Below are 284,495 nucleotides of genomic sequence, written 5' to 3'. Positions count from 1 at the left end.
AAAAACTTGTTTTCATGAAACAAACTACAGAAAGTGAAACTTGATGAAATCATCTTAGCAGGTAAGGATACAAAAAAGCTAGTTTATCTTCCTATCAATAATTCTCACAAGAGGGTTATTTTTTATTTTTATTTTTGAGATGGAGTCTCGCTCTGTTGCCCAGGCTGAAATGCAGTGGCACAATCTCAGCTCCTTGCAACCTCCATCTTCTGGGTTCAAGCGATTTTCCTGCCTCAACCTCCCAAGTAGCTGGGATTACAGGCATCTGCCACCACGCCCAGCTAATTTTTTTTTTGTATTTTTAGAAGAGATGGGGTTTCACCATGTTGGCCGGGCTGGTCTTGAACTCCTGATCTCACGTGATCCGCCCGCCTCGGCCTCCCAAAGTGCTGGGATTACAGGTGTGAGCCACTGCACCCGACCTCACAACAGGGTTGCATTAGTGCTCTGATCCACAGCAATTAAGAATCTTCAGGAGCATGTGAATTTATCAAGAAGGTATTGATTTGAAAAATGTTTTGCAACACTGCTCTATATTACCTAATATTTTCACCTTTGACCTACTCTCTCAATTTTTTTTTTTGGGACAGAGTCTCACTGTTGCCCAGGCTGCAGTGCAATGGCACGATCTCAGCTCACTGCAACCTCTGCCTCCCGGGTTCAAGCGATTCTTCTGCCTCAGCCTTCCAAGTAGCTGGGATTACAGGCATGTGTCACTATGCCGGCTAATTTTGTATTTTTAGTAGAGACGGGTTTTCACCACGTTGGCCAGGCTGGTCTCAAACTCCTGATCTTAAGTGATCCACCCACCTCGGCCTCCCAAAGTGCTGAGATTACAGGCATGAGCCACCGCACCCAGCCTATCTCTCAAGTTTTACAACCTTTCTCTTGGCCTCTCCCTTCTCACAAATCTCTTCTCACCCAAGGACTGGGCATGCCCTGCCCTGCCCTCCCTCAGGTTTAGTGGTGAAGAGTGGGTGCTGGGAGATGAATACCTTCTCCACTTCTCCCTTTGAAGGTGACCTCTGAGAAGGATGTGCAAACAGCTCTGGCTCTAGCAAAAGGAAAGTTTGGCCGTGTGGATGTAGCTGTCAACTGTGCAGGCATCGCGGTGGCTAGCAAGACGTACAACTTAAAGAAGGGCCAGACCCATACCTTGGAAGACTTCCAGCGAGTTCTTGATGTAAGGCCTTGGAAGTTCTCCAGGGATGGTGGGAGTAAGAAGTATCTGGCTGTGGAGGACCCCAAAGTTTTTAGGGGACAAAGGCTTCTTCTGCCTCAGGTCCTATAGCATGTCTCCATCTATCCTACAGGTGAATCTCATGGGCACCTTCAATGTGATCCGCCTGGTGGCTGGTGAGATGGGCCAGAATGAACCAGACCAGGGAGGCCAACGTGGGGTCATCATCAACACTGCCAGTGTGGCTGCCTTCGAGGGTCAGGTGTGTGGGCAGGGGTAAGACTTATGCCTCCTAAGTGACTTGTTGGGGCCCTCCCACCTATGACCTCTACTCTTTCTCCAGGTTGGACAAGCTGCATACTCTGCTTCCAAGGGGGGAATAGTGGGCATGACACTGCCCATTGCTCGGGATCTGGCTCCCATAGGTATCCGGGTGATGACCATTGCCCCAGGTAGACATATCCCCTCTCTCCATCATACCTGGGATTGGGTGGGATCCATGGACAGTTGAGAGGGGAAGGTATCCGCCACCTAAGCAGCAGCAGCCTTTTATCTTTGGGCCCCAGAGAAGCACCAAGAAGTAGGGCTAAAGTAAGGAAGAACCAGGTAAACATGAAAGCAAGGGTGAGTCTCTGAATTTGGCTATATTGTTTAGGTCTGTTTGGCACCCCACTGCTGACCAGCCTCCCAGAGAAAGTGTGCAACTTCTTGGCCAGCCAAGTGCCCTTCCCTAGCCGACTGGGTGACCCTGCTGAGTATGCTCACCTGGTACAGGCCATCATCGAGAACCCATTCCTCAATGGAGAGGTCATCCGGCTGGATGGGGCCATTCGTATGCAGCCTTGAAGGGAGAAGGCAGAGAAAACACACGCTCCTCTGCCCTTCCTTTCCCTGGGGTACTACTCTCCAGCTTGGGAGGAAGCCCAGTAGCCATTTTGTAACTGCCTACCAGTCGCCCTCTGTGCCTAATAAAGTCTCTTTTTCTCACAGAGTGTAGGCAGTGTTGTGTGCTAGGGGGCCTGGCATGGGGAAGAAATGTGAAGGCTGTGACAGGGTTGGATGCTCAGAGCTCCAGGGTGGGGTGGGAAAGGCAGTACCTTCATAATACTTTGTGTCCTGTTACAACATGTGGACTTGATTTTGAGTGCAGAACTTTATTACCTAGGTTAGAAGGTGGGAGTATGCAGCATTTTTCTCTTTGACTCCTAACCACCTGTGAGCTTGATGGAGGAGAAGGGAGAGATAAACATCCTGAACTTAGCGGCTGCTGGTGTTAAACTGCTGGTGATACTGGGCTGTAGGTTGATTGGTGTAGATTACTGAATTCAGGTAATCCTGCCTGTGAAAGAAGTCCAGAGGTCTCAGCTGACATGCTTTCCCTCTCTCCATGGTTCCTCACCATCCCTCCTCTCCCTCCCTTGGCATTTATCTCCACCACTACCACCTAGAACTCACTGGGCTTTTTGCTCATTAGCCAGCTGCTGGTTGAAGGATCCTAGACCCCTTTGAAATACAGCACACAATTCCCTCTCCTGCTCTTCTAGCTCCAGCACTGCCTGGGCTGAGCTCATGGTCTGGCTTTTCCATTCAGTATCCAGTGTTTTCTCAGCCTGACGATGTGCTTGCTTCTTAGAGCGTTGTACTTCCTGCTCTTTCCTGATGGCAGCTTGCTGCTCTGGAGTCATGCCCTTCCAGCAATAGGGCAGGACCCGGTAGGGAGCCATAGGGTGTTGGGCGACCTGGGGGTTTTCAGTCAGTAGGTCACTCGTGCTCTGGTGCTGGATCTCCGCAAGGTTGGCCTTCTGTTCACGCTGACGCTCACAGCGCTGACGCCCAGCCTGCACAGCTGCCTGGTGGAGCCCCCAAATGCAAACATTTGGGTGCCCAACCTCAGGGAACTCTGTCACAGGGGAGGGGGGAACATGGCCCTACTCTTCCATCTCAAGGAGAAAGAACAGATACTGCATGGCCTTTCAATGCCCCTAATATGTGTTGGGGAGAATGGGCAGGGAACTTCTCTGCCTTCAGGAAGCCTTTAGACTGAGAAGCGGAGGATGAGAGGGCAATGTTCTGTTCTCAAGTCATCCTGCTTCTGGAGGTGGGGAGAAGTGACTTGTACCCTAAGAGGGGCCTTCAGTGAAGGGGGAGTACTCAGATGAGAGGGCTGATGCTGATTTAAGAGGGGATGTAAGAGGAAGAATATGGCTAAGGTTCCCCAGGATTTTGTTCAGGAGTTGGGGAGAGCCCAAGGTACTGCATGGCTCAGGCCATACCTGCGCTTTGTTGGCGTTGGCCATGGCACACATCATGGCCGCACGACAGGACTCCTCCAGCCTGGCCAGATGGGTGGCCTGTGCGTCCATGGCGAGGCGCAGCTGGTTACTGAGCGCATCTACACAGAGAAATATGGCTGGGGTACTGTACTGGCTTGCTCCATTCCTGTTTCACTCATCCAGCCATTTGTTCAGCAAGTTTTGTGTTTGTGTGTGTACAAATGTTTAGGAGGGGGTTAGTGTCCGAGTTGTAGGGATGTGGAAGGAACTAGGTGCAGCAACAACGATTTCTCAAGTGCATAACTAAAAGATGCCTCCAATGGACCTGGGTCCCAATGTCAGTTCTGCTGCTTCTGAGCTGTGTGATTTTGGGTAAATCATTTCATATCTCTGAATCTCAGTCTAAGGGCCATGTGCTGGGTTCTAATGATACCATCGAATTAAATCCTGTCCTCAGAGAACTCCCTGTCTAGTTGGGGACACAGATCAAACATAGATAGACCACAATCTGGCAAGAGCAATGGCAGGGATGTACACAGGGTATTAAGAGGGTTTTGGGTGGTGGAAAAGAGGAAGGCTTCCAGGAAGAGGTGATCCTTGAAATACATTTTGTATACAGGCTAAAAGAGCAAAGGGCATTCCAGGCTGAGGGCATGGCATGAGCAAAGGTACTGACAATTTTTTTCTGCTCCAGCCACACTGAGCTCCTTGCTGTTCCTAAGACCTGTCAGACACTGTACTATGCAACTGGGAGATGGGTAGACATGAAAGAGATGGTTCATCTTCAGTAGGCTGACATTTTAGGGAGAAGACAGATATTAAACAAATACTTTCACAATTAGCTACAACTACAATAAGTGGTCCAACAGAACAGAGTGCTGTAACAGGGTTGATGTGAAGGGTGAACAGTGCAAGTAGATAAGACATGGTCCTTGCCCTTGAAGGGCTTCTTCTAATGGAAGAGAAGGATGTGGCCACAGACAATATCATAATAGTAGCTACTCTATGTGGTATAAATTATTATTCTCATTTTAAAGATGAAGAAACTGAAGCACAGAAGGGAAAATTCATTTGCCCAAACCAGCTAGTAAGTGGCAGAGCCATTAGGTCTGTCTGCACTGTGCTGCCTCCACGTAATGGAGTGCCAAACTAATCAAGAACAATGCTACACTGTCAGTTACTGAAGGAAGTCAGGGAGGTTGGGGTCTGCACAACCTAACATTTCAGCACCAACCCTATGGATAACTGGACCTCCCCACACAGTTTTGGTCCCCTGGGTGCTGTACTCAGCTTAGGAAAGATCCCCACTAGGCCTCAGGTCTCTGAGTCTGGAGGGCCGGGCTGCTTACCTGCATAATTCTCATCAACCTTGGCTTGCTGTTGCTCCTGCTGCTGCCTTTCCAAGTTGTACCTGAACTGCCCCTGCTGCATTCTTAGCCGTGTGTCCCTGTCTAGATCTTCCCCAGAGAAGTACTGCAGGCTGGCTGGACCAGGATAGGTATTACTGTAACTAAGATAGGTTGGAAGCCCCTTCCAGACTTGGCCTGGATCCCAAAGACTAAATTCACGCCCGTTCTTGAGCTGCTGCTTCTGCTCCCGAAACTCCTGGACTTTCTTGGCCAGCTGACGTGTTCGATCTGCCTCTTCCTTCTCTAACATCTGGACTACCACATCATACTGCACCTGGCTGGTACCTGGGGGTGGTGAGCAAGGATATGGAGAAGATACCCCAGGAGGGACAGAGTCCACTTAGCATATCCTCTACTCTCAAGGTCCATCCAGTTTGTCCCACCACCCCAGGGCCTCAGGCCACAGAGGCAGAACTGCCCTACCTCAGCCCACTCGAGCTCTTTCTTTACACCCTTGTCTGGCCCCTGGCTTTTGGCTTTTACCATAAGCTGCCTCCTTGCTTCTTTCTGCTGCTTCCCGACGCTTTCGGTCTCCCACCTGGTTGTTCAGGGCCTGGACATCCACCTGATCCCAAAGAAAGGAGCACAATCAGAGTAGGGGCCCAGCAGGGGGCCTTCAATGTCCTACCACAAACTTCTTAGAATTTACCTGTTTCAGAATCCTGTAGCTCCCCAGTACCTACTGGATAAAGTTCTAGCTCCTGAGCATGGTTTGTAAGCCTCTCCATGGTCTAGCCTCTGCCTCCTTCTCTGGCCTCATCTCTTAGTCCCACCTTACCCTTATGAGCTGTGCTTACAGTTCCCTGAATATCTTAGGCTGTTTTGAACCAATAGCCTTTGCTCAAGCTGCTCCCTCCACTTGGAACACTTTCCTCCCCTCTTTACACAAATTCCAATTCGTCCTTCGAGACCAGCTCAGCCTTCACTTTCCTGACCCCTCAGGCAGGTTCTACTCCTGTAGAATCTAGAACCCACTGTCTACATTATATTGATGTTCGCCTCTCTGTATTCTCTCCTCCACCAGACTGTGAACCCTTTCAGGGCAGAAACTGGGCCTTAGTCATTTTCGTATCCCCACTGCCCAACACAGTACTTGGCACAGAGCAGGCCCCGAGGAAATGCTTGTCAGCTTGTCAGCTGGATCTCAATCAGAACACTAATACCCTAGCCAACTTCTTACGGCAGGCACTATGCACTGGTTTTCAAAGCTGCCACTGTGTGTTAACACTCACCTGACTTCCCTCAGCCTCATTTTACAGAAGAGGAGCCTGGGGCTCAGAGAAGACAGGTGATTTATCCAAAGCCACACACATAACAGTCAGCAGACCTGGCCTTAAATACTTACGGGGTCTTTTCCAGAATACCATGCTGCATCCCCCCTCTATCCACTCACCTAGCAATATTTTGTTTCTTAAACTATCAATATTTTCTCTTTATTTTTATTATAATTCATTTATCACATTTCAAAATCATACAAAAAGGAATACAGTTTAGTGAGGCGTAAGTGTCCCTTCCATCTCTGTCTCTCAGCCTGGTTAAGTTTCTTAACATAGCCTTGCAGAGATAGTTTAGGTATATGCAGTAATTTTGAGACAGGGTCTCACTCTGTCGCTCAGGCTGGAGTGCAATGGTGTGATCTCGGCTCACTGTAACCTGCTCCTCCTGGATTCAAGTGATTCTTGTGCTTCAGCCTCCCAAGTAGCTGGGATTACAGGCATGCACAACCACGCCCAGCTAATTTTTGTATTTTCAGTAGAGACAGGGTTTCACCACGTTGGCCAGGCTGGTCTTTAACTCCTGACCTTGTGTGATCTGCTCACCTCAGCCTCCTAAAGTGCTGGGATTACAGGTGTAAGCCACTGCACCCGGACTCCAAATATTCTTTAGGCCTCTTTTAGCTCCATGTTGCCTGTCTCAAGAACCAGGTCACATGGCCCAGAGCTGACTGGAGAAGGGTCAGCCGTCTCCCCTAGTCTCTTCCCCTGCACTGACCTATCCCTCTTCCAAAGCTCTTCCCAGGCCTGTAGGGGTGGGTGCTTTCTCTCCCTCTCTTTCCTTTCCTGCCCTAGGGGCCTACTTGAATCAGGGGAAGGGCTATCATGGGCACTGTTACACGTTCCTCTCCAGGTGTAAGAGTGAGGTGGCCCTGATCCTGAGCAACAGTCCCTACTACCCACTCACCCCCATGACTCGGTTCCGCACATTGAAGAATCGGTTTTGTCGCTCTTTTTCTCGATTTCTTCTAGCCTCGATGGCTGCTGCTTCCTTGGTATCTGTTGACTGTTTTATGTTATACATCTGGAGCAAAAGGGAGGTGGAATGGCCCATCAGTGCCGACCACCATCTTTGACTACACGCCACCCCCATTCCTTTCTCCCTATAATATTTCAGCAGTTATTGATTCCTACTGATTTTACTTCCTGATATATTTCGTATCTGTGCCCTCCATCTCTGCTGTCACCAGCTTAATTCAGGCCTCACAATCTGGTGTCAGGCAGTATCTCAGGAGCCCCACTGGGTTCTCTTGCTCCAACGTTACCCTCTCTGCACTGGATTTCTCTGCACTGGCTACCAGAGTGATCTTTGGGAAGCAAATCTGACCATGGCACTCCTCAGCGTAAAGCCTTTGAAAGCACCTTTAAAGCAATGGCTCCCCAGTGCTTATAAGGCCCAACCCCCTTTGCCAGATTTATAAGGTTCTTCATGATCTGACCCCTGCTCACCTTTCTAAGCCTCAAACACATCTACAACACTCCTTTTTCATTATACTCTATTCAGTTTTCCTTATTTCAGTAAGTGGCACCACCATTCACCAAGTTGCTCCGGCCAAAAACCTAGGAGATATCCTTTAATCCTTCCTTTCCCTCACTCCTTCTTCTTTCAAAATAACCCTTATCCAAGCCACCATTGCCAGCTTCCTGAATAACCACAACTGTCTCCATGTTGGTATTCCAGCTTCCTCTATTGACTCCTATAGCCCAATCACAGAAACCAGAAGCAGCTTTCTTTTCTGAAATATATGTCCCCCCACCCTTTTTTTTTTTTTTTTTACTTTTATTACTTATTTTCTGGTCAAATGAAAGGCTAGAAAGCTTAAATTTGCCTGTGTTCCTTCATATTTTGGGAAGCTCACTTTTGGCATGTAACCCAGCCAAAGCTGCAGCCAAAAAAACTTTAGCAAACATAAATCTGATCATGTCTCTCACCTGCTTAAATCCTCCACTAGCTTCCCACTATACTTAGAATCAGATCCAAACTCCTTACTGTGGGCTTTCAAGATCTAGTTCCTGCACACCTCTCCAGTTTGTCTCAAACCACTGTCTCCCTTGCTTACAGTGCTCCAGGCAAGCTGATCAAGTCCTCCAACACAGTAACTGTTCCCACCCCAGGGCCTTTGTATGTGCTGTTCCTTTGTTTGGAGCGTGATTCTTTAATTCCTCCTATAGCTATTTGGATCTTTTTGGTGTTTTGTTTTGTTTTCCATTTTGTACCTGTGAAGTAGTTGAACATATATGCCCGGCTGATTTTTTGTATTTTTAGTAGAGATGGGGTTTCACAGTGTTAGCCAGGATAGTCTCAATCTCCTGACCTTATGATCCGCCCTCCTTGGCCTCCCAAAGTGCTGGGATTACAGGCATGAGCCACCACACCTGGCCCCATTTAATTTTTTTTAATATACATGGGGTCTCACTATATTGCCCAAGCTAGTCTTGAACTCAAGCAATTCTCCTGCCTCGGCCTCCCAAAGTGCTGGTATTACAGGCATGAGCCATTGTGCCCGGCATCACTTAGGTTTTTAATCCACTTGGAGTTGCATTTTGTGTATGGTGTGAGATAAGGATCCAATTTAATTTCCCCCCCAAGTGCCATCTCATCTTTTTTAAATTTAAAAATTTATTTTATTTTTGGCCAGGCGCGGTGGCTCACGCCTGTAATCCCAGCACTTTGGGAGGCCGAGGCAGGTGGATCAGGAGGTCAGGAGTTCAAGACCAGCCTGGCCAACATAGTGAAACCCTGTCTTTACTAAAAATACAAAAAAATTAGCCAGGCGTGGCAGTGGGCACCTGTAATCCTAGCTACTTGGAAGGCTGAGGCAGAGAATAAAATTTATTTTATTTTTAATTTGTTTTAGATGGGGTCTCTCTCTGTTGCCCAGGATGGAGTGTAGTGGTGCAATCATGGCTCACTGCAGCCTCAAACTCCTGGGCTCAAAGGATCTTCCTGCCCCAGCCTCCTGAGTAGCTGGGACTACAGGTGTGTGCCACCATGCCTGCCTAATTTTTAAAATTTTTTTGTAGAGATTGGGTTTTGCTATGTTACCCAGGCTCACCATCTCATCTTTTAAAAGGGAACAGTATTTCCCCATGGATTACATGAGATTGCTGTCTTTTAGCCATTTTATCCCCTCAGCCTGATTGTTTCTCCCAACTGAACTTCATTTATGGCTCCCCTACTAGATTCCATCTACCAAGCTTCCTCCCTTTATTTATTTTTGAGACAGGGTATTGCTCTGTCACCTAGGCTGGAGTGAAGTGGTGCGGACACCACTCACTACAGCCTCAACCTCCCAGGCTCAAGTGATCCTCCTGCTTCGGCATCCTGGGTAGACCAGAGGTGAGAGTTGCCACACCCAGCTAATTTTTAAATTTTTAGTAGAGATAGGGTCTCACTATGTTGCCCAGGCTGGTCTTGAACTGCTGGTCTCAAGTGATCCTCCTGCCTTGGCCTGCCTCCCTCACGATGGGATTACAGTTGTCAGCCACCATGCCCAGCCACTTCCTCACTTTCCTGGACTTGTCCTAAGTCTTTAGGACTCTTTCTAGCCTTCGGACATAATTTAATAAATAGTTAAAGGAATAATTATGGCAACCACCAGATCCTTTCTATGTTTAAGTCTGAGAATGGCACCAACTTACCTACTGGTTTCACCTGCCATCACAGTATAAGGTCACTGAAGGGGAAGATTCAGCTGACATTTTAAGCTTCTTGGATTGCTAAGGCCCCTGCCTTATTAATGATAGAGAGCAGAGAGGGAAGAGAGGTAAGGTGGCATTGTGGTATAGAGCTGTGGGAATGGGATGGGGGAGAGGCATGGAGGCAGAGGTAGGTGGAGGTGGAGAGCGCTGGCTTAGGGACCCTGACTCCTGGGGGTTCACACAAAATACCTTTCTCAGTAAGGAATCCCGATTTCGAAGCTCTTAGGTTGGCTCTGCATGCAACTTTGTTCTTGGGTTACGGCGGCAGTTTCTGAACTCTGCTTGGTACAACAGGAGGGAGGCAGGGGATAGGGGTAGTATCTCAGGCCGTAGCCTTCCCCAGCCTGTATCCGTTGCCTGGGAGTAGCCCCAGTCCCATTCACAACCCATCCGCCTTCGCAACCCGTCCCGCCACCAATCCCACCCCACCATTAGCAAAGTCTGAGATCACCTAACACTGAATCCTCCCGTTGGCCCCTCCTTCCCGTCCAGCTCTCCGCTCCCCCCGGGTCCTTCCAATTGCCGACCCTGTCCTTGTCCTAGCCTTGAAAGCTGGCCAGGCTAAAGCCACAGCCGAGCTCCCACCTTCCTCTTGCCCTGAGGGGCATAATCCTGCTGTGACTTCTGTCTCAGCAAGCGTGAGCTCAGGTCTCCCCCGCCTCCTTGAACCTCAAGAACTGCTCTGAGTCCGCCCAGCAACAACTCCTCCGGGGATCTGGTCCGCAGGAGCAAGTGTTTGTTGTTGCCATGCAACAAGAAAGGGGGGCGGAGGCACCACGCCAGTCGTCAGCTCGCTCCTCGTATACGCAACATCAGTCCCCGCCCCTGGTCCCACTCCTGCCGGAAGGCGAAAATCCCGTTAGGCCTGGACGTATTCTCGCGACATTTGCCGGTCGCCCGGCTTGCACTGCGGCGTTTCCCGCGCGGGCTACCTCAGTTCTCGGGCGTACGGCGCGGCCTGTCCTACTGCCGCCGGCGCCGCGGCCGTCATGGGGTTCCTGAAACTGATTGAGATTGAGAACTTTAAGTCGTACAAGGGTCGACAGATTATCGGACCATTTCAGAGGTTCACCGCCATCATTGGACCCAATGGCTCTGGTGAGATAAACCTGGCCGCGGCCCTGCGCACGTCCCGGCCTGGACCCCTTATCCGGTGCCAGAGTAGTACAACCCAGCCCATGTAACCTGAAACGTCGCGGACCCTTACGGGTTCCTTGCCCGTCCAGAGGGGGTTCTGCTCGAACCCACTCTCCCCGCGCGGGTGCTCTAACTCGAACCCCTTCCAGGTGTCACTTGCCGCTTCCTGCGCGGCTCCCGCCCCGGCCCAGTGGTACAGGCCGAGCTGCCAGTTACCCCGCCTACTTCCCCCTCCCGCCAAAGGAGTCGCGTCTGGAGCCAGCTTCCCGCCAGCTCAGTCCTCCGCCGCGCGGCTCCCCGCCGGACCGGCCGGAGCCGGCTTCCCAGCCTTACTTGACCCCCTCCGGAGAATGTGGGGACGCTGGTAGCTCTCCCGTGGCCTTCGGTCCCAAACGGTGCACTTCTTTTTCAGCCCAGCGTCCTCTCTCGCCTCGCATTGGTACACTCCAACTCCTTTCTACTCTTCTCTGGAGGCGGCACTTTTGAATTTCAGACCCAGCGCTCCAGTCTTTAGAATGCTTGAGGTGTCGATCCCCACCCCCCACCGCTATGTCAGAGGTAGTTGCCTCGAACTCGCCCCTTTCCTACCACCGAAACCGTCAAAAGCCGAAATTAACTAATTTACCAAATTTGTTGAATGCTTATTGTTTATCAGGAGTTATTCAGTTGCAAGTTGTGGAAACAGCGGAGAATAGAATAAACCAACTCCATGCTCACAGGGAACTTATATTCCAGAGGGGAAAGAAGATAAGGAGAAAATAAGATGGTTTTAGGCTGTCATAAGTGCTATACAGGAAATGAGACAGGTGGATGTGATAAAGTGACTTAGGTGGTGTCTTTAGAAAGGGTGGTCAGGTAAAGCCTCTATTTTGTGTCTTCCCAACTCTAAACGATACACCGTGGATTCCTCTCACCTCAGATGTCCATTTGGAATCCTGCTGTATTCTTCCACCCCAGAGATGTTCTAGCTGAATGATATCCTAGCCTAAGAGGCTGCCCTTGCTGAAGTAGCACATACTGAGTACCTTTCCTGGAGACTGAGTGTCTCAACAGTGGCACTATTGACATTTCCAGCGAGATAATCCTTTGCTGTGGGATGTGCTCTGTGCATTGTAGGATGTTTAACAGCATCTCTGGCATCTACCTGCTAGATAACAGTAGCACCCCTGCTCCCCAGGCATGACAATCAAAACTGTCTCTAGACATTGCCAGATGTCACAGAGGGTGTGTGTGATTCCCCCAACCCCCCAACTTGTTTGAGAACCACTGGCCTGGAGGGCTAATGCTTGGTGTCCACCCAGTTTCCTCGGGTTTTAGTGTAGTGGCCCCTGTTGGAAGAGCTAGGATGTACCTCTTGGCATTCAGTCCCCTCAGCATTAGTAGATTTGTATTCCCAGCTGTTCTGAAAAGGGCCATGGCACTCCCCCACTTGCCCCCGTTCTTCAAGGCCCACCTCTACAAGCCATTCCTTTAGTCCCTTTGGTGAGTGAGTCTTCCTCTGTGGCATACCGTAGACACTTGGTACACATTAATGTTTATTAAGTCCTATATTGATGGTGCATGTTTTTGTATCTTCATTGGCCTGTGAGTACCCTAAAGCAGACATTCCTTGAAACGTTTTACTGGTGTTCAGTCCATAATATATATTACGAAAATGTTTACCATATTGATTGTGATTAGAGAGGCTTGTGGTTGTGAGATGATGTTGTCCTCCCTGGAAATGATGGGAGAAGCCCAAAGGTTGGATATTGGTTCCTAAAAGGCTGACTCCTGGTCTGCATGATGTGCTAGTCCTGCTGTGATGAGGGAGACAGCTGAGTCCAGACTTAGGATAGGACTAATTAATTGAGTACCTACTCTGTGTGTCAAGTACTTTATTTATTGGGACCCTGTTTTTTCTTTTTCTTTTTCTTTTCTTTTCTTTTTCTTTCTTTTTTTTTTTTTTTTTTTTTTTTGAGACAGTCTTGCTCTGTTGTCCAGGCTGGAGTGCAGTGGCGTGATGTTGGCTCACTGCAACCTCTGCCTCTTGGGTTCAAGTGATTCTCGTGCCTCAGCCTCCCAAGTAGCTGGGACTACAGGCGTGCGCCACCCCATCTGGCTAGTTATTGTATTTTTAGTAGAGTTGGTGTTTCTCCCTGTTGGCCAGGCTGGTCTCAAACTCCTGGGCTCAAGTGATCTGCCTGCCTCAGCCTCCCAAAGTGCTGGGATTACAGGCATGAGCCACTGCACCCAGCCAAGGGACCCTTTACATTTAAATTCTCAAAATGACCCTAGGAGGAAAATGCCAATAGCTTCGTTTTATACATGAGGAGACTAAGGCACAGAGGTGTGATAACTTGTCCGTGGTTCTCAGAACCCATGCCTGTGCTCCTGCCACTCCAATAGAGAAGTATGTGCCGCACATATTTTTAGACCCGTGAGTTGTGGTTTTTTTCATCTTTTTCCAGGTGAGGGAATGGAAGGTCAGCTAAGTAGTAGTGAAAGTAAGATTAGAACCTGGTCTGTTGGTTCTAAGCCCAAGTTTGCAAGCTTTTTTAGACGGAGTCTCACTCTGACGCCCACAATGGAGTGCAGTGGCATGACCTCGGCTCACTGCAACTTCTGCCTGCTGGGTTCAAGTGATTCTTTTCTTTTTTTTCTTTTTTTTTTTTTGAGATGAAGTCTTTCTCTGTCGCCCAGGCTGGAGTGCAGTGGCGTGATCTCAGCTCACTGCAACCTCTGCCTCCCGGGTTCAAGCTATTCTCCTGCCTCAGCCTCCTGAGGAGCTGGGATTACAGGCGTGCACCACTATGCCCGGCCAGTTTTTGTATTTTTAGTAGAGACGGGGTTTCACCACGTTGTTCAGGCTGGTCTCAAACTCCTGACCCCGTGATCTGCCCACCTGGGCCTCCCAAAGTGCTGCGATTACAGGTGTGAGCCACCGCGCCTGGCCTATTTTTTTTTTTTTTTGGAGTCAGGGTCTTGCTCTGTCACCAAGGCTGGCATACAGTGGCACAATCATGGCTCACTGCAGCCTCAACTTCTCGGGCTCAAGCAACCCTCCCATCTCAGCCTTCCCAGTAGTCAGGACAACTGGAGTGTGCCACCATGCCGAGCCAATTTTTGTATTTTTTGTAGAGATGGGATTTTGCCATGTTGTCCAGGCTGGTCTCAAACTCCCGAGGTCAAGTGATCCACCCACGTCTGCTTCCCAGAGTGCTGGGATTACAGGCGTGAGATGCCGTGTCCAACCTAATCATAGTCTTATACCATCTCTATGGAAGGACTTGGGCTGCTGTTTTTATGGCTGAGTAGAAAGGTGTTGGAAATCAGATCTTCAGTTCAAAGTCATATATAAGTTCTTTAGGGACAGTCTTGAGATAGAAATTATAGAGACTAAACTGTTCCTCCTTATCCACCAGCCCGACTAAACTTTTTTTTTTCTTTTTTTTTTGAGACAGAGTCTCTCTCTCTCGCCCAGGTTGGAGTGCAGTGGCACGATCTCAGCTCACTGTAACCTCCACCTCCTGGGTTTAAGCAATTCTCGTGCCTCAGCCTCCCGAGTAGCTGGGATTATAGGCACACAACCGTGCCTGGCTAATTTTTGTATTTTTAGTAGGGACGGGGTTTCACCATGTTGGCCAGGCTGGTCTCAAACTCCTGACCTCAGGTGATCCGCCTGCCTCGGCCTTTCAAAGTGCTGGGATTACAGTCATGAGCCACTGCACCCGGCCTAAACTTTTAAAACAATATCTATTTTTTTGGCCAGGAACAGTGGCTCATGCCTGTAACCCCAGCACTTTGGGAGTCCAAGGTGGAGGATCTCTGGAGCTCAGGAGTTTGAGACCAGCCTAGCATAGGGAGACCCTGCTTCTGCAAAAATCCAAAAACTAGCTGGGCATGGTGGCTTATGCCCATGCTTCCAGCTACTTGGGAGGCTGAGACAGGAGGATCACTTGAGCCAAGGAGGTCAAGGCTGCAGAGAGCTGTGATACTGCTACTGCACTCCAGCCTGGGTGACAGAGTCAGACCCTGTCTCAATAAATAAATGAATAAGGTCTGGGCGTGGTAGCTTATGCCTGTAATCCCAGCACTTTAGGAGACCGAGGTGGGTGGATCACTTGAGGTCAGGAATTCGAGACCAGCCTGGCTAACATGATGAAACCCCATCTCTACTAAAAATGCAAAAATTAACTAGGTGTGGTGGCACACGCTTGTCCCAGCTATTCAGGAGACTGAGGCAGGAGAATCACTTGAACTTGGTAGGTGCAATCTCGGCTCACTTGCAGTGAGCCGAGATTGCACCACTGCACTCTAGCGTGGGCGATAGAGCGAGACTCCATCTCAAAAAATAAATAAAATAAATAAATGAAACCTTTTTTGTTTTCAGATTCTAAAATGAACAAAGTAAAAGCTGTAACTCCACTACTGAAAAGATAGCCACTGTTAATGTTGAAAACCTTATTTATTTGAATAGCTGGTACATGCACATGGTATACAATTTTAAAAATCCTTAAGGATATACAGTAGTAAAAAGAAGACTCCCTTGACCCTAGCTGCTTAGTTTCCTTTTCAGAGGCAATCACTGCTGCACTGTTTACGTTTTCATATATTTGTTTCCTATGCCTTCTCTTCTCCCAAGTTTTATTATGAAAATTTGCAAGCATATATGTGCATTACTTAGTCATTTGGAAGTAAATTACAGACTCAATTACATTTCACCCCTAAGTGCTTCAGCATTCACCTCTTAAAATCATCATTCTCCTGTACTACCACTATTCAGTTATCACAACTAAGAAAATTTCCTCATGTCATCAATTATCCAGTTTATATTTAAGCTTCCTTAACTTGCTCCCCAAATGTCTTTTTGTTACTTTGGAACCAGAGTCCAGTCAAAGTTTGTGCACTGTTTACCTATGTCTCAGAAATCTCTCATGTTTTGGAATGGTTCGCTCACTTTTTTTTTTTTTTGAGATGGAGTTTTGCTCTTGTTGCCCAGGCTGGAGTGCAATGGCGCGATCTTGGCTCACCGCAACCTCTGCCTCCCAGGTTCAAGCGAGTCTCCTGCCTCAGCCTCCTGAGTAGCTGGGATTACAGGCATGTGCCACCATGCCCAGCTAATTTTGTATTTTTAGTAGAGACGAGGTTTCTCCATGTTAGTCAGGCTGGTCTGGAACTCCCCAACCTCAGGTGATCCGCCCGCCTCGGCCACCCAAAGTGCTGGGATAACAGGCGTGAGCCACCGTGCCCGGCTCAACCTTTCTTTTTAGACACTGACTTTTTGAAAAGACCAGGCCATTTGTCTTTGAGAACATCCCACATTCTGTGTTTGTGTTAAGATTTCCTCATGAAAACCTTACTATGTTCCTCTATATTGTATTGCTGTATTTCCTAGGAACTGGAAGATAAGTCTGAAGGCTTGTTTAGATTCAAATTAGGCTGGATATGGTGGCTCATGCCTGTAATCCCAGCACTTTGGGAGGCCACGGCGGGAGGATCACTTGAGGCCAGGAGTTCAAGACTAGCCTGGGCAACACAGCGAGACCTTGTCTTTATTATAACAAAAAATTTAAAAAAGGAAAAAAATAGATTCAGGTTAAATATTTTTGGCAAGATACATCATAAATGATGCTGTGTGTTTCATATTGTATCACAACAGGAATATGCTCTTTTTTTAGATGGTGGTAAAATACACATAAAATTCCCTAAATTAACCATTTTTAAGTGTACAGTTCAGTAGTGTTAAATATATTCACGTTTTTGTGCAAACGATCTCTAGAACTTTTTCATCTTGCAAAAATGAAAATCTATGCCCATTAAAAAACAACTCCCAGGCCAGGCGTGGTGGCTCATGCCTGTAATCCCAGCACTTTGGGAGGCCGAGGTGGGCGAATCACAAGGTCAGAAGATCGAGACCATCCTGGCCAACATGGTGAAACCCTGTCTCTACTAAAAATACAGAAAGTTAGCTGGGTGTGGTGATGTGTGCCTGTAATCCCAGCTATTCGGGAGGCTGAGGTGGGAGAATCCCTTGAACCAGGGAGTTGGAGGTTGTGGTGAGCTGAGATCACGCCACTGCACTCCAGCCTGGCAACAGAGCAAGACTCCATCTCAAAAGAAAAAAAAAACTCCCATTTTCCCCTCCTCCCAGCCTATTTTTAAATTTTACTTTACATTATTATTATTATTATTTTATTATTATTTTTTTTTTGAGATGGAGTCTTACTCTGTTGCCCAGGCTGGAGTGCAGTGGCACGATCTTGGCTCACTGCAGCCTCCACCTCCCAGGTTCAAGCGATTCTCCTGCCTCAGCCTTCCAAGTAGCTGGGATTACAGGCGCCCGCCACCACGCCCAGCTAAGTTTTGTATTTTTTTAGTAGAGACAGGGTTTCACCATATTGGTCAGGCTGGTCTTGAACTCCTGACCTCAGGTGATCCACCTGCCTCAGCCTCCCAAAGTGCTGGGATTACAGGCGTGAGCCACCATGCCCGGCCCACTTTATATTATTTTAACATTGTTGAGTTTTGTGTCTTTTTTGTTTCACTTATTGTGGGCTTTTGTCCATGTCATTAAAGGTTGTAAAACTATCCATTCTGTGAATATACCATTTCTTTAGATTGGGTTCTAGCTTCTTTTTTTAAACTATTCTTTCCTCTTTTTTTTTTTTTTCACTATTTTTTTAAAGAGAGTCTTGTTCTGTCACCCAGACTGGAGTGCAGTGGTGTCATCATAGCTCATGCAGCTTTGAACTCTTGAGCTCAAGCGATCCTCCCTCCTCAGCCTTCTGAGTAGCTGAGACTACAGGCGCATGCCACCATGCCCAGCTAATTTTTTTTTTTTTTTTTTGAGATGGAGTCTCGCTCTGTCACCCAGGCTAGAGTGCAGTGGCACGATCTCGGCTCACTGCAACCTCCGCCTCCCAGGTTCAAGGAATTCTCCTTCCTCAGCCTCCCGAGTAGCTCATGCCCAGCTAATTTTTAAAGTTTTTGTAGAGACTGGGTTTTGCCTTGTTGTCCAAGCTGGTTTCAAACTCCTGGCCTCAAGCGATCTTCCTGCCTCGGCATCCCAAAGTGCTGGGATTACAGGTGTGAGTCACTACGCTTGTCCTGGGTTCTAGCTTCTGGCTGCTATATAGTAACTGCAAAAGGACTGTTTTTCCTAAGCCTTTGACCCAGAGCTTTGGTTGTGCTCAGTCTTTATGGGGACAGAGGAGTAGTCTCTCTTCCCATTAGTCTGAGTACTGAGTGATTAGGGGACATTTTTGTTCATCTCAATATCTTTATTCCTTTTCCTCTCCTCTTCATCCTGACTTTCCCTCTACTGCCTCGTCCCTCTTCCCTTAGGTAAGTCAAATCTCATGGATGCCATCAGCTTTGTGCTAGGTGAAAAAACCAGCAACCTGCGGGTAAAGACCCTGCGGGACCTGATCCATGGAGCTCCTGTGGGCAAGCCAGCTGCCAACCGGGCCTTTGTCAGCATGGTCTACTCTGAGGAGGGTGCTGAGGACCGTACCTTTGCCCGTGTCATTGTAGGTGGGTGAGGCTGGCCAGAAAGCTCTCCTTGGGTCCTGGGAGGTGGCTAGACTAGTTGATTGGGACAGGAAGGAGGCCTGACCCTTGCCAACTCATGCATTGTCTTGTAGGGGGTTCTTCTGAGTACAAGATCAACAACAAAGTGGTCCAACTACATGAGTACAGTGAGGAATTAGAGAAGTTGGGCATTCTCATCAAAGCTCGTAACTTCCTCGTTTTCCAGGTGGGCGTTTTTAACAGTTATTGGCTATCTGGTTTTTGCCAGACCATGTCCCATCCCCACTCTGTCTGCTCCATCTCAGGCTTTATCATCTCTCCCTTGAACTAATGTAGCACCTTGTTCACTGAGCTTCCCAACTTCAGTCTGGCCCCTGAGCCAGGTTCATCTTATGAGGACACACATTTGTTTTGTTTCCCCTCCCTTTTTTCCTTAAAACATTTCAGTGATTCCGTATTGCCTTACAATGGTGGTTCTTAAACTGTAGTCTCCAGACCAGCAGTATCAGCATTACCTGGTAACATGTTAGAAAATGCACATTCTCAGGCCCTATCCTAGACTTCCTGACTTGGAAGAAACTGTGGGGTGGGGCACAGCAGTTTGTGTTTTACCAAGCTCTCCAGTTTATTATGATGTCGGCCGAAATTTGAGAACTATTGCCTTAGGATGAGATCCAAACTCCTAAGCCTATCATTTAGGAAACACCATCATCAAAATCCAAATACCATCTGCATGTTCTTCTCCAGCCTTGCACTCCAGCCTACATAAACCATTTATGGTTCTGCAAATTCACCTGCTTTCTTTGGCCTACAGGTCTTTGCATATTACTTTTCCTCTACATAGAATAACTTTTTCTCTGTTTTTTTTGTTTGTTTGTTTTTTGTTCTTGTTTTTTTTTTTTTTTTTTTTTTTTGAGACGGAGTTTCGCTTGTCACCTAGGCTGGAGTGCAGTGGCACGACCTTGGCTCACTGCAACCTCCGTCTCCAGGGTTCAAGTGATTCTCCTGCCTCAGCCTCCCAAGTAGCTGGGACTACAGGCGCCCGCCGCCATGCCTGGCTAATTTTTGTATTTTTGGTAGAGATGGAGTTTTACCATTTTGGCTAGGCTGGTCTTGAACTCCTGATCTCAGGTGATCTGCCTGCCTCAGCCTCCCAAAGTGCTGGGATTACAGGTGTGAGCCACCGCGCCTGGCCACCTTTTTTCTTTTATTTTCTTGGTTAGTTTCCCTCCAGCTTCCAAACTCAGCACAGATGTCACCTTTGGGAAGCCTTCTGAGATAGATATCCCTATCAGTCTCCTACCCCCAAGCTTCATTTTGTCCTTTTCCTATGCTGCTTCTGTTACTGCACATAACACTTTGTTGTCTTTGTCCCTTTGGCTCCCTGTGCTCCTCAGAGGGCAAGGAATTTGTCTTCAAAGCCCAGTGTGAAATGTGGCAGCAGGGGCATGGGAGAGAAAGTTGGTAACTTTTTCTGGGTGAAGGAGTGGAAATGGGTAAGGTGAACTGGGTTGGCTGGGGTCTGAAGTGGAAGAGTGTTTCGACCTTTACTAGGGTGCTGTGGAATCTATTGCCATGAAGAACCCCAAAGAGAGGACAGCTCTATTTGAAGAGATTAGTCGTTCTGGGGAGCTGGCGCAGGAGTATGACAAGCGAAAGAAGGAAATGGTGAAGGCTGAAGAGGACACACAGTTTAATTACCATCGCAAGAAAAATATTGCGGCTGAACGCAAGGAAGCAAAGCAGGAGAAAGAAGAGGTAGGTGGCCAAGCTACCTCTTGGCTCTGAGGGACCAGGATGGAGCCAGTGCCTTATCGATGCACCCCTGCCACCATTCCCCTGTTTGCACAGGCTGACCGCTACCAGCGCCTGAAGGATGAGGTAGTACGGGCTCAGGTACAGCTGCAGCTCTTTAAGCTTTACCATAATGAAGTGGAAATTGAGAAGCTCAACAAGGAACTGGCCTCAAAGAACAAGGAGATCGAGAAGGACAAGAAGCGTATGGACAAGGTGGAGGATGAACTGAAGGAGAAGAAGAAGGAGCTGGGCAAAATGATGCGGGAGCAGCAGCAGATTGAGAAGGAGATCAAGTAAGAGGCAGACCTGGGCCTGCAACTTGTGGGAAACCAAGAGGCCGTGCTGTTTATTAGGGTTCCTTTGAGCCCGGAGTTCAGTACCTATACTCATTTCTCTGTTATTCTCCTAACTTGCTTTTGTAAGAACCAGGCACATTTCTTGACTTGCAGTTTAGACAAATAGAATATTTAAGCACTCAGGCCCTGGGTAGACAGGTACTCAGATGAGGGAGAACTCAAAAGGGGTGGTGGCCTTGCCAAGAAAGAGGAACCAATGTGAGGCCGAGCCAATGGAGTGGCTGAGAAGGCCTTCCTAGAAGAGGAAACTGAAGCTAGAAGTTTAAAGGATAGGAATTTGAGGGGCCAACTAAATAAATACAGGATGTTCTTGGGAGTTGTTAATGAGCTTCCTGGCCAGGGTTGAGGCAGAGTTGGTAGCTTTGCCTTATGGAGTGGCTGGAATGCCAGGCTGAAGTCATACCTTTCAGGGAGTAGTCAGACTGCCCCTTTTTTTCAGGATCTGTGGGGCATTACGCCCATGTTCTTTTAAGTAATTCCCTGAGGTTGGCTCAGGGGCTCAAGCTCTCCTTTGGGTGAAAAGCCTGGGAACCCTCCCTTCTTCCATAGTGCTCACTGGTTTCCCCCACCCCTCTGGCAAAAGGGAGAAGGACTCAGAATTGAACCAGAAGCGGCCTCAGTACATCAAAGCCAAGGAGAACACCTCCCACAAAATCAAGAAGCTGGAAGCAGCCAAGAAGTCTCTGCAGAATGCTCAGAAGCACTACAAGAAGCGTAAAGGTGACATGGATGAGCTGGAGAAGGAGATGCTGTCAGTGGAGAAGGCCCGGCAGGAGTTTGAAGAACGGATGGAAGAAGAGAGTCAGAGTCAGGGCAGAGATTTGACCTTGGAGGAGAATCAGGTAAGCTCTGGAAGGGGTTGGCAGGGAGGAGATCCCTGGGCTGATATCTGCTGACTTGGTCATCCCTGTTCTCCTTCCCTGTCCCTACCACAGGTGAAGAAATACCACCGGTTGAAAGAAGAAGCCAGCAAGAGAGCAGCTACCCTGGCCCAGGAGCTGGAGAAATTCAATCGAGACCAGAAAGCTGACCAGGACCGTCTGGATCTGGAAGAACGGAAGAAAGTAGAGACAGAGGTGGGCTATAGTTATAAGATTAGGGATGATGGTCCACAGAAAAGGATATAGGTTGAGCATCCCAAATCCAAAATAATCCAAAATCTGAAACGTTTCTGGTCCTAAGCATTTTGGATTAGAGTTACCCAACCTGTAATGATAGTCTTTTGTTTTGTTTTGTTTTTTTGTTTTTTTGAGACAGAGTTTCGCTCTTGCCCATGCTGGAGTGCAGTGATGTGATCTCAGCTCACCACAACCTTTGCCTCCCGGGTTCAAGCAATTCTCCTGCCTCAGCCTCCTGAGTAGCTGGGACTACAGGCGCGCGCCACCATGTCCAACTAATTTTTGTATTTTTAGTAGAGACAGGGTTTCACTATGTTGGCCAGGCTGGTCTCGAGCTCCTGACCTTGTGATCCACCCACTTCGGCCTCCCAAAGTGCTGGGATTAGAGGCTTGAGCCACTGCGCCTGGCCATGATAATCTTAATGATAATGACAATGATAATGACAGTAGCTCACATCTGTTGAGCACTTACTGTATGATAGGCAATGTTCTTTACATGTATCCACTCATTTAATTCTTCATTTATTATTATCTTTATGGAATGGCTACTATTACCCTATTTTATGAATGAGGAAATTACAACACAGAGTAATTTGCCTAAGGTCACAAGATTATTGTTATTTTTGAGACAGAGTCTTTCTCTGTCATGCAGGCTGAGGTGCAGTGGTGCGACCATGGCTCACTGCAGCTTCGACTTCCCAGGCTTAAGCAATCTTCCAACCAGAGCCTCCCGAGTATCCAGCATTACTTGTGCTTGCCACCATGCCTGGCGACTTTTTTTTTTTTTTTTTTTTTTTTGAGACAAAGCCTCACTCTGTTGCCCAGGCTGGAGTGCAGTGGCATGATCTCAGCTCACTGCAACCTCTGCCTATCGGGTTCAAGTGATTCTTTTTATTTTTATTTTTTATTTTTATTGTTTTTTGAGATGCAGTTTCTCTCTTGTTGCCCAGGCTGGAGTGCAATGGTACCATCTCGGCTCACTACAACCTCTGCCTCCCAAGTTCAAGCAATTCTCCTGCCTCAGCCTCCCAAGTAGCTGAGATTACAGGCACCAGCCACCATTCCCGGCTAATTTTTGTATTTTTAGTGGAGACAGGGTTTCACCTTGTTGGTCAGGCTGGTCTCGAACTCCTGACCTCAGGTGATCCACCCGCCTTGGCCTCCTAAAGTGCTGGGATTACAGGTGTGAGCCAACGCACCCAGCCCGGTTCGAGTGATTCTTGTGTCTCAGCCACCCGTGTAGGTGGGATGACAGGTGGGTGCCACCACACCTGGCTAAATTTTTTGTAGTTTTAGTAGAGATGGGATTTCACCATGTTGACCAGGCTGGTCTTGAACTTCCGAACTCAAGTGATCCGCCCGCCTCGGCCTCCTAATTTTTTAATTTTTGTAGAGTCAGGGTTTCTGCTTGTTGCCCAGGCTGGTCTTAAACTCCTGCCTGCCTCTGCGATCAGCCTGCCTTGGCCTCCCAAAGTGTTGGGATTACAGGCGTGAGCCACCGTGCCCGGCCACTCACATAACTATTAAGTATCAGAACCAGACCCTGGGCAGTGTAGCTCTAAAGCCCACACTCTTACCAAATATACTTTACTTACCGCCTCCCTGATATCAATATTGTAATAACAACAATGATAGAAAGTTGTCATAGTGTCCCAGGAGTGTACAGTGTTCAGGCATTCTGCTAAGCACTTTTAAATATTTAAAAGAATGTTGGCCAGGCGTGGTGGATCACTTGAGGCCAGGAGTTTGAGATCAGCCTGAGCAACACAGTGAGACCCTGTCTCAAATTTTAAAAAATAATAAAAAATTTTTAAAAAGAATGTGATAGTCATTAATATTAATAACAACCCTATATTAAGCACTTAATGTGTATTCTATGCAGTGGAGATTACCCACATTTTGCAGATGAGGAAACAGAGGTACAGAAAGGCCTGTGAAGCTTTATCTTGATTTGAGCCTCCATGGTTGGTGAAGAAGATGCCTTGGCTGGGTAGAACACCTATGAGAGGTTCTGGAGCTCTGGGAGGCCCCCATCATTAGTTAGTAGATCAAACCGAACACCATCTATGTCTGCTTTTTAGTAGGCCTCCTATATTAGTGACAGATTGTCCTGGACTGTTCGGCTCTTGGATGAGTGGGCACATAAAGGGTGTGATCTAGAGCCCCCATGGTCTTGGCGTAAACTCGTGCAGCCCCTGATGATGGAATGTTTGTTTCCCAGGCCAAGATCAAGCAAAAGCTGCGGGAAATTGAAGAGAATCAGAAGCGGATTGAGAAACTGGAGGAATACATCACCACTAGCAAGTATGTAGCTCTGCAACTGTCCCCCTTACTTCCAGGCCTGTTCTTGTGACCCTACCTACATGCCCCTCTTCATGCAGGACCCCCAGAGCTCTCTGAGCCAGGAGTATTTTCTCACCAGCAGGAGTAACTCCTGTGTGCCCTCACTTTGTAGGCAGTCCCTAGAAGAGCAGAAGAAGCTGGAGGGGGAGCTGACAGAGGAGGTGGAGATGGCCAAGCGGCGTATTGATGAAATCAATAAGGAGCTGAACCAGGTGATGGAGCAGCTAGGGGATGCCCGCATTGACCGCCAGGAGAGCAGCCGCCAGCAGCGAAAGGCAGAGATAATGGAAAGCATCAAGCGCCTTTACCCTGGCTCTGTGGTAAGAGCAGAGAGGGAACTCATTTCCTGAGCACTTACACTCACTGTCACACGATTTTCCCAGCAGCCCTATAAGGACAGGGTTGCCAATCCCATTTTTATTGTTGGGGGAAATGAGGCTCGGAGAGGTTTAAAAAAGCACCGCTTCTAAGAGGAAGAACTGCAGTTCAAACCCAACTTGTTCTCCTAAGCTCATGTTCTTTTTTTTTTTTTTTTTAATTTTTCAACCTGTCATACTAGGCAATCATGTTCTTTTCATCATACCAATTGCGTCTTTCTGAAGGTTTTGTCTTGCTATGTCTATGCCTCTGGGAGGGGAATTGGAAAACCAGGAAAGATTTTGGAAGCAGGTGGGGCCATGGGGCTGGAATTACTCTCCCAGGAAGTAGCTCTGTGCAGTCTTCTAAATGGGTTCCCTTGGCATGTATTAACTGGCCCAGTAGCTTTTAGGGACACCCTGAGCTTTATCAGATCTCTTGATCTTTTGGCCTCTTTCACCAAATCCTGAGTTCCCAGGATCCCTGAATGTTATCCCATACCTGGGTTCAACTTAGTTTGGTTCCACTAATATTTCCCTATCACTTCTCTAGACACTGCTGGGGAGATAAGTATGATTAGAGTCTGTCCCTGCCCCCTTAATCTGATAGTTCTTAGGGAACCAGGCTTGGTTTTGGAGGCTGCAGGAAGGGAACTGGTAGAAGAGATTGATTGATTGATTGATTGATTTTGAGATGGAGTCTCGCTCTGTCGCCCAGGCTGGAGTGCAGTGGCACAACCTCGGCTCACTGCAATCTCTGCCTCCTAGGCTCAAGTGATTCTCCTGCCTCAGCCTCCCAAGTAGCTGAGATTACAGGTGCCCGCCGCCATGCCCAACTAATTTTTTTGTATTTTTAGTAGAGACGGGGTTTCACCATGTTGGCCAGGCTGGTTTTAAACTCCTGACCTCAAGTGATCTGCCCGCCTCGGCCTCCCAAAGTGGTAGGGTTACAGGCGTGAGCCACCACGCCCAGCCAGATTTATTTTGCTAAGTGCTTGTGAGAATTTGAAATAATATATATAAGATACTTGGCATAGTGCCTGGGTGGTGGTGGTCTGTAAAATGGTAGATGTGAGGTTTAGAAAGATGATTCTGGATTCAGACACGACTGCCTGAAGTCATTGCTTGGGAGCCAGAATAGGCTTTTCCTTGATAGCATGGGGGCTGTGTTCTTCTGTGAGATAGGAAAAAACCAAAGTGTTTTTTCTACTCTCACAACCAGCACAACACTTCACTTCTGACACCAGAAGTGTGGGGGTTTTTCCTCACACACCAAGCAGTTCTCCAGCAGACACCAGCTGGGTGACCTATAATTCACTTCAGCTCTGACACTATTTATCTGGAGATAGCATCAGATCCTGTGGGTTAGGGGCTCAGTCCAAGACTTCAGATGCCAATTGCAAGTCTCAGGTTGTGACTTGTGGTTCTGACTGACCTGCTATAAATTACAGTTCCCGAGAATCCCTCCCTGGGTTTGATTAATTTACTAGTGCAGCTCACAGAACTCGGGAAAATGTTTTACTTAATGTTTACCCATTTATTATAATGGATATTACAAAGGATACAGAGAACAGCCAGATGGATGCATAAGGCAAGGTATGGGAGAAGAGATGTGAAGCTTCCATGCCCAATCTGGGCAAGCCACCCTCCAGGTACCCCCACACAGGGGCTTCATTATGTAGGCATGATTGATCAGATCATCAGCCATCGGTGATCAGTTCAACCTTCAGCCCCTCTCCCCTCCTGAAGGTTGTGGGGGTGGAGCTAAGAGTCCCAAATCTAATCCTGCTTTGGTCTTTCTGGTAACCAGCCCCTATCCAGAAGCTATCTATGGGCCTCCAGCCATAATCATCTCATTAACATACAAAAGACACTGCTCATTCCTGAGATTCTAAGGGTTTTAGGAGTTGTGTGTCAGGAACTCACGGGTAGAAGACTAAATATATATTTCATAAAACCACAGTCCACTTCGATCTTCAAACACAGATCCCTTACATCAGAACAATCATGTAATAAATAGAAAGATGCTGGGAGCGGTAGCTCACGCCTGTAATCCTCGCACTTTGGGAGGCCAAGGCGGGCAGATCATCGGAGGTCAGGAGTTTGAGATCAGCCTGGCCAACATGGTGAAACCCCGTCTCTACTAAAAATACAAAAATTAGCCGGGCATGGTGGCGGGCACCTGTAATCCCAGCTACTCGGGAGGCTAAGGCAGGAGAATCACTTGAACCTGGGAGGTGGAGGTTGCAGTGAGCCAAGATTGCGCCACTGCACTTCAGCGTGGGCAACAGAGTGAGACTCCGTCTCCAAAAAAAAGTAGAAAGATACTGGCACATTACTAGAATCCCACTGAGTCATTAATTAATAATTAGTCTAGTCCATGATCATGTCATGTAAAAATGTCTCCTAGGGTGAGGCCATTCAGGTTTGCAGGCTTCTATTCAATCTTGTTAGGTTCCAAAACCAGGAGTGTTCTCGGCAAACATAGCTTCATACTTTCAGGCATCTGGGATAATTGTGCTAAGAGACAATATCATCTCTTGCTCTGAACCTCTTTTGAGGTGTTAATGTAATACTGAGTTTCCCTCATTACATAACTCATTTATTCATTTCTTTACCTCCCTTCTCTTACCCAAACTTTTCCACCTTTCAAAGGGACATTAGGATTGGCCACTGTGCTGATCTGGAGTGCACACAGCAAGCTAGTCTGCAATTGCCTCCTCCTCAGTCCATACAGTCTCATTCAGATAGGGTAGGGTTGCATGGGTACAGAACTAGTGGGCTGTCTTTTTTGTTTGTTTTGAGACAGGGTCTCATTATGTTGCCCAGGCTGGTCTTGAACTCCTGGGCTTAAGCTGTCCTCCCATTGCAACCTCCCAAGTAGCTAGGATTACAAACACACACTACCATGCTTGGTATTGGGTTATCTTAACCACTAGGCAATACAGTTGCATTCACTTCCTGATATAGATTCTAGTCTGTCCCCCTTTCCATACTGGGAATTAGGATTCCTGAGCCAGCTTCCAAAAGCTTCATACTTCAGTTTTCCCTTCCTACTTTACTCAGTACGGCCGCCTCATTGACCTATGCCAGCCCACACAAAAGAAGTATCAGATTGCTGTAACCAAGGTTTTGGGCAAGAACATGGATGCCATTATTGTGGACTCGGAGAAGACAGGCCGGGACTGTATTCAGTATATCAAGGAGCAGCGTGGGGAGCCTGAGACCTTCTTGCCTCTTGACTACCTGGAGGTGAGGCTTGTTGGGGATTGGGTCAGGCCAGTGTTCAAGGGCCCCTCCTCTAGTACTCCGTGTTTGTGTTCTGCCACTGACTGAGCTTCTCCCCACAGGTGAAGCCTACAGATGAGAAACTCCGGGAGCTGAAGGGGGCCAAGCTAGTGATTGATGTGATTCGCTATGAGCCACCTCATATCAAAAAGGCCCTGCAGTATGCTTGTGGCAATGCCCTTGTCTGTGACAACGTGGAGGATGCCCGCCGCATTGCCTTTGGAGGCCACCAGCGCCACAAGGTGTGGATTCCCTTGCCCAGGTTGGAGCTGGACAGGCTCAGTACTGGAGATTCATTTGTTCAGCTTCTCCCCCTCTTCTCTCTTCCCCCTGCTGTGTGTAGACAGTGGCACTGGATGGAACCCTATTCCAGAAGTCAGGAGTGATCTCTGGTGGGGCCAGTGACCTGAAGGCCAAGGCACGGCGCTGGGATGAGAAAGCAGTAGACAAGTTGAAAGAGAAGAAGGAGCGCTTGACAGAGGAGCTGAAAGTAAGCCACAGGCAGTGCTGTTTTTAGCAGTGGGAGTCCTAAGCCTAGGTCAGCCACCACCTTACCACCTAGCCCTTCTTTCTTGTTCCCTTCAGGAGCAGATGAAGGCAAAACGGAAAGAGGCAGAGCTGCGTCAGGTGCAGTCTCAGGCCCATGGACTGCAGATGCGGCTCAAGTACTCCCAGAGTGACCTAGAACAGACCAAGACACGACATCTAGCCCTGAATCTGCAGGTGGGGCCTGGCCTTCAGCCCTGTTCTCCAAAGGCCACCAACACATTCCTGGCCTAGGTTTCTCTGGGGGTGGGGAACTTGTTTCACTTCCCCGTCTCCTCCCAGCCTGCCGCAGGGAGTCAGGTATAGCATAGAGTCAGACAGCCAGGGGTTCAGAGCTTGGCTCTGCCTTGAGTATGACATTAGGCAAGTATTTTCACCTCTCAGTGTCAACCTTCACATCTTTATCTGTGAAATGCGAGTTAAGATGATACCTACTCGGCCGGGCACAGTGGATCACCTGTGGATCACCTGAGGTCAGGAGTTGGAGACCAGCCTGGCCAAACCTGTCTCTACTACAAATACAAAAAATTAGCTGGGCGTGGTGGCAGGCGCCTGTAATCCCAGCTACTTGGGAGGCTGAGGCAGGAGAATTGCTTGAACCCGGGAGGTGGAGGTTGCAGTGAGCCGAGATCATGCCATTGTACTCCAGCCTGGGTGACAGAGCGAGACTCTGTCTCAAAATAAATAAATGATACCTACTTTATAGGGTCATTATTGAATGAGTTAACATGTAAAGTGCTTAAGACTACCATGTGTTCAGTTTATGTTATGTGCTATTGTTAGCATAATTTATTCATTCAACAAATTTAAATTTTTGAAAGTGAGCTATGGGCATTTCAGTCCCTGCTTGTGGTAGTGGGCGGGGCGGGGGGGGACTGTTCTAGGTATATTAATGTGTTTTGTTTTGTTTTTTTTACTGACTACTTCCCCAGACCGCCCTAGAGGTTTTATATGTAGTGTGTGTATTTATATATCTTTTTCTAAACTCAAAAAATCTAAACTGAATTCTGAAACAACTCTGCCCCCAGGGGTTGTAGATCAAAGACTGGGACCTATACCTAATGATGTTTACTGTGTGCCCAGCCCTGTGGATTGAAGCTGGCTGAACTGGATGCCAGGGAAGAAGCTATGTGATGGCTTCAGTGCAACATCATGGAGGCTTGACTAGGGCAGTAGTGCTAAGCCAGGTTCTCTCAGTTGTGGAGAGCTAGCCCTTCCTGACTGTGGGGCCAATGCAGTCAAGGTAGCTTTTTCTCCAAGGAGTCTGGTCTGCTTTGTCCTCTCAACCCATTGCCTATAGGAAAAATCCAAGCTGGAGAGTGAGCTAGCCAACTTTGGGCCTCGCATTAATGATATCAAGAGGATCATTCAGAGCCGAGAGAGGGAAATGAAAGACTTGAAGGAGAAGATGAACCAGGTTGGTAGGGTGTGGGCCATGCCAGCGTGTGTGTCAGGGCAGGACTGGGACTGGAAGCAGGACAGACTAAAAGGGCCGATGCCCTCCCTGGCTTCTCTTCTCAGGTAGAGGATGAGGTGTTTGAAGAGTTTTGTCGGGAGATTGGTGTGCGCAACATCCGGGAGTTTGAGGAAGAAAAGGTGAAACGGCAGAATGAAATCGCCAAGAAGCGGTAGGTGGGAGGATTGGTAGAAGAGATTGGCATGCCCTTGAGCCTCTAGCTTGACATCCTTGGAAAACCAGATACTGTCATAGGCAAGGGTCAGCTCTTAGAACTATGTGAGTTTATGTAGGTAGGCCTTAAAGAACAGAAATCAGGAGGGCAGTATGGCATAGTTATAGTGGTTAAGAGTGCCAACTCTAAACTTGATTTTCTGGATTCCTGGATTACAACCCCAGCTCCACAACTCGTTATCTTTGGCAGTGACTTGACTTCTGTAAGCTGCAATATCTGCAAAATGGTATAATGATACCTATCTCATGGCATTGTTGGGAGGATCAGGTGAAATAATCTTTTTTTTTTTTTTTAAGATTACCTGTTTTACCTTTTTTTTTTTTTTTTTTTTGACACAGGGTCTCACTCTGTTTCCGAGACTGGAGTGCAGTGTCAATCTTGACCTTCCCAGGCTCAGGTGGTCCTCCCACCTCAGCCTCCTGAGTAGCTAGGACTACAGATGTTTGCCACCACGCCCGGCTAATTTTTCTTTTTTTGTTTTTTGTTGTTGTTGTTGTTGTTGTTATTGTAGAGATGGGGTTTTTCCACATTGCCCAGGCTCGTCTTGATCTCCTGGGCTCAAGTGATCCTCCTGCCTCAGCCTCCCAAAGTGCTAGGATTATAGGTGTGAGCCATATTGCTGGCCCTTTTTTTTTTTTTTGAGACGGAGTCTTGCTCTGTCTCCCAGGCTGGAGTGCAGTGGCATGATCTCGGCTCACTGCATTCTCCACCTTCTGGGCTCCCGTGTTCATGCAATTCTCCTGCCTTAGCCTCCTGAGTCGCTGGGACTATAAGTGCACGCCACCATGCCCGGCTAATTTTTCGTATTAGTAGAGATGGGGTTTCACCATGCTGGCCAGACTGATCTCGAACTCCTGACCTCGTGATCCACCAGCCTTGGCCTCCCAAAGTGCTGGGATTACAGGATGAGCCACCACGCCTGGCCCCAACCCCCGCCTGGCTTTTTTTTTTTTTAACCTTTTTAAAAGGTATTTAGCAGCTTACGTATCATCTACTAAGAGCAAGAAATAGTAGCTTTTGTTGTTATTATCATAATGGGCAATGTGAGGTGGAGGGAGGCGGGAGATGAAATTCTTGGTTGAAACAATAGTCAAAATAATCTTCTCATTTTTCCTCACTTTAGTTGATTCATTCATTCAACAAACCTTTGTTGAGTACCTACCTTGTGCCAGGTTGTCTTGTGCTAGGTATTGGAAGGGGGACAAGGGAGATGGAGGTAAGACAGATGAACACAACACAGTCTTTGCTGAAGGAGGTCATCCCTTGTACCCTGGGCTTCAGTTAGCAGTTTAGCCCTTTGCCCATACAGTAAATATTCATTGCTGTCCTACTTCAAGCCAGTCTCAAGGGATATAGAATTGAATCAGACTCTATTTCTTTCCTCAGGAAACATATAGAGTACTGGGGGAAACATCAATTTGAGGACAGTGTGATCAATGGTGTAATTAAGGTAGATGCAAAATACTGAAGAAATTTTCAAGGAACTGCAAATCAACAACAGGAAAAATAAAAAACAATGACAAGAAACCCAATAGAAATGTGGCTAAGTACTTATGATACCCAATGCAATGAAAAAAGTAAAAAAAAAAAAAAAAAAAAGTGGCAAAGAATATAGATAGGCTTTCATGGAAAGAGAAGTTCAAGTGGCTAATGACCATAGGAATTGAGGTCTAACCTCTTAATCAGAGAAATGCAAATTTAAAAGTCTGACAGTATTAGGTGGAAATCTATAGATGTCCTGTGTAGTATGTGAAAAAAATATATGTGTATATATATAATGTATATATATACACATATATAAAGCCTATGGGTATATATCCCTGAGAGAGTCTTGCCATAGGGTCCCAAAGAGATACACATTCAGTGTCATTCATCTTGGCATAACTTGTAGTAGTGGGACATTGGTGGCAATGTAGATGGCCATTACTTGGGGAGCGTAAGTCAAATGAATATATAGACTGGAATACTGTGTGGGAGTTCACAGCAAGAACTAGATTTGTGGGCAGTAATGGATAACTTATAAACCTGGTATTGACCAGAAAAAAGAATAAAATTTGTAACACAGTAGATTTGTGTAAATTTTAGAACTAAGACATTTTACAAGGATATGCATTTTTAAGGAATGCATGTGTGTATGTCACTTTGTGGTGCATGTTCACAGTAGGGAAGGTAATGGGAATGGAAATTGGGGATTGAAACAAAGAGGACAAGGGAAGGGTCTTGCCCAGGCAGTGATGATAAGTGTGTTATGAACTGTGGGATATGATTAACTTGCTTCTGCACCTAAAGTCTAAAAGGGGAGGAACCCAACAAAGCGTAATAGAAACTAGGAACCTGCTCAGAACCGTCAGGAAAGGTTTTACAAAACAGGGAGTGATGACTGGAGACCTGAAGAGTGAGTAGGATTTAGCCAGCCAGGCAGCGACAGAAAAAGTGAATTCCAGGCAGAGAGAACAGCATGCTTGGAGGTGTGAGAGAGCATGCCTTGTTCTGGATACTAAGTAGTTTTTAATGTCTGGAGCATAAAAGCAGGGTCAGGAAGAAGGTGGGGAGTGGGGAGAGGTCAGCAGGGGCCGGATCACAGAGGCCTTTATGAGTCATACTTAGGAGATTGGATATAAAATTGCATAGCTCAAAATTATAGAGTTAGTTATATTTCATTTGGATTATAGTGGCTAATAGGTTTAAGCTGCTAGCATTGACATCTGGCAACATCTGTCACACCATATTGGGAGTTGGAGAGGGCAATTGGAAGTTAGTCCTGCCTGGCCTACCAGTGCCTGTGTATGCTGGTTGCATATTCTTGAGTTTCTGAAGAGATGGAGAGGAGGACAATAGCAGGAATCCAGTATTTTCTCCATGTTTTTGTACTATCCAAGTTCTGCCCTTTAAGAGGTTCTGGGACCTTGGGGCAGAAGTTGGGATCCTGTAGTTGAAGCCCTTGGACAAAAGTAAGCTGAGTACAGTCAATATACCTGGTGATAATGGTAACTAAAATTGATTGAGTAGTTATCGTGGACCCGGTGTGGTTCTAAGGACTTTATACATATTAACTCATTTAAAAATCTCCCAATAACCCTGAGGTAGGTACTATTATTATGTTCATTTTGCAGATGGGGAAACAGGTCTGGAGAGTATAACCAACTTGCCTGAATTCACATTACTAGTAAGTGGCAGAGTTGAGATGCCAGTCTTAATCCACTACATTATGTTGCAGTGGTGGTATACTAGAAAGAGCCCGGGTTTTGGTGTTAAATCTGGGTTTCAGTCTCACATGTGCCATTTACTAGCTGTGTGGCCTTGGGCAAGATCTTTTACCTCTTGGCCTAAGTTTTCCTCATTTGTAAAATTAGGATAATAATGCCTACTTGCAGAGCTGTTGATTAGAGGATTAGAGATAATGTATGTAAAGTACATAGAAGCCTAATAGGAATTACCATAGCTGGTGGAATCAGATGGACTCTTTTATGCCTCCTTGTAGGAACTTGGAGGGCGCTGGGGTCTTCATTGTTTAAAGGGGGATAAATAAGGTTTGGCCGAATCTTCCCTGCCTTATGCCATGTCCACAGGGCTAGGCTGAGGAGCTTAGTTCTTCAGCTTCAGGGGACCGTTTTATGTGCATATGGATGGATGAAGCAAGTTGTGACTGAAAATCAGTAACTCTGGGTCCCTGAGCCCTGGGTCTAGTTTCCCTTTCTTCCCATAGTTGGATTTTGTACATTGGTTATCTCTGGCTGATGAGATTATGAGTGATTCTCCCCCCACCTTTATACACAGTTTGGAGTTTGAGAATCAGAAGACTCGCTTGGGCATTCAGTTGGATTTTGAAAAGAACCAACTGAAGGAGGACCAAGATAAAGTACACATGTGGGAGCAGACAGTGAAAAAAGATGAAAATGAGATAGAAAAGCTCAAAAAGGTAAGGAAGGAAAGAATTAAAAGACAGACTAATAACTGGGAGGAAAAATGGGAAGAAATACGACAGACAGAAGGATAATGTCCACAACTTAGAAATTTCTCATCTAAATCAATAAGAAAAATACCAAGACCTAAACGGGAAAAATGGATAAATGTCACAAACAGTTCAAGAAGACTTTCAAATAGTCCCTAAACACATACAAATAATTTAGTCTTACTAAAGAAACGCAAATTAAAGCAACAATTAGATACAATGTATTTTGTAGCACATCGTGGAAAATGTAAAAACAGAAGACACAATGCTCAATACCAGCCATGGTATAGGAGACCAGTATTCTTTTTTTCTTTTTTTGAGATGGAGTCTTGCTCTGTTGCCCAGGCTGGAGTGCAGTGGCACTATCTTAGCTCACTGCAACCTCCACCTCCCGGGTTCATGCCATTCTCCTGCCTCAGCCTCCCAAGCAGCTGGGACTACAGGTGCCTGCCACCACGCCCAGCTAATTTTTGTATTTTTAGTAGAGACGGGGTTTCACCATATTGGCCAGGCTGGTCTTGAACTCCTGACCTCATGATCCACCTGCCTCGGCTTCCCAAAGTGCTGGGATTACAAGCATGAGACACCGTGCCTGGCCAGGAGACCAGTATTCTTATGTAATGTGGCACCATCCTTCAAGAAGCTTCACAATGCATTTATATTCTGTAACTCAGTAGTACCTGAGGAGATCATCCAAAATGCTGGCAAAGCTTTATGCAAACACTTTGATGTTTATAACAAGCATTATTTATAGTTCCAAATTGGAAACTACTCAGTGCCCCTTGGAAAGTGGGAATTTAGCAAATCATGCTACGTTTGTAACATTATTTATGTAGTGTCTTCAAACTTTAGTAATACACAGACCCTTTTTAAAGGAAAAATAGTCCCTAAGATTGCCAGTGTTGCCTTAAATCCGTGATGTTACTTAAGTATATATAAATATATATACTTAGAACACTTAATCAAATGCTAAGACAAAGTTAAAAATTAAATACTAACAAAATGAGTAAAATTTAGATTGACCATGTAAATTCAGTGCAACAAATGATGATGTTTTGCTGAAACCTAGTCACTTCACAGTGTGACTGTGCTACTGACTGCTACAGCTCAGTTCTTTTGAGTTTAGCATGCCTGTGCCACCATGTATTGTGTGATGACTCAATTTTCTCACACCCTTTCTCTTTAAACTACTATGAAGCCTTTGTTCCTTACAGCATTCCCTCCTGAGGTGATTTGGCCTTCTCTTGGTTTGAACTTATTGTTTGACTTATGTCTGCCTATGTTTGTCGCTTGTTTCTGTGTTTTCATCATTAACCCCTGATGATTAAAGTAGTCCTCTTTAGTGTCTGAAATCTTTTTTTTTTTTTTTTTTTTTTTGAGACTCAGTTTTGATCTTGTTTCCTAGGCTAGAGTGCAATAGTACTTGGCTCACTGCAGCCTCTGCCTTCCAGGTTCAAGCGATAACTCCTGCCTCTGCCTCCCGAGTAGCTGGAATTACAGGCACCCACCATCACGCCTGGCTAATTTTTTGTATTTTTAGTAGAGATGGGGTTTCACAGTGTTCGCCAGGCTGGTCTGGAACTCCTGGCCTCAAGTGATCCGCCCACCTCTGCCTCCCAAAGTGCTGGGATTACAGGTGTGAGCCACCACGCCCGGCCTGGTGTCTGAAATCTTAAATGCAGTTGTAGCTTGGGCAGTAAAATCCTGAGGCAAGACAAGTTAGATACCTAGATGATTTGGGATATTACATATATGTAATTTTTTTACTTTTTATTTTGAAATAATTTTCAACTTTGCAAAAAATTGCAAGGAATAGTACAAAGAACTCCTATTTACCCATCACCAAGATTCATCGGTCATCAACATGTTGCCGCATTATCTTTTGCATTCTCTCTCTATATATATGCTTATTATTTTTTATGAGCCATTTGGGAGTAAGTTGCAGATATGTCCCCTTTATGTGATTATTATTTTTTTTTTTTTGAGACAAGGTCTCGCCCTGTCGCCCAGTTTAGAGTGCAGAGGCACGATCTCAGCTGACTGCAACCTCCGCCTCCCAGGCTCAAATGATCCTCCCGCCTCAACCTCTCAAGTAGCTGGGACCACAGGCGTGTGCCACCACACCCAGCCAATTTTTGTATTTTTTGTAGAGACGGGGTTTTGCCTTATTGTCCAGGCTGGTCTCGAACTCCTGGGCTCAAGCAATCTGCCCACCTTGGCTTCCCAAAGTGCTGGAATCACAAGTGTAAGCCACTCCACCAGGCCCCCTTTATGTGACTTAAGATCAAAATGAAAACAAAAATTTTCCTTTGTAAAAATCAGAACATTATACATAAGGCTATAATCCCCTTTGGCTGACCACTCTTCATCCTAGTCCCCTTCGTCTTGCCAGAGGTGATTCTTCCAGACCCTTTAAGGATTTACTTAAATACTTGTACATTTACATATGTGTATTCATAGAAAATGCACAGTATTGTTTGTGTGGGTTTAAAAAAAAAAAAACAACAACAACAAATGTTACCATACTGCACATGACAAAGTTTTGATGTAGAAAAAAATGCTCAAATATAACATTAAGTCAGAATACAGAGTTTTAATTACAGTCTAGTCTCAACTATGTAAAACTGTCTGTAAATCAAATGCTGAAAAAATGTGCTAGAATGTTAATTGATTATCTAGCTGATGAGATTGTGAGTGATTCCCCACTTAATACTTTCTCTATACTTTTCTACATATATTAGATAACTTGTAAAATTGGGGTGTGTGGGAGAGGACAACCAAATTTAAAAAAGATAGGAGGCTGAGGGGTGATGGGGGTGTGAAAGCAAAGCTCATTGACGAGTAACTCCAATAAACTGCCTAGTAGGAAGGGTGGGAGCAGGAGAATATCCCAGGGTAAGATGGGGAAAGTCTTCACCTATTGTCCTGTTCCCACTGCTGGGACCAGGAGGAACAAAGACACATGAAGATCATAGATGAGACCATGGCTCAGCTACAAGACCTGAAGAATCAGCATCTGGCCAAGAAGTCGGAAGTGAATGACAAGAATCATGAGATGGAGGAGATTCGTAAGAAACTCGGGGGTGCCAACAAGTGAGTGGGTTCAGGCCTGGGGTGGGAGGACGTAGATAGAGCAGGCAGCCTGCCAGATTTGGGTCTCACCTAGCCCCTGGACCTTTTTTAGGGAAATGACCCATTTACAGAAGGAGGTGACAGCCATTGAGACCAAGCTTGAACAGAAGCGCAGTGACCGTCACAACTTGCTACAGGCCTGTAAGATGCAGGACATTAAGTTGCCACTGTCAAAAGGCACCATGGATGATATTAGTCAGGAAGAGGTGAGTATTGTGGCTGGTGGTGGGAGTGGGCGATGAACATCATTAACCAGGGATGGGGAGTGAAAGTGACCAGGAAGGGCAGTGAGAGAGAGAAAGATGGTGGGCAGATGGTGAAGGGACATGAAAAGGGATGCAGGAGAAATGAGGCAAGGTGCAGTGGTGAAGGCAGGTGAGGCGAAAGGTAATAATGGCTTTGGTGTGAGAGAGAAGTTGAATTGGGAGTAAAGCTGCAAGCCAGTGAGTGGGTGGTGAGAGAGTTGAGCCAGGAAAGAATGAAGTAATTCATTAACCTTAGGGACCTGAGCTATATTAGCTCCAGCAGGTGACAGAAATTGGTAGGAGTGGGAATTGAGGGACATTAGCCAAGAGCAAAGGAAAACAGAAAGCTAGGGGACCTGAGGGTGATAGCTTAGCTGCAGTGAGGAAGATTGGCCAGGAGAGGGTTAGGTAAGGGACATCAGCAATGCAGAGGTGAGGAAGTTTAGTTATAGGAAAACCAGAGATACTAGCCAAAGAGGAGCAGTGGAAGCAAAGATTTGTAGCAAGGGGATGGGAAATGTTAACTGAGAGGAGGTTTGCATATATTAATATCTTGTCTTAGACCTGGTTATATATCTCAGTCCCATGTATCTTTCTCCCTCCTCACTTTCCAAATGGCATTTCAGTTTAATTCAGTAAAATATTTTGAATACCAGAAATGTTCTGGGCATCATGGTAGCATGTGACATAATTACCCCAATCCTAACCACAGACCTGCCAGACAGGCATTATCCCCACATTACAGGTGAAGAGACTCAGGATCTGAGAATGTGACTTGCCCAAAATCACAATGTTAGTAAGTGTAGACCTCAAATTTTTTTTATTTATTTTTATTTTTATTTTTTGAGACAGAGTCTTGTTTTGTCACCCAGGCTGAAGTGCAGTGGCGTGATCTTGGCTCACTGCAGCCTTCGCCTCCCAGTTTCAAGTGATTCTTGTGCCTCAGTCTCCCACGTAGCTGGGATTACAGGCATGCACCACCACTCCTGGCTAATTTTTGTGTGTTTAGTAGAGACAGAGTTTCACTATGTTGGCCAGGCTGGTCTCAAACTCCTGACCTGAAGTGATTCACCTGCCTTGGCCTCCCAAAGTGCTGGGATTATAGGCGCAAGCCACTGCACCTGGCCATAGAGCTCAATTTTGAACTTGAGTCATTCTGCCTGCAAAGCCTCTGTTCCTTCTGCCATGGTGCTTTCTAGCAAGGTGCTTTCTCAAAGATTGAAGGCTGCAAAGGAGCTCCCTATAGAGGTGCACTCTCATGGCCAGTCTGCTCCACTTGACTCTCCGTTGCCATTGCAGGGTAGCTCCCAGGGGGAGGACTCAGTGAGTGGTTCACAGAGAATTTCCAGTATCTATGCACGAGAGGCCCTCATTGAGATTGACTACGGTGATCTGTGTGAGGATCTGAAGGTGAGGATCAACCACAGGGGTGTGGTGGGGGTGGGGGTTGGGTGGGAGTGGGACTGTCTTCCTAGTTGTCCAGAGAGGAGGTCAGCCCATCTGGGGGCTCTGTGAAGACCATGGCTGGAAAGAGGGGAAAGCTGGCAAGGGTGGGAGGATTCAGTTGTGAGGCAGGATCTCCCCCTCATATATTCAAACAGACATATGCACATTCCCTACCCCATACCCCGAGTTGCTCCTGCCCTTGCCTGCTATCAGTCTTCCCCTTCCATGTGTGTATATAACTAAGCTAAGCCTAGGTCCACACAGAGAAGAGACTTCAGTACAGTGAACAGATTGACCTCAGGTGTTCCTCAGGGCTCTTTCCTCCTCACTTGGCATTCTTTCATCCTGGGTATCACTTTACTTCCGTGGCTTCCGCTGCAATCTCTATGCTAGGTCCCACAGGTACCTCAAACCCTAGCCTTCCTCCCCATATTTACCCATCTCCTCAGTGCCACTCACATGCTCAGCCAGAAATTTGAGCCTCATCCTTGACTTCTCCCTCTTTCACTTTACATAATCAATTAATTACCAAGCACCAAGCCCTATGGATTCTGCCTCCTAAATATCTTTTTTTTTGAGACGGAGTTTCACTCTTGTTGCCCAGGCTGGAGTGCAGTGGCATGATCTCGACTCACTGCTGCAACCTCTGCCTCCCAGGTTCAAGCGATTCTCCTGCCTCAGCCTCCCAAGTAGCTGAGATTACAGGTGCCCGCCATCATGCCCAGCTAATTTTTAGTAGAGGAGGGGTTCCACCATGTTGGTCAGGCTGGTCTTGAACTCCTGACCTCAGGTGATCTGCCTACCTTGGCCTCCCAAAGTGCTGAGATTACAGGTGTGAGCCACTGTGCCTGGCCCTAAATATCTATTGAATTCTGGTTTTTGTTTCCACTGTCTAATGCAGGCCACTTTCATCTCACATAGCCAACTACAAGAGCCTCCTAAATAGTTTATGATGTGTTTCAATCATCATTATATCCAGGAGGATTTGATTTTTTTAACTTATGGAAAATTTCAAGCATATGGAAGTAAAGAGAATGATAATAATGAACCTCAGGCACTCAGCTTCAACAGTTAAGCAATCTTATTTTTTATACCCCCCATTGGAGTATTTTAAAGAAAACTAGACATTACTCCATCCATAATTACCTCAGCATGTATCTCTAGAATATGAGAACTTTTAAGAAAAACAACCATAATATTATATCTGAAAATATTTAACAATAACTCCACAATATCATCTAATCAGTAAATGTTTAGATTTCCATGAAAGTCCCATAATATTTTTTTATTTTTATTTTTTGCAGTTTATGTGTTTAGATCAATATTCCAGTAAGGTCCATATGTTAAAATTGGTCTCTGCTAGTCTATAACATTTTCTTCTTCATTTTTATTTTATTTTTTTCCTTCGTATTTATCTATGGAAGGAACTGGGTCGTTGGTACTATAGAATTGTCTGCATTCTAGATTTGGCTGATTATGTCCCCTTGATGTTACTGAACATGTTTTTTCTATTCCTTGTATTTCCTATAAACTGGTAGGTAAATCTAGGGTTTGATTGGATTCAAGTTCTTTTTTTGGCAAGAATATATCATAGGTGGTGTTGTGTACTTGTGAACTTCCTTCTGCATCACATCAGTAGACACCTGATGTCAGTTCTCACTTTCTTTGTAATGTTAACATTGACCAGTGTTCAACATTAGCTATGAAGTATTCTTGCCAAAAAACAAACGTGGATCTGATCAAGCTTCTATATCCAATCCTCCTGAATATAATGATGATTGAAACACATCATAAACTATTTAGGAGGCTCCTGTAGTTGGCTGTGTGAGATGAAAGTGTCCTGCATTAGAGACAGTGGAAACAAAAACCAGAATTCAATAGATATTTAGGGCTGGGCACAGTGGCTCATGCCTGTAATCTCAGCACTTTGGGAACACTATCAGAAACACTGGTGCCAGAGGAATGTTAAAAAAGCACTTGAGGGTCGGGCGCGGTGGCTCACGCCTGTAATCCCAGCACTTTGAGAGGCTGAGGCAGGTGGATCACCTGAAGTCAGGAGTTTGAGACTAGCCTGGCCAACATGGTGAAACCCCGTCTCTACTAAAAATACAAAAATTAGCCGGGCATGGTGGTGCATACCTGTAATCCCAGCTACTCAGAAGGCTGAGGCAGAATCGCCTGAACCCAGGAGGCTGAGGTTGCAGTGAGCCGAGATTGTGCCATTGCACTCCAACCTGGGTGACAAGAGCAAAACTCCGTCTCAAAAAAAAATGCACAGGGATGTAGTTAACCAAATCCAGACTGGGAAATTTGTTTTTTTGTTTTTTGTTTTTTTTTTTTGAGACAGTCTCGCTCTGTCACCCAGGCTGGAGTGCAGTGGCGTGGTCTCGGCTCACTGCAAGCTCTGCCTCCCAGGTTCACTCGATTCTCCTTCCTCAGCCTCCCACGTAGCTGGGACTACAGGCACCTGCCACCACGCCCGGCTAATTTTTTTTGTATTTTTAGTAGAGACGGGGTTTCACCGTGTTATTCAGGATGGTCTCGATCTCCTGACCTCATGATCTGCCCACCTCAGCCTCCCAAAGTGCTGGGATTACAGGTGTGAGCCACTGTGCCCGGCCGTGGAAATTGTTAATATTTTTAAGTGTAATAGTGGTATTACTATTTTTTTTTAAGTCCTTATCTTTTATAGGAGTGGTTCTCATTGAGAGGGTAGATATTTTGTTCCCCCAGGGGACATATGACAATGGCTGGAGATACTCTTGTCACGCCTACTTGTCGTAACTGCGGTAGGGGGGTTACTACTGGCATCTAGTGGGTAGACACCAGGGATGCTGCTAAACATCCTACTGTGCTCAGGACAATCCCTACAGCAACGAATTACCTGACCCAAAATGTCAATAGTTCAAGACCCTGTCTCAAAAAATAAAAAAATAAATAAATGTTGGCCAGGTGCAGTGACTCATGCCTGTAATCCCAGCACTTTGGGAGTCCAAGGCAGGAGGATTGCTTGAGCCCAAGAGCTAATTTTTAAAAATTAGCTGGGTGTGATGGCATGTACCTGTAGTCCCAGCTACTCAGGAGGCTGAGGCAGGAAGATCACTTGATCCTGGGAGGTTGAGGCTGCACTGAACCTAGATCACACCAGTGCACTGTAGCCTGGGTGACAGGGAGAACCTGTCTCAAAAAAGAAACTTCAATGTTTAGATGTCTTTTATGTTTCAATCTGTTGGAGTCATTTTCTTCTTCTCTTTTTTTTTTTTTTTTACCGTGGAGACAAGGTCTCACTGTGTTGCCTAGGCTGGTCTCGAACTTCTGGCCTCAAGTGATCCTCCTGTTTCAGCCTCCTGAAGTGTTGGGATTACAGGTGTGAGCCTCTGCACCTGGCCCATTTTTCTTTGTTTTTGTTTGAGACGGAGTCTCACTCTGTCACCCAGGCTGGAGTTCAGGGGCATGATCTCAGCTCACTGCAGCCTCTTGCCTCCTGGGTTCAAGTGATTCTCCTATCTCAGCGTCCTGAGTAGCTGGGATTACAGGCATGCGCCACCATGCCCAGATAATTTTTTTTATTTTTAGTAGAGACGGGGTTCTGCCATGTTGGACAGGCTGGTCTTGAACTCCTGACCTCCTGTGATCCCCCTGCCTTGGCCTCCTAAAGTGCTAGGATTACAGGCATGAGCCACCACACCTGGCCCCATTTTTCTTCTTTTTTTTTCTTTTTTTTTTTTTTTTTTTTTTGAGACGGAGTCTGGAGTTCAGTGGCGTGATCTCAGCTCACTGCAAGCTCTGCCTCCCGGGTTCACGTCATTCTCCTGCCTCAAGCTCCCAAGTAGCTGGGACTACAGGCACCCACCATCACGTCCAGCTAATTTTTTGTATTTGTAGTAGAGACGGGGTTTCATCGTGTTAGCCAGGATGGTATCGATCTACTGACCTCGTAACCCACCCGCCTCAGCCTCCCAAAGTGCTGGAATTACAGGTGTGAGCCACCGCGCCTGGCCCCCATTTTTCTTCTTGATGCTCACATTGTTCATCCTTGGCCAGTGGGAACCACTTCAAGTTTATTTTTTTGTTGTTATTTTTAGATTTTTATTATGGAAAATTTTATATGCAAAAGTAAAATACTACAGTGCTCCCTCATATAGCCATCACCAGTTTTAACAACAGTCAGCTGCTGGCCAAACTTGTTTAATGTGCAGCCCCACACAGTTCTTTTTTTTTTTTTTGAGATAGAGTCTCACACTGTGGCCTGGGCTGGTGTGCAGTGGCACAAGCTCGGCTCACTGCAACCTCTGCCTCCCAGGTTCAAGCGATTCTCTTGCCTCAGCCCCCCGAGTAGCTGGGATTACAGGCGCCCACCACCTCGCCTGGCTAATTTTTTTGTATTTTTATTAGAGACGGGATTTCACTGTGTTGGCCAAGCTGGTCTCGAACTCCTGACCTCGTGATCCGCCCGCCTTGGCCTCCCAAAGTGCTGGGATTACAGGTGTGAGCCACAGGGCCCGGCCCCCCCCGCCCCCTGACACTTTATTATCCCTCCCTATCCCTAGGTTATTTTAAAGCAAATTCTGGGCCGGGTGCGGTGGCTCACGCCTGTAATCCCAGCACTGTGGGAGGCCGAGGCAGGCGGATCATGAGGTCAGGAGATTGATCCTGGGTAACATGGTGAAACCCCGTCTCTACTAAAAATACAAAAAATTAGCCGGCCGTGGTGGCACGTGCCTGTAGTCCCAGCTACTTGAGAGGCTGAGGCAGGAGAATCACTTGAACCCAGGAGTCAGAGGTTGCAGTGAGCCTAGATCACGCCATTGCACTCCAGCCTGGGTAACAGAGCAAGACTCCGTCTCAAAAAAAAAAAAAAAAAAAAGAAATTCTGGACATCATATTTCATTTGCAAATATTGCAGGATACATCTCTGAAAGAGACAGGAATTCTTAAAAATAATTAGAACCATTACATACCTAAAAATAATTTTTTTTTTGAGACAGAGTCTCGTACTATCACGGGCTGGTGTGCAGGGGCACAATCTCAGCTCTCTGCAACCTCCGCCTCCCTGGTTCAAGCGATTCTCCTGCCTCAGCCTCCTGAGTAGCTAGGATTACAGGTGCCCGCCACCATGCCCGGCTAATTGTTTGTATTTTTAGTAGAGATGGGGTTTCACTATATTGGCCAGGCTGGTCTTGAACTCCTGACTTTGTGATCCGCCCGCCTCGGCCTCCTGAAGTGTTGGGATTACAGGCGTGAGCCACCACGCTTGGCAGTAATTTCTTAATAATTAGTGTTACACATCCATGATGGTCACACGCAAACACACACTCTACAGTTTACCTGCTTGAATTGGAAGTCAAATAAGATGATTGATCGATAGTTAGTGGATGATTGATAAAGCCATTAATTGATATGTCACTTGAATCTCATTTAACTTATAGGATCCCCCTCCACCTGTTTTTATTTTTCTTTGCACTATTTTTTTGTTGTTGTAGAAATTGACTCATTTCTTCTGAAGGATTGTTCACATTCTATACTTTACTGATTGTGTCCTGCAGTGTTTAAAATGTTCCCTTCACCCCCCCCACCAAAAAAAAAAAAAATGGTTCTGCTATCCTCTGTAGTTCTTGTAAGTGGGTAGTTAGATGTAGATCAGTGCTATTCGGAAGAGGTAAAATGTGATCCACATATGTATTTTTTTTTTTTTTTTTGAGGTGGAGTCTTGCTCTGTCGCCCAGGCTGGAGTGCAGTGGCGCGATCTCGGCTCACTGCAACCTCCGCCCCCCAGGTTCATGCCATTCTCCTGCCTCAGCCTCCCAAGTAACTGGGACTACAGGCACCCGCCACCACGCCTGGCTAATTTTTTTTGTATTTTTAGTAGAGACGGGGTTTTACCGTGTTAGCCAGGATGGTCTCGATCTCCTGACCTTGTGATCCACCTGCCTCGGCCTCCCAGAGTGCTCGGATTACAGGTGTGAGCCACCACGCCTGGCCAATTTTCGATTTTCTAGTAGCCACATTTTAAAAATAAAAAGGCAAAGGTGAAATTAATTTTAATACTATATTATGTTTAGCCTAGTGTCCTCAGGAGTATGATTTCAATGTGTGAACTATATAAAAATTATTGATGAGATATTTGATGATCCTTTTTTGTACTGTCTTCAAAATCTAGTATGTATTTTAACACAGCACGTCTCAATTCAGATGCTAAAATTTCCTCAGAAATACTTGATCTGTATTTAGATTTCCTAAAATTTACAATTGAAAAAGGAGACCCACATACCCAAGTTGTTCCAGATATACATCAAAGTTTTCCAGTAACTGAATTGAATATCAGGTTTTCAATTTAAATGAACTAAAATTTCATAAAATTAAGATTTTATCTCCTCAGTTGCACTAGCCAAATATCACGTGCTAAGTAGCCACATGTGGCTACTGGCAACCGGATTGGACAGCACAGTGGCTTGGTTAGATTCAAATTTTGGGGTTCGCTTGTTTGTTGTGGCTACGGCTCCTTCACAGCTGGTAGTGTTACTTCCATCAGAAGGTACTTAATGTCTGTCCATTAGTGGCTCTTTTTGTGTGGTTTGCAGCCATGCTTCTTATTGCATAGATCCATTAATTAGTCAGGGGTTGCAAAATGGTGACCTTACTCTATCATTTCTGTGTTTACTGGCTGGAATACTATAAAGAGATACTTCCTCTCATCATTTATTTGGTTATTCTGAGATACAGTTTGTATAGGAAAGGCAGGCTATATATGCTTGATTTTTTTCCCCCCTTTATCAGTTTATAAAATAAGGAATTGCTTCCTTGGCTTTCTCAAGATTTGTCCACTGAGTTCTCATATCATTATGAATTTAAATATATTTGGTGTCTTTCAGTCTGTTGTGGTTATTATCCTTCTTGGTGCTCAGGTTGTCCCATCTTTGGCCAATGGTGACTCATTCAGTTTGGCTTCTGAATCATTTCAACACAACCCTGGTAGTCTTTGATATCTCCCTTGCTTTCCAATATGTCCAGATTCATCCTCCCCATTTTCCACCCAGACCTGGAATCCACTATTTCTCCAGGAAGCTCTGACTTCCTTTAGTGGGAAATGCTATTATTTAGCAACTACCATCTGGATATTGGAGTGTTCATGATTGCTGAGTTTATTAGTGCTTCTAGAACTTTTCAATAGATTGGGCTATTAAATGCGGTTTTTTTGTTTTTTTGTTGAAGGAAAAATGCATCATGAGTTCATATTGATACTTTGAATTGAAATTGTAACTTTTAGTTTAACGTCATTGATTTTCTTTTTGAGTCTTCCAGTTATTGTTGCTGAAAATCTCAGTTCCTAGCAACACTAACATAATAACACATTTACTTTATCCTACTCTGTATATACTAGTTTGAAAAATCACAATAACATATTATTAGTAAAAGGGCCAGGCGCAGTGGCTCACGCCTGTAATCCCAGCACTTTGGGAGGCCGAGGCGGGTGGATCACAAGGTCAGGAGATGGAGACCATCCTGGCTAACATGGTGGAACGCCATCTCTACTAAGAATACAAAAAATTAGCCGGGCGTGGTGGCAGGCGCCTGTAGTCCTAGCTACTCGGGAGGCTGAGGCAGAAGAATGGTGTGAACCTGGGAGGCAGAGGTTGCAGTGAGCTGAGGTCGCACCGCTGCACTCCAGCCTGGGCGACAGAACAAGACTCCGTCTCAAAAAATATATATATTATTAGTAACAATTTGATTATTGAATGTAATTTTAAATAGTTTAAGATTTTCTGAGATTCTTTTTATCATTAAGCTAAGGAAAGCCTCATTGGGAATGTATAGTCATGTTCCTATGTTTTAAAGTAATTTGAAAGAATTATCTGAGTGTCTAACCAGCTTAATATATAGTTAGGTTTCTTTGTTTTAGTTTTTTCATTTTTAGGGATTACTCTTTTTAGCATTTTGATTTTTTTTCCAGCTTTAATTTTGAGATGTTTCAAGCCTATGGAAAACTTGAAAGACTAGAATAGTGAACACTCATATGCCTTTCACCTTAGATTCACCAGTGAATATTTTACCACATTTGCTTTTTCTCTCATCTTTCCCCTATCTTTCCCCTCCTTCCCTCTTGCCTCCCATTACTTGCAGTTTTTTTGTTTTTGCTGAACCTTTTGAAGGAAGTGTGGTCATGATACTTCAGCCCTAAATACTTCAGCATGCTAAGAGCAAGGGATTGTCTTACCTAATCATAATTTCATATTATACCTAAGAAAATGAATAATTAGGTTTCATAATATTTAATCTTCAACCCATATTTGAATTTCTCTAGATGTTCTAAAAGTGTCTTTTGTAGTTTTTTTTTCTTTTTGAAACTAGTATCCAATCAAAATTTATGAATTTCTTTTATTATGTCTCTTTAGTTTCTTTTAATATGGAGCTATCCCTTTACCTTTTATTCATGGCATTGATCTTTTAAACAGTCTATGAGAGTTTTCTTGGAAAATGTCCCACATTATGGATATGTTCTTTTTTTTTTTTACAATATTATTTAACCTGTTCTTCCAACCCTTGTATCTCCTGTAAATTGGAAATTTCATCCAGTCTGGAGGCTCAATGGATTCATGTTAAGTATTTTTTGGCAGGAACATTTCATTGGTGAACTTGATGTGGCATCCCTCCAGGAGGTACATCATGTCAGGATGTACCCACTATTAGTGATACTGAGTTTGATCCCTCAGTATCAGTTGCTAGGTTTTTCAACGCTAAATGTACACTTTTACCTTTGTCATTAATTAGTAATCTTTAGAGTGATGCTTTGGCATCTTGTGAATATCTTGTTCCCCAACAATTTTTTACCCAGTGGTTTTCACATTTTGATTTAATTTTGCTTTAATAGTTATATATAACATCTTTATGTGTTTCTAAAATCAAAAGTATAAAACAAGGTACATGAAGAGAATTCTTGCTTCCATTGCTGTCCCCTTCACCTCTCTTTCTCGATAGATAACCCTTTAATTAGTTTTTGGACTATTCTTTTTCTTGCCGTTATATGTTTAAAATAGAAATATATTTATATTCCCTCTACCTTCACTTCAATAAAATATAGCATACACTATTGTGTAGCTTTCATATTTTACTTAAAAATCTATCCTGGGGCCGGGCGCGGTGGCTCACACCTGTAATCCCAAGCACTTTGGGAGGCCTAGGCGGGTGGATCACGAGGTCAGGAGGTCAAGACCATCCTGGCTAACACGGTGAAACCCCGTCTCTACTAAAAATACAAAAAAAAATTAGCCGGGCATGGTGGCGGGTTCCTGTAGTCCCAGCTATTCGGGAGGCTGAGGCAGGAGAATGGCGTGAACCTGAGAGGCGGAGGTTGCAGTGAGCCTAGAGCGCGCCACTGCACTCCAGCTTGGGCGACAGAGGAAGACTCCGTCTCAAAAAAAAAACTTAAAAAAAAAACCTATTCTGGAGACCACTCCAAAGTAGTGTATAGAGATCTTCATAAGGGCTTTCTAAAATGTACATAAGTTTATGTCCTTCTTATTCTTGAAATCATTCACTGGTACCTCACCTTTCTCAGGATAAAGTCTAAACCTTATAAGGCCCTTTATAATCTGGCTTCTACTTGTCTATCTAGCATCTTCTCTTTCTGTGCCCTCCAACACACTTGTACGCATGCACATACACACACAATTGCTACTACTGCCATATATATATATTTTTTTTTTTTAGCTTTCGAAGTTTATTGAAGTTGATTACTCTTTTTTTTTTTTTTTTTTTTTTGAGACAAGTTCTCGCACTGTCATCCAGGTTGGAGTGCAGTGGCACCATCATGGTTCACTGCAGCCTCGATCTCCTGTGCCTAAACAGTCTTCTCACGTTAGCCTCCCAAGGAGCTGGGACCACAGGCATGTGCCACCACGTCTGGCTAATTTTTTTATTTTTGTAGAGACGGAGTCTCCCTATTTTGCCCAGGCTGGTCTCAAATTCCTATTCTCAAGTGATTTTCCTGACAGGCTCCCAAAATGCTGGGATTAAAGGCATGAGCCACCATTCCTGGCTTGCTTTCTCTTTTGAATTATTTTCAGTTTGATGAACGGACCATGAGCAACCTCCCCTGGCTATTTTTTTGTGATAGAAGTCTGTTCCTGGCCGGGCATGGTGGCTCACGCTTGTAATCCCAGCACTTAGGGAGGCTGAGATGGGTGGATCAGTTGAGCTCAGGAATTTGAGGCCAACCTGGGCAACATGGCGAAACTCTGTCTCTACAAAAAATACAAAAATTAGCCAGGCATGGTTGTGCGTGTCCGTAGTCCCAGCTACTTGGGAGGCTGAGGTGGGAGGATCACTTGAGCCTGGGAAGTGGAGCTTGCAATGACCAGAGATCATGCCATTGCACTCCAGCTTGGGTAATAGAGCGAGACTCTGTCTCCAAAAAAAAAAAAAAAAAAAAAAAAAAATCTAAAAAGGTCTATTCCTTTTCTCTGTCTTCACTTGTTCATCCTGTAGTCCTTAGCTTAAACATATTCCTGGAAGCCTACCTTAATTTTTATCACCCGATGAGGTAACCATCCAGAACACCTCAATGCAGGCACATATTCTATACACTAGTGGGATCCCTCCCTCTACTTATTATACTTATTTTTACCCAAAATACCCTAGGCTCACTAAACATAATAGTACTAACATTCACCACTCAAGAACTATCAATCTCCTGATCTCTGAGTTAGGAGTCTGAGTCCTCCTGAGTCTGAGTTAGGTGTCTTTCTTGTGTGCTAAGTCAACACTGCCTGCTTATCATTGTTTTCACATTCATCCTACAGTATTCTGGTTGTTTACTTATGTGCATTCCTCTGTTAGACCCCTGAGCTCTGTGAGCACAGAAACCAGGGCTCACAGGACAGGATGGCCCCAGTGCCTGGCACTTGGTAGGCATTCAATAAATATTTATTGACTGAAAGTGGCAGAAAGGCACAAGCCCAGACATGCATTGCAATATCCATAAGAACTAAAACTAAACTCAAATGGAATTTGCTCAAATGTAGTGATCTAAGCAGAAAACGTGAATTGCCTTACTTATTGTGGAGCTGTAAGTGGAGTCCAAAGCGGCCAGTGTGGGAGCCTCCAGGTCACCCTGGGTTGGTACTGGCTCATGGCCTGGGCTGAGAGCCAGAGAGGGGCACCACCAGCTGCTCCTCCTGAGAGACAAAGAGGTTGGCAGGGCCTGGGGGAAGGGCTAGAGATTAGAAAGCAGCTAGAGATTAGAAAGCAGCCTCAGCCTATAATTTCCAGAGATGGTGGGAATGGTTACTATGGGTAGGATCTGCTGGAAGGAACCGAGCTGGAGAAGAAGAACCTGTCCTCCGTATAGGAGCAGGCGCCCAGGCCACACTCAGTCAGTCATCTTTCGGTGGGGGCCTTGGCACAGGGGCCAGGCCCTTCTTGACATTGCTGGGCCTGGGGCTTACAGGATGCCCAGGCTGAGGAAGAGATCAAGCAAGAGATGAACACACTGCAGCAGAAGCTGAATGAGCAGCAGAGTGTGCTTCAGCGTATTGCCGCCCCCAACATGAAGGCCATGGAAAAGCTGGAAAGTGTCCGAGACAAGTTCCAGGAGACCTCAGATGGTAAGATTTACCCTTCTACTTGGGCCTACGATGAGGACAAGAGGCTAAAGGTATGCCACGGGCCTGCTGTACATCACAGCAGTTCCTGTTCTGACATGTTTTCTTACTTAAAACTCTCAGGAGCCCTAAACAGTAGGGGTTATTACACCTGCTTTATAGAACGGAAAATTGCTGAGGTTCCCGGAGAGTAAATGACCTGTTCAAGGTCACACAGCTGGTTGCTGGTAGAACACAGGGAGGAATCCATATTTGTGTGGCTCCAGGCCCCTGTTTCTTGCTCTGCATTGTATCCAGTGGCCAGTCCACTGGATACAGATCCTTCTGGGACCCTCGTCAGGCATTCCTCTCTCTCAGTGGGATGTTCCTGCTCTGGATTGTCATTTGCAGGTCCTTCTTGCCAGGGCACTGAGGGGTCTCCTGTCTTTCTTTCTGGCAGAGTTTGAAGCAGCCCGAAAGCGAGCAAAGAAGGCCAAGCAGGCATTCGAACAGATCAAGAAGGAGCGCTTTGACCGCTTCAATGCTTGTTTTGAATCTGTGGCTACCAACATTGATGAGATCTATAAGGCCCTGTCCCGCAATAGCAGTGCCCAGGTAGGCTGGAGCCCCTTACCCAACCAGCTGCTACCATCCTCAGTTGTCCTTCCCTCTAGGCTTCCTGTCCCTATCTCCATCCAGTCTCAGATACAGATCCTGACCCATCTGCCTTCCCCTAGGCATTCCTGGGCCCTGAGAACCCTGAAGAGCCCTACTTGGATGGCATCAACTACAACTGTGTGGCTCCTGGGAAACGCTTCCGGCCTATGGACAACTTGTCAGGCGGGGAGAAGACAGTGGCAGCTCTGGCCCTGCTCTTTGCCATCCACAGGTAAGGCTGATCCCCTAGGGCAGTTGACGAAGAGACTGAACTGAGGCCACCAGAGGCTCTGGGGCCCAAGGATACACGGAGATCTGCGAAGGTGATGGTTTGGTGGAATCTGGATTGCATCCCTGTTTCACTATCTACTGCAGCATATCTGGCTTTGGTTTTTCTGGACCTGTCTTCCCCATCCACCCTCATCTGCTCAGCATGTCCTCACCGGCCTCTGCATGTATTTAGTTCCGCCTCCAGGCTTTTGCTCACAAGGTTGCTGGCTAATAATCCCTTTCCATGTAAATCTAGCTTGATCATCACCTTTCACCCCTTCACCCTTCCTCATTCTCCTCCCCTTTAGGAAGCCCTCCTTGATCACTGTGGCATACCCTGACCTTCCCCTCCTGAATGCCAGTAGTACTTGAGTCTGACTCCCGCAGCTTATATTGCTTGATTGTACAGCATCAATTTCTTGAGTGCTGCTCTGTACCAGACCTTGCGGAGGGATTAGGGACACAGATGTGTCAGACAGGGTCTCTGGCCTCGAGGAGCTCACAGTCTAGTAGAAACCAGACGCATAAACAGACATGTGCTAAGTGTTGTAACCGGGTGAGCATGGGTGCGATGGATACACAGAGGAGGTACACTTAACCCAGTCTGTGGGGAGGGTATGGGTAGGCCAGGGAAGACTTTTAATGACAGGTGCCACTTGAGCAGGAGATGTAAAGGATGAGTAGAAGTGTGCCAGGTAGACCAGCAGGCATTCTAGGCTGAGGGTGCAGCATGTGCAGAGGCAAGGAGGCATGACAAAGCATGCTGTGATGGCATGTGTTGGAATGGGGTGGACCTCTAGGTAGCTCGGTCATTACAACTAGAACCTTGGACAGCTTTAGCTCCCCAGCCAGCCTGGAAGCTCCTGAGGGGACCATGTCTTCTTGTGGTTCTGTAGGAACCTGGAACACAGGGCTGAGTGCAGAGGGGAGGGCTTTGTTGATGTCTTGGCTTTCAGGGGCTCAGGCAACTTTGAGACCTGGGTTTTTTTAGTTTCTGAAGAAGTGGAGTGGGAAGCTGGCCTGTTTGATGGGCCCTGGGGCTGTCCCACCCCGCCTTGCCACCCCCTCCCCGCCTCAGTGTCAGCTCACCTACTGGTTCCCTCCCAGCTACAAGCCAGCCCCCTTCTTCGTCCTGGATGAGATTGATGCTGCCTTGGATAACACCAACATTGGCAAGGTGGGTGCAAAGAAAGTGGGGCCTGGGAGGGATGCCCCCAGGTCGGGGTTGGGTTTCAGGGAGCAACTCCTGAGTGTGCCCTAGCCGTTCCTGCTGCCTGCTCTCTGTGCCTGGGAGGCTGGGCCCAGAGTCATCCATGCTGTGGTAGTCAGTAGTCTCCTTCTCTCAACCTCTTTTTTCCCCACCTTCCTCTCCCTACCCTACCTCTTCTGCCTTCTGGTTGTGGCTGGAAAATACTGGGGACTGTTAAGGTTTGAGCCTTGCTAAGTGCCTGGCGGCCTTTCCCACAGGTGGCAAATTACATCAAGGAGCAGTCGACTTGCAACTTCCAGGCCATCGTCATCTCTCTCAAGGAGGAGTTCTACACCAAGGCCGAGAGCCTCATTGGAGTCTATCCTGAGGTAGGGCGGGCCTGGCTCAGGAGCCAGTCCTACTCCCTGCCTGATTTCCCAGGGCAGGAAAGGAAGGCTGCAGTGGAGGGGAAAGGAGGTGGGGGAGCATAGGGAATCAGGTCCTGAATGGCCATTTGGGCTTGTTGGAGCCCTGCCTCTGGAGGCTTAGCCAGCCCAGCCAGGCAGGGCCATTGCATTTGGGGACAGGTGGAAAGGCAGGCAGAGGCAGCCAGACAGTGGAGAAAGGAGGAGAGTACAGAAGTAGGCAAGGAGAGAAGGCACATGGGACTGAGCATATCCTCTCACACCCAGAGAGAACCATTGACTGGGCTTTGGGCAGGTATGTAGGGAGGAGGGTTTGAGGCCCCTGGTCCTGGGGCACTAGACCCCTCTTAATTCTCTCCTTACAATTTTATTTTTCTTTTTCTCCCTCCTCCTTCAGCAAGGGGACTGTGTGATCAGCAAAGTCCTGACCTTCGACCTCACCAAGTACCCAGATGCCAACCCCAACCCCAATGAGCAGTAGCAGTAGTTCTGCCCTCCCGCCCTGTCTGGATCCCTAAGCTGTCCCTCTCCCAATCTCTGGATATTTGACTCCCAACCTTCCCCCTACCTCCTGGCCCTTTTTGGTGTAGTCATGGGATTTAGGCACTGCTAATCAAGCATGAAGAGGAACAGAGGTGATGTTAGGTCTGGAGCAAAAATTCCTGAACGACAGGGAGTATTCTGGCCTCTGAAAGGAGGTGCTGAGCTGAACAGGGCCATCTGTTCATCACACACACCCCCTTCCTCCCCCTCATCACCCATAATCGTGGGCCCCTTGGGCCTCTTGCCCACTGTGTGTGTGGGTATGTATGTGTGTATGTATGTATCCGCATGTGTGCATGTGAGTATGTTTGCAAAATAATAAAGGATATTGGAGACCTGTTTTAGAAGGAGCCTAGGCTGAATTTGATTCCAAGAGAGCTTAGGATGACAGCACCCCTGAGCTGGGCAAAGGTACTCAGGACCTCATAGGAGTCTTAGGCAGTTACCTGAAACTGCCTTCATTCACTCATTTGTGTATTCATTCATTTATGTATTCATCAGACACATACCGAACACCCTCTATTTGTCAGGCTCTGTGCTTGGAATACAGAGTTGAATCAGACATGATCTCTACCCTCCTAGTAAGGAGATACAGTGGGTTCATGAATGACTATAGTTAGCTGAATGTCATATGTACTTTGAATTTGAGAAGTGGGTGATCCCCTCTAGGCTTCCCGGAGGTCACATTTAAGCTAGACCTTGACAAATTGGTAGGATTTGGTCAGGCACTAGGAGTGGAGCATGAGCTCTGGGGACAGACAGTTATGGGTTCTGGTCCCACTTTTTATCACTTACTAGTTGTTTGACCTTGGGCAAGTCATTTGACCTTCTGTGCCTCAGTTTCCTCATCTGTAAAATGGGGCTAACAATATTACCTACCTCATAGGATTTAATGATGTCAAGCTCCTCACTGGAGGCCTTATCCCTTGGTGGAGCCCACTAGGTGCCGACCCCTCAGAATATAACCCTCATGCCTGGACCCCTGAGAGCTTCTGATCCCAGCTATTAGGGACAGAAGAAGCCTCCAAATCTGGAAGGTGCTGAATGCCCTGCTGACTGGGAAAGTTTCAGGGCACTGATGGGGTCTACCTGGTAAGCGGAGGGCCTGAGGAAACCTGTAGCTTCAATCATGTCTGGTAACCGGGTGCCTGAGCCCCAATCTGGGTTGTGAGGAAATAGGGGAGAGGTATCCTGGGCCACATCCCAGCCTAACACGTGTGAGGTTCATTTTAGGAACTAACCTCATTAGCTATAAGGATCATGCAGAGGCAGCAAAGCCGGGTGCGATGAGCTCAGCCTTTACTCATTCACATACACCATCACACTTTAATTCCAATCTGTATATTGCTTTTTAAAAGTTAAGTCCATTCTAATTACCCAAATATGCATGAATTCATTCTCCTTTTGAGAAATTAGATTGTTAAAGATAGTCTCATTCAGCTACCAACCACTCTCCTTCTTGATCCTTCCCTTCTTAGTGGCTGTTGTTTGTTGTACTTCCGTTTAGACTTTGTTTTAATGCTTGTACGTACATATGTGAACTCATTGGAAATATTGTGTGTTTAATGCAAATGATATATTGAATTGTTTAGCAATTTGTTTTCTTTGCTTAACGATGTTTTTGAGATCTGTGCATGTTACTTAATGTAGCTCAATCCATCTTCTGTAATTGCTGTATAGATTGTCATCATATGATTACCACATTTTACTTATGCATTTCTTTTGTGATGGACATTAAGACTGTTTTTAGGTTTTGCTATTACAAAATACTACACAGGAGCATCACTATGCCTGTGTGAAAGTGCATGTGTGAAAGTTTACCTAGGGTTGATTCCTAGAAGTGGAATTGCAAAGTCATAGGATATTTATATATTGGTTTTTAATAATACTTCCAAATTGCCCTCCTGTACTATTTACTCAGTATTTTTCTTGAGGTTGATCTGAGGTCTAACATTGTTATCCTATATCATTTTCATCCCAAGTAGTGATATCTGTGAAATCACAGGTTTGATGTGTGCTAATTATGTATTCTTCTAATACATATTAAAAGACATAACTATCAAAACAAATTTGTTTTCAACCAAAGAAGTCACGTACCACTGGTGGTACTGTGTGCCATAATTTGGCAAATGCTGGCCTTTATGGACGAGCACAATTCGGGGGTCAGACCTGGTTCAAATTCTAGCTGTAGAAACTTATGCAAGTTACTTCACCTCTGAGCCTAAGTTTCCACATCTGTAAAAGGAGATAATAAACACCTACCTTGCAGTAGTGAAGCAAAGAGAAAATTAAATATATATGAAGCAATTTGGCTGGCATCTAGATCATTCACAGCCCTTTAAAGGTCACCTTTGCTGTTCTCCCCACTTTACAGATAAGGAAACTGAGGCCCAAAAAGGTTTGAACCCAGGTCTTCCAAGTCATTCAAGTGCTTTCTCCAGTGTACAGGTGGTTATCAACCTTGGCTGCGCATCAGAATCATTTGTAAAGCTTTTTCTTTTTCCTTTTTAAAAAGTAAAGCAATATATACACAGGTAAAAAAATAAAATAGTACAGAAGGGCTTATAATGAGAAGCAGCAGTTCCCTGCTTGCACCCCCACATCCAAAGGATGTGGAGCTCTTTAAAAATAAATTGCTCTGGTCCCGCTTCTGGAAATCTGATTCAGCAGGCATGGATAATAACCCAGATAACTAACCCCTACCTCACAGGATAAAAAGGATTACATGAGATGCCTTAGGCTAAGGCCCTGGCACACAGGAACACATGTGCTACAAAGGAGCTTTGGGGACTTAAGTCCTGAGGATCCAGGAGGTGAGGTGACTTGTCCAAGATTCCACTGGTTTAGTGGCAGAGCCTAGATTTCCACTCGGATCTATTTAGTGCTTGCCCCCTGCTCTCTCCTGTCGTGCCCCACCACCTCCTGGCATCACAGGTCAACTGTTGTCAAGGCTATGCTCACGGGAGGCTGGGCACCACAGTGTTTCCAAGAGCAAGCTGGATCCGAGTAGATTCCCTAGGGCTTGTTGGAGGAACTAGTTTGACTCCCTTATACTGTGGACGCAGTAGCCTTGCTGTAGGGAGTTGAAGAGTACTCCACAACAGTATCTTAAGTTTAACTGGGCACTTCCCTCTGGAAATCACAGTGTTGTGCACCAGGAACACAAAGATGAGTCAAATCTTTATCCTGCCTTTGAGGAGCTCACTGTTTAGTTGGGGAAAAAATTTGTAAAACAGCCATTAACCATACAGTGTGATCAACACTGTGACAGGAGCACAGGAAAAACATCTAGCTTATGTGAAGATTCAGAGAAGGCATCCTGTAGTCTAGGTGGTGATACCTGAACTGAGTCTTGAGGGACGGGTAGGAATTAGCCAGTTGAGGAAGTAGAAGGAATTTCCAGATATTGGAAACAGTATGCATGAAGACATGAAGGCAAGAAACAGCAAAACAAATACTGAAGCATGAAGATTCCTGGGGTGGGGGAAAAGCAGCAAGAAAAGGTAGAGAGGAACCAGATTGGAAGAGGGTCGTAAATGCATGGCTACAGAATTCAGATTTGTTTTGTAGGACAGTGTGGTTCCCAAACTGGCTGTATACCACAAACAGGTACGGCATTCTGGGCCCCGGCCCCTAAAACATTCATTAAGTCTGGGGTGAGGATTTGGAATCTTGAATGCTTATAAAGGTTACCACATGACTAGGGTACAGCCAGATTTGGAAACCATAGCTTGAAGGCAGTGAAGGAGCCATGAAATGGTTTTTAATAGGGGGACTCCAGATCAGATGTGAACTTAACCTGTTTCTGGCTGGCTAGCCAACCAGCATGGAAAACAGATGAGGTTAGATGTTCATGCTGTATGTGCCCGTGCCTGTAGTTTCCCTGTTAATCAGCTTCTTACACTACTATATTTGCTTATTTTGTCTCTGAATAAGCTTTAGGCACCACAAGGATGGGCCTGGGAATATTTTGCTTACCAGTATAGCCCCTGCAAAACAGCACATTGCCTGACACAAAACAGGCACCCAGTAAAGTTTTTGAATGAATGAATGCATGAGTGAATCCATTTGTGAGAGAGCGAATGGAGACGACAAGATTAGCTAGGAGACTGGAAAAAGACCAGGAGGCCTGCACTAGGGCAAAGGCCAGTAGGAATAGATTGGAGGTGTTAAGGTGTGAACTGTTAAGGGAAGATGATAACTTAATGACTGATTATTGGATGTGGAGGGTGACTGAGAGGATAGAATGAGTACCCATGAATAGCCATGATCCCTACCCTGTCCCAGTCATCTCTTTCCTTATCCATCTCTGAAACAATCTGCTTACATCCTCTTCAGCAACTGGAATTCCTCAAGTTAGTTAGACATTCTGTGTGCTGTGTGGTCTCTCACTGCCCCCCCACTCCCCACCCCTCCACAAGCCATTGATTCATTCATCCAGTTCAATAAATCTTGGCTAAGCACCTCCAGTGTGCAGTAAGGCTCTTCCAAGCCAGGACTCTGACTCCCTCTTTCCTACCTCAGGAGATGTTTTTGAGGGCTTTCCCAGGTAAGAGTCACATCTCTTATACAATAACTTATAGTGAGATACCCAGAATGTCAGACTTGTAAGGGAAGACTGCCCAAACCCCTTCTGAGGTCCTCAGAGGGGAATTAACTTCCTAAGGTCCCACTGCTAGGAAGTGTTGGAGCCAGAAATGGAACCTAGGTTTCCTTTCTATGTCATCTCTGGAGTCTTGATCTTGATCTATCCCATTGTAGATCAGGACAGGCAGAGGTGGTCAGGGAGAAGGTGGGACTTAGGTTGAACCTTGAAGGTCGATGTATTGGACAGGTCAAACAAGATGGTTGCCAATTACACTGCCCCCTTCTGGAAACCCTTAGCAAACCTGCCATGCTTGCAGTCCCTTCTAAGGGGTTTCTTTAGCATAAGTTGCCATGCTGTGTACCATGTGACCTCACAATCCTGGCCACAGATAGCTAGATGTGGATAGTGTCTGGTTCAAGGGCAACCAATCTCTAGGCTGGCCAGTGGCCTGTTAGCTGGACTGGCATAAGGACTTCACCTTACAGGGGTGGCATGTATCAAATGGCAAATGTATGAAACAACCAGATCTTTCAGGGAGGCAGAATGTGAGCTATTCAGAAGAAGTGAACGTTAATTAGAATTTAATGAGGCATTAGTGGTGGTGGATGAGGGGTGGCCAGAAACTAAACAGCAAAAGCAAAGAGAAAGCTGCAGAAACCATAAGTAAGCAGAGGTCATGAGACATTTGTATAATGAGATCACGGAGCCACAGGGTGGCAGAAGCCATGAAGCAGCAAGGCAACAATGGGCTAGAAGCCATGAAGCAATAGGAGCCACGAGGAACAGAAACCGTGAGACAAAACTGACTATGAGATCCACAAAGCAGCAGAAGGCTTGAATAGATAAGATCATGAGACAGTAGAAGCGATGAGACTGCAAGAACCACAAGGCAGCCAGAACCATGTGGCAACATGGCAACAGGAATGGAAGAGGCAGCAGGAGCTACAATGCAGAAAAGCCATGGATTAATAGGAACTGAAGCGCCGGGAGCCATGAAGCTGCAGGACCCATGAGGCAGAAAAAGCCATGGGCTAGCATTGAGGGGGGCAGAAAGAAGTTAGTCAGTAGCAGTAGGAGGAGTATAAATACAGCCAGAAAGGAGTTGAGTCACCAATTTGGGAAGCACTAGAGAAGGGAGCAACAGATGCCTGCAGCTGAGGGGGTGACAAGATAAGCCAGGCTCTAGAGCTGCTTTGGATCATGAACCATTTTCAAGTTTCTGTTCTTCCATGAGGCTGCCTGTGTAGCTGTTCTTGTCTTCCTTATTTCCCTGTGAATGCTTTAATAAATCCCCATCACTAACCTGTGTGTGTCTTTGTTCCTTGGAATCTAAAAGGTTAACACTGGTGTGCAGTTTAGATGACAGGAAAGCAGGGCAGGAAGTCTTCCTGGTGGGGTTGAAGCAAGACACAGAGGTGGGAATTCACTCATCCTTTCCTGCCTCACTGGCATGGGCACCTTTCATTCACTTACTTGACTTATTTTTATCATTCATTCATCCACTCATTTATTCATTACCTTATATATGCACTAACTCACAACTTCACTCACTTATTCATTAATGCATTAATGTAAGCAGTTCATTTGCTCTTTCCTGTATTCACTCATGCATCATTTTTCCATCCATTTGTTCAGCAGGCATATGTTAAATTCCTGTCATGTGTCAGGCCTTGTGCTAGGTTCTGGGAATTAGATATACATGCCCTCCAGGAATTCTTGGCTTAATTGGGAACTCAGATAAGTAAGTGGTTAAGCACACTAAGTGTGGAAGATGATATAATGGACATCTAGGTGAGGCAAAGTGAGCATATAGGAAGTATTAGATGGTTCTCCCTGGGGTGGGAAAGCCTTTATAGAGGATGGTACACTTGAACTGAGTCTTGAAAGAGGAATGAGTGCTTACCACTTGGAAAGGGAGGAAAAAACATTCCAAGCAGAGGAGCTGCCTAAGCACAGTTAAATCAAGAGGGTGAAAGTGCATGGATTTCAGGGGGAATGGGGCATTACCCATGCAGTGGGAGAAGTGGTGGAATCCAAGCAGTCAAGCTTAGCTTTGACTCTGAGCAATGGGAAGCTGTAGAAAGGTTTGAAGCAAGGGACTAACCGGGCCAGATTGGTATTTAGGAGGACCACTCTGGTAGCTGGGGTGAAAGAAGGTTGGGGGCATGAAACACTGACCTAAAGAATGTACTTCAGGCTGGGTGCGGTGGCCCACGCCTGTAATCCCAACATTTTGGGAGGCCAAGGCAGGAGGATCACCTGAGGTCAGGAGTTTGAGACCAGTCTGGCCAACGTACCGAAACCCCATCTCTACTAAAAATACAAAAATTAGGCCAGGCGCGGTGGCTCACGCCTGTAATCCCAGCACTTTGGGAGGCCGAGGTGGGTGGATCACCTGACGTCTGGAGTTTGAGACCAGCGTGGCCAGCATGGTGAAACCCCATCTCTACTAAAAATACAAAAATTAGCTGGGTGTGGTGGAAGGCGCCTGTAATCCCAGCTACTTGGGAGGCTGAGGCAGGAGAACCGCTTGAACCCGAGAGGCAGAGGTTGCAGAGAACCAAGATTGCGCCATTGCACTCCAGCCTGGGGGACAAGAGTGAGACTTCGTCTCAAAAAAACAAACAAAAATTAGCCGGGTGTGGTGCCGTGCGCCTGTAATCCTAGCTACTCGGGAGGCTGAGGTGGGAGAATTGCTTGAACCCAGCACTCCAGCCTGGACAACAGAGTAAGACTCCATCTCAAAAAAAAAAAAAAAACAGTACTTGAAAAAAGTACATTTGCCAGGCACAGTGGCTCACCCTATAATCCCAGCACTTTGGGAGGCCAGGGCGGGTGGATCACCTGAGGTCAGGAGTTCGAGACCAGCCTGGCCAACATGGCGAAACTCTGTCTCTACTAAAAATACAAAAATTAGCCGGGCATGGTACCGCATGCCTGTAATCCCAGTTATTAGGGAGGCTGAGGCAGGAGACTTGCTTGAGCCCAGGGGGCGGAGGTTGCCGTGAGCCAAGATCACACCACTGCACTCCAGCCTGGGCGACAGAGCAAGGCTCCATCTCAAAAAAAAAAAAAAAGTACATTTAAGTGTCATAATCAGAGGCATAAATGAAGACTCATAGGAACCCCCAAGGGGAGAGAGAGTTCTACCAGGGGACAAGGAAGACTTTTGGAGGAGGTGGAATTTGAGGTGAGCCTTTTTAAAAGGGAGGATTCCAACTGGTGGAGATAAGGAGGAAAGGCTTTCCAGGCCTGGGGGACATAAAAACAAGAAGGTGGGAATAAATATGCCCTGTTTGGGCTAACAAATATTCCATTTTGACTAAAGCAAAGAGGCTTCACCTAAGGGAGAAGCAGGAAGAGAGACTGCAGGGTTTCCCAAACTTTATTATATTCTGCTACAGTAGGTCTGGAGGGATAAGGGAATTTGGGGGGAGGAGGGTTGTGGGCAGGAGTGTCCTTTTTAAAAATTTTTTTCTCATTTTAAAATAGAAGTAATCCATGTACCTTATTTAGAAAACTCAAATCAGTAAAGTCAAATCACTACAGACGGACTCGTGAAAAGCAAAAGTCTACTGCCCCACACATCCCCACCCCCACTCTCACTTTTTGCCACCACTTTTAGTTATTTATTCTGATTTTTATCTCCATACCTACATAATATGTGGGCATTTAAAAAATCATTACTTTCAGACATTACCCGTTGATGTCCTGCTATGAGAAATGAGGATTTAGATCATTTACAGCAAGTTCAACTCCATCCTGCTTCTAGTATAGTTTAGTTTTTCTGTGGGTTATTGAGTAATGCCTTTATTTCCTGTTCCATGAACTACAGACAATATTTCTAAACTAGAACTTTGTTAGATGAGAGAATACCCTTTCCTATAGCCCCCTTCCGCACCATTAACCTCCCAACTTCTGTCATCTGGTCTTTTATATTGTCAAAACATAATGTTAAATTCTGTTCTGTAATCATAATTGAGTTTTTTTATGTTTGTCTATAGTTGGGTTCTAAAAGTTGAAAAGCAATAAACAGCTGTTAATATGACTATGTATTCTTCATTGCGGAGCAAAGCAATGTACTTTTTAATACTTTTTCCTTGTAGCAGCTTTCTATTTTTTCTGAAGTTTCTAATTCTCTTTTTCCTCTTTATCATATATTCCTTTTTTTTTTTTTTTTTTTTTTTTTTCAAAATCTCCATTAGGAATTCCATCAAGTCTACTTTTTGCCCCTTGGGAGACCTTCCCAGAGCCCTCAATCTCCTTTTCAAATCTTCACTAGTTGCTTTCTAAGGTCTGATGCATAGCTGTCATCTTGTGGCTTCTTGTCACTGCTTTCTATGGTTATATCCACTGTTTGCTGGTTCCCAAGGTTTTTGTTTTGTTTGTTTGCTTGTTCCATTGTTTTGATGGAGCACATCATCAAGTAAGTTTCTCAGAAAGGTTGTATAGGAAGTAGACTTCCTGAGTCTTTGCATGTCTGAAAATATTTTTTGTTTGTTTGAGACAGAGTCTCGCTCTGTCGCCCAGGCTGGAGTGCAGTGGTGCGATCTCGGCTCACTGCAATCTCCAACTCCCGGGTTCAAGCGATTCTCCTGCCTCAGCCTCCTGAGTAGCTGGGACTACAGGTGCGTACCACCACGCGTGGCTAATTTTTTGTATTTTTAGTAGAGACGGGGTTTCACCGTGTTAGCCAGGATGGTGAAAATATTTTTATTCCATCCTCACACTTGGCTATAAAGTTTGAAGAGCAATGTCATTTTCCCACAGAACTTTGAAGGCATTGTTTCACTTTCTTCTAGCATTCAGTTTTGATGATAAGATGCGTGATAGCAGTCTGAGTCTCATTGTTTTATAATTGACTTTCCCCATCACTTTTTCTCTTCTTTTTGGGACCTCAGTGACACAAATGTTAGATCTTTTATAATAGCCTCACAGGTCCCTGAGGCTCTGTTCATTCCCGCCCCCCAACCCCCAGTTTGTTTTCTAGATTGAGTAATTCCTATTGTTCTATCTTCAAGATTGTTGATTTTTTTCCTCTGCCCTCTCCATTTTGCTGTTAGCCTATCTGTTGAGCTTTTTATTTTTTTGTATTTTTCAGTTCTAAAATTCTGATTTGGTTCTTTATATCGTCTATTTTTTTGCTGACAGTTTCTACTTGTTTTAAGCATGTTTAAGCAAATTGTTGAGGCATTTTTATGATAGTTCCTTAAAAGCTCTTGTCAGATAATTTTAACATTTCTGTCATCTCAATGTTGGTGTTTATTGAGCATCTTTTCTCATTCAAGTTGAGATTTTCCAAGTTCTTGGTTTGATGAGTGATTTTTGATTGAAACTGGGTATTTTTGGTATTGTGTTGTGAGACGCTGGATCTTATGTAAATACTCAGTTTTAGCTTGCGTCCTCAGACACCACTCTGGCAAGGGAGAGGGCACATTGCCTCATTACTGCCAGGTGGGAGTAGAAGTCCAGATTCCCCACTCACTCTCTATTGATACCTCACCAGGAGGGTTTCCTACTTACTGCTAGGTAGGAGTGGGAGTTCCAGCTGCCCGTGCAACCTTCTCTGACACCACCCCAGCAGAAAGGGAGAGGGGCAACCACTTACAGCTAGCAAGTGTGGAAGTCTAAGCTTCCCTCTTGGCCTTTGCTGGTGGATGGGAGTGGGACTACAGCTTTCTTCTGTGGTGTTAGAGCAGTTATTATCTAATTGTTGGCTTCTCCAGCCCTAAGTCTGGGATATATGAGACAAAAAACAAACTCAGGGAACTCACCAGTATGTCACTTCTCTGCTACCAAGTTCCCTACCCAGTTTGTCGCCTTCTATCCACCTTTCAGAATTTTATGTTTATACATAATGTCCAAGTTCAATTTTAGCTGTATTTGGTGGGAAGCATAGGGAAAAGTACTTCTACTCCATCCATCCCTCCTCCTGATTTTTGTTTTTGTTTTTTTTTGTTTGTTTGTTTTTTTGAGACGAAGTCTCGCTCTTGTTCCCCAGGCTGGAGTGCAATGGCGTGATCTCGGCTCACTGCAACCTCCACCTCCTGAGTTCAAGCGATTCTCCTGCCTCAGCCTCCCAAGTAGCTGGGATTACAGGCGCCTGCCACCACACCCAGCTAATTTTTGTATTTTTAGTAGAGACGGGGTTTCACCATGCTGGCCAGGCTGGTCTCGAACTCCTGAACTGAGGTGATCTGCCCGCCTCAGCCCCCCAAAGTGCTGGGATTACAGGCTTGAGCCACTGTGCCTGGCCTCCTGTTATTTTTTAAGAATTGTATTCTTGGTATTCTGAAACTTAAAAATTATGTGTTTAGGTTTCAGATCTTTTGTCATTCATTGTGCTGGTCATTTGTTACATCCCTTCATTTTGAAGTCTTTTAACTCTGGGAAATTCTCACATATTATGTCTTTGATCTATTCCTTTATTCCATTTCCTTTATTCTCTCTTTCTGGAAATCCTTAATGTTAGATGTTACATCTCCTGAATTTATCTTTTGTAATTTTTTATCCACTCTCCTATTTTCCATCTCTCGCTCCCTTCCTCTTTCCCTCCCTCCCTCCCTAGCTTTGTCCCTCTCTTCCTTTTGTTTTTGTTTACTTTCTGAGAGAAGACTTAACTTTATCTTTCAACCCTTCTATTGCATGTCTTTTCATGTGGCAATCACATTTTAAATTTCTTAGTATTCACTCTTGTTCTCTTTTCCTTTCTTATTGCATTCTGTTCTTGTTTTATGGATGTACTATCACCTTGAATCTGAAAATAATAGAGATATTTTTATATTTCTTTCTGTTCTTTGAAATATCTATTTCATTTGGATTATTTTTTCCCTTGTTTACTTATTTTGGTCTCTTTCAAGTTGCAGTCTTTTCTCAAATGCTTAGTGATCCATAGTTGTTTGCTGATATTTAAGAATGTAGCAATAAAAATCTGATCAGAAGCTTTGTATATGGGGGCAGGGCTAGGCAACTGGTGGCCTTCCTTTAGGATGACTAGAGAGCTAACTTGCTATGCTGCAGAGTCCCTGAATGCCAGAATGCTAACGTCTTTTCTTTGAGGTTGTTCAATTGCCTTAGCGAAGAACCCTCTGGTTTTTGCCTAATGGGTAGATACCTGGCTGCTGTGAATTGTGCACAAGGGAGGGGGAGGGGGATTCATGGTTTGATATGCAGCCTTCCCATTAAACTCCCAATTTTCAGCCCCACATTTGACTCCCATCCTTTATCATACCTGGCATTGTCAAGACCAAGACACTCCAGGCTTCTGCAGAGAAAGAGCAACTTCTTCCTCTGAAGCATACTCCAGGCTGTGGCTTCCTCCACCATGCTCCATCAGTCACCATTCCTCCATTGACTTCTATCTTCCAGAAATTTGTTGAAATCTCTCTTTTGCTGATGGACCTGTTCCCACTCTCTTCATCATTGTGGATTTATACCCTTTTTAATCCCTTTACAATGATTTTAGCAGGGTCTCAGGAGGAAGTGGAGAAAAACACATGGTAAGTTTATCATCTTGACCTGGAAATCTACTAGTCTACTTTTAACTGTTTGGGTTTTTTTTTTTTCCAGTAATTATCTTCATATCTCTAAATAATATACAGATTTTTCTTTTTCTTTCTTTTTTTTTTTTGTTTCTTTTTTTTTTTTGAGACGGAGTCTTGCTCTGTTGCCCAGGCTGGAGTGCAGTGGTGCGATCTTGGCTCACTACAACTTCTGCCTCCTGGGTTCAAGCGATTCTCCTGCCTCAGCCTCCCGAGTAGCTGGGATTACAGGCATGCACCACCACGCCCAGCTAATTTTTGTATTTTTAGTAGAGATGGGGTTTCGCCATGTTGGCCAGGCTGGTCTTGAACTCCTGACCTCTGGTGATCTGCCCGCCTTGCCCTCCCAAAGTGCTGGGATTACAGGCGTGAGCTACCACGCTCAGCCAATATACAGATTTTTCTATTTATCAACTTTTATTGATCAATTTTAGTCATTCTCTATTAACTTCCTGCTATTTATACCACCTGAATGCCTTTCCCATGCCTCCAATATAGCCATGTCACTAATTATATATCCTCTATTCCTTATCTTTCTACCTTTAACTAATAGACTTACTCTCCCTTTTCTCTCTTTTAACTTGTCAACTGCACTTTTACTTTTATATTAACAAGGTTAATATTTACACTTTGTTCTATAACCATAATTAAGTCATCCATACTTTGCCAGTAGATCATTCTAAAAGTTTAAGGGCAATAAAGTGTTTACATTATTATGATTATGTAAATATTGTTCCAGAAAGATCCAATTCGTATATTAGGATTACATTGCTTTTCTTATACAGCTTTTTTTCCTTAGAGTTTCTAATTGTCTTTCTTTTTTTCCTTGCATTGTCTGACTTTATCACCTTCTTAAGTTATTCCAAAGTCTCAAGGAAAGTATAAAAGCATTTGAATCCCCTTTTTCCCCAGATACCTTCTTCCTGGAGTCCTCCATCTTCCTGTTCCAATTTGGACGGATTGCTCTGTAGGCCTGCGGTGCAGCTGTCATCCTGGGACGTCCCTTCATTATTCTGGGTTGGACCCAATCTTTCTTGGACCCCATATCTTCCTCTTTCTTAGTTTACTCCCTTGTAGTGGACATTGTAGTTGTTCTGCAGCATCCATTCCACTCCTCTCCCGCTGTATAACAACTATGCAATGTGAGTGGGATTGACCCCACCACCAGCTCTAGGTGTAGGCCTTTATTGGTATAAACTGATCTGAGTAATTTCACCCTCCTAGCCACAGTGATGACTGGTTCAGGGATGACCCAATCACAATGAGGCTTAGGACTTTTATTCAGCTTTTGAGGGAGGAGATGACCTATCTTCCCTTGGATAAGAACAAAGAAGCATGTAGCCTGGTTCCTGCTGTTAGCCATCTTGTGAACATGTGGAAGGCCTACCTGAGGATGGAGCTGAAAAATGGAGGAGGCAGAGCCAAGAGAATCACAGAAATGGAACCATATTCCGGATCATGCCATGCCTGAAATCTCCCTGCCTGTGAACTCTTCAGTTAAGTGAGCCAATGAATTGCATTTACTATTCAAGACAGTTTGAGTTGGGTTTTGTATTGCTTGCTCCTGAAAGCATTCTAATTTATGTTTTTGGTTTTCTCACTCTGGAAAGGGGATGGGTGCATGTTTGGTTATATGAGGTATATTTGCACTGTATTAGGTGGAAGCTTTTTTTAAAAGCATAAGTACAGGAGGAAGGCTATATGTGGATGTTGGACGACCAAAGGAGCGATCTCTACTGTTCTCTAGCATCTAATTTCCCATGCTGTTTTTTGGGGGAATCCCTGCCAAATTGGGAGGCATGGCCCTATTTCCCACTATGGAAACTGATGGTGGTCAGATATTTTCTTTCCCAGCCCACCAGGCAACAAGGGCTGAATACTCTGTTCATGGCCTTGAATCTGGAACCAGCAACAAAAAGAAGGCAGGAATATACAAAATTAACAAAAGGATGATAGATTAGGAGAATATATAAGGAAGATAGTAAACCCAATAGGAAAATGGGCATAGGATATGAAGAGTAATTTGTAGAAGGGGAAACTTGAGTTTACACAAGGGGAAACTTGAATATATTAAGAGCTTTTTCAACTCTGCCAATAATTAGAGAAATGAAATTAAAATAATAATGAGAAGTCACTACAGGAATGGTAACATGTAGAAAGTCAGATATTATCAAGTGCTGATGAATCAGGATGTGAGGAAAAGGACAACCATGAGTTGGAATGTAAACTGGTACAGGTATTCCAGAGAGAGTTTGGCAGCACCCATGAAATTAAGTATGTGAATACCCTACAACCCAGTAATCCCGCTTCTGGGCATATATTCCAGAGAAATTCTCATACAGGTCCTAAGAAAATATAGTTGAGGTTGTTCATTGCAGCACTGTTTGTGGTAGTGAGGAATCAGAAGCAATCAGGTGTTCATCACTATAGGACAGGATAAACAAACTGTATATTCATAGGATGGAAAACTACAAAACAAAAGTAATAAACTAGATTTACATATAGCCACATGGATAGGTCTCTAAAATCCCCAGCATTGAGAGAAAAAAGTAAGAAACAGAATAGTATTTATAGTACAATTCCATTTACAGAAATGTAAAACAACGCTATGTATTTTCATGGATATGCATATAAATAAACATATGGAAGACGGATTGAAAGTATACATACGTTAATTACACTGGAGAGGCTCACTGAGTTAGGCAGGAGAATGGGAGTAAGGATAGGGACTGATGGGGAAGAAGAAGAAGATAAAGTAAAAGAAGAACTAAAGTAAAAGAGCAGCCTTCAGTGAACTGGTCATAATGTGCCATAAATTGCAGATTATGATTAACTAAACTCTGAAGTCCACAACAAATAAACCAAAACAACAGATGTGAGGATGGTTGGAGCTCCCTTGCAGTGGCATGTGCCAGTAGGATAAGGTCCACTGGTAGGAGCAGTGCAGGGAGCAGTGCCAACAGCAGCGTTCTAACCAGGCTGTTTTTATGGTGGACCCTTAGCCATGGTTCCTGATGCCTGCCTTCCTCACTCCCACTCCATGTTCTCAGCCTGATTCTCTAGACTTCTGTGAGCTACCTGATAACTTCATAATAAATCTCTTTTCTAGGCTGGGTGCAGTGGCTCACACCTGTAATCCCAGCACTTTGGGAGGCCCAGGCAGGCAGATCGCCTGAGGTTGGGAGTTCGAGACCAGCCTGACCAACATAGAGAAACCCTGTCTGTACTAAAAATACAAAAAATTAGCCGGGCATGGTGGCACATGCCTATAATCCCAGCTACTCGGGAGGCTCAGGCAGGAGAATTACTTGAACCCAGGAGGTGGAGGTTGCAGTGAGCTGAGATCGCACCATTTTGAGACAGAGTCTTGGTCTTTCACCCAGGCTGGAGTACAGTGGTGCGATCTCAGCTCACTGCAACCTCTGCCTCCTGGGTTCAAGCGATTCTCCTGCTTCAGCCTCCTGAGTAGCTGGGACTACAGGTGCACGTCACCACGCCTGGCTAATTTTTGTATTTTTAGTAGAGATGGGGTTTCACCATGTTGTCCAGGATGGTCTCCATCTCTGGACCTCCTGATCCGCCTGCCTCAGCCTCCCAAATTGCTGGGATTACAGGCGTGAGACACTGCACCTGGCCACATCGTACATTTTGTTGGAGAACATCCTCGAGTAACTTCTTAAGAAAGGTAAGTTTTAGGGTCTTTACATATCTGAATATGTAGTCATTGTTTTACCTTCATATTTCAATGATAGTTTGACTTTAGAATTCTATGTTAGAAACAATTTTTCCTCTGAATTTTGAAGATACTGCTTTAGCCTGTAGTGTCACTGATTAAAAGTCACATGCTAATATTATTCTCATTCCTTTGCTGGCAACCTGTTTTCTCTACATCTGGAAGCTTAATTTTTTTTCTTCATACTTAGTGTTTTGAAATGTCACAATCATGTGCCCAGCAGTGGGGTTTTCCCTCGTCTACTTTGCTGGGCACCTGGTGGGTGGGCCCTTTCAGTCTGAAGACTTGTGTCCCCCTGCTCTGAGAAGTTGCTGTTTTATTTCTTTGCTTACTTTCTCCGTTCTTTCTAGAACTCCTGTTAGTTGGATATTGGATTTCCTGGATGATTATCTTCTCACATATGTATTTTCCATGTCTTTTCTTTTTTTAATTCTATATTATGGGACCTTGTTTTGACTTTATCTTCTACTGGACACCTTTATTTTGGCAGTCATTTTTCATTTCTCAGCATTCTTATTCTCCAAAGATGCCTTTTCATTGCATCCTTTTCTTCTTTTTTTTATGGATGAAGTATCGTCTGTGTATGTGTACTTAATAGAACTTTACTGGCGTCTTACAGATAACAGAAGATAATTATCAGGCCAGACAGGAAACATTTCAAAGGATACCAGATAGAACCTCTCTGGGAGAAGGTCACTTATGCCTTTCTGAGGGAGGCTGCCTACTGGCTGTCCCTCTCCATAACCTCCCAGTTTCATACCATGTGTGGGCAAGATTGTCTTCCACCACCCTATGGTTCTCGCCATGTGCTCCCTGCCTGCAATCCAGATCTCCAGCTCTCACCATGGCATCAAAGAGAGGAGGCCATTTTCACATTCTTCACTCCCAGGCCAACTGCATTTCCTGCTCCCATGTAACACTCCCCATATCAATTTTCTTTCTGGGATTCTAACACACCTGCCTCACAGTGGTGATCTGGGCTCCGTAGCCCATAAGAGACCATCACAGTACTCAGCAGCACATGTCACAGAGTAGGTTGTTTTAAAGTTAAATAACCATGTATGTAGTAGGGCCAACAATCCAGCCTCATTCCTTTTTACAGTGCTTCCTCCAACAGGAGTCCATAGCAATTCAAACCTGCATGTCTCCTGATGTGGTCCCAGTGGGGTATCTTCTGTGAGCAAAGGCCTGAGAAAAAATATGCACACATACCTCTCAAAAACAAACAATTTTCACTTGGGCATTTTAGTCCCAACATGAATTGGGACTAAACATGAATCTAGTCCCAATTCATGTTTAGGATAAAAAATTAACTCAGTGGAAGCATAGTACTGTAAAGGACACCCAGATTATATCAGTACACAGAACATTTAACATTTTAATCATAGTGGATATTTGCTGAGTGCTTACTCTGTGGCAGGCACTTGAGTTACTTTCATTTCATAAACAAGGAAAATGAAGCTCCCGGGTGTCATTTGCCCAGGGTCACAGAGCTAATAAATGACAGACAGGAAATTGCACCAGGACTGTCTAACCACAGTCAACCCGTGTTAACTGCTGTACAGAGCTGTCCTGGTTTCCACCAGCCACATTCAGGTTAATAGTGATAGCACAATTTTCTCTAAGATCAGTAGGTGGATACCTGAGATACCTCAGTCTAAGTAAAGAGCGTATTCTGGTAAGTTTGCTTCCAAGATGAATTGCTATCCTTTGCTCTGGAGATAGAAAACTATTACCAGCTTTTATTTTTAAGATTTCTTTTTTCATAGAAACCATAACACTTTATTTTTTAATTTAAATTTAATTTTATTTATTTATTTTTGAGACAGAGTCTTGCTCTGTTGCTCAGGCTAGAGTGCAGTGGCGCAATCTTGGCTCACTGCAACCTCGGCCTCCTGGGTTCAAGCAATTCTCCTGCCTCAGTCTTTGGAGTAGCTGGGATTACAGATGTGTGTCACCATGCCTGGCTAAGTTTTGTATTTTTAATAGAGACAGGGTTTCACCATGTTGGCCAGGCTGGTCTCGAACTCCTGACCTCAGGTGATCCGCTCGCTTCGGCCTCCCAAAGTGCTGGGATTACAGGTGTGAGCGACCACACATGGCCTAATTTTTATTTTTTATCAAAGGAATATATATACATACTTAAAAAAATAAAACAGTGCTAAGAGATGCCTAATAAAATCCAGCAATATCCTGTCCTACTCCTTCCCACTGCAAGTCCTGCTCCCTAGAGGCAACTACTTCCAAATCCTTTGTTCCTTGCCACCTCCCACTCAGAGGCTGAAGAACCAGATACTTTCTTAGCCTCCCTTGCAGCTAAGGATGACTACGTGACCTCGCTTTGGCCAGTGAGATGTTTGCTGCGGGCCTTCTGAAAAAGTATTTGCTTTTCTGAGCAGAGGCACAAATAGCTGATGTTGTCCACTTCTTTCTTTCTGCTTTGAATATAGTCAAGCCGTCTGGAGCTGTGACAGCCATCTTGTGACCATGTGGGGATGAGCACGAGGAAGAAGACAACATGTGAAGGAAGAAAGTCAGAAAGAGCCCAATTTCTTGATGGCATCATTGAGCAGCTGAACCCATGCCACAGTTCCTGTTAACTTAAAAAAATAAATAAAGCCATATGTGTTTAAGCCACTATCAGTTGAGTTTTTTGTTACTTGTAGCTGAAATGATTTTTATTTGATGGACCGCCATGGTTCCTTGTCATATGCTTACATCATTCTTTCTTTCTTTCTTTCGAGACAGAGTCTCGCTGCAATGCCCAGGCTGGAGTGCAATGGCACGATCTCGGCTCACTAAAACCTCCACCTCCCAGGTTCAAGCATTTCTCCTGCCTCAGCCTCCTGAGCAGCTGGTATTACAGGCGCCTGCCACCACACCCAGCTAATTTTTGTATTTTTAGTAGACACAGGGTTTCACCATGTTGGCCAAGCTGGTCTTGAACTCCTGACCTCAAGTGATCCGCCCACCTCAGCCTCCCAAAGTGCTGGGATTACGGGCATGAGCCACCGTGCCTGGCCACCATTATTTCTTAACTTAGCAATTTGAGACATTATCTCTTGAGATCTTATGGTAGAACAGGATTTACCTCTTTTCTAGCTCTTCCACACACACACCCTACTTTCCCTCCGTTCATTCTTCCAATATGTTTATATCCAAACTCCTAGTAAATCAGTAGTCACTACAGAGCCAAGAAGTATACTATAATTACCTTTTTTTTTCATTTTTTTATATTCCTGATTTTAATAATTGCTTGGACTTTTTCCACACTGGAAATGTGCCTAATCTTAGTTTTTCCCATTTGTTTCATCCGTTCGTTCATAAATCTATTAGCATATTTCTTCACAAATGTTCAAACCTATCAGTCCATTGATTTTTTTTTTTTTTTTTTTTTTGAGACGGAGTCTTGCTCTGTCACCCAGTCTAGAGTGCAGTGGCGTGGATCTCGGCTCACTGCAAGCTCCGCCTGCCGGGTTCACACCATTCTCCTGCCTCAGCCTCCGGAGTAGCTGGGACTACAGGCACCCGCCAGCACGCCCGGCTAATTTTTTGTGTTTTTTAGTAGAGACGAGGTTTCACCGTATTAGCCAGGATGGTCTCGATCTCCTGACCTCGTGATCCGCCCGCCTCGGCCTCCCAAAGTGCTGGGATTACAGGCGTGAGCCACCGCGCCCAGCCGATTTTTTTTTTTTTTTAAGACAGAGTTTCGCTCTATCCCCCAGGCTGGAATGCAGTGGCGCAATCTTGGCTCACTGCAACCTCCACCTCCTGGGTTCAAGCGATTCTCATGCCCTAGCCTCCCCCAGGTAGCTGGGATTACAGGTGCCTGCCACCATGCCTGGCTAATTTTTGTATTTTTAGTAGAGGCATGGTTTCACAATGCTGGCCAGGCTGCTTTCAAACTCCTGACCTCAGGTGATTTGCCTGCCTCGGCCTCTCAAAGTGCTGGGATTACAGGCGTGAGCCACTGTGCCCAGCCTGGCTCATTGATTTAAGAAGAACACAATAAAAAGTTGAGCCGGACATGGTGGCTCACACCTGTAATCATTGCACTTTGGGAGGCCAAGGTGGGAGAATCATTTGAGCCCAGGAGTTTGAGACCAGCCTGGGCAACACGGGGAAACCTGGTCTCTATTTTAAAAATAAATAAAAAGTTGATTGATTTGGAGCCCTGTGTAAGGGCAGGTGTTTGTCAAGTCCCATTAAAGTGACTGAGTAAGGACCTGTACAATCTGCTGGAGGACCCCTAAGTACTGAAAGTAGAGGCCTTTGCTTTGGGACTGTTTGGTTCCTTTGGAGAACCCGCTGATATTTTGCTGGAGTGTAGAGACTTGTTGGCTGCTGTGATTTCTACCCATGAGCATGGGGGAGATAAGGGGGAAATTAACTGTTCCAAGATTGAGTTGGGGGAGATAAGGGGGAAATTAACTGTTCCAAGATTGAGTTGGGGGAGATTAACCGTTCCAACACACACTTTCAATTATGTTTGAGGCTTTATGTCTTGCTCCCACATCAGGATACCTTTACTGCACCTCTCCAGGATTTGGCAGGGTAGATGAGCTCTCTCCCGGTGGATCCCTTCCCACATGTGGACTCTGCTCATTCCTTCCCCTGCACTGCTTTCTCAGTTACCACCCCTCCCGCCCCCTTTCTGCTTGCCAGAAAGTTGTTGAAATCTCTCTCCCATTGATGGGAGCTCCTCCAGTTTTCTTTGGAGTTGTGAGTTTATACCCTTGATCTTTTTATTTTGTGGAGTCTTAGGAATTAGAGGAAACAAATGCATTCCACCTTCTTGAATGGCAGTACTATCTGAATTTTAACTGCTCCAGATTTTCTGGATACACCAAGTCTGTAGACCAACATTCGTGAACCATTGGCAATAGAAAAAGCCTGGGTTTGGGAATCTGATGGGTTTGGGTTTGAATTCTGACTCCTTTTTTTTTTTTTTGAGATGGAGTTTTGCTCTTGTCGCCCAGGCTAGAGTGCAATGGTGTGATCTCGGCTCACTGCAACCTCCGCCTCCCAGGTTCAAGCGATTCTCCTGCCTCAGCCTCCCAAGTAGCTGGGATTACAGGCAACCGCCACTGCGCCCAACTAATTTTTTTTGTATTTTTAGTAGAGACGGGGTTTCACCATGTTGGCCAGGCTGGTCTCGAACTCCTGACCTCAGATGATCCACCTGCCTCGGCCTCCCAAAGTGCTGGGATTACAGGCATAACCCACCACGCCCGTCCGAATTCTGAGTCTTTGGACCTCCTTGCTCAATTCATATCCATGGGTCTCAATTTTCTTCTCTATAAAATAATGTTCCAGATAAAATATAGTCCCAGGTAGAATAGTCATGTCTACCTGATAGAGTGCTGGGAAGATTTCCTTAGATACTGTATGTAAAGCATCCAACACAGGGCTTGGTATACAGTAGGTGTCAAAAAAATAGGAGTGATCACTTTTTTTTTTCTTTTTTTGAGACGGAGTCTCACTCTGTCACTCAGGTGGAGTGCAGTGGCTTTTTCTCAGTTCCCTGCAACCTCTGCCTCCCGGGTTCAAGCGATTCTCCTGCCTCAGCCTCCCGAGTAGCTGGGACTACAGGCGTGTGCCACCACGCCTGGCTAATTTTTTTGGAGTGATCGCTTTTTAATGGAAGCAAGTGGCAAATGTGATTGGAAAGATTTGAATCAGGGTTTTGGAGGGCCTGGAATGCCAGGACTTCTTCTTGTGACACTGAGAAACCTTGACCATCTTGTGAGAATCTATCAGATTGTTCCCTCAGTCTGGTCTGAGGAGGGAGCAAGAAGCCCTTGGCCCAGCAGCTCTTGGGTTAAAATCTTCGTCTGCATCTGAGTTATTTGTAACCCGTTGTCATGGCAACAAGTTTGGCAAGCAAGCCAGTGCTGCAAGCTCCTGACAGTGCGGAGGGGAGGGCAGTGGGAGAAGATGGAAGATTTGGAAGGGGGGTGGTCTGTGACCAGCGCCTCACTTTCCTCTGATTTGTCTGAAGCTTTCAGCTGGAGATGAGGGTGAGCGTCCTCTAGGGAGAATCATTGGACATTGGAGACTCTCCTCCCCAATCTCCTGATATTTCAGATATGAAAATAGGGCCAGAGAGGTCCAGCAGCTGGCTCAAGGCCACACAGCAAGTCAGAGACAGGTCTAGACTTTTCTAAAAAGGACTTAGGGCCGTGGAACTGAAGCATAACAAACCAGGAGGGGACCTTTGGAAATGTTTCGTCCACCTCCCCACCAACACACACATGCCTTTTTGTGTTGTTCATATGAGGAACCTGGACCCAGAGTGGTTCAGAACAGACTCAGCTTCACACAGCAATTCTGGTGGTGACTTGGGAACAAAACCCAGAGGACTCGGGCCTCGCAGACCTGGATATTTCCTGAGGAAGTGGCAGTCTAGGAGTCACAGTCCAGAGAAGCCCCTCTCTGCTAACTGCCAAGACAGGGCCTCCCAGAGTAGCATTGATTTGACTGCCTTGGCTTCTGACTGCCTTGGCCTTTGAGCTCCTCAAATCCAACATGCATGTGCCCAGGTCACATTTCCCCTTCCCTGCGCCCTCTTTTTTCTGCATGTATGTGTGTCCTCCTGCCTGTGGCATCGCTGTTGCCCAAATGGCAGCCCAGCCCCACCCCACCCTGGACCAAACACACCTGCCACATGCTTCCCATCCATATTGCCTACAGGGCTAGGCATTTCTTGAACATTCTCTTATGTAATTCATTCCTCCCAATTATCATTCTCCATCTCCCAGTTTAGCAGGTGGAAACCTAAAGGACCAGAGAAAGATAGTGACTGGTCCAAAGTCATACAGTGAGTCTTAGCCCAAATCCCTCCTCCTTATAATGATCCTCCTCATTTTACATGTTTCTGCCCATTCTATCCCACACTGATTTCTCAGCCCTCAGAGTTCCTCTGGCACTTATCTTTGTCTTAATCACCCCCTTAAACTTGTGCAATTTCCTCTGTGTTCTCTGCCTTATGTGCAGCCTAAAATTCTCCTGTCTCCTCATAGCTGATTCCTCACCAAGTCCAGTTGAGTCTCTCCTTTCTGTACGTCAAATCTACCTTCTTTCCTCATCTTCTGCCACTATCCTGTTCCAGCCTCAACATCCCTCACATGAATGGCCCCAAATCTACTCCCTGGCTTCCAGACTGGCCATTTGCAACCTAATACTTGGCACATCATTAGTAAGAGGGCATTGATGCTAGTCAACACAACCTTTTCTTCTATGACACTCCATACCCCACAGGGTAAAGTCTAGCTGCTTGATAGGTCATTAAGGTCACATAAGTTCTGGCCCCTGCCAGACCTCTTGAGTCTCATCACCTGCCACTCTTGGCCTCACACCCTGTGCTCTGACCACTGAGCACATAACTATAAGTGCAACTAACTACAAGTGCTTCCTAGACTGCACCAGGTTTTTTTTTCCCCCCCAGGTGTCTTTGCAATGTCTTCTGCATGAAAGGCCTTTCACACTGACACCCAAACCCCATTAATTCAGCTGTTGAAGTGTCACTTTATTCACGCAGCCTATCTATGTTCCCAAGTTGGATGAGATCCTGTCATCTGGGCTCCCACAGCGCCCCTCTGCTCCTGTACCGTGCAGAACTGTTGTCTGGGGCTCTCTCTCCTTTCAGATAGGAAGCTCCCTGAGGGCAGGAATTCTGTCTTCAGCAAAGCCCAGCACCTGGATGGTCCCAAAAGGAAGGGGCGGCGAATATGCATTGAAGGAATCCAGGAGCATGAATGGTTGGATGACGAATGAAATTTGTTTTCAGTTCTGTGATTGTGCACTCTAGCCCGAGGGCCTGCGTGACGTCACTTGTTGCCTAGCAACAGTTTTCCCTCCGCCCCGGGGCGTGGTTTATGGGGGCGTGGCTTGTGTCAGCTGACGCAGAGTAAGGTGGCCGAGCAGCCCAAACCAGATAGGTCTTGAGCAGGGAGCCGTGGTAGAAGAGAAGTGCGGATAGAAAGTGAGGGCCTTATGAGGTAGGTGATATTATTTCCCCTCCCCCTTATAGGTAAGAAAACTGAGGCACAGGGAGACTTAGGTGACTTGCCAAAGCTACACAGCTAAGTACCGATGTGGTGGGCGCCCAACTCTGATCAACTCCGTCACTTTTCACATTGTGCCGTCCTTTCAGCATTCCCTTTGGACAACAGGGTAGTTAATGGCGAAGTCGTGCCTGGAACCTGGGTCTTAGAGAAATAGCTGTCAAGGTAGAAGAGAGAGAAGAAATTATATTTTGAGCACCTACTGTGACATTGTGCAGTGGATGGCCCAGAGCTAGAATGCCAGGCCAGATGGGGCACTTTTTACGTATTAAAAAAAAAAAAAAAAAAAAAAAAGGCTGGGCAGGGTGGCTCACACCTGTAATCCCAGCGCTTTGGGAGGCCTAGGCGAGTGGATTACTTGAAGACAGGAGCTTGAGACCAGCCTGGACAATATATTGTGACCCCGTCTGTAAAATAACAACAACAAAAATTATCCAGGTGTGGTGGCACACGCCTGTAGTCCCAACTACTTGGGAGGCCAAGGTGGGAGGACCACTTGAGCCTGGGAAGTGGAGGCTGCAGTGAGCCAAGATCACACTACTGCACTCCAGCCTGGGTGACAGAGCAAGACTCTGTCTCAAAAAATTCTTAGAAACTCCTTAAAATATATACACATGTGCAAATGTTTCTGATGTTAGAAGCTAAATTCATTAAATACATTGAAATGTTTGTCTTTGGGTGTAAAGGGAGTAGAAATACAGGAGAAAAAATAAAATTAACAAACGAAAGGAATCAAGAGAGGAGCCTTGAACAAACTAATGATGACTTCTGTCCCACCGGAAGTAATGTGTTCATTGATGAAAATTTAGGGAAAGAAAAACGTCCTACCATCTAAATACAACCAATGTTAGTATCTTGGTGTATTTAGGCTTTTATCTAGGCCTAGAAAAACCGTATTTGGGATCATGCTGTATGTTCAATTACATACTGCCATTTTCACATAAACATTTCCCATTAAAATTTTTATAAACATCATTTAAATGGCCACAAAATACTCCTTTGAGTGGATATACTTACGGAATTCCTTTCTGCGTGGGTTTTGGCATTTATTTTATTTTTTTCTTGCTTTGTTTAGATTTGTTTGGCCAGGGTTTAGGTTTGATTTTCTCTGTGTCTAATTTTAGGAGATAGCATAAAGAGAGATTGTTGTTTGAGAGAAGTAAGGGAAAGCACGGTAGGCTTTTGGGAAGCAATAGTATTTGAGGGGAATTTTGGAGTATGTAATGCACACATAAGATAAAACCTTCAAGTGACGCAAGAGGTTATACAGTGAAAACTGTCTCTTTCTCACTCCTTATCCTCAGTTCCCCAGATCTCCACTGGGGCTCTCCACTGTTACCAGTTTTTTGTAGGACCTTTGTGTGAACATTCTAAGGCTACACAAGTGTGTGTGTGTGTGTGTGTGTGTGTGGCTATTTTTTTTTTTTGTCATTTTAAACAGCTTTATTGAGATATAATTCATTTACCATACAATTCACTCCTTTAGAGTGTAGAATTCAATGGCTTTTAGTATATCCATAGAGTTGTTCAATCATCACCACAATCAATTTTAGAATATTTTTCATTGCTCCTGTCCGTTTTCACACTGCTATAAAGAGCGCCAGAATCTGGGTAATTTATAAAGAAAAGAAGTTTAATTGACTCACAGTTTTGCATGACTGAGGAGGCCTCAGGAAACTTACAATCATGGTGGAAGGGGAAGCAGGCACGTCTTACATGATGGCAGGAGAGAGAGAGTGCGTGTGAAGGAGGAACTGTCAAACACTTAAAAAACCATCAGACCTTGTGAGGATTCTCTCACTATCATGAAAACAGCATGGGGGAAACTGCCCCCATGATCCAATCACTTTCCACTAGGTCCCTCCCTCAACACCTGGGGATTACAATTCAAGATGAGATTTGGGTGGGGACACAGAGCCAAACCATATCAACTCCAAAAAGAAACCCTATACCCCTTAGCCATAACCCCCCACTGTTCCCATTCCCCATCACTAGACAACGACTAATCTACTTTCTGTCTCTGTAGATTTTCCTGTTCTGAACATTTCATATAAAAGGAATCATACAAAATGTGGCCTTCTGTGATTGACTTCTCACTAACATGATGTTTTCAAGGTTCATAGATGATGTAGCATATATCAGTATTTCCATTTTTTTAATAAAAATATAGAGACTTTATTTTTATTTTTTGTCTGTTTGTTTTATGAGACAGAATCTCTCCCTGTTGCCCACGTTGGAGTGCAGTGGTGTGATCATGGCTCACTACAGCCTTGACCTCCCACCTCAGCCCCCCGAGTAGCTGGGACCACAGCCATGCACCACCACGCCCAGCTAATTTTTAAATTTTCTGTAGAGACGGGATCTCCCTATGTTGCCTAGACTGGTCTCAAACTCTTAGGCTCAAGTGATCCTCCCACCTTGGCCTCCCAAAGTGATGGGATTACAGGCATGAGCCACCATGCCCAACCCTAGACTTAATTTTTTTAGCTGTTTTAGGTTTACACAAAAATTGGGTGGAAAGTGCAGAGTCCCCATAAACCCCTTCACCCTACTACAGTTTCCTCTATTATTAACATGTGATACATTTGCTAAAACTGATGAGCCAATATTGGTACATTGTCATTATTATTATTATTACTATTATTATTATTATTATTATTATTATTTGAGACGGAGTCTCACTCTGTCACCCAGGCTGGCGTGTAGTGGTGCGATCTTGGCTCACTGCAACCTCCACCTATTGGGTTCAAATGATTCTCCTGCCTCAGCCACCTGAATAGCTGGGATTACAGGTGCGCACCACCACACCAGGCTAATTTTTGTATATTTAGTAGAGATGGGGTTTCACCATGTTGGCCAGGCTGGTCTTGAACTCCTGACCTCGTGATCCACCCGCCTTGGCCTCTCAAAGTGCTGGGATTACAGGCGTGAGCTACTGCGCCCAGCCTGGTACATTATTATTAACAAAAGTTCATAGTTTGCTTTAGGATTCACTCCTGGGGTTGTACATTCTGTGGGTTTTGACAAATGTCTGATGTCATGTATCCACCATTACAATATCATACAGAGTAGTTTCATTGCCCTAAAAAATCCTCTGTGCTTGACTGGGCATAGTGGCTCATGCCTGTAACCCCAGCACTTTGGGAGGCCAAGGCGGGTGGATCATGAGGTCAAGAGATCGAGACCATCCTGGCCAACATGGTGAAACCCTGTCTCTACTAAAAATACAAAAATTAGCTGGGTGCGGGAGGCTGAGGCAGGAGAATTGCTTGAATCTGAGAGGTGGAGGTTGCAGTGAGCCGAGATCGTGCCACTGCACTCCAGCTTGGCAACAGAGCAAGACTCTGTCTCAAAAAAAAAAAAAAAATCCTCTGCGCTCTACCTATTGACCTTCCTCCTTCCCTCAAACCCCTGGCAACTATTGACCTTTTACTTTTCCATAGTTGGCTTTTCCCAAATGTCATATAGTTGGAATCATACAGTATGTAGCCTACAGTATGAAGGAAGGATTAGTGTCCTCCACTTAGCAATATGCATTTAAGGTTCCTCCACATCTTTTCATGGCTTCATAGCTCATTTTTTATTGCCAAATAATATTCCATTGAATGGATGTACCACGGTGTGTTTTCTCAGTCACGTTGGTTGCTTCCAAGTTTTGGCAACTTTGAAAACAACTGCTATAAACATTCATGTACAGATTTTTATGTGGACATAAATTTTCAGCTCATTTGGGTAAATACCAAGAAGCATGATTGCTGGATCATGTGGTAAGAGTATGTTTATCTTTATAAGGAACTATTCCAATGTGGCTGTACTATTTTACATTCCCACTTTGCAATGAGGATTCCTGTTGCTCTACAATCCTTGTCAGCATTTGATGCTGTCAGTGTTTTGAATTTTAGCCATGCTAATAGGGGTGTGGTGGTATCTTATTGTTATTTTAATTCTCAATTCCCTAATGATGCATGATGTTGAGCATCTTTTCATATGCTTCTTTGCCATCTGTATATCTTCTTTGCTGAGGTGTCTGTTCAGATCTTTTGCCCACTTTTAAATTGGATTGTTTATGTTCTTATCATTGAGGGTTTTTTCTTTTTAAAAAAGAATTACTGGCTGGGCGTGGTGGCTCACACGTGTAATCCCAGCACTTTGGGAGGCTGAGGTGGGTGGATCACGAGGTCAGGAGTTCAAGACCAGCCTGGCCAACATGGTGAAACCTGGTCTCTACTAAAAATACACAAAATTAGCTGGGCGTAGTGGTGGGCGCCTGTAATCCCAGCTACTCAGGAGGCTGAGGCAGGAGAATCGCTTGAACCTAGGAGGCGGAGGTTGCAGTGAGCCGAGATCACACCACTGCACTCCAGCCCTGGTGAGAGTGCAAGACTTCATCTCAAAAAAAAAAAATTATTATTGTTTTTTCTTATAGGGATGGCATTTTGCCATGTTGCCCAGGCTGGTCTTGAACTCCTGGACTCAAGCAATCTACTCACCTTGGCCTCCCAAAGTGCTGGGATTATAGGCATTAGCCACCGGGTCTGGGCTTATTGTCGAGTTTTAAGAGGTAATTGTATCTTTAGATAGCAGTTCTTTATTAGATATGTGTTTTGCAGATATTTTCCCCATTCTGTGGTTTGTCTTTTCATTCTCTTAAACGTGTCTTCAGCAGAGCACAAGTTTTTAATTTTAATGAAACCAAATTTATCAGTTTTTTCTTTTATGCATCGTGCTTTTGGTGTTGTATCTAAAACGTTATTGCCAGCCTGGGCAACATGGCGAGACCCTGTCTCTACTAAAAATACAGAAAATTATTTGGGCATGGTAGCGTGCACCTGTGGTCCCAGCTACTTGGGAGGCTGAGGTGGGAGGATCACTTGAGCTTGGGGGGCAGAGGTTGCAGTGAGCGTAGATTATGTCATGCACTCCAGCCTGGGTGACAGAGTGAGACCGTGTGTCAAAAAAATTAAAAAAAAATGAAAAAGTCATTGCTAAAGCCAAAGTCACCTGGATTTTCTCTTATGTCACCTTCTAGGAATTTTATATTTTTGCATATTATACTTAGGCCTATGATCCATTTTGAGTTAATATTTGTAAAAGGTGTAAGGTCTGTGTCTAGATGAATGTTTTTGCATATGGATGTCCAGTTGTTCCAGCACCGTTTTATCAAAAAGAGTATCCTTCTTCCATTGAATTGCCTTTGCTCCTTTGTCAGAAATCGGTTATATTTTTATGTGTCTATTTCTGGGCTATTCTATTCCATTTATCTATTTGTCTATTCTTTTATCAATACCACACTATCTTGATAACTGTAGCTTTATATAGTAAGTCTTGAAGTCAGGTAGTGTCAGTCTTCTGACTTTGTTTTTCTCCTTCAATATTGTGTTGGTTATTCTGGGTCCTTTGCCTTTCCAGATAAAATTTAGAATTAGTGGCCGGGCGTGGTGGCTCACGCCTGTAATCCCAGCACTTTGGGAGGCTGAGGCAGGTGGATTGCTAGGTCAGGAGTTTGAGACCAGCCTGGCCAACATGGTGAAACCCCGTCTCTACTAAAAATACAAAAATTAGCTGGGCTCAGTGGCAGGAGCCTGTAATCCCAGCTACTGGGGAGGCTGAGGCAGGAAAATTGCTTGAACCCGGGAAGTGGAGGTTGCAGTGAGCCGAGATCGCATTACTGCACTCCAGCCTAGGTGACAGAGCAAGACTCCGTCTCGGAAAAAAAAAAAAAAATAGAATTAGTTTGTTGATACCCAATAAATAACTTAGTGGGATTTTGTTTGGGATTGTGCTGAATTTATAGATCAAGTTGGCAAGAGCTGACGTCTTGATAATATTGAGTCTTCCTATCTATATACAATAAATAGCTCTCCATTTATTTATATTTTCTTTGATTTCTTTCATCAGAGTTTTATAGTTTTCCTCATGTAGATCTTGTACATATTTTGTTAGATTTATACCTAAATATTTCATTTTCTTGGTGCTAATGTGATATTGTGTTTTTTATTTTAAATTCCAACTATTCATTGCTGGTATATAAGAAAGCACTTGAGGCTGGACACACCTGTAATCCCAGCACTTTGGGAGGCCAAGGCAGGAGGATCACTTGAGCCCAGGAGTTCAAGACCAGCCTGGGTAACAGTGAGACCCTGTCTCTATTTAAAAAAAAAAAAAAAGAAGAAAGCACTTGACTTTTGTATATTAACCTTGTATCCTGCAACCTTGCTATAATTGCTTATTAGTTCCAGAAGTTATTTTGTTGTTGTTGATTCCTTGGGATTTTAAACATAACAATCATGTCATCTGCAAACAGAGATTATTTTACTTATTCCATCCTAGTCTGTGTACCTTTTCTTGTCGTATTGCATTAGCTAGGACTTCTAGTATGATATTGAATAGAAGTAGTGAGAGCAGACATCCATGCCTTGTTCCTGACCTTGGGGAGAAAGCTTCTAGTTTCTCACCAGTAAATATGGCACTAGCTATAGGTTTTTTGTAGATTTTTTTTTTTTTTTTTTTTTTTTTTTGAGACAGAGTTGTGCTCTTGTTGCCCAGGCTGGAGTGGAGTGGTGCGATCTCAGCTCACTGCAACCTCTGTCTCCTGGGTTCAAGCGATTCTCCTGCCTCAGCCTCCCAAGTAGCTGGGATTACAGGCATGCGCCACCACACCCAGCTAATTTTGTGTTTTTTAGTAGAGACAGGGTTTCACCATATTGGTCAGGCTGGTCTTGAACTCCTGACCTCAGGTGATCCACCCAACTTGGCCTCCCAAAGTGCTGGGATTACAGGCATGAGCCATCACGCCTGGCTTTTTTTTTTTTTTTTTTTTTTTTTTTTTGAGGTACAGTCTTGCTCTGTTGCCCAGGCTAGAGTGCAGTGGTACAATTATGGCTTACTGCAGCCTCAACCTGCCAGGCTCAAGCACCGCTCCCACTTCAGCCTCCTGAGTAGCTGGGACCATAGGTGTGTGCCAACACCCCGGCTCATTTTTGTAGAGACTAGGTTTTGCCATATTGCCCAGGCTGGTCTCAAACTCCTGGGCTCAAGCAATTCATCCACCTTGGCCTTCTAAAGTGCTGGGATTTTTGTTTTTTTGTTTTTTTTGAGATGGATTCTTGCTCTGTCACCCAGGCTGGAGTGCAGTGGTGTATTGTGGCTCACTGCAACCTCCGCCTCCCTGGTTCAAGTGATTCTCCTGCCTCAGCCTCCTGAGTAGCTGGGGTTACAGGTGCCCACCACTATGCCTGGCTAATTTTTGTGTTTTTAGTAGAGATGGGCAAACTCCTGACCTCAAGAGATCCACCCGCCTTGGCCTCCCAAAGTGTTGGGATTTCAGGCGTGAGCCACTGTGCCCGGCTGTAGATGTTTTTTAGCTATGTTTTTTCCATTAGGATTTTTTTGAATTTTTATTTTGACAATTTCAGACTTACAGAAAAGTTTCAAGAATAGTACAAAGAATTGCTGTATACTCTTCACCTAGATTTGTTAAATGTTCACATTTTACCACATTTGTTTAGCCTACCCTGTTTCTTCCTCTGTCTCATAGATGTATTCTGTTCCATTGATCTATTGATGTATCTATGTATCTATCTATATATATTTATATGTGTATTCTTTATATATATTCTTTATATATATTTCTGTTTTCCCCTGAACCAATTGATAGTCAGTTGCAGACGTGATGCCTTTTTATACCTAAATACTTCAATGAGTATTTCCTAAAATAAGGAATTGTGTTATATAAACACTGAATAATTATCAAAAATCAGGAAATTCACATCGATAAAAATACTATTATATATAGAATCTACAGACCTTATTTAGAACTCACAAATTTCCTCAACAATAGCCTTTATAGCAAAAAAAAAAAAAAATCCTCTGAATAATGTGCATTTGGTTGTTATAGCTCTGTAGTCTCCTTCCATATGGAAGAGTCCCTCAGTCTTTCTCTGTGTTTCATGACACTGACATTTTTGGAGAGTGCAGGCTAGTTATTTTTGGACAGTTCCTCAATTCAAGTTTGTCTGATGCTTCCTCATAATAAGACTCAGGTTATGCATTTTGGTAGGAATCTCACAGAAGTGATGCTATGTCTCTTTCAGTGCATCGTATCAGGATGCACATGATGTCTAATTGTCCCATTAATGGCAATGCAAACTTGCATCACTTGGTTAAGGTAGTGTCCATCGGGTTTCTCTGCTGTAAAGTTACTGTAGTATCTTGTAGGGAGATGCATTGGGCTTATGTAAATATACTGTTACTCAAACTTTCACCCACCAGTTTTACCGTTCACTGACGATTCTCACCTGGAAAACTTATTATGGCCGAGGTCGACAAATGTTGATTTTCAAATGCCATCTTTCTTTTGACGTGTCTTGGTTGGCTTTCCAGTATAAGGGAGCACTTTTCTTTCTCCTACGTTTATTTATGTATATCCTCATAGACTATAGTTGTCTCCTTTACTCATTAAACTAGTTAAAATAGTTTAACACATTAAACTATTCTTTATTTTGATTTGCAAATGTCCCATATTTGACCAGTAGGACATCTCTAATCTCCTTTGTCCTTGGACACATTTTCATCTCTCTTTGAACAATTTCTTGTTTTCTGGCACCACAAGATGCTGCAGGCCCATCTTATACTTTCCCTGCCACACCCCTGGAACCAGCCATTTTCCCAAGGAGCCCTGTCTCTTTTTACTAGAGAATGGCATTTAGTAACCTAGATTTGGGCACTAGGTGTTATAGCTATATTTTAAGAGTTTGCTTTCTTGTTTGAAAAAAAAAAAAGCTGAAGCCACGTTACTGACAATCAGATGCTCATTGTTGGAAGTGTTGGGAAATAGGCAATATCTGCCTGTAAAAGTTGTTGGGCATTGGTGTCTTCTGAAAGCAAGTTGTACCTTGGGATGTGGTACCACAGAGATTCAGGGGAAGGAGCAGAAGTAGAGGTGACTAGCAATGAGGGTGGACCGGAACAGTTGAAAGGATAATAACAGCTTATAATTTGCATTTAGTGAGCACTTTACTGTGTGCCAGACAGTGTGCTGGGAGCTTCACAAACATTTTCTCTGATCCCTACAATAATTCTAGGAGGTGAAGTAAGGTTGACTTACTGGCTAGTAATAACTGAGCCAGGATAAGAACCCAGAGAGGGGCCGGGCACGGTGGCTCACACCTGTAATCCCAGCACTTTGGGAGGCTGAGGCGTGCAGATCACGAGGTCAGGAGTTCAAGACCAGCCTGACTAACATGGTGAAACCCCATCTCCACTAAAAATGCAAAAATTAGCCGGGCGTGGTGGCTTGCACCTGTAATCCCAGCTACTCAGGAGGCTGAGGCAGGAGAATCACTTGAACCCGGGAGTTGGAGGTTGCAGTTGAGCCTCTGAGATCGCACCACTGTACTCCAGCCTGGGTGACAGAGCGACACTCCGTCTCAACAACAACAACAACAACAACAAAAAGAACCCAGAGCGGGAGGAAAATGGTGGGAGAAGCCATTGAAGAGGGAAAATGGCATATCTCTGGATTTTGGATAAATCACTCCAGTGTAATAGGTTAGGAATTTGAAGACTGAGGCTCTAGTCCCAGCTCTGCCACCCACTAATTGTGAGATCAGGGGTAGCCACATAGCCTCTTTGAACTTTAGTTCTCTTGCCTGGCTACCTCACAGAGTTGTTAAGAGAATCAAATTAAATAGTGACTCCAAAAGCAGATTTGTAGACCATGAAGTGCTACACAAATGGAGGTGGTTACTATTTATTTATTTATTTTGTTTTTTAGAGACAGGGTCTCACTCTGTCACCCAGGCTGGAGTGCAGTAGTGTGATCACAGCTCACTGCAGCCTTGAATTCCTGGGCTCAAGCGATCCTCCACCTTCACCTCCCAAGTAGCTGGGACTACAGGTGCATGCCACCATGCGGAGATATTTTTTTTTTTTTGGTAGGGACAGGATCTTGCTTTGTTGCCCAGGCTGGTCTCAAACTCCTGGGCTCAAGCCATCCTCCTGCCTCAGCCTCCCAAAAAGTACTGGGATTATAAGCATGAGCCACCTTACCCAGCTGGAAGTGGTTATGATCTACTTAGCCTTATGAGCCTAGGGGTTTCCTCTTCCATCAGAGACCATAATTCTCTTGAAAATATAATTGATCACTGGGCACGGTGGCTCACGCCTGTAATCCCAGCACTTTGGGAGGCTGAGGCGGGCAGATCATTTGAGGTCAGGAGTTCGAGACCAGCCTGGCCAACATGGTGAAACTCCGTCTCTACTAAAAATACAAAAATTAGCTGGGCGTAGTGGCGGGTGCCTGTAGTCCCAGCTACTTGGGAGGCTGAGGCAGGAGAATCGCTTGAACCCGGGAGGCAGAGGATGCAGTGAGCCGAGATCGCACCACTACACTCCACCTTGGGTGACAGTGAGACTCCGTCTCAAAAAAGAAAGAAAGAAAGAAAAAGAAAATATAATTGATCTAGGTTACAGGAGAACCCCAGTGATCTGTGTCCCTCCTTTACCTCATGTGCCAGTGAATTTCAAGGACACTCCTTTGGCAAATATTGAGTTAGCTAATGCTACCAAACCTCCCATCACTTATACTTCTTAGTAACTGTGGCAGGTAACCTCTAAGATGACCCCCAATGATCCAGACTCTTGGTATTCACCCCTTTATTATTGTGTTTTTTGTTTTTTTGTTTTGTTTTGTTTTTTGTTTTTGAGACGAAGTTTTGCTGTTGTTGCTCAGGCTGGAGCGCAATGGCGCGATCTCGGCTCACTGCGACCTCTGCCTCCTGGGTTCAGGCGATTCTCCTGCCTCAGCCTCCTGAGTAGCTGGGATTACGGGCGCCCGCCACCACGCCCAGCTAATTTTTGTATATTTAGTAGAGTCAGGGTTTCACCATATTGACCAGCCTGGTCTTGAACTTCTGACCTCAGGTGATCCGCCCACCTCAGCCTCCCAAAGTGCTGAGATTACAGGCGTGAGCCACCGCGCCCAGCTCACCCCTTTGTTTAATCCCCTCCCCTTGAGTGTGGGCTGACCTAGGTACTTGCTTCAAACTGATGGAATTAGGCTACTAGCCTAATCACTAAGTGAAATCCTATCACCTTTGACACATTCCATCAGTTTGAAGCAAGTACCTAGGTCAGCCCACACTCAAGGGGAGGGGATTAAACAAAGGGTTGAGATGGGCACAGTGGCTCACGCCTGTAATCCCAGCACTTTGGGAGGCCAAGGCGGGTGGATCACCTCAGGTCAGGAGAGCGAGACCATCCTGGCCAACACGGTGAAACCCCGTCTCTACTAAAAATACAAAAATTAGCTGGGCGTAGTGGCAGGCACCTGTAGTCCCAGCTACTCGGGAGGCTGAGGCAGGAGAATGGCGTGAACCCGGGAGGTGGAGCTTGCAGTGAGCCGAGATCACGCCACTGCACTCCAGCCTGGGCGACAGAGCGAGACTCCATCTCAAAAAAAAAACAAAAACAAAAACTGTGACTTCTGACCGGGTGTGGTGGCTCACACCTGTAATCCCAACACTTTGGGAGGCTAAGGCAGGATGATCGCTTGAGCACAGGAGTTTGAAACCAGGCTGGGCAACATAGTGAGATCCCATCTCTACAACAACAACAAAAAAAAAAAAAAAAAAAAAGAAGAAGAAGAAGAAAAGAAAAGAAAATTAGCAAGGCATGGTGGCATACACCTGTAGTCCCAGCTACCCAAGAGGTTGAGGTGGGAGAATCACTTGCGCCCAGGAGGTCAAGGCTGCAGTGAGCTGTGATCACGCCACTGCACTATAGCCTGGGCAACAGAACAAGGCCCTGTCTCAAAAAACAAAACAAAACAACAACAACAACAACAAAAAACTATAAAACTATGCCTTCTAGCTTGCTAGAGTATGATTATCTCTTTCGTTGGCTTTGATGAAGCAAGCTGCCATGTTGGGGAGGTCCATGTGGCAAGGAACTGAAGAGCAGCATGCAGCCAGAAACTGAGGCTGTCAGTCTAACAGTCTTTGACGAATTGGAAATCTGCCAATAACCAGGTGATCTTGGAAGTGGCTCCTTCCTCTGTCAAGCCTTCAGATGAGACTCCAGCCCTGGATGACACCTTGATTACAGTCTTGTGAGGGAGCCTGAAGCAGAGGACCCAGTTAAGCTATGTGTAGATTCCTAATCTACAGAAACTATTAGATGAAGAAATGTTGTGGCTTTCTTTTTTTCTTTTTTCTTTTTTTTGAGATGGGGTTTCACTCTTGTTGCCCAGGCTGGAGTGCAGTGGTGTGATCTTGGCTCACTGCAACCTCCACCTCCAGGGTTCAAGCGATTCTCCTGCCTCAGCCTCCCAAGTAGCTGGGATTACAGGCATGCACTACCACGCTGGCTAATTCTTTTTTGTATTTAGTAGAGATGGGGTTTCATCATGTTAGTCAGGCTGGTCTCGAACTCCTGACCTCAGGTGATTCACCTGTGTCGGCCTCCCAAAGTGCTGGGATTACAGGTGTGTGCTACTGCGCCTGGCTGAAATGTTGTTTTAAGCCACAAAATTTGTGGCCATTTGTTACTCAGCAATAGATAACTAATACAGTAACTATCTTTTATATAAGCTCCTCTTATCATCTGTTTGCTTCTTTTTATTTTTTGAGACAGAGTCTTGCTGTGTCACCCAGGTTGGAGTGCAGTGGCACTATCATAGCTCACTGCAGCCTCAAACTCCAGGGCTCAAGAGACCCTCCCACTTCAAACTCCTGAGTAGCTGGGACTACAAGCATGCACCAACACAACTGGCTAATTTTTTATTTTATTTTATTTTATTTTTGTAGTGACGAGGTCTCGTTATGTTGCTCAGGCTGGTCTGGAACTCCTGGACTCAAGCAGTCCTCCCATCCCAGCCTCCCAGAGTGCTGGGATTGCAGGTGTGAGCCCCTGCGCCTGGCCTCGCCTGTATCTCTTACAACTCTGCATTTTCCCTCCCTTGAGCCAACCTTGAACTGCTTTGCTTCCTTCAAAACCTTTCTACTATACCTTCTGGAAACCTCACTCTATAGTTAAGAAGCTCCCCTTGATCGGGCGTGGTGGCTTACGCCTGTAATCCCAGCACTTTGGGAGGCCGAGGTGGGCGGATCACGAGGTCAGGAGTTCAAGACCAGCCTGACCAACATGGTGAAACCCTGTCTTTACCAAAAATACAAAGATTAGCCGGGCGTGGTGGCACGCGCCTGTAATCCCAGCTACTTAGGAGGCTGAGGCAGAAGAATCGCTTGAACCTGGGAGGCGGAGGTTGCAGTGAGCTGAGATTGCACCACTGTACTCCAGCCTGGGTGACAGAGCTAGACCCCGTCTCAAAAAAAAAAAAAAAAAAGAAGCTCCCCTATAGGATATAATATATTTGGGGTTTTTGTGTTTTGTGGGTTGTTTTTTTTGTGTGTGTGTGGTTTTTTTTTTTTTTTTTTTTTGAGATGGAATCTCCCTCTGTCGCCCAGGCTGGAGTGCAGTGGCGTGATCTCGGCTCACTGCAACCTCTGCCTCCCGGTTTAAGCGATTCTATGGCCTCAGCTTCCCGAGTAGCTGGGATTACAGGTGGCCCTCACCAGGCCTGGCTAATTTTTGTATTTTCAGTAGAGACAGGGTTTCACCATGTTGACCAGGCTGGTGTCAAACTCCTGACCTCAGGTGATCCACCCGCCTCGGCCTCCCAAAGGGCTGGGATTACAGGCATAAGCCACTGCCCCCGGCCAGGTTTTGTGTTTTCTAGAATGGGATCTCAGTCTGTCACCCAGGCTGGAGTGCAGCAGTGTGATCATTTCTCACTGTGGTCTCCAACTTTGGGGCTCAAGCAATCCTTCCACCTCAGCCTCTGGAGTAGCTGGGACTGCAGGTATGAGCCACCGCACTTGGCTGGATATAACATATTTGAATAAAAAGGGAGACATACCTTGTTCCTGGATGGGCAAACTCATTTATTAAAATGTTAATACTCTCCAAATTAATTTATAAATTTAATGCAACCCAAATAATTTTTAGTTGATATTACATTTCTAAACTGTATCCCTTTAGAAGAGTAAACATCTAGAAATAATCAAGAAAATTCTGAAAATGAGTAATGCATACCAACTATTCTTAGCACTTATTGAAAGACATTGTGAGGCTATAGGAATTAAACAGTGATACCAGTTCAAAACTGACAACTAGATCAGTGGAACACAATAGAAAGTTCAGAAAAAAAATTGCCTATGGACAATTTAGTAATTGACAGATATTTTAATTCATTGGTGAAAAGATAGATTGTATAATAAATGGTGTTGGGATAACTGGCTTGTGATTTTGGTGAAAATGAAATTGGATCTCTAATTCCTTACACCAAAATAAATTTGAGGTGTATGAGATAAATAAATAAATAAGGCTGGGCGCCTGGCCTAATTTTTGTATTTTCTGTAGAGACAGGGTTTTGCCATGTTGCCCAGGCTAGTCTCAAACTTCTGGCCTCCCAAAGTGCTGGGATTACATGCATGACCCACCACGCTCAACCCTGCTCCCCTTCTGGGAGTCAGTCTTGCATCTTGTCCCTAGGGGTGGGCAGCTTAGTCTGCTCAGGTGCCCAGGCCATATAGCCTGGGGTGTCAGAGGAACTGGTACTTCAGGCAGGACAGATATGTGTCCCAGCCCAATGTCAGGCCATTGATGTAGGTGACTCGGAACTGGGAGGAGGGGGGTGCACAAAGGGAAAGTTCGCCAGCGTGCAGCCGGCCACATGCACCAGTCAGCCTTGTAGAATTCCCAGAACTTGTCCTGCAGCTCCTGGCAGCTCTCTCCCAGCGTCTGGCCTTCCAGGCAGCCAAGGCCCAAGACGTGTCATATGCTCAGCATGGGAGAGGCTACCAGCTGATCGATCCATGAGGACCTTCCTGAGGGCATTTGGGAGGCCACAGAGGCCAGACACAGGGAGTAGGTGGTCCAGCCAGAGGTACCAGTAGTGCGGGAAAGGATCCACGCTGCCATCCACTGCTAGCATGCTCACTGAGTGCCACCTGTGGAACATCTGGTCAGGCTGGGTGTAGACCTCCCAGGACTGTCACACACCGTCCCGGGCTACCATAAGCACACCACAGCCCAGTGTGTTGATGACCAGCAGCACACAGCCCTGGAACAGGGACTGCCCCATAGTCCACAGGCCATACGGCCAGTGCCAGTAACATTTGGCCCTGTTGTTACTCAGTTGTTGTCTGAGTAACATTTGGCATTGTTGAGCTCTCCCCTCCATTTGGAAGATTTGCCCTTGGTTTCTGTGACACCATACTCTCCTGGCTTTACTCTTTACTGTTTGGCCACTACTTCTCAGTCCCTTTTGCAGGCCCCTCTTCCTCTGCCCTTTCCTTAGAATCTGGTGTTCCATAAGGCTATGTCCCAGCCTTTTTCTCATTTTTGTGGAAATAAATGAAGACCCACCAAATAAGAAAAGCAAAGCCTATTTTTTTCAGAGCTTGCTATAGCAAGGGAGTCGGCCACCATCACTTGCCTATTGGCAGAGACTCAAAGGCAGGCAGAGCAGTGGTAAAGCTTTAGCATGGAGAAAAGGGAAGGCTTCAGGTGTGCCCTGACTGGAGGCTGTTGGTGGGGGAAGCTGGAGGTGGCTAGCTAGAAGCGGGGTAGCCTATGTGGTTGGTTGGGGATACATATTTGTCTGTCTCTGGTTAGTACTAAGTTGGAGGCAGGGACAAAAATTAGGGAAGCTGCTAGTTATTCATCAAGTCCTGGCCATTTGGGGCCAATGTTTTTTTGTTTTTGTTTTTTTTTGAGACACAGTTTCACTCTGTCACCCAAGCTGGAGTGCAGTGGTGTGATCTTGGCTCACTGCAGCCTTCGCCTCCCGGGTTCAAGTGATTCTCCTGCCTCAGCCTCCGGAGTATCTGGGATTATAGGCACAAGCCACCACGCCCAGCTATTTTTTGTATTATTAGTAGAGATGAGGTTTCACCATGTTGACCAGGCTGGTCTTGAACTCCTGACCTCAGGTGATCCACCCACCTCGGCCTCCCAAAGTGCTGAGATTACAGGCGTGAGCCACCACGCCCGGCCGGGGCCAATTGTTAGAGAAATATTTGCTTAGCTTCCTGGATTGTCACTAGAGGTGGCAAGCTGGTTTCCTGCAAGTCTGACTTAAGGCAGGCTGGCTTCCTGGGCTGTTTATTGTACATAAGGAGTGGGCTTCCTGGACAGGTTACTGCAGGTTGTAGGTCAGAGTTCTGTTTTTATATATGGTCTGGCCATTGTCAATTTGTACGTTCAGGCTCTCATTCTGTGCAGTCTTGGTAGACGACCTCACCCATTCCTATAGCTTTAATAGCCATCTACATGTTGATGGTTCCCAACTCTTTCGCTCTAGCCTATATTTCTTTCCTGCACTTCATATCCATATGTCCATCTACCTCCTGGAAATCTCCCCTTGGACATTCCAGACACTTAAAATTTGGCAGGTCCAAAATTGAATTCAGTATTTTCCCCAGAAACCTGTTCCTCTTTGGGTGTTCTCTGTCTCAGTGAATGGTTCCATCATCCACTCAGCTACCTCAGCCATTAAACCCAGGCTTCCTCTCTGACCCACTCTGTCAACCATCACATACAATCCGTCACTAATCATGTTGATTTTTATCTCCTAAATATTCTATAAGTCAGAGATTTGACACACAGGCTTATGGATCCTGGAGGATTCCAAAGCATTCATGAACGTGCTGAATTGTAGACAAAATTTGGTCTATAATATCTAGTGGCATTTTTCTGGGGAGAGTCTGCAGGCCATGGCTTTCATTCACAGACAGGTCTATGACTGAACAAAAGGTTTAGAACCACTTCTCTAAATGCATCCATTCCTCCTCATCCATCCTCCCACCCTGACCAGATATAGTCACTACAGAGGACTATGTCTCCCAATAACAGCCTCTTTGCTCTCTTAACAGCTGCAAATAAGGAGGGGATCTTGCTGTGGCCATGGGCAGAGGCCAGCAGTGCTGGATGCTCTGTGCCCCAGGTGTGCCACTGTGGCCTGCTCCCCTCCCCACATGTCCACAGGTCACTTACTCTTTTTTCCTTTTCCTCCCCTCCCCCATCTCTCTTTCTTCATCTTCTTTTCTGTTTCGCTCATTCTCTTTCCCTTCCCCAGCTTGTCTCATGCTTCCTTAACGCTCTGATTGTAGGGCATTGGGATCTTTGACACACGTAGCTTGAAGCCTCTTAAAACCAGGACTAGAGGCAGCATTCACCCTGCTCATTGGCTCCCACTGGCAGAGCCCTCAACACCCCCTCCATGGAAGAGGAAAGGGAAGTGGGAGGGAGGCTGAGCTTGGAGATGTGGGGCCAGTAATTAGGGAGACCTCAGCCCCAAGAATAGCTGTAGTGTTAGGAGGAATATGGGGGGCAGCTCAAAGAATCATAGACCCGAAAATCCTTGATTAAAACTTAAAGTTGGGAAGACATTTTACGTTCTCTAACCTGATCTTTCCCCCATCTCTTACAGATGGTGCTTGATTCCTTTTTTTCCTCAACTCGTATTTCCAACAACAAGTCCTATTGGCTTTACCTCAAAATATATTCCACTCTGTTCTACTGATCTCTGTATGCATTCTTTCTTTAACACCACGGTGATTATTATAAAATGTATATTTGGTCTCCCCATTTCCTGACATACAACTCCTAAAATCCTTTAAAATCTCCAAAGTGATGTCTTTTTATATGTCAATGAGTTGGCTGATGGCCAACAGCCCCTAGGTAGCTTCAGGATTGGGGATTGGTCCCCAAAAAGACCAAGGCAGGATTAGACAGTTGGGACTTTCAGCTCCATTTCCCCACCTCAGGGGAGGGGAGAGGGGCCGGGAAGGTTCAGCTGATCACCAATGACCAATGATTTAATCAGTCATGTCTGCATAATAAAGCCTCCATAACAACCCAAAAGGCCAGAGCTTGGGGAGATTCCAGATAGCAAAACACGTGGAGACTCCTGGAGGGTGGCACACTCGGAGAAGGCATGAAGCACTGTGCCCCTTCCCACAGGCCTTGCCCCATGCATCTTTTCATCTATATCCCTTGTAATATTCCTTATAATAATCCAATACCCTTTTGCTGCCTGACCGTTGCCATCATGGGTCGCATGCATGCTCCTGGTGGCTGACGCTGACTTCCGATGATGTGAAGGAGCAGATTGACAAACTGGCCAAGGAAGGGCCTGACTCCCTCACGAATCAGATAAGGATGCTAAATGCTATCTGATTCTGATAGAGAGCTGGATTCATCATTTGGCCCGATATTATAACACCAAGTGAGTCCTCCCTCTTGATTGGAAATATGAGTCATCCACAGCCTCTGCCCTGGTCACATAAATTGTCTATGTACTCAAGCAATAAAATGATTGTTTAACTAAAAAAACAAAAATCTAATACATATAAGTAAGTGCCGGACGCAGTGGCTCATGCCTGTAATCCCAGCACTTTGGGGAGCTGAGGCAGGTGGATCATGAAGTCAGGAGATGGAGACCATCCTGGCCAACATGGTGAAACCTCGTCTCTACTAAAAGTACAAAAAAATTAGCTGGGCATGGTGGCGTGTGCCTGCAGTCCTAGCTACTTGGGAGGCTGAGGCAGGATAATCACTTCAACCTGGGAGGTGGAGGTTGCAATGAGCCGAGATCGCGCCACTGCACTCCAGCCTGGTGACAGAGCGAGACTCCGTCTTAAACAAATAAACAAACAAAAAATAATAAATAAATAAATAAGTAAATAAATTATGTAAGTGTTTCCTTGAGTTCTGTGAAGACCGTGTCTAATGATGAAACTTTGACAACTTCCCCTTTTCCTTGTATCTGGAATAGAAACTTTTCTGTGAGCTACTCTAACAAATTAATGGAACTCAGTGAGGGGGTTGTGGAAACTCAGTTTATAGCCAGTCTGTCAAAATCACTGGTAAAACAACCAGGAGTCACATCTGAAGGCGGAGGTGAGGATGAGCGAGGGGAACATGGCATTCTTGGAGACAGCTCTCAACCTGTGAGATCTGACGCCATCTCCGGGTAGTTAGTATCAAAATTACATGAAATTAGAGGACATTCATCTGGTGTCCACAACAAAACTGATTGCTCATTTAGTGTGTGTACTCCCACACATCTGGTCACAGAAATCTGTGTTGATTGTTCTGTGAGAGCAGAGCAAAAACAGTTTGTTTTTTTCCACACTCAACCACACTGTCTTGTGTACCATAGCTTTATAGTACTGTGGCGTCTTGACATTAGATAGTGCGAATCCTCCAACTTTGTTTTTCAGTATTGCTATAATATAGCTTGCTGAGATTTTGACTGAAATGATACTGAATATATATATTAAGTTGGAAAGAAATGACATCCTAAAAATATTGAGTCCTCTTTTTCATGAACATGGAATAGCTCTCCCTTTATTTAGATTTCTTTCATTCATGTTTTGCAGTTTTGTAGATTTGGGTCCAGTACACATTTTGTTATATTTTATTCCTAAGTATTTCATTGTTTTACTGCTATTGAAAACAGTATTGCAGTCAGGCGTGGTGGCTCACGCCTGTAATCCTAGCACTTTGGAAGGCCAAGACAGGTGGATCACTTGAGGTCAGGAGTTCGAAACCAGCCTGGCCAACATGGTGAAACCCTGTCTCTACTAAAAATACCAAAAAATAGCCGTGTGTGGTGGCGTGCACCTGTAATCCCAGCTACTTGGGAGGCTGAGGCAGGAGAATTGCTTGAACCTGGGAGGCAGAGGTTGCAGTGAGCCGAGGTCATGCCACTGCACTCCAGCCTGGGCAACAGAGCAAGACTCTGTCTAAAAAAAAAAAGAAAAAAGGCTGGGTGTGGCGATCACACTGGTAATCCCAGCACTTTTGGGAGGTCAAGGCAGGAGGATTGTTTGAGGCCAGGCATTCAAGACTAGCCTGGGCAACAGAGCGAGACTCTGTCTAAAAAAAACAAAACAAAAAAATCAGTATTGCTTCTCTAAAATTTCAAATTCTAATTGTTTATTGCTGGTATATAGGAAAGCAATTGTTTTTTTGTGTATTGACCTTGTACCCTGTGACCTTGCTATATATATTTTCATTAGTTCCAGGAGTGGTACCCCCTATAGATTGTTTGGGATTTTCTGCTATTCCACACATTTTAACAAATTGCATTTTTATTTTCACTTAATTTGAAATATTTAAAAATTTATCTTGAGACTTCTTCTTTGACCTCTATGTTATTTAGAAATTTGTTGTTTAATTTCCAAATATTTGGGGATTTCCCAGCCATCTTTCAGTTACTGGTTTCTATTTTATTTCTTTTTTTTCTTTTTTTTTCGAGAAGGAGTCTCGCTCAGCCACCCAGGCTGGAGTGCAGTTTGGCACAATCTCAGCTCACTGCAACAACCATCTCCCGGGTTCAAGCGATTCTCCTGCCTCAGCCTCCCGAGTATCTGGGATTACAGGCACCCGCCATCATGCCCGGCTAATTTTTGTATTTTAATAGAGATGGGGTTTCACCATGTCAGCCAAGCTGGTCTTGAACTCCTGACCTCAGGTGATCCGCCCGCCTCAGCCTCCTAAAGTGCTAGGATTACAGGCATGAGCCACCACACCTGGACGGTTTCTATTTTATTTCTATTGTGGTTTGAGAGCATACTTTGTATGATTTCTATTCTTTTAAATTTGTGGGTTTTTTTTTTTCTTTTCTTTTTAGAGACAGGGTCTCACTCTGTCACTCATGCTGGAATGCAGTGATGCAAACATAGCTCACTGCAACCTCGAAATCTTGGGCTTGCGGGGGTCTTCCTGCCTCAGCCTCCTGAGTAGCTGGAACTACAGGTACGTACCACCACGCCCAGCTATTTTTTTTATTTTTAATTTTTTTGTTGAGACAGGGTCTCGCTATATTGCCCAGGCTAGTCTTGAATGCCTGGCCTGAAACAATCCTCCTGCCTTGACCTCCCGAAAGTGCTGGGATTACCAGTGTGATCGCCACACCCAGCCTTTTGAATTTGTTAAGGTGTGTTTTATGGCCCAGAATATAGTCTATCTTGGTGCATGTTCCATGTCAGCTTGAGAAGAATGTGTATTCTGCTGTTATTGGATGAAGTCTCTATAAATTTTGATTAGATCATATTGATTGGTAGTGCTGCCCAGGTAAAAATCTATTCCAAATCTGTCCACATATCTTTCTCCACAATTACTATCCTAGCCCAAGCTATCACGGTCTCTTGCCTGGACTGTCTAACTGGCTTCATAACTAGCCTCTTAGCTGGCCTTCTTGTTTCTGGTTTTGCCTCCACTATAACCCATTCTCCATACATCAGACAGAGTAAGCTTTAAAAGACAAAATTCAGATCATGTCACTTCCAGCTCAAAATCCTCCAATGGCTTTTCATTGTATCTGAAATAAAAATTAAATGTCTTCCATGGCTGGCATGGCCCTACACCATTTTACTCCAGAACTTCTTTCCTACCTCATCTAGTACCAGTCTTTCCTCTTGCTGCCTCCAGCTGGACTTCTTTCTGAATTCCCTTGAATACACCAAGCTCATCTCTCACCCTGGGATCCCATGCCTCTGGGCCCTCATGAAATGACTGACAACTTCTTGTCATTCAGGCTCACCTCAACTCTCACCTCCATGGAGAATCCTTCCCTGACTAACCTATTTCATCTTGTTCTCCATCCTCACCCTATTATACTACCTTTGTACTGTTTTTTGTTTTATTCATTTGTTTTCATAACACTTTTGACTTTTTGAAATGTTCTTGTTCATATATTTGTTTGGTTGTTTGTGTCTGTTATCCTTTCTCTAAAATGTGAGCTCTAGGAGAGCAGGGATCTTCTTCACCACTAAGTAGCCAGAACCGAGAACAGTGCCTGACACCTAGATATTTACTGAGTGGCTGCACTTCTACTTGAACATTTCCAGTGACTTGGAATGGACTACTTTGGTCCATGGGGTGGCTAGTGCCTCTTTAGATAGTTTTGTATGTTAGAAATTTCACCTGTCTCTTGAACTAAATGCTGCATTCTTGACCATGTAAACAGATTAGAAGAGAAATGTATGATCATTAGAAAAGATGCTGATGAAGCATTTGGTAAAACTTAACTCCTGTTCATAACAAAAGAGATTCTTAGCAAGCCGGGCACGGTGGCTGACACCTGTAATCCCAGCACTTTGGGAAGCTTAGATGGGCAGATCGCTTGAGCCCAGGAGTTCCAGACAGCCTGGGCAACATGGTGAAACCTCATCCCTACAAAAAATAGCCAGGTGTGGTGGCATACACCTGTGGTCCCAGCTACTTAGGGGGGCTGAGGTGGGAGAATCTTGAGCCTGGGAGGTCAAAGCTGCAGTGAGCTGTGATGGCGCCACCACACTCCAGCCTGGGCAACAGAGCAAGACCCTGTCTTAAAAAAAAAAAAAAAAAAGGAATGAGAGGAAACTTCCCTAACCTGATAAAGAGTAAAGACTATCCTCCAAAATCCTCCGAATCCTCCAGTGAAGACCATGTCTAATGATGAAACATTGACATCTTCCCCTTTAACATAAGTAACAGCACAAGGATGCTCATTATCATCCCTTTTGGTCAGAATTGAATTGGAGATCCTGCAAAACAAGGCAAAGAAACAAAACAATAGGAATACGGATTTAGAAGGAAGAAACAAAACTGTCATTTAAATCTTCTGCCTTCTCGGGCGGCTCACGCCTGTAACACCAGCACTTTGGGAGGCCGAGGCGGGAAGATCACTTGAGGTCAGGAGTTCAAGACCAGCCTGGCCAGCATGGTGAAACGCTGTCTCTACTAAAAATACAAAAATTAGCCAGGCATGTTGGTGGGCACCTGTAATCCCAGCTACTCGAGTGGCCGGGGCAGGAGAATTGCTTGAACCTGGAGGCAGAGGCTGCAGTGAGCTGAGATCATGGCACTGCACTCCAGCCTGGGCAACAAGAGTGAGACTCTGTCTCTAAATAAATAAATAAATAAATAAATCTGCCTTTTCATAAATCGTACTCACTGGTCCTTCTTTTTTCTGGAGGCCCACAGAACAAAGCTGTCCCCTCTTTTGCATGGTAGCCCCAGGTCTTCTTCCCTCTCTGGGCCTCGATCACCTCATCTGTAAAATAAGGTTATCCAAAAAGCTCCTTGTGTTTCTATCCTTCCATGCTCCTCTGAGTCCATATCCTCCTTTCTACGGGCAAAACATCTCCGTTTTCCTAATAGTGATGATTTCTACATCCTTCCTTTCCTAGCAACACACTCCATTTTGTTTTGTTTTGCTTTGTTTAAATATGGTGCCCAGAACTGGAGCAGAAGGTGAAGAAAGGCGAGGGCACAAAAAGATGAAAATAGAAGGAGTTAGACTGAAAACACAGCTTGAAAATGGTAGAGAGAGGCAGCCAAGGGGAAGGGCTTGGGGGAGGGAGGACAGAAGACGCAGGGGACAGCCTCTGAGACAGAAGTGGCCTGGTGGGGCCAGCCTGTGGGCAGTGCCCCATCTCCTTAACTTATTTCCCTGGGAGGGGAGGAAGTTCCCCTCCATAGTTTGGGAGACGGTGATGGGCACAGAGTCTGTGGTCAGCCACAGCCCTGGGTGGCTCTGCCGGTCCTCCCTTCCAGCTTTCCTCCTCCTGGACTCCAGGACTCTCTCTCCCAGAGCTGGGGTGGGGGTAGGGACAAGGGGCATTGACAAAAGCCAGCTCCAGATGGGAAGGGGAACTGCACAGCATTGGGTCCCTGTCCAGGAGGCAGGAGCAGCCGCCACAGTGGGAGGGAGCAGCAAGCCAACAGCTGAGTGCGACAAGGCCTGGGTTATTTTTTTTCCAGTTTGTTGGCATGTGGGTGGATTTTTTTCTCCTTTTTTCTTCTCTCCTGCTCTCTGCCGTTTCCACAGAGATGTGGGAGTTTGCAAATTTGTCTCAGTGGAGGGGAAAGGCAAGAGCTGATTTTGGGGGTCCTTGTCAGGGACCAGGGGAACGGAGAAGGGCACAGCAATTTTGGCAGCAGAAAAAGCAGGACCCATTCCCTGGTGGCATCCCTGGGGCAAAGAAGGCTCTCACTTTCTCCTTTTGTCTTGAGGCTGCAAGGATGCCTTTTCACCTCTCCTCAGCTCTTGGCTCTCAAATCCATCCCACCTGGTGATTGCAAAAGCCTCCCTCTGCTTCCTTTCTTGCTCTGCAGTGCCAAATGCACTTTCCTCGGGGCCCTGGACCAACTAGGGCCACTCCTGAGACTCTTCTGACCAGAGGCCGCTCTCCTTGTTAGTATCTCTGGGGGTTGGGCTTGTGGGGAGCTGAGGAGCTTTTCTTTTTTTGAACTATACATTTAAGGGATAAAAGACGGTACCTATAGCACATGCTAAGTGTCAAATGAGTGTTTCAGGCTTTCAGAGGGGGAAGTTTTCTGAAAGGATTAAGGGGTGAGTAGTTTAGCGAGTCTGGAGGACATGGGACCTAGACAAACTGACAAAGTAGCTGAGGGCATGCCAGCCAGGGGCAACAGTGGCCGGGGCTGTGGACCTGGACACTTAGATGCTGATTCTGGTTCTGCCATTAATTTGTAATGTAATGCTGAAGAAGGAAATTTTTTCCCTCCTCTTGGGCTTTGTTTCCTCATCTGGAAAATGGGCTGGATCTCTAAAGCTCTACAGATCTGTGCAGACTGAATCCTGATTCCTGGCATCGAGGGTTAGGAGCCATGTAATGAGATCATGTGTATACGAGTGCATTGAACACCATCAAGGAGTAGGCTTGCCTGAGACTCAGAGGTTTCTTGAGATGTGGGTCTTTCAAGTGCTAAAACAATCTTGGGCAAACGGGTATGGTTGATCTCCCAAGCAAGGACCACATCCACTAGTTGTTATTATCATTATCATTATCATTATCATCATTATCATTATTATTACCACTAGAGGGCAATACTCTCTTATGCCTGGGAGTAGGTCTTATCCCACCGGAAAGGTGCAGAACTGATCCCTCATTCCAGGACCAATCAGATCGATCTCTCTTTTTTTTTTTCTTTTCTTTTTTGAGACAGAATCTTGCTCTGTTGCCAGGCTGGAGTGCAGTGGCGCGATCTTGGCTCACTGCAACCTCCGCCTCCCAGGTTCAAGCGATTCCCCTGCCTCAGCCTCCCGAGTAGCTGGGATTACAGGCGCGCGCCAACACGCCTGGCTAATTTTTTGTATTTTAGTAGAGACAGGGTTTCACCATGTTGGCCAGGGTGGTCTCTAACTCCTGACCTCAGGTGATCCACCTGCCTTGACCTCCCAAAGTGCTGGGATTACAGACATGAGCCACCGCACCCGGCCCCAATCAGATCTCTCAATCTTCCTCCTGGAGAGCAGAATCCTGAGAAATAGAGAGATTTGTGAATTCCGAATTCCAGGAGTTTCCTTTCAGTTCTGCCCTGTGGTCTGACTGCCAATTGTGCCCGAACCCGAATCAGCAGGTGGTGGCCAGTCTGTCCCACTGTGGCAGAACTGCCTGCTTCCTAGGGGACTGGGGAAATGGAGAGATGCTGACAAGTAGCTTTGGTTTGTCTGAACACAATGGGCGCTTTCACAAAGCTATGCCGTTTGCCCCATGCTTTGATTGTCTGGCCGTATATGCGTTCTGCAAGGCTAGCCAAGCCAGCTCCATAGATGCAGGAGCTGGCCTCCTCCTTTCTAAAGAAATGATTTCAGCCAGACACGGCGGCTCACGCCTGTAACCCCAGCACTTTAGGAGGCCAAGGCAGGCAGATCACCTGAGGTTGGTAGTACGAGACCAGCCTGACCAACATGGAGAAACCCTGTCTCTACAAAAATAAAAATTAGCCGGGTGTGGTGGCGCATGCCTGTAATCCCAGGTACTGGGGAGGCTGAGGCAGGAGAATTGCTTGAACCTGGGAGGCAGAGGTTGCAGTGAGCCGAGATCTCGCCATTGCACTCCAGCCTGGGTAACAAGAGTGAAACTCTGTCTCAAAGAAAAAGAAAGAAAGAAATGATTTCTCTATTACCCTATACCTCTTATCACATTGAATTGTAGTTATGATTTATCTGTCTACATAATCGATTAGGTTGTCGATTCATGCATTCAACAAACATGGACTGCTTATCCTGGCTTTTGGCCAGGCTTATGATACAGTGGGAAGCAAAACACAGTATCTGCCCTTGTAGAGCTAACAGTCTAATGAGGAGGCAGGAGGTTAGCAAACCAAAAACTGCACAAATCAATATAGAATTACAAACTTGCTAAGTTCAGGAATGAAAAGGACTCACTGAGAGAATGTATCAGAGGGATCTGCCCAGTTTGGGAGTGAGAGAAGGTGCCTGATGAGCCAACATTTGATCTGAGATTTGAAGGATGAATAGGCAGTTTAGTGGGCAAAGGCAGCAAAGAGAACTTTCCGCGCCAAAGGAACAGCAGGTGTGCAGGGCCCGAGGTGGGAAGAGCCTAGCTCCCTGGAGGAATGTTTGCTCCTTGAGGGTACAGCTTGCCTCTGGTTTATCTTTTACTGTAGCTCCAGATCTGGCACATAGAGAAACCAATAAATGTTTGTTGAACTGAATTGAATGAGATTTTGTTATGGAAAGCATCATAAGTTGGGGGTTGAAAGGCCTAGCTTCTACTTGCATTGCCTCTGGGCAATTCAGTTCCATTTTCCAACTGCTTACTGTTCACCCACAGTGGGCAAGAACCCAGGGCCAAGCCTGGTTGGGGGATTGAAAGGTCAACAAAACCGTCTCTGCCCTCCTCAAGCAATCCTCCTGCCTCAGTCTCCTGAGTAGCTGGGACCACAGATGCATGCCACCACATCCAGCTAATTTTTTTTTCAGTAGATACAGGGTCTCACTACATTGCCCACGCTGGTGTTGAACTCCTGAGCCTGAGTGATCCTCCCACCTTAGCTTCTCAAAGTGCTGGGATTACAGGCGTGAGCCACTATGCCTGGCCAAAATTATCTTAATTCAACTCCTCCATGTAGTGTTTCCATTCCCTAGGCAACAGACCCTCCTGATGAGGTTGTCCAGCCACTATTTGAAGACCTCCAATGACAGTGAACTCCACCACGGCCCTGGTGGAGTAGCGAACAAGGAGACAAGTCCTTTCAACTCTCTGAGCCTCTTTTTATCCGGTTATAAAATGAGGGGTTTGGATTACATGATCTCTAAGGTTCTTTCCAGCTCCAGCAGTCTTGACCTGTTCTTCCTTGAATAATAGCCAGTTAGATGGCAGTGGAGAGCAATGGAACGGATTTTTTTATTTCTCCTGCCCTGTAGGAGTTACATGCAGTAGGACTGGGGAAATGCAGGCTTGAGTTCTGTTTATGGACCATTCTTCCTTTCAGGAGTGTCTCAGGGGCTGTCAGGGTTCATTGCTTCTGGCTGGAATGTTCCAGCATTCAAAGACCTTTGTTTCTTTTTTTCCTGTCCCCCCTCCTTACCTCCCGGCCAGACTTCTTTTCTACATCTAGGACTGTGTAGTGCAAATCAGGGCCGGAAGGAGCCTTTAAAATTATCTTTTTTTTCTTTTTTAGAGACAAGGTCTCCTGTCTCCCAGGATGAAGTACAGTGGCACAATTATAGCTCACTGCAGCCTCAACCTCCCGGTCTCAAGCAATCCTCCTGCCTCAGTCTCCTAAGTAGCTGAGACCACAGATGCGTGCCACCACATCCAGCTAATTTTTTTTTTTTTTCAGTAGAGACAGGGTCTCACTACATTGCCCACGCTGGTGTCGAACTCCTGAGCTTAAGTGATCCTCCCACCTTGGCTTCCCAAAGTGCTGGGATTACAGGCGTGAGCCACTGTGCCTGGCCAAAATTATCTTATTCAACTCCTCCATGTAGTGTTTCCATTCCCTAGGCAACAGACCCTCCTGATGAGGCTGTCCAGCCACTACTTGAAGACCTCCAATGACAGTGAACTCGCCATCTTCGCCAAGCATCGCCTGTGAGAGCTTTCTTCCCTCTGGGATCATCTCTCTGTAATTTTCACCCATTGCTTCTGGCTGTGCCCTTTGGAGCTAAGCAGAATAATTCCACTACATTGCCCCCCTGACAGCCTATTGGATATTTGAAGACAGTAATCATGTCCTCATAAGCCTGCTCTCCTCTAGGCCAAATATCATCTGTTCCTTCAAATGTTCTTCATTGTTTCAAATCCCCTTAGCATCTGTAAATATAATTTAGTTTATGTAAGATTTATATCCCGCCTACTTTAAAGAGGATATTAGGCGACTCATCAGTTTATAACATGAAAGAAAGACAATTAGGGATAAAAATGTGGAAGAAAACAGACCAGATACCATGTAAAGGAAGCACGAATAGATGTTGCCAGGTACCTAAAATGAACTGGATTATAATTGGACTCTGAATTTGGCTCAAAGTTTTATGGCAGCTAGGACAAAATTGGAAACACATTGGGTTATGTGGTTTTATGTTCTGACAGGATCAAGCTTACAAATCATCTTCAGAGAGAAAATTTTCCTAAAACGAAACCCCAGACTTGCCTATTAGAATTGCTTTCTGTGCAGCTGTTCGAGACTGATAGGTATTTTGGTTACATCTCACCCCTTCCCCCACTAGGGGAAAGGGGGCTGGAAGGATAATTAATTAATTAGCCAAATGCCGTCTCAGTTTTAAGCACCGCTATCTCTTTAGGGATCCCCACAGAGAAGAGAATCTTCCTTTTCCTTTTCTTTTTTCTTCTATGTTCGTCACAGATGGTTACTTTCCTACCTTTCTGCCCTCTAAAGTCTGCAATCTTAAGACTCTGGAACACCAGACCGCAGGAAATAGCCTGAGAAAAGGGTCATAGCCTAGTGATGACTGATCATAGCAATTGTGTGCAAATCACTTCTCTCTGGTCCTCAGTGTTCTTATCTGGAGAAGGAATTCACCTCTAAGTTCCTTCCTTTCAGCTCTGATATTCTGGACTGTAAAGTCTGAGAGAAAGACCAATTTTTTTTTTTTTTTTTTTTTTTCCGAGACAGTCTTGCTTTGTCACCCAGGCTGGAGTGCAGTGGCATGATCTCAGCTCACTGCAACCTCCGCCTCTTGGGTTCAAGCGATTCTCCTGCTTCAACCTCCCCAGTAGCTGGGATTACAGGCATGCGCTTACACGCCTTAATTTTTGTAGAGACGGGGTTTAACCATCATGGCCAGGCTGGTCTCAAACTCCTGGCCTCAAGTGATCCTCCCGCCTCGGGCTCCCAAAGTGCTGGGACTATAGGTGTGAGCCACCACGCCCAGCCAGACCAATGTTTTTTTCATTTTGATTTTCCCACCTCGTGCTTGGCAGCTAACAGGTTTGGGAGAAAAGGTCTGCTCACGGAAGGGAGAGAGCTGTGAGGATCCAGTAGGAAAAAACAATTTGAACAGATGCCACCTTTGGATCTGAGGCAAATGCTTCATGGTTCTCAGTATTCTGACGGGTTCTTGTTGACTAGATCCTGGCAGTGGTGAGATGTGGTTTTTAAGGCTCTTTCCTGCTCTAGCTCCACGTTGCTTGGCAAAGCTGGTCCCAGGGACTGAGGCTTCTGGGAAATGACTCTGGGAGGCAGCAGGTGGGTTAAGAAGGTAGTACCACAGTTTCTGATGAACAACAACAATGAACCAATGCTAAACTCACCTTGTAGTGTGTGATACTTGGTGCGTGCAATATCCACGTGGGCCCCTCCCCTCCCACCATGTCACTCTCCCTACCGTGTCACTCTCCTGTTCAAAAACCTTTCATGGCTTTTCATTGCCTATAAGGGAAGATCCAGATCCTTCAGTTTGGCAATGGAGTTTTCTCTAAGCTGAATCAAGCTCTGTCTTCCCATCTCCCATCCCTTGCTACACACATACATACACACACCACACACGTCTCTTGCGCTGTCTTCAACCAAACTACATGTGGTTCCCTAAACAGACACTGTTTTCCTGACCCTGTTCCTTTCCTCACAGGCACAGGGTTCCTATTAGCAGGTCTTGCCCAGTTCTAGTACCTTCTACCTGTTGAAATCCTAGCTTAGCTCAAGGACTTTCACATCCATAAAGACCTCCCAACCCTTCCCCGCCATCCTTGTACCTCAGCTCTAGTGTTTTGTACATTCTGTCTCATTAGTCATGTTTGTGTCTTATTGTTGTGGCTCTCTGAGTAGGTTGGGAGCTCCCTGAGGGCAGAGGCTATATCTGATTCACCGAAGCCTCTCTATCATCTTTTGCTGCCTTGTCTTTCTCCAGAGCACCTGTCACCATTTGTATTAGTGTCCCAGGGCTGCCATAACAAAATACCACAGACAGGGTGCTTATAACAACAGAAGTGGTTTCCCTCACAGCCCTGGAGGCTGAGAGTCCAAAATCCAGGTGTCAGCGCGGCCATGCTCCCTCTGAAGGCTCTAGGAGAGAATCCTTCCTTGCCGTTTACAGCATCTAGTGGCTGTGGCAGTCCTTGGCATTCCTCGGCTTATAGATTCATCTTTCCAATCTCTACTGCTGGATTCATGCAGCGTTCTCCTCACGTATGTGTGTTTCTGCGTCTAATTTTCCTTCTTTTAAGGACACTAGTCATTGGATTAAGGCCTGTACTCATCCAGTGTGACCTCATCTTAAGTTGATTACGTTGGCAAAGACCCTTATTTCAAATAAGGTCACATTCAGTTTCTGTGTGGATATTATTCAACCTCATTCACCATCCAGTGCGCCCTACGTATTCCATTTGCTTCTTGTCTGTCTCTGCCACTAGAATGTTAGCACTATGAGGTTAAGGATCGTTGTCCTATTTTGTTCATTGCTATATCCTCAGTGGTGGACAGCAGTGCTTTACTTATTGTAGACAAAATAGTTTGTAAATAAATCTAAATACCCATCTGCTTTAACCCCAGAGGGCATCTGAACAATAGAAGAAGCAAGATAAGGACGGGAACATACGCATTGCCTAGAACATAATGTTCTGCTAGTGTTTGTTGGATGAATGGACATATTTGGTGGATATACTGTATTACTTTAACATTTATGGAATACTTATTTTGTACAAGGTACTGAGGGAAAATATAAAGTGAGAAGTGAGAATGAATCATCTGAGTATCCTCACTATGCCTCTGTGTGACCCTGGGCAAGTCACTCAACCTCTCTGTTTCACTTCCCTCATCTGTAAGATGGGAGGTAATAATAGTACCTACCACATAGGATTGTCATGAGGGTTAAGTGAGTCCTTATATGTAAAGTGTGTAGCACAGTGCCTGGCACACAGTAAGCGCCAGAGACATGTTAACTATTACCATTGTAGGTGTTATGTGATAGCTCTGTGCAAGGTGTTTTTTTTTAAATAAAGCTTTATTGAGATATAATTTATATACCATAAAATTCACCCTTGTAAAGGGTACAATTCAGTGGTTTTTAGTATATGGACAGGATTGTGCAACCATCATCATAGTTTAATTTTAGAACATTTTCTTTTTCTTTTTTTTAAGACTAGTCAAGTGCAGTAGTGAGAGATAGGAAAAGAGTAGAACAAGGAGTTCGATCTGTAATTGACTGTGAACAACCAATTGAGATAATTCACTGCTTTTGGACCAGCCTCATTTTAGAACATTTTTATCCCCCTCCAAAAAAGCCCCATACCCGTTAGCAGTCTTTCCCCATTTTGCCACCCACACTCCAGACCCGGCAACCATTACTCTAATTTCTGTCTCTATAGATGTGCCTATTCTAGGATTTCATATAAAAGGAATCATACAATATGTGGTCTTTTGTGACTGGCTTCTCATTAGTATAATGTTTTCAAGGTTCATCCGTGTTTTAGCCTGTATTAGTTCTTGATTCCTTTTTAATGACTGAATACTATTCCATTGTGTGGTCATACCACATTTTGTTTATCCATTCATCAACTGATGAGCATTTGGTTGCTTCCACTTTCAGGCTGTTACAAATAATGCTGCTGTGAACATTCATGTACAAGTTTTTATGTAGATGTATGTTTTCATCTCTCTTGGATATATACCTAGGAGTGGAATCCCTGGATCATATGCTAACTCTATGTTTAACATTTTGAGGAACTGCCAAACTGCTTTCCAAAGTGACTGCACCATTTTACATTCCCATCCGCAATGAATGAGGGTTCCAATTTCTCTACATGCTCGCTAACACTTCTCATTGTCTGTTCTGTGGATTTTAGCTATCATAGTGGATGTGAAGTAGTATCTCTGTGTGTGTGTGTGTGTTTAAGAAACTGATATTTATTTTCCGTCAATCTGATTTCCGTTTTCTGTTCAAGAGCCTGTGGAAGAACAGCTTAAGACCACTCAGTGGTTATTCCTATCCATTCAGCTATCTGAGAGTGACTGCTACAGACCAGCCTCCAGTGGCAGGCTGAGTGCTCCAAACTTGAGTAGAGAATTATTGAATAGGTACAAAGGGCACCTGCATGCCTTCAGACCAGTCTGTACCCTCAGGTTGAATAGCAGTAGACTCAGGAGCTGGCGCAGTCCATTCACCCTGAAGTTCCTCCTTGGTCACAGCCTTTTCTCCAGCAGCCTGCTCTTCGTTTTCAATCTTTTCAGGATCTCTGCAGAAATAGAGATCAGGCATAACTCCCATGGGTGTTCACGGGAGGTGGTACAACGCACGTGCAGAACCTCCTGGGCCAGCATCCATTACACTAGACCCCCTGAGGGAACTCCTGGGTTGTTGCATGGGATGGCAGTGTCCACACAGTGCAGGGGAGACTCTGTGTGACCCAGAGCAATGATAGGCAAGTTAATATAAGATGCCTCTGTGAGAGGTTAGTGGTCAGCCCTGGGATCAGTAACCACCAGCAGACGTGGCTCCTGGAAGGCTGCCTGGATCTGATTAGTGAAAGTTCCAGGAGTGAAGTGCCCAGCAATAAGAGTGGCCCCAGTGGAAAGAGCAAACTTTAGCACAGCCCACTGGCCAGTATTCCTGGAAGATATAATACTAGCATCAGTCTGGTTTTCAATGGCAACAATGGCAGAATCTTCTTCCAGGTCCTCTTCAGATTTATGATGTAGATGCCACCACATTTCCTTCTGTAGATGTACTGTTCCATTTGGAAGTCAAGGTTGGTGCCATTCAAGTGGGGTTCTGCTGCAAGGAATTTGAGGATATCTCTTCCTTCATCTGCAGGACATTAAGGGCTCCAGACATTGTGGAAGTTTCCCTTTAGGTTATGGGAGAATGCAGGAAACGCCTGATGGGTAGCACTGAGAGCTCATTGTGGTTTTGATTTGCATTTCCCTGATGGTTAATGATGTTGAGCATCTTTTCATGTGCTTATTGACCATTTGTATATCTTCTTTGGAGAAATGTTTATTCAAATTCCTTGCCCATTTAAAAAAAAATAGTTGTCTTTTTGTTGCTGTAAGAGTTCTTTATATATTCTACGTACAAGTCCCTTATCAGATACATGATTTGCAAATACTTTCTCTCATTCTGTGGGTTGTCTTTTCTGTGCAAGGTGTTCTTTGCATGCTTTTATCCAAGACCACCCTGTCAGGTAGCTGTTATTGATAGGGAAATTGAAATTAAGAGAGAAGATGGAATTTAAATCCAGTTTTGTCTGACTGTAAAACTCATGTTTTCTCCTCTAACCCAACCTGCTCACAAAGATAAATTAAGACACGTTTCTGTCTTTAAGGAGCTCCGTCTGGCAGAGGACATAAAACAAGAACACAGACGAATGTGCTGTAAAGCAAGTTCCACTTGTTCCACAAATTCCACAAGATAGGGAGTGCAGCAGGAGGTCAAGAGGGGGGAGAGAGAGAGAGAGAGAGCAGCAACTTGCACTTCTGGCTGAGGAAATCAGGGTTGGCTTCAGTAAGGTGGCATTTGAGTTAAGTCTTGAAGGATGGGTACAGTTTCAGTGGATGGGGATGATGGAGTGAATGGGGAGAGCATTTCTAAAGGAGAGCAGGAAATGAGGGTTGGTTGAATGAATGGAGCCTTGATCCCAAGACTGGCTGTGATGTGGAGTCCCAGGGCTTGTTGAGTTGAGAGATCCTGGACTGCCTTGGTTAGAGGACCCGGGGACTGGCTGAGATGGGGGATTCTGGGGTTGGCTGGGGTAGGAGATCTGGGCACTGGTTTGAATGGAGAGTGTAAGGGCTGGCTGGAGTGGGAGATGCCTGCGATGTTGTACATGAGTGTGTGTGTGCGCATCCTTTGGGAGTCCCAAGGGATGCCTGGGATGAGGGCAGCTGCAGACAGTCAAGGGACTGGCTAGGATGGGAGACTCAGGGACGACTGCCCATGATGGGGGCTGGAGGGAGGTCGCCTGAGGTAGGAGACACAGGGGCTGGCTAGGAAGGGGAATCTGACACTGCTTGGGATTGGCAGACCTAGGGCATGGGGAGTCCACGGGTTGTCGGGACCTGGGGACTGCCTGGGATGGGGGTTCCTCCCGGGATGGCTTTGGATGAAGATCCCCAACCTGGCGAACCCGAGGGACGGGCGGACTCTGGGAAGGAGGGCTTCTTTAGGCTCCGTTAAGTGAGGACCCAGGGACGGGTGGAATGGAGAGATCTCTTGCGGGCTGTCATGGGGCTGGCCCTGGCCGGGCGCCGGTGCCTTGGGGCCAGTCCAGCTGCGGGTGCGGGTGGCAGCCGCAGGTGGGGCGCGCGGGGGCGGGCCGGGCGAGCCGGGTGGGGGCAGGGGCGGGGGGCGGGCCGGCGGCCGGGGCGGTCCCGCGCGGCCGCGCTGCGCAGTGACTCCGCAGCGGGCGGAGCGCCGTGGGCCGCGTCCTCCCGAGCAGTGGCTGTGGTGGTGGTGGTGGCGGCGGCAGCGGCGGCAGCCTCAGCTCCTGCTCCCCGTGCCGCCGGCCCCAGCGCTGTCTCCCGGGCCCCCTAGGGCCCCCGGGCCCTCAAGCCCGGTGCGCGCCCTCGCGTCCCGCCGGCCCCCTCCCCCGGCTGGGCCCGGGGGAGGGTGGCGCCGTGAGAGAGCGGGGACAGGGCTCTCCTGCCCGTTCCCCTGCCCCTGGGCCGCCAGGATGGAGGCGGGGTCGGGGCCCCCGGGCGGCCCGGGATCCGAGAGCCCAAATCGGGCCGTGGAGTACCTGCTGGAGCTGAACAACATCATCGAGAGCCAGCAGCAGCTGCTGGAAACCCAGCGGCGGCGCATCGAGGAGCTGGAGGGCCAGCTGGACCAGCTCACCCAGGAGAACCGCGACCTGCGAGAGGAGAGCCAGCTGCACCGCGGGGAGCTGCACCGGGACCCCCACGGCGCGCGGGATAGCCCGGGCCGCGAGAGCCAGTACCAGAACCTGCGCGAGACCCAGTTCCACCACCGCGAGCTGCGGGAGAGCCAGTTCCACCAGGCGGCCCGGGACGTGGGCTACCCGAACCGGGAAGGCGCCTACCAGAATCGGGAGGCTGTGTATCGGGACAAGGAGCGGGACGCCTCCTACCCGCTCCAGGACACTACCGGTTACACAGCCCGCGAGCGTGACGTGGCCCAGTGCCACCTGCACCACGAGAACCCAGCCCTGGGTCGCGAGCGTGGCGGGCGGGAGGCCGGGCCGGCGCACCCGGGCCGCGAGAAGGAAGCGGGCTATTCGGCGGCGGTGGGCGTGGGGCCGCGGCCACCGCGGGAGCGGGGCCAGCTGAGCCGTGGCGCATCCAGGAGCTCCAGTCCCGGCGCCGGCGGAGGCCACAGCACCAGTACCAGCACCAGCCCGGCCACGACCCTCCAGAGAAAGTAAGGAATGTGTGTTTGTACCCCCGGCTCTTCCCTCTAGATCCCTCTCCAACTTGTCCAGCTGATAGAGTAAGAAGCCAGTGTCTGGTTCCGTGTCTTCCTCTCCTGTCCCAACACGCCAGGAGAAGCCAGGTCCCCCTCATCCAGCCGACACCCCTTCCCTGGCCACCCCAGACTGGGTTGGCCAGATGAGTGCAGGCGTCTCTTCTTTCCCGGTACCGCGGCCAGCGAGGGACTAGAGCAGTCATCGCCGCCTCCCCCGCCTCCACTTCTTCAACCCCTAGCTGCATCCTTGCCAGAAGATAGGTTTTCATTTATTTATTTATTTTGGGTATGCTGGTTGGAATTTTTATGGTCGGCGAGGGTGTCTACTCAGAGCCCCAGGGGAGAGAAAGCCCCCCACCCCCGCCTTTTTTTTTTTTTTTTCCTTTTTCTTTTTGCCTGATCTTTTCTCCTCTGGCCGCCTCAGCTCCATCCCTTACCAAAGAGGCAGGTGGGGACCAGAATGGCTGCTGGAGGCTGAGACATCCCTCTGAAGGGAACTGCAGCACATTCTGGCCGGGGGGAGCAAAGATGGGGGAGCAAAGATGGAGGCCAAGCCCTTGGCTAGTTCCTCAAAGTCCACCCCCTCTCCACCCTTCAAGAAAAACAACACCCATTTAAAGAGCCCTACCGGGAAGGGAAGTCTAGATTGCCCCTCTGCTGGATCGGTTCCAGTTCCTGCACTGGGGTCTGTGTGTCTATTTGGGACACCTTGGCACTATCTCTTGGGTTGGTGGGACATGGGCTGGGTCCACTTTTTCTGTGTAGATACCATGGTGAGCTGATTGGGTTACATGTATCAGGCTGAGAGAGTCAAGGGCGTGCAGACTCCCAAGGCTGCCCTAAAGGCTCCCTTATTTCTTTTCTGCCGTATTCGAAGGAACACTGAGCTGGGAGTTGGGAGACCTGAGTTCCCCTTCCAGCTCTGCTGCAGATTGGCTTTGTGACCTTGACTGAGTCTCTTTCTCTCTTAGGCCATCAGTTCCCCCGTATCTTTTTAAATGGCAAGGTCTGCCTTGGATGATCTTGAAGTACCCCTCCAGCTCAGATTTGATGGTTCTATGTTTAATCCAGCCACACTACAGAGCAAGTCTGAAGTCCTGTAGCGAATGGACAGGCTTCCCCCTCCTCTCACTGCTCAGCTGGTCCTACCATGTGCCACAACCAGTGGAGTGTCTCTTGGAGGCTGGGCTGGGGGTGGGGAAACCTTCTGCCTCAGGAAATCTGCCGGGAGACAGCTCTCTGCAACTCCCCCGTGGTGAGGCAGCAGGCTGGGGTGCTGGGTTGAGATGGCTGGGCCCCAGGAGCAGCAGCTGTAGCTTGAGGGCTCGGCTGGGCTCCACTGCAGCACACCCTAAGCTGAATTTTAGTGTGGACTGCCCCTGAGGAGTCTGGGGGCAAAGGAAATGGGCTTTCCTGCCCAGGCAGGGCTGCTGCGAGCTCAGTCCGGGAGGACTGACTGTGTGCCTTGGGGCGCCACACTGGAAGAGGGACAGAGGTAGACCAAGGTCCATTCAGGAGAGGGTCATGGTGGGCCGGGGGCAGAGGAAGACTGCATGGGGTATGGTCGAGCCTGGCTGCAGAAGACTTTTCTAGAGGGGTCAGGCCTGTGACAGAGGGAGCGGACTCATTATGTGTGGCTTCAGTGAGCAGAACCCGAAACAGTGGGAACATTTGAGATAGATTAGGAAGAACTTTCCAACCTGGCATTCTGGTGGTGCAGTGGACTGCCTCGAGAGGTGGAGGTGGGAGCTGGATGGACCTGGAGCTCTCAGCGGAGCTCGGGTGGGAGTCTGGGAGAACTGGAGGAAGCATGATTCCTGAATCAGGTAGAAAGCCCAGTGAAATGACCTGGGTCGTCCCCAGTTATGGGATTCCATGACTCTGGCTCTCCACCCTGCAGACATTGGTCTGAATCTCTTGGCTGACTGGTTGCCTGTTTGCTCCTGAGCTCCATGTTTCTGCTATCCGTGCAGGCCTACCTCTTGGTCCTTCCCTCTTTTTGTGAACCCCCCCAGGTTGCTTGTTGCGTTTCCTTGCTTTGCATTTCCTACTGGATTAATAAAGGGGTTTAGGTAGTACTTTAAGTTTCTCTCCTGACCATATATTAACTATTTGCACACCCATTATTACCTCTTTTTGACTTCACAACAAGCCTTCTGCAGTGAGTGTTGGCAACTGCATTTTAGAGATGGGGAAACTGAGGCTCCAAGATGAAGGGACCTCACTCAAGGTTACCCTACTAGTTGCTAATGGAGCTGGGACTAGAACCCAAGTCTTCCTGTCTCCAAGGCCTGGTATTTTTTTCTCTAGAGCTCTCCAACCCACAGGAGTCTCTTAGCCTCAGGACCTGGCCTGGCACTGAGCTAGGAGAGGCCAGGAGAGCCTTAGGTCTCTAGAGGATTTGAGCAGGAGGAGATGAGTCTGGGATGAGTGGGGAGTTGACAGCGGCAGGGAAGAAGGCTCTGTCTCCCTCCTTTCCACTCTCCCTCCTGGCCTGGCATCAGGAGGGCCTGTTGATGCAGTAGCCATTGCTGTCACTGCTGCTGCTGCAAGCGACTCCCCTGCTAGGTCTGTTCTGGGTTTGTAAGGAGTGGGTGAGAAGCCGCTGGAAGCGAGGGCAGGCAGGGTGGGAGTTTAGCAGCAGAGGCTGCAGCATTGGGGGAGGCTAGGTAGAGCGGGTACAGGCTGGGCTCTCTTGGTCCCCAGGCTCCCCCTGGTGGAGGAAGAGGGGAGAGTGGTGCCTGGGCCGAGCTGCAGCTTGTTGGGGGGCCCCGCTGTGCCTAGGGACTTTCTTTAGTCCTCCCAATGATCCCGTGCTTCTGTCACCACGATCCACATTTTACAGCAGAAGAAATTGGGGGATCAGAGAAGTGAAGCCCACCAGAGGTTACATTACTCATAAGACAGACTCCCAATCCTGTGAACTTTCCCTCTACTGCATTGGACATCAGCTGTCATGTCTACCCCCATCCATGTCATCCACCCAGGATTCCCATATCCTCCTGCACCGTCCCCTCTGGACAGGTTCCAGGATGCCAGTATCCCTTCTGCTGTGCTCAGGGTGTGGCCTTTCTAGTGCAGATAGAGTGAGATGCGTCCCTGTCTCCTTTTGGTTCTGGGTCCTCTGTACGCGAAGGTTTTGTTTGCTTGCTTTTTAGTCGTTGGTCCTGACTAATGCTCAGGTCTTTTCACCTGGAATTGTCCACATACCCCCCCCCCAAGCCTGGTTGATTAGAGAATAGCTCTGCTTTTGTTGTTGATCTTGGCTTGGCCCCCTTGCAGTCCTGCCACCTAGAGTGATTTATAGGAGTGCTAGGGGCCCCTGCTGAGTTGCTCCACGCTGAAGAGCTGCGTTTCCCACGCTCTTTGCATGGGCCCAGCTCCGGCTTTGCTGTAGGCGGTGGTGGGCTGAAGCTGGTATGGTGGCAACTCTCCTTCCTTTACCCCCACCCCCATCCACCCTGCAAGCTGGCTTACACTTGGAGATAGCAACTAGAGGGGCTGGCCTGGTGGTGTTTTTTTTCTTTTTCTTTTTTTTGGTTTTGGTTTGTTTTTGGGACAGGGTCTTGCTCTGCTGCTCAGGCTGGAGTGCAGTGTTGCGAACATAGCTTACTCAAGTGAGTTCAGGAGTTTGAGGCTGCAGTGAGCAATAATTGCAAAAAAGGAACACCAGGCTGGCCCTTCTAGTTGCTATCCGCCCAATTCTTTTAAGCAGAGACGGGGTCTCTCTGTGTTGCCCAGACTGGTCTCAAACTCCTGGGCTCAAGCGATCCTCCCTCCTTGGCGTCCCAAAGTGCTGAGCCACCACGCCCGGCCCAACGTGGTATTCTTGACAGCTAGGGCAGTGTATGGTCTACCACATGCTGTCGTCTGCTTGCAGTGGGATGTCAGCATGCTCCCCGCAGGGGCTAAGGCCACTGAGAGACAGCACGTGAGACAGTGAGCCCAGGGAGAGGCTCAGGGAAGTCTCTCCTTTGGGGTCTTGGGTACTTTTCCCAGGGGGTGTCTCTCCTTCCCAGGAGGGAAAACCATTTATCTTCCCTCCCACTGTGTTGTGAGCATTATCTTCGTGTGGGAGGAAATGGTAATGTTGAATTTAATGAGAATGAGAGTCTTGCTTCTCTATCTAGATCTGGGGCAAGAATGGGGTTGTTATCATCTACAAACATTTCTTGGCTGTGTGCACAGCGCAGGAGGGGCCACGAGGCTGAGCAAACACTGCGCTCTTAGCGCTTGCAGAACCCCTGCTCCCCTCCATCCAGGGAGACAGGGTTGCAGGCCTAGCCATGCCATAGAGGCAACACTCAGGACAAAATGAGTGGCAAGAATGGTGAGGAGTGGAAGTTCTCAGAGGAAGGAGGGATCAGGCCAGGCCAGGCTGCTGTTTGAGTACCTGGGCGGTGGGTGAGGGATGAGGGGTATGGAAGGAATGTGAGTGGTCCCTTCATGGAGGTGGCAGCTGGGAGGAAGACGTCAGACCAGACTTGCTGCCTGCCCTTTCCTCATCTGTCCCACCCCTGCCTACCAAGGTCTCTGAATTTGCTGGGCGCAGAGTAAAGGCCTGGAGCATAGGGAAGAGGCCACACGTGTACCGAGTGAGTCTCAGCCTTCTGCCAGGCCCCACGCTATGTGACTTTATGTAATAATAGCTAACATTTTTTCACTGCTCTTACTGTGTGCTAAGCACTATTTGCTCTAAGCGCTTTCCATGTATTAATTCATTCAATCTCCACATGAATCCTCTCGTGTAGATATTGTTATTAACTCCATTTTACAGATGAGGAAACTGAGGCCCAGAAAGGTTGGATAGCATACCCAGGATCACTCAATGAATAAGTGGCAGAACTGTGAAGGAGCTGGAGGAGCCCAGGGAGTTGGGCTTCAGGGTCCGCAGTGTTCTAACCCACCCTGGAGCACTACTTCTTACCTCATTTGCACAGAGCCCCTGCCAGATGGGTGTGTTCGTTTGTTTGTTTGTTTTATGAGTTTCACTCTTGTTGCCCAGACTGAAGTGCAATGGCACGCTCTTGACTCACTGCAACCTCCACCTCCTGGGCTCAAGCAATTCTCATGCCTCAGCTTCCCGAGTAGCTGGGATTACAAACACGTGCCACCACCCCCGACTAATTTTTGTATTTTTAGTAGAGACGGGGTTTCACCATGTTGGTCAGGCTGGTCTCGAACTCCTGACCTCAGGTGATCCGCCCACCTCTGCCTCCCAAAGTGCTGGGATTACAGGCATGAGCCACTACGCCCAGCCTATTATCTTCATTTTTTCAGACAAGGAAACAAGGATCAGAGAGGTACAGTGACCTGCCCGAGGTTATTCAGGCAGATGGAGCCCAGAACTGTCTGGCTTCCAAACCTATGGTACACCGCTGCCTCCCGCAGGTGGGCTTTAAAGACATCAGAGCTACTCCAGGTATGTGGCTCTAGCTTCCTCCAACAGAGCTCCCAGGACCACTGCTCTAGGCAGGCTCCCTCTCACCATCACCCCCTGAATTTTGGCCATGGTCTCCTAGTAGATTGCCCCTCCTGCTCTCGCTCCATCAAGCCTCTGATGAGGTGCAGCCAGACCATGTTCTGCAGTCCAGCTCCAGTAGTTTCACTCTCTCTTTGGCCTGAAAACTCCTCCGCCTGCCCTGCATGGTCTTCTTAGGATCTGTCCCCAGTTTGCCTTTTTCCTCTCATCTTTGTACAGACTATGCTCCAGCCAGGCTGACCCGTGTGCCCCCCTGGTTAGCCCACTCAGGCCTTCTGCTAGCCTCTAGGTCTTTGCTCATGTTGTTCCCTTCTCTTGGGCTGCTGTACCCAGTTCCCAGGCTGGACTCAGCTGTTACCTCTCCTATGTCTGTTTGCTGGTGTCTCTGATGTTTGGTCTATCCTTGACCCTCTCAATGAGCACATTGCCCCTTTTTATTCCTTCATGGTTGTTTACATCTCATGTCCCCTCTGTTAGACTGAGACCCCCTTCAGATTTACATTTAACTGACATATACTGAGTGCATTTTGTGTGTCAGGTTCTGTGTTAGGTGCTGTGGGCATGAGTGAAGGAGCTATAAGCTTGGAAACACATAACACAGCACATAGTAGCTGCTTAATAAATACTGAGTAGCTAAATGAATGTCTGATTGAGTCCTGCTGAACTAATAGCCAAAGGTACCTAATTTTTTCTTCCTTCCAGGACTCCTGTAGTAAGAAATGACAACTTCAGAATTCTCTTGGGGTAGGCACAGTAGCTCCCAGCACTTTGGGAGGTCAAGGCGGGAGGATCACTTGTGCCAGGGAGGTTGAGGTTACAGTGAACTATGATTGTGCCACTGCACTCCAGCCTGGGCAACAAATTGAGATCCCATCTCTAAGGAAAAATAAATTCTTTTGGTTTTTCTGTGGCTTTTTTCTCATGCTCCCTGGAGCCATTTTGGCCTTTGCTGTCTCTTCTCACGCTCACCAGCCTTCCGATTCATAGAATGTCAAGGTAGCAGACTTGGACGAGACTTTGGAGACATTTAGACCAATCTGCTGATCATTATCTCTCCCTGCCATGTCAGGCTGTGGTCCTGACCCTCGATACCAAGTCTTCTGTTCTGAAAGGAGCAAAGAGGCCTGCACAGGACCTGTGTGCAGTTCACTCAGCCCAGTGGGAAGTTGCTTATTTATCCATCAAACCTTTCTTGAGCTCAGACCCTGAGCTGAACATGGTATCTCAGGGTTGACATAAGACTTGGCCCCTCTGCCTCACTCACTGCAGTGTTCCCTGGCAGGATCATAAACATTGGTCATGGGGAAGAATGCTTAGTAAGTGACTTACTTCCTCTTTTGGGGAAGCTCCTTTAGGGCAACATAATTTGCCAGTTACTACAACTTCCTCATGGTATTTGGTTTCTCTCCAAGCCTGCCTGTTGGAAGCATTTACACGGGGAAGCCCATTCCCCAGTGCTTAGTAGCTGAAGCTCTCTGGGACCTTAGCATTCAGAGAAAGTGTGGTGCCATGGAAGGACTTTGTGTAACTCTAGGCAAATCACTTCACTTTCAGAGCCTCAGTTTTCTCAAGTAGTAAATAGGAATAAAACTGTATTTTCTGATGCATGAGATTCATGTTGCCAGCCCCCTACCTCCCTCAAAAAAATTGTATCAGAAAATTTCCTGGCTGCCTGGCATACCGTACATCAAGGTCCTGATCAGGCTGGAAAGCTGAGAATGGAAAATAATACATGAGACTGCCCTGCCCCCTAGAGGCGGAATGTGGCAAACACACAACAATGCAAAGACCGATGCATCGCATCCCTTTCAAAACAAAGATGACAAGCCAGAGCTACACGGCTGATCAGGATTATTCCTCCAACATTTTAGATGTAAATGTATCACTATCATCACCTAATAGGTACCGTTTCACTAATGTTTCACTAGTGCATTTCGTTGGAGCGATGTGATTTTTATACCTTTTTAAAGGAGTGATAGGACTGCATATCCAGGCCCTGTGATTTCCTACTGGATTCCAGGATACAGCATACTGCATTCACCTGAATAAAACCAATATTTTCCTTCATATAACCACTTTAGAATTATTGTCATTATATCTGTGATGAAAAGTACCTAACTTGGCTCTTCCCCCACATTTTCTTATAAATCTGAGAGGCATCTCTCACAACTGTATATCTGATATGCCAGCCAATTCATAAACAACCCATCTCATTGTGATGGTTGTGAAAATTAAATAAGATGACGTAGGTGAAGCGCTGAGCACACAGTATGTGTTTACTCAGCAATAGCCATTATTATTAATAATAACTCTGTAAAGCTCTGTGCTGTGGGAGGACAGGAGGAGAAACCATGTGGCAGCTCACCACATTTCAGAGAGAGAGGTCAGTCCAGTGAATATTGCATGCCAGGATGTGCCATGCCTTGTGCCATCACAGGCAGAGAATTCTATGATTAGTATATAGTTCCTGGCTTCAAGGTGCTCATAATTGGGTGGAGAAGGTGGTGGTGGAAATAGACGATTGCAGTGTGCTATCCAGTGTGTCATGCCAGAGGGGAGCACAGAGGGCCACAGGTGCTCAAAGGAGAGACATCACCCTGGACTGTCAGGGAAGGCTTACTGGAGGAGGTGATACCTGAGCTGAGGCTTGGAGGATGAGTTTGAGTTAGCTAGGTGAAGAAGGACAGCATGTGGGTTGGTGGGAATTGGGGGCAAAAGGGAGGTTAAGGCAGAGGGGCCAGCATGAGCAAACACACAGAGGTATGGGCCCAGCAGGATATGTGTATGGGGAGGTTTTTTGTTTGTTTGTTTTGTTTTTTTATGAGTTCAGTACAAACTAGAGCACAAACAGAGAGACTTGCAGGGGAGTCTGGAGGGTTGGCCGGCTCACATCTTGAGGACACTTCACTAGCAGCGTCAGGAGCTTTCTGCTGTTTTGTTTTTGTTTTGTTTTTGTTTTTATTTTTTTGAGACGGAGTTTTGCTCTTTCGCCCAGGCTGGAGTGAAGTGGCGTGATCTCAGCTCACTGCAGCCTCTTCCCCACCCCAGGTTCAAGCAATTCTCCTGCCTCAGCCTCCCGAGTAGCTGGGATTACAGGCGTGTGCCACTATGCCTGGCTAATTTTTGTATTTTTAGTAGAGACAGGGTTTTGCCATATTGGCCAGGCTGGTCTCAAACTCCTGACCTCTGGTGAGCCACCTGCCCTGGCCTCCCAAAGTACTAGGATTACAGGCATGAGCCACCATGCCTGGCCAAGTAGCATTTTAAACTGGGGGAGAGGTGCTTATTGTGTGGTGTGGGAGAACATGTCAAGAGCCACGTTTTGGAGAGATCCCCCTAGAGGGCAGTTTGGAAGATAGATTGGAGGGTATCCAGGGAGGAGGCTGGTGCAGCAGTCTAGATGAGAGATGATCAGGCCTGTGCTTGGGCAGTGGGAGTAGAGATAACCTATGTGGGGAGAAAGATGATGATGGAGGGGAGCGCAGCCTGCTCTGGAAGCTCAGAGGAGTGGCAGCGTTCATGACCAGTAGGGTTTTAATAATACCAGCATAGAAATCAAGAAATCACAAGTTGGAAGGACTCTGACAAATCATCCAACTGAAGCTATTCATTTTACAGATGAAAAGACTGAGGCCCAGAGAGAGAAAGGACTTGTATAAGGCCAGTCAGGGTGTGAGCAGAAAAGAGAACGCTGATTAGAAGAGTCACCCTAGTATGAATGCCAGCATTCAGAGCATCTTTTCTTTTCTTTTCTTTTCTTTCTTTTTTTTTTTTTTTTTTGAGATGGAGTCTCTCGTTCTGTCACCCAGGCTGGAGTGCAATGGCGCGATCTCGGCTCACTGCAACCTCCGCCTCCTGGGTTCAAGGGATTCTCCTGCCTCAGCCTCCCGAGTAGCTGGGATTACAGGCATGCACCACCACACCCAGCTAATTTTGTATTTTTAGTAGAGACAGGGTTTCTCCATGTTGGTCAGGCTAGTCTTGAACTCCCGACCTCAGGTGATCCGCCCACCTCGGCCTCCCAAAATGTTGGGATTACAGGTGTGAGCCACTGCGCCCAGTGCATCTTTTCTTAAATGTGCTGTTCTCTTTCTCCCCCTAGCTCAGGCCCAGCCTTCTTTCTGCTGTTTTTTGTCTTATGTGGCTTCATTTACTGTAACTGAGGCAGCTCAGAGGCAGTTTCTGGCCTGACAGCCAGGTCTGTCATCCCTGTTTTTCTGTTTTCATGGAAGAGGGTGGACCTGTGTCTGTCTTTAGTATATCCCCATTACCTTGGGCTGGGCAGCTCTACCCCGGGTGTCTTTGTTTTGAGGCTCGATGATATGATACATAAAGAACGAGCTTTGGAGACAGACAGACCTGGATTTGAATCTGTGTTCCACCCCAACCCGCAGGATGGCCTCAGCTAGGTCATTTTACCTTTTCTGAATTTTAGTTTTTCTGTAAAATGGGATAACAATGCCTATTATGCCTATTTCTCAAGTTTTTTGTTTGTTTGCTTGCTTGCTTGCTTGTTTTGAGACAGGGTCTCTTTCTATCAGCCAGGCTGGAGAACAGTGGTGCGATCACAGCTCACTGCAGCCTCGACATCCTGGGTTCAAGTGATCCTCCTACCTCAGCCTCCCAAGTTGCTTGGACCACAGACATGCACTACCATGACCGGCTAATTTTTTTTGTAGAGACAGAGTCTCCCTATGTTGCCTGGGCTGGTCTTGAACTCTTAGGCTCAAGCAATCCTCCCACTTCGGCCCCCTAAAGTGCAGGGATTATAAGCGTGAGCCACCATGCCTGGCATATTTCTCAAGGTTAGCCAAGATAATTTCGATGGCATTCCCTGATACTGTAGGTGCTCCGTAAATAGATAATTTCGATGGCATTCCCTGATACTGTAGGTGCTCCGTAAATAGTCATTTTTCTTCTCTTTCATGAAATCTCCCATGGACAATGACTTAACGAATCAAAGCTTTGCTTCCCCTGAAAACTGGTATATTTCTTCCTTCCTAATGTGAGGCTGTCATAGCTCATTGTATCTTCCTTTTTGCCTCAGCCACCAGTTAATTTGAAGCATAGCTCTAGCATCTTTGTTGATTTCTTTTTCGGACTTATTTTCGAGTTCAATTTCTCTTCTGTGTTCTTGGAGTAAGCACCCTCAAATCCTTTGTGACTCAAGCAGGTATAAATAACTAATGGGTGTAAATAGTTGAATGAAAGTAAGGCTGAAGAGGCTGGACTGGCGATGGTGGGATTTGAAGAGGACCAGAGGTGGAGCAGGCTGGGGCAGCCAAGACAGTATCTGTGTGGATGGCTGTGAGGAACCAAGGGGTTAGTTAGGAGAGGCCAACCCGTCACCCGCCTCTCTTACCTCCTGTTCTCAAAAGAAGCATAGATATTGGAGAACAGGACCTCATGTCACCCAGAATCATCAGCCTGCCCATTTCATATTTACAGTGTGGAAGCCAGAGTTCTAAAGAAAGAGAAGGGCTTGTTTTGACAAACTGAATCAAAGCAATGCACATGCACAATTTTTAAAAGGCAAAGTAGTACATAAGGACTCATGTAGTAAAAAACTGATGTCTTCCTATCCCCTGCTTCTCAGCCCCAGATGCAACCACTTTTCCCATTTAGTTCTTCTGGCGGTAACTTCATATCTCTAAATAACGTGTTTGAATGGGTATTTCCTATTTATCAACTTTAAACATTATCTTGACTTTTTCCTACCATGACAAAATAATTTAGCTTATTTACAACAGCTGACTCTTTCTCAACACTCCTTCCCACTTTTTTTTTTTTTTTTTTTTTTGAGACAGGGTCTTGCTCAGTGGTCCAGGCTGGAGTACAATGGTGTGATCACAGCTCACTATGACCTCAAACTCCTGAACTCAGGCAATCTTCCTGCCTCAGTCTCCTGAGTAGTTAGGACCACAGGTGCATGCCACTACACCTGGCAAAGTTTTAATTTTTTTTTTTTAGAGACGGGGTCTCGCTATGTTGCCCAGTTAGGTCTCAAACTCCTAGGCTCAAGTGATCCTCATCCTTTGGTCTTCCAGAGTGCTGGGATTGCAGGGGTGAGCCACTGCGCCCGGCCCCTCCCAGATTTTGAGAGTTTTATTATTGTGTGGGCTCCTCTATTAGTTACCTTTGTAACTTTATTAAGTACTATTTTAAACTGACTTCTTATTTCATCAGTTTTCCACAGCATCTCTTGACCACGTACTTTGTAAGACATAGTTATTAGTGCCATCCTTCCCTCCATCTCTCCTTCCCCTCTTCCACCTCCCAGTCTCTATGTTCTGTACTTGTGTATCTAGCAATGTAGATTACATTTGCATTCTATTCTGTAAAAATAATTATGTTTTCAATGCTTTATCTAGAGAGATTGATTATAAAAATTACCTGGCAGTACACTGTTTATGTGATTATGACTATGTCACTATTAGTCATCGCAGGGCCAAATAGTGTACTGTAATTATACCTCATTACTCACAGTTACACAACCTTTGTACTCCCAGGATTGTTTTAAAACTTCATACCGAAATATAATATGAATACAGAAAAGTGCTCATATCAGAAGTGATATGACCATATCACAAGTGATATAGTCACTTTTTACAAACCAAACACCTAGGTAACCAGCATTCAGAACAAGGTCTGTTTTTTATTCACCCTGAATAGTACTCAAGCAGCCCTTTCAGTTTGAAGGACTAAGTCTCTTCTTTTTTTTTTTTTTTTTTTGAGATGGAGTCTCGCTCTGTCGCCTAGGCTGGAGTGCGGTGGCGTGATCTTGGCTCACTGCAACCTCTGCCTCCCGGGTTCAAGCGATTCTCCCATCTCAGCCTCTCTAGTAGCTGGGACTACAGGTGCCCACCACTATGCCCGGCTAATGTTTGTATTTTTAGTAGAGATGGAGTTTTGAACTCCTGACCTCAGGTGATCCACTCACCTCAGCCTCCCAAAGTGCTGGGATTATAGGCATGAGCCGCCGTGCCCGGCCTTTTTTTTTTTTTTTTTTTTTGACAGGGCCTCACTCTGTTGCATAGGGTGGAGTGCAGTGGCTCAACCTCCACCTGCTGGATTCAAGTGATTCTCCTGCCTCAGCCTCCCGAATAACTGGGATTACAGGTGTGCACCGCCACGCCTGGCTAATTTGTATTTTTAGTAGAGATGGGGTTTCACCATGTTGGCCAGGTTAGTCTCGAACCCCTGACCTCAAGTGACCTGCCCACCTTGGCCTCCCAAAGTGCTGGGATTACAGGCGTGAGCCACCATACCTGGCCCTCTCCTTATGTTATTTCTTTGATCATTCCCTTCCCTTAATTTGCTCTGTTTTCTTGTTTGGGAATGTCTGTTAGTTGGGTGTTGAACTTCCTGTAGGCTGTTGATCCTGTAGGCTGCTTACCTTTTCTCTCATACTTTCTATTTTATGGTATGTGAATAAGTTAATAGAAAGTCTGACTGAGCCAGGCGTGGTGGCTCATGCCTGTAATCCCAGCACTTTGGGAGGCTGAGGCGGGAGGATCGCTTGAGCCCAGAAGTTCGAGACCAGCCTGGGCAATATGATAACATGATGAAACCCTGTCTCTACAAAAAAAAAAAAAAAAAAAAAAAAAAAGAAAGAAAGAAAAAGAAAAAGAAAAAAAAGAAAGTCTGACTGAGTGGTGAGCTGCCTATGTATCCAGGCTTGCTTGTCCACTCACTGGCTTCATTTTGGCGAGCTGGCAGGGAGTTGGTTGTTATAATCCCCAAAGGCCAGAATGAATAGCACTTTATTTTGGGGGCACCAACATGCCACTAGGTGTCTTGACTCATCCTAGATAGTTTAATTCCTTTAGCAAGCAGCCCTCTGATACTTTGCCTACGGGTGAATGCCAGGCGGCCTGTGTTCTAGGTCTGGGGGTTGGGGTGGCAGGGAAGGAAGGATGTCATATACTTACCTTCCATTTATCCCTGTGTCCAGTGCCGTGGTTCCTCCTACCCTCTCTTGCAGCTACCATCTCCAAGTCTGGAGTCTCTCTGGGCCTCTGCTGGCCTGACTGTCTCCCTCCTCAGCTGCAAGCCCCTAAGTGGTGTTCCTGGATCTCCCTTAACTGTGAACACCCTGCTGTTTGTTTTTTTGCTTCCAGAAATTTGTTGAAATCTCTCACCCACTGATCTCACCCTCTCCCATCCTCCTCCCTGTTATGAGTTCATACTTTATTTTATTCCTTCACTTTCATTATGGTGGGGTCCTGGGAGAGAGAGGAGATAAACATTTATGCCCTTGAGGTGGAAACTAAGGTGAAAGCTACTTTAAAAAAATGGTTGTTTTGCTTTTTCAACCCAGACTGAAACTGGAAACTATTAGTAGGCCCCCCACATAGCCAAGCCTGGATGACCTCATTTGGGGTCATCCAAGCTGTGTTGCTTCTGGCCCCAGCCCTTATCATAAGCATTCCTCCAGTGGCCTCCAGAGCACCCCTTTCCTCAACCTCTGCTGCCTAGACCATGGAGTCAAGCGAGCCCTCAGCCGAGGAACCGGACACCTGGGTTCTGATCCCAGCCCTGCCCCTGCCTCCCTCTGGACCCCTGGGCCAGCCCCTCCACCTCTCTGGGTGCCCTCTCTGTGGCTTGAGAGGCTCTCCGTCTGCTGTAAGCTGGGCTTTGCTGGGATTGGCTGGGTGCTTGGAGGGCAGCCCAGCCTCTTTGTCCGGGCGGCGGGAGCAAGTGGGCCAGAGATGGGCCCCAAGCACTCGGGGGGGCTTGGAGGCTGAGCTGAGGCTTCTGCAACAGCAGGCTGTGCTAGCTGCTCCCCCTTCCGCCCACTCTTTCCCATCATGGCTGAACCTCTATCTCTCTGCCTCCAGCAGAGAGAGGAGAGAAGGCAGGGCTAGAGAGCTAGTTCTGTTTTCCTTTGCTTCTTCTCTCTCTCTGTCATTGTAGTACCCAGCTGATCTGTGCTACAATACCTGTGCCTAACCGCACCTTCCTTTTTTGGTGTTCCCCCTTTCCGTCCTTGAATGATTGTCTCTTCTAGAAGCGCTCCTTGAGTGTTCATGGGGTGGGGGGCCTTGGGCTGCACTGTGTGGTGGGGAGACAGGAGACAGATGAGGGAGAGGGGCCAAACTTGCAGGCTGGAATGGGAGATGAAGTGCCACTTGGCTCTGGGATGACAGAAGGAAGCAGCAGCTGTAGCAGTTAAAAGCATTGGTTTTGGAATCAGACAAACCTAGACTTGAATCTCGGCTCTACTACTTATTAGCTGTGTGAGCCTGGGTAAGTCACATTGCTCCTCCGTACCTCAGTGACTGCATCCATACAATGAGAAGAACTACTTTGCACAACAGTTATGAAGACTGTGCAAAGTAGTAGGTACAACTGTGGACCACTGTAGGTGCAACTAAATAGTAACTTTATGGCTGGGCATGGTGGCTCATGTCTGTACTCCCAGCACTTTGGGAGGCCGAGGCAGGATTGCTTGAGGCCAGGAGTTTGAGACCAGCCTGGGCAACATAGCAAGACCCCATCTCTACAAAAAATGAAAAAATTAGCTGGGCGTGGTGGTGTATGCCTGTAGTCTTAGCTACTCGGGAGACTGAGAGCAGAAGATTACTTGAGCCCAGAAGTTCAAGGATGTAGTGAGCTATGATCATGCCACGGCACTCCAGCCTGGGTGACAGAATGAGACCCTGTCTAAAAAAATAAATAAGGCCGGGCGTGGTGGGTCACACTTGTAATCCTAGCACTTTGGGAGGCTGAGGCAGGTGGATCACTTGAGGCCAGGAGTTCAAGACCAGCCTGGCCAATATGGTGATACTCCATCTCTACTAAAAATACAAAAATTAGCTGGATGTGGTGGTGCACACCTGTAATCCCAGCTACTCGGGAGGCTGGGGCACGAGAATCACTTGAACCTGGGAGACAGAAGTTGCAGTGAGCCGAGATTGCACCACTGTACTCCAGCCTGGGTGACAGAGTGAGACTCTGTCTCAAAAAATAAAAAATAAGAAAAATAAATAGTAACTTTATGATTATTTGGATTATTATAAGGCAGAATATGCTAAGGCCCAAATAAAGTCTGCTTATTACTTTATTATGATTATATAACATATAGTATTTGCTTATGATTGAAAGGAGCATGAGGTTAGGGAAGGTATTCTCTAAGGAGGCAGCTTTTGACCTCATCACTCCTTGGATCAAGCCTCCCAGGGGCTCCCTGGCAACTACAGAATGAAGTTCACGCTGTGCTGCCTGGTATTCAAGGCTCTCTTGGTTGTAATCTCTGCCTTTCTTCTCTTCAAAATGTAAATGTGAAGTGATACTTTTCTCTTTATTTCCTGAAAAAGACATTTTAAAAGTGACAGACAAATATTTCATTTGAGGTATATAGCAGTCTTCCTCATCATTGTCATCATCATCAACATCATTTTTATCATCCCAGAACCTGTACAGTGAGTTGTGTTAAACAAGGACTATAGGAACAATAATCACCAGCAAAAGGATAGCCAGCAACTGAAACCATCATGGCCTTCATTTTGTCCTTTACCGCCATCTTTGCCTTCAGGATTGTTTGGCTCCATTACTAAAAGTGATTCCAGTATCCAACAAGCTTTCTGATTTGTCCTGTGGTTCTGTTTCTTCTTTTTAAATAATCTTCATGAGACTTTCTTGCATAACACCATTACCTCATCCACCTGTTCGCTATACTTTTTGTCATTTCTAGGTCTGATTCTTGGCTTCCTTAGAAAAGAGTCTTCCTCTCTACCTGAATCATCTTCCTTTTTTTTTTTTTTTTGAGACAGAGTCTCACTCTGTTGCCCAGGCTGGAGTGCAGTGGTGCAATCTCGGCTCACTGCAACCTCCACCTCCCGGATTCAAGCAATTCTCTGCCTTAGCCTCCCAAGTAGCTGGGATTACAGGCACCGCGCCCACCACCACGCCCAGCTAATTTTTTTGTATTTTTAGTAGAGACAGGGTTTCACCATCTTGGCCAGGCTGGTCTTGAACTCCTAACCTTGTGATCCACCCGCCTCAGCCTCCCAAAATGCTGGGATTGCAGGCGTGAGCCACTGCGCCTGGCTACCTGAATCATCTTTCAAAAGGTTTTCACTTTCACTTTTTTTTTTTTTAGACGGAGTTTCGCTCTTTCACCCAGGCCGGAGTCAAGTGGCACGATCTGAGCTCACTGCAACCTCTGCCCCCCAGGTTCAAGCGATTCTCCTGCCTCAGCCTCCTGAGTAGCTGGGATTATAGGCGCCCACCATCATGCCTGGCTAATTTTTGTATTTGTAGTAGAGATGGGGTTTTACCATGTTGGCCAGGCTGGTCTCCAACCCCTGACCTCAGGCAATTCACCCGCCTTGGCCTCCCAAAGAGCTGGGATTACAGGTGTGAACCACCACGCCCGGCCTACTTTTACTTTTTACATTGTCATGATTTAGGTGTCACTTGAACTTGGGAATCATCTTTACCTCCCCCTAGTGCTTTTCTCCTTCCTCGCTGTCACAAGTAGGTCTTCACGCCACTTGTGGTTTAGGGAAGTGCTTGCATGCTCCTTTGGGTAAGGCTACAGCTCCACTCATTCCTCAAGTCACTCTGTTTCCTTCCTAACCCTACACTCAAGTTGTACTGAACTATGTAGAGTTTGCTAAGCATGTCAGGCTTCTTTATGCTTCCATGCCTTTATTCTGGCTGTTCCTATGGCTAAATGCCCTTTTTTTTTTTTTTTTTTGACAGAGTCTCACTGTGTCTCCCAGGCTGGAGTGCAATGGTGTGATCACGGCTCACTGCAGCCTCTACCTCCTGGGCTCAAGTGATCCTCCCACTCCAGCCTCCCAAGTAGCTGGGACCACAGGCATGGGCCACCACACCTGGCTAATTTTTTGGTTGTTTGTAGGGACAGGGTCTCCCTGTGTTGTCCAGGCTTGTCTCACACTCTTGGGCTGAGGCAGTCTTCCCACCTCAGCCTCCTGAGTAGCTGGGACTATAGGCACACACCATCATGCCCACCTAATTTTTGTATTTTTGTAGAGACAGAGTTTTGCTATGTTGCCCAGGCTGGTCTCGACCTGGGCTCAAGCAATCCTCTCACTTTAACCTCTGGAGTAGCTGGGACTATAGGCACACACTAAAATGCCTGGCTAATTTTTATTTCATTGTAGAGACGGGATCTCCCTGTGATCCCCAGGCTGGTCTCAAACTCCTGGGCTCAAGCAGTCCTCCCGCCTTGGCTTCCTAAAGTGCTGGGATTATAGGCATGAGCCGCCGTGCCTGGCCCCAAATGCCTTTTTACCCTTGTCTACATGGCAGATAACCAGTTAACTTTTTTTTTTTTTGACATAGGGTTGTGCTCTGTTGCCCAGGCTTGAGTGCAGTGGCATGATCATAGCTCGCTGAAGCCTCAAATTCCTGGGCTCAAGTGATCCTCCTGCCTCAGCCTCCCTAGTAGCTGAGGGAGGCCTAGAAACTTATTTCTCTCTGGTGCCACCACGCCTGTCTAACTATTCAAATTTGAAGAACATCTAAGTACCTCACACTGTTCAAGGCACTTGGAAACAGTGAGCAAAATAGACAAAACCTCTGCCCTGTGGAGCTGAGATTCTAGTGTATGGATGTCTGGGATGGGTGTGGAAAAGAAACAAATAAACAAGAAGACACATAATATGTCAAGTAGTGGTAAGTGCTATGGGGAAAATAAAGCTGCATGAGCCTGGGGAGTGCAGAAGGCTCAGTCAGCTCCACCACAGCCAGTGTTTGCACAACCATTATTAAGCAGCATTTTCTCATTTAAGCATTTTCCAATGTTATCACATATTCTTTATAACCATAATCCTCCCAACAACCGTATCATATTAGTGCTATTGTTATCTCCATTACATTGATGAAGAAACTGAAACTTAGGGTCATAAATCGCATAGCTGGAAGAGGCAGAGCTGAGACCCAAATCCAGGCCTGTCTGACCTAAAGCCTGGACTCATAACTACTGTCATTCTACAAACCTCAACACAATTCTCTGAAGTCAGAATTATTATGCCTATTTTATAGTTGGGGAAACTAAGTTCAGAGAGGAGAATGGATTCATCCATGGGTTGCACAGCAAATGAATGGATTTGAACCCAGATCTGTGAAGGCTAGGGCCTTCTACAAACCCTGAGGCCTAAGGCTCTATAGACTTGCCTGCCTCTACATTTCTAGGGCCCAAGCAAGTTACCAGTTGAAGCCCTTGGCCCTCCACACTTCTCTTCCCTCCCATAGTTCATATGGAGCCTTGAGATATGTGGATACCCCAGCCAACACCTCCAAGCCCTGTCTATCTCCCCTTCCCCTTAGGCCGCTCCTTGGTCCTAACAGATGGACCTGGGTAATAAGACCATGCAATTCCTGAAAGTAAGCCCAAGAAATTTAGGCAGGAAATTCTGAGGTCCTTGGTGCTTGAAGTGCAGCCTAGAAGGGACAGGGCCAAAGATCCTTATGGGTCCTGATGGCATTACAGACCTTTTGCCTGATGGAGAGTGGCCCCTAAAATGTGGGCCCCAGTGTAGGGCCTTCTGTTTATCAGTACAACCCATGAGATTGTGATTCGTAATAGGCTGGCCTCCAAGGTCCTCCTCCTTTGGCTTCCTGAGCTAGGTCCTGCTTTGCAGGGAAGGGAGCAGGGGGTGTTCTGTGGGCCTGGGCCTTCAGAGGCTGTGGCCGGTGAAGAATAGAGCTTTCCCAGCAAGCCCTGGTGGACATGTGCACTGATTCTTATGCCCCCCGCCTCACAGTATTTTGTTCCCAGTACTCTCAGGCTACTTAACCAATTTAATTTCTTAGTAGCTTTTAAAAAATTATACTTTCAATGCATTTTTAAATTAGGAAATTTGGAAAAACTAGGAAAAGTAGAGGAGAAAAACATTACACATAATTACAGCACCCAGAGGCAGCCACTCTGAGCATCTGGTGTATTTGCCCTTGTTCTCTGCATTTTTTTCATGTAGTTGAAATGATTTTACACATACAATTTTTTTTCTTGATTTTTTCATTTGAGCATTTCCCATGTCATTGCATATTCTTCATAACCATCATTTTTAGTGGCAACTGATATACCACGATGTAATGTAGGGTGTAGAAGCTGTGCTCATTTTTTTCACTGGTTTAAATCATGCTGCGATAGGCTTCCTTGCACACACAGCATCAAAGGAACTTACAGCTTTTAGGGAATTGACCTTATATAGGGACAATTGTATTCAGCTTATTTCCCTTTCTAGATGGTCCCTCTAGCTGGGTCCGATTCGTTTATTTAGTCATTCATTTATTCATTAATTTCGTCACCACATATTTACTCCATACGCCTGGAAGCCAGACTCTGAGATCTGGGGGTCCAAGCAGGAATGAGACAGAGCGCCTGACTACCAGGAGCTCCCAGTCGCTGGGAGAGTCAGCCATGGAAATAGACAATTTCAGAACAGTTTGATCAGGGCTGTGATGGAGTCAAGAAAAGGATACTGTGGGAGAACAGAGGAGGGGCTCCTAACCCAGCCTAGGGATGTTAAGATACGCTTCCTGGAGGAGGTGGTGCCTAAATGGGTCATGGAGGATGAATAGGAGTTGGCTGGAATAAGAAAGGGAGCTTCCTGTTAAACACAATGAGTTGGATAAACTTATTTCTCTCTGTTGCTTTCCCAAATCTCATTAAAATATGAAAAAAGGAGTAAAAAAGGTAGAAACACATAAGGTCTGGGATGCTGACCAGAAGTAAACTATTCTACTTAGAGAATCCCAGCAGTGCTCAGGATTGAGAGGTACTGAAGGTACATCCTCAGAAGGCAGGATGAAGTATGGACCTGAGAATGGGAATGTTGAAAGTCTTTTCTGTCCGGGCATAGTGGTTCATGACTGTAATTCCCCCCCCACTTTGGGAGGCTGAGGTGGGAGGATTGCTTGAGCTCAGGAGTTTGAGACCAGCCTGGGCAACATAGTAAAACCCTGTCTCAAACAAACAAACAAACAAACAAACAAAAGATTGGCTGGGTGTGGTGGTATGTACCTGTGGTTCTAGCTACTCAGGAGGCTGAGGTGGGAGGATCGCTTGATGAGCCCAGGAGGTCAAGGCTGTGAGCTATGCTCACACCACTGCCTCCTAGTCTGGGCAGCAGAGAGAGACCTTGTCTTAAAAAAAAAAAGTCTTGTCTTTTTGGTCCTTCCCCAACCCCATCCAGACAGTGAGTCCCCCACTCCCAGCTGCATCCCTGCAGATGGAGGTTGCTTCTTTGGAGAAACTGAAGTTAAGAGGCTTTGACTTGAAGTCACCAAGTACAGTGGAGGATGGGGTGAAACAGGCCTGCAGGCAAAGGGATCTGCAGCCTAAAACAGTGGAACCCCAACTTCCTTCCACTTAAAACAGTGGGACTCCAACCTCCTTCAACTCCCCCACTTCTAGGACACCAAAGTCAGGTACACAGATGAGATCAAAGGATTGTTCTCTGGGGAAACTGAAAGGCCCCAGAAAAAAAGGCCTCCAAAAGCCGACATTTGGAAGTCTTCTAACAAAAGAACAGACTTTCAGCCCAGTAATTTGATAGTGAAGCCCACCACCTGGCAAGCCCCACCTGCACACAGAGTTTCCAAGCAGCTTGGTAGTGTCATGGGAACTAATCTAGGAACACCAGCCAAGGACCCTTAAGATTAGGTATATTTTATTTTAATGTAAACTAAACCTCAGTACACTGGGCCAGGCATGGTGGCCTATGCCTGTAATCCCAGCATTTTGAGGGGGCTGAGGTGGGAGGATCACTTAAGCCCAGGAGTCTGAGACCAGCCTGGGCAACATAGCAAGACCTTGTCTCTAAACTAAAAAAAAAAAGAGAGAGAGAGAAAGAAAGAAAAGAAATAAACCTCAGCATATGTTTTTAAAAACCCCAAGCTCTTGGTAGCCAGAGATAATCAGATAGTCCAAGGCTATTTGAGGAAAACCATCAACTTGGAAGACTGATTGAAAAAGCAAACAAACAAACATAAAAAAGGAACTTGGAAGGTAATGAAGGGAGGAGAAGAAACCTGGGAAATTAAAAATAGTGAGAGCTAAAATAAAAATTTCAGCAGAAGGATTAGAAAATAAAAGGTGAGGAGATATCCTAGGAAGCAGAATAACAAGACAAAGGGACAACAGAAGAGAAAAGATGAGAAAATTGGAGGATCAATTGAGGAACTCCAACAGCCAACAATAGGAGTTCCAGAAATAGAGAATGGAGGGAACAGCAGGAAGGAAATTCTCAAAGACATAATACAAGAACATTTCCTAGAACTGAAGGAGTGAAAACTCCTGCTGAGTACCCAGCAAGATAAATGATAAAAAGACCCATGCCAAGATATGCCACTGTGACATTTCAGAATACCAGGGATTAAAGGGAAGATCCTAAAAGCTTCCAGAGAAAAAACATCATATACAAAGAATCAAGAAAAGGAATTACGTTGGACTTATCAACAGCAACACTGGAAGCTAGGATATGATGGAGCAGTGTTCTCAATATTCTGAGGGAAAAGAATTTCCAACCTAGAAGTCTATACTCAGTTGAATGGTCAATCAAGTATGAGGGTATATAAGATCTAAAGGTTTTAAGTCCTATGCCTCCTTTCTCAGGAAGCCCTGGGGAATGTGCTCCAGCAAAATATGAGCATAAACTCTAAAAAAAAAAAAAAAAAAAAAGGAAAAAAAAGCCACGGAATCTAGGAAACAGGAAGTTCAACGCAAAGGAGAGGTGAAAGGAATTCCTAGATGATGGAAAAGAGAGAGGTTCTTTTTTCTTTTTTTTGAGACGGAGTCTCGCTGTGTCGCCCGGTCTGGAGTGCAGTGGCGCGATCTTAGCTCACTGCAACCTCCGCCTCCCAGGTTCAAGCTATTCTTCAGCTTCAGCCTCCCGAGTAGCTGGGATTACAGGTGTTCGCCACTGCGTCCGGCTAATTTTTGTATTTTTAGTAGAGACAGGGTTTCACCATGTTGGCCAGGCTGATCTCAAATCCCTGACCTCAGTTGATCTGCCCACCTCGGCCTCCCAAAATGTTGGGATTACAGGCATGAGCCACCACGCCTGGCCTGAGAGAGAGGTTGTTAGGGCAACATCTGGGCAGGCCTAGAGAGCAGCCAGCCTAGATTGCAGCAGGAAGGTGGGTGTTTTTAAGGGAAACAAAGAGTCCGATGGATTACCTGATATGTCAAAGCATATTGAGAGGAGAATTGCGCTTCTGACAGTTTGGGGAGAATTGATCATTTGTATGAAGAGAACTAAGCCGACAAAAAAATAATGGACAGTAATCAGGCTGGGCACGGTGGCTCATGCCTGTAATCCCAGCACTTTGGGAGGCTGAGGTAGGTGAATCTCTTGAGCCCAGGAGTTCGAGACCAGTCTGGGCAACATGGCGAAACCCCATCTCTACAAAAAATACAAAAATTCACCAGGTGTGGTGGTGCATGCCTGTAGTCCCATCTACTCAGGAGGCTGAGGTGGGAGGATCACTTGAGCCCAGGAAGTTGAGGCTGCAGTGAGCTGTGATTGTGTTACTGCAGCCTGGGCAATAGGATGAGGACCTGTCTCAAAAAAGAAAAAATATAGACAGTAAACAATAGCAGGGAAAATAAAAAGTTGTACGGGAAAGGAAATGTAATCATAGTATGTCATATGATTTATCCATTATTAGTATCCATGCAGTCATAATAACGTAGACCACCAGCCTAGGCAACATGATGAAACCCCATCTCTACAAAAAATGTAAAAATTAGTCAGGCATGATGGTACATGCCTGTAATACCAGCTACTCAGGAGGCTGAGGTGGGAGATACTGCTTGACCCCAGGAGGCAGAGGTTGCAGTGAGCTGAGATTGTGCCACCGCACTCCATCCTGGGTGACAGAGCGAGACCTTATCTCAAAAAAAAAAATGTAGACCACCAATGTTGATTTAACCCAAACTTTGTGATATAACTCTGATGGTAGAATGAGAGGAGGGCACAGTTGTTCAGTTGCAGGACACTTGGAGTGAATGGAAGTGGTCACTGCACAGTCGTGTGTAAAAACAGCATTTAGGCTGGGTACGGTGGCTCACGGCAGTAATCCCAGCACTTTGGGAGGCTGAAGTGGGCAGATCACTTGAGGTCGGGAGTTCGAGACCAGCCTGGCCAACATGGTGAAGCCCTGTCTTTACAAAAAAATATGAAAATTAGCTGGGCATGGTGGCACATGCCTGTAATCCCAACTACTCAGGAGGCTGAGGCAAGAGAATCGCTTGAACCCGGGAGGCAGAGGTTGCAGTGAGCCAAGATCATGCCATTGCACTCCAGCCTGGGCGACAGAGTGAGGCTCTGTCTCAAACAAACAAACAAAAAGTTCCTTTAGCAGACAGTGTGAGAAAGGAGCTGACATTTGCGGTTAGGTGTAAGGTGATATTCAGGAGAGAAAGTGAAAGGCTGATTTGGGGCCGGTTCTCAGCTTTGGAGAGACCCACATGATTTCTGGGCCAGGGTACCTGTCTCTTTTTCCTTAGGACGCTCCTGGGAGGAGCCCCGTTCATAGTTGCCCTTCAAGTTTCATTCTTCAAAAAATCTACTTCTGGGCCAGGCGCGGTGGCTCACGCCTGTAATCCCAGCACTTTGGGAGGCTGAGGCAGGTGGATTGCCTGAGGTCGGGAGTTCGAGACCAGCCTGACCAACATGGTGAAACCCCATCTCTACTAAAAATACAGAATTAGCCGGGCATGATGGCAGGTGCCTGTAATCCCAGCTACTAAGGAGGCTGAGGCAGGAGAATCGCTTGAACCCAGGAGGCGGAGGTTGCAGTGAGCCAAGATCGCGCCACTGCACTCCAGCCTGGTGACAGAGTGAGACTCTGACTCAAAAAAAAAAAAAAAAAAAATCTACTTCTGTTGATGTTCAGTCTCCTTTCTGTAGGAGACATAATCTTTTAGGCATGTTATTCAGATTCTGGCTTGAGGACCAGTCTGTGATCATTCAAGTTACTCCGCATTATCTCATTTCTGATGCATTTTGTATTTATTTAATTAGTTTTGCTTTCAGGGACAAGCTTCTTGATTTAATTTCAGGTTCCTGGGAAGAGGCACCATATTGTTCCCCAGTTACTGCTTATGGGTGGCTTGGAGCATGGCAGGAAATCTAGTCAAGAGGCAAGGGCAGAAACTCCAACACAGCAGCTCCAAGGCCTCCATTCTTTTCAGTCATTCTGCTCTGTCTTCCCCATAAGTCCCCAAAAGGTTCAGGAACTTTCGATATTCTGCCATTTATTCTCTCATCTTCCAGATTGCTTCTTCTTTTTTTTTTTTTTTTTTTTTTTTTTTGAGACGGAGTCTCACTCTGTTGCCCAGGCTGGAGTGCAGTGGTGCAATCTCGGCTCACTGCAAGCTCTGCGTTCTGGGTTCATGCCATTCTCCTGCCTCAGCCTCCTGAGTAGCTGGGACCACAGGCACCCACCACCACGCCCGGCTAATTTTTTGTATTTTTAGTAGAGATGGGGTTTCACCGAGTTAGCCATGATGGTTTCGATCTCCTGACCTTGTGATCTGCCTGCCTCGGCCTCCCAAAGTGCTGGGATTACAGGCGTGAGCCATGGCGCCCGGCCAAATTCTTGTACCTGGAAGAAGCAACATTAAAGTCCCTGGTCAGATTACATGCCTGTTTTTGATTCAGAAAATATGGTTACTATCCTCAAAGCTCCAACAAGTTACTATTTATTGGCCATCACTGCTGAGGATGGGAGTTGGCATATCCAAATCTCTTGAGAATCCTGGGGCCTAAGTGGCCTTTCATTAAGACAAGGCTGGCCAGGTGCAGTGGCTCATGCCTGTAATCCCAGCAATTTGGGAGGCCGAGGCAGGTGGATCACTTGAAGTCAGGAGTTCGAGACCAGCCTGGCCAACATGGCAAAACCCTGTCTCTATTAAAAACACAAAAATTAGCCAGGCACAGTGGTGGGCACCTGTAATCCCAGCTACTCAGGAGGCTGAGGCAGGAGAATCGCTTGAACCTGGGAGGCGGAGGTTGCAGTGAACCAAGATAGTGCCATTGCACTCCAGCCTGGGTGACAGAGCAAGACTCTGTCTCTAAATAAACAAACAAACAAACAAACAAACAAATAAATAAATAAATAAAAGGCTGTGGGGAGTAGCAGGAGAAATCGGTCTCCTTTACTGACATGGATTGATGAAGAGGGATCTAGTCCTTGGGTCTATTGCTTCTCCTTGTAGACAGCAGAATCTAGTTGATAAAAGAGATAAACTTTGGGGTTCTGAAGAAATAGAATATTTTAAGGCCTAAAGATTGCTTGGAACTCAACTAACACAGCCCTATCACTTTACAGGTGAAGAACCAAGGTCCAGAGGGAAATGACTTGTCCGAGTTCACACTGCCAATTAGGGAATGAGCCATAAAAGGACCTAGCATTCTTTCTACCAGTCTATACTGCCTCCCAAAAGAATGGTGGCCCAGCTTCATGAACATTGGACAGTGCATGAGCCTCTGAGGAGGTGTAGGATAGCACTGATGATTGTTCTATACATAATGAATAATATGCTAAATGCATAAAGGGTGATGGACCCTGGGGTGAGCTGCACCCCCACATTGAGAGTCATATGATGCTGTGTACCCTCAAGCTAGTAAGAATCAGTCCATAGCGAGAATTGGCGAATTCCCCGCTGCATCATGACTTGGAGCTCTTTTGCTCCCCTTTGCTGCCATCTTGAGGACTGTCACATATCACATAGAAATACTTTTGGAGCAGAGGTGTATTTCTCATAATCTCTCAGATGAAAGAGCACTGGAGAGGAAAGGTCTGTTGGTGCCTCTCTGGCTTGATATTGAGGAATGAAGATAAGGGAACTCACCGTCATAGTGCATACGTGCCCGGCACTGAGCTTCTGGTACAGTGGAGCGTGGTGGTAGGAACATGAGCTTTGGGGTTCACTCCGAGCTTCTCCGCTTGTGTGACCTTGGGCAAGTCATTTTGACCTTTGTGAGTCTCAGTTTCATCATCTTGAAATTGGATGAATAACCCCCACTTTGCAGGATCAAAGGAGATAATCTACAAAAAGAGGCTAACACTATGCCTGGTACATAGTAGGTACTCATAGTTTGTTCACAGTGGTGGTGGGGGTGATTAGATGTGTTGCTTAAACCTTAGGTAGATTGGGACAAGTGGCCAGTCCACGAGCTCCTTGAGAGGTTGTATTCCCAGGGCAGGGCCTGGTAGACAGCAGACTGAATACATGTGTGCTGGGTTTGGGGGTAGGTGGGTGGTGAAGAGATCGGTCTGCCTAGAGCAGAGGGTTAGTGTTAGGGAGAGAGGCTGAGAGGCTTGGCCTCAGTTCTGTAGGCATCTGGGGAGTCATTGAAGTCAGGCCCCTCAGGCCTGGTACCTGAGAATAATTGGGCCAGGCCTCAGAAGCAATCTTGTTGCTGCAGAAGGAGATGGAACATTTTAATAAATGTGATAAGGTGCGCTGTGGCCCTGGTCCTCTGTTCCTTCAGGGGGCTGAGAAGGCTAAGGATTGGTGCTACTGGCATCTGCTGAGCATGTACCATGTGCCAGGCACTGTGCTAGGCTGAGCCTCACAGCCACACCCCATAAAGGGAGTGACTCTCACCGCAGCCCACCCCCAAAGCCCCATTTTACAAGGCAAAGCACTGACACTCAACATAGTGAAATACCTTCCCTAGGATTCCATGGCTTGTGAGTAGTGGAACCGGGAGTGCTGTGGTTGCAGCACCCTGATGCTTGCCTGCCCCACCTCGCCAGTGGGGCCTCCTTTCATTCTTTCAACCAATGCTCCCTTCTGAGGCCCACCTGCTCCTCTCCCTGTGTGTATCTCTGTCATTTAGCGCTTAGCATAGATGGACACTCCCCTCACTAAAGCCACGTCTTGGCTCTCTCAGCTGAGGACAGAGCCTGTGCTGTGTTCATCTCTGTCTCCTTCGCAGCATGAGTGAGGGTGGGAGGCCTGAGGTGAAGATGGAGGAAGATGACAAGGGGGAAGTCCGTGTCCCACACGCTCCCACTTTCAAATTCCATGGTCCTCCTCTGCCCCTTCCCTGCACGCAGTGAACACCAGCCCCACTGTCCTGATCCTCCCTCCCGTGTACACACACACACGTGCGCGCACACATACACGTGTACACACGTGTGTGCATTCACGTATACACTCTGACACTCTTCTTGGGAAGGCGTAGTGGGAGGGGAAGGGTGTGGTTCAGATTTCACTCATTGCTCGGTTCCCTCAGTGATGTCCCCAACTCCATTCTCTTCTTTCGCCCTTCTTTTGCCTCTAAAGAGGCCTCACAATGAAAACGGCAGACCAGTGTAGTAGAAAGGAGCCCAGCGGCTGACTCATTTATCTCCTCAGCCTCATTCTCTTCATCTGGAAAATAAGCAGGTTGGACCAGGCAGTTGGCAAAGCCCCTTCCATGGTGTTAATAATACCTGGCATTTGCCTACCGGGTTCCAAAGGGCTTAATTATCCCAACAGCCCGGTGAGGATCGGCCTCGTGTCACAAACGGGGAGACTGAGGCTCAGACTCAGAGAGGTGAAGTGACTTGCCCAGGTCATGGGGCTGGTAAGTGGCAGAGCCAATATCTGAACCTAGGTCTTCCTGTGTTTCAAGCTTGGGCTTTGCCCCTGCCCACGGCTGCTGGCTGCCTCGAGGAAAGCCACGCTCCTCACTGTGTTCCACTAGGCCCCACATGTTTGGTTCCTGGTGCCTCTTTGACCTCACTTCTGACCACTCTTCCCCCTTGCTCACTGCACCCCAGCACCACCGTCTTCCTCTCCATCCCTCCAACTGGCGAGGCACTCTACTGTCTCTCGGCCTTGCACTTGCTATTCTCTTCTCTCCGCATGAAATAACCCTTCCCCTCATTTTTGTGATGTGCATTAGGCCTCAAGGCCCCCAAAGCCACTCTACCTAGGGCAGAGGGAGAAGAGAGCGTATACTGACCGTTTTGGTTTTTTTTCTCTGTTTCCCTTTCAGATCTGATGGTGAGAATTCCAGAACAGTCAGGTCAGTACCTCCTTTCTTTAGTACTAGTTGGGAGATGGGGCAGGGCCTGGGGTGGGGGCCTCTGGTTTGTAACTGCAGGATCCATGGGCAAGGGGAGGGGCCAACTCAAGGGTGTCTTCCCTGTTGGTATTAGGGTTGGCTATGGAGTGGGGTGAGAGGGCAGTTGGGGGATGTGGCAGCTGTGGGGAGGGGGTTCAAGACTGTTCCTTAGTCTTTCTGACACTAGTTGACTTGGGAGCTTGGCTGAACACCATAGGGGCTCATAGGAGCTGCCCAGATATGAAAGCTGAGAGGTCAGCTCTGGACCAAGGACCTTTTCCACCTTCTCCTCCCAGGGTAAGAGGGCATGATCGATGCTGAGCTTCCCTGGTCTAGCGTTCACTTTCCACCCTGAATCTGTGCCAGCCCTGTGTAGTGGGATTTGAATGGACTCTGGATGTAACACATTCTAGACATTAGAACTATACATTATGGCGACAAGGAAAATTTTTTTGTGTGTGCTTGGTAAAAAAAGTTTACAAGCTTCAGTACGTTTTATTTTATTTTATTTTATTTTATTTTTGTTGTTGTTATTGTTGTTACTGACCCATTGGTAGACATAGTAAGTTTTAAAGATGTGCTCAGTCTGCCAGTTGGGGAGGCAGGAGTAAAACTTGGGTAAAGGTAAAGACAAGGGACCTTTGTGCATTTCCCAGGCCTTACCCCATCAGAAGCTTCATGAAGGCAGAGGTGTCAAGTATAGGGATTATATAGGAATGATGGGGGTGCTCAGGATAGGACCCACTCAGCCTTAACATCCAGGCTGGGGGCTATGGGATAGGCCACTGGGCTGAGCTGAGCCCAGGCAGCAGAGGCACAGATGGGTACAGTCTTTCCCAGCCACGGCTGCCAGTAGCATAATTGGCACCTTTGTGAAGAATAGAAAAAGATGTCCCTTTCAAGGGCACCCCCTCTGAGTGGCTCCATTGAGCATAGCATGGGTTGGATATCAGCCCCTGTTCATATCCTTTTGGCTGTGACCCTTTGTGAAAGGCACAGCTTGCCTGACTGTATGCAGCAGCCCTGGTCCTGTCATTCAGGCAGTGGATATGGGCTGGGGACAGAGGATGCCAGCATACAGACAAAAGTGTCTAATGAGACACACTCTGTTCTAGCACCCCAGACAGGGGATCTGGGGTAAACACACGGATACCCAGAGCCAAGAATGGGGCTGTGGGATAAACACACACTGAGGCCAGCTTTAATGCAATCAGTCCCAGTGTCCAGGAAAGGGGTTTGTGACAAGACATAATTAGTCCTAGCATGCAGCCAAGGAGCATGTCATGGGCACAGCTTGTCCTAGCACTTAGGAAGGCACCTGTCTAGCAAAGGGAATAGATCTCAGTGTCCCACCGTGGGTTTGGAGAGAGGCTACCCGAGCACGGGGCTCCTGCAAGCATCCCCGGTGATGTGCCTGCTACTTGTTGAAGAAGAAGATTGAAAACATCTCTAGTTCTCAGCTCTTCCCAGCAAGGAAGTTCCTGGGACCTAGAGCTCAGGACATTTAATAACGAGCATAATCATAAGTCATGTGATGATATACATTTGGGCCTTTACAACTTACAGAAGTTGTCAGGGACTTTCTTTTGTCTGATCCTCCCAGTGACACTGTAGGTAGAACCTGAGCTGGCCTTATCATCATTGTTTTACAGCTGAGGAAACTGAGGCTCACAGTGGTTATGGGTTTTGCCTGCAGCCAGGCAGCTAATATGTTGATTCAGCTAATATATGGATCCTGAGCCAGGATTCAAACCCAAGTCTGCCTGGCACCAACCCAGAGTGCTACCCATACCATCACCACGGGAGCTCTCGACAGCCTGGCAGATAATAATCATCATCCTCATCCTCATCCTAATATTAGCAATTATAGCAACCACCATTTGTTCCTCACATACTAACAACTTGGAATATGATCTTATTTAATGCTCACAACAGCCCTGATAGGCATGGATTACAATCCCTGATTTACAGATGAGAAGGAGGTTCTGAGAGAGTCAGTGCCTTGGGCTGTCTGATTCCAAAGCCAGCATTTAATTTATTCAGACACGCTTCCTGACATCCATCCTGGGCCCAGAGTCAAGGAGGCTATAGGGGCCTAGAGGAGTCAGCATCTGGGAAGCGAGGGTCAAACTCAGGCTATGGGAAGGGGCTAAAGCATGGCGTGTGTGAGGCAATATCTTGACAACATGGTGGGAAGGCAACTTGAACTTGCAACCAGGGCTGGGTAGGGACCTACTTGTAAATTTTTGAATTCGCTCCAGTTAGGGTGAAGGAGAGCTTGCTGGAGCAGGCAGTGTCTGAGCAGGGCTGGCGGGGACTGCTGTGCAGATTTGCATAAGGAGGGTGTCCCCGGAGGTGGGATCAGCTTGTGGAGGGAAGCGAGGGGGGTGGGTTTAGAGACAGGGAGCCATCCGTGGGGCTAAAATAGAAGATCTAGGCAGGAAAAGAGCAGTAAGGTCAGAACGCGGGTCAGGACTGGGTCACAGCGACCTTCTGTCATCAGTGGGGAGCTGGGGAAGTTGGAGGAGAGAGGCGAGGCTCTGTGGCCTAGGAAGGGCAGAAACACTGGATCCATGCACAGGCCTCCATTTGGGGGTAGGTTGCTTTCTAGTTGTGTGACTGGACAGTCTGTTTGTCTCTTGGAACCCCAGTTTCCTCATCTAATAAACTTCATGTGTGCATGCATGCGTGTGTGGAGGGGGAAGGGCTAGGGAGGTGGAAGAAACACCGAGGAGAGGCGCTAGGCCTGGGCTTTTATGGGAACTGAATAGCAAGGAGAGAGCAGAGTCGGTAGATTGCAAGCCACCCTTGGCATGACCCAGGCCTGAGGGCTTCTAAAGTATGGGGTGCCAGAGGAAGTGTGGCGTCTAATTAGAGCTGAACAGTTGGTGATGGGGGTCGGGGGTAGGCATGGGCAGAGAAAGGTGCCTGGACTTCTTGTGGGTACCCTGAGAAGTGTCACAGATCTGACCTAAAGACACCTTAAGCCAAGGTCCAGAGAGGGATTGGCCATGGCTCGAGGTCACAAAGCTAGCTAGCAGCAGAGCCTGCTTCCTAGCTGTGCACTCTTTGCAAAATCACTTAACTTCTCTGGTTCTTAGTTTCTCATGGGTAAAACGGAAACAATAGTCTTGACTTCTCTGGGTTGATGAGAGAACTTAAAGTAAAGCCATGCTCGGTGTGAAATAGTGGTGCAACAAACTGTAGTGTCCTCTGCTTTCCCCTAACCCAATCCATTGTCATATGCTATATAGTCAGGCTGGAAGAATGTGAACAAGCGTAGAACTTGAAAACAGAGAGGGCAGGCCCTCACCAGAAGATGAGGGGGCCCAGGCCTAGAGGCACTGCTGCAGTGAGGGTCAGCCTGAACTTGTTGGCCCTGGGGACCAGGCTGGGGTTGCTAGGCATGCAAGGATGAAAGCAGGAGGAGGTGGCCTGTTGCTAGGGAAGGAGGGAGGGGGTGGGGGAGCCGCTGACACCCGCGGAGACAGGGACGTCCCTATGGCAACGGGAGCCACTGCAGTTGGAGGAGAAGTGGGAGGAGGAGCCTCCCACTGTGGGCCTCAGTGCTCCAATCTGTCCTACAGGAGTTTGGATTAGATAATCTCTTGTTTTCACCTCTTGGCAATCTGGGATGGCCAAGACCTCATGAACCATCTGTGGCTCCCCCATCCACATGTCCAAGACACTACCCATCCCCAGAGCCATCCAGCTGCATCACCTCCCATGATGCCTCCCATTTGGCTCAGCCCGGTTGCCCACCCTGCCCTGTTCCTACCACTTCCTTTGCCTGGAACCTTGCCACTTACTGCTTCCCAGTCTGGGGTTGCTGCAGACACAGATGAGCCAGCTCGGGCCAGCCCAAATGGGAGCGTGATGATGGTGTAGACAGCCAGTTTGTGAGGACAGAAGTCTAGAGGAGTCAGAGCTGGATTTTGACAGTGGGAGAGAGGAGGAGGTAACTTTCCAGGAAGCTAAAGAAGGGCAAGAAGGGGTAAGAGGTTTCTCTTCTCCTCCCCTTCCTCTCTGTGTTCTGCCGCCGCCTGGCCCAGCCCCAGGAAGTGGGTGACCCCTAAGCTGGCTGAGTGCCTGGTTGGCACCAAAATAAACTTGCCTTCTCTCTCTTCCCCTCCCCTTGCCTCTGTCCCCTCTGTCCTGGCTTTAATTAGCAGCCCTGGGGATGAGTCACTTGGCAGCTGGGGAGGGAGGCTGCACAGAGCTCAGTGAAGCTTCGACTCCTGCCCTGAGCCTTACGGGCAGCACCTCTGTGTTCATGCATGTGGGTGTGCACTGCTGCACGGCAGCGTGGCTGTGAAGAGCAAAGTGCAACACTGCATGCTGGCGCGTGGCCCTGCATGTCAGGGGGTCTGCAGAGAACCATATCTGGTTGCTGCTGCGTTTGTTGCTGTGTGCCACTGAATGTCAGCGTGTGTGAGCGTGTGGCTGGAGCGTGTGGCTGTGGTTGCAAGTGTCAGGGAACCAGGGAGCTTCTGGGTGAACAAACACAAACGCTGGACAATTGCATTCACCCCTCTCTACCTAAGTGTTCTTTATGCGATTTTGCTTACACAAACCCTGCACTTACATTCCCAATTTTCACTTGTCTTAGTCTGGGTACACTTTGTTGTGAGGAACGGAAGCCCACTCAAGCTAGCTCAAGAATAAAGGGCTAATGAGGGGACTATTGTGAGGCTACATTTCACAGAATCTAAGAACAGTTAATGAAAAACAGCCAGGCCTCATACCAACTGGAAGTGGGACCAGGAAGTCGAGGACCAAGGTTGCTGTCTCGCTGTCTGCATCTCCTGGGCCCATGTCTCATCTTTCTCCATCTCTCATGGCTTGCCTGGTCCCTGTCATCTCTTTTTCTTTCTTTCTTTCTTTTTCTTTTTCTTTTTCTTTTTTTTTTTTTTTTGAGCCGGATACTTGCTCTGTCGCCCAGGCTGGAGTGCAATGCCATGATCTTGGCTCACTGCAACCTCCACCTCCTGGGTTCAAGCGATTCTCCTGCCTCAGCCTCCCAAGTAGCTGGGACTACAGGCGTGTGCCACCACGCCCAGCTAATTTTTGTATTTTTAGTAGAGACGGGGTTTCACCATTTTGGCCAGGATGGTCTCGATCTCTTGACCTCGTGATCCCCCCGCCTCGGCCTCCCAAAGTGCTGGGATTATAGGTGTGAGCCACCGCGCCCAGCCTATCATCTCTTTTTCATGGACTTCTCTCTCTGGACCAGCTTCCTCTGCTTGCCCATGGCCTGACATGGCCACCAACCTGGAAGCTATGTGACCTTTTCCAGCTTCAGGATCTGCCCCTCCTGCCATTGGACTGCAGTGATCCTCCAGCCTGTGGTAACACAAGGCAGCAAGGGGCCGTGTGAGATAATTGATTCCCTCAGAATTGGATGAGAGGAGAGAGAGAAAACACTTGGTACTTCTTGTTTCTTCTGCAGTAAGCACAGTTTTTATGTGTACCCAAGTGAGGTCAGAGCTGGTCGGCTCAGAGGCAAACACTTGTAAGATTGTTTTTGGTTCCTATTTTATAGCAAGATGACCTTTGCTCACTGTGCTTTCAAGTTCCATATCCTTGCATCAAAACATGCTGTTTTGTCTAAAAGTGCCCTCTTATTTTATGCCGAAAAAGCTTTTAAATGTACAGTGAATATTACCATTGCTACCAGCTTGTGGTAATTTTTCATAACCTCAGAACAACTGGTATAAAGCTACTGATGGTACAGCTGCTACCCAGCTCTTGGTGGCCTCAGGAATTTTGATATTTTATGAGTTCAGTGACTGAATTTATAGTTACCTCCAGTATATAATTACAAGTACACATTATCAATATTATCAGCTTGATGCTGGAGCTTACTTTTCCACTAATACAAACCCTGCAGGTTTTACATTAATTACAGAGGGAACTAATGACCCCTTAGACAAGTTTTCACCTATGAATAAAGAGTTTGGAATCAGCTGTGCCAGTAATGACTGTTCTCTAGACACAGGAGCGATGTCCACAGCTCTGGCCTTGGCCCTGACCTCGCATCCTCTGGCCGAGACTAGGGGCTTCCCATCACCTCCTCAGAGGCCTCCTGACTCTGGCCTGGCACACAGCAGGTGCTGTTATTTTTAATAAAATTGATAGTTTTATGATTGCTATTAAAGCCATCTTCCATATCTAAATGGTAAACCTAAGTGAGAGAGATTATCCCAGGTTCTGGGCAGTCTCCTTCAACTCCTCCCCCTGCCCTTTTCTCACTGTTCCAAATAGTAATAATTGCTTTGAGTCAGAAAATGTCTGCTAAATATCAGGTACTATTACAGAGCACTGGAGACACATTATCTTTAATCTTTGTGGCCACCCTGCCAAGTAGGGGTGACTTACAGGTGGGGAAACTGAAACCTAGAGAGGTAAAATGACTTGCCCCAAATTGTCCATCCACACATCCATTCATTTATTCCTTCATTCAAGGATTTATTGAGTGCCTACAATGTGCCAGATGCTGCTAAATGTGGCTGATAGGGTGGTGAGTAACAGCCCTGCTGTGATGAAGCCCACTGTCTGGTCAGGAAATAGACAAGGAGACAGACAATTACAGACAATTATAGGGGAAGTGCAGGGTGCTGTGGGAGCACCACGGAAATATACCCAACCCAGCCTGAGGGCCAGGGAGGCTTCTCCAAGCTGACATCTAAGTGGAAGCTTGGAGCATGAGTAGAAGTTAGCCAGGGGAGGGGTTGGGTGGGGCAAAGTGAAGTGAAGAGTGTTGCAGGCCAGAACTGCGAGAAGAGTGTTTGGCACCCACATTTGTGAAGAACTAAAGGAGTATCTGCAGTGAGATGGCACTGTCATGAGAAACGGTCTCATCTGGAAAGGGAGCAGAAGGTTTATCGGGAGGCTGGAACTGTGGCCCTGGTTGCTTAAGTCCAGAGCTGAGGAGCTGCAGGACCCAGTAACAGTTTCCATGTGACAATTGTGGGCCTGGGAGCCTCCTGGGTCGGCCTGGCCAACAGCAGGCTGGGATTCTAGTGGCCACAGTGCCCTCTAGTGTCCACTGGCCCACCTTGCAGCCTCCACCTCTGTCCATTGTCCCCCCACCATGTATGACCAGGTGCCCTGTGCTGAGTGCTGGGGACACTGGGATGAACAAGACACAGCTCTCAGAGCTCCCGACAGAGAAGGGGCAGCAGGCATCTGAACACAGTGTTGAGAGAAGCCGGCTGAGAAAAGAGCAGGGCGGAAGGACACAAGGGAGGTGACCCAACCTGCTTGGGTGGGGTCAAGGCAGGTTCCCAGAGGGCACAACATCTAGCTGACTTTTGAAGAACAAGGGGGAGCCAGCCAGGTGGGGAGATGACAGTGGGGGCACAGCGGGACAACAGAGGTACTATTACAGAGCATTTGACACACATTCTCTTTAATAAGGCTTGGAGCAGCAGAGTGTAGCTGAGAGTTGCAGGTGCTTCTGTCTGGGTGGCGTGCAGGTTGAAGGTGGGGGGAAGGCTGAGACTAGCTGGAGGTGTGGGGTAGGGGCTAGCTCACAGAAGGTTCTAGGATGCCTGCCACCAGCTCATCATGGGCACTTAGTGAATGGAATCATATAAGAAGCTTCCCTACCCTTTGGGATCACAGACCCATCCGAGGATCTGATCAAAGCTAGAGATGTTCTCCCCAGAAATTAATGCTTTTCATACAACTTTAGGGGCTTCAAAGATACTCCCCACCCCACATGCCTGTCCCAAACCACAGGCTTCCAAACTGCTCTTCCTATAGATACGGAAACCCCGACAGAGGCCTCCAAGGCTCTGCATGCTGGGCCCCCACCTCCATCTCCAGTCTCACCTTTCTCCCCTGTGCTCTTCCCACCCTGCCACGTCAGTCTCTTCGTGCTTGCTGGAAATACCACCTCAGGTCCTTTGTCCAGGTTGTTTCCTCTGCCTGGAATGCTCTCCTCCTGCCATCTCTACTTCTTGCTCAGTTGAATTGCATTAGTTGGTGAATGTCTGTCTCTTCTCACTTGGATATAAGCTCCGTGAGAGCAGGACATTGTCTACCTGTAGTCACTGCTGTATCCAGCACCGGGGACAGTGCCTGGGCCACAGTATCTGTCGAATAAATGCATGAAGGCCCTGCCAGTGTCCCGTGGCTGGGTCAGGCTCCTCACCCTTCATTCCTTCCTCCCTTCAGCCTCTGGTGGGTCATCATCTGAGTCTGTTCAGCATGCTCAGCTGTAACTGAATTCCAAAAGTGGTCCCAGGTTCAGGGATATTTTCTTAGAAATCTTCCTCACTATCCCTGAAACAAACAGGCTTCCCATGGGTCTCCTCTGCCTCTCTGGGAGAAGGGACAGACTCTCTCAGGTTCAGGCTGAGACTATTTACCATGTGCACACTTTGTCTACCTATCAAATCCCTACAAGAACTGTGAGGTAGGAATTTCCACTCCTCTTCCATAGATGAGCAAACTGAGCTTCAGAGGGCTTACCCAGCTAAAAAGTGATAGGGCGAGGACTTGTACCCAGCTTTACCAGGCACCAAAGTGTAGGTTCTTTGTCTCACCAGAGAGGGAAAGGGCCTTACCCAAAGTCACACAGCATCATCCCTTAAAGCTACCACTACACTTTCTTTCTTTCTTTCCTTTTTGTACAGGGTCTTGCTCTGTCACCCAGGCTGGAGTGCAGTGGCATGATCTCAGCTCACTGCAACCTCCGCCTCTGGGGCCTAAGCGATCCTCCCACCTCAGCCTCCCAAGTAGCTGGGACTACAGGTGTGCACCACCATGCCTGGCTAATTTTTGTATTTTTAGTAAAGACAGGGTTTTGCCATGTTGCCCAGGCTGGTATCAAACTCCTGAGCTCAGGTGATCCACCGTCCCCCACCCACCCCACTGCTCCCAGCCTCCCAAAGTGCTGGGATTACAGGCGTGAGCCACTGCACCCGGCCCAGCACTACACTTAATGTCTCTCGGCTCCTGCCAGGTCAAGAGGGTTCAGCTCTTAGGGCAATAACTACAAATGGGCACAAGGTGAAGCTGCTGCAGGAGCTAGGAGAGTTCCTCAAGGAGAGTTAAAAAAAAAAAAAAAGGCAGATGCTAAGGCCAGAGCCTTGAGGACCAGGGCTTTGAGGGGTGGGCAGAGGGAGAGAAGGTCACTAAGGACCCACAGATGCCAACCTTGTGGTGTTCCGGAGGGCCTCTCTCTCTCAGTAGCTTTGGCTTTCTTGAGAGGAACCAGCTGCCCCAGCAGGGAGGCAGGAAGGCTGGCCTGTTGCCTGTCAGCTTCTATTTCTTCTAGATCACTGGCCCCCTGGCCCCTCCCAGGGCCGCCTTCTGCTCAGAACAGCCAGGGGCCTGGGCTCTGGGACCGTGAAAGGACAGGAGCACTTCGAGCTGGACCTGTGGTATTCTCAGGAGCCCTACATCCTTCAAAGCCAAAAAACTCTCTCCTTTCTCCAGTCCCGCCCATGTGGAGGACAGAGATGTTGCTGTAATAGGCAGGCAGGGAGCCAGGGCACCTGGAGTCTACTCTGACCTGCTGCATGAACTTTATTAAGACCCTTTTCCTCTCCAGGCCTCAATTTGCCCATAAAGTCAGGCTGGGCAGTTTACTTGGAAGAACAGCCTCTTGGCATTTCTTTTGATTTTCCCTCTTCTCTTCAGGAAGCATTTCTCTCAGCCAGTCTAGAAAACAACGTAGAAGAGTGAGAGCTTATTGCAGTGAGAAAGAATATTGGCCGGGGCCCCATCTTGATACCCCAACATGGGTGATTTGAATTGCACTTAATATGCAGAGTCCCAGAACAACTCCTAAACATAGTCTCTTTAACTGTGCTGAAAATAAGGGTATTTGTGAAAAGCTTCTATGGAAAGGTTTCTGTACTCACAAGGTAGCAATATGGCTGAAGGGGCAGATTCCAGGTTTGGGAATAGCCAAACCGGGTCTTGATCTTGGGGTTCTGCCACTTACTAGCAGTATTACTTCACCTCTCTCCATCTCAATTTTCTGTTCAGGAGAATAGAGCCAGCGATACAAACTTGATGGGGTGCGTGGGGAGATTCTAGCAGAGGTGCACTGAGGGAGCCCAGCCTGGGGTTTGGCCCAGAGGAGGGACTGTAAGCTCTCCAGGCCGCTTCCTCCTCGGAGGAGTTCCCAGCCCTCCTGGAGGAGTAGGGGAAGGAGCAAAGTTTCCAGTTGCAATCTGGCCCGCAGCCCAGCTGGCCTGGCCCCGCCTTCTTGGTTCTTCCTTCTAGGGAAGGGCTGGGGAGGAGGGGGTGGTGACACGGTGGAGACACCGGCTAGGCCAGGGGGCCTGCCCTTGGGACAGGTCCAGACCCATGGAGCCCCCCGGGAGGAGCAGCAGGTAGGAACCTGGGCCCCGCAGCCTGGCCCCCTCCCTTCCTGCCCAGGCCTGGACCCAGTCCCTGGGCTGCTGATTCAGCAGCCTCCTGGCTTCCTGGTTCCTGGCTCCCTTCTTGGACTCTGAGAGGCCTTTGGCCTGGGGGAGGGAGCCAGTTCAAGTGGGAGATCCCATGGGCATCCAGGTGCCCAGCTCTGGAAGGACCCTGGAACCCTGAGCAGCACAGCCTGTGGCCTGTGAGGGGTGAGCTTGGCTCCTACCCTGCTCTACTAGCCTTGTGTGCGAGGCACTGCAGGGCTCCAGGCTCGCGGCCTCTGAGATTCTAACACCAACATTCCAGCAGCCTAAGAGTCTCTGAGTCTCAGATTCAAAAGAGATAATGAGTCAAGGACTTGGGCTGGAGACTGGCACCTGAGAAGCAGTCGCCCTGATGATGATTAATCCAGAGCCTTTGATAAGAAGAGTCTCAGATTCAAAGATTCCCTGTAAGGTTCTGAGATTTGGACATCCTCAAATTTGCAGCTGGCCTGGCCCGCAGCCATGTCTCCTGGCTTTTACATGGGCTTTTGAATGGCCAGGCCCTGACCACAGTCTGCCTCTGTGGGCTTGTGGGGGACAGGGGCTGGCTGACCTGGAAGGGGTCGGCTCCACTCCCAGCTTGCTCTGGCTCCGGCTGACTGGCATACCTCTGGCATCTGCGCTGCACTGGGTAGGGCAGGGACCAGGCCCTCAGCCTCCCTGCCCTGCTGTACCTCCTCCTCCCCTTGGCCATTCTCCCGACTTTAATCGCAGGAGGCAGGAGGTGGAGGGGTCTTTGGACCCTGCACTAGGGGTGGTGGGGGCGCAGCATCAGGGGTGGAGTGTGGGCCCCGCCTTGGGGTGGGGGGTAAAGCACTGGCCTTCAAAGCAAAAGACTCCTACCTGGAACCACCCCATCCTCTGCCTCACCCACTCAGCCCTGAGTCCCATCCTGTCACCAAGACCACTGAGACCTTGTCAGCCTCCTCCGCCCTCACCCTCCTCTGCTCTGGCGCTCTCTGCCTCTCTCTGGCTTCTCTCTGTGTCTTCTGTCTCGCCCTTTCTCTGTCTTCCTCTTTCTCTGTCTTTCTCCTTTTCTGTCTCTTTCGGTTTCTCTCTCTCTCTCTCTCTCCCTCTCTTCCTTCAGTGTTCCCCTTACCCACCCACCTGGGTTCTCCCCCTTCTTTGGGCCCAGAGCTTCTCCTTCCTCCATCCCTTCCTCCCTTCCTGTGAGGGATCTTCTCTAAGGGGAGCCCCCATGCATCTTTCCCCCTTCTCTTTCATCCCCCCTTCCCCTCCCGTCCTCCCTACCCCTGTGGCGTCTGGTGTGAGGAGGGCTCCCTTCCCCCTTCCCTACTGTGGTGTCCCAGCGTCTCTGTGGCTGAGGTCCCCACGGAGTCACCTGGAACACAGGAGGCCCAGCCCGGCTCTTTCGTCTCTACTGCCCCCTGTTGTCGTTGTGTTCTGTATGTGGTTCGAGTGCCGTCCTCTCTTTCTTGACTTTGTGGTTTTTTTCTTTTTTTCTTCCTTCCTTCCTTCCTTCCTTCCTTCCTTCCTTCCTCCCTCCCTCCCTCCCTCCCTCCCTCCTTCCTTCCTTCCTTCCTCTCTCTCCATCTTCCTCCCTCTCTCCCTTCCTCTTTTCCTTTCTCCCTTATCTTCCTTCCTTTCCTCCCTCCCTGCCTCCCACGCCTCCTCTTCCATTTCCCATCCTCCATTCCTCCCAGCCTTCCCTTTTCCCCTCCCGCACTCACTCTCACCTTCTTGCCCCCATCGCCCACCCTGCCACTTCCCTCCCTCCCTGTCTCTCTCTCTGTCTCTCTCTGTCTCTTGCTGTCTCTCAGGTCCACAGCGTCTCATACTCTACACCAGTATTGCTGTCCTACTCAGGTCCTTGACTCCATGAAGCTTACCCCCTCAGGCAGGCTGGCAGAGAGCAGGTAAGAGCTAGACCCATCCCTCCCCCAATTCCTCCTCCTTCCAGACAAATATACAGTGTCATTGCCAGCCCCTCCCACCTCCCTGAGCCCCCGCTGTGCCTGTGGAATGGGTGTCCGAGTGTATGAGGAGAGTGCCTGGAAGATCAGGTCAGCAGACCAAAGAGGACATTTGGGATCTATCTAATTTGTCCTTCCTTAAAAAAATCCTTCCCTAGAGACCTGCCCCAAAAGGCCTGAGTGGTTGGTCCTAGACTATGTGATAATCCAGCTTTTTTAAAGGATGAATAGGAGTTTGCCAGTTGGATAGACTGAGGAAGAGCAGTTAGGCAGAGGGAACAATCTGCCCATATCTTTGGAGAATGTTATTTCTTTTTTTTTTTTCTGAGATGGAGTCTTGCTCTGTCGCCCAGACTAGAGTGTTGTGGTGCCATCTCGGCTCATTGCAGCCTCTGCCTCCTGGGTTCAAGCAATTCTCCTGCTTCAGCCTCCCGAGTAGCTGGGATAACAGGCATGCGCCACTACACCTGGCTGATTTTTGTATTTTTCTTTTAGTAGAGACGGGGTTTCACCATGTTGGCCAGGCTGGTCTCGAACTCCTGACCTCGTGATCCGCCCGCCTTGGCCTCCCAAAGTGTTGGGATTACAGGTGTGAGCCACCACACCCGGCTGGAAAACATTATTTCTAAGTTAATTAGAAAACCTATCTTATGTTTTCTAATTACAACTCAATAAAAGGAAATATTAACAGCAGCAGCAAAAAGGCTAGGCCCTCCTCCCCGTTTGAAAGTTTAAAAATACTTGTGTTAAAGAGGAAATAAGAGTGGAATTTATGGACTATTTAGAATAAATGTCAGTGAGAATACTACAACTTAAAACCTATAAAATATGGGCACAGGGATTCCCAGAGGAAAATTTATAATCTTAATTGCTTTTACTAAAGAACAAGATGGTTTAAATTAAATGGACTAATTATTCCACTCAAGAAGCTAGAAAAAAACAACCAAAACAAAGCAGAGTAATTACTACAAATAAAACCAGAAATTAATGAAATGGAAAACAAAAGATTTGATAAAGTATTAATAAGTAAGTAAATATGACTTTTGGAAAGACCAGCTCTACCTAGTTTGGTAGACATTCTTTGGCAGATATGACTAAGAAAAAGGCTAAATAAATAAATACATTAAGAAATAAGGAAGGGGATTTAACCATAGATTCTAAGGAGATGAAAAAAAAGTTATTATAAGAAAATATTGGGGCCAGGCGCAGTGGCTCACGCCTGTAATCCCAGCACTTTGGGAGGCTGAAGCAGGCAGATCACGAGGTCAGGAGATCGAGACCATCCTGGCTAACACAGTGAAACCCCGTCTCTACTAAAAATACAAAAAATTAGTCAGGCATGGTGGCGAGTGCCTGTAGTCCCAGCTACTCGAGAGGCTGAGGCAGGAGAAGGGCTTGAACCCGGGAGGCGGAGCTTGCAGTGAGCCGAGATTGCACCCCTGCACTCCAGCCTGGGCGACAGAGTGAGACTCCGTCTCAAAAAAAAAAAAAAAAAAAAGAAAAAGAAAAGAAAAGAAAAAAAGAAAATATTGGTTGGACACAGTGGCTCATGCCTGTAATCCCAGGACTTTGGGAGGCCAAGGTGGGTGGATCACCTGAGGTCAGGAGTTCGAGACCAGCCTGGCCAACATGGCAAAACCCCGTCTCTACTAAAAATACAGAAATTAGCCGGGCGTGGTGGTGTGTGCCTGTAATCCCAGCTACTAGGGAGGCTGAAGCAGGAGAATCACTTGAACCTGGGAGGCAGAGGTTGCAGTGAGCCAAGATCGTACCACTGCACTCCAGCCTGGGTAACAGAGCGAGACTCTGTCTCAAAATAAAATAAAATAAACATTGTATATACTTTTTTACCAGTAAATGTGAAAATATAGATGAATTGGGTGGTTTTCTAGGAAAATGTAAATTACCAAAGTGACTTAAGGTGGGACAGGAAACCTGAATAAAATGGAAAAGTAGGGAAGAAACTTAAAAGATGGTCAAAGTGGCCGGGCGTGGTAGCTCACACCTGTAATCCCACCACTTTGGGAGGCCGAGGCGGGTGGATCACGAGGTCAGGCATTCAAGACCAGCCTGGCCAACATAGTGAAACCCCGTCTCTACTAAAAATAAAAAATAAAAAATAATTAGCCAGGCGTGGTGGCAGGCGCCTGTAATCCCAGCTACTCGGGAGGCTGAGGCAGGAGAATCGCTTGAACCTGGGAGGCGGAGGTTGCAGTGAGCCGAGATTGCGCCCCTGCACTCCAGCCAGGGCAACGGTGTGAGACTCCATCTCAAAAAAAAAAAAAAGAAAAGACGGTCAAAGTTTTCTCCCCAGAAATGGTACCAGGTCCAGTTGGTATTCTGGAAGTTCTGGTATGATGGAAATTCTAGCAAATCTTGAAAGATCAGATAATAGGAAAAGATAGATAGCTTCCCAGTTCATCCCATAAGGCTAGTATAACTAGACAGGTTTAAACAAAATAAAAAAAAACAACAACCATAGCCTAATGCCACATATTAATAGAGCAACAACTATTTTCAATAAAAGATTATCAAATGGAATCCATCAGTGTATTAAAAGAAGAATATATTGTGACAAATGAAAGTTTGCCCCAAGAGTGCAGGGATTGTTCAACATTAGGAAATGTTATTGTAATTTATTGTATTAAGATATTAAAGAGAAAATATCATATAATCATCTCCATAAATGCTGAAAAGTGATCTGATTAAATTATACATCTATTCTGCTGTATTGGGGTAGTTTGTTACACAGTAATAGATGACTAAATAGTAAGCTAGGAATCATGAAAACTTCCTTAACTTGGTAAAGAATTTTTATCAGAAACCAAAGAGAATCATCAAATGTAACAGTGAGGCCCTAGATACATTTCCATTGAATTCAGGAACAAAATAAGGATGGCTGCTATCACTGTTATTAACCAATATTTTTCTGGAAGTTTTAACCAGTGGGATTAACAAAAGAAATACATGGTATAAATGTTAGAAAGACAGAGTTAGAATTAGCATTATTTGAGGATGGTATGATTGTCTACTTAGATAATCGAAGAGAATAAAATGAAAAATTAGTAGAACTAAGAAGAAAAGTCAGTGCAGTGAGTAGACACAGATAAATATACACGCAAACCATTAACTTCTCTGAGTACCAGCAATAACTAATTAGAACACATAATAGAAAAGATCCCATTCACAATAGAAAAAATAATTCTATAAAACCACTATGAATTTACAAGAAATGTGAAATACTTCTCTATAGAAAACTATAAAATTTAATCAATGGCTGTAAGAAGACTTGAGTAAAACAAAGTTATATCTTGTTCCTGGATGAGAAGAGTCACTGTGGTAAAAATGACATTTTGTTCCCAATTTGGCCAAAACATTCATTGCATTCCTTATTAAAATTTCAGTGATATTTTCTTTGGGATTTGAGTGATTGGAGTTTAAAGTTCATTCAGAAGAGTAAATGTTCATGAATCACTAAGAAAATTTTGAAAAAGAATGCAGGTGGCCGGGCGTGGTGGCTCACGCCTGTAATCCCAGCACTTTGGGAGGCCGAGGTGGGCTGATCACGAGGTCAGGAGATCGAGACTATCCTGGCTAACACGGTGAAACCCCGTCTCTACTAAAAATACAAAAAAAAAAAAAAAATTGCCAGGCGTGGTGGCGGGTGCCTGTAGTCCCAGCTACTCAGGAGGCTGAGGCGGGAGAATGGTGTGAACCTGGGAGGCAGAGTTTGCAGTGAGCCAAGATCTCAGTCTCAAAAAAAAAAAAAAAAAAAAAAAAAAAAAGAATGAGGGCAACTTGTTGTTCTGTTAGATATAAACTTACCATAAAGCTGCAATAATTTCAAATGTTCTATCACAGAAATAGAGGACTACAGACATGAAACAAAATAGAGAGTTTAGACACAAACTTATGTTCATATGGGAATTTAATTCATGACAAAAGACATCTCAAATCAGTGGGGAGTCAATAAATGAGATGGGACTATTGGTTACCCATTTGGGAAAAAAAATTTAAGTGAAATCCTTGTCTCATATGAAAACAAATACAGGCCAGGTGCAGTGGCTCATGGGGTTACATGCCTGTAACCCCAGCACTTTGGGAGGCTGAGGCGGGTGGATTGCTTGAGCTCAGGAGTTCAAGAGCAGACTGGGAAACATGGCAAAACACCAAAAGTACAAAAATTAGCTGGGCCTGGTGGCACATGCCTGTAATCCCAGTTCGGCAGGATGAGACAGGAGAATTGCTTAAACCCGGGAGGTGGAGGATGCAGTGAGCTGAGATCTCGCCACTGCACTCCAGCCCTCCAGCCTAGGCAACAGAGGGAGACTCTGTCAAAAGAAGAAAAAAAAAGCCATAAAAGTACCAGAAAAAAATCTGGAATATTTTAATAATATTAGGGTGGAGAAAGCCTTCCTGAGCATGACTTAAAAACCCATAAGCTATAACATAAAGAGTAATAATTTTGGCTACATTAAAATTTAAAACTTCTGTGTGGAGAAAGATACTATACACAAAATTAAAACATAAACAGGCTAGGAGAAAGTGTTTACTACACAGATATCAGGCAAAAGGTTAATATCTCTGCCTATATCTATATCACCTTCTGGAAACTAGTAAGAAAAAGATACAAAACCCATTCAAAATGGAGAGATAACATGATATGGCAATTCAGGGAAGAAATAGACAATTAGCTAATAAAGGAGAAAATATGCCCAAGCTTACTAATAGTTAAAGAAATGCAGCTAAAGCAGGCCGGGTGCGGTGGCTCATGCCTGTAATCCCAACACTTTGGGAGGCCGAGGCAGGCGGATCACGAGATCAGGAGATCGAGACCATCCTGGCTAACATGGTGAAACTCCGTCTCTAGTAAAAATACAAAACATTAGCCGGGCGTGGTGGCGGGCGCGTGTAGTCCCAGCTACTCAGGAGGCTGAGGCAAGAGAATGGCGTGAACCCGGGAGGCGGAACTTGCAGTGAGCCAAGATTGCGCCACTGCACTCCAGCCTGGGCAACAGAGCGAGACTCCGTCTCAAAAAAAAAAAAAAAAAAAAAAAAAAAAAGAAATGTAACTAAAGCAATGAAGTGCCATTTTTAGGTTCCCAAATTAAAAATATTGGAAGGGTTCTGGAGAAACAGAACCTCTCAGATACCTTGTGCAAATTGGTAACATTTTTTATGGGGCTAGTTTGTCAGTTACCACCAGAATCCTAAATGTCTGTATTCTTCCATGCTGAGAACCATATCCTGGAGCTAGATTTCTCCAAGGTCTTGCTTCCAGAAGGACCTCAACTTGGCCAGCCAGAGGCCTTTTCTAAAACACCACAATCCAAACTGCAAACATAAGCCAGACTGTGTAACTCTTTATCACCTGCCCTTGTAGGATATCATTCTCAACCAACTCTTAACTAAAAGGTGCATGATATATGCTTCTCAAAAGAAAGACAAGATTATGTGAGTAGGAATAATCTTTCTTTACAGCCAGACTGCAAACATGTTAAAGTAACGGAAATAACTTTTATGTGCACTTTAAACAAAATGTGCATTCCTTTGACCCAGCAGTTCAACTTTTAAGAATCTTAACCTTCAAGAATACTTGGAGACATATGCAGAGATGTTCAGTGCAGCATTGCTTGTGATACTGAAAAATTAAAACAACCTAAATGTCTATCAGTAGGGAATAGATCTTAGTCCATGATATACCCATATTATGGATTACTCTGTAGCAGATCCAAAGAAAAGGTAGCTCTGTATATACTCGCACAGCAAGATCTACAAGACTTACTGTTACATGGAGAAAGCAAGTTGCAGAACAGGGTTTACAGTATGATCCCATTTTTGTAAGGAAAAGAAAACCCCCATAACAACAGTGAAAACATGTTATGAACACCCTGTCATCATTTCAAAATTACTGGCCTTTTTCCTTGGTCCCATTTCCTTGCTTTTATTAATTCATTTCCCTCCTCCTTTATACCTTCTCCCTGTATCCAGCTGTTCAGATTTTGTTTAGATCCTTTTAATAATTAGCTCAGATACCACCTCATTCATTCAGCAAGGATTCTGTCTTGCCTGCTTTAGATTAGGCCTTGTGCTGACCTTTGGTGGAATATTGGAATGAATTGTATCTGATCCTGCTCTCATGGAGCTGAAGTCTAGAAGGGAGAAAGGCACATAGACAATGACACCGTAGTGTGATTTGGGATGGGACAGAAGTAGGCCCAGAAGGCTGCCAGATGAGGGGCAATTAACCCCTTCTGGGAAGGCTTCCTACTGGAGGGGACGTTTGTACTGAGTCTTGGAAGAGTGCTAGCTTTCCTTCATCCCCTTCCTCCACCAGAAATGGTCTTGTTCACTCTTTGGCCCTTCCAAGCAGGATGACGTCATAGGGGAAAAATAGTGGAGTCAGTACCTTTATTCAAGTCCGAGTTCTGCCACTTACCAACTCGGTGACTCTGGGCAAGTCATTTATCCTCTGAGCCTCTGTTTCCTCATCTATGTAATGGGGCTAATGCCAACTTACCTCTTAGGGCTGTCTTTAGGACTGGAGATAATGCATGTAAGGCTCCTGGGTGACTGTCAGCTCTAGAAGAGGAGGGACTACCTGTGTCTTGTTTTCCTCATAGCCAACTGTGTAGCATTGAATTGGATTCGATCTCAAAGCTGTGTGTATTAGACGGTTCTGGAGCAAAGAATGGGCCTGACCATAGCAGGGCTTTGGGATGAGAAGGCTGAGAGGAGTACAGGGTACATGGGTTGCATCATAAGAAGAGAGAACCAGGTGCCTGGTCTTGGCTTATATAAAGGTGATGCAGGAGGGAAAATAAGAGTAGGCGTTCCTGGGAAAGGGATTCCAAGTAGGGAGTTCTGGCCCTAGTTCTTGGTCCTCTTCTACTGATACCATCTCCTAATCTCACAGTCCAGAGCAGTGAGGCATGGTGGACCACTACTTGCCATGGCATTCATGGCAATTTCAATCCCAACTTTGTCACTCACTAGCTGGCTGACCTTGACCAACTCACTTCACGTTTCTGAGCCTAGTTCCTTATCTGTTAAACAGGACTCAATACCACCAACATCATGGGGTTCATTTACTGAATGAGCTGAGCTCATTCAGATGAATGCATTCAGAATTTGAGTGGCTGGCACATAATGGGTACTCAGGAAAGAGTAGCTATTATTAGTGTTGATTTCAGTAGATACTTTTGGAGTACTGCTGTGACCAGGGTCTCTGTTGGGTAACCGTTCTTGCCCTCCATGAGTTCCCAGTCACTCAGGGAGACTGAGAAGGGCCCTGACAGAGGGGAACACTGAAGGGTAGGGAAGCCCAGAGGAAGGAATTTGGCCCTGTCTGGGGCTGGTACAGGTCAACTCAGCCTAAGAGCTGGGTCTTAAAGGTTAAGTAAGAGCCAGGGACAGAAGGGTGAAGTGTGGAAGAGCATTCCAGGCAGAAGGAATAGCATACAGCATATGGAAAAGAAACGGGATGTTATTGGGAAGGGCCAGAAGTTCCTAACCTGGGGTGCATGGGTCTCAGATGGGCTTCAGGAACCCCACGAACCTCCGGAAATTGAATGCAAAATGTTGCATTCATATACCTATGTGCATTTTTTGGTGGAAGAGATGGTCCATGGCTTTCATTAAATTGCTAAAGGGGTTTGCATTCCCCTCAAAAAGCTTGAGAACCAATATTGTTGGTGACAAAGTGTCAGTTGAATGGATTCTAAATAGGAGAGTAATTTGGCAAAATTTGTGTTTTAGAAACATCACATTAGCAGTCAGTATGAAAAATGGGTTGTATGCAGGGAAACCAGCTGGAAGGCCTAAACTGGGGTATTGGCAGAGAAGAAATGGATTTGAGCAGGGCTACTGTGTTGCACGACTCCAGTGAGCACCATTTGTTGAGAAGCACTTTAATTTCAAATTATAGAATCCAAATCCTTTGAGAGTTATTAATGAGATAGACTCAATAGAAGTGTCAGATGATATAAACTGTTGTGGATGTATAAGGTGAGGGAAAGGGAAGAGGCGAGGATGAGTCAAAGTTAGCAGAGGGCCAGAGGGACATGAGTCCATGCCAGGGTGATAGTGCAAGGGGAAAAGGGAACCTCTATTAATGCTCACCCAGCATCCAGAGTCCTTAGTCTCAGACATATTTACTAACTTTCATCCTACCCCTGGTTCTCAGAGATCCCAAGTGACACTGGCAATACTCATTTCCCTGCGGATTTTGCAGAGGAATTACTTTTGCTTTGTGAGTTAGGTCAAGTTTCCTGAAGAAAGCTGTGTTTAAGCCAGTCATTCAAGGTCCATGAGGATTCTGAGAGTTAGAGATGGGGGAGGAGGTGCTGACAGTGTCCGCAAAGGCCTGGAGGTGAGCAAGGTGAAATCAGACATTGGAGGGTGCAGAGGTCAGGCTTACCTCAAGCAGCTGTCTGAAGAGTATAGGCTTTTTATTTTATTTTATTTTTTTTGGTAGGCAGTTGGAGAGCCATGAACAGTTCTTGAATAGGAAAAGATGAAAAGTGACATGATCAAATTAGCGTTTTAGAAGGGAAATGAGGGAGGAGGCTATGCAGTAATCCAAGGGAGAGAGAAGCCAAGGTCGTGGGCATAGAGCCGAGGAGATGGATTTGAGAGGTGATCAGGAGGAAGAGAGGACTGGAGTCAGAGACTGAAGAGGTAACCGGGGAGAGAGGAGGAGGTGGAGATGACAGAGGCTGGAGTTCGCAGTTCATGCCTGGCACTGGATTCATTCATTCACTGAATATTTATCGAATGCCAGGCACTGTGTTAGGCACTAGGGGTTTAGCACTGAACAGAACAGATGCCTGTCCTGATGGATCTTACAGTGAGTGAGACAGAAAAATAAATAAACAACTAAATGTCTAGAGTGTATCTGATGTCGATAAGTGCTATGAAGAAAAATAAAGCTGGGGTGATAAGGTAGAGAATGTTGGGGTGCCTTTTGAGAGGGAGGGCCTCTCTGATGAGGCAGTATTTGAGCAGAGGCTTGAAGGAGGTAAGAGAGTGAGCCGTGTACCTCTCAGGGACGATGTTCCAGATAGAAGGAACTGCAGGTGTAAAGGCCCCGAGGCAAGAGTGTGTTTGGTCTGTTTGGGGAGCAGCAGGGAGACCAGTGTGATGGGGAAAAGGCTGAAGAAGGAGTGAGAGGAGTAGAAGATGAGATGGTAGGGGCAACATCACAGTCTATCTTTTAGAGCTATTTAGGAGGTAGAGTCCACAATAATTGGTGACTGACTTGCTAAGGGGGTAGGAAGAATCTAGGGTGACTCCAAGGTATGTTTTGGGCTCAGGTGACTGGATGAATGGTGGTGCCTTAAGGACAATGGTGAGATGCTGAGTCAGAGGTCCCTATGAGAGCTGAAGGCCCAAAGGGCCATCCTGGTAGAGCTGTCCAGCAAGCATTGGGCTCGATGGGTCCGGGACCCAGGAGAGGGATCCACACCTGAAGTTATGAAATGGAGTGAGATCACTGAAAAAGTGTGGAGTGAAAGAGAAGAGGGCCAGAGCAGAATTGGGAAGGGGAAACCAACGCGTAGGGAAGGAGCCCAGGAAGAAATGGGGGCGGGGTCAGAGCAGTAGGAGGAAAAGCAGTGGGGGTGGGCTCACAGAAGCAGAGGAAGGAAAGGGCCATGCAGAGGAGGGCCTTGTTAAGAGTGTCAAATGTTGCAGCCTGGGGGGAGTAAGCCGAGGGCGGAAGAGAGTCTATTGGCTTTAACCATCAGGAGGGCCTGGGCGACCTTCCTCAGAACAGCTTCCGTGGAGTGGTGGGCGCATGAGGCAGATTGGAGTGGGTCGAAGAGCTCGTGGGAGGTACCGAAGTGAAGCAGAGATGGCCAGTGTAGACGGGTTTCTTAAGAAGAAGCTTAGCTGTGAAGAGGAGAGAGGGACAGAGGGGGATGTGGGGGCAGATAGAGGGTTTTTATTCCCAGATGGGAGAGACTTGAGCTTCTATAAATGTTGATAGGAAGGAGGCAACAGAGGGGGAGAGGTTGAAAACGCAGGGGGGAGAGGGGATGATTGTTGTGGAGGAGGTAATGGGGATGGGCTCCAGAGTCCAGGTGGAGAGACTGGCCCTAAATGCTAGAGGGGCCCCCTCTTTCTTACAGAGGAGCAAAGCAGTGATAGTGGTGGGGATACAAGGGTATTGGGGGATTGGTGAAAGAAATGCTTCAGGAAAGTTCAAAGCAACAAATGGAGAGCCCTGGCCAAGGGAACGGATGCTGGAGCTGGAAGGAAGCAGAGAATACTTCTGGCTAGGACTTCCTTAGGAAGTGGCACTTGAGCTGGGTCAGGAAATTCAGAAAGGATGGTAATAGGCAAAGATCTGTGCAGAGGGAAGAGTATTCTAAGTGGAAGAAACAGAATCAGCACACACATAGAGATGTGAAAAGGCCAGGCATGCTGATGGAATAATGAACAAGCTAGCTTGGTGAAGGCTAGGCATCAGTGAGTAGGGAACATGGATACCACTATAATGGCCGTTATAATAATAGTTACCATGCACTAAGCGCCAGCCTTGCTTAGTACATATTTGAATTCCTTTAGTCCCACTGCACCCTGCAGAATAGGTATTTCCTCGGTTTGCAGGTAAGGAAAGTGTGTCCTGGAATGGTGAAGAAATGGACCCAAGGTCATCCGGCTAGTAAATGATGGGCCTGGTATTGAAACTCAGGTCCGTCTGATTCCATAGCCTGTGCTTTTGCCATCTAACAGGAAAGGCCTGGTGAGGCCATATGATGGGAGAGCCTTGAATGCCAACTTGAGGACCCTGAACTTTATCCAGGAGGCAGTGGGTGTCTGAGCAGAAGAGATGCATGCTTGAAGGTGGGCTTTAGGAAGGCTAATGTGGTTCAAGAAGGGAGGGAGAAGAAATCAGGAGGTGACTGCAGTGTTAGGGGGAGAGGAAGCAGGGGCCTCGCCTGGAAAAGAGGGGAGTGAGCAGTGGGAATGGAATATCACTTGTTCCTCATGACAGCCTGGAGAGGTGTGGATGTTCTCTTTTTATAGATGAGGAATGGGACACTCAGAAAGGGAGGGCTACTTGCCCAGAACTTGCGCCCTGCTTCATGTGATTTTGCTGATTCAGGAAGTCCGTGGAACAATGTGTCAGAGGGAGCTCTGAGTCTGAGAAAGGCGTGTGCGTGTGTGTGTGTGCTTGTCTGTGCATCAGATGGACAGCAATGCCTTCCTTTCCTTTCCCTTCACTTCCCTGTCTGCGTTCCTTCCCACCTCTTCCCATTCTTCCAGTCTCCTGGATTCCATAATTCCTGCATCCCCTGAGCCAAGGGGTCTGGGAATGAGGGTAACTGTTTCCTTGTCTGTCCCCAGAAGGTCAGCCTTGTCACTCCCAAGTCACCTGGTCCCCTCCCAGCCCAACTGTCTGTCCATCCACCATATGAAACTGTAGCCCAGCACCAGTGAATGCCACATGCAGCCTGGCCCCTGGTACTGCTCAGCAGCACCCTAGGGTTAGGTGCTTGTTCCTGCAGCGACTCTTCTCCCACTGCTGTGGCTGCTTCTGTGTGGGCAGACGGCCACTTTGGGAATTAGATTTAGCTCACGAGTAGTTAACAATAATCACCACCATGTTCCCATTGCTGGTGTTTGCCAGACACTTGATATATGTTCTAGTTCTTGCAACAGTCCTGGGAGGTTCACATCACGAGCCCCATTTTTACAGACGAGGAAACTGAGGCTCCAAGAGTGACAATAATGCGCTCAAGGGCATATAGCCTGGAACCACTTGTAGAGATGGGATTTGAACCCAGGTCTGTTTGCTTCCAAAGCTGTGGGCTTTCCGTACTCCATTTCCAAGTATCTCCCATTTTCCTGAGCCTGAACCTTCAGGAAATACAAATCCTTGTCCTTCAAGAGCAGGGTGGGTTTCTAGAGATAGTGCCAAGTTCACCCAAAGGACCTAGTGGGATGAGTCTGAGACTTGGAGCTCCAAAAACTCTGGGTTCAAATCCTGACTCTACCACTTACCCAGCTGTGTGACCTAGAGCAAGTTATCTAACCTTTCTGAGCTTTAATTCCCTCATCTCTAAAATGCTCCTCTGCAGAGCTGTTGTAGGGGCTAAGTGAGATGATGCGTGCAAAATGAGAGCAGGTTGCTGTTATTATATTAAAATGAGGGTCAGGCACCTGGCAGGGTTAGAAAGGGAGTTGATATATGCTGAGGGTGACCTTAAGACTGAGCCCAGGCTGGGTGTGGGGGAGGGCTGTCCCAGCACACTGAGTTGGGTGTGACCCTGGATAATCCATCACACTGGCCTCCCCACCCTGACCCCCATTCTCGTCCCACCTTCTGGTTCCGGTCCTGGCCCTTCGCGTATCTCCCCTGCTCTGCAAACTAATGCCTCTGCCTCTCTCTGTCACCCACCGCCTGTGGCCTCTACCCCGCCCTTCCTGGCCCCAGGGAAGAGGAGGAGGAGGAGGAGACTGAGGAAGAGGAAGAGGAAGACGCTCACCAGTTCTGCTGTCCGGCCTCGGAGTGCAGTAGTCCCTCCTCTCGGTAACTGAGAGGACAAGGGCCGTTTTCTATGCAGAAGCAAAAGCCTTAACCAGCCCCTCCTTCCCCCCACCCACCCCCCCGCAGATCCCCCCATGGGACCCTGTCCCCTGCTTCAGGAACCAGATGGGCAAGCATCGTGCCCCTTCCTCCCCCCACCTTCTTCTTGGAATTCCCATCCCCACTGCTGTCTCCTCTGGACTCCAGCCCCTGAATTAAAGAGAGCTGGAGCCCTAGGTCTGACTAAAATGTGGGAGAAGCAGAGCTTGGAGCTTGGAGCTTGGAACCTGGACCCTCCCGTACCCGCACTCCCACTTCCCAGGCACCCTGGAGCCTGCCACTACTGGAGAGGTCTCCAAATGACATCCCAAGGACCTACCTCTGTCCTCTGTGAGCACAAACAGAGATGCAGGGTGCCTAGGGCTCAGAGGACCAGACGGGGGCGGGACCCAGCCTGCCTAGTTCCCTGTCGTTTGTTCCCTTGCTGTGGCCATTGCTGCCATCTCCTCCACTGCTTGAAGGCCTCACCCCATGCCCTCTGCCATTCCCATAGTGCTCTGTAAATATTATCAGGAGGAAAAGGCCTCTCAGAGTGCGTGTTGCTGTGTACAAAGGAATTTCCATCAATAAAAGCTGATCTCTTCTCTCTGTCTGATGTATATTCCACCCACCCCACTTCCCTCTTCCAATCCCCACCAGGGCCTTGCCTTCTTTCCTATCCAGGGCTGGGAATAGGGGCCGGGAAAGAGAGTAGGGTTTGATTCGTGGTTTTGTCAACACCCAGGAGGCACTCAATAAATGCATGAATGACTCCCAACACGGGCAGGCTAACCTTGGATGTGTCGCATGACCTCTTTGACATCTATAAAAAGGAGAAGGATTGGATTAGAGGGTCTCCAATGACTCTTCCAGCTGTGACATTTTGTGAATCTGAGATGCTACAGTTTTAAGAAGCTATGATTATGTGAATTTAATAGACAATGATTCAGTGACACATTCCACTGCAATTTTATGATTTCTATTTCTACAATGCAGTGATTTGGGGATTTTCCAGTCCTGTGGTTTTAAGATTGCATAATTCTACCATTTGAACAAATTCTGATGATGCAGTTTTAATATTCTGCAATGTTTAGATTCCTTGATCGTTTACTTTTAAGGTTCTGATTCTACAACTTTAGGGATCTCTGAATCTGAGAGGAAGCCATTTCCCTCCAATGCAACGACCCTAAATATTCCCTGCACCTGGGCAGAGGCTGGTTCTAAGACTCCCTGGAGGCTCTCAGCTGGAGGGTGGAAGATGTCCTTTACGGGTTTGTAGGACTCACACCTTCCATGATGTGTCTGAAGTGGGCTCATACCCCCGACTTTTCCTGTCTGAGCCTTTGGTATTAGACAAATCTGAGTTTACCTTCTGGTTCTGCCACTTACATCTGTATAACCTTGAGCAAGTTTTTTCTTCTCCTTGAGCTTTGTTTTCCTCCTGAGTACAGTGAGAATATACCTACCTCTCTGGGTTGTCATGAAGATTAGCAAGAAAGAACACAACGAGCCCAGCATAGGAGCTTGTGCACTGTTGGGCAAGTGTGCTGTGATTGGTGGCTCTTGTTTTGATTAAGGCCCAGGTGAGAGTTTTCTCCTGTCTTTTCTTTCCTCCCTCCCTTCAGCATCTCTATCACATTGAACCTCTAGGTTTCCTAGAACCTCACCTCCTTCCCTCACTTATTGCCTCACTCGCTCAACTCATCTACTCATTCACCCATTCAAAGTCTCATTTATTTCTCCCCTCCCTCCCTGCCTGTCTCCCTTATTTACTCTTCCTCATTCTACTCAACAAAGCATTGTTTGAGCCCTTACTGGGTATAAGACCTGACGCTAAATACTGTGAGAGATCCAAAGTAAGACAGAGGCCGGGTGTGGTGGCTCACACCTGTAATCCTAGCCCTTTGGGAGGCTGAGACAGGCAGATGGCTTGAGGCCAGGAGTTTCAGATCAGCCTGGGCAACATAGTGAGATCTCGTCTCTACAAAAAGATTTTTTTTTTTTTAAGCATGACAGTGGCTGTGTCCTCTGCGAGCTCTCCATCTCCCAGGGGAGATGAGAGATGAGAAATCCTTTGGGAAAGTAGGAAGGATGCAAAGGGTTAACCTGATTGGACAGGAATGGCTTCAGTAATGAGCACATTTTGTTCCTGGCCCAGAGAGGAAGGAGATGTCAAGGTGGGTGGGGAGGTGTGGTGTCCAGGAGGGCTTGCTGGAGGAAGAGGTGCAAGAGTTGAGCCTTGAAGGCTGGTAAGGGTTTGAAAAGGTGGCAAGGGGTGAGAAGGCATTATAGGAGATAGGGACCGCATAGACAAAAACCTGGGGGAGCGCTCCAGGGTCATGCAGGGGAATGGTGGGTACATTACTCTGTTTATTCTGCTCTCCAGGGTGTGTGAATGTAGGTGACCTGGGGCTGGGGACGAGGAGACCATTCTACCCTTCTGCTGAATGGAGAGAGAAGCAAGTGTGGGGGTGGGGACGGGGGTTCAACTACATGGAGGGAGGGGGCAAGTCAGGGTCAGATGGCCCTCCCGACCCGTGGGCAACTGAATTGGCTGAATCGGGCAGAGGGCTTGTGCTGTGGGAAGGGGGTGGGGTTTTGATCAGCCGTGAGAGAAATATGTGTGCACGCATGGCCTCCATGTGGCCGGGCATCCTCACACATGTCTTTGCACAAGGCTCTGCAGGTCTCACAGTTGTGAGACTGTGCACACTGCTGCAGAGCTGAGGAAATGTGATGATGTGAGACTGGGTGTGAGGAATTCTGAGTGTGAGGTTGATTGTGTGAAGTGGTGACTTTATGTACCTGGCAGCCTTGATGTCTGTGTCTGGTGGATGTAATCACAAGGCTGGGTGTGGGTGGCTTTTAAGCACATGAGGCTGTGGCCTTTAGGGTGACAGTTGTCAGGCAGGATGGTCACACACACACAGACACACGTGATTTCTACCTGTGGTCTTCGAGGACCCAGGGTGGCTGCTGAGTAACTGCTGTGTGCTTAGTACTGGCATGAGTGCCATAGGTCCGCAAAGGTGAATCACACTGGGCCGCTGCCCTTGGGAAACAGGACGGGGGTGTGGGGTGGGAGACGGACACTTTAAGAGAGAACCACAAGTTAGCCAGGAAGAAAGACTGACTGTGATATATGGGTATGCATAAGACACAGGGGAGGGAGTCACTGACCCTGTCATGTTCCGTGAGCGGCAGGAGTGAGTCAGCATTGACTTCCCAGAAGGACCAACCTGCTCAGGGTACTGCAAGATGAAGATGAGCTCACCCAGATCAATCAAGTCGGGGGTGAAGGGGAGACAGAAGACATTCTGGGCAGAAGAAACAAAGGAAGAGTATGAGCATGGGCTTGGTTATGTGGATCAGCTTGCTGTAGTCTAGGAATTGCAAGTAACCTGCTATTGCCTGTGACATTGAGGAACTTACAGGGCAGGGTGGGAGGTGAGGGGTGGGGAGACAGGCCAGATTCAGAGGGGCTTCTGAAGCTAAGAGTGGGATGCTGGCCAGAGGTGAGGGGGATTCTTGTCCTGTGCAACCCTGGGCAAGTCACTTTGACTCTCTGGGCCTCCATTTGGGTCTGTGGGATTGGATGGTTCATAAAGCCTAGTCCGTCCAGTCCATCCCAGCTCTGTGCGTCTTCTGCCACCCTTGGCTAGCCACATCCATGAGTCATCGCTCTTGAAGTCAGGAGCTTCTTCCATCTAACCTCAGTCCTTCCTGCTTCCTCCTGGGTTGCTTCCTCATTCACCCACTCCACAAATATTTACCCAGCATCCGATCCTTTGTGCGCCACTGTGGGAAGGCACGGGGAGATGAAGAATGCGAGGACTGTACCTTGAAGGGACTGCTTATAGTGCCTGGGACAGAGGGTGGGGTGGTGCTAAGAGCACGGGCTTTGTGTTCAGATACACTTTTGTTTGAATCTTGGCTCCACCAGTGCTGAGCTTCAAGGCTTTGGGCAGGTTACTTCATCTCTCTGTACCTCAGTTTCATCATCTGTGCTGTCCTCCTCAGAGAGAACAACCCAAACCTTGCAGTGTTGCTCAGCCTAGCAAAATGACAACTCAATAAATGACAACTATTATTTTTAGGGCTGCACAGCAGCAAAGCTGGGATTCAAACCCAGGTCTTGTGCTCCCAAAGCCCGTGTATGCAGCTCAGCTCCTTTGAAGGCTTCTTTCTTCCCTGTCAGTTCCTGTGCCAAGCCAGGCTGGGCTCGGGCTTAGATCCCTGTGACACTGGGATTGGGCAGCAGAACTAGCTTGCAGAAGAAATATTGGAGGGAGAGGTGGCTGCAGTCCCCCTGCCTCCTCTCTCCCCGGCCACTGGGTCCAGTCTCCTGGCCCAGTCTGCTCCTTCCAGAACCCAAAGCCCCTGGTCCCATCCAGGTGCAATGACCTCCTCGTCTTGTTTTCTTGTCTCTACTTCCAGTCCGTCCCGTTCCCCCCGCTGCCACCTAAGTTGTCATGGGGATAGTCCTCACCATCCCTAGCTTCCTCTTGCCCTCATCTTATGATATCCATGGCAACAGCCCCCATTCGTTTCCATGACAACTGCATCCTGATCCCATCCCCTGCTGGCTGCCTGGTTCCGGGCAGTGCCAATAAAGGGAAGGAGGGAGAGAAGACCTCCCATTAGAAGCAGCATTCGAGGAGGATTAGTGCCCCTGCCATGGGCAGGCCAGCCCCAGATCCCTGTGGAAGATCCTACACTGCTTCTCCCCATCTTAGTGCTTTGGCACACAAGGTTCCCTCACTCTTCATCTCTACCAACTCCTTCCAGGCAAGACCCAGTCCACAAGCTTCCTCCCCCAGGAAGCCTTCCGGGCAGCAGAGGAACTAGCACAAGCTTTGGGGTTTGAATCTCTGTCCTGCCACTTGCTAGCTCTGAGACCTTTGGCAGTCATTTCCCCTCTTGGAGTTTTTTTCTTCATCTGCAAAATAGGAATCCTAATTCTTCCCTCACGTTTGCCATGCAGATTAAATAATGTGTGGAAAATGCCTGACACAGGGAAGGTGCGCAGTAAGTGCGAGTTTATTTTTATTCTGCTCAACCACCCCCAAACAGAAGGGATCTCTCTCCTGCACTCCCCCAGCACTTCCTCTGTTCCCCAGCCCTGATAACTTTCTGCTTTGTACTGTGGTTATTTGTGTAACATAGCTTATTTCCCCCTCTGCAGAGGATGCTCTCCAATTTCCCCCACAGAATAGCCCAGCAGACAGCGCACATGGGCGTGTGTGTGTGTGTGTGAGTGTGTGTGTGTGGTTGTGTCCGTATATGTGCATGTCTGCATGTGTTTGTGTCTATTTTCTTGTGTCTGTGGATGTGTTTTTGTTTCTAGGTTTGTCTGCCTTTGCATGTGTCTGTGTTATTGTACCTCTGCATGCATGTGTGTGAGTGTGTGTGTGTGTGTGTGTGTGTGCACATGCAGATGTTTTGCTCCTGGCTGGGAAGAGTCCAGAGAGGGGGTGCTCCCAGACCGTTTCTGAAGTCCAGGAATCCAAAGAGGGAATTGGTTTTGCTTGACCCCTGCACAGATGAGAAACTGAGTTGCAGAGAGGAAAAGTGACATGCACGGGCTCACACAGCTGGTCAGTGGCAGTCAGGACCTGAGCCTTGGCCTGCCCAGCGTCTTACTCTACAACAGGCTCTTTCTCTCTCTGTGTGTTTGCATGTGTGTGTATGTGTGCGAGAGAAAGAGAAGAAGAGAGATTTTCCATGTGATCAGCATGTCCCCGAGTGTTGTTCTGGGGGCTCTGACTTGAGGGATTCCACATCCCCAGTGCTGTTTCTTCAGCAGTATGTATGATGTCAGAAGCAACGCCGTCAAGCACCCTCCTTTTTTTGCCAGGCTCCCTTGTGGGAGGCTGTGCTGACAGCCTGATCTCCCTGCCACTATTCCCTTTGCAACCAAAACGGGGGTGAGCTCTCAAGGGAGGAATTGCCAAAGAGTGCAGAGCCAGGGGCAGCACGGAGCCGGGAGTGAGGAGAGGCAACAAGATGTCATGAAAAGCCTGGGCCCTGGGTTTGAATCCTAGCTTTTTTACTTAATAGCTATGTGACCTTGAGCAAGTTTATGTCACCTCTCTGAGCCTCAGTGTCTTCATCTATGAAATGAGGCTAATGGTGCCTGCCTTGGTAAGTTTCAAGAATTCAATGAGCTAAGTAGTGCCTTTGCCCTAGGAATTAGAGGTGACAACAGGGCCCTACTGCAGCCCGAGAGGAGCGGGTGTAAGACAGCCTGTGTGGAGGAGGCAGGCAGGCATGGAAAGGCATACCTGAGCAGAGCATTGAAGGCTGAGCAGGAGGTAGCCAGGTTGGGGCAATGGGGCAGAGAATATATGAGGTGGGGGTCAAGTCAGGAGAGCCATCCATGGCCACAGTGAGGAAGATGAAGGTTATCCCATGGCTGCTGATTCCTGGAACACCCAAGTTAGATCATGTCCCTCCTCTGCTCACCTCAATCAGAGCAAAAGCCAAAGTCTTTATTGTAGGCTCGTGCCCTTTCCGATTTGGCCCCCATGACCTCTCTGATCTTACCTCCTATCTCCTCTCATTCACTCTGTTCCGGCCACACTGGCCTCTTCACTGTTTCTCGAACATGCCAGACACAGTTCTACCTCCGGGCCTTTGCGCTGGCTGTACCCTCTCTCTGGACTGTTCTGCCTTTGCCATGCAACTTCCTCTCACTTCCCTCAGCACTCTGCTTATATGCCATTGCTCCAGAAAGGCCTTCCCTGAGCACCACATCTCAAACAGCACCTTTTCGCAATCTGCTATATTTTCCTTCCTAGCACTTCACCCCTACCTGAAATGGCAGGATATATTTACTTGTTTCTTTCTTCTCTAAGCCTCCAACCTTGTGCCCCCCATAATGAGACAATTCTCTGGGTCCCAGCCACACCCATTCCCTCACTAGAACATCACCTCCCTGAGAATGTTCTCGTGCATTTTGCTCACTAGTATATTTCCAGCACCCAGCACTGTGCCTGGCATACAGAGGGTGCTCAGTTGTTGTTTGTTGAGTGAGTTATCTGGCGCTGTGGAAGGGTTTTAGTGAGAGAATGAAATAGTTAGGTTAGTACAGTTTTGTTTTTGTTTTTGTTTTTGTTTTTGAGACAGGGTCTCACTTTGTTGCCCAGGCTGGAGTGCAGTGGCACGATCACAGCTTACCGCAGCCTTGACCTCCTGGGCTCAAGCGATTTTCCTGCCTCAGCCTCCCTAGTAGCTAGGACCACAGGCATGCGCCACCACGCCTGGCTAATTTTTTATTTTCTGTAGAGACGGGGTCTCCCTGTGTTGCCCAGGCTGGTCTTGAACTCCTGGGCTTAAGTGATCCTCCTACCTCAGCCTACCAAAGTGCTGAGATTATGGGCCTGAGCCACCATGCCTGGCAATACTTTTTTTTTTTTGAGATGGAGTCTCACTCTGTCACTCAGGCTGGAGTGTGGTGGCACAATCTTGGCTCACTGCAGCCTCCACCTCCCGGGTTCAAGCGATTCTCGTGCCTCAGCCTCCCAAGTAGCTGGGACTACAGGGGCCCGCCACCACACCTGGCTAATTTTTTGTATTTTTGGTAGAGATGAGGTTTTGCCATGTTGCCCAGGCTGGTCTTCAACTCCTGCCTTAAGTGATCCTTCCATGTCAGCCTCTGGAGTAGCTGGGATTACAAGTATAAGCCACTGTGCCCAGCTAGATTTGTACTTTTTTTTTTTTTTTTGGAGACAGTCTCACTCTATCTCCCAGGCTGGAGTGCAGTGGTGCGATGTCAGCTCACTGCAACCTCTGTCTCTTGGGTTCAAGTGATTCTCCTGCCTCAGCCTCCCAAGTAGCTGGGATTACAGGCACACCCACCATGCTCAGCTAATTTTTGTATTTTTAGTAGAGATGTGGTTTCATCATGTTGGCCAGGCTGGTCTTGAATTCCTGACCTCAGGTGATCCACCTGCCTTGGCCTCCCAAAGTGCTGGGATTACAGGCATGATCCACGGCGCCAGGCCTAGATTTGTACTTTTGGTGGTGGTGGTGGTGGGTTTTGTTTGTTTGTTTGTTTGTTTGTTTGTTTTTAGACGGAGTCTCGCTCTGTCTCCCAGGCTGGACTGCAGTGGCACAATCTTGGCTCACTGCAACCTCTGCCTCCTGGATTCAAGTGATTCTCCTGCCTCAGCAGGAGATTACAGGCCCCCACCACCACGCCCGGCTAATTTTTGTATTTTCATTAGAGACGGGTTTTCGCCATGTTGCCCGGGTTGGTTTTGAACTCCTGGCCTCATGTGATCTGCTCGCCTCAGCCTCCCAAAGTGCTGGGATTTCAGGAGTAAGCCACCACGCCCGGCCCAGATTTGTACTTTTGAAAGCTCTCACTGGCCACAGGGTGAAGAATGGGTTGGAAGAGGAGATTGGAGGCTGTGGTAAAAGTTCAGGAGAGAGTATTTCTTAGAGCAGCCTCCTGAGCACATTCATTGACTCCCTCTGGACAGCAGCTTTTATTGAGCACCTACTCTGTTCCAGGCCGTGTACTCTGTGTTAGCTGGGAGATTATCAAATTCTCTTCCTGAGCTGGGATTCTGGGAGTCATGAACACAAATAGCTGTCACGCTTTGCCAAAGCTAACCTGTGCCATAAAAAGCAGGACAGACATGTGCTGTGTGTGGGAGCTCTGAACAGGATCAGCAATAATTTCTGGCTGGAGGCGGGATTCAGGAGGGCTTCTTAGTGGTGGCATATGACCTGAATCTTGACGGAACTAGGATGTGGGGGAATTTCTCAGATTGCAGATGGCGGAGACGATGGGGATTGCATTTCAAGTGGTAGGTACTGTATGAGCAGTTTTGGAGGTAGAAAGCAGAGGAGCATTTGGGAAAAGCAGGATGTGGGCCAGGCTGGAATGATGGGTGGATGGAGTAGGGGGCTGGCAGCCAACCCTGAAGTATGGCTTAATGTTTAAGAGTGTGGGCTCTGGAGTCAGACTGCCTGGATTTGAATCCTGGCTCTATCATTAGTAGCTGTGTGACCATAGATATGTTACTTAACCTCTCTGGGCCTCAGTTTCTTTATGTGTAAAATGAAGATAAATTACAGTACCTACCTCATACGGTTGTCTTGAAGAGCAAGCAAGTTATTCAGTGTGAAGTGGTAAGAATGGTACCTAAATGTGCTAAATGGTCTATAAATATTAGCTGTTGTATCTTGGAGAAGCCTCAAATGCCAGAATAAGGGACTTGGGCTATCTCTTCTGAGCAGTGGAAGTTATAGATGATGGTTCATGCATACAGGAGACAGTTGATCAAAACTGGGCTTGAGCCGTGTGCTGGGAGGGGAGGTTTGAGAGATTAGTGGGCAAGATCCTGCAGTCCTGGCAGGGAGGAGAGGAACATCTTGGATGCCGGGGGTGGGCTGAGCTGGGGCTGAACCCTGGAGTGGGGGTGATGTCAGGGCCACCGCCCCAGGCCCAGGAGGAGAGAGAATTTGGGGTGGAGAGCGAGCGATGGGTGGGAGCTCTCCCCAGGGCGGAGCCGAGCTCCACAGCGCTGCAGCCCGGGACCGGGCCGGGCCTCGTGGGCGCAGCCTTCACACCACATCCAGCCCCCAGTGCAAAGCGCTCTGCTGCAAGGCTGGCAGGCCTGTTGCAGTTCCAGCTCCTGCACTGGTAGGGTCCCCCCCAGTACCTACCCCAGCCCATTTCTGCCCTTTGCCTTTGCCGAATAGGGGCTGGGGAGTACCCCTTCACCTGCTTACCAGCCAAGAGCCTCCAACCTTGTGCCCCCCATAATGAGACCATTCTCTGGGTCCCAGCCACACCCATTCCCCCCACAGCCTCCTCCATGCCTCACCTGCGTGTTCCTTCCCGCCCGACTCCTTCCCTGTCTTCCCCACCTCTGTGGCTCTTCACCATGCAGGCTCGGCTCAAGGCGCCTGGGCTCTGTCGCCACCTGGGTTCCCTGGCAGCCTGGTTGCCATGGCACCATGGGAGCAGTTCTGGTGGAACAACAGCTCTGGGAAACCAGGGCAGGCAAGACCCGGGGCCCAGCTCCTGCCACGCGTGGAGACTCCCCTGCCCCCTTCCCCCAGCTGAGCAGAGGAGGCCATGAGGAGAAAAAGGAAGCTGCCCCGCAGGGCTGCTCTTTACCTGTGAGGATGCTGGATGGGAGGCGCCTCCCACTGTTGCTGCTCGCCCTGCCCTGCTGCTGGCCCTGCCCTCGCAACCAGGGAACCCTGGGAACTGGCTTGGCCTGGCCCGGAGTCCAGGCACCAGGGGGCAGGGGCCAGGCTGCAGGGGACAGGGCTGGGCGGATGAGGGGAGAGCTGTGTGCAGGGGTGGGCCTCACACAGCTGGGACAGGGCTGGGAGGGGGTGGCGCTTTGAAGGAGCTAGTCTGGGGTGGTGCTGGGAATCGGACTGGGAGGGAAATCACAGCGCGCACTGCGTTGGGGACAAGGCCAGGAGGGGATGGAGCTGTAAGGGGAAGAGGTCTGTGGGGAGGGGTGGAGCTGTGAGGGGACAGAAGAAAGGGCATGAGGAGACAAGACTGGGAGGAGAGTGGTCTAGGGGAGAAGGCTGTGAGGGGTGAGGAGGACTGGGGACCAGACAGAGCCTTGAGGGAAAGGAGTCTAAGAGGATCTTGCCGTGAAGGCAGGGGGGCTGGAAGGGAGGGGACTTGGGTGGGAGTGGGGAGACGTCCAAGAGCTAGGACTCACTGTGGCCTGTAAGTGTTGGGTCCCTATATCTGTGAGGAAGCTGGGGTGGATGGGATGGAGGGCAGGGATCTGGCTCACCCACTCTCAGTCTGGCCCAGTAGGCCCCTCTCCTGTCCCCACATCCTGGCTCATCTTATCTCATCCCCACAGTGTGGAGGGTGATGCCCCAGGCAGTGACCTGAGCACAGCGGTTGATAGTCCTGGGAGCCAACCCCCCTACCGGCTGAGCCAGCTGCCCCCCTCCAGCAGCCACATGGGGGGCCCCCCTGCTGGAGTGGGCCTTCCCTGGGCTCAGCGGGCACGCCTCCAGCCAGCCAGTGTCGCCCTGAGGAAGCAGGAGGAGGAGGAGATAAAGCGCTCCAAGGCCCTATCGGACAGCTATGAACTCTCCACAGACCTGCAGGACAAGAAGGTGCAACAGAGGCGTCTGGTTGGGAATGGGAGTCGGGATGCAAGAGAGCGCCAGGGGAGGGTTTGGGATGTGGCTCTTGGGGGTGGTATCAGGGAGGGATAATGAGGCTGGAATTGGAGAAGACTGGCCCAGGACCCTTCACCCCACTGGGGATGCACTCATTCACCACCTATCCACTGAGGCTTGTATTCACTCAAGAAACATTTACTGAGCTCCCTGCCCGGGTCCTGGCGATGTAAAGATGAATGAGTCCTGGATCCAGTCCCCAAAAAACTCAGTCTAACAGGAAGAACACACATCAGTTGACCTCTTCAGAAGAGTGCCATACAATAGATTGTTTAGCTAAAAAGAAAGGTGGAGGGAAAACAAAATACTACATATAGGAAAAAACTGGAAGGACATATACAAAAACATATACCCTACACCAAAAGACATATTCTAGTTATGCTTAGGTGTTTGGAATGTAGGTAATTCAACCTACCTACCTACCTTCCTTCCTTCTCTGCCTTTCTCTCTCCCTCTCTCCTTCTCCTTTCTCATTCTCTTTCTTCCTCCTTTCTTTCCTTCTTGCTCTCCATTTATTTCTACCTTGCTTTCTTTTTTTTTTTGGCTTCTCTGTTTGTTTCCTGTTTTCAAATAATCAATATGTTCTTCTTGCAAATAAGAAAACAAAACATAATCCAATCCCATTTGACTAGTGTTATCTGAAATTCAAGTGAGGAGACAACACTGAGCACCTAGCCTGGCGCTCTCGGTGGCTGTAAGCAGTCAGCCATGATTCCAGTGGGGGTGGTGTGGTTGACTGCCTAGGGAGATGAGGCTGCCATGACTTTCTGACCTTGTTCCCCTCGACCCTTCTCTGCCAGGTGGAAATGCTGGAGAGGAAGTATGGGGGCTCCTTCCTGAGCCGCAGGGCTGCCAGGACCATCCAGACAGCCTTCCGCCAGTACCGCATGAACAAGAACTTTGAGCGGCTACGCAGCTCAGCCTCAGAGAGCCGCATGTCCCGCCGCATCATCCTTTCCAACATGCGGATGCAGTTCTCCTTTGAGGAGTATGAGAAGGCACAGAACCCCGCGTACTTCGAGGGCAAGCCTGCCTCGCTGGACGAGGGTGCCATGGCTGGTGCCCGGAGCCACCGGCTTGAACGGGGGCTCCCATATGGAGGCTCCTGTGGTGGGGGCATCGATGGTGGTGGAAGCTCCGTCACCACATCTGGAGAGTTTTCTAATGACATCACAGAACTTGAGGACTCCTTCTCCAAACAGGTCAGGATCCCTGAAAAGGACCTTTCTTCCCCATCCCCGTGTTCTGGCTACTCCTGCTACTTTTTACCTAGATTGCAAACTGAAAGAAGTTGCGTGACAGGCATTTAATAGCAGCAAATAGCTACCATTTGAGTTGGGACTGTGAGAATAATGAGAAAGAACTGGTAAGATAGAAATTACGTTTTTTTTTTTTTTTTTGAGACGGAGTTTCGCTCTCGACACCCAGGCTGGAGTGCAATGGCACGATCTTGGCTCACTGTAACCTCTGCCTCCTGGGTTCAAGTGATTCTCCTGTCTCACTCTCCCGAGTAGCTGGGATTGCAGGTATGTGACACCACGCCCGGCTAATTTTGTATTTTTAGTAGAGACAGGGTTTCACCATGTTGGTCAGGCTGGTCTCAAACTCCTGACCTCAGGTGATCCACCTGCCATCACCTCCGGAAGTGCTGAGATTACAGGCGTGAGCCACTGTGCCCGGCCAGAAATTACATTGTTAAAACAAGCAAGTTATAAATATGGGTGTTCCATGTCGTTCCCTTCTTGTGGGAAAAAATATATATGGGTGTATAGAACAAATAAGAAAAAAGTTCTCACTACTTGGAACTTGATCTACTATAAAATAAAGCTTAACTCACAGGTAGTGAGCTCCTACTGTGTGCCAGTGCTGTATATGCCTCACACCAGACCTGTGAGACAGGGATTATTATTCCCATTTAATAGAGGAGGAGACTGAGGCTAAGGACCTGGAATTGGTCCTTGTCCTCAAGGATCCCAGGGCAGTGGGAAATGGCAGACATATGTGTGCATTACTGTCTCCTGAAGTAGAGTGTGCTCTGAGCCATGAGAAAGGCTATAGTATAATGTATAGTACCTTGGGAACCCAGAGGAGGGGGAGGAAACTTTCTTCTGGGAGAACCACAGAAAACCTATTTGAGAAAACAGCATTGGAGCTGGACCTTACCAGACAGAAAAGATTTAGCAAGTTAGAAATACTTGGGAGGGTGTTGCTTACATAGGCGTTGCATCAGCAAAAGTGTGGAGGGTGGAATTGTAATGCAGTAAAGGTAGTGGGTGATCGTTGTAGGCTTGGGGTGTGTCAACATACTTGCCCAGGTGTGAATCCCAGTTCTGCCATTTCCCAACTGTGTGGCCTTGGCAAACTGTTTAACCACACTGAAACATGATCAATAAAATGGAGAGAAAATAAAATGGAGAGAAAACCCTTTTAGAGCTGTTTGGAAGACTCGGTGCAACTATACAGGTAATATATATGAAAACACCTAGCACGTAGTAGCTGCTAAGTACGTTAGTTTTCTTCCTAAAACCAAGAAGGTACTTGGTAGAGATTGTTGAATGAATGGAAGAAGCTTTATAAGAGAAAAAGTCACCCTGCTCTAACCTCTATGATCTGGCCTTGCCATCAGCCTGGGCATGCCTCCTTGGAGCTGGTGAAGAGGTGGAGGGAAGGACAGGAGTATTGAAGGGAAGATCTATATCATTTGTCTGTTCATTCATACAACAAAGATTTAATTGAACATCTCTTCTGTGTCAAGCAATGTGTTGAGCTGAGCTAAAAAGAGAGAAACCAGGCCTGGATCCCTCCCTCAAGGGAGGAATGGGGAATAGGAGATCAGTCTGGGAAGCAGGTCTGGTCCCAGCTCTGAGTGCTATTGAAGTCTGATGGGGAAGTATATCTGTTATCTGTTGCTGTGTAACAAATTACCCCCAAATTTGGTAGCTTAAAACTGACCCAAGAGAGTGAGCCTAAACAATAAACATTTATTATTTCATACAGTTTCTGGGGGCCAGGAAGCTGGGAATGGCATGGCTGAGTGGTTCTGGTTCAGGGCCTTTCATGAGGCTGCAGTCAAGCTGTAGGGAGAGCCCGCAATATCTGAAGATTAGACTGGGGCTGGCAGTCTGCTTTCAAGCTCACCCACTTGGCTGTTGGCAGGAGGATTCAATGCCTCACCCTGTGGGCCTCTCCATAGGACTGTTCGTGATGCGGCTTTCCCCAGGTTGGGGGGTCTGAGAGAAAGAGTACAAGTGACAAGCGACCAAGAGTGCTCAAGATGCAAGCTGCAGTCATTTAAAAAAATTTTTTTTAATGTTTTAAATTTTTAAAAAATGTTTTGCAGTTTTTTTTTTTTTAATAAATTTTTTTTGGCCAGGTGTGGTAGCTCACGCCTGTAATCTCAGCACTTCGGGAGGCCAAGGCGGGCAGGTCACCTGAGGTCAGGAGTTTGAGACCAGCCTGTCCATCATGGCGAAACCCCGTCTCTACTAAAAATACAAAAATTAGCCAAACATGGTGGTGCGCACCTGTAATCCCTGCTACTGGGGAGGCTGAGGAAGGAGAATCGCTTGAACCTGGGAGGTGCAGGTTGCAGTGAGCTGAGATCGTGCCACTGCACTCCAGCCTGGGTGAGAGCAAGACTCTGTCTCAAACAAACAAATAAAAATTTTAGAGACAGTATCTTGCTCTGTTGCCAGGCTGGAGTGTAGTGGCGTGATCATAGCTCACTGCAGCCTCAAACTCCTGGGCTCAAGTGATCCTCCTGCCTCACTCTCCTGAGTAGCTGGGACTACAGGTGTGTGCCACCACACCCAGCTAATGTTTTTATTTTTTGTAGAGATAGAGTCTCGCCATGTTGCCCAGGCTGCTCTTGAACTCCTGGGCTCAAGGGATCCTCCCATCTTGGCCTCCCAAAGTGCTGGGATTACAGGCATGAGCCACCATGCCCAGCCTCTGCAGTCTTTTAAAACCTAATTTCAGAAGTGACATACATTCGCTTCTGCCATATGCTGTTTGTCACACAGACTAACTCTGGTACAATGTGGTACCCTAGGGTGTGAATACCAGGAGGCAGGGATCATTAGCGGCCAGTTTAGAGTCTGGATACCACAGGGAGAGAGCATTACCAGCTGTGGTCCAGATGCTCAAGGTCAAATGTTATGGATTTCCTAAGAGAATTCCCACAGAGGAAACTGGGATTTTGGTTTACTCTGGGGGATGGCAGAGGCAAGAATGTGGCTTGAATCAGGGAGGAGGTAACATTTGGCTTGAGTCTAAATGGACACAAAGGAGGTATTGGGGTGGGAGCTGAGTGGGGAACTTGTGGGCATTAGTCCCAGCTCCTGTGAGCTCACAATGGTTCCCTGGGAGTCATTTTACAGACCACAGAGAGCCTGTCAGGGCTGGGGGAGGGGAATCCACCCTCCTTGCTGACCTACCAGGAAGACTCCCCCTTTTTCCTTACCTCCCTCCCTCATTCCCACCTTCCACCATTCTTCCCTTTATCTTTCTTTCTTTTCTCTCCCTTTCCCTCCTCTCCTCCCCCCCTTGCACAGGTAAAGTCTCTGGCTGAATCCATCGACGAAGCCCTGAACTGCCACCCGTCAGGGCCCATGTCTGAGGAGCCAGGGTCAGCCCAGCTGGAGAAGCGGGAGTCAAAGGAACAGCAAGAGGACAGCTCAGCCACATCCTTCAGTGATCTTCCCCTCTACCTGGATGACACAGTTCCCCAACAATCCCCTGAGCGACTGCCCAGCACAGAACCCCCACCCCAGGGCCGGCCCGAGTTCTGGGCGCCAGCCCCTCTCCCGCCAGTTCCTCCACCAGTGCCATCAGGAACCCGGGAAGACGGTAGCCGTGAGGAAGGCACTCGCAGGGGTCCCGGGTGCTTGGAGTGCCGGGATTTCCGGCTGCGGGCTGCCCACCTTCCCCTGCTTACCATTGAGCCTCCTAGTGACAGCTCCGTGGACCTGAGTGACCGCTCAGATCGCGGCTCTGTCCACCGCCAGCTGGTGTATGAGGCTGATGGCTGCAGCCCCCATGGGACCCTGAAGCACAAGGGGCCACCAGGCAGGGCCCCGATCCCACACCGCCACTACCCAGCCCCTGAAGGCCCAGCCCCAGCCCCACCAGGGCCCCTGCCACCAGCCCCCAACAGTGGCACTGGGCCCAGTGGTGTGGCTGGGGGTCGGAGGTTGGGGAAGTGCGAGGCAGCAGGCGAGAACTCTGATGGTGGAGATAACGAGAGCCTTGAGAGCTCCAGCAATTCCAATGAGACCATCAACTGCAGCTCCGGCTCCTCTTCTCGGGACAGTCTAAGGGAGCCTCCGGCTACCGGCCTGTGCAAGCAGACTTACCAGCGGGAGACAAGGCATAGCTGGGACTCGCCAGCTTTCAACAATGATGTGGTCCAGAGGCGGCACTACCGAATCGGCCTCAACCTCTTCAACAAGTGCGTGCTCCCCGTTCTAGCCTGCTTACCCCTTCCTACCCTGCCACATGCACTTGGGTTCCTGGGACAGAACTCCACACAGTGATCCCTGTTCTGCCATCCTTTCATTTTGTGGAATGGTATTTCTCCCCAGACATTCAGGGAAGAGGATTGGCAACAGGGTGGCAGAGTAGAGAGTCCCTTAACACACCTGGGCTCGGGTCCTAGTACTGCCCCTGGCTGGCTGTGTGATCTTGGGTGAGATGACCCCACTAAATGGATTCTGAACCTTGTCCTCCCCACCTTCCCTTTTTAGAGGGGAGGTGATATGGTGTAGAAAGAGCCCTAGTCTGGGAAACAGGAGACCTGGCCCCCTCAGTCGGCCTTTGGCCAGACTCACTGCATAGCCCTGGGCAAGGTGCATTCCTCCCCTGGGCTTCCATTTTTCCACCTACCACTAGCAGAATGTGTATGTAAGAGGTGTTGGGGGCAGGGTGGTGTGCTGGACCCTTCAGTGACTGTGACTAAGCTCTTTCTAGGTGCCTGGTCTTCTGCCAGGTGTTTAGGAGTGAGGTGGGAGTGTGAAATTTGATTAGAAAATAATTGGAAAATATTAGATGTAATTGGAAAACATTAGATGTAATGTAAGCCATTACTTGAATGCCTTACATCTTTATAGCTTATTAAACACTGCCACCTATATTTAATTCTTACAATAACTCAGCAAGGCAGGCAGTAGTGTTCCTATTTTGTAGATAAGGAACCAAGGCTTGGAGAAGCAAAAGGAATTGTCCAAAGTCATACAACTGGGAAGTGATGGATCTGAGACTCCTATGGCATCAGTCCCTTCCAAATTTTAACCTTGTGGGGTCCTAAGGTTCTGGGGTTCTGAATATGGGATAGCTGTGACCCAGATTTTGGCCCAGCTCCCTGGAAATCTAGGGGGCACCTTGTCTATAGAAACACTCAGAGAAAGTTGGTGATACCTGCCTGAGTGGGATGTGGGACGTGGAACAAAGTAACCTCTTCACTTCTTCCCTACTCTGAGGGTCTGTGACTCAGAGGAAAGGTGCTCAGCCCTCTCCTCGGTTCTTGCTGGGAATGTCAAGCCTGGCATAGAGCAGGCTCTCATTAGGTACTGATTTTCTTTCAATTGTGGTGTGGCTCCAGTGAAGGGGGATGTTGGGTTGAAGATACCTTGGGATTTTGAAGCTCCTTGAAATGGGCAAGTGGCTTCTTCTCCCTGGGCCTCAGTTTTCTCACTTGTGCCATGATGGGATTGGATCAAATTATGTATTTGACTTTGTTGGTCCTCTGAGGCCGGACTTAGTTGGGCCCAAAATTAGTTCAACAAATGAGACAGAGAGCACAGTTCCAGGAGGACAGTCATCTCATCTACCTCTCCTCTTTCTGCAGGAAGCCAGAGAAGGGTATCCAGTATCTGATCGAGCGGGGCTTCCTGTCAGACACACCGGTGGGAGTGGCTCACTTCATCCTGGAGCGGAAAGGCCTCAGCCGGCAGATGATAGGGGAATTCCTAGGGAACCGGCAGAAGCAGTTCAACAGAGACGTGTTGGAGTGAGGACCCCAGGATGGGGCAGGCTGGGCCAGGGATTCCTGGAAAAGGACAGCAAGAGGGAGGAAGGGGGCAGCCTGTCCCTTTAGCTCAGATAAGCTTTTCAAAACAGGATGAATAGACCTTCCTGCCCCTGTACCCTTCTGCCCCAAAGGGGTCTGATCTTGTTTGGCTCTATTCCTAAAGTCGTCTGGGTGGCCCTGGGCAAGACATGCTCATCCTGTAGCCTGTTTTGGGCCTCAGTTTTCCTGTCTCTGAAATGAGTGGCTTGATGGAAAGGACCTTTAGTGACCACGTGCCTTGCCTCAATTTTCTGAGATGGATTTGATTTCAAACATTCTGTCCTCATGTGTACTTGCTCGGGCCACAGGTCCTGAATTTGAGAGTCTATCAGTGGGGGTGTTGGTCCATTTGAGCAGGTCCAGGTGGGTCAGAGGTTTTCTGCAGAGGAATTGAAAGCGCCACACCTCCTTCTTTGCTCCTTAGCTGTGTGGTGGATGAGATGGACTTCTCCTCCATGGATCTGGATGATGCGCTCCGGAAGTTCCAGTCCCATATCCGGGTTCAGGGTGAGGCCCAGAAAGTGGAGCGACTCATCGAAGCCTTCAGGTGTGCCTACCTCCCACTCGCGAAGCTGCCCCTCCCTCCTGTGGGCATCGACGTAGTATGTGTTTATAAGTCACTTCTCTGAGCCTCATACTTTCTTCACCATAAAACAGAGATGATAAATCCTATCTTGCAAGGCAATTGTGAGGATCAGAGGTAGTGCATATAAAGTATCTAGCTCAGCCTCTGGGACATGGGCATTCGATAAGTGACAACAACATCAGCAATAACAGCTAACATTCACGGAGCACTTACTAGGTATCAGGTGCAGAGCTGAGCACTTTACATGATTATTTCACCGAATAATCACAACCACCCCATAAAGTAGGCACTTCTGTTATTATTCCCATTTTACAGATGAGAAATCAGAAGTTTAGAGAGGTTAAGTAACTTGCCCAGGCTCATACAGTGAATAAGTGGTAGAAACAGGATTTGAACTCGTATGTGTCTGAGTCCATGATCCATCCATGCCCTTAACCATTTTACTGTACTATAAATGCTTTGGAGATCAGATAGACTGGGGTCTAAATCCTGGCTCTGCCACTTTAGGGTATTTAGAAGAGAAACAGGAGTTGCTGAGAACTTGTTTCCCACAATGGGGGAAGGATTTGCTTTGCAGTCAGAAATAACTGGGTTTTCATCCTGGCTTCACCATTTACCAGCTCTATTACCTTGGGCAAGTTACCTCGCCACTTTGAGTCTTAGTCACTTCATCTGTAAAATGGGACTGCCAATAGCTACCTTGCAGGATTATGATAGGATTACGTGAAACAACGTACATAAATCCCCTGGAAGAGCTCTGTAAAAGGTAGCGATTGTGATTTTTACATGCTGGTCTAGGGGAAGCTCTGAAGAGGACAGACCCAGAGATCAAGACAGTATTTCTTGCAGGAAAGGGTTGCTGGTGCCAGTCTGGGTGGATGGTGGGTAGGCAGAGATGGCTGGTTCCTGAGTCTGGCTTTGACCCCTCCTGCCCTGCAGCCAGCGGTACTGTGTCTGTAACCCAGCCCTCGTGCGCCAGTTCCGGAACCCAGACACCATCTTCATCCTTGCTTTTGCCATCATCCTCCTCAATACCGACATGTACAGTCCCAGCGTCAAAGCTGAACGAAAGATGAAACTAGATGACTTCATCAAGAACCTGAGAGGTGACTTCCCTATCAGCTTTTCCTGCCCTTCACCTGGAAAGGGAAAGTGGGGGGTAAGGGGAAGGATGCAGGAGATCCCATCTGTTCCTTGGAAATTAATTTGTGATGCTGTCACTTTCTGCCCTAGCTGGATGTTCCCAGGATATTCACTTATTAATTCACTCAAATCGTCATTTGCCCATTGTACTGAGCTTCTACTGTGTACCAGGTTTCTAGGTCCTGGGGTTCAAGCAGTGAACATGATAGATTAAAGTCCTGACTCTTAACAAGGCTTTACTCTGATTCATTCATTCATTCATTCATTCAGTAATTCACTTGTCCTTTCCTCGCTCCTTCTTTCCCTCTCTTATTTATGCCCATGAGGACTCATTTAATTATTTTAGGTACCTTTTCCTCTATTCATGCATTCATTTATCACTCGACCAAACAACCAGCCAGCCAGTCAACACTTAGCGCTTAGTGTGTGCCAAGCCCCATGATGGGTGCCAAGGACAATGGAGGGGAATCTGCCATACTCCCTGTTCTAAGAGAGCTCCCTGTGTGTGGGAGAGGCTGACTTGTAGCACCCAGATAACTAACATAAGACAGAAAGTGAACAGTGACATCAGAGAGGCCAAAAGTGCAGTCAGAGCTCAAAGGAGGGAGAGCCCACCTCTAGCTAGCTTCCTGGAGGAGGTAGTATTTTTATTTTAAGGTGGGTCTTGAAGGCATGGAGAAGGTGACACAATAGAGATAGAGGAGGGCTTACCTAGCAATGAGAATACCAAAGGCGCAGAGGCAGGAACATTTATTTTCTTTAGGGAACAATTGAGGGCTGGGTACGGTGGCTCACACCTGTAATCCCAGCACTTTGTGAGGCTGAGGCAGGTGGATCACATGAGGCCAGGAGTTCCAGACCAGCCTGGCCAACATGGGGAAACCCCATCTCTACTAAAAATACAAAAATTAGCAGGCATGGTGGTGCACACCTGTAATCCCAGCCACTCAGGAGGCTGAGGCAGGAGAATTACTTGAACCTGGGAGGTAGAGGTTGCAGTGAGCTAAGATCGCACCACTGCACTCCAGCCTGAGTGACAGAGCAAGACTCTGTCTTGAAAAAAAAAAAAAAAAAAAGAACAATTGAGATGAGGTCATTGATGGGTTGGGAAGGTCCCAATATATGAGGTTCCAATATATGGAACCAATATATGAGGGCCTTGAATGCCAGATGAAAGGTGTCACCTTGCTCTTTTTGCTTATTCTACTGATGTCGAGCCCTGCCTATCACCAAAGAGCAGCTACTAAAAATGGTACAGATGTTAAGATTATTTAAGCAGAAAAGAAAGAGGAAAATAGAGTCAAAGAAAAAAAGCAAACTGAACACAAGACAAATTGGCTGCCCATCAGGTTTGTGCCGCTGTGGCTGCTCTGGTAAGAAAGTCAGTGCGATGTAGTATGTTCCTTTAGCACCTGTCCAAGGAGGAGATGTGACATTTCCAAGGAAGAAAACATTTTTTTTGTTTTCTGTTTTTTTATTTTATTTGTTTTTTTTATTTTTTTATTTTTAGAGACGGGGTCTCACTCTCTCACCCAGGCTGGATTGCAGTGGTGCTAGCAGAGCTCACTGCAGCCTTGAACTCCTGGGCTCAAGCGATCCTCCCACCTCAGCCTCCTGAGTAGCTGGGACTATAGGCGCGTGCCACCATGCCCAACTAATTTCTAAATTTTTTGTAGAGACAGGGTCTTGCTAGGTTGCCCAGGCTGGTCTCAAACTCCTTGCCTCAACTCGGCCTCCCAAAGTGCTGGGATTACAGGTGTGAGCCTCCACGTCCTGCCCAGAAAACATTTTCTCTAGTAGAGGATTTAGAGAGAAGAGTGAGTGGGTTTCACTCAGCAATCAGAAGTGGAGAAGGATGGTGAACATGGGAGGAGGGAGTTAGATCAGAGGCCATTTGGAGCTGCCTCCTAGAATTTTGCCATCATTCATTCATCCATTCTTTTTCCCTCTCTCTCTCAATATATGTGTGTGTGTGTGTGTGTGTGTGTGTGTGTAACTTCCCCCTCTAATTATTAAATAAATGAGCAAATAAATGAAGGTAATACGTACTTTATTTCAGAAATGTTGGAAGATTCAGAAAATTAGAAAATTTCTTTTTATCACCCAAAATGTGCCCCCTAGAGGCAATCATAGTTAATGTTTTGGTGCGTTCTAATCTTTTCCCCATGCATATGTAACTTTTTATATAGTTCAGATCATACCACACATGCAATTTATCTTACTCTTTTCCCATAATTTGCTACTGTAATTTTCTCATGCTATTGAAATATTTTTGTAAATGTCAAGTTTTTAATAGCTGTGCATTATCTTATTAAATGGATATACTATCCTCTATTGTTAAAATTGAGGTTGTTTCAAATTGTCCCCATAAGTAACACTTAGTGAGTTTTTTTTTTTTTTTTGAGACAGGTTCTTGCTCTGTTGCCTAGGCTGGAGTGCAGTGGTGCAATCATGGTTCACTGCAACCTCCTCCTCCCAGGCTCAAGCTATTATCCCACTTCAGCCTCCCAAGTAGCTGGGGCCACAGGTGTGTGCCACCACACCCAGCTAATTTTTGTATTTTTTGTAGAGATGGGATTTTGCCATGTTGCCCAGGTTGGCTCTCGAATTCCTGGGCTCGAGCGATCCACCTGCCTCAGCCTCCCAAAGTGCTGGGATTATACCACGCCTGCCCTAGCATTCTTTTTTTTTTTTTTTTTTTTTGAGACAGAGTCTCAATCTTGTTGCTCAGGCTGGAGTGCAGTGGCGCGATCTTGGCTCACTACAGCCTCTGCCTCCCGGGTTCAAGCAATTCTGCCTCAGCCTCCCAAGTACCTGGGACTACAGGCACATGGTGCCATGCCTGGCTAATTTTTTGTATTTTTAGTACAGATGAGGTTTCACCATGTTGGCCAGGATGGTCTTGATCTCCTGACCTCGTGATCCACCTGCCTCGGCCTCCCAAAGTGCTGGGAGTACAGGCGTGAGCCACCATGCCCCGCCTGCACTAGCATTCTTGCATGTACCTCTTGCACATATTTCTGAGTAGTTCCTTAGGGTGGATTCCTAGAAGAGAATCACTGGGTACAAACATTTAGGTTCTTGCCAAATTACCTTCCAAAAGAGTTATGTTACCATACATGCCCACTTCCCTGCACTCTTCCTAGCACTGGATTTCATTTTAAATTATTTTTGCTAATTAGGAAGGCAAACAATAGTATCTGATTGTTTTAATTACAGTGTATTCTGAGTTGTTGAGAAAAAATTCCCCACTCCGGGGAAGATAGCAACTGGCTGTTGTATTGAAGGACACCCTCCCTGCCCCAATCCTGGCTAAGGGGCTGAGGGTACCCATTGACCCTCAGTCCTGACTATCGTGGCCCGTGCCTGGGTGTGGGGGTGGTGGAGCACCCCTACCACCCAGTGCCCATAATTATGTGATATATCCCTGTGTTACTCCCTCCCCCAGGGGTTGACAATGGTGAAGACATCCCCCGAGACCTCCTGGTGGGCATCTACCAGCGCATCCAGGGGCGTGAACTGCGGACCAACGATGACCATGTGTCCCAGGTGCAGGCTGTGGAGCGCATGATTGTTGGAAAGAAACCAGTAAGTGCCTTGGGAGGCTGCAGAGGGGCCAGGGTTCAGGTCTGCCTCTGCCACTAAGTGGTAAGTCACTGCACCTCCCTGAGCCCCAGGTGCCCTTTACCTGCAATACAGAGTGGGTGATAATGCATTCCTCAGAAGGCTGTGGTGCAGAGTGAATGCATCGAGCACATTCCAAGGCCCATAGTGGGTACTATATAAATATTAGCATCCTTTTCACCTCCGGCTTTGCCTGTCCATCCTAAGTGAAGAGCCAAGCTAATGGTTAGCAGAAAACCAAAGTAAGAACACACTTTAGGCCAGGTACAATGGCTTGTGCCTGTAATCCCAGCACTTTGGGAGGCCGAGGTGGGCGGATCACCTCAGGTCAGGAGTTCCAGACCAGCCTGGATATCATGGCAAAACCCTGTCTCTACTAAAAATACAAAAATTAGCTGCGGGCGTGATGGTGCATGCCTGGAGTTCCAGCTACTCAGGAGGCTGAGGCAGGAGAATTGCTTGAACCCGGGAGGCGGAGGTTGCAGTGAGCTGAGATCGTGCCAACGCACTCCAGCCTGGGGCCACAGAGCAAGACTCTGTCTCAAAAAAAGAAGAAAAAAAAAAGAAAACGCTGTAGCCAACAAACATTTGTGGATGCCTTTCCACTGAGCCCAGCATTTGCTGGGCACCAGAGTTGGTGCTGGGCATTTATAGATATGAATCAGACGTGTTCTCTGTCCTTGGGGGCACTCACAGACCAGTCGGGGTGTGAAACAAAGACACATATAATACTTCTGCTTTATGGTCCAGTTTAGGAGAGGAGAAAGGAGAGAGAGACCATTTTCAGCCTGGAGAAATCAGGGAAGGCTTCTTAGAAGAGATAATTTTGGGATTGAATTTTTTTTTTTTTTTTTTTTTTGAGATGGAGTTTCACTCTGTCACTCAGGCTGGAGTGGAGTGGCATGATCTCGGCTCATTGCAACCTCTACCTCCTGGGTTCAAACGATTCTCCTGCCTCAGCCTCCTGAGTACCTGGGATTGCAGGCGCCCACGACCACACCCAGCTAATTTTTGTGTTTTTAGTAGAGACAGGGTTTCACCATGTTGGCCAGGCTGGTCTCGAACTCCTGACCTCAAGTGATCCGCTCGCCTCGGCCTCCCAAAGTGCTGGGATTACAGGCATGAGCCACTGCGCCCGGCCGGGATGGAAATTTGAAAGGGAGTTGAAATATGACCATGCAGAGCTGGGCAAGAAAGACATTCCAGACAGAGGGGCAAAGGCAAGGTAGCAGAAAAGTTTAGGTCTTAATTGCTGATACCCCTTGTGTCAGAGTGACACACATGTATGAGTGGTAAACTTCTTGCGGTTGAAAGTTAAGGTGCCAGGAGGCCTGAAGCTGATGGGCTGGCCTTGCTGACACCTGTTTCTTCATGCCTGTCTAGGTCCTGTCTCTCCCTCACCGTCGACTGGTTTGCTGCTGCCAGCTCTACGAGGTGCCAGATCCAAACCGCCCCCAGAGGCTAGGGTTGCATCAGCGGGAGGTCTTCCTCTTCAATGATCTCCTTGTGGTATGAGCACTGTGGGGGAGGAGATGGGAGGGAGAGAGTGAGCTTGACACCTAAGTCTGGTGTGAACCATATTGATGTTGGTGTGTGGTGTGTGGAGTGTGGCGGGCGAGGTGTTCTGCCATGCCATCTGCATGGTCTCAGGCAAGGCCCAGGCCTTCTCTGCCCCTCCTTTTCCTCACAGATGCATTTGGAGGTAGTAACAGACACACAGGGACAGAAAATATGAGGACCAAAGGAGATGACAGACTTACAACCTGGGAAGTGGTAGGAAATATCCCTGTCCACCTCAACAGCCCATAGGGTTGTGTGAAGAGGGGTGAACCTGCGACCCCCCAGGTCAGTCTGGAAATCTTCAGTAATCAAGATGCTTGAAGTGGGCTCGGCACCGTGGCTCACACCTATAGTCCCAGAACTTTGGGAGGCCAAGGCAGTTTGAATCACTTGAGCCCAGGAGTTTTGAGACCAGCTTGGGCAACATGTCGAAACCCTGTCTCCACAAAAAATACAAAAATTAGCCGGGCATGGTGGTGTGCAGCTGTAGTCCCAGCTACTTGAGAGGCTGAGTCGGGAGGATCACTTGAGCCCAGGAGGCAGAGGTTGCAGTGTGCTGTGATCGCACCACTGCATTCCAACCTGGGCAACAGAGCCAGACCCTGCCTCAAAAATAAATAAATAAATAATAAAAACAAAATTTAAAAAAGATGCTTGGGCCAGGCACGGTGGCTCATGCCTGTAATCCCAGCACTTTGGGAGGCCGAGGTGGGTGGATCACCTGAGGTCAGGAGTTCAAGACCAGCCTGGCCAACATGGAGAAACCTCGTCTCTACTAAAAATATAAGAAATTAGCTGGGCGCAGTGGCGCATGCCTGTAGTCCCAGCTACTGGGGAGGCCAAGGCAGGAGAATCGCTTGAACCCAGGAGGCAGAGGTTGCAGTGAGCTGAGATCGCTCCATTGCACTCCAGCCTGGGCGACAAGTGAAACTCTGTCTCAAAAAAAAAAAAAAAAAAAAAGATGCTTGAAGTGATTCTTCAAACTGAGCTCATTACAAGTAGAGATGTTTGTCTTTTAGGGATGGGACTCTTAGGACTTTGCAGGTTGGAAGGGACTTTCAGGGTCCAGCTTCCTAGATGGCCCACTGGATGTATGACTGCAGGGACAGAAAGCCGCCTTCCTCTAAGGCAGCCAGTTGCCTTGTTAGGCAGCTCTGACTGCTAGAATTTGTCTCCCTGTGGGTTTCTTCCAGCCATCTGCACTCAACCCTTGGCATCACAAAGAACAAGTGTTGTCCCTCTGCTCCAAGACAGCTCTCCAGGGATTTGAGGACTCTCTTGATCCTGTTCCCCCTGTGGTCTTCTCTCCTTTAGAGCAGGGTTTCTCAGTCTCATCACTGTTGACATTTGGGGCTGGATAATTCTTTGCGGGGACTGTCCTGTGCACTGTAGGATGTTTAGCAGCACCCTGGTCTCTACCTACTAGGTGCTAGTAGCAACCCTTCAACCAAAAATGTCTCCAGATGTTGCTCCGTGTCCTCTGGGGGCAATATCACCCCCAGTTGAGCATTGCTGCTTTAGCCGAAGTATTTCCATGCTCCCTCTGAGCCTTAGTTTCCTCCTCTGTGAAATGGAACTAACCCCTACTTCACAGGGTTGTCATGAGGATGAAATGAAGTAAGAGGTTATATGTGGAATCTGCCCTACCCCAGGGAGTACCTGGCCCACACAGTCAATGTGTAGACATCCCTCAGGTACTGAAACTGGTGTATGTCCAGCTCTATGCTAGGCACTGGGTATGCCAGGATGAATCAGACTTAGTCCCTGTTCTCAGGGAGCTCACAGCCCAAAGGACCTAAAAAAGTGCTTTGCGTCATTGTGCCATCCTGAAATCAAAACATTTCCTTTTACGAGCCACTTGCAGACCGCCTGAGGTGTTTGCAGCCTGTGTTAGTTGAGTCCAGAGTGCCCAAGTACTCGACAAAGATGTTGGGTTGTTGAGAGGAAGACTTATTAACTCTCTACATGGGTTCAGCAGAGATTGCCATTAAGTGCAGGCTCTGGTAAGGCCTGGTGACAGAACCCGACAACCAGACTCCTGCCCTCCAGTCCAGCAGGGGGCGATCACACACTCAGAGGACTAGCATAGTGCCTGACAAGGGAAAGGCACTGAATCACCATTCTGGAGCTCAGAAAAGGGGTTTACAAATCTCTGTGGGATGTTGGAGCAGGCTTCCTGGAGGAAGCAGGATTCAGTTAGTTTCTGGAAATGTGGTAAATGTCTGTGGTGCATGGTCATTACATCAGGAACTTGCGTTTTCTTCCATGTCTCCCATTCTGTCCCTCAAGCTTCCATTCTCCCCAGCTTGTGGGCATGTGTGTTTGTGTGTGTGTGTCTGTTAATGGGGTGGGAGGGGAGGGTGGTTACCAGAAATAGGTGCCACATGGAAATCCCCCACCCAAAGCGCTGCCTCTTGTCTTTTTCCCACCCCTGCCAAAGGTCACCAAAATTTTCCAGAAGAAGAAGATCTTGGTGACGTACAGTTTCCGTCAGTCTTTCCCCCTCGTGGAAATGCACATGCAGCTCTTCCAGAATTCATGTGAGTCCCTTCTTGGATCCCAGCTCCTGAGAGTCTATGTCATGGCCCCCATGCTCACCCGTCATCTATACCAGCTCCAGTTTTCGGAGTCCCTTACAACCGGACTAAGGGTCTCCAAAGCACCTACTTGGTCCCAGGATGAGGGGCAGGCCAGGGTGGAGTATGACTTGGGTCTAGCCCCTGGTTAGCTCATGGTCTTGCAGAGAACCACAGTGCATGTGTTGTCTGGTGGGCCAAAGAGACGGTGATCATGCTGTGCTCTGAAGGATGAACCAGGAGGAGCTTTGTTGCATGGTATTCCTGGCAGCAGAAGCAATGTGAGTTGAGGCAGAGGTGAGAAGGAAAGGGTTTCGAGAGAGCAGTGCATAGTTGTGTGCCTTTACATCCTGCAGTACAGGGAGTAAGAGGGCCACAGCTACCAGGAGTTTGAGGGCTTTGGGGCAAAGGGGAGCTGCTAAACATGCTCAAGCAGAGAAGAGGCATGATCAGAGTTAGACAGTAGAAAAATTATTTCATGGGCTAGGCATGGTGGCTCACACCTGTAATCCCAGCACTTTGGGAGGCCAAGGCAAGAGGATCGCTTGAGCCCAGGAATTCGAAACCAGCCTGGGCAACATAGTGAGACCCCATCTCTACTGAAAATAAAAAAAAAATCTGCGCATGTGGTGCGTGCCCATGGTCCCAGATACCCAGGAGGCTGAGGCAGAAGGATCACTTGAGCCCAGGAGTTCGAGGCTGCAGTGAGCCATGATGGCACCACTGCACTCCAGCCTGGGTGACAGAGAGATGTTGTCTCAGAAAAAAAAGAGCAGAAAAGAAAAATTATTTTATGTATGAGCCACCTTGCACCAGTCCCAACAGAGGTGCCCAGTCTCCCCTTTCTCCACAGATTACCAGTTTGGGATCAAGTTGCTGTCTGCAGTACCTGGTGGGGAGCGAAAAGTCCTCATCATCTTCAATGCCCCCAGCCTCCAGGACCGGCTGCGCTTTACATCCGACCTGCGCGAGTCCATTGCGGAGGTGCAGGAGATGGAGAAATACCGTGTGGAGTGTGAGTAGCCCAGCCATGTCTCCTCCCTGCTCTCCTGAAACAGTACCCTGCAGAAACCAAGAATCCTATCCTCAGAGAATCTCAGAGTTGAGGGTTAGCCTGTCCAACCTTCCCATCCTCGTTTCAAGAATTCTTCAGCCTCTGCTTGAATACCTTCAGTGACAAGGGGCTCATTACCTCCCAACCCCATTATTATCCTGAACTCTAATTATGAGCCAACTATTCCTTCTAGTGAAAGGTATCAGGGAGAAGAATCAGAGTATTGGAGGTAGGACTATAGTTTTAGATCCCAGGTATACTACTCATTATCTGGGTGAACTGGAGCAAATTGCCTAACCTGCCGAGCCCCAGTTTCTTCCTATACGAAATTGGGGTAATGAAGTCTCCTTCACAGAGTCATGGAGATGAAATGAGACAAGGTAGCCGAAATGTCCCAACACATCTTAGGCATTCAAAAAATCCGTATTTCCTGTCCCACCCTCTCTCCTCCTCTGCCCACATATCAATTCCTGAGCTGAATCCCAGTGGGCTATCCTCTCAGCCCCCAGGGGCCACACCAAGTCATTTTGATCATATATATATAATGGAAAATAGTGATTACATCTCATTCCTCCCGATGCCCTCCAAGTTTTCTCTTCTCCAGGCTAAGCAGTCACAGTTAAGTAACATGGTGTTAAGGAGAAAGAGGCAGGCAGACAGAGACGAGGCGGCGGACAGCTCCTTGGTGAGGCCTTCACAGCTCCAGGGCCACTCTACTCCTCAGCGAGGCAGGGATAGAAATTTCAGTTCACCAGATCCTTTGAGACCCTGGGGAAATCCTGAGAGAGGGATTAGTAGCCCAAGACGAGGGGAGGCCAGTAGACACGTGTTTCTATGAGCTCCGTGGGGAGGTGGGGCTGTAGGAGGCCGGAAGCACCCAAGCTCTGGAATCAGGCAGACCTGCTTCCAGAATGTCGGCTCTGCCATTTCCAGCTGTATGACCCTGGGCAAGCTCTAAGACTTCTCGGATACTCAGTTTCTTCCTCTGCACAATGTGGATGCTAATACTGACCTCAGAACTGTTGTGAGGACTGAGAGAGATCAAGTATGTGTAGCGCCCAGCATACTGCCTGGCACATAATAAGAGGATTTGATTCCTGTCAGTTTCCTGCTCCTGCCCTTCCAGGAGCCCCTCTGCTCCGGAGCAAGGTATCTGAGAACTGACTGAACTCTGGAAAGATTGCCCTTTGCCATAGGCTAGAAGGGCCTTACCGTCCTTACTGTGAACCATCTGCCATGAAGCTCTTTTTTGAAGGGCAGGGGTGCTTTGGGAGACCTGATTGCAAGAGGGCATGGGAGGGGAGAAGTCAGAAGGGTGAAAGGAAGGGAAAGGGAACAGGGAGAGCAGGCACCAAGAGGGATGAAGGGAAGGCTGAGCAGGAAGGGAGGGTGCAAGACAGGAGCTGGGCACTAAGGGTGCTTCGGTGATGGAGCTGCAGTTTTGGGGGAGACAAGGGCTGGTCGTCCAAGGGGCAAAACACGAAGCCTGGGGACAGAGGGAGGGAGGAGGGAGGAGGAAGGAGAATGGCCCATGGAGGGCTAGGGTCAGTCAGATGGGCTCTCACTCCTGTTCCTGACCTTTGCTCCCTGTCTCCCCGACTGCCACCCAGCGGAGCTGGAGAAGCAGAAAGGTATGATGCGGCCTAACGCCTCACAGCCTGGAGGGGCCAAGGACTCAGTGAATGGGACGATGGCCCGCAGTAGCCTGGAGGACACTTACGGGGCAGGCGATGGGCTCAAACGGGGCGCACTCAGCAGTTCCCTGCGAGACCTCTCTGATGCAGGTAAGCCCTCTGGGCCCCTGCCCTGGCTGGGGAGACATGGGACCGGGTGTCCTCTTTGCCTCCTGTCACTGGCCGCCAGCCTTCCCTCCACCTGCCACACATGCACGCACCCTGCCTTCACCCAGAGCCCTGGGCGCTGCGCCACAGGGGGCCTGGGAGCCAGGTCAGAGCAGGGGGAGCCCAGCGTTTGGGCCAGGGAGTGTGAAGTGGGGCCACAGTCTTGGTCCCTCTCTCTCGCTGCTCCCCCTCTCCTCCTCTTCTCCCTCTTCTGTCTCTCCTGTACCTCCACTCCTCCTTCTCCATCTTTTCCTCCTCTTTCTCCTCCTTCTCCACCTCTCCTCCTCCCCACCTCCCCCTCTTCAATGGGGGAAAGGGATAATGGGGTGTCTGTCCCCGGGAGGGGCCCAGTCCTGGTGCCCAGCTCTGGAGCCCAGCAGGGTAGGGAGGGGGGGTTGCTGCTCTGACGCTGGGCTCCTTGCTTGTGGGTGCAGGGAAGCGGGGGCGGCGTAACAGCGTGGGATCGCTGGACAGCACCATCGAAGTAAGTGCCAGCTCCTGCCCCACTCGTCCTCTGCATGAGCCCTGCCCCGGCCATGGAGACCCAGAGGAGGAGGGGACCTGTTGCTCCCCCTCTTCCCTGCTGGGAACCATGCGGCTGCCTCTCCCAGCCAACCACTCTCTCCATCTGTCCTCAACTCTGTCTGTCCTCATTCTGCCTGTCTCTCAGTCTGTCTTCCACTCTCCCGTGCCCCCTCTCAACCCCAGGGCCGACGGCGAGTAGGGATGCCCTTGGAGTTGGGCCACGAGAAGCTCTTACCTCCAAGTCCTGCTCTTTGACCCTGGGCGAGTCACTCTGCCTCTCTGGGCCTAACCTTTTCCCTGCCTGCAAAATGGGGATGAGGAGGAGGTACTGCTAATTTCTCCTCTCCCAGCTGAGGCTCAGCTGAGATAGTGGATGTGACAGCCGAGCTTTGCAAGCTGGGGAGCTCCACATACGCGTACCGGACTGTGATTTGGTTTTTATTACAACTTGGGGTTTGCTGTCTCCCCAGCTCCAGCCCTCAGGGACAGGGGTGGAATTTAGGGCTGGGGGTTTAGGGCATCTAGCCTGGCCTGACTTCCCCCCTCCCCCCTTCCAGGGGTCTGTTATTAGCAGTCCACGCCCTCACCAGAGGATGCCACCTCCGCCCCCACCCCCGCCGCCAGAGGAGTACAAGAGCCAGAGGCCCGTCTCCAACTCCTCATCCTTCCTGGGCTCCCTATTTGGAAGCAAGCGGGGCAAGGGGCCCTTCCAGATGCCACCACCGCCAACAGGCCAGGCCTCTGCCTCCTCTTCATCTGCTTCTTCCACGCACCACCACCACCACCACCACCATCATGGCCATAGCCACGGTGGCCTGGGGGTGCTGCCTGATGGGCAGTCCAAGCTCCAGGCCCTGCATGCCCAGTATTGCCAAGGACCGGGCCCTGCCCCGCCACCCTACCTCCCACCCCAGCAGCCCTCTCTTCCCCCACCTCCCCAGCAGCCCCCACCCTTGCCCCAGCTGGGCTCCATTCCACCGCCTCCCGCCTCAGCCCCACCTGTGGGGCCACATCGCCACTTCCACGCCCATGGCCCAGTCCCAGGGCCCCAACACTATACCTTGGGCCGGCCAGGCAGGGCACCCAGACGGGGGGCTGGAGGACACCCTCAGTTTGCTCCACATGGCCGCCACCCCCTGCACCAGCCCACATCCCCACTGCCCCTGTACAGTCCTGCCCCCCAGCACCCTCCAGCCCACAAACAGGGCCCTAAGCACTTCATCTTCAGCCACCACCCACAGATGATGCCAGCAGCAGGCGCGGCTGGGGGCCCTGGATCCCGGCCACCAGGGGGCTCCTACTCCCACCCCCACCACCCCCAGTCACCATTGTCACCACACTCACCCATCCCACCCCACCCCTCCTATCCACCCCTCCCCCCACCCTCCCCTCACACCCCGCACTCACCCCTTCCACCCACCTCCCCCCATGGCCCGCTGCACGCCTCTGGGCCCCCTGGCACAGCCAACCCCCCCAGTGCAAACCCCAAGGCCAAGCCAAGCCGGATCAGCACCGTGGTCTGATGAATGGAGAGAGTGAGCTGGGGAACAGGAAAGTCTGGGGAGCCACAGGAGAGGGACCTTGCACCCTCTTTGCTTCCTCGGTTTTTTCAAAAATATATATACACATGGCAATGTCCTCCTCCCCATGTCCTCCCTGCCTTGGGACCCATCCTCTCACCCCCAGCAGTTGCCATGGGGTTTCCTTCCAGATTCGAGGATCCTTGCCACTTGAAGCCTGGACTCAGGGTGCTCCAGCGCTGGGGAGTGGTGAGGGCCTTCCAGAGATCCTCGTACTCTTTCTCCCGTCTTCTTCTTCCCCACTTTTCCCTGGAGGTCTAGCTCTGTGGCCTCAGACCTCTGGGCCTGTGTGAGCTCTCTGTGAGCTCTGGCTGGCGGAGAAGGGCAGGTGTCCGGAGCTGTCGGGGTGAAGGCTTCCCTGGGGCTCCTCTGGCCGTGTGGGGCTAGGAGAGCGCTCTGTAGAGTTGTGGCCAAACCTCAGCTGGCTTGGCCCTCTCTCTGACCTCAGGGCCTGGCCACACACTTCCATGTGTCTTTTTGCCTGCTGGAGGACATGGACCATTGATGCACTTGGTGGGTGGGACCCTGCTTGTGTTGGCCCCACGTGGGGCAGTGCTTCCTCTCTCGAGCCAGTCTATGCCCTTTCTCCAGTAGGCCCCAGCCCAGACCTCTTCGGCTTCAGGAACTTGCCTCGCCCTGCAACGTTCTTATCCTGATCAAAGTCCACACAGGTTTTGGGGGGGGCTCAGGTCTGGGATGAGAAGGGCACTGCCCTCCCTCACCCATATTGCATGCCCCCCCCCCCATTCCCTTACACCTACCCCACCTACAACTGAAGACAATGCACTTTACAGATATCACCCACACACACCTCGCTGGGGCAGGGCACCCAGCATCAGCCCTGGGGAGAGAGGCTCCCAAAGGGCCACCATGAGCCCAAGCTATCCTTCCTGAGGCAGAGATTGAAGCCATCAGAGCTGGGGTTGGGAGCCAGAATGCCTGAGTCTTTCTGTCCGTCAGAATCTCCGCTGCCTCTCCAGCCCTTTTGCAGCCCTGTTTATTTATTATAAATATATTTTTTACAAGCCCCAGCTCCTCTTCTTGCCCCGCATATCCAGCTCCTCACTCAGCTCCTGCCTCCCTCTCCCCTCTCCACCATGGGCTGCAGTATAGACAGACAGATGGACCCTGGCTGTACGAAGGGCCAGGGCCACTGGGGCTTGGGGGCGGGGGAGGGTGGCAGTGGGAGGGGCTGTATGGAGAGGAGCTGGGGTTCAGGCATTGTCTTTTTTCCTCCTTGTATATAAGAATGTATATTTGATGCCTCATAAAAGACCTTGTGCTCACCTCCTGCCTCTGCCTCCTACTTCTGCGCCCCTTCCCCACTGTGGAGCCCATGGAGAGAGGCCTTAGCCCAGGGAGGCAATGCGCTAATGGTAGAAATTCAGGCACCTGGGTGGACGAGATGCTTTGCTTGGAGGGAGGTGGGAGTGAGGGAGGTTTTCCTATCTCATTTCATACACAGTTTGTGCGACAGAGTGGCAAGAGTATGGGCTTTGGAGTTGATCCAGTTCACATCCTGGGGTTTTCACTTCCTAGGCATGTGAATTCGGGAGAGTCACCCTCTCTGAGTCTCAGTTTCCTCAGTGTAAAACTTGGGGTGATAAGCCATTGCCACATGGAGATATGATGATTCCCAGGGGTAATGGGTGCCAAGGAGCCAGGACAGAGCTGAACAAGTTAGTTCCCTTGTCTTCGTTTCATAGGATGAATGCTTCCTTCCACTCTTGGGGCATCTCCTCTCACCCTGGATGTGGCTGGCCTGGCCTGGCCTTGGAGCTCCTCCTCATCCCCACAATGGCTGGCCACATTTCTATCCTTGAGGGTAGGGGAGTGATTTGGAAGGCACAGGGCTAGATACATTTTAAGAGTTCTGCATATACACTTAGGATGTCAGATAACAAAGAGCTGGACTCCCTTTCGTTTACAGAGAAGGGGACAGGCTGAGAGAAGGGAAGAGTCTCTCCCGAGGCCACTCAGCAAGTCAGGATGGGGTTTCCTGACTTCTAGCCCCAGGGCCCTTTCCAGTCCTCCCAAACCTCTTCCCTCCGAAACGGACGTGTTTCTAGCATCACTGATTATGTCCTGGATCTTAGCCTAGCGCAGGAGAAGTGGGGTTGAGCCATGCTTCTTGGTTAGAGTCAGCAGGGTCCCCAGAAGCAGCATTCAGTCACTGTTTTTGCTGCCTTCCTAGAATCTGGAATGGCCTCTAAAAGGGAATGGTTTGGATGGCCCCGCTCTTAGCAGCTCAGACCAATTCTTTGTTTTCTTCCTTGTATGCATGTTTAAAGGTGTCCCAGGGAAGACAACTAGCAAAAGCAGCAGCTGGGGCCACCTACGCATTTGATGCCGCCTCATGGACCAGACTTGAGGGTTTGAAGAGCTTAGACCCACAGGGTCCTGAATCAAGTCCAATCAACATTTTTTAGTTTTCTTCCCTGCTGGACCAAGCTGCACGATCATTTCCCCACCTTCAACTTGATTCTGGTTGCATTTTTCCAAAGCTCAGCTTTTAGCGCTCAAATCCTGGCTCGGTGACTTGCCTGTGCTGCATTTGGCAAGTCACCTAGCCCTTCAGAGCCTGGCCTTCCACCTGTAAGATGGGGATAACAACCTTGCAGGACAGTTAACAGATGCATGTGAAGTGCCTACCTCATGCCAGACACACAGTAAGCCACCTACAGAAACCCCTTATCTTGACATGGGAGGTGTTCCACAAGGTGGCCCAGCCAATCTCTGTGGTCCTAACTCTCATTCCTCACCCACACATTGGCCATCCACTTACTATTCCCCAAAAATGCCTCTGTGTACTTTCCAAACTCAGCATTTTACTTGTGCCTTTCCCCCCTGCCACAATACTCCCCCCAACATCCCTGATGAAGGTTTTCCCAACCCTTGCAAGATGGGCTTGAAGAACCCATCCTTCACAAAATGTGCCCTTCATCACATACTCTGAGATCCTTCCCCACCAGGCCTTAAGTGGCTTGGGAGTGACACTGGTCTGAATCATCTCCATCCAGAACATTGCCCCATATAGTGCCTGGCACAGCACAGATGGCACTAAAATTTTGTTGATCGAATGAATGAATGAATGGTTCTAAGTCTCAGAGTTAGATATCTTTGCATTGGTTGATTTATTGATTGATGCAACCTGTGTACCAAGTTTCCGGGCCCCTCTGGGAGCTCCTCATGCTTCCTTCAACTGTTTCCTAAGTTCTTCTCCTCCAGTCCTCATTGCAGTCCCAGCTCTGGGCTGTCCATGCTCCTCACTCCCTCCACCCCTCCAGAAATGCACTGTCCAGACTGTGGAGGGGGTAGTTCATCTCCTCACCTCCCCATTTCTCTGAGGACCCAAAGACAGCAAGCCCACTGACTATTCTTACATCAAAGGTGCTGCTGCCAATCTCTCTGGGGATGCAGATGGGGACAGACAACACATAACAAAGAACAGAACTGCTTGAACCCGAGAGGCGGAGGTTGCAGTGAGCCGAGCGAGCTCGCGCCACTGCACTCCAGCCTGGGTGACAGAGCAAGACTCTGTCTCAAAAACAAACAAACAAAAACAAAGGACAAAGGTCCTAGCATCTCAGAGTTCTTATGTTTGTTCTCTAGTGCTGTCCAATAGGCCTGTCTGTGATAAGCAAAATGTCCCATACCTATGCTGTTCAATACGGTAACCACTAGCCACATGTGGCTACTGAGCACTCGAAACATGGCTAGTGCAACTGAGGAACTGCACTTTCCATTTTATTCAATTTAAATGTAAATAAATAAGCACATGTGGGTAAGTAGCTGCCACGTCAGACAGTGTAGGATAAGAGTTTCAGGAGTGGACAGAGCCTGGTGGGGATAATGTGAAGATGATAAAATAAGTGCAGGCCCAGAAGGAAGCCCTGGGTATGTGGGAACACAGAGGAGGGGAAAACCCAACTTGGGGTGTGTGGGTGGGGTCAGGCACCATTTTCTGGAGCCGCTCCTTTTAGTGGAGTAGTCTTGAAGGGCGAGTAGGACTTAGCCTGATAGAGAAGGGAGGGAGGGAGCAGCGCATGAAAAGGCCTGGAGATGCGAGAGAATGCAATGTGTTAGTGGCACCGTAAGAAAGGAATGGAAGCTGGAGCTCCAGCGGTGGGCACAGCACATGGCACCGCGTGGAGACAGGCGGGTCTCCCCAGCCACTCCCTGTTACTCTGTTGCCAACAGATTTGTCACGCTGGCCTCAGCAGCAGCTAAAGTAAGACCAGATAACAAATTGGGCTATCTAGTACCTGCACTGTAAAGTTACCACTTTCCCCGTTGTAGTGGATGAGTATCTTGTGGAGACATGAATGGAAATGTTGTTACTCCTCAAATTTTACTCACTAGTTTTAGCGTTCGCTGGAACAATTATTATGGCTGAGGCTGTCAAATGGTGATTTTCAAATGCCATCATTCTTTCAATATGTCTTTTTTTTTTTCTTTTTTGAGACAGGGTCTCATCCATTGCCCAGTGCAGTGGTGCGATCATAGCTCACTGCAGCTTCGAAATCCTGGATTCAAGCGATCCTCCCACCTCAGCCTTCCATGTAGCTGGGACCACAGCCGCACACCACCATGCCCAGCTAATTTAAACATTTTTTGTAGAGATGGAGGTCTTGCTAGGTTACCCAGGCTGGTTTCAAACTCCTGGCCTCAAGCAGTCCTCCCACCTCAGCCTCCCAAAGTGTTGGGACTATAGGCATGAGCCACTGCGCCCGGCCTGGGCATGTCTTAGTTGGCTTTCCACTATAAGGGAGGGCTTTCCCTTCTACATTTATTTATTTATATCCTTATGGACTTAATGATTGTTTATTTTACTCAATGGGTTATATATAACCCATTAACATCATTCTTTATTTTGATGTTCACAGCCCCAGATTTGGCCAGTAGGAAGCCCTCTAAGCCCCTGTGTCCTGTGGCACATCTCCATCTTTTTCTGAGCCCTTCCAAGGAGCCCTGGTTCTTTTTAGTAGAGAATGACATTTAGAAACCAAGATTTGGGCACTAGGTGTTACAGCAATATTTTAAGAGCTTGCTCTTTTATTTTGCAAAGGTTTGAGCATCCATTGATGATTTCTAGCTCCATCATTCCTTCTATATAATTTAGAATTCTACTTTCCCTTTTCTCTCACTTTATTTACTTATATCAATGTGGAGTCATGGATTTTTATTTTAACCAGTGAGTTGTAATCCACTACTATCATAATTCATTTTGAATTAACATTACTTTGGATAAATCATTTTATTGTTATGTATATGTATAAGCACATACTATACATCTATATTTCTATACTAGACATCGATATTTCTCTGTCTCTGTCTAATAAACCATGAGTTCACACAGATACCTTGAGGAGGCTCTTTTAAGAGTCCAGGCTAGAGACAGTAAAAGGCTCACAGGAGGAGTGGAAGATGGCAAGGAGGAGGGGATGGATTCTAGAGCTATTTAGGAATCAGAACCAACAGCTTAAACCTACTTCAGAACTGGAAGAGATCATATTTTACAAACCAAAAAAAGTGAGACACAAAGTCAGTGTCAGCCCAGTTGATCCACAAAACATGAATGGGGTGAGTGTGGTTTTGAGCCCAGACGAGCCTTCCAGTCACTGCTCTGCACCAACTCCATGTCAGACCCTGTCTCCCGGGTGGATGGGTGAGGCCAAGCCAGCCCCCAGCCTGGAGTGAGTTTCCTGATGCATCCCAATTCTTAAGTCCCCAGTGTCTAGACTCCGGTTGTCCCCCAGCAAGACCCATGGCTTGGGGAACAAACCCATTTCCTGAATGCCTTACTACATGGGGAGCACCATCTGAGACTCTTACAGGCAGAATTGTACGGCAGTCAGACAGACCTGGGTTTGAGTTCTGGTCCTGCCACTTACTAGCCATGTGACTTGAGTAAGTTTACACTTCCCTGAGCTTCAGTTTCCTCATCTGTAGGATGGGGATAACAATACCTACTTCATAGCACCTGGCCCTTGATGAATGGCAGTCATCATTATCTCTAATCCTCCTAACAACACTGTGAGGAAGGGATTATTTAGCTTCATTATACAAAGGAGAAAATCAAGGCTCAGGAAGATGAGGTACTTGGCAGATCTCAGTGGGTGCATGTCAGCTCCAGGAAAGTAGAGACTACATCTGTCTTGGTCACCATTATATTCCCAGTGCCCAGAAAATTTGCTGGTGCATAGTAGAAATTTAATAAATATTTGTAAACGAATAAATTCTATCTCATTGGCTTCAAAGACTACATAATTTCTATTTAATCTTCCAGGACGGGTGTGTCTGGGCTAAAGGACCTCAAAGAAGGCTGTAGGAAGACTGTGCAGAGCTGAGACCCAAAATCTGGCCTCCTGATTCCTGATTCATGCTCTTTGTACTTCCCTGAGCCTCTAGATGGAAAGGCTGAACTTCCTTCGGCCTAAGATCTACCGTATTCTCCCACCTTCTAGATTCTCCTCACCCTTCTCTGGCCAGGCCTCTGCCTCCTTTTCATCTGTTTCTTCCACGCACCACCACTACCACCATCACGGTCACAGCCACGGTGGCCTGGGGGTGCTGCCCGATGGGGAGTCCAAGCTCCAGGCCCTGCATGCCCCATATTGCCAAGGACTGGGCCCTGCCCCACCACTCTACCTCCCACCCCAGCAGCTCCCTTTTCCCTCACCTCCTCCATTCCTGGTGAGGGCAAACGACAGGAAGAGCATTTGACCAGAGTCAGCAACTTCCTGTGTATCATTGGGCAAGTTGTTTAATCTTTCTGGAACTTGGTTCCTCATCTACAGACTGGGTAAATTCACCTACATCTTTCTGAAGACTGTTGCAAAGATTAAGGGAAATAATTGGTATGAACTAGCCATGTAGGCAATTAGATGCTTATCCATGTGAGAGGCTAGTGATATTACTGTGATTAGCATCACTTTGCCTAGTTTTCCTGCTTCCTGTCCAGACAGCTGTTCAGTTGGATCATCCACCCGTGTTTCTGGTGGAGAGGGGCTGAGGTTTCCCCTGACACCTAGAAAACTAGAAAGATGTCACTTAATATCTGTGTTACTTGGGACAAGTCTCCACACGAGCCAAGTGGGGATAAAGATCTTGAACATTCAAGGTAATATAAGCATTCAGGTGATAAAAAAAAAATACAAAAGCACTAGCACAGTGTCTGACACAAAGGAGATTCTTAATGAGTTTTGGCATATTGGTTGTTGACTCTCAGAAATAAAAATAACAGCTACCAGATACTGAGGGCCTGCTATGTGCCAAGTACACAACAATTCTGCAAGGTATGTATTATCCCCATTTCAGTTATAGAAGTTGGGACTTGTTCAAGGTTACAAACTAGAAAATGGCAGAGCTGGTGGGACTGCAAGGCATGACTCTTTTGAGCCCAGGGCATGAGCTCCTACCTGTGTGCCCTGTTCCCTCAGCCAGGATGTCCTTAGCTCAGTCCTGAAGTAGGCAGGATGGACCTAATTGGCACAGTATCTGATTAGGAACAGTTAACTGCACGAAGGTATGACACTCCCTACCTGCCTCGAGCTTACAGTGGATGTTTAATATGTTAAACAGGAAATGTTTGCAAAAAGTATTCATATTTTTCAGTCAATATATACTAAGGACATTTATTCATTTTTCTTTTGTTTACTCAACATTCATTTACTGCTTAACATGCCAAGTGCTAAGGATGTATAAGGCCACATGGTCCCTGCCCTTAAGGAATTCATAGTCTGATGGGGAAAACAAAATTACTTAATCAGCATGTACGCAAGTACTCAAATATTTGCACAGTAGGTGTTCAAACTATATGCAGTAGGTCCACAGCTGATGAATGACACAGATGATCCTCCAATCAGTAGATGCCTGATGTATATGTACAAAGTACTGGTTTGATGATACTCATTCAAAGTACTGTAGTTGCAATGAACCTATTCAGAAACTGCTCAAGGAACATGCACACGATAGGACTAAATGTACATACAGTTGGTACCAAATGCACAGGGGCTATACACAATAAATACAATCAAAGTACACGGATGTTTGGTAAGTGCACTGTAGGCTCACAAATGGGCAAACAGGTGTTTTACACAGTTGACACTGGATAAATACGCCGTTGCTAAACATCCAATAGTTAAAGTATACATACACACAGGCTTATTTTGTAGGAGTATATGCCACAAATGTGTACATGGTAAAAGTGAATACAGAACAGTTGAAAGCGTTCATTAAAATGCTGACTCCCAGTGACTTTTGGGGGGTAAGAATCGAAACCCCATCTCTCTACCTGTAACCTTGGATGAAATAAAGATTTCCTTCCTTTACTTGGGACTCAGAATCCTAAAAATCCATAATCCCCGGGGAGTGAGCAGCTTCCTGCCTTCCTTATTTCAAAGCCCCAGAGGCGTCAGTGTCTAGAGCTGAAGCCTAGTACATCTCCCCCCATCCCGCGGGCCAGCATAAGGGGTCCTTTGCAATCAGGCTCCCAGAGCCGCCTTCCGCGGCCCACACCGTTAAGACCAGGGAGAAGGGACAGAGAACACTGGTGCGGGGCTAGCGACCTAGTTGAGGTCTGCGAGGGAGTGCCGGTTTGACTCCACCACCCACGGACACCAGCTCCTCTTCCGGTCTCCATAACGCGCATGCGCATCACTGGCCTTTAAACGTGCACCGCCGGTCCATCCGGAAAGACGATCCGGCAAACTAATTACAATCTTGTTCCTCCGCCGTTGCAATGAACTATTTTCTCTCAGTCGGGGGTGGTACTTTTGAGTAACCCCTTCCAAATAGAAACCCATACCAGCCTATTTAGCTCGGTCTCCACTATATGAAGGTTTCCTAGGGCTTGGTGTGACGCAACGTATACGACGCTCGGAAGGACACCCCGCGGAAGGATCCGGTTTGTTGTGGTGTGGGGAGGGGAGACGCTGACAAACCAAGATGGCGGCGGCGGCGCTGAAGGCCGCGGCGTTTGGGAGGTAACTGTGGTGGCGAAGGCTGCGGTAGTGGGGAGGCAACCACACAGTTTGGAAGAAACGGAGCGGGACGAAGAGGCGGTAGCAGTAGAGTCAGCCTGAGACTCTCAGAGCACGACGGCCACACGCCCCCTTAGGCCCTCGGCGGGCGGCGGCTGTCCCGCTTAGGGCCTAGCCTCCGAGCATTGCCTCGGCTTCAAACAGCGGCGGCGCCATGAGTCCTTAAGGGCGGTCCAAGCCTCCCGATCCCTGGCCCAGACCTCGGGCCCACCATGGAGCCGGGGTCCGACGATTTCCTACCGCCACCGGAGTGCCCGGTGTTCGAGCCTAGCTGGGCCGAGTTCCGAGACCCTCTTGGCTACATCGCGAAAATCAGGCCCATCGCAGAGAAATCGGGCATTTGCAAGATCCGCCCACCCGCGGTAAGCCCCGGGGCCGGTTTTCGCCGGCGGCGAGACGGAATGAAGCAGTAGGATAGCCAGCGGCGAAGTCTGGGGTGGAGGGCAGCTCGAGGTGGGGAGAGGGGGTGGCTGGGACCGTTGTGGTTGCGGCGCGGATCGGAAAAAGGGTGTTGGGCCAGGGGTCCTCTCGTGGTGTGAGGCCCACAGGTGACCTGGAGTCAGAGATCCACCCCCACCCCGGCCCTTCAGAATCACTCCTGGTTTAAGACAGGGATTCCTAGTGGGCCGGAGGGAGTTCACAGAGAGGCACCCCGCACATCTCTTAGCCCGGGCCACCTAGGTCGAGGCTGTAAAAATAAGACGTTTCTCCAATCTGTTGTCATCACTTCCTTTAAGGCAGGCAGCATAGTATAGTATTAATAGAAAGATCGCAGTCCTGAAGGGAGACAGACTTGAGTTCAAAACTCCACTTTGAAGCTGAGCAGCTGTGTGACCTTGGGAAAGTAGAAGTAATCTCTCTGAGCCCGTGAAATGGATCCCAGGAATGGTTATTTAGAGGATTGAATTAAACTAGGTAGCGTCTGTATGTAGTACGCACTAGATAAGTGGTAATTATTGTGACTGTGAGGGTGTTTGATGTGGTCATTGGTTTATTCCTATGTAGGTTGACTCATATTTACTCATACCCTGCCAGGCCAATTCATCTATGATAATATCCTGGCCTGCTGGACCAGTCAGGAAATCAGTCTCACAGGGATTGCTCTGTCTCCCTTGAGGTGGGTTCAGGGAATTGTCCTCTTCTTTTCCTCGTTGAAGGCAATGTCAAGGCCTTTTCTGCACATCATCCCGCAGACTTGACTTCCTATGGAGATGTTTGGACCGGTCAGCTTGGTGGTAGGGTGTGAGTCCTTCTCAGAAGATTTCTACTCTCCTCTGGTCCAGGATGTAGGAGATCCCAGAGGATAGGGCACTCTTGGGCCCGCAGAACAGAATGGAGCCATGGAATTCTGTCCCTTTTGGAACATGATTGCCAGGGGTCAGCAACAAAGGCCATAGCTTTCCTCCTAGGCCTGGCTTCAGGCTAGAAGTCTCCCAAGGGCTAGGGCAAGCTGCTGCCTTGCTGGTATGGTGGAAAAGTGATGATAATGTTCAGTGATCAGTTGGGATTCCAAGGGCAGAAATTGAGCTTTGCTGGAAAAGGGTGTTTTTGAGTGGGTGTCTCCTGGCTGAAATGGAATAGGAAGCTTCATTCCCACCTGAGGAGGGCACCACAGGCCTCCTTATCCAACTTGGTGCTTTCTGGTGTTCAGCCACAGATCTAGGATGGTTTCAGATAGATCCTCTAGGAGGTGTTGGGTAAGCGAATTTCTTCCTTCTTGGAGTCTGGCCACAGATTTCTGAGGTATCCTTGTCCATGGTGAGGGAGTGGCAGTGGGTAGAGGGTCAGGAAGGCTAGTGGAAGGGAGAGGCAGGAGTCCTGGGCAGCCTCAAGGAGGCACTCCCTGAAGTGGTTGGGCAAGCCTGTGGGAAAAAGAGGCATAGCTGACGTAGGGGGTAGTTGAGGCCTGAATTCCTTTTTTCTATCTTGGACTGACTTAGGCAGGCTGGCCTTGTGTAGGTGTTGTTACCCTGCTTTGGGGCATCAGGAAGGGGAAGAGTGACATGTCCCAGGTGTGCATGGCCAGCAGGAGGCCGTCCTTTTCACTGCTCAACAGTGTGCTTCTCTCTAATCCAGGATACCTGGCTCTCTGGGTTGGTTTTGTTTTTTCCTTCTCTATGGCAGCTCCTAGGCCACCTTTAGGCAGCTGGCCTTCTTCTGGTTGAAGTTTGAAGTACTCGCTCAAGTGATGCTTGGGCCCAGGGTGGGAACCTGTATATGGGTGGGTACCTGGGAATTGGAGGTTTGCTGGAGGAAGGATGGTTTGGGGCCTGAATTGCTGGGCAGGTGACTGCTACGCTTGGGAAAGATGGGTGGGAGGAGAGTGTGGGTACCCTGAGTAGACCCAGTGGAGTTTGGAAGGATCTTGCTTTCTTCATCAGGTAGCCAGCCTTTTTTTTATCACCACATCCCAGTAATACCAACATATATTTGGCATACAGTAGTCTGGAGATGAAGGCAGGCGGTTTGCAGGGCCTTCCCAGGTATCTGTTGCATCCATGGCTCCTGCCGTAGCATTCCAGGGCTGCCATTTCCTGTCAGGTGCTTGATGTTGCACTGATTGTCTAGAACTTGATTCAGCAGGAAAGAAGGGTGCCCGGAGTTTTGGGTTTGAGCACCTTTTTAGCTGGGTTACCTGTGCTGAGGGGAGTGCCCTATCCTGATGAGAGGCAAGAGGGCATGGGGAGCTTGTCTGGATTTGAGCCATACCATTTTGGCCTGCCTGGTTTTTTTTTTTTTTTTTTGTCCCTGCTTACTGAGCCCCAGATGTTTGCCACCTGCTTTGGCTGGTAGGGGCAGGGGAGTGTGGTCTGTGTATGCATGCAAAATATGAGTCCTCTAGCCCATTTTCTAAAAGTGTGTGTGCAGAAGAGGTCAACAGTTTTTCTTCTCTTTCACTGTCTCTCCCCCCCGCCCACGTGTATGCATGTATGTATGAACACTGATGTCTGGTGTAGTGCAAAGGCCTTGGATCAGAGGTCAGAAGACATGGGTTCTTGGCCCCACCACTAACTCAGCATGTAATTTTGGAAATTTCACTTTTTTTCTCTGAGCCTCACTTTCCCCATTTATAAAATGAGAGCATTGGTTTAGGTTACTTTAGGTTCATTTCGCCACCCCAGCAGGAGCCAGGGCTCTGGGAAGGAGAGGACTGCATAGGAGGTTGGAAAGGGGTGTTGGAGAGGGGGTTCTTCACAGCTGACCTTTGGGCAGGACACAGCAAGCTCCAACTTGGCAGAGCAGAGTGTCTCCCACTTTCATGATCTTTCCCTGACTTCCCTCCCCAAATCCTCCCATTCTTTGCCACCACAGTCAGGCATCCCAGCACTTACCCCCACCCCCTGGGGCTTCCTCCCCTGCCTCTTCCTGTACCAGGCAGGTGTATGAGAGAGGATCTACAGGAAGCCTTCCAGACTGGGTGAGTGATACACATACTTGCTCCCTGTTCCTTGCTCTTCCCTGCAGTGTCTATCTCAGGCCCTTTAAACTGAGAGAACAAACATTAAAGGCCCAAACCTTTACGTCCTGCCACAATCGGACCTGAGCTACCCTGCATGTGTATTGTGAGGTGTGGTCAGCCTTAGATGTCAGGTCATAACGATGACTCCTTTGAATAACATTTTCATTTGAAAACTAGTTTTAATTTTCCATATTGGTCTGGCAAGGAAGCCAGGGCTAGAGTTCATATTCCCACCTCACAGATGAGAAAACAAGTTCAGAAAGCTAAAATCTCATAGCTAGTAAGTAGCGGATCTAGAACATGAACCCATATCTTCTGACTCTAGATCCTGTGTGCTTTCCAGTACTCCCAGGCCTGTGTGTCCTACAGCACGTGCCTAGGGGATAAGGAGTTAATGTGGGTGTGGAGAAGGTTTAGGGTCAACAAAACAGAGGCTCCATCTCTTAATTTCTTGAAATCCTGGCACTGTACTGTTGGGTGGGACTCAGGAGAAGTTTCCTAGGGCATGTGCATGGGGCCTTGGGTGCGGACTTGAGGGGGCTGCTAGACTCTTGTGAGTTCTGGGGGGAGGTGGGGGTGGGTGGTTGGGTAGGATGTTGGCAGGTTAAAGGGTCTGGAGTGGCTACAGGTTTGGGAAGGTGCCAGTGGGATTCCGAGCTGCTTTTGGTGACTTCCGGTCTTACACTATGCTGAGATAACTCAAGTCCCTTTCCCCTCTCTACCCTCTCAGGACTGGCAGCCACCCTTTGCTGTGGAAGTGGATAACTTCAGGTTTACCCCCCGAATCCAGAGGCTGAATGAGCTAGAGGTGAGAAGACTAGGAGCTGGTGGTGGGGTTGGGAGAATGTATACCTGAGTTCTAATCCCACTTCCCTTATAGTTTCTCTGGCTGAGGTACTTTACCTAGCTAGGACTTTATTCTCTCTTCTGTGAAATTGCATTACTTTAGTGTGCCCAGGGCGTGGAAGAAGCTTTAGAGCTCTGAATATAACCAAGAGCCAGGGGCATTTAGCATTTGTGATTTGATAGCCCAAAGGCTGGGGACATATATCCCTTTCTCACAAAGGTTTGCTACTTCTGAAACTCCCCTGTAAACTAGCCTACCCTAGCTGAGTCAACAAAAAGGAAATATGGAACTGGCTGATACCCCTTCTTCCTTGGCCAGCTGAATGTGGCTTCATATATCCAATTCATCCACAGCCCTGTGCTTTCTACTTTGCTTCCATGGGTGCTTGGTAAGGTGGGAGTTTGGGTAGATGGGCAGAACAACACAAGAACTGGGCTCTGTGGAGGCTGGAATGGTTAGAGACTTGGCCAGGGGTCAGGCAGGTAGGATTTTCCTTCTCCCTTTTGTTCTGTACAGGAAGTCCAGGCCCTTTTCATGGACAGGTGGGGTTTTTCCTGCTTGAGAATGCCCTGGGGTAGTGAGATTAGGTTCTCTAAAGCCAGTTCCACGTAAGATCCTGGAGTTTTCCATGGCAGCTCTAGGTTAGGCATATGCTGCCACTCCCTCCCCCATTATTATGTACCCACAAATCTTAATAGATGTCCAAGGGGTGGGGCATTAGGCCCAGGCCCAGCTGAATACTTATACCCTAAAAGTTCACTTGTGTTCTAGACCAGAGTTCCTCAGTCTCGGCACTATTAACATTTTGGGAAGCTAAGGTGGGAGGATTGCTTGAGCCCAGGAGTTCAAGACCAGTTTGGGCAACATAGCAAGACCCCATCTCAGAAAAGAAAAATATATCTTGTCAGGTTTATAGGGGTACAGCTTGGGCAAGATGTTGCCTAGCATGACACAAGGGCAGGTTTTCTGTAGAGGGAGTGCTGACTAATAAGAAGGAGCAGGGATGAGGCCAACTTCAGAAAGCTAAGGGGCTGAGGTCGAAGGAGCACTTCCTTGCCCTTTGAGAGTTCTCACAGCCAAGGAACTGTAGGTTGTTTCTTTCTACAAATAGACCTTAGTTTTTCTCAACTATGAAATGGAAAGAGCTGTCTTTGTTCCCCCTAATGGGATCAGGGCAAGATAGTGAATGGTAATGACTATCTAGTTCTTCCAAGAACCAGGCTCTCTGACTGGAGTGAGGAGGTTGTAGACTTGGGGCCTATGGGAGTCCTTCTTGGTTACTGAGATTTGAGGGAAGCATCATACATATCTTGTTCCTAGTCTCTTTGGCCCACATTGGGTCCTGGGTTGGCCAGGTGCTAGTGCTACTCTGATATACCATCTCTTAGTTCTAGGCCATTCTGTCTATAGTTATAGCATGCACTTTCACCCTTTAGCCACCATGGAACAAGTTTGGTGGTACATAAGGAGGTGCATGTGCCTTTTTGGAGCTTGCTTTCTCTGAAACATGCCTAGAGCTTAGATATAATTCTGAAATCTGCAGAGGATCTTCACTGGTCCCCTCATTAAGTCTACCCCTCTGGGGTAAGTGGACTGTGCAGTTATTTTCCTTTTATAATTATTAGTAAAAGGAAAAAGGAGTCCACAGTGGAACTGATTTGCTCAAGGCAGCATAGCAAATCAGTAGCAGAGGGAGAGCCAAAGCTCAAATTATTTGGCACCAAAATATCTTGATGCTTGCTGTGTGTCCTAACTCCTCTGAGCCTCTGCTTCCTCGTCTGTATAGGAGATGATAATACTCACATGACCTTGTCAGGGAGATTAGAGGACATATCTAAAGCTTTTGGCAGTTGTGACCCTCTCTATTGGGACCTTGGGCTTCTCTGATTGACTGGAAGGTGACAAATGAGAGAGAGGTGGCTGGGTGCAGTGGCTTGCGCCTGTGATCCCAGCTCTTTGGGAGGCCGAAGTGGATGGATTGCTTGAGCTTAGGAGTTTGAGACCAGCCTGGCAACATGGTGAAACTTCATTGCTACAAAAAATACAAAATTAGCCGGGCGTGGTGGCGTGCGCCTATAGTTCCAGCTACTCAGGAGGCTGAGGCAGGAGGATCACTTGAGCCCAGGAGGTCAAGTCTACAGTCAGCCGTGATTGCACCACTCCATTCCAGCTTGGGCGACAGAGCAAGACCATCTCAAAAAAACAAAAACGAAAGAAATGAGAGCGAGGTGGGGCTAAGCACTGCCTAGAGTCTGGGATCCGGTTCATTGGGAGAAACCCTGGGTAGTGAAAGTGTGGACTGCTGTATTCCTCTGTTCTCCCCTAAGATTGGACCCAAAGATAGTGGTCAGTGGGAGGGGGTGGCCAGCCTCTTTGAGCCATTTCTTCTTCAGGCCCAGACGAGAGTGAAACTGAACTACTTGGACCAGATTGCCAAATTCTGGGAAATCCAGGGCTCCTCCTTAAAGATTCCCAATGTAGAACGGCGGATCTTGGACCTCTACAGTCTCAGCAAAGTAAGAACAGGTTTTTGTCAAGCACCCCTCCCACCAAACCCCAATATCCTTGATACTCTGGGGGCCCCCTTAGTTTGGATATTAGATCTTTAGGCTGCAATGGAAGGGGCACAGCTTGGTAGCACACAAGCTGTCATCAGAACATCTTGGAATCTCTTGCTGCAATTTGAGGTTGTGATAAGGGGTTAGCCCCCAGTGAAGTGAGGGACTAGAGTTGCCCTCATTGCCCTTTTGCCCTTTCTACAGGCCTACTCCCTCACATATAAATGCACATGGCACATCCATGTCTTTTCCTACTTGTTTTTTCAGATTGTGGTGGAGGAAGGTGGTTATGAAGCTATCTGCAAGGACCGTCGGTGGGCTCGGGTAGCCCAGCGCCTCAACTATCCACCAGGCAAAAATATTGGCTCCTTGCTACGCTCCCACTACGAACGCATTGTTTATCCCTATGAAATGTACCAGTCTGGAGCCAACCTTGTGGTAAGGATGTCACAATGGGGCAGGGTGTGGCTTTACCCTTCAGCACAGATTTCCACACTTGCTCTTAATGAAACTGGTTTAGTGGACTGGAGACCTGGGAGTTGGACTCTGCTCTTTCCTAGTGATGCTTATTCTCTTTCTACACTGCTCAGGGTCAGAGGTCCTGGAGTTATCTGTACGGCTAGCTTATTTGTTATGTGACAAAGTTTTAACTGATAGAGAAATCAGAGAAGGGAGAGCTTGGGCTAGAAGGTGTGGGAAGAGATGGCGTCTGATTTAGTTGGGGAGATGGTTGGTGGAGGAAGTGACTGGAAGGGAGGAGTGATACAAGCAAAGGTACTGAGAATTCCCAAAATGTGTGCTGGTGTCAGTGCTAAAGACCAGTGGAACAGGGGCTGTTGGTGTGGGTCAGGTGAGTGGACCACAGCTTTGGATGCCATTGGGTGAGGGTAGAGGGAAGTTATTGCTTTTGCGGGCTGGAGTCCATGTCCTGACCCTTACCCCTTACCTGTCCCCAGCAGTGTAACACACGTCCATTTGATAATGAGGAGAAGGACAAGGAATACAAACCCCACAGCATCCCCCTACGACAGTCTGTGCAGCCTTCCAAGTTCAACAGCTATGGCCGGCGGGCCAAGAGACTGCAGCCTGATGTGAGTACTCCCCTTCTTCGAACTTAGAGCTTTGAGGTGGAGGGAGTCCTCTCCTTCCTTCTGGCTAAGGCTGTGTTCCCTGTTCCATTATCCCTTCTTTTGTTCTCTGAGTTCTTCTGAGCATTAGTGTGCCTCTCTCTGGCTTCACTCTTGCTTTTTTCTCCCCTCTCAGCTGAGCTGCTGAGCTGGGTCTTGATCTGTTTGTGCAACCTCTTTTGTATGTCTGCTCTTCTTGCCTGTTTTGTTCCTTTCCGGACTGACTCTGCTCATAGAAGTAGAACTCTTCTTTCTCTTTATACCTGTATCTTTTGTTTTGTTTTGTTTTGAGGCATAGGGTCTTGCTATGTTGCCCAGACTGGAGTACAGTGGCTATTCACAGGCTTGATCATAATGCACTATAATCTTGAACTCCTAGGCTTGAGTGATCCTCTCACCTCAGCCTCTGGAGTAGCTAGGACTACAGGTGTGTACCACTGTTCCCAGCTCCTTGTAGCTATGTCTTCAGGCAGAAGCTTATGTGCCAGGCATTCTTGGCACTGGGAATACAATAGAGAACAAGATGGACACTGTCCCTGGGCTCATCGAAGCATGTAATTTAGCAGATCCTATTAGACTGCCATTTGTTGGTAATGCCAAACACTGTTAGCATTTTCATATGTATTGTCCCTAACCCCCCTCATAACTATAAGGGAGGAGGTAATATTCTCATTTTACAGTTGGGAAAACTGAGATATCCTGTCTTTTATTCCTTTCTGAGAGAGGGCCGAGGAGGCAGCTCACCTACCCTCAGTCTCCAAAAAGCAACTCTGAGTTCTTGGCTTAGCCCATCTGTGCCTCAGCCCTCAGCATGAGATCAGGTGATATGTAGTCCGAGTTGCTGTTCTTTTAGGATGGGACAGTCTGCCCCAGATAGCAGTCTTGATTCATTTCCTTCTTTCCTTCCAGCCGGAACCCACAGAGGAAGACATTGAAAAGAATCCAGAGCTGAAAAAGCTACAGATCTATGGGGCAGGCCCCAAGATGATGGGCCTGGGCCTCATGGCCAAAGACAAGACTCTGCGGAAGAAAGGTAAGGCCTAACAGGCTGGGGTGGCCTCACCTGGGGAGAAAAGTCAGGGCCCTAAGTGTCCTAGACCTGTGTTTACAGCCATTTTTTCTCTCTCCCAGATAAGGAGGGGCCTGAGTGTCCCCCCACAGTAGTGGTGAAGGAGGAGTTAGGTGGGGATGTGAAGGTGGAGTCAACATCGCCTAAGACCTTCCTGGAGAGCAAGGAGGAGCTGAGTCACAGCCCAGAACCCTGCACCAAGATGACCATGAGGCTACGGAGGAACCACAGCAATGCCCAGTTTGTAAGGACCCAGCCCTGACTTCTTAATGCTCTGCTTCTTGTCCCTTCAATAAGCATTCCCCTGCATGGCACTGGACCAGGTCGCATTAACCACAAAAGCGGGCCTCCATGGGCCCTGCCCTCAGGTAGCTCACTTAATTGGGGAAACAAAGCCAACTCATATGGAACAAAGAGCAAGAAAGGGTGATCAAGTGCTGTCAACATGAAGTGCTGGAAGGGTCCAGAGAAGGAGTCTCACTCTCCATTGCTTCAGGATAAAGGCTAAGCTCCTCATTACCATGCATGATCCAGTCCCTGCTGACCTCTAGCCTCATCCCCCAGCACTGCCCACCTCACTCCTCTGCTATAGCCACACTGAACTCCTTGTAGGTATGTTCATTTTTCCTCGTAAGATGCAGTATGCTCTTTCATCCCTATCCTTTGCACATGTTGTTTCTTCAGCCTGGAAGAGATTCCCCCTGTGCTCTGCCCTGTTGCCATGTTTTGTTTTGCCTTCAGGTTTCAGCCAGTTTCAGGTGTTACCTTTTCAATGAAGTCCTTTCTCAAGGCCATCCCTCCTTATCTCCAGCTGCTTTGAGTGCTTCCTTCTCTAGGCTCCCACAGTGCCCTTTATGGACCGCTATTGGCAATTTTTAATTTTTATGAACACATGTCTCTAGAGTACTGTATATACTTGGAAGGATACCATGTCTTGTCTTTGTGCTAGAGTCCAGCGTAGTTCTGAATACGGGTTTAGTAAGTGTTTATTGGATGAATAAAAATGGGAGGATTCAAGACTGGATGATAAAAGACTGCTCTTGCAGCTCTACCTGCTTATTTGGGGAGATGGTACATACATGCAGTTGAACTCCAGACCTAGCATGACTAGCCTATACAGGGCTGTAAATCATTCAGCCAGCAAACACAGTGGATTTCCAATGGAGAACTTTTGCTCTTCTCCCCTGGCAGATTGAGTCATATGTCTGCCGGATGTGTTCTCGAGGGGATGAGGATGACAAGCTCCTGCTGTGTGATGGCTGTGATGACAACTACCACATCTTCTGCCTGCTGCCTCCTCTGCCTGAGATCCCCAAGGGTGTCTGGCGGTGCCCAAAGTGTGTCATGGCGGTAAGGCCTCCCCACTCCACATCTGCCTCATAGGGCTTCCTTGCCTTCCTTCATCTGGCCTTATTGAGGGCAGCCTCTTAGCTCAGCCATAGTCTTAGGTTTTGGGTCTCTGTGGTGGGATTAGGCTGGGCAGAGCTTTGGGAGAAAGGAGCAGGAGATTCAGCCTTTGCTTCTGTCCTCTAAGAGCTCCCAGACCACCTGGAGAGGTAAGCATCATAATTAGACTATATGTGGTGACATATAAACAGAGGCTAAATTGTGTGTTAGAAACTCTGAGATATAGAAGTTCAGAGGAGAGGAAAATAGCTAAGGGTAATAATCAGGGAAAATGTCAGAAATGAGACTTGAAGGATAGGAATATTAAGAAAAAAATGTTCTTTCAATTTCTGAGTTTTTGTTGTTGTTTTTTTTCTTTTTTAGAAAGTTTGAGGCCGGGCGCGGTGGCTCACGCCTGTAATCCTAGCACTTTGGGAGGCTGAGGTGGGCAGATCGTTTGAGCCCAGAAGTTTGAGACCAGCCTGGGCAACATGGCGAAACCCCATCTCTACCAAAAAAGATACAAAAATTAGCCAGGCATGGTGGCGCACGCCTGTTGTCCCAGCTGCTCGGGAGGCTGAGGTGGGAGGATTGCTTGAGCCCAGGAGGCGGAGGTTGCAGTGTGCCAAAATCATGCCACTGCACTCCAGCCTGGGCAACAAAATGAGACCCTGTCTTCAAAAAAAAAAAAAAAAAAGACATTTTGGAAAATAGGCAAATTACTTGTCTTCCCACCACCCAGTGATAACCATTGTTAATAGTTTGATATATTTTTTTCTCATCTTTTTGCTGTTACTTATACGTAACTATCTTTAACAAGTTTGAGATCTTGTTATATATTTTCATTTGTTACTTTATAACCATTTCTCTATATTACTAAGTTTAATTAAGGTCTGGAATTTTTTTAGATGGTGTATCATGGGTATAATATTTATTTAGTTGTTTTCCTCTTGTTATATTTAGATTGAGGCAGTGCTACAGGCTTTAACTAGAGAGGTGGTTGGCTGTTCGGGACTGGGAGGTGGAGGACTAGCAGGAACAGAGGTATAGCAGGAGAGCATGCCTACTGTGGGTATAGGGGCAGTAAGGAGAGCAGCTGAAGCAGCAGTAAGGGCCAAGCAGCCAGGAAGTTGGGCAGGTACATTTCATGAACTTCCTACCTTCACCCAAATTCTCGGTACTTACCTTCTACATTTCCCTCTGGATTTCTGTAGAGCAGACATTCGCCTTATCTTAGGGACTCAACTGTGGTTGTAGAGACCGGGTGTGCACATGCATACATACACACAGACAGACATACACAGATGAGGAAAAATCAGGGCAGTGCATATTGGCCTTGGTAGTGGTGGAGATTCTAGTTGGGGAGGAGTTTGGATACCAACAGTATCAAGACTGTCAACTCTACTTGACTCTCTTCTCTAAGTGGTTATAAGTCAGTGGACCAGACGGACATTTATTTTTCAAACATAAGCATGGTGTGTGTCTGATTTTGGGGTACATATTGTTCTCATCTAAAATAATGAACATAGGTACAAAATGAGGTAGACCCACATCCTATCTTCTGAGACAGTCTCAAGAACAGGATTAGTGGAGGGTTTGATACTGTAAAAGCCAGTGTCTTCATTTTCCATCTTTCTTTTTTCTTTTTCTTTTTTCTTGCGACAGAATCTTGCTCTGTCACCCAGGCTGGAGTGCAGTGATGCCATCTCTGCTCACTGCAACCTCTGCCTCCCGGGTTCAAGCGATTCTCCTGCCTCAGCCTCCTGAGTAGCTGGGATTACAGGCGCCTGCCACCACACCTGGCTAGTTTTTGTAGTTCTAGTAGAGACAGGGTTTCACCATGGTGGCCAGGCTGGTCTCGAACTCCTGACCTCAGGTGATCCACCCCACCTCAGCCTCCCAAAGTGCTGGGTTTACAGGCATGAGCCACCATGCCCGGCCCTGTTTTCCATCTTTCAAGGTACTGGAATATTCAATGCCATTTTCCCAGCCTTACAGTTCTAGTCTGGGCATAAAAAACCTTCTCTAAGCACCCTGCATAGAACCACATTTTAGAGGCCAGGCGTGGTGGCTCACGCCTGTAATCCCAGCACTTGGGAGGCCAAGGCGGGCGGATCACAGGGTCAGGAGTTTGAGACCAGCCTGGCCAACATGGTGAAACCCCATCTCTACTAAAAATACAAAAATTAGCTGGGCGTGGTGGCGGGCACCTGTAATCCCAGCTACTCGGGAAGCTGAGGCAGGAGAATCGCTTGAACCTGGGAGGCGGAGGTTGCAGTGAGTTGAGATTGTGACCCTGCACTCCAGTCTGGGCGACAGAGCAAGACTCCGTCTCAAAAAAAAAAAAAAAGAATCACATTTTAGCTAGAGAGGAAAAATGGTGGCAGAAGAACACAGGATAGCATATTAAAGTCAGAGCCATTTAGATAAAGTCCTAAAGGAAGAAAAGAGCATGAGATGACTCCCTGGAAGTTGTGAGACTGGAATTGAGTTTTGAGGAACCAATGAAAGAAAGTGGAAAAGGACATTTCAGTAGGGAGGAACTGAGCAAAAGCATGATGGGGAATGAAAAGACTAAGCCGAGTGGTAAGAGCAAAAGGTACAGCTGTAAAGTAAGGCCTGCCTCAGGGGCCTTGAGTGCAGACCTAGGGCTCTTCTCCCTCCCTACCCCTTATATTCCAGTTCCACTTGGGAGGATTCTTCACCTCTTTGCCTCTGTTTTGGTGACATGTTCTCCTTTGGGTTTCAGGAGTGTAAGCGGCCCCCAGAAGCCTTTGGCTTTGAGCAGGCTACCCGGGAATACACTCTGCAGAGCTTTGGCGAGATGGCCGACTCCTTTAAAGCTGACTACTTCAACATGCCCGTGCATGTAGGTGATGGAGGGCTGAGGTAGTGTTGGGCTAGGATCATAGGTATTGATGCCAGATGGTCTCAGCTCACCTGGATCAGTGGGTCCAGGGTGTGATGGGCCATAGTCATCTGCTACCTGTCTTCCCCCAGATGGTGCCCACAGAACTTGTGGAGAAGGAGTTCTGGAGGCTGGTAAATAGCATTGAGGAAGATGTGACTGTTGAGTATGGAGCTGACATCCATTCCAAAGAATTTGGCAGCGGTTTCCCTGTCAGTGACAGTAAACGGCACCTAACCCCCGAAGAGGAGGTGAGTGGATGATTCATGGTTACGTGTCAGCTGTGTGAGCTTAGGCAAATCATTTAGTATCTGAAAAACTCAGTATCTCTGTAAGATGAGGATAATTATGCCTGTCTTATGTAGCCATGAGATTTAGATGAGATGAAAGAAAACAGTCTGGTACCTGGCATGTACAAACATGAGATGGGTTCTTTCGCCTCTGTGAGCCCATTTCCTTATCTTTAAAATGGGGATAATATCTACTTTGCAAATTTGTTATAAAAATTAAATGAGAAGGTATATGAGATCCTGGCTCATCCATAAGTAGTGTTCAGGGAGTGGGGTTTGTATGCACAGGAGAAAATGAGGGCCTAGTTGTGCTTCCAAGAAAGGGTACATTTTGATCCAGAGCAGGATTTTTTTAACTTGCAGGTATTTTGGTAGGTGGATATATCGGTAAACTTCATAGAAATTGAAGTGAATACAATTGAAATTTTGTGTGTATGCTTTTTGGTGGAGAGGTAGGGAGAAAACCTATATGTTTCTTAAGATGTTTCAAAAAAGTCTCTGACCTCAAAATTAAGGTTCCCTAGGCTAAAGAAAATGACTTAAGATCTCAGTTCCTTAGCATAACCCTCATGCCCTTTTTACAAATACCTGACCTGGCAGGAGTATGCTACCAGTGGTTGGAACCTAAATGTGATGCCGGTGTTGGAACAGTCTGTACTGTGCCACATCAATGCAGATATCTCTGGCATGAAGGTGCCCTGGCTCTACGTGGGCATGGTCTTCTCAGCCTTTTGCTGGCATATTGAGGATCACTGGAGTTACTCCATTAACTACCTCCACTGGTGAGTGGGACCCTGGGGAGCCAGGGAATCAAGTCAGTGTGGGCTCCCTGCATGACCAAGGTGTGATTTACTGTGTGTGTCCCTTTTCCACTTGTGCAGGGGTGAGCCGAAGACCTGGTATGGGGTGCCCTCACTTGCAGCAGAACATTTGGAAGAAGTGATGAAGAAGCTGACACCTGAACTATTTGATAGCCAGCCTGACCTCCTGCACCAACTTGTCACCCTCATGAATCCCAACACCCTCATGTCCCATGGTGTGCCAGTGAGTACCCAGGCAACAGGGACAAGCGGCAGGAGTGATTTAGTGATGTCCTTTGTGATGGTGGTGGTGGCGGTGGTTGTCATCTATATTCTGCCCCTGGCCTTTCTTCATTGCTGTTCTTAATTGGGCTACAGGTTTGACTAGTCTAGTAGAGACCCAAAATAATAGTGATTAGATGCACCGTATGATGGTATACCCTCTGGGCCATGTGTTTGACGGTAACAGCTAAGGGGTGGCTTATTATCACATCTACATTCCAGCCAGTGGAAGAGGGAAGTGGGGAAGTGCAGGGCTAGACAAATCTTTTAAAGGCACACATCATTTCCATTCATCTTCTGTTAGTAAAAGCTTGGTCATATGACCACATCTAGCTGCAGGGAAAACTGGGAAATGTAATTCTTATTTTGGATGGTCAAGTACCACTTAAAACTGGAGGTCATGTTGTTATGACAGAAGACAAGAATGAATATCAAGGTACAACTAGCAGCCTCTGCCATACTTTGTATACTCTTACCCTTCTCAGAGCAGTGGATAGGTCTTTTTATTTAACAGGTCAAAAGTTGAACCCAGAGTTCTGGTCTATCCTCTGTGTACTTCTTTCTTACCCTTTAAAACATTTTGCTGGGTATACAACATGGCTTACCTGTGAGAGACTTTATATTCCTGGGAATTTCTAGCATTGATTAGCATCAGCCAGTTTTCTGGTGTGGATCTTAAAACAGCCTGATCACTAGTCCTGTAAGAACAGGAATTAGTAGATCCTCTATCTCTGCTTTAAGTATTATCCGGGGCTGCTACTCTTCCCTACACCCTTCCACGCTCTTTGGCCTTGGACACATTACCACTTACTCTAATGTATGAGATAGTCAATAAATACTGAATTAATGTCTCCTTCAGATATTCCTAGATATCTGTACAGTAGGGCTTTGGACTAGGTCAGTGGTTCTCACCTGCATTTCTTTTTGCCTTCTCCTTGTTTTGGTATACTATATGCCCCATGAGTAATATTTTTTTATTATAAAATTTAGTGATATTTAACCAAGGACTTGGGATATCTAGGGAATTGGACAGAAGGAGGTGTCCTATAACAGTTCAGGCAATCTTCCTCCACTCAGGGAGTTATCCTTTTCTCTCTCTACCTCACCCCATTTAAGGATGATGATCAAGGGCTTGAGTTCTGCTGCTTCACAAGTAGACATGGGGTCTGACTTTCCTTAGACTTCTCTCTTCCTGACCCATAGCACAGCATCAGTCCTTGTCTATAATGCCATGGAAAACTGTAAAAGAGGATTCTCTTGGCCAGGCACGGTGGCTCACGCCTGTAATCCCAGCACTTTGGGAGGCCAAGGCAGTCAGATCACTTGAGGTCAGGAGTTCAAAACCAGCTTGGCCGACACGGTGAAACCCCAGTCTCTACTAAAAATACAAAAATTAGCCAGGTATGGTGGCGCACACCTGTAATCCCAGCTACTCAGGATCAGGAGGCAGGAGAATCGCTTGAACCCGGGAGGCAGAGGTTGCAGTGAGCCGAGATTGTACCACTGCACTCCAGCCTGGGCAACATAGCGAGACCCTGTCTCAAAAAAAAAAAAAAAAAAAAAAAAAAAGAGCCGGGTGTGGTGGCTCATGCCTGTAATCCCAGCACTTTGGGAGGCTGAGGCGGCCGGATCACCTGAGGTCAGGAGTTCGAGACCAGCCTGGCCAACATGGTGAAACCTCGTCTCTAATAAAAATACAGAATTAGCCGGGCGTGGTGGCACATGCCTGTAGTCCCAGCTACTGGGGAGGCTGAGGCGGGAGAATCACTTGAACCCAGGAGGCGGAGGTTGAGGGGAGCCGAGATCGTGCCGTTGCATTCCAGCCGGGGCAACAGGTGGGGAGACTCCATCTCAAAAAAAAAAAAAAAAAAGGATTCTCTGAAGGATTTGGGTAGCTAAGAGGCATATATATATATGTGTGTGTGTGTGTGTATATATATATATATGTATGTGTATATATATGTGTGTGTGTGTATATATATGTGTATATATATGTGTGTGTATATATATGTATATATACATATGCAGAAGGTCATGGAGCTGTTTAGTCCTTCCCTCTTTTTAAAAAACTTTATCACAGAATCCAAAATACGTGCTTTTTGCTTACACCTCCACAGCATTTCTCCTGCTCGTGGCTCATCATCTTCTATGGCCAGCTGCTACTTTACCACCCAGCCCTCTGTCTGCCCTGCCCTTCCTATAGGTAGTTCACAGCATCTCCAGGCCCTTTGGACTTGGCAGTATCCCCTTAATTCAAGTATCTGTGATTTTTATGTTCTCATGCTGGGAGACTGCAGTTTAGCCAGCTGGAGCTCCCCCAGAGGTATCTTTAGCTCCCTGCCCCCATCACCCCACCTTCCCCTTTGGTGGGAGAAGGCCATTTCTTTTTATAGATATGTAATGTAAGTATTATTTTCTTTTCTTTTTTTTTTTTTTTTGAGACAGAGTCTCGCTCTGTCACCCAGGCTGGAGGCTGGAGTGCAGTGGCACGATCTCGGCTCACGATCTCAGCTCACTGCAACCTCCTCCTCCCGAGTTCAAGTGATTACCCGGCCTCAGCCTCCCGAGTAGGTGGGATTACAGTTGCCCGCCACCACGCCCAGCTAATTTTTGTATTTTTAGTAGAGACGGGGTTTCACCATGTTGGCCAGGATGGTCTCGAACTCCTGACCTCAGGTGATCCACCCGCCTTGGCCTCCCAAAGTGCTAGGATTACAGGCGTGAGCCACTGCGCCCGGGCCTATTTTCATTATAAAATAAACATGTCCTCTTTCCAGAAGATGGAAAACAGAAAGTTCGCCCCTATTCTCTCCACTGTAAACATCTAAGCATTGTTATGTTTCCATCTGTTATTTTTCTATGTAAAATTTGACATAGCAATAATTAGTGTATGGTTTTTATAATCAATTTGGTAAGTTTATTGGTCTAGAACTGCACTGTCCAATTTGGTAGCCACCAGCTACATGTGGCTGTTGAGCACTTGAAATGTGGCTAGTCCTCACTGAAATGTGCCAAAAGTATAAAATGCATGTTGGCTTTCAAGACTTAGTACGAAACAAAAGAATGCAAAGTATCTCACTTAATACTTTTGTGTGCCAATTACACATAGAAATGGTAATATTGTGGATATGTTAAGTTAAATAAAATATATTTAACTTAATTTTACCTGTTTCTTTTTGCCTTTTTAATGTGGCTACTAAAGATTTTTTTTTTTTTTTTGGAGAAGGAGTCTCACTCTTGTTGCCCAGGCTGGAGTGCAGTGATGTGATCTCAGCTCACTGCAACCTCCGCCTCCCAGGTTCAAGCGATTCTCCTGTCTCAGCCTCCCAAGTAGCTGGGACTACAGGCATGAGCCACTGTGCCTGGCTAATTTTTGTGTATTTTTAGTAGACATGGGGTTTCACCATGTTGGCCAGGCTGGTCTCGAACTCCTGACCTCAGGTGATCCTCCTGCCTCGGCCTCCCAAAGTGCTGGGATTACACGCATGAGCCACTGTGCTTGATTTTTTTTTTTTTTTGAGAAGGAATCTTGCTCTGTTGCCCTGGGTGGAGTGCAGTGGTGCGATCTCGGCTCACTGCAACCTCCATCTCCTGGGTTCAAGCAATTCTTCCGCCTTAGCCTCCCGAGTAGCTGAGATTACAGGCGTGCGCCACCACATCCAGCTAATTTTTGTATTTTTAGTAGAGATGGGGTTGTACCATGTTGGCCAGGCTGATCTTGAACTCCTGACTTCAAGTGATCTGCCCGCCTCAGTCTCTCAAACTGCTGAGATTATAAGCGTGAGACACCGTGCCCAGCAAAAGAATTTAAAAGTACCTATGTACCTAGCATATTTCTCTTGGACAGCACTGGTCTAGAATGATTTTCGCTTTGTTACTATATGAATTATAACCATTTTTTAAAGTTTTATTGTGGTATGATTTGCTACATACCGTAAAATTCACCCATTTTAAGTACACAATCCAGTAAATTTATGGAATTGTGCTACCATCTCTACAATCCAGTTGTAGAACATTTCTACCACCCCAAAAAGATCCCTTATACCCATTTACGGTCACTCCCCTTTCCAGCCCCTAGTCCCAGTCAACCATTCATCTGTTTTCTGTCTATAGATTTGTCTTTTCTGGACAGTTCATAAAAATGGAATAATATGTGGTCATTTGTTTCTTCTCTCACTTAGCATGTTTTTGGGGTTCATCCACATTGCAGCATGTATCAGAACTTTATTCCTTTGATGGCCCAGTAATATACACCAGTTGATGAACCTTTTGAGTTGTTTTTACTTTTTGGCTATTCACAGTTGTCATTTTTAACAGCTGCAGAATGTGAGGAGAACTTTTCTAAATAACCATATAGGAAATAGTAAAGTGACATTGCCAGCATCAGGGTGCAGGGTGAGACAGAGTTATGAGCATCAAGTTCTACTCCTGGCTCTGCTACCTGAGGCTTATCTGAGACTTAGTTTTCTTGTCGATAAAATTAAGGCTGGCATAGTAAGACCCCTTCTAATTAATTAATAATAAATAAAACTAAGCCTGGGACTAGATCATTCAGTGAATGTTGCTAGAGCTCATTCTTTGTGCAAGGCCTCTCTGGTCAACACTCAGAAGGCAAATAACCCAGTGCCTGCGTTTGTGTATGCATAGCTGAGTGCTGGACAGAGGAGTAAATAAGTGGAATAAAGCATTAAAGGCGCTGCAAAAGAGCAACAAACTAGGTCATTTAGGAAGCGGGGGTTATCAGGAAAGGTTTTGTAGGAGCAGTGATCCCTGAAAGAAGAGTAAGAGTTTACCTGTCAGAGCTGTGGCTTAATCATGTGGGCATGGGGATTCCAGTGAGGGGCTCTCAGCTGAGGCATTACATGGTCAAATTTGCTATTTTTGGAAGATAGTTCTGGCAGTTAGTAATTGAGGCCAGTGCAATAATACAGGTAAGAAAGAAATGCTGATGTTGCCTCTAAGTAGAGATAGATTTGAGAAGAAAATATGATGGAGGTGGGAGCTGATGCATGGTCCAAATAAATGTAGAGATATGTTTATGAATGGGAAGATTTGATATTGTTAGGATGTTAATTCTCCCCAAATTAATTTAGACTCCTGGCAGAGGAATCATTGGGTTGAAGGGTTCTTGATATACATTAGCAAATTTGTTTTCCAGAGAGTAGAATGTATTTATTCCCTTACCGGCACTGTACCTACTTCACTGTGTCTTCACCAAAATTGAATGTTTATCTTAAAAAGCTTTGTGAGACTTCTCAGTAAAGATGACAGATTAAGCATACACATGGCTACTTCCATTCTGTACTGAAACTCCACAAAAATTACATAAAGGGATTTTTTAAGGTGAAAAAAATTACAGAGATGGAGAATACGAGAGAGGAGACAATGATAAAATTCTTGAAACTAGAAAACAGATAGATGAGAAAACTGAAACATAAGCCAATACTGAGGACATCTTGAGAACCAACCCGATTCATACCTCAGAATCCCCCAAAGATTTGTTATCAGTGGCACCAGGCATTCTAGGGGTAAAGATGGATGGGGTGAAAATAAGGATTGGTTCATGTCTATATAAGAAGCTGTGAGGGCCGGGTGCAGTGGCTCACGCCTGTAATCCCAGCACTTTGGGAGGCTGAGGTGGGTGGATCATGAGGTCAGGAGATTGAGACCATCCTGGCTAACACAGTGAAACCCCGTCTCTAATAAAAATACAAAAAATTAGCCGGGCATGGTGGCGGATGCCTGTAGTCCCAGCTACTCGGGAGGCTGAGGCAGGAGAATGGCATGAACCCGTGAGGCGGAGCTTACAATGAGCCCAGATCACACCACTGCACTCCAGCCTGGGCGACAGAGCGAGACTCCGTCTCAAAAAAAAAAGCTGTGAGATATCCTCCCATGCTGGGCAGCTAGAAATGTCTAGTCACTCTAGTAAAAGACTGAAGATTTATTTCTGAAGAGGTTAAAACAGAGTCTCTGGTTTAAGGTCTCCTAGGTACAATTGAAGGTGGAGTTATAGGGAATGTAATTAGGATTTATCATACTGGATGCTGAGGTTCCCAGCCATCATTCTTCACTTGGCTGTTAGAACACTGGCTGCCAGGCCTTTTTTCCTACAGGCAAAAAAAAAAAAAAAAAAAAGGATTTTCTTTGGGGAATCTGACTGGCCTGCAAGGAAAGACCTGGAGTTTCCCAAACTAAATGGCTTAGCTAGATCACCCTACAGTGAAGCTCACAGTTGACAAGCTTCATCTGTGTACTCAGAGCTTCCATTCAGCTTTTTAATCTCTTCCTCTTAAATATAAGCAGGCAGCCACAGATTAACAACTGAGAGGCCAGTGAGGTGCAGTGGCTCACGCCTGTAATCCCAGCCAAGGTGGGTGGATCACCTGAGGTCAGGAGTTTGAGACCAGCCTGGCCAACATGACAAAACCCCGTCTCTACTAAAAATACGGCGTAGTGGCGTGTGCCTGTAATCCCAGCTGCTTGGAAGGCTGAGGCAGGAGAATCACTTGAACCTGGGAGGCGGAGGTTGCAGTGAGCCGAAATTGCACCACGGCACTGTAGCCTGGGCGACAAAGTGAGACTCTGCGTCAAAAAAACAAAAAACAAAAAACTGAGGAAACCCTAAAAAATAAGCCCCCCAAAAAAACAGAAGCAACTTGGAGATACAGAGGCTAGGCAGGGAGAAATGAACTTCAAAAGAAAAGCATATACTGTAAAAATGAATGAAGACCAGAATACTGTTTAAAAAAATAGCATATCGCAAACTATGATAGCAAAAGTGAAAAATGTAAAAAGTGTACGTTTTCCACTTTTGAAAGATGAATAGTTGAGGAAATCTCCCAAAAAGTAGAGTAAAAAGATGGAAAAGGGTAGAAAAAATTAGGGAATTTTTCTAGGAGGTTCAATATTCAAATAGGAGTTATGAAAAGAAAATAGATGAAGACTGAGAGGATGAAATCATTAATGAAATCACTCAAGAAAATTTCCCTGAACTGGAGAACCGATTTTCCAGAGTCAATGGGCCTACCCAGTACATGAGTGAAAAGAAATTCATACCAAGATATATCCTGTAAATTTCCATGTCAAACACTGAGACCAGAAGAATCCTATAAGCTCGAGAGAGAGAGAAACAGGTTTCAAATGCTTATCAAGCATTAGAAATCAGAATGGCTTCGAACTTTTCAACAGTAACACTAGAAGATCAGAGCAGTGTGCCTTTAAAATTATTTTCTGAGTCAACAACTATGGGAGTTTTTAAAAAAAGGATTTTTGCCGGGCGCGGTGGCTCACACTTGTAATCCCAGCACTTTGGGAGGCCGAGGCGGGCGGATCACGAGGTCAGGAGATCGAGACCACGGTGAAACCCCATCTCTACTAAAAATACAAAAAATTAGCCGGGCGTGGTGGCAGGCGCCTGTAGTCCCAGCTATTCGGAGAGGCTGAGGCAGGAGAATGGCGTGAACCCGGGAGGCGGACCTTGCAGTGAGCCGAGATCGTGCCACTGCACTCCAGCCTGGGCGGCAGAGCGAGACTCCGTCTCAAAAAAAAAAAAAAGGATTTTCATCTTAGAATTCTATATACAGTCAAGTGTGAGAGTAAGAATAGAGACTTTCTTTAAAAAAAGAAAAGTAGGTTCTTCACACCATTTCTCAGGAAACTGTTGGAGGATGTTCTTAAGCATAGCAAAGGAATAAACCAAGAAAGAGGAAGACATGGGATCTAGGAAATAGGAGATCTGTCACAAGAGAGTGATGATCCAGGGAGGACAGCTGGTCCAGATTGGGACAGATCAGAAGGTTGCATGAGACTGCTACAGAAAGATGAAAATTGATAGGAAAAGAGATTTAAATATTGGTCAGAAAGTTAGGGATATATGCATAAAAAACTGAGCAAATTGAGAAACAGGAGGCTGTTTTTAACATAGTCTAGAAGCATGTTATTTAAGGTAGTTATAATCAACGCCAAAATAATCAGAAGAGGTGGAAGTGATTGGCTGTGGGGAAGGGAGAATGGCAAGGCTGGCTGATTTTATAACAGATCTTTATAGAGCCATTTGACTCTAGAAACTGCATATATAACTGATGAAAGTAAATAACTAAAAAAGCTTGTCCAGCTTGATTAAAAGTGATATTTATAATTTTTGCAAAAATTACTAAGGAAGTTGGAATATTTTGACAGATATATTTTTTAATCTCAAATCTTCCTATCATCTCAACACACATCAAAACCTTGAGAGCAGAGACCAGTGGTCCTTCCTTTCAGAGTTGGAGAGTCTGGGATTCTGTTGTCAGACTGTGTTCCCTGAGGCTTTTCTTTGTCTCCTTAATGACCTTGCACTTAAGTCAGGTCTGTATACAGGAAAATCTCTATCTCAACAGCCATGGCCTTTTGTGTTCTTCAGGTTGTCCGCACAAACCAGTGTGCAGGAGAATTTGTCATCACCTTCCCCCGTGCTTACCACAGCGGCTTCAACCAAGGCTACAACTTTGCCGAGGCTGTCAACTTTTGCACTGCTGACTGGGTGAGTCTAGAATGTGGTGGGATGGTGGGGAGAAGCAGGAGGGTTGTAGAGAAGCTGGGGCATCATGGCCTCCAGACTTGGCCACACTCAACCTTGAACCTGCCCACAGTTGCCTGCTGGGCGCCAGTGCATTGAGCACTACCGCCGGCTCCGGAGATACTGCGTCTTCTCCCATGAGGAGCTTATCTGCAAGATGGCTGCCTGCCCAGAGAAGCTAGACCTAAACCTGGCGGCAGCTGTGCATAAGGAGATGTTCATCATGGTGCAAGAAGAGCGGCGTCTACGAAAGGCCCTGCTGGAGAAGGTGGGGAGAGTACCCCAGATCAAGCACCCTATTCTGGTGGAAGTTCGGGGAGGCAGAGGCAGCACCAAGAAGATGTAGCCTCTACTCTTGGCGTATAGTGAAAAGAACTAGATGTATCTCGATTGAAAACCACATACCATTCTCTGCTATACCCTTTACCAGCAACCTTGCTTAAGTCGATTTACTTCATTGTCAGTTTTCCCCTCTGAAAAATGGGATTATGATAATACTTATCTTTTTGGATAGTTGATTGTATTAAAGATAATGTTTGCTTAGTGACTGACCCATGGCAGGTACTGGTATAGCAGCTATTTATCATTATTTACATGACCTAGCAAAATAGACTGGCATATGAAACCTCACTGCTGATTATCTAGGTGACTGTATCAAGTTACTTGATCTTTCATATCTCACTTTCCTACTCTAAAATGGGAATAAATACCTAACTTGCAAGATGTAAGGTTAGAGTAAGGTGATTTATATGAAAGCCATCTCTCTAACATTGCCTTTGCAGTGTTGCAGCTGCTATTATTGGTAATGTTAATACATGAAGAAACTGATTGAAATTTGGAATGTTTCTCAGGAATTGCCATTTTATTACCTGCAGATGGTTTATTAACTCCAGCTAGGGCAATAATATTACCAAGCTGAAGGTGGTCCTGCTTTAATTGATTTCTTGTAAGCTTGTGTTAGGTGTGTGTAGCTGAGTGGAAGCTGCTACAGAGCTCTAAAGTCCACTCGTGTAGTTTCAGCCATCATCTTCAAATTTCACACTTGCCCAGTTAGGGAATTGACTTTGTGAGAGTCTTTCATAAGATTACAAAGGAGTGCTGGTTCTGTGGGATCCCTTGCTGCCTATCTAGGGTAATACTTTCTTATTTTAAAGCTCATTTATAGCTTTCCTGTGAGTGTGGGCTATAGGGAGAACTATAGCTACAGTAGTGTTGGAAGTCTGGGGCCTCTCAGTCGTGGTGTAAGTTGTTGAGTCCCTGGGCTTTTCCAGGCATCATTTTCTCACTCTGTTCAGTACTGTTATTAAATGATGGCCGTGTGGCTGTGCCAAGCTGTGGGAAGGAGCCAAAGCAAGGTGGGGAGAACAGACCTTCTCATCTTGACATTCAGAATTCTTCACACTTGGCCCTTACCTCAGAGAAGCATTCTGGACACCATAGTCTTGGAATCCTGTAAGAGATTGTATGTGTATTTAAGTATGTTTCTGGGAAGAGGACTTATAGTTTACATCCAATTCTCAGGAGTCTGTAGTCCAAAAAAACCCTAGAGACTTCATCCTTAGAATATTCTCTGGCTTTAAAGTCAAAATTAACTCAGTTTGGCAAGTTACTGACCCTGAGACTTAGTTTCTGCCTTAGTAAAATGAGATAGGCCTGTGGAATATATATTCTTATCTGAAAATTAGAGCTAATAACAGTAAATATTTGATGAACACTGAATCTAAGTGCTGAGATACTTGTCTGATTCCATAGCTGCTTTATTTTTGTTAATCCTCATAACAACCCAACAAGGATGATACTGTTTATCTCCATCTTACTAGATAATGAAACAGACCCAGAGACGTTAAATGATTTACTCATGATCACACAGCATATAAGTGGCAGAGTGGGATTTGGGCTCATAACTTATGCAGAGATTAGGTGTTAAAGTTGGTATGTAAGACAAAAACTGTTAAGAGTCGACATTTCCCGTTAAAATCCCTAAAATTGCCCATTAGATATACACACTGGGTTGTCTCTCGATTACTCCAATATAGCCAGCTTTTCCTTCATTTTTGAAATGGATTGCTTTTTCTTTATCTGAGCAACAGATGAAGTCATTGGATTAGGTTTGGAAACCATATTGTTGGGAGAAAATTATTATATCTCTTTAAACCCTGAACACAAGCACATACGGTTGAATTTCTCTAAGTTATATATGTGCACAAGTATCTCCTGCCTACTAAGTGGCCAGCGTGGTGCCTGGAACACAGTGGGCTCTGAGTAACTGGAAGCCGATATTGTTCCCCAGTACACATAACTAGCCAGGCCTGTCCCTTGGCCACTTGCACTCATTGCCACCTCTCTGGTATCTTGGTCCACCACTTTCCTCACTTCTCACCCACAAGGCCCTTTCTGCTGATCTGGATCTTACCTGATTTTTCTTCCTCTATAAAATTATCTGACTCAGCGCACACTGATCTTGCCCTGGTTTATCTGATTCCCCAAGCTTTGAGAGTCTAGACTTTACAAAGGGCAGGTATGCTCCCTGGGGTTTGGCCTCTTAAACCCCATGACCCTCAGCATAGATTTGAATCTAAAGTAGGGGTCGGTGGTGGCTGAGATGGAGAATTTTGCTACCTGGTTCTGGTTATATATAACGCATGGGTTAAATGCCTTTAGGGTATCACAGAGGCTGAGCGAGAGGCTTTCGAGCTGCTCCCAGATGATGAGCGCCAGTGTATCAAGTGCAAGACTACGTGTTTCCTGTCAGCCCTGGCCTGCTACGACTGCCCAGACGGCCTTGTCTGCCTTTCCCACATCAATGATCTCTGCAAGTGCTCTAGTAGCCGGCAGTACCTGCGGTGAGCATGGGCCTTTCTGGAGGAAGTGGGGCAAGAAGGAGGATGGAGAGCTGGGCCAGACATGCTCTTGCCTGCCCTCTTCCTCCAGGTATCGGTATACCTTGGATGAGCTTCCTGCCATGCTGCATAAGCTGAAGGTTCGGGCTGAGTCCTTTGACACCTGGGCCAACAAAGTGCGAGTGGCCCTGGAGGTGGAGGATGGGCGGAAGCGCAGTGAGTGATGGGGGGGATGGAGGGACTCCACAGGCAAGTTCTATTCCCTTTCTTCTGTACTCTGACCCCCTTCCTCTGCCTCTATTCAATACTGCCTACTCTTTGCTGCCCTCATTTTTCTTCCAGGCCTTGAAGAACTGAGGGCACTAGAGTCTGAAGCCCGTGAGCGGAGGTTTCCTAATAGTGAGCTGCTGCAGCAACTAAAGAACTGCCTGAGTGAGGCAGAGGCTTGCGTGTCCCGAGCTCTGGGACTGGTCAGCGGCCAGGAAGCTGGGTATGACAGCGTGAGGAGTTAGGGCACACATAAGGTGCTGAGGATCCAGCACCGAGGAAAAGTGCTACAAGGGGTAGACTGTGAATACCATTTGGCAGAATGGACATCAGCAGGAAGCTGCCAGGCACAAGAGTGTGAGATGGCCTGGAAGGTGTTGGGGAGGACAAGGAGACCAGGCCACCTAAAAAGGAGAGGAGAGCCTCTGTGATAAGAAAGCTAGAAGTGTTTATTTTTTATCAGTACCTGGAAGTGGCCTGAGAGAGAGGCTGAGGGGTTTTGTGGGCAGGGAAGAGTTGTGGGAGGCTTACGGGTAAGAACAGGACAAAGATGTATAGACCTGATCCCTGCTAACACAGCTTTAGAGTTCACAGTAGAGGATGGATTGCAAAGTGTAGCTCTTATTACAACCCATTAGTTTCTAATTCTTTCCCCTCATAATATGAACATGCTCTATAATTTAAAACCTTCCCTCTAACCTGGGCAATTGGGGCAAATTTGAAATATGCGAGATCAAGGTGGACAGGTGTAGTGAGGAAAGGTGTTCAGTCTTAGCATAGACATGGAGGGAAGGCACTGAGTTTGGACCTGAAACCTCACATGTGATACTTCATAGCCCCCACAGGGTGGCTGGTCTACAGATGACCCTGACTGAGCTCCGGGCCTTTCTGGACCAGATGAACAACCTGCCTTGCGCCATGCACCAGATTGGGGATGTCAAGGTGAGGACGCTTGGAGTGCTGATGAGGGATCAGGGGGACCAGGGGACCTGAGCAGCAGGCCATGCTTGGCTCCTTTCAAAAGCTTAAAGTGTTCAGGCAAGACAGGACACACGTGTGAGAAAAGAACAGGTGGGAGGGGTGAGGCAAGGGTCTAGTGACTTGTCTGTTAGAAATGGGCCTTGAGGGTCAGGTGGCAAGGGTATGGGTATAGGATACAGAGTCCAGGTAAGGTTTCCTGGAGGAGGGGTAGAGGAGAAGGAGGTAACAGGGGTGCTTGTTGGGCTTGGAAAGTGGAGGGAAATTCATGAAGGTGGAGGAGGAGTGAGATGGAGAGGGCAACAGACCCCAGGGTGGTGAGCACAAGGGTTTATGTGAGGACTAATCATAGCAATTTTTAGGGCAGGGAGGTCTCTTGGTGCCCTGAGAACAGAGCCCTCTGAAAAGTTAAATAAAGCATAGATTAATAATTATTAGTTAATTAAGAATCTCTCAGGGTGGGGCCCAGGAATCTGCATTCTTAAATTCCCCAGGGCATTCTAATGAGCAGTCAGTGTTAGGAACCCCAACTGTCTTAGGGCTTGGAGAAGGAGAGCTCAGCCCATGTTAGGCTCCTTTGCCCCAAAAGCTTGGAGGGTAAGAAGGTAGGTGGGACAAGGTTCCATCTGGTGGTGGAACCCCTCACTGGGCCCAGCTGAGGAGTTTGTTCTTCATCCTGTGTCCTGGTAGGGTGTTCTGGAACAGGTGGAGGCCTACCAGGCTGAGGCTCGTGAGGCCCTGGCCTCACTGCCCTCCAGTCCAGGGCTACTGCAGTCCCTGTTGGAGAGGGGGCGGCAGCTGGGGGTGGAGGTGCCTGAGGCCCAGCAGCTCCAGCGGCAGGTGGAACAGGCGCGATGGCTGGATGAGGTGAAACGCACACTGGCCCCCTCAGCCCGAAGGGGCACCTTGGCTGTCATGCGAGGACTGTTGGTCGCGGGTGCCAGTGTAGCCCCTAGCCCTGCTGTGGATAAAGCCCAGGCCGAGCTGCAGGAACTGCTGACAATTGCTGAACGCTGGGAGGAGAAAGCCCACCTCTGCCTGGAGGCCAGGTAGGTCCAGCTGCTGCTTCCCTTCCCTGCCCTATTCCAAACATCAAAGTTGAGTGGAGACCCAGAAGAGGATGCCCATGGGTGGCCTTAGGTATCACGCTCCTGTGTTACTGTATTGACTCTCCCCTCTTTTGTTGTCTATCTTGTCGTTTTTTTAAAAAACAACTCTATACTTAAAGGCAAAGAGAGGCTGATGGAGAAGCAGAAATGGACAGATAGAGATTATCTAGAAGACTAGCCCTACAGGCTAATGTGCGCATACCCAGAAGCACAAGTGACAGGCAGATGGGCAGATGTTGGTAGAAAGACCCCACACAGGGCAGTTGACAAACTGCAGCAACAGATTACACAATACAGGTTGTATATGTAGGCATTGCTAGCAGGCCAGCAGACTGGCAGACAAACAGAGGTGCAAGAGCTGTGGCAGAAGGGATGAAGTTGGGTGCATGCAGTCTTGGGGAAGCAGGGACTGGCAGCTACCCTTAGGTGGAATACAAGCAAGTAGGCCCAAGTGACAGCAGGAATAACAGACACCCAAGGGGCCCATGCAGATATATCTGGTGGTCAGGCTGGGCTTCTGGTCAGGCAGACCACATCAGACTGAGCGTTCTTTTTTTCCTTACCTTTAGGCAGAAGCATCCACCAGCCACACTTGAGGCCATAATCCGTGAAGCGGAAAACATCCCTGTTCACCTGCCCAACATCCAGGCTCTCAAGGAGGCTCTTGCTAAGGCCCGGGCCTGGATTGCTGATGTTGATGAGATCCAAGTGAGGACCCTGCCACTCCCACCCCAGGCCTTCAGTCCAGCTGGGAAGAGATGGCATATACACTGGGATGTGCTGGGTTGCTGGGATGGGTTGGGTTGGCTGGAGAGAGGAAGGGGGCATGGCATGTAGTCAGGAGGCAAGATGTGCCTGATGAGCAGGGTGAGAGGAAGAGTGTGAGGCTGGCCTGAAGGAAGAGAGGGCACTGGTTAGGATGAGATGGGTGGGCCAGGGAAGCAGGTGGTATGGGACTGAGCAGGGCAGGGGCATGGAGGAGAGGAGAAGAGGCAAACCACAACAGAAGGCTGACTAGATATTTGGGGCTGAGCCAGTCGGTAGATGCCGGTGTTGTGGGAGAGAGCCAAGTGGTTGTTCCTTAGGATGACACCTATTTTTTTAATCCCTCAAGACTGAGCCCAGTTCATCTTTCCAGCTCAGGGCCAGGCACAGAGTAAGCATCAATAGCATTGGCAAGTTGAACTGAGCTGTCTCTCGCCCTTGGCCTTAGAATGGTGACCACTACCCCTGCCTGGATGACTTGGAGGGCCTAGTAGCTGTGGGCCGGGACCTACCTGTGGGGCTGGAGGAGCTGAGACAGCTAGAGCTACAGGTACTGACAGCGCACTCCTGGAGGGAGAAGGCCTCCAAGACCTTCCTCAAGAAAAATTCTTGCTACACGCTGCTGGAGGTGAGGCCTGGGACCTTGACCTACAGCGTCTCTTAACGCCTGCCCTGGCTTCTATGAGATGGCTCATGAGATAACATGGGTTTTGTAGGGGCACCAGGGAGGGAAGGAGGCGGGGGATGTAAGGGAAGCCCAGTCATTCCCTCTCTTGTCTGCCTGCCCCAGGTTCTCTGCCCATGTGCAGATGCTGGCTCAGACAGCACCAAGCGCAGCCGGTGGATGGAGAAGGAGCTGGGATTGTACAAATCTGACACAGAGCTGCTGGGGCTGTCTGCGCAGGACCTCAGGGACCCAGGCTCTGTGGTAAGGAGCTTAGACACAGATGGGGAGAAGGGCTTGGTGATGATAGAGTGTCTGAGCTGGGTGGCCATGAGCAGACCGCTTGTCCCCTGAGCCTCAGTTCTCCTGGTTTGGGAGTGGGGGTGTTAAGGGGGGGCCCAGAGAAGGGAAGGGGTAGGCTGCTGACCCACTTTGCTCCTGTCCTGGGTATGGCAGATCGTGGCCTTCAAGGAGGGGGAACAGAAGGAGAAGGAGGGTATCCTGCAGCTGCGTCGCACCAATTCGGCCAAGCCCAGTCCACTGGCATCATCGACCACGGCCTCCTCTACAACCTCTGTCTGTGTGTGTGGGCAGGTGCCGGCTGGGGCGGGAGCTCTGCAGTGTGACCTGTGTCAGGACTGGTTCCATGGGCGGTGTGTGTCAGTGCCTCGCCTCCTCAGCTCTCCGAGGCCCAATCCCACCTCATCCCCACTGCTGGCCTGGTGGGAATGGGACACCAAATTCCTGTGTCCACTGTGTATGCGCTCAAGGCGCCCGCGCCTGGAGACCATCCTGGCACTGCTGGTAGCCCTGCAGAGACTGCCTGTGCGGCTGCCCGAGGGCGAGGCCCTGCAGTGCCTCACAGAGAGGGCCATCAGCTGGCAAGGCCGCGCCAGGCAGGCTCTGGCCTCTGAAGATGTGACTGCTCTTTTGGGACGGCTGGCTGAGCTCCGCCAACGGCTACAGGCTGAACCTAGACCTGAGGAGCCTCCTAACTACCCTGCAGCCCCTGCTTCTGACCCCCTCAGAGAGGGCAGTGGCAAGGATATGCCTAAGGTGAGCTACTCAGCCCAGCTCTTGTCCTCAGATTCTTGTCTCCTAGCCCCTACCCCAGTTTAGGCTCGGCCCTGCCCCTTGTTCTCCAATTTTCAGTTTTCTTTGGACCAGCCTTCCTACTCTATTCTGCATCTGTCCAGATTCCTAGACTCTGCTCCCTGCTGGCAGCCTGTGTCTTCCCTCCTCCTCCAGAAGGCGGAGGGTCTCAAGTTTGGGGTTGGCGGAGGAGGAATAGGGCCTGGTTCTTCACTTCAGTTGCCCCTACCTATTCTTGCTCTCCTCCGCAGGTCCAGGGCTTACTGGAGAATGGAGACAGTGTGACCAGTCCTGAGAAGGTAGCCCCGGAGGAGGGCTCAGGTAAGAGAGGTAGGTCTAGGTGTGGTGTGGGTAGGCTGTTGACTGCACATCACCATAGTGACCCATGTAGTCCTCAGCTCTGTTGTAGTGGTGGGGATAAGACCAAGGGCAGCCTCTAATGCCGCTTGTTCCTGCAACCTCCTAGATCTGGAGCTGCTGTCCTCGCTGTTGCCACAGTTGACTGGCCCTGTGTTGGAACTGCCTGAGGCAACCCGGGCCCCCTTGGAGGAGCTCATGATGGAGGGGGACCTGCTCGAGGTGACCCTGGATGAGAACCACAGCATCTGGCAGCTGCTGCAGGCTGGACAGCCCCCAGACCTGGAGAGGATCCGCACACTTCTGGAGGTGAGGAGAGGGGTCATGGGCCGGGCCAGGAGGTCAGGCCGAGTAGGGAGCCCAGGCCTGACCACTGGCCCACAACCTGTCTTTCTGCCTGTCTGTAATCACAGCTGGAGAAGGCAGAGCGTCACGGGAGTCGGGCTCGGGGCCGGGCCCTGGAGAGGCGGCGGCGGCGGAAGGTGGATCGGGGTGGGGAGGGCGATGACCCAGCCCGAGAGGAGCTAGAGCCAAAGAGGGTACGGAGCTCAGGGCCAGAGGCTGAGGAGGTCCAGGAGGAGGAAGAGCTGGAGGAGGAGACTGGGGGTGAGGGCCCCCCTGCACCCATCCCCACCACTGGCAGCCCCAGCACCCAGGAGAACCAGAATGGCTTGGAACCGGCGGAAGGGACCACTTCAGGCCCCTCGGCCCCTTTCTCCACTCTGACTCCCCGGCTGCATCTGCCCTGCCCACAGCAGCCGCCTCAGCAACAGTTGTGACAGTGGCTGAGCCTAGCACAGACCCTGACAGAGACCCCCCTCGGCCTCAAGGATCCTCTTTCTGACCATCAAGCCTGCTTCTTGGGGGGTGGGCGGGTAGGGGGGTGGCCATCCCTGCTACCCGCCCACCCCTGAGTCCCTTGACTTTTGTATTCTGACTCCAAGGTATTGTTCAGACCTCAGCTCCTGGGGGCCGGCCCCTGGAGTCTTCCCTCCCTGGTAGCCTCTAACCAGCATTCCCAGACACCTGAGGCAGATAGATGGATGGGCTGGTGGGCAGGGGGGTGGCTGGGGCTGGGCCATCACCATTCCAGAGACAAGGCCAGTGTATATGCAAACTGGGGGACTCTCCTCCCTTCTCTCCCCAGTTCTGGTCCTGGCCAGGCCATGCTACACTAACCCCTGCCCCCACTCTCCTCCCCTCTTTTCCTTCCTTCCTACCCCCTTCTCCCTCTCCCTTCCTACCCCCTTCTCCCTCTCCCTTCCCCTGACTGTTCCACCCAGGAGGAGGAAACTTCACATAGCCGTGCTCACAGTTTTTTATTTTAAAGGAATTTGGCTGGGGAGCTGAACAGGGCTCCCTGTGATCTGAAGAAAGCTTTTGGTGCTTGTCCTCACAACCACCTCAGTCCTCCCTCCCTGTCCTCCCCTGTCTCCTTTCCTCCTCCTGGGTTCATGTTGTAATAAAAGAAGATTGTTGGTGTGTAATTAATTTGTTCAAAAGAAAAAAAAAAAGCAAAACAAGAAACTTGGTTCCAACTGAAGCCTATTTTAATTTTATTTTATTATTTTCCTCTTGTTAGAAATAAAACCCTTAGAAACATTTTTTGGAAACATGTTTCTGAAGTGCATTTCTCTTAGACGGGGAAGACAGTGCTTCCATCACCAGTCAGTGGAGCAGCTGTAGTGCTGGCAGGAGCACTAGGGCTGAAGCCAGGGAGCTCTGGGTTCTGAAATCAAGTTCCACCAGCTTCTTAACCTTGGGCAAGACATTCTGATCCTCCCCCGACTCTAACCCCAAGCCACTTTCCCTCAAGTCCAAACAGATGGGCTCGGGCCCCCTCACCCAAACTCCTACACTACAGCCTCCCCCAGTTGATGCCCTCCAGTTTATCCTCCTCAAGCTCCCAAAGGGATTTTTTTGTTAATGGCTTTATTGAGATATAATTTACATACTATAAAATTCACTTGTTTGAAATGTACAATTCAGTGATTTGGGGCGTTTCTGAAGTGTAGATCTGATTATATACTGCTTAAAACCTTCCATGATGCTTTATTGCCCTTAAGATGATACATAGAATCTCGTTCTTCCTAGAATGTTTTCCTGTCTAACCCATATACTGCATAATTCCCTGATTTTTCTCCACAGGTTATGCCCCTGATGAATGGGGACTAAAGCTCAGATGTGTGGTCATTTGCAACCCCTGAGTTCACTTTTTTAAGACAGCTTATTGATATATAATGTACATACCATACAGTCACCCACTTAAAAGTATACAATTAAATAGCTTTTAGTATATTCAGAGTTGTGCAGCCATCATTCGAAAAAAAATTTCAGAACATTTTCATCACTGCAGAAAGAAACTCCATATCCCTTAGGCGTCCTTTACCCCTCATCCCATTTGCCTATTCTGGACATTTTACATAAATGGAATCGTATAATATGTGATCCTTTGTGTCTAGCTTCTTTCACTTAGCAAAGTGGTTTCAAGCCCAATAATGGTCCCATAGTAGTTGGAAAGATCTCCCTTCTGAGTCCCAAAGTCTTTAAGATGAGGGTGCTGGACTAAATCAGGGACCATCAACAGATTGTTTACATGTTTTTGTGGGTGTTTGCATGCATGTGTTTTTCTGACAAGAAGACTAACCAGCTTGTATCAGATTCATAAAGGGATCCTTGACCCTCCAAAGGCTAAGAACCATTCTTTGTGGTCTTGAGTGTTCTGTGTTTGGAGTCTGCCCATGATACGAGGATACAAAGGAGGAAGCAAGAGCATGGAAGCCCTAAGCCAGTCAGCTTCCTATCATGCCTGCCTCAAGGGCTTTCCGTCCTCTCAAGGGGCTGTGAGGAGGCTAAAGGCTGGGTCCTGATCCCTAGCCCAGGAGCTTAGCACACTGCCACTCTTATTTTGCTTTCTCATCTGAACGTTCATGGGTTTCATTCCCCCTTCCCAATATTTGCAGCTGATAGGAACCTAGTGGTAAATAAGAAAGCCCGCCCTCTTCTGGCAGCTTTGATTGGTGGGAAGGTCTGGCTCAGCCCTGCTTCATCTAGTCTTCCAGTTGGGACCCTAGGCTATACAAGTAAGGAGAGAGAGAGGAGTCCGTGGACAACCCTGTCGGGTCCAGTTTGACCCCAGGTCTCAGTCTAGGGGAAGAGGCTGACCTTTTGGCTGGAATTGATCATGAAAAGGGGGTTGGAGGAGCTGACAGGAGAGATGAGTGTGAGAGCTGGGATGGGCAGGAAGGGGCTCAATCTCAGCACTTAACTACCACTGCCAAGGCAGTCAGCCACAGGAAGTGTCCAGACAGGAGAGGAAGAGATGGTGCCTACAACCTGAAGCAACTCCCAGGTTAGAGAACTGCTTGGCCCAGGACGGAGGCCTCCCTGGTATAGGCCCATCCTTCACCAGTTTTCAGACAGCCTTTACCATGTTGGCACGTCTGTGTCCCATCCCTCACACACTCCTTCACAGCAGACATGCATTCCATGAACTCGGCAGGAGAGGCCCTGGCCATCATCCTGCAAGACCCAGATCAAATCTAACCTCTTCCAGAGAGCTTTCTCTGGTTCCAAATCTGCCCTCTTTCCCAGATACTCCCCTAGAAAGGGAGGGGGACTGGCTCAGGGGACACCCTCCCCCTCAGATAAGGGGCTGGGGAGAATGAGGTCAGGGAAGCAGTGGGTATCTTCTCACCTCAAAGTCATTTTCTATTATAGAGATATCACCTAGCTGCCGAGTCCTCCCAAATGTTGCCACATCCCTCAGGATGGCTCCTGAATCTGCAGGTGACAAGGGGATGGAAAGAGACATCACTTCTATTAAGGACTTTACCCAAACCCTTCAGGCCCAACTGAACCCTTCTTCCCCTTCTCCTTAGTGTCTCCACCTGTGCCTTACCTGGTGTCTGAAACACACTAAGATTAATAGGTCTGTCTCTCCTCCCACCCCCAAGCTCTGGAGCTTCTGGAGGGAAGGCAAGGCCCAGGCCTCAGTCTGTCTCCACTTCCAGGCCAAGGGCCCGCAATCTAGTTTAGAAGGAGGTAGGAGCATCAGTTGGAGCTCCACACTGTGCATATGACTGTTTCCTTTGCATTGCAGAGTCCAGTGGTACAGGATACCACCCCTTGGGAGTGGCGCCTGGGGTCTGAGGTACATGGTCAGTGGGTCCTTGAAGGGGCAGACACTAACCATGCTTCCCAGAAGACCTGAAATTGTGATGGGAGAAGAGGGGTTAGGAAGCAGAGGAACAGGGTTCTTGCCCCTGGGCACTCACATGAAAGGAAGGGGAACAGCCCCTTGTGAACCTCCACCTGGGTGCTCAGCTCCATGTGAGGTATTTCACAAAGTCCCCAACAGACACAGGAAACAGACCCCTAGGAAAACAGGCCTCACCTAAGCATATCAGCCTGGCAGAGCTGGGATTTTCACCAAATCTCTGTGACCCTAAGGCCTGTGCTAGACAGAAGGGGTCCAAAGTAATCAGCCTGCAATCCGGAAATAGTTCACAGTGGGAGCTCAGTGTTGATCTCCGCTGTTGGTAGGTTGGGAATTCAGCAGTGCTAGGGCCACAGTGGCCTTGGTAGGTTGGAAGTTCATATTGCCGAGGTACATAACCTCCACGCCTATCTCTATTGGTTATATATTTGCTACATAACAAATTACCTCAAAAACAGTGGCTTAAAACAACATTTTATCTCACAGTCCCTGTGGTTAGGAATCTGGGCACAACTTAGCTGAGTTTCTATTTCAGGGTCTCACAGCCAGCAAGGTGTGAGCTGGGGCTACAGTCATCTCAAGGCTTGACTGGGGAAAGATCTGCTTTCAAGCTGACTCGTGGCTGTTGGCATATTCAGTCTTGCTGGCTGTTGGCTGGGGGTCACTCTCAGGTTCCTTGCCATGTGCACCCTTTCATAGGGTGGCTCACAATATGGCAGCTTGCTTCATCACAGCAAACAAGTAAGATGAGCTAGAGATAGAAGGAGAGTGCCCACATGCCAGACAGAACTCATAGTCTTTATAACTTAATTTCAGATGTGACATCCCATCACTTTTGCAATATTCTATTCGTTAGAAGTAAGTCAGTTACTGCCGGGCACAGTGGCTCACACCTGTAATCCCAGCACTTTGGGAAGCTGAGACGGGCGGATCACCTGAGGTCAGGAGTTCGAGACCAACCTGACCAACATGGAGAAACCCCATCTCTACTAAAAGTACAAAATTAGCTGGGTGTCGTCGCGGGTGCCTGTAATTCCAGCTACTCAGGAGGCTGAGGCAGGAGAATTGCTTGAACCCGGGAGGCAGAGGTTGCGGTGAGCCAAGATCGCGCCATTGCACTCCAGTCTGGGCAACAAGTGCAAACTCCGTCTCAAAAAAAAAAAAAAAAAAGTAGGTTAGTTACTAGGTCCAGGCCACACTCAATGGGAGGGGATTACACAAAGGTGTGAATACCAGGAGGCGGGGGGTCATTGGGGGTCATCTTGGAGACTGACAACTATAGTTTTTCCACTGGTGCTGGTGATTCATGTTGCTTCCTCATGCAATATACATTCACCACTTCCCAAAGTCTCTCAAAGTCTCATCCAGTTACAGCATTGCCCCAAAATCCAGAACATCTAAATCAGGTCCATATATGAAAGAGGCTGTTTGAGTATGGCTTCTTAACTACTATTTTTCTCCATCTTTAGATTTGTGAGACAATTGTTTTTTTGTAAAAAATTATTTTTTGGCCGGGTGCAGTGGCTCACGTCTGTAATCCCAGCACTTTGGGAGGCCGAGGCGGGCGAATCATGTGGTCAGGAGATCGAGACCATCCTGGCTAACACGGTGAAACCCCGTCTCTACTAAAAATACAAAAAATTAGCCGGGAGTGGTGGTGGGCGCCTGGAGGCTGAGGCAGGAGAATCGCTTGAACCTGGGAGACGGAGTTTGCAGTGAGCCGAGATCACGCCACCGCACTCCAGCCTGGGCTACAGAGCGAGACTCCGTCTCAAAAAAAAAAAAAGAAAATTATTTTTTATTTTTATTTTGTTATAGAGACGAGATCTTACTATATTGCCCAGACTGTTCTCAAACTCCTGGGCTCAAACAATCCTTCCACCTTGGCCTCCCAAAGTGCTGGGATTACAGGCATGAGCCACCGTGCCTGGCTGATTTGTGAGACTTAAGAGGCAAGTTATCTGTCCCCAACACACCCTAGGTACAATGGTGGGGTAGCCATAGGACAACTACTACAGACATTCTGGTTCAAAAAGAGGGGAAATGGGAGACATAAAGGAGTTACTGGTCTATAACTAACAACTCTGAAATCCAGCTGGGAAAATGGAAGTTTCTTGATTAGATGTCAAGGCCTGGGAATAATATTCTAAGGCTCTGCCCTCTGATCTCTTGGTTTTACCCTCTGTGCCTTCCTTTTTCATGAAAGGCAGCAAATGTTTGCAGCTGAACAGTTTCCCCAGTTTGCTTCCTGCCAGTAGAATTTTGGGGGTCCAGTGGCTTTTTTTCATTTTGTCCTGTCTGTAATCAGCTGCCACCAAGAAATAGTTCCACAGGGGGGCTTGGGTTACTGTTCTGTTGGCAGGTTGGGCACTCAGCAGTGGCTTATAGCCAGATTGGTCTTGGTGGAAGTCCATATTGTGGAGTCCATGCATAACCTCCATGCCTGCCACCATGGCCATTTTGTTCAGGAATCCATTGGGCAAAGAAAAGGGTGACAGATAAGAGGCTGACTGACATCACAGAACAGGACACCTACCTGTCTACTTGATTGAGCTCCTCTTCTGCAGTGGACTCTCTCTGGTGCTTATTTATGTGGGACGTGAATATCTCTGCCCATTCCAAGAGGGACAGCCATATGCTCTTCCTCAGACCTTGTCAATAATATTTCAGTCCTGTTATTTCCAAGTCCTTCACCATTTAGCCGAATCATTAACAACTACTCATGAAACAGTGGAAACCTATCTATACCTCTGACCAGCTATGTGACCAGGCAGTTGTTCTACTGGGAGAATTTCCCTTCTCACTGTCCTTCAGGATCAACCCTAAGTAGGGCTGTAACACTACAGCTAGCTACTTCAGCAGGGCCAGCATATCATGCAGGGCTATGTATAAACCAAGCTGGAATAGAATATTGTATCCCTTAGTCACCTGGTCACAGGGAATTCCCCATGAGGCTTCAGGTGTGGGTGAGAGAGGGATGGCAGTACAGCAGTTGGGAGTATGATTCACTTGCTCAGGCAGCTTATTCATCATCTAGGCCTGCTTGTATAACTCTATTCTATTCGGTGGTGGAGTGCTACTGCACATAGATAACTTCATGGCTTGATGAGACAGTTAACACACAACTCACCATGGGGAGCTCAGCTTGCCTGGGTCACTTGGAGTCCTATGCTCAGCCATTCATTCACAAAATAGGCCCACTTTTCCATTTTTATTTTTCTCTGCTCCTGGGACTTCTGTTATCACGATATTGCCACCTCCAATTTTATCCCCCATTTCTTGAGTCTTTAACTTGCTCTTCAGCTGTAGTCCTCCTCCCCTTTATGCCATCTATACTGTGTAGATTCGAATAGTATATCCAAGAACTGGAGAAATCACCACAGGATTTCTTCTGGGCCCAGTGTAAGAAAGACTCAGATCAAAACTTCATGTATAACCCCATCCCACTCTGACTGATGGGCTGCAGTGGCAATCTGGATCACCAGAGATTAACATTAATTCAGAACCAATATCCAGTCTATTTCAAAGGCCTGGATATTTCCCTGTCCCCAGTGTACAATGACTGTGGCTGCAGGTCTCTGTGAGGAAAGCAAGGAGGGAGATTTTGCCATACACACTTGTGAAAAGTGTAGCAAGGTCCTTCTTCAGATGGACCCTCCCCTTCATTCAAGGGGCTCTGGTCTACGAACTGGGGAAGAGGCTGGGATGCCACATTTTTGAGGACAAGATCAGGCCTCCATTTTCCAGAGTAGAAGATTATTGGGGTTATATAACAACTAGGACTTTATCAGGCTACCTATTTTGGTCCTAGGGAAACTATCCTTAATTATCCACTGTTATACAAACCTCCACGGGTCAAACCTGATTATTGCTATGGCTGTGCTATCCATTATAAGAACGAGACCCAACTTCTCTTTGGAGATGAACCTGTCACCTCCATTGAAATCAGGGAGCCCATTCATGATTTCTCACCATGACCCTCACCTGCAGAAATAAATCACTGCAATGCTTTGTAATACTGGTACTCATTCATGTACTAGTTAAGGTAAAGCTGGCTCCTGGGACAGAAAAAAATTTTCTGAGATTTAAGACAAGTTTACTTCTTGCTTCTGTAGTATTCCAAAACAGGTGTTAATAATTGAGTTTCCCTCTTCTAAGTGATGATTCAGAGGCTTAGGCACTTCTGTCTAGAAGGTCTGCCATCTTCAAAACATGGTCATCATTGTATTTATTGTCATCTCCATCCTAAATAGCCAGAAGAGGAAAAGACCATGTGGGAGGTTTCTATGAGCCGGATGTAGCACACATCACTTCTCATATTCCATTAGCCAGAACTCAGACAATGGGCATACCCAACTGTAAGGGACACTGACAAATGTAGTCTAAATCTGTCCCTAGGAGGAAGAGGAAACAAGTTTAATGACCACTTAGCTAGTCTCTACCACAGTGTATTTCTCAAAGTCCTGTGAAAGGAATGTCAATGTCCACATAGTCAAAAGGGTGAGTTGAATGTGTTACATATGACTAATCGATTCCAACATTCTTATTGCCCTAAACGATGGATTCCCCTGCCTACACTGTACCATGGAATTTCTGGCATCTTAACCTCATTTAACACAAGCTACTATTGAGTAGAGGTTTTGGTCAATCAATAGAACAATTTTTAGAAATACTCCTAGCTGCTTCAACTAACAAAGTACATCCAGGATTGCTGATGAGTGTACCCATACTGAAAAGTTTGGCCCTACCCAAACCAGATAAAGACATCACAAGAAAATAAAATTACAGACAAATATCCTTTATGAATATAGATGCAAAATCCCCAACAAAATACTAGCAAATTAAATCCAACAGCATATTAAAAGTAGGATACGTCTTGGCCAAGTGGGATTTATCTTAGGAATGCAAGAATAGTTCAACATAAGAAAATCGATCAAGGTAATAACATCACATTAATAGAACAAAGGAAAAGAAACACATGATCATCTCACTTGATGCAGAAAAGGCATTTCAGGCTGGGTGTGGTAGCCAACACTTATAATCCCAGCACTTTGGGAGGCTGAGGTGGGAGGACTGCTTGAAGCCAGGAGTTCGAGACCAGCTTAGGCAACATAGCAAGACCCCATCTCTACAAAAAAATTTTAAAAATTAGCTGGGCATGGTGATGTGTGTCTGTACTCCCAGCTACACGGGAGGCTGAGGAAGGAGGCTCCCTTGAGTCCAGGAGTTTGAGGCTGTAGTGAGCTATGATCATGCCACTGCATTCCAGCCTAGGTGACAGAATGAGACCTCATCTCTCTTAAAAAAATAAAAAAGGCATACAGCTAATAAATTCAGCAAAGTTGCAAGGTGCAAGATCAACACAAAAAAGCAGTGTGCTTTTATACACTAGCAATGAGCAATCCAAAATGAAGTTAAGAAAACAATTCAATTTACAATAGCATCTAAAAGAATAAAATATCTAGGAATAAATTTAATCAAGGAGGAGAAAGACTTGTATATTGAAAACCATGAAACATTGGTGAAAGAAATTAAAGATCTAAAGAAATGGAAAGGCATCTCATGTTCATAGATTGGAAGACTTAATACTGATAAGATGTTGATACTAGCCAAAGTGATCTACAGATTCAACACAGTCCTTATGAAAATTCCAACAGCTTTTTTGCAGAAATGAAAAAGCTAGCGGGGTGCGGTTGCTTATGCCTGTAATCCCAGCACTTTGGGAGGCTGAGGCGGGCAGATCACGAGGTCAGGAGTTCGAGGCCAGCCTGGCCAACATGGTGAAACCCCCGTATCTACTAAAAATAATTTTAAAAAATTATCCGGGCATGGTAATCCATGCCTGTAATCCCAGCTACTCGGGAGGCTGAGGCAGAAGAATTGCTTGAACCTGGGAGGCGGAGGTTGCAGTGAGCTGAGATCGCGCCACTGCACTCCAGCCTGGGTGACAGAGCGAGACTCCGTCTCAAAAAAAAAAAAGAAAAAAAAAAGAAATGAAAAAGCTGATCCTCAAATTCATATGGAATTACAAGGGGCCGTGAATAGCCAAAACAATCTTAGAAAAAAAAGAACAAAGTCAAATGGCCAATTTTTTTTTTTCAAGACACAGTCTTGCTCTGTTGCCCAGGCTGGAGTGCAGTGGCGTAATCTTGGCTCACTGCAGTTTGAGGCTCACTGCAGCCTCAAACTCCTGGGCTCAAATGATCCTCCTACCTCAGCATCCCAAGTAGGTGGGATTTAAAAGGCATGTGCCAATACACCCAGCTAATTTTTTTTTTTTTTTTTTTTTTTTTTGTAGAGACAGGGTCTCACTCTGTTGCCCAGACTGGCCTCAAACTCCTGGGCTCGAGCAGTCCTCCCACCTCAGCCTCCCAAAAATGTTGGGATTACAGGTGTGAGCCACTGTGCCCAGCCACCAATTGATGTTTTACAAGAGTGCCAAGTCCATTCAATGGGGGGAGAGATTAGTCTCTTCAACAGATGGTGCTGGGACAACTGGATTTTCACATGCAAAAGTATGAAGTTGGATGCCTAATTCACACCAGATACCATTAACTCAAAATGGATTAATGACCTAAATTTAAGTCCTAAAACCATAAAACTGGAGGAAAACATAGGAGTTAATGTTCATGACCTTGGATGTGGCAACAGTCTCAGGTGTGACACTACAAGCATGAGCAACAACAGAAAAAACAGATAAATTGGACTTCATCAGAATTAAAAATTTTGTGCATCAAAGGACATCAAGAAAGTGAAAAGACAGCCTACAGAATAAGATAACATATTTGCAGTCATATATCTGATAAGGATTTACTATCCAGAATATACAAACAACTCCTACAACTCAACAACAAAAAGACAAGCAATTCAATTTAAAAATGGGCAAAGGAGGCCAGGCGCAGTGGCTCACGCCTGTAATCCCAGCACTCTGAGAGGCCAAGGTGGGCGGATCACCTGAGGTCAGGAGTTCGAGGCCATCCTGGCCAACATGGTGAAACCCATCTCTACCAAAAATACAAAAATTAGCTGGGCGTGGTGGCATGTGCCTGTAATCCCAGCTACTTGGGAGGCTGAGGCAGGAGAATCACTTGAACCTGGGAGGTGGCAGCTACAGTGAGCCTTTCCAGAAATTTTTATGTTATATATAGTTTACCACAATGAAAAAGTTTGGCCCAGCCAGGCGCGGTGGCTCACACCTGTAATCCCAGCACTTTGGGAGGCTAAGGTGGGTGGATCACCTGAGGTCGGGAGTTCGAGACCAGCCTGACCAACGTGGAGAAACCCGTCTCTACTAAAAATACAAAATTAGCCAGGCCTGGCGGTGGATGCCTGTAATCCCAGCTACTCGGGAGGCTGAGGCAGGAGAATCACTTGAAATCGGGAGGTGGAGGTTGTGGTGAGCCGAGATCAAGCCATTGCACTCCAGCCTGGGCAACAAGAGCGAAAATCCGTATCAAAAAAAAAAAAAAAAAAAAAAAAGGATGGCTCATGCCTGTAATCCCAGCACTTTGGGAGGCTGAGGCGGGCTAATCACGAGGTCAGGAGATCGAGACCGTCCTGGCTAACACAGTGAAACCCTGTCTCTACTAAAAATACAAAAAATTAGCCAGGTGTGGTGGTGGGCGCCTGTAGTCCCAGCTACTCGGGAGGCTGAGGCAGGAGAATGGCGTGAACCCAGGAGGCGGAGCTTGCAGTGAGCTGAGATCGCTCCACTGCACTCCAGCCTGGGAGACAGAGCGAGACTCCGTCTCAAAAAAAAAAAAAGTTTGGCCCAATCAAAAATTACACTTCTTTTTCCCGATCTATCATCCATAGAATCAGTTCTCACATATTATGGAGGTTTCTTTTTTTCTTTTTCTTTTTCTTTCTTTTTTTTTTTTTTGAGACATGGTCTCACTCTGTCACCCATATTATGAAGGTTTCTGCCGGTATAAATTAGCTAAATCTTATCATTTGTGTGTGTGTGCTTTCTCCTCATAGGTTTGACTTTACTTCCTGGGACATACAGGAATCTGAATTCAGTAATGGGTCTGGAGGCAGCAAGAGATGATACGGGTGGATCTTGAAAAGATTAGCCTAACAGTGAGAGGGTCCCCAAGTCAGGCAGGACCAGCCCCATAGACTGGGGAAGAAGGGCTGCTTCTGCTGCCAGGGGAAACTCAGTGAGGGTTGGGGTTTAGGGTGCTCAGATCTATCCAAATCAATCCTGATGTTCCTATTCCTAGTCTCAAGGTCCCATTGTTCCCTAATCAGTAGCCATGTTTTTGCATATGAGACCTGGAGATCCTATGAATTCAACCTGCGTTGTAATTCAGCAACCTGCAGGATTTGGTTTTATGTCTGATTTCAGGCTGCATCAGTCCTGTGCCTGGAAGAGATAAAAAGATTACTTAAAAACAAAAAACAAACAAACAAACAAACAAAATATATATATAAATATAGGCTAGGCGTGGTGGCTCACACCTCTAATCCCAGCACTTTGGAAGGCCGAGGTGGGTGGATCACTTGAGGCCAGGAGTTCAACACCAGTCTGGCCCACATGTTGAAACCCCTCCTCTACTAAAAATACAAAAATTTCCGAGGCGGGCGGATCACGAGGTCAGGAGATCGAGACCATCCTGGCTAACATGGTGAAACCCCGTCTCTACTGAAAATACAAAAAATTAGCCGGGCGAGGTGGCGGGCGCCTGTAGTCCCAGCTACTTGGGAGGCTGAGGCAGGAGAATGGGGTGAACCCCTGTGGGGCGGAGCCTGCAGCGAGCCGAGATCGCGCCACTGCACTCCAGCCTGGGCGACAGCGAGACTCCATCTCAAAAAAAAAAAAAAAAAAATTAGCCGGGTGTGGTGGTGGTAATCCCAGCTACTCGGGTGGCTGAGGCAAGATAATCGCTTGAACCCCGGAGGCAGAGGTTGCAGTGAGCCGAAATCACACCACTGCCCTTAAGCCTGGGTGACAGAATGAGACTCTATTTCTTTGAGCAGTTTTAGGTCCACAGCAAAATTGAGTGGAAAGTATGTATCCCATATACCCCCTGCTCCTACACAGGCACAGCTTCCCCCACTATCAACATCCCCAGCAGAGTGGTACATTCGTTATAGTCAATACACTGGCACATAATTGGTCAAGTACATAGCTTACATTAAGGTTCACTCTTGGTGTTGTACACTCTATGGGCTTTGACAAATGTATAATGACATGTATCCACCATTATAGTATCATACAGAGTAGTTTCATTGCCCTAAAAATCCTCTGTGTTCCACCTATTCATACTTCCCTCCCATAACTCCTAGCAACCTCTGATTTTTTTTTACTGTCTCCATAGTTTTACCTATTCCAGAATGTTATTATTTAGGAATCATATAGTATATAGCCTTTTCAGATTGCCTTCTTTCACTTATTAATATGCATTTAAGATTCTTCCATGTCTCTTGGTGGCTTGATAGCTCATTTATCTTTATTGCTGAATAACATTCTGTTGTCTGGATGTACCACATTTTATCTATTTACTTACTGAAGGGCATCTTGGTTGCTTCCAAGTTTGGGCAGTTGTGAATAAATCGGCTATAAATATCCATTGCAGGTTTTTATGTAGTTGTAAATTTTCAAATCACTTGGGCAAATACAAAAGAGTGTGATTGCTGAATGGTAAGGTAAGAATATGTTTAGTTTTGTAAGAACCTACCAAACTGTCTTCCAAAGTGGCTGAACCATTTTGCATTCCCATCAGCAATGAATGAGAGTTCCCATTGCTCCATATCCTCATCAGCATTTGGTATTGTCGGTGTCCTGGATTTTGGCCATACTAATAGGTATGTGGTGGTATCTCCCTGTATTAATTTGCAAATCCTAATGACATATGATGTGGAGCATCTTTTAACATGCTTATTTGCCATCTGTATATCTTTTTTGGTGAGGTGTCTGTTCAGGTCTTTTCCCTTTTTCTTTTTATGAGGTGGGGTATTGCTGTGTTGCCCAGGCTCATCTCAAACTCCTCAGTCAAATGATCCTCCTGCCTCAGCCCTCAAGTAGCTGGGACTACATGCATGTGCCACCATGCCAGGCTTTTTTTGCCTGTTTTTAAATCGGGATGTTCCTTTTCTTATTGTTGAGTTTTAAGAGTTATTTATGTGTCTTAAAGATCCTTTATCAGATATGTCTTTTGCAAATACTTTATACCAGTCTATAGTTTGTTTTCTCATTCTCTTGACAGTGTCTTGTTTTTTTTTTGGAGAGGGAGTCTCTCTCTGTCACCTAGGCTGGAGTGCAATGGCACGATCTCGGCTCACTGCAGCTAATTTTTGAATTTTTTTTTTTGAGATGGAGTTTTGCTCGTCACCCAGACTGGAGTGCAATGGCACGATCTTGGCTCACTGCAACCTCCGCCTCCAGGATTAAAGCGATTCTCCTGCCTCAGCCTCCCAAGTAGATGGGACTATAGGCACCTGCCACCATGCCTGGCTAATTTTTGTATTTTGGTAGAGACAAGGTTTCACCGTGTTGGCCAGGCTGGCCTTGAACTCCTGACCTCGGGTGATCCACCCACCTCAGCCTTACAAAGTGCTGGGATTACAGGCGTGAGCCACCACCCCCGGATTTAATTTTTGTGTTTTTAGTAGAGATGGGGTTTCACCATGTTGGCCAGGCTGGTCTCAAACTCCTGACCTCAGCTGATCCACTCACCTCAGCCACCCAAAGTGCTGGGATTACAGGATGAGCCATCGCACCCGGGTGACAGTATCTTTTGCAGAGCAGAAGTTTTTAATCTGAATGAAGTCAAGCTTATCAATCATTTCTTTCATGGATCATGCCTTTGGCGTTGAACCTAAAAAGTTATTGCCATACCCAAGGGCACTTACATGTTCTCCTATGTTATCTTCTAGGGGTTTTATAGTTTTGCATTTTACATTTAGGTGTATGATCCACTTTGAGTTAATTTTTTGAAGGGTGTAAAGGAGATTTCTTTTTTGAGGGCAGTGAAAGAAGCTCCCCAGTGTCTGACCATGCCTTGAACTAAAAGTTTACAACCATGATCTTGCCTTTTAAAAAGTTTTTTCTTAATTATGTCAGCAATATGTATTTATTGTTGTTCATAAATGGTCAAAATATGCTACCTATTATTAGACTAAAACAAGGTATAACTTCTCAAATACAGCATCACATAGAGACAAAGAATGAAAAGGCCAGTCATGTGTATACTTTAAAACACCCATATATACACATATACCCTCATGTCCAATACAGGCAAATGTTCTCCATTTAAAAGTTCCCAATTTAACTTTGCTTTGAAAGCAGAAAACATTGAGTTGCAGAGGTTCTAAGATATAGACATATTGAACACATTTCAGGCATTTAAAAAATGCACTGAAATAGCAAGAATAAAGTTCTTTTCTGGCCAGGCATGGTGGCTTAGGCCTATAATCCCAACACTTTCGGAGGCTGAGGCAGGAGAATCACTTGAGCCCAGGAGTTCAAGCCAGCCTGGACAACATAGTGAGACCCTGTCTCAACAAAAAATAAAATATTGGCTGAGCAGAGTAGCGTGCACCTATAGTCCCAGCTACTTTGGAGGCTGAGGTGGGAGGATTGCTTGAGCCCGGGAGGTGGAGACTGCAGTGAGCCGTGATCACGCCACTGTACTCCAGCCTTGGTGACAGAGTGAGACCCTGAAAATAAAGGGTTTTTTTCTTCAAACATTTTGATCTGAGCCAAAGCAAAGAGTACATTAGAACAGACCAGAAAGACGTGTACAAGTAGACCTGTTTCCTTCTCAAACATTTAACAATTTACTTATTAAACATTAAGCTGAGTCAGTTTAAATCAAATGATATAACTGATTATTACTCCAAACAGGAATCTGTTGTTTCTTAGTGTCTGTAGGTAGAAGTTTCACAGATGCAAGGACATTATTTACCTGAAGGATCATTCCTGTTACAATTAGAGGGCATTCATACAAACATTGTTTCCTGTTTTATTTGCCTTTTAAAATTGTGAAACATGACATGAAGACATTTCCTTATGTAATTACAAAACGATTAGTACACCTAACACAATTCACAATCATTCCTTACTGTCATCATAGTCAAATGAATGTCATTATATTCAGATGTTCCCAATTTAACTAAAAACATATTTTGAAAAATTATTTACAAATAAAAAACATTTTTTTTAAAATGCAGGGTCTTGTTCTGTCATCCAGGCTGGAGTGCAGCACAATCATAGCTCAAACTGTAACCTCAAACTTCTGGGCTCCAGTGATCCTCCAGCTTCAGCCTCCCGAGTAGCTGGGCCTACAGGCATACACCACCACACCTGGCTAATTTTTATTTTTTTCAAAGCAGGAGTGAAAGTTTATTTAAAAGCTTTAGAACAGTAAGGAAAGGAAAGAAAAGAAGGAAAGTACAACTTGGAAGAGGGCTAAGTGGGTGACTTGAGAAACCAAGTGCACCTAATTTGAATTTTTTTTGTAGAGATAGAGTTTTGCTCTGTTGCCCAGTCTGGTCTCTAACTTCCAGCCTCAAGTGATCCTTCCATCTTGGCCTCACAAAGTGCTGGGATTACAGGTGTGAGCCACCACACCCGACCAAAATATATCTTTTAATAGTTAGATTGTTTGATTCAGGATCCAAACATTGACTTTTATGGTCACCACTTCCTTACTTTTCTTTAACATTTTACCACTTAAGCATGACTTCCTATTTGTGTAGTTTAGTTTTGCCTGTTTTTATTAACATCATAGAGTCGTACAGTATGTATTCTCTTGTGTTTGGTTTCTTTCATTCAACATTATGCTTTTAAGATTGATCCACGTTTTAACATATAGCTGTGCTTTATCTTCTTGCCTGTATAGTATTGAAATCAACCCAGTTTTTGCACTAAACTGAAAATTGAGAAACTTATATTTGTTTTTATCTGAGTTCCTTTCTCAGGAAACCAACCATCAGGCCTCCCAGAGAGAATCGAGGAACTGAAATCTCCCATATCACCACATCCAGACAATGAGACATGGCTGCTGCCTGTTGACAAACTCCTCTTCTTTATACCTCCCGAATTTCTGTTTTCCTGCATATGGTTACGGTGAGACACCAGACCCCTCATCCAACCACCTGCTGCCCGTTGACCAACTCCTCTTCCTTACTCCTCCCTAATTCTTGTTTTACGTTCCTTCCCTACTATATAAACCCCTAACTTTAGTCAATTGGAGAGATGGATTTGAGACTGGTCTCCCATCTCCTGGCTGACATTACTGGCATTAAAGCTGTTCTTCCCTGGCAATATTCATCTCAGTGATTGGCTTTCTGTGCAGCAAGCAACCAGACCTAGGCTGAACCCCTGGTGTTCAGCAACAGTATTTCATTTTATGAATCTACCATAATCTGTCAACTCTACTTTTGAAAGGCATTTGGAACATTCTGATATTTAACTGTATAAACAATGCTGCTAGAACATTTTTGTACATATTTCCTGGTATACATAAGCAGACTTTTTTTTGTTTTGTTTTAAGACAGAGTCTTGCTCTGTCGCCCAGGCTGGAGTACAGTGGTGCAATCTCAGCTCACTGCAACCTCCACCTCCCAGGTTCAAGCCATTCTCCTGCCTCAGCCTCCCAAGTAGCTGGGACTACAGGTGTGCACCACCACACCCAGCTAATTTTTGTATTTGTAGTAGAGATGGGGTTTCACCATGTTGACCAGGCTGGTCTCGAACTCCTGACCTCAAGTGATTTGCCCACCTTGGCCTCCCAAAGTGCTGGGATTACAGGCATGAGCCACCGCACCCGGCCCTAAGCATACATTTCTGTAGGGTGTATGACTTATTGGGACAAAAGGTATGCACATCTTTAACTTTTCTAGCTAGTGTCAAACTTTCCTGAAGTAGTTTTACTAATGTATATTCCAACCAGCAGAGTATGAAAGGTCCTATTATTCCACATATTTCCCAACCCTTGGAACAGTCAATTTTAAATTTTTGCCAAGCTGAGGATTGTAAAATGGTATCTCATGTGTGTTAAACAGGCATTTTCCTGATAATTAATGAAGTTGAGCACCTTTAATATTTTTTTCTTTTTAGAGACAGGGTCTCGCTCTGTTGCCCAGGCTGGAGTGCAGTAGCATGATCATAGCTCACTGCAGCCTCGAACTACAGGGCTGGGCTCAAGCAGTCCTCCTGCCTCAGGCTCCTAAGCAGCTGGGACTACAGGCATGCCACCATCATGCCTGGATGTTAAAAAAAAAATCTGTAGAGATGGTCTCACTATGTTGCCCAGGTTGGTCTTCAACTCCTGGTCTCAACTGATCCTCCCACCTGGGCTTCCCAAGTTGCTGGGATTGCAGGCATGAGCCAGCACACCAGGCCTACCTTTTCATATTTTTTACTGGCCATTCAAGTACTCTCTTGTAAAACTGTTCAACTCTTTCACATATTTTTCTATTGATTATCTATCTTTCTCTTGTTGAATTGTAGAACTTCATCTTACGATCTGGATATGGAATCTGATTTTAAGTGATGCAAACAAATTTTCCCATTTTGTGGTTTTCCTTTGTACCATTTATGGTGTCTCTGGGTGAAGAAGTTATTATTTTTGACGGAGTCAATTTTATCAGTCCTTTCTTTTCATGGTTTGTACTTTTGGTGTCTTGTTTAAGAAATCTTTTACCATCCCAGGCCCAGCGCGGTGGCTCATGCCTGTAATCCCAAGACTTTGGGAGGCCAAGGTGGGAGGATCACTTGAGGCCAGGAGTTTGAGACCAGCCTGGGCAATGTAGCAAGACCCCCCCATCTCTATTTTTTAAAAAAGAAATACTTTACTATTCTAATGTCAAGAATATACCCCATTTGTTACTTTCTTTGCTTTTCACACTTAGGTCTATAATCTACCTGGGAATTATTTGAGTTTTAAAAAATATATAATGTGACGTAAATACCCAATTTAGCTTTAGTTTTTTTTTTTTTTTTTTTTAAACTGGGCACCCAATTGTCCCAGCACCATTTGTTGAAAAGACTGCCCTGCTCCCATGGCCCTACAGAGACACATTTTTGATAAATCAAGTATGCGAATATGCATGGATTCATCCTTCTTTCATTTTTTCTTTTTTTTTGATGGAGTCTCGCTCTGTCACCCAGGCTGGAGTGCAGTGGCACAATCTCAGCTCACTGCAACCTCCGCCTCCCGGGTTCAAGCAATTCTCCTGCCTCAGCCTCCCAAGTAGCTGGGATTACAGGCACCTGCCATCACACCTGGCTAATTTTTGTATTTTTAGTACAGTCGGATTAGTAGAGTCGGAGTTTCACCATGTTTGCCAGGCTGGTCTCGAACTCCTGACCTCAAGTCATCCTCCTGCCTTGGCCTCCTAAAGTGCTGGGATTACAGGTGTGAGCCACCATGCCCGGCTGCCAGTACTACACACTTAATTACTATAGCTTTATTTTTTTAAAAAACCCTTAACATCTGAGAGATCAAGTCCTCCATCATAGTTCTTCTTCAGGAGTCATGGCTATTCTTAACTTTTTCATTTCTATTAATATATACATTTTAGAATCAGTCAAGTTCCACCAAAAGAAACAAACCAACCAACCCACCCATCAGGGTTTAATTGGAATCACATTGAATCTGTAGAGCTACTTGGGGAGAACTGGCATTCTTGTAATACTGAGTTCAGCAGCTTATGCATGTGAATATGGTATCTCACTTCATTTATTTACATCTTTTTTTTTTTTTGAGACAGAGTCTCACTCTGTCACCCAGGCTGGAGTGCAGTGGTGTGATCATGTCTCACTGCAGCCTTGACCTCCCAGGCTCAAGTGATCCCACGTCAGCCTCCCAAGTAGCTGGGACTATAGGTGCGTGACACCACACCCAGCTAATTAAAAAAAAAATTTGTAGAGACAAGGTCTCACTCTGTTGCCGAGGCTAATGTTGAACTCCTGGGCTCAAGTGATCCTCCCGCGTTGGCCTCCCAAAGTGCTGGGATTACAGGCGTTATTTACTCTTTTTTTTTTCTTTTTCTTTTTTTGAGACAGTGTCTTACTCTGTCACCTAGGTTAGAGTGCAATAGTGCGATCTTAGCTCACTACAACCTCCGCCTCCCAGGCTCAAGTGATCCTCCTGCCACAGCTTCCCAAGTAGTTGGGACTACAAGCATACACCACCATACCTGGCTAATTTTTGTATTTTTTGCAGAGACAGGGCTTCGCCATGTTGCCCAGGGTGGTCTTTTTTTTTTTTTTTTTTTTTTTTTGAGATGAAGTTTCACTCTTGTCGCCCAGGATGGAGTGCAATGGCTCAATCCTGGCTCACTGCAACCTCTGCCTCCCGGATTCAAGTGATTCTTTTCTCTCAGCCTCCCGAGTAGCTGGGATTATAGGTGCACACCACCACGCCCAACTAATTTTTGTATTTTTAGTAGAGACGGGGTTTCACCATGTTGGCCAGGCTGGTCTCAAACTCCTGACCTCAGGTGATCCTCCTGCCTCGGCCTCCCAAATTACTGGGATTACAGGAGTGAGCCACCATGCCCGGCATTGGTCATCTTCCTTAATCTCTCTTTTGCAAGTGCTATAGTTTTCTCCAGAAAGGATTTACACATTGTCTGTTAGATTTATTCCTGGGATTTCTAGGTAAGTGATTTTTTAATGCTATTTAAATAATTTAATTTTTTGTTTTTCAGCTGTATTTGTTTTTATATAGAAATACAATAGAATTTCGTAAGCTGATTTTGTATTTCGTAAGCTGATTTTGTATTCAGCAAACTTTATTCCTGGGATATTTACCTCCATTCTTCAAATATTTTCTTTATTTATTTATGATTATACTCTAAGGCTATTATCAAAATGCGGACACTTCTCCATTTCTCTTGTTTTTTAAATTATTGTTTTCTATATTTTTATTCTTTCCTGCTGCTTTCTGGGAGAGGTCCTCAATCTGATCTCCCAATTCACTTATTCATTCTTCATCTGTGGTCAACCTGCTATTTGTCCCATCTATTGTGTTCTTTCTTTCAACTATATATTTTTCATAGCTAATATTTTCACTTTTCTGTGTCTGAAGGAAAGTGAGGGAAGACCCCACAGAAGGTGGTGATGAACTGTCTGGAGAGATGAGTAGGGGTTTCTCAGGTTGTGAGAAGGAGGAGAATCCACCTCAGCAGTAGCTGAGGCCTAGAAACCAGACGGTGGGGCCCAGCTTGTCCTGCTGGGAACGGCTGGGGCACTGGAAGTAAGATGGGAGGGAGATCAGGTGGAGAAATGCAAGGCTTTATACTTTATAGGGCCAGGGTCACTGGGGTACCCTGACTTGCGACCCCCGCAGACTGTGGTGGCCTCCAGAAAGACGGCAGCTTCAAGGCAGTGTTGGTCACCCAGTCCTCTGAGGTGAAGAGACCCACCCGCCCCCACCACCACATCATGCTCCAGCTCCATCCCCCTTTCCCCAGGGCACCTGCCAGAAGGTCCTCCCTCCCACCCTCCCTCCCTCCCTCTTCTTCCTCTCTTCTTTTCTTTCTTTCCTCTTTTTCTTCTTTTCCTCTTTTTCTTTTTTCTTTCTTCTTCTTTTCTTCTATTTCTTTTCTTTTTATTTCTTTTTCTTTTCTTTCTTCTTTCCTTTCTTTCCTCTCTTCTTCTCTCTCTCTTTCTTTTTGAGACCGAGTCTCACTCTGTTGCCCAGACTGGAGTGCAGTGGCACAATCTTGGCTCACTGCAACCTCCACCTCCCAGGTTCAAGTGATTCTCCTGCCTCAGCCTCCCAAGTAGCTGGGATTACAGACGCCCACCACCATGCCCGGCTAATTTTTAAATTTTTAGTAGAGATGGGGTTTCACCACGTTGGCCAGGCTGGTCTCGAACTCCTGACCTCAGGTGATCCACCTGCCTCGGCCTCCCAAAATGCTAGGATTACAGGCGCGAGCCACACTGTGCCCAGCCCCATCCTGTCTTTCTTGAGGAGGCAGGTTAAGTGGAGAAGGGGACCTAGTCCAGAGGGGTTTAGGAGCTCAGGTTGGCTACTGAGGGACTCAAGCTCTGGAGATGCCTTCAGGGCCAGTCTCCTCTCTGGCCATTTTATTTCCCCAACTACCACCAGGAGGTGCTGCTGGGATTGAACCCCTTCCTGCCCTTTACCTGGCATTTAGGCCTCATTCTCTTCTGAGGGCCTCCCTTCATCTCCCTGCCCTTGGTACGATGGCATCCCGTTTGGTCCTGGGATCAGCTCCAAATAGGAAGGCAGGTAAACAGCCAGACCTTTCCCCTAGACTAAGGCTTAAGGCCAGGCCAAGTTAGCACCTCTGCATCCATTACTTCCTGCCACCCCTAATTGCAGACATCAGAGTCCCCAGCTGGGCCCGTCCTGCTATGTGGCCTATGTGGCTACCTGCTCAACCTGTAGCCTGGCTTGGGACAACCCCAATACTGATCCCTCTACATAACCAACCATTGCAGACCAAAAACAGAGGCCCAAGGGAGCAGAAAGGATCCCAGGAGGAGCAGGCACATTGAGGGGTACTCAGATGGGAAGGGCCACCCACCCAGGAACTGCTGAACTGCCTGGGTGCAAGACCTCCCTGTGTCTCAGTGGAGACATCCCTCTGGCTGTTTCTCTGACTCTATTTGGAGGGAGTTTGAGGGTGATGAGAAGGATGGGAAGGGGGCTTGGTAAAAACGTGTTACTTTGTATTTATTTCATATAGTTATTACAAAAAAGAAAATACGCGCTGTTAGAGAATACAGTAAATCTTTAATTTGTATAAATATTTAAATAAACTTCATATTTTTCATGACATACTTGAGCATCTTCTAAGAATATGCATTTTATATAAGGTTTTATGCTGGAAACAGCTATACACAATTTCTGATCAAGACTTTTTACTCATGATCTCCTCAAATTCTTGACTATTAATGAGAAATGATTGTTGTTCACACAGGTGGTGGTAAGTGGAAAAGGAGAATTTACCTATGTTTCTACCCATTACCAGGATTTCCATTTCATTCCTGAAATCATTTAAATCCCATTAAACAATTTAATAGTTTTAAAAGAACAATTCTTTCCTCCAGTTATTGGCAGATATTACTCTACTCCTTTTGCTACAAAACGAATGTTTGTCCCACTTCCCCCAAATTCACAGGCTGAAATCAAATCCCCCATACGATGGTATCTGCAGGTAGGTCCTATGGGAGATGAATAGGTCATGAAGGTGGAGCCCCATGGATGGGATTAGTGCCCTTAATAAAAGAGTACCAAGAGAGACCCCTTGCCCCTTCCATCACGTGGGGAGACAGTGAGAAGGTGCCATCTATGAACCAGAAAGTGGGCCCTCACCAGACACTGAATCTGCTGATGCCTTGATCTTAGACTTCCCAGCCTCTGGAACTGTGAGAAATACATTTTTGTTCTTCATAAGTCACCCAGTCTATGATGGTTTGTTACAGCAGACTTTTAACAACTTTTATGATTCAAACTATAACAGCAACAACACCTGGAAACCATTTTCACCTAACTTTTCCTTTCTTTTTTTTTTTTTGTTTCTGATTAAGTACTTGCTCACTTTTCCAAAGTTTAATTTTTGCTTTGAACACCAAATCTTTGTCAGTTCACATTAGTTAATTTTGACATGGTCCTTCCAAATTTCTATTAACTATATTCAGGGATCCAGAGTCAGCTAATCTTTCCATAGATCTGCCAGGTGAGAATCATTCAAGGAAAAAATCTTCACCTTTTAAATTTTTTTTGCTACAAACTTTTGAAACTATTCTTCCTTTGGATCAGCTCCCATACTTAAGTATGAAATAGCAGAAAGGGATGTTTTGATCCCTTGTCTTTACACAAAGCTGAAAACAGGTGAGAGGTTACTGCCTTGTATGTAATTAGATTCTGAGTATGATACTGATAGTATCATTTCCGGTGGAAATCAGAAAGGCAAACTCTTACAAATGAGGGCTTCTCTGTGTAAAACAGTAAATGAAATAATGTACTACTTGAATCTCAGGGTTTTCAGAACAAATTCTAGATGCAAAGCCTTTATATATTCCTATCACTGTGGCTTCACTCACTACACAGACTTAATTGTTTTAAAAATTCATAAAAATGCAATGCATGCTCCTGGTTTGCATCATTTTGCTATAAATTATAAGAAACTATTATGATAACTGGTATAATTTGAATAGGGTCTGAGGACTAGGTGGTAGTAATGTACCAACATTAATTTCATGACATTGATGGGTGCATTGTGATTATGCTGGAAAATGTCCTTGTTTGTAGAAAATGCACACTAAAATATTCAGAAATGATGGGGCACCAGGTCTGCAACCTACTCTCAAATGGTTCAGGAAAAAAGTTATCTGTACCGTTCTTGCAACTTTAATTTTGCGATACCTTCAAAACATATAATAATTTATGAATTATTAATTTGACTATTTTGACCTGGAATAGTCTGCTTGGCATTGTTGCTTCTCTTGATAATTCTCCATGCAAATCAGACATTTAGTCTGAAGAGTGAGGGCTTGTCAGGCATCCAAATCCAAATCCGAGATGATCCTCATGACTTAAGCATCATTTGTGGACACTGAGTTAGTCTTGGAAATGCGATGACATTCCAGCTTCACTCCAAAAGTTGTACAGTACGGTATTGTGAGGGTTAATTTTATGTGTCAACTTGAATGTGCCATTGGTGCCCAGATATTTGGTCAAACATTATTCTGGATGTTCTGTGAGGATGTTTTAGGATGAGGTTAACATACATACATACAACTATACATACATACATTATTTATTTGACAGGGTCTCAGTCTGTCACCCAGGCTGGAGTGCAGTGGTGCGATTTCAGCTCACTGCAGCCTCAACTTCCCCAGTTGAGGGTGATCCTCCCATCTCAGCCTCCCAAGTAGCTGGGACTACAGGCATGCTACCACGCCTGGCTGTTTTTTGTTTTTTGTTTTTTTTTGACAGAGTCTTGCTGTCGCCCAGGCAGGAGTGCAATGACACAATCTCAGCTCACTGCAACCTCTGCCTCCTGGGTTCAAGCAGTTCTCCTGCCTCAGCCTCCTGAGTAGCTGGGATTACAGACACGCAGCAGCACACCTGGCTAGTTTTTTGTGTTTTTATTAGAGGCGGGGTTTCACCATGTTGGCCAGGCTGGTCTCGAACTCCTGACCTCAGGTGATCCACCTGCCTAGGCCTCCCAAAGTGTTGGGATTACAGGCGTGAGCCACCACACCTGGCCTGGGTGGACCCGGTTTCTAATGACTTGCATTTGCATATCAAAGGTTGCCAGCCTGGCTCTGAGAGCCGGGGCTTTACAAGAAACTTTTCCAGAGATGCTTTAAAAAATGAAAACTTCCCAAGGACCCCTTTTCCTCTCTATTTGCCTAAAATAATTTCTTAGTAACTCCTACAACATTACTTCCTGTGGAGATGCCACACTAACTGCTGTTAGGGGATTTTGGGCGGCGACTCCTTCTGGCTACTTCCTGCTGAAAAGGGGCGTTGAATGGGGAATAGCAGCTAGGGCTCCCCCTGGGATCGATCTAAGGGTCCTCAGAAGAATGGCCTGTCCATGTGTGGTTCAGTTTACAGCACCATTTGGAGTTTGATTGCTTCTAGGTGAGAAGAAACAATTCGAGTTATAGTATTGTATATACAGAGTCCAAATATCAATACAAGACATATAAGCAAGAGAGGGCTTAATAAAGGCGTTAACCAATTCCATAAAGAAGACTGGAATTTATTAAAGAGGGTTTCTAGCCACTCAGGGCTGAAGCTGGCATTTTTCCTGAGCCTATCAATAATTTTGATTTGATTTTTAAGTATCTGTAAATTTTCCTTTACTAGAGGTATTAATCCAAAAGCGGCATGTTTCATTTAAAACTGCATCACTAAACCCAATAAAAAGTCCTACCAGGCTCAGTGATAGTAAAACTTTCATGCTTCCTTTTTGTTAGTAACTATTATCCCTGCTATAAGGATAATAATTAAGCAAAATACGACAGCAATGGAAACTCTCTGTTTAATACTTCAGTTAGAAGGTGCTACTGTGTATAACCCTTTTGCAAATAATAGAGTGAGGATAGCAATTTCCGTAAGTGTGGTGTTGTAGATAATTTCCATCTAAAATTTTACTTGTCAAGATATAGAATTCCCCTTTGGGGGGGTCTATGAAGTTCCTTGTTTTTATTTTCCTAAACAAAGAAACTTCCGGATTATGGGCACCCTACTCACTTTTATTACCTGGCAGAATTTGCAGGATAATTGCCCAGAACCAGTATATTGATCCAGATTTTTACATTACCCATACCTTATTTTTTCTTCCAAGCTGCAGGAGATCACTACTTGATTCACAGGAATAAGCAGGGTTAGTCTAAAATGTAGGCGAAAAGCTTGAAAACAATTAATGAGACTAGGACTTAATGACAAATGTATGATAAGCTTTGGAGCGCCATTTTTCTCTCTAGTCCTCATTTTTGGTAAAAACAAATTGTAAATAAACTGTAGTCTTATATTTGGCCTGATTATTTGCATAAAGTGCAGCAAGAATGGTTATTTCTACATAGGCCTTTTGGATTGGCTTTGATGAAACTCTGTTTCACAAGGAATTTCAGATAAGACTTTTAAAGCCGAGCCCAGCAATGGGTTTGTATCCTCAAATACCTGTGAACTGGGTGATCCTCTCCTCTTGAGTTCCCAAGATAAACTCGGAGCTTCCAGACCTGTTAGAAAGTGACATTCTTTACTAACCACAGGTTAGGAACCCTGTGCAGGGACTGTGTAGACAAGGTATGAGGCCAGTTCTCCCCAAGGGGCTTTTATTGGCTCTGCATGTCAAGCTTGATTCCTTAAAGAGAAACACACCCTTTCAGTTAAAGCCTTGGTAAAATAACCAGTTTTTCCAATTGTGTCCCGCTGACAAAGAAAAATGGATTCTTATTGCACCGATGCAAACAACTATATTGCCATAAGTTAAGAGTACTCACAGATAGTTCCCAAATTCCAGAGGAACCAGGCAGAGAAATAAACATGCTGTAAATTTGGTTCATAGGAATATACCTTACTCAATTATTAAAGGCCATAAATAGTTTAAAATAAGTTTCTCCTTGACTCTGAAAAACAAAACAAGGATCAGCAGTATTCCAAGCAAAAGATAAAAGACTTGCTTTAACTTTCTGAGTGCAACTCATTTAGTTAACTCTTGTTTTGCTTGATATTTGTGAACATGTCAGTTCTTTAAAAGTTTTCTATGTTCTTTCTCTATTCCAATGTTACAATCTGTAAAGCTATTAAAACCTGCATTTGAGAACACCTGTTAAAGTTCTTAATATAGCTTGATTACAAACCGTCTTTTGAGAAGGAACAAAACAATTGTCTGCGAATGGCAACATTTCCTGGGTAGTTACAATTAAAAACATGACTGACAAAGAAGTTTGTGTATATCCATGGTCTACGATAACTTTACCTTTAATTATGACTGAGAGCATATACTTAGACATTAGAATTTTAGAAATCCCATACAATTTTTGAACGTATATTAGTATTATTCACCAAAATATAACTTAAAGAAGATTGGACATCATTTTGGCAATCTCATGTGACTAAACATGTCAAATAATCCTGTTTATCTCTTTTTTAAATGTTTCAGGGGCCCTATGAACCATCCAAAAAGCCAATTAGGAAGGACAGTTCCCAGACTGCCATAGATTATTTTGCCCAAATGATGACTTAAAAGTCAAAAACCTTTTATTAGCCTTTACTATGACATGGAAATCCTGTTTAAAACCAAATTTTACCCTTGTATTAGTTTGTTAATGTTAACCCTAATTTGTTTAAATAAAACCTTATAGATTATTCCATCTAATCCTAACCAACTTGACCATGAAGTGAAATTTCTACAAACTTTTTATAACCCTTTTACTAAAAGGCAGAGTAGTGTTTTAAGACCTCCTTGCTATGCTTTTATTTCAATGCTTAATTTATGAAAAGACCATATAGATACTAGAGGAGAAGACAGTATAGTGCTTCTACCATGCATTTCATTGCAAGGCAACCCAAAGCCAACTGGCTTATTTTGTAATTAGCCCATCTCTGATGGGAGTCTCATCTCCCAGTGTGGGGTGGGGATGTTTCCTTATTTTTCAGGTGGCCAAGAGCATGCTTTTCTGATTTATAACTATTATTAGCCACCCCTTACAGGGTATTTTTTACCTAGTTATTATACACCAAAGCTCTCTTACAATGCGGAGTAATTTCTGATACCGCAAAACTCAAAACCATCAGATAATGCAAAACAGAACAGAGCCTTTGATTTTGAGAGGGAACTATTTGCTTTTAATTTCTGGGGTTTCATGAGGAAAACAGGTTTTTCCCCAAAACAGGCTCTGTGGCACCTCCTCTATTTTTCCCAAGGAGTCCCATGCTACCAGAAGTTATCTCAGGGCCTTTCATGCATGCATTAAGAGTGGCAAGACAAAAAAAAAAAATGGAGGAAAATAATTCAGCCGACTGAGAAGAACCTTTTTCCAGAAAACAAGATCCAAGAAAAGAAAAACATAAAGGCCTTTTAAATATACCTAAAACTTGAATATTCACTTTTAATTAAGCTGAGCGCTCTTTAAGAAATTCTTTTTAAATCCCTTGTTACTTGACTTCAGCCACGCCAAGCAGTTAAGATTTTTGGCTTTTGAACTTTACAAACAGTAACCTCACAGGTGAAACCAACAAGCCTTAATTAGGTTATGACTTAACCGCCAGTGTACAAGGTATTTTCAAAGGAGTGATAGGTAGCTTTTGAAACTGTCATTGCAAAATTGTGACTGAGACAGTGAAAAAGATCCAACCCAAACAACTTCATTTTGTTTCCAGCTCACAAGCTGTCCTTGCCAATCACTGGGCGTAGGCTGAACCAACTTTGGGAGGAGTCAGGTTCACAGCCTGGCTCTAAGAGCTGGGGCTTTACAAGAAACTTTTCCGGAGATGCTTTAAAAAATGAAAACTTCCCAAGGACCCCTTTTCCTCTCTATCTGCCTAAAATAATTTCTTAATAACTCCTACAACAATACTCGTCTTCCCTGAATAGCAATGTTTTCCACGAGAACCAAAAATGCTGGAGAAGAGCTGACTTTTGATTATCAAATGAAAGGTTCTGGAGATGTATCTTCAGATTCTATTGACCACAGCCCAGCCAAAAAGAGGGTCAGAACTGTATGTAAATGTGGAGCTGTGACTTGCAGAGGTTACCTCAACTGAATTTTCAGGAAATAGGGCTGATGATCATTATAATTTTTTCCCCCTAAGGTTAACATTTTAAAAACTACGTATTTGGGACTCTTATTATCAAGGTTGTACCTATGTCAATTTACAATTCATGTTTCAAGACATTTGCCAAATGCATTACTGATGCCTCTGAAGAGAGGGCCACTGGGTCACATAGACTGATTTGAAGTCTACCTATTTAGTGCTTAGAGACCAAACATGGAAGGCAAACTATTTACAGCCCAGTATATATGTATTTAAGTCTATGTGAACGGAGAAATGCCTCCTGCACTGTTTGAAAGTGTTAAGCTGATAATGTAACTAACAATTGCTGAAAGAACAAACATTCAACTTGCCATACACCTCAAATTTGGAGAAAGAGAGTTAATTTGGGCAAATCTACAAGTTCTGTTTTTGTTACTATATTGTCATTGTTGTTTAATACTCACTGTACTTGTAGTTGAGACAAATAGGTGATATTGAATTTTACACTCTATTTTCTTTTTCATTAAAACATTGGCATCTTAGTGATACAGAAATTTAAGGTATACAATTGCAGGGAGCCGAAGGCCTGTGGGATGTGACCAACTCAGCATTCTGCTGGAGGCTATATGATCAAAAAACAGTTTATCATGAATGCAGGATGTGGGCAAACTCACACTGCCCTGCCACCAAAAGGTTTGCTGAGGGACATCACTCCCCGGCGTTGGGCTCCTTGAAGTTACCTACTGAGAAAATTAGCGCCTATTGTTCAAAGGATGCAGTCTTGAAAGCCTGCTGTGAACCAAACAGCCGATGGACAATTACCTGAAAATCACCCCCCCACCCCCATTTCTCGCTATCTCTTTTGCCTAATACAGAGGGTTGTGTAAAGCTCAGAGCCCTTGTCCACTAGAGGCAAGGTACCCCCGACCCCTTCTTCCAAATATACTCTTTTGTCTCTTGTCTTATTCCCGTGTTTGCCCCCCTTTGTTCAGTCCAATAGGTCAGCGGCATAGTGGCGCCCCAGAACAGGGACTTCGAGGACGTGAACGAAGGTCTGCTGGAGCAGAGGAACTGAATTTGACAAGGCAAACGGGGACCCCAGGACGAGTCTGCCAGCAGTGGATATAAGGTCGGTGCCCTAAAGAGGTAATGGGAGCAGTGCTTTAAAGAAGTACTGGGAACGGGAAGTTTTCTGAATCAGGGTAACAAGGGGAAGAATTCGTCTATTAAAGAAAAACATTGCTCTCCCTCTCCCCACGGTCTCCCTCTCCCTCTCTTTCCACGGTCTCCCTCTGATGCCGAGCCAAAGCTGGACTGTACTGCTGCCATCTCGGCTCACTGCAACCTCCCTGCCTGATTCTCCTGCCTCAGCCTGCCGAGTCCCTGCGATTGCAGGCGCGTGCCGCCACGCATGACTGGTTTTCGTATTTTTTTGGTGGAGACGGGGTTTCGCTGTGTTGGCCGGGCTGGTCTCCAGCTCCTAACCGCGAGTGATCCGCCAGCCTCGGCCTCCGGAGGTGCCGGGATTGCAGACGGTGTCTGGTTCACTCAGTGCTCAATGGTGCCCAGGCTGGAGTGCAGTGGCGTGATCTCGGCTCGCTACAACCTCCACCTCCCAGCCGCCTACCTTGGCCTCCCAAAGTGCCGAGAGTGCAGCCTCTGCCCGGCCGCCACCCCGTCTGGGAAGTGAGGAGCATCTCTGCCTGGCCGCCTATCGTCTGGGATGTGAGGAGCCCCTCTGCCTGGCTGCCCAGTCTAGAAAGTGAGGAGCGTCTCTGCCCGGCCGCCATCCCATCTAGGAAGTGAGGAGCGCCTCTTCCCGGCCGCCATCCCATCTAGGAAGCGAGGAGCGTCTCTGCCCGGCCGCCCATCGTCTGAGATGTGGGGAGCGCCTTTGCCCCACCGCCCCGTCTGGGATGTGAGGAGCGCCTCTGCTCGGCCGCGACCCCGTCTGGGAGGTGAGGAGCGTCTCTGCCCAGCCGCCCCGTCTGAGAAGTGAAGAGCCCCTCCGCCCGGCAGCCGCCCCGTCTGAGAAGTGAGGAGCCCCTCCGCCCGGCAGCCGCCCCGTCTGGGAAGTGAGGAGCGTCTCCGCCCGGCAGCCACCCCGTCCGGGAGGGAGATGGGGGTCAGCCCCCGCCAGGCCAGCCGCCCCGTCCGGGAGGGAGGCAGGGGGGGTCAGCCCCCCGCCTGGCCAGCCGCCCCGTCCGGGAGGTGAGGGGCGCCTCTGCCCAGCCGCCCCTACTGGGAAGTGAGGAGCCCCTCTGCCCGGCCAGCCGCCCCGTCTGGGAGGGAGGTGGGGGGGGTCAGCCCCCCGCCCGGCCAGCCACCCCGTCCGGGAGGGAGGTGGGGGGGTCAGCCCCCCGCCTGGCCAGCCACCCCTTCCGGGACGGAGGTGGGGGGGTCAGCCCCCCGCCCGGCCAACCACCCCGTCCGGGAGGGAGGTGGGGGGGTCAGCCCCCCACCCGGCCAGCCGCCCCTTCTGGGAGGGAGGTGGGGGGGTCAGCCCCCCACCCGGCCAGCCACCCCTTCCAGGAGGGAGGTGGGGGGGTCAGCCCCCCGCCCGGCCAGCCGCCCCGTCCAGGAGGGAGGTGCGGGGGTCAGCCCCCCGCCCGGCCAGCCACCCCGTCTGGGAGGTGAGGGGCGCCTCTGCCCGGCCGCCCCTACTGGGAAGTGAGGAGCCCCTCTGCCCGGCCAGCCGCCCCATCCGGGAGGGAGGTGGGGGGGTCAGCCCCCCGCCTGGCCAGCCGCCCCGTCCGGGAGGGAGGTGGGGGGGTCAGCCCCCCGCCCGGCCAGCCGCCCCGTCCGGGAGGTGAGTGGCGCCTCTGCCCGGCCGCCCCTACTGGGAAGTGAGGAGCCCCTCTGCCCAGCCAGCCGCCCCGTCCCGGAGGGAGGTGGGGGGGGGGTCAGCCCCCTGCCTGGCCAGCCGCCCCGTCCGGGAGGGAGGTGGGGGGTCAGCCCCCCACCCGGCCAGCCGCCCCGTCCGGGAGGGAGGTGGGGGGGTCAGTGCCCGCCCGGCCAGCCGCCCCATCTGGGAGGGAGGTGGGGGGGTCAGCCCCCCGCCCGGCCAGCCGCCCCGTCCAGGAGGTGAGGGGCGCCTCTGCCCGGCCGCCCCTACTGGGAAGTGAGGAGCCCCTTTGCCTGGCCACCATCCCGTCTGGGAGGTGTACCCAACAGCTCATTGAGAACGGGCCATGATGACAATGGCGGTTTTGTGGAATAGAAAGGGGGGAAAGGTGGGGAAAAGATTGAGAAATCGGATGGTTGCCGTGTCTGTGCGGAAAGAAGTAGACATGGGAGACTTTTCATTTTGTTCTGTACTAAGAAAAATTCTTCTGCCTTGGGATCCTGTTGATCTGTGACCTTACCCCCAAACCTGTGCTCTCTGAAACATGTGTTGTGTCCACTCAGGGTTAAATGGATTAAGGGCGGTGCAAGATGTGCTTTGTTAAACAGATGCTTGAAGGCAGCATGCTCCTTAAGAGTCATCACCACTCCCTAATCTCAAGTACCCAGGGACACAAACACTGCGGAAGGCCGCAGGGTCCTCTGCCTAGGAAAACCAGAGACCTTTGTTCACTTGTTTCTTTGTTCACTTGTTTATCTGCTGACCTTCCCTCCACTATTGTCCTATGACCCTGCCAAATCGCCCTCTGCGAGAAACACCCAAGAATGATCAATAAAAAAAAAAAAAAGAAAAGACAAAAAAAAAAAAGAAAAGAAAAACATTATGTGCAGTTGCTTAAAGTTCTGCTGAGACAATCTAGAGCTCAGGTTAATTCGCAGACACTAACCTCCTGCAGAAGCCACAAAAGGTTATTACACATAACCCACGGTTTCCACAGGCAGGCACTCTCGATGTGGAAAATTGGGATAGGGCAGGAGAAGGATTAAAACAGGCTCATCCAAAAGGTCTTAAAGTTGATTCTTCTGTTTTCTCCACTTGGAGTTTAGTTCATACTGTACTTCTGCCATTATCTCCTCATTATTCTGCTGGACAGCAGGCTAAGTCTAAAAATCTGAAAGAATCTGTTGTCCCACCCACAGCTCCAACTGAAAATAAAAAACAGGAGAGGGAGATAAAAATTGGCCTATACCACTTCCTCCAATTGCAGAAACATCTGTACCACCTCCTTCAGTAGCAGAAATACAAACCCCAATACAAAGAATTTTACACTCTGCTGCCATAGCTGGAGAGTCCTTAGGACCTTGCGCTTTTCCTATTTCTGTAAGGCCTGATCCAAATAATCCATAGCAGGTTATTCATGAACACACACTAGAGTTTAAGTTGTTAAAGGAATTAAAAGTGAGTGTGGTAAATAATGGCGTACAAAGCCCATTCACCTTAGGATTGCTAGAATCTGTGTTTGGTGCTATGCATTTTTTGCCCTTTGATGTGAAACACTTGGTGCGAACTTGCTTGTCTGTGAGTGTATATCTGACATGGAATTTAAATTGGCAAAAAATGTGTGCAAAGCAGGCTAGACAGAACTGTGTTGCTGGACATGGAGACATTACAGAGGATATGCTGTTAGGTAATGGCCCTTACTCAGACCTGGAACGTCAAATGGCATGCCCAGACGCTGCTTATCAGCAGTGTGCACAGGCCGCTAAATGAGCCTGGGCCACAATTCCTGAAGAGGGAGTCCCAGTACAATCCTTTTTACATATCGTGCAAGGGGCACAGGAACCCTATATGTAATTTCTTGCAAGATTACAAGAGGGAGTGAAGCATCAGATTCCTCATACCTTGGCTGCAGAAATGCTAACTTTAACTCTAGCTTTTGGGAATGCAAATGTGCACCGGCACCGGTGAGGTGTACAAAAAACTTGGGAAATTTTCTCAAGAGCTTGTCAGGATGCAGGAACTGAGCTTCATCGTTCTGCAATGTTAGTGCAAGCAATGGCTAATTTAGCAGTTGACAAATCTAAAAGAAGCCAAGGGTCAAACCCTAAAATGGGAAAATGTTATAATTGTGGAAAAACTGGACATTTTAAAAAGCAATGCTGCCAGATCTCAGGACAGAAAGGACCTTACAATGCTGTCCACCGCCCCCTCAACAGACTCCAGCGGAAAAAACGCCAGGACTTTGTCCTCGCTGTAACAAAGGAAATCACTGGACTAATCAGTGCTGCTCAAAATTTCATCAAAATGGCACCCCCCTGCCGGGAAGTGAGACGGGGGCCTGAACCCGGGCCCCACAAACAATGAGGGCATTCCCAGTACAGACCTCAACCCCGTTTCAGGGATGGGTTCCCGGAGGCACATTGATTCCCTCACCCCAGAAACACCAGGAAGTGCAGAATTAAATCTACCCACCAGAGAAAAAATCATGTTAGTTGGTGGAGACAAACCTATCAAAGTTACCACTGGTATTTGGGGACCTTTACCAACAGGATACATGGGACTAATTTTAGGCAAAAGCCGTCTTAATTTGCAAGGCATCACTATAGTCCCAGAAGTGACTGACTCCTATTATGAAGTAGAAATTCAAGTAGTTTTAATGTCACAAAATCTTTGGGGTTTTGAACCAGGAGAATATATTTCTCAATTATTGCTTATTCCCTGCAAATTACACCCTTCTCAACAAAAGGAGAAACGAGGAAATAAAGGGTTTGGGAGCACAACTATATGGGAAATCGATCTATCCTGACCCATTGCCTCTAATAGACCCACCTGTGTAGTACAAATTAAAGAAAAGAAATTTTATGGGCTTATGAATACGAGAGCTGATGTATCAGTAATATCTAAAGACAACTGGCCCCTATCCTGGCCCTTACAATGAACTTCTACGTCCCTAGTGGGAGTAAACAGCTCAAAGTGTTCAACAAAGTGCTGAGATTTTATCTTGTCTTGGTCCGGATGGACAGTCATATACTTTTCAGCCTTATGTTGCAAATATAGCTATCAATTTATGGGGTCGAGACTTACAGCATGGGATATGAGACATACAAATGAAAACTTTAATAATCCAGGATTTAAAATGTTGAAAGACATGGGATATCAAAGGGAAAAAGGTTTAAGAAAATTTCTACAATGAAATCCTAACCTGATATCAGTAACTGGAAAAACAAATAAAGAAGGGCTAGAACGTCAGGATTTCTGACGGGGGTCATGATATTTCTCCTCCACCCACTGCCTTACCATTAGAATCGCTTAGTGACAAACCTGTGTGGGTGGATCAATGGCCCCTAACACATAAGAAGCTAGATCAACTTCATCTGTTGGTAAAAGAGCAATTAAATGCAGAACATATAGAAAAGTCAGTTATCCCCTGAAATTCACCGGTATTTGTTATTCCAAAAAGGTCCAAAAACAATAATGACCTCTGGGGTTTCAGCTCAAAGCTTAAAGCTAATTGCAGTCATTCAGGTTTTACAGCTCATAGCTTCAGATCCTATCAACACTGTGATTCCGCTTGGGTTATAAATGTAGCCAGTTGCATAAAAACTGCTACAATTAAAAGTACACTAGACCCAGAATTGCTTAATTTATTTTTAAGACTTCAATAAGTTATTTGCTCTCATACAGCTCCTTTTCATGTTTCTCATATTCGCTCTCATACACAACTTCCTGGGCCACTATCTCTAAGTAATGAGAAAGCAGAAAAACTAATTGGTTCTGTGTTTCAGCAAGCTCAAGCGTCTCATGCACTTCTGTACCAAAATACTTCCGCCCTTACTCGCATGTTCCATTTATCTTGCCGACAAGCTAGGGCTATAATACAAGCCTGTCCTATTTGCCAGCATGTCCCTGGAGCCACACCTGTAGAAGGCTGTAAACCATGAGGTTTGGCTCCAAATGAAATTTGGCAAATGGATGTTACACACATAGCAACCTTTAGCAAGCTTAGCTATGTTCATGTGACTATAGACACTTACTCTCATATGCTGCATGCTACATGCCAAATAGGTGAGACAGCTGGTCATGTACAGCAACATTGTCTGTCATCATTTGCTCATATGGGGATATGTAAACAATTAAAAACTAACAGTGGACCCGCTTATACTCGTCATGCTTTTCAAAATTTCTTACAGCTTTGGGCTATAACCCATAAAACAGGAATTCCTTATAATCCTAGAGGACAAGGCATTATAGAGCAGGCACATCAAACATGACAACACATGTTGAAAAGACAAAAGGGGGTATACGAGGCCAACTACCACCTCAATCAAAACTACATTTAGCCTTATTTACTGTAAATTTTTTGACTCCTGGTATGAATGGTTAAGACTCCAGCAAAAAGACACTGGCAAGCGTTAGAGGAAAAGAGGAAAGTTTATCCGAAAGTGTTATGGAAATCCCCAAAAGAAGGACAATGGAAAGGTGTGGTGGACTTACTGATATGGGGAAGATGGTATGCTTGTGTGTTTACAGGAGATGGACAAACTGTGCGTGCGACCATGGAACGGGAGACTGGAGGAACCTATGGTGGCCAACCATGGGCCCGGTCCCTCCGGTACGAGCCATGAGCCAGCTGAGCCTGAGTGCAAAGATGGAGAGAGGGCCAATAGGAGTCACAACACGGCTCTAATGCTACATTTTCTGTAAAATTCGATGGACCACCAATTGGATAGTAAGAGCTGCCCAGCCTGGACTTACATTCTTTCAATTAATACATAAAACAAAAAGGGGGATATGCAGGGAGCCGAAGGCCCGTGGGACGTGACCAGCTCAGCATTTCACTGGAGGCTATATGATCAAACAGCAAACTGTTTATCATGAATGCAGGATGTGGGCAAACTCACATTGTCCTGCCACCAAAAGGTTTGCTGAGGGACATCATTCCCTGATGGCTCCTTGAAGTTATCTACGGAGAAAATTAGCGCCTATTGTTCAAAGCATGTAGTTCAAAGCCTGCTGTGAACCAAACAGCTGACTGACAATTACCCGACAATCACCGCCCCCAACCCCGCTTTTTCGCTATCTCTTTTGCCTAATAAATATGGAGGGCTGTGTAAACCAGGGCCCTTGTCCACTAGAGGCAAGGTTCCCCCTGACCCCTTCTTCCAAATATACTCTTTTGCCTCTTGTCTTTTATTCCTGCGTTCGCCCCCCTTTGTTCAATCCAAACGTGGAAGGCAAACTATTTACAGCTCAGTATATATGTGCTTAAGTCTGTGTGAACAGAGAAATGCCTCCCGCAGTGTTTGAAAGTGTTAAGCTGATAATGTAACTAACAATTGCTGAAAGAACAAACATTCAACTTGCCATACACCTCAAATTTGGAGAAAGAGAGTTAATTTGGGCAAATCTACAAGTTCTGTTTTCGTTCCTATATTATCATTGTTGTTTAATACTCACTGTACTTGTATTTGAGACATTTAAATAGGTGCTACTGAATTTTATACTCTATTTTCTTTTTCATTAAAACATTGGCATCTTAGTGATATAGAAATTTAAGGTATAAAATTAAATGTAAAAATTTCAGCTTCATTTCATATATATATATGTATATATATTTTTTGAGATGGAGTCTTGCCCTGTCGCCCAGGCTGGAGTGCAGTGGAACGATCTCAGCTCACTGCAAGCTCTGCCTCCCAGGTTCACGCCATTCTCCTGCCTCAGCCTCCTGAGTAGCTGGCACTACAGGCGCCTGCCACCATGCCCGGCTAATTTTTTGTATTTTTAGTAGAGACGGGGTTTCACCGTGTTAGCCAGGATAGTCTTGATCTCCTGACCTCGTGATCCACCCGCTTCGGCCTCTCAAAGTGGTGGGATTACAGGCGTGAGCCTCCACGCCCGGCTTCATTTCATATTTTGAAGCAATCTAGACTGTTGTAATGAGTCTGAACCTATAAGTCTTAAAGATTTCTTAATCTTTTAGAAGAAAAAATCTCCAAAGATCTCTCTCTTCGTCCAGAATAGCTGGCCATTATGCTTCTTTGAAAGGACAGGGCAGTGGGACCAGGATGGTTTTTTGGAGTACCAAGCTATGGAAATGGAGCACTTTAAGGGTGCCTCTTAGTAACATGAATTAGGAAATCTGTGTTGAGTACCTCAGTCTAAACAGTAAAACAAGATGCCTGGAGAACAGCTGTACCTAATGTACATTAGGCAGGCTGGTCTCTTTAGCTCAAATGATCTGCCTGCCTCGGCCTCCTCAATTTCAGGCAGGTATAACAGTTCCTTTCTACCAGATTTAATTATTTTTATAGAAATATAAACTGCAGAAAGAAACTGCAGGTTCTTCTTAAAAAGTAATCTATATTTTTGAACTGATATTTGTTTTATACATGAATTTTTTTTAGATGTGATAAAGCTAAACTTGGCCAAAGTGTGTGCCTGAATTATGAGACTTTTTTATTAGTCTACCTATGAAGGCTGAAATGGGATATATTGGTTTTCAAGGGGATGGGGGTGGGGTTCCAGCATAGTATCAAATCTCAGGAAAAACTATGCTTTCATCTGTGATTCCGGGATTTCTAATCGTGTTGTCCACAATGAAGATAAATGCAGCAAATAAATCTAGCTTTCAGTATTCCTTAATTAAGTTTTACCTAAGCTAATTGCTCTAGGTTTTGATTACCTAAAATAAGCTTGGGTAAAACTGAACCGACTTCAAGAATGCAGCACTTCTTAATCTTTAGCTCTTTCTTGGGAGAAGCTATACTTTATTGTTCATTATATTGCTATCACAACTTTGCTCTTTCATAATACAGGATAAATTGTTTACATGTTTGGAGCCTCAGAGTCTGTTAACCAAGATTGCAGATTGTGTCAAGGAAAAATACACTTTCTTAATGGCATTTGTGTTTTCTTTGTGAAAAATCAGTCACATAGTGTTAAGAAAGGGTCAAAGGTTTATAAGTTGCCCCCAATGGCCATACTTAGAATTATGATTCTCATGGGTTTAAAGATGTAATTTTTTAAAGTCAGTGTTTTACCACCTAGTTATTTGATCTTGTCCAATTTCGTGTTTTTTAAAAAGTGTAAAACTGGAAGGCAAAGAAAAAAGACTATTTTCAGTAAATATGTTGTTTTGTCGTTATTAATAGAATGTAATGGGCCTTTGAGATCTTAAGTACTTATGTTACCTTTGTTATTCAAATGCTGAACTTAAGCATTGAAATAATAGAAATTATTTGAAGGAAGTTATTAAGGGGTTTAACTATTTTAAGTCAATATTTAGCTTATTCATATTGGTTTCCTGAAGATGTCAGAATTTATTTTCAGTGTAAGACAAATATTCAAAAGTAATAGATCAAGTTTAAAATGTAAATCCACTGTACGTATTATATTGATACCATCATTTTCAGGATATACATAAGAGGACTGTGATACACAATTAGTAATCTCAGGGTTTTTCCCCATATATCTAAAAATTTAGACTGTACTTATTTCTCTTTTAGTTCATCAATTTCTCTTAGCAAAATAAATTTAGTTTGGTATTTGATGTTCTATTAAAAAAACTATTTCCAGGCTTGAGCCAGCTTAGAGACCTATAACACCTTGAATGAAGGGGAGACTGAGTCTTCCTTAAGAACTTCAGAAAACTATCTAAAATCTATACTGTATCTTTCAGCCTTCACCAAAGGGACCTACAGCCTTTAACTAGAATAACTGCATTGAGGAAAAGGAAATATAGACCTTTTGGGAATTACTGGACATGGGCTTTGACATTTACTCCAGGAGACCCAAAATATCACTGTGATCATGTCAGAATAGTGGCTTATGGAGGTCACAGAATCAATGGAAATTTAGGTCATGTCCATTTCACAGTGGACCAAGTGGATACCCAAGCCCATGCTGTGGTTATTTCCCCAGTTCTAAATTGTGTAATTGAAATCGATATACTCAGCAGCTGACAGAATCCCACACTGGTTCTCTGACCTGTGGAGTGAGAGCTATTGTGGTGAGAAAGGCCAAGTGGAAGTCAATAGAACTGCCTCTACCTAGGAAAATCATATATCAAAAGCAATACCATGTTCCTAGGGGAATGCAGAAATTAGTACCAACATTAAGGACTTCAAAGATACAGGGGTGGTTGACAGAGCAAGAGTACTGCCATCTTGAACAACTACTGTCATTTTAAAATTCACCTTAATAAAAAACTGCCTAAATCCAAAGGGCATCAGTGTAATGGCTAAGGCAGCACGACTGTAAACCACAAACAACATCTCCAACCAGAAACATCCCGAACTCCTCCTCAACCAGAGACATGCTAGCCCTGAGATAAACCCCCTCTGGGTGGGAAGATGCCAGCCTCGAGATAAACCTCTTCTGGCCGGAAAGATGTCAGCCCCAAGATAACCTCCCCTCTGCCCAGAGACATTTTAACTCCGCCGTAAAACTTCTCCCCCACAAAGAAACATTCCAAGCTTGTAATAAGCCCCTTCACCCTAAAACCAATATATACTCTTAGTCTGTAAGAGAAAGTGCTCCTGACTGAAATCGGCCAGAAGCCCCTCTCAGGTTTATTTTCTCTACAATAAATCTGTCTTTAACTGTTAAGCCACATTTTGTGTTTCTTTCCTCTTTAACTCTTACATTGGGGATTCCCACCACATCCCCATTGAACCATCCTGTTTGTCCTGTGCGGAAGACAGATGGATCTTGGAGGATGACACTAGATTCAGTTTAACCTGGTGGTGTCTCTAATTGCAGACATTGTGCCAGATGTGGTTTCACTGCTTGAGCTGTTGGTATACAGCTATTGATCTGGCAAATGCCCTTTTCTCCATCCCTGTCCATAAAACCCATCAGAAGTAGTTTGCTTTCATTTGGAAAGGCCAGAGATACACCATCCCTGCCTACATTAGGGGTACATCAACTCTCCAACACTATGTCATAATTTAGTTCACAGGGATCTTTTTTTTTTTTTTTTTTTTTTTTTTTGAGACAGGGTCTCATTCTCTTGCCCAGGCTGAAGTGCAGTGGCACGATCAGAGCACATTGCAGCCCCAACGTCCCATGCTCAAACAATCTTCCCACTTCAGCTTCCCGAGTAGCTAGGACTCCAGGCATGTATCACCACATGTGGCTAATTTTTAAAAATTTTTTTGTAGAAACAGGGTCTCAATACATTGCCCAGGCTAGTTTTAAACTCCTGGGCTCAAGCAATCCTCCCGCACTGGCCTCCCAAAGTGCTGGGATTACAGGCATGAGCCACTGCACCCAGTGGGATCTTGATCATTTTTTCCTTTCAAGAGATATCACACTGGTCCATGACATCAATGAGATTATGGTGATTGGATTTAGTGAGAGAGAAATAGTACCTACTGTAGACATTGGTAAGATAGTTGCATGACAGAAAGTGGAAAATAAATCCGAAAAAAACTCCAGGGGCCTTCTACCTCAGTGAAATTTCTAGGGCGTATTGAGATACTCCTTCTATTTGATTTTTTTTTGTTGTTTGCTTTTTTTGAGATGGAGTCTCACTCTCGTCGCCCAGGCTGGAGTGCAGTGGCACAATCTAGGCTCACTGCAACCTCTGCCTCTCGGGTTCAAGTGATTCTCCTACCTCAGCCTCCCAAGTAGCTGGAACTACAGGTGCATACCACCATTGCCCAGATAATTTTTGTATTTTTAGTAGAGACAGGGTTTCACCATGTTGGTCAGGCTGATCTCGAACTCCTGACCTCAAGTGATCTGCCTGCCTCGGCCTCCCAAAGTGCTGGGATTACAGGCATGAGCCACCAAGCCCAGCCTGAATTTTTAATTTTTTTGAGACAGAGTCTCAGTATGTTGCGCAGGCTGGTCTCAAACTCTTAAGGTCAAGTGATCTGCCTGACTTGGCCTCCCAAAGTGCTAAGATTACCGGCATGAACCATTGTGCCTGGCCAGAGATATTCCCTCTAAAATGAAGGGTAAGTTGTTGCATCTGGGCCCTCCTAAAACCAAAAAATGAGGCACAACACCTAGTAGGGTAACATGGTTTGGCTGTGTCCCCATCCAAATCTCACTTTGAATTGTAATCATCCCCACATGTCAAGGATGGGGCTAGGTGGAGCTAACTGAATCATGGGGGCAGTTTCCCCCATACTGTTCTGTGGTAGCAAATAAGTCTCACGAGATCTGATGGTTTTATCAATGGGAGTTCTCCTGCAGAAGCTCTCTTGCCTGCCACTATGTAAGATGTGACTTTGCTCCTCATTCTCCTTTCACTGTGATTGTGAGGCCTCCCCAGCCATGTGGAACTGGGAGTCAATTAAATCTCTTTTCTTTATAAATTACCCAGTCTCAGGTATATCTTCATTAGCAGTGTGAGAACAGACTAATACATAGGACCTCCTTGGATTTTGGAGGCAACATATTCCTCATATGGCTTTGTTACTCTGGCCTATTTATGAAGCGACCTGAGAAGCTGCTAGTTTTGAGTGGGGTCCAGAATAAGAAAAGGCTCTGCAACAGCTCCAGGCTGCTCTGCAAGCTGCTCTGCCACTTGGGGCATATGATCCAGCAGATCCAATGACAGTGGTGCTTGAAATGACAGTGGCATTTAGGGATGTTGTTTGGAGCTCTTGGCAGGCCCCCATAGGTGAACCACAGCTCAGGCCCTTAGGATTTTAGAGCAAAGACTTGCCATCTCCTGCAGATAACCACTCTCCTATTGAGAACAGCTCTTGATCTGCTACTGGGTTTTAGTAGAAACAACACTTGACCATAGGCCACCAAGTTACCATTTGACCTGAGCTGCCCATCATGATCTGGGTGTTATCTGACCCACCAAGCCATAAAGTTGGGTGTGCACACCAGTGCTCCATCACCAAATGGAAGTGGTAAATATGTGATGGGGCCTGAGCAGGCCCTGAAGGCACAAACTACATGAAGAAGTGGCCCAAATGCTCATGGTCTCCACTCCTGATACACAGTCTTCTCTCTCCCAGTCTGCACCTGTGGCCTCATGGGGAGTTCCCTACAGTCAGCTGACAGAGGAAGAGAAGACTTGGGCCTGGTTTACAGATGGTTCTGCATGGTATGTAGGCACCACCCCAAAGTGGACAGCTGCAGCACTATCACCTCTTCCTAGGACATCCCTGAAGGACAGTGAAAGGAAATCCTCCCAGTGGGTAGAACTCCCAAGCAGTGCACCTAGTTGTTCACTTTGCCTGGGAGGAGAAATGGATAGATATGCAATCATATACTGATTTGTGGGGTGTGATGAATGGTTTGGTTAGATGGTCAGGGACTTGGGAGGAACATGTTAGAAAACTAGTGACAAGGAAATTTGAGGAAAAGGTAGATGGATAAGACTTCCTTATGTGGGTCCAAAAAAGTGAAGATATTTATGTCCTGTGTGAATCCTCACCAAAGGTGACCTCAGCAGAGGAGGATTTTAATAGTCAAGTGGACGGAATAATAGTTTCTGTGGATACCAGTTAGCCTCTTTCCCCAGCTATCCTCTCATTGCCCAATGGGTTCATGAACAAAGTGGCCATGGTGCCAGGGATGGAGGTTATGCATGGGAACAGCAACATGCACCCCTACTCACAAAAGCCAACCTGACTATGACCACTGCCGAGTGTCTAATCCACAACCAGCAGAGACTATCACTGAGTTTCCAATATGGCATCATTCCCGGGGAGATCAGTTATCTGGTTGATTACTCTGGATTGCTTCCATCAGGGAAGAAGCAATGTTTTGTCCTTACTGGAACAGACACTCTAGATACTGGTTTGCCTTCCATGCACACAAAGCTTCCGCCTAAACTACCATCCATGGTCTTACAGAATTCCTTATCCACCATCATAATATTCCATATAGCATTGCTTCTGGTTAAGGAACTAACGTCACAGCCAAAGAAGTGCAGCAATGGGCCCATGCTCATGGAATTCACTGCTCTCACCATGTTCCCCACCACCCTGAAATAGCTGGCTTGAAAGAATGGTGGAATGGCCTTTGGAAGATTCAGTTACAGTGCCAACTAGGTTACAATACCTTGCAGGGCTAGGGTAAGATTCTCCAGGAGTCTGTATATACTCTGAATCTGTATCTAATATATGGTGCTGTTTCTCCCACAGCCAGGATTCACAGATCCATGAATCAATGGGTGGAAATCAATGGGTCCCTATCAACCCTAGTGACCCACTAGCAAAATTTCTCCTCCTGTTACAGAGATCTTTTGGTCTGCTAGCCTAGAGGTTTCAGTTCCAAAGGGAGGAATGCTTCCGCCAGGAGACACAACGATTCCATTGAGCTAGAAGTTAAGGCAAAGAAGGGAGTTGTGGTGTTGGTTGGAGTGATTGATCCTGTCTACCAAGGGGAAACTGGAATACTACTCTACAATGGAGGGAAGGAAAAGTATTCTAGAATACAGGAAATACTCTAGAGAATCTCTTAGTGTTACCATCCCTTATGATTAAGGTCAATGGAAAACGACAACAACCCAACCTAGGCAGGACTACTAATGGCCCAGATTCTACAACAATGAAGGTTTGGGTTACCCTACCAGTAAAGAACTAT

General features: G+C 47.0%; 5 protein-coding genes and 2 pseudogenes across 36 annotated transcripts in view; 4 read left to right on the top strand and 3 right to left on the bottom strand.

Moving 5' to 3' along the window:
• Positions 1 to 2,169, top strand: part of HSD17B10 (hydroxysteroid 17-beta dehydrogenase 10) — a 3,166-nt gene extending 997 nt beyond the window's left edge. Inside the window, exons 3-6 of the mRNA XM_003805899.5 lie at positions 1,019 to 1,183; positions 1,314 to 1,442; positions 1,524 to 1,632; positions 1,836 to 2,169. Of these exons, the coding sequence (XP_003805947.1) occupies positions 1,019 to 1,183; positions 1,314 to 1,442; positions 1,524 to 1,632; positions 1,836 to 2,026 (594 nt within the window). The 3' untranslated portion in view covers positions 2,027 to 2,169. The remainder of the gene's footprint in view (positions 1 to 1,018; positions 1,184 to 1,313; positions 1,443 to 1,523; positions 1,633 to 1,835) is intronic.
• Positions 2,170 to 2,250: 81 nt separating this feature from the next.
• RIBC1 (RIB43A domain with coiled-coils 1) lies at positions 2,251 to 10,842 on the bottom strand. 3 transcript variants are annotated; one of them, XM_008976435.4, is made up of 9 exons: positions 10,424 to 10,842; positions 10,028 to 10,116; positions 9,779 to 9,869; positions 7,044 to 7,160; positions 5,346 to 5,427; positions 4,803 to 5,147; positions 3,454 to 3,572; positions 2,636 to 3,030; positions 2,251 to 2,519 (listed from the first exon to the last, which is right to left on the bottom strand). In XM_008976435.4, exons 4-9 carry the CDS (start codon positions 7,158 to 7,160, stop codon positions 2,438 to 2,440), a joined length of 1,140 nt encoding a protein of 379 aa, XP_008974683.2. In that variant the 5' UTR covers positions 9,779 to 9,869; positions 10,028 to 10,116; positions 10,424 to 10,842; the 3' UTR covers positions 2,251 to 2,437. The 3 variants fall into 3 exon arrangements, with proteins under 3 accessions (XP_008974683.2, XP_003805946.2, XP_008974706.2); XM_003805898.5 differs by lacking the exon at positions 9,779 to 9,869; XM_008976458.4 differs by lacking the exons at positions 2,251 to 2,519; positions 4,803 to 5,147; positions 9,779 to 9,869 and having other exon boundaries at positions 2,632 to 3,030; positions 10,424 to 10,670.
• Positions 10,733 to 71,919, top strand: SMC1A (structural maintenance of chromosomes 1A). Of its 4 annotated transcripts, none has more exons than XR_008622880.2 (26): positions 10,780 to 10,936; positions 18,299 to 18,487; positions 18,598 to 18,710; positions 20,039 to 20,242; positions 20,336 to 20,574; positions 21,221 to 21,479; positions 21,573 to 21,713; positions 23,977 to 24,059; positions 24,211 to 24,418; positions 27,521 to 27,706; positions 27,805 to 27,984; positions 28,086 to 28,232; positions 28,328 to 28,465; positions 29,589 to 29,705; positions 29,810 to 29,916; positions 33,757 to 33,898; positions 36,879 to 37,024; positions 37,116 to 37,269; positions 38,608 to 38,718; positions 50,201 to 50,357; positions 50,794 to 50,948; positions 51,071 to 51,222; positions 52,368 to 52,437; positions 52,728 to 52,838; positions 66,459 to 69,231; positions 71,730 to 71,919. XR_008622880.2 is itself a non-coding variant. In XM_024927199.3 (26 exons), exons 2-26 carry the CDS (start codon positions 11,491 to 11,493, stop codon positions 53,353 to 53,355), a joined length of 3,636 nt encoding a protein of 1,211 aa, XP_024782967.1. In that variant the 5' UTR covers positions 10,797 to 10,936; positions 11,388 to 11,490; the 3' UTR covers positions 53,356 to 62,053. The 4 variants fall into 4 exon arrangements, 3 of the variants coding, with proteins under 3 accessions (XP_063457606.1, XP_003805945.1, XP_024782967.1); XM_024927199.3 differs by lacking the exons at positions 66,459 to 69,231; positions 71,730 to 71,919 and adding exons at positions 11,388 to 11,533; positions 53,272 to 62,053 and having other exon boundaries at positions 10,797 to 10,936; XM_063601536.1 differs by lacking the exons at positions 66,459 to 69,231; positions 71,730 to 71,919 and adding an exon at positions 53,272 to 62,053 and having other exon boundaries at positions 10,733 to 10,936; positions 29,589 to 29,709; positions 29,814 to 29,916.
• A 20,029-nt stretch (positions 71,920 to 91,948) lies between these two features.
• LOC100974359 (mpv17-like protein 2) lies at positions 91,949 to 93,749 on the bottom strand (annotated as a pseudogene).
• A 15,999-nt stretch (positions 93,750 to 109,748) lies between these two features.
• Positions 109,749 to 110,469, bottom strand: LOC112438419 (small ribosomal subunit protein uS2-like; annotated as a pseudogene).
• A 1,558-nt stretch (positions 110,470 to 112,027) lies between these two features.
• IQSEC2 (IQ motif and Sec7 domain ArfGEF 2) lies at positions 112,028 to 207,564 on the top strand. Of its 10 annotated transcripts, none has more exons than XM_055106462.2 (16): positions 112,028 to 113,013; positions 141,520 to 141,549; positions 153,797 to 153,892; positions 177,377 to 177,638; positions 178,505 to 178,906; positions 182,258 to 183,153; positions 184,549 to 184,710; positions 185,195 to 185,317; positions 186,296 to 186,462; positions 189,948 to 190,087; positions 191,507 to 191,632; positions 194,124 to 194,223; positions 195,113 to 195,274; positions 196,924 to 197,097; positions 197,589 to 197,638; positions 198,237 to 200,545. In XM_055106462.2, the coding sequence occupies exons 1-16, from the start codon at positions 112,307 to 112,309 to the stop codon at positions 199,200 to 199,202; spliced, it is 4,563 nt and encodes a 1,520-aa protein (XP_054962437.1). In that variant the 5' UTR covers positions 112,028 to 112,306; the 3' UTR covers positions 199,203 to 200,545. The 10 variants fall into 10 exon arrangements, with proteins under 10 accessions (XP_054962437.1, XP_034806213.2, XP_057157085.1 ...); XM_055106466.2 differs by lacking the exon at positions 198,237 to 200,545 and adding an exon at positions 205,549 to 207,564 and having other exon boundaries at positions 112,160 to 113,013; XM_034950322.4 differs by lacking the exon at positions 153,797 to 153,892 and having other exon boundaries at positions 112,071 to 113,013.
• A 347-nt stretch (positions 207,565 to 207,911) lies between these two features.
• On the top strand, positions 207,912 to 257,164 carry KDM5C (lysine demethylase 5C). 18 transcript variants are annotated; one of them, XM_008976379.6, is made up of 26 exons: positions 207,912 to 208,665; positions 212,494 to 212,571; positions 215,004 to 215,126; positions 215,436 to 215,606; positions 216,125 to 216,259; positions 217,205 to 217,328; positions 217,427 to 217,608; positions 218,556 to 218,714; positions 221,500 to 221,619; positions 221,751 to 221,909; positions 222,549 to 222,730; positions 222,830 to 222,992; positions 231,435 to 231,554; positions 231,664 to 231,858; positions 234,252 to 234,433; positions 234,522 to 234,646; positions 234,773 to 234,920; positions 235,534 to 235,639; positions 236,366 to 236,724; positions 237,354 to 237,492; positions 237,998 to 238,177; positions 238,340 to 238,477; positions 238,670 to 239,269; positions 239,557 to 239,626; positions 239,772 to 239,971; positions 240,076 to 241,275. In XM_008976379.6, the coding sequence occupies exons 1-26, from the start codon at positions 208,516 to 208,518 to the stop codon at positions 240,439 to 240,441; spliced, it is 4,674 nt and encodes a 1,557-aa protein (XP_008974627.1). In that variant the 5' UTR covers positions 207,912 to 208,515; the 3' UTR covers positions 240,442 to 241,275. The 18 variants fall into 18 exon arrangements, with proteins under 18 accessions (XP_008974627.1, XP_024783060.1, XP_054962436.1 ...); XM_024927292.4 differs by lacking the exon at positions 240,076 to 241,275 and adding an exon at positions 256,809 to 257,164 and having other exon boundaries at positions 207,958 to 208,665; XM_055106461.2 differs by lacking the exon at positions 240,076 to 241,275 and adding an exon at positions 256,797 to 257,164 and having other exon boundaries at positions 207,958 to 208,665.
• The last annotated feature ends 27,331 nt before the right edge of the window (positions 257,165 to 284,495 follow it).

Source organism: Pan paniscus, chromosome X (assembly GCF_029289425.2).
Source record: "Pan paniscus chromosome X, NHGRI_mPanPan1-v2.0_pri, whole genome shotgun sequence".
NCBI classification, from domain to species: Eukaryota; Metazoa; Chordata; class Mammalia; order Primates; family Hominidae; genus Pan; species Pan paniscus.
The sequence above is the reverse complement of the archived record's forward strand: the minus strand, read 5'-3'. Positions and strand labels throughout refer to the sequence as shown.

Coding starts and splice junctions, on each gene's coding strand:
- RIBC1 (XM_008976435.4), bottom strand. CDS start 7,160: ATGTATAACATAAAACAGTCAACAGATACCAAGGAAGCAGCAGCCATC. Junction 5,428..7,043: donor TGCGGAACCGAGTCATGGGG/GTGAGTGGGTAG, acceptor CTTTGGGATCAG/GTGGATGTCCAGGCCCTGAA. Junction 5,148..5,345: donor AAGCAAGGAGGCAGCTTATG/GTAAAAGCCAAA, acceptor CACCACCCCCAG/GTACCAGCCAGGTGCAGTAT.
- SMC1A (XM_063601536.1), top strand. CDS start 10,828: ATGGGGTTCCTGAAACTGATTGAGATTGAGAACTTTAAGTCGTACAAG. Junction 20,575..21,220: donor CAGATTGAGAAGGAGATCAA/GTAAGAGGCAGA, acceptor CTCTGGCAAAAG/GGAGAAGGACTCAGAATTGA. Junction 52,438..52,727: donor ATAACACCAACATTGGCAAG/GTGGGTGCAAAG, acceptor CCTTTCCCACAG/GTGGCAAATTACATCAAGGA.
- IQSEC2 (XM_055106462.2), top strand. CDS start 112,307: ATGGAGGCGGGGTCGGGGCCCCCGGGCGGCCCGGGATCCGAGAGCCCA. Junction 185,318..186,295: donor CGACTCATCGAAGCCTTCAG/GTGTGCCTACCT, acceptor CCTGCCCTGCAG/CCAGCGGTACTGTGTCTGTA. Junction 195,275..196,923: donor GGAGAAATACCGTGTGGAGT/GTGAGTAGCCCA, acceptor ACTGCCACCCAG/CGGAGCTGGAGAAGCAGAAA.
- KDM5C (XM_003805896.7), top strand. CDS start 208,516: ATGGAGCCGGGGTCCGACGATTTCCTACCGCCACCGGAGTGCCCGGTG. Junction 222,993..231,434: donor TCATGTCCCATGGTGTGCCA/GTGAGTACCCAG, acceptor TGTGTTCTTCAG/GTTGTCCGCACAAACCAGTG. Junction 231,555..231,663: donor ACTTTTGCACTGCTGACTGG/GTGAGTCTAGAA, acceptor ACCTGCCCACAG/TTGCCTGCTGGGCGCCAGTG.